This window comes from Pholis gunnellus, assembly GCF_910591455.1.
Source record: "Pholis gunnellus genome assembly, chromosome: 15".
NCBI lineage: Eukaryota > Metazoa > Chordata > Actinopteri > Perciformes > Pholidae > Pholis > Pholis gunnellus.
In genome coordinates, this window is record NC_136542.1 from 9,588,062 (window position 1) to 9,817,187 (window position 229,126).

A 229,126-nucleotide genomic window follows, 5' to 3' on the forward strand; every position below is an offset into this window, starting at 1 on the left:
TTCATAAATCTTGAAAGTATTGGACATTCATGACACCAGATCAACATGTGCATACATGTGTTTCCTTGCCCTTGGAAGCTAAAGAGCATCACCTGTAAAGTAGCATTTATTCAACTCTACCAAAAATAATACGTTTGCAAGACCTTTTCATATACCTATGATGTGACCGCTTCATTTGTGTAACATCAATTAGGCGGACAGAGATTACAACTGTCTAAATGTATATTACTGTACTTTGCTGGTCTCAAAAGCTTACCGAACTACTCCACCTTGTGGATTCATCTAGAGTGTCGGGCATTAAATGTTGACACATATTACCAGTCCCTCATCTGGACCATTAGCAGCAATAAATAATCTTGTTATTTACTGTCTTGCCAAAAGAGACTAGCAACAAAACAATCAGACTCCACAGTATGTTGTAGTTTCATAAATGTACCTAGTTGTAACCTTCATACTGCGAATACTAAGGCTGCAACTCCATCTAGTGGTAAAAGTGTGTTATTGGCTCAACATTTTCAAGCTAGTGTGGCACTTAAAAACACACTGTACATTCTGGAGACTTTTAGGGAGTTAACTACAAGGCAATTTGCAATAAATGCTACTTTTATTAAATTGTTTTTAAATGTAATCTTCCAACGTTACTTACACTTACCTGTACTATATATGCTCTTACAACCTCAACATGTTTATAATACTGTCCATAATATCACCTATAGTGTATTTGTATTTATACTACACTATGTATACTTTTGCACTATATATTTTGGCTACTTGCTTCACACTGTGTATATCATATTCATTTCACACTGCTCAAACTGTACATATTTAGTATATTCATATCTACTGCTTACTGTTTATTATTATTTCTATTAACAATACCCATTTTGTATTTCTTGTTAGATTCTAAACTACATTGCATTATCTCATTACTTGTACTTGTGTGACTACAAAGTGGAATCTAATTTAATTTCAGGTATGTAGTTAGATCAGGTGTCCTCGTTTGCATTATGCTGTAAGGCATCAACGTTATTCGTACCTCAAGTATGCAAATAAGGGGATCCGTTATACCATGAACACCTTTATTTACATAACTAATGCAAAGAGTGGGCGAAAAATTGGCACAGAGTACAATCAACACCTTTTACAAAGGAAGTATTGTGTGAGACTGCATTAGACACTTTTTAGCTGCTTCATACATTTGCTGTTAGAATATATGGATAAATTGACCATTTATGTGTTTTTAATTGAAAGCAGCAAAAAGAGAAACCAGAAACAATCCTCAGGGCTTCAGTACTGAAGACCAGATCCCAGATCCCACCACAAGATGGGGATGTTAAATTAGAATGCAACAACGAGTGTCCTCCTGACACCCCAGGAATTTAAGCACTCTGAACACAAGATAAGCTTTTTGCTTTGGATGTCAAAATGAACTTCTGCAGGTCAAAGGGTTGCTTTGACATATAAATGCAACCCTTTGACCTTTGTACAAACACAGATTGGTTCAATATAAGATATAAAAAACAAAGCAAGTCCGGCCTAATTGCAATCCATGTAACTCACCAGTCACTTGAAGTACAGACAACCAACTCTGAATCGGTGCAGCGGTGTCATGTTTTAGCATTGGTCAAACAAAAGCCCATCATTGTTGTTATTTGTGTTGATGTGATAGCACGTTGTTTGTCTGGCCCCAGTGAACCGCCAGTTTGGGGGTTTTCACACCATACTTACAATGACTTTAAACACACATTTAAACTCCATTTAAACTAAACATTGAACTTGATGGAGTTTAGAAAACAGTATTCCATGGCAAGTAATATTATAGAAATAATGATATCATGGCTTTGCTGATTTACGTATACAGTATTGTGTCTCCAAGTGTTATCAGTCAGTTAATTTTAGTCCAATGTATCGTTGGACTTTGCCGTCACATTGGCCCAAGCTCTCTGAAGAAGACAGTGAAAGGTTCCCTTATCATTTTGTTAATATTTTCACAATTCAGGCCACATTAGATTACAAAAAGAGATCACAAAATCTGAACAACTATGACTGTAATGCAGCATCTCTAATGCACTGTACTATATATCGTGTAGTTTGATATGAAAGAGGAAGGAAAGGAGGGTGGAGGTGATTTAAGTTGCACTATGTGGATCTACAATTACAATTATGTCAGTATTAATAGTCTCTCTTATCTGTGTAATGTTGCAATATTATGTGATATTCACAGCAAATGTCTTACCCGAAAGAGAATTAAGAATAATCTAATCCAGTGTAATATGTAAGCAACTGTGTCAGCTTTTTCCTTCACCCAGGATCCTTTATATATGTATAGTATATCAAGTAGTTTGGTGCTATATTGACTGAATAAAACATAACTAACTTAACTTGCTTTCAGAACATTATTAGATTTGAATTACTTGAAATTCTGATGAAATGTAGTTCAAAACGCAGCATAACAATAGGGCTTGCTTTGGATGGGAGTCTGCTTTGCCTTGGCCAATGGGGGTCATGTCATATGGCTTGGGTCTGGTAGCTGTGGGTGGGGGAGGGGTTGTTTTCTTTCAATATCTCCTCTGAGCCAATAAGCAAGAGTGGTACTGAATGAATCCAATTATCATCTACAAACCATCCCCAGCAACACCTTGCACCAGGCCACTATACTTTCATCAAGTGGATATATGAGTTTCCATGCGCAATGAACGGGCTCCTTCCTTATTATAGAAATTACCCATGAAAATCATTTTCATACATTGTAACATATTATTTATTACCTAACATTTCCCTTTAATTTCAATTGCAGTGTCTCCAAAGTTGGATTAAGACAGTTATTTGAAAAATATATGCGCTGTATCTGATTTACCCACTTCTTCAGTGAGGCTAGACCTCATACATATTTTTAATGTCAATCAAATTACATTTTCAAATATCACAGTCTAATTTTAAAATAGGAAATTCCTAATCTTTTGCCCATAATACTCCTATCATTTCTCATATTAGAAATTGAATTGAAGCTAAATATGATGCAAGATATGAGTAAATGATGGGTGAATGCGTATCATGGCCTGTGATAACCACAAATCTTCTGTAACAACAAAGTAACAACCCTCTTCTTATACATCATATTGTCTGATTATATAGACTGGACTCATTCAATTCAAAATAATAAGTGGTCATTGTCTCCAACTCCAGCCTGGTGGATAAAAGAACCTTATGTCCCGAAATGACGCTACTGTCCCTTTAAGAAGACCAGCCCAATCCGCGTACAACTGTTTTATGCAAATTTGACAAGCCGAACGTGCCGTGAGCCAATCAGAGGCGAGCTCTAACCGCGGGAGATCTAAATTTCGCGGGAGGAAGTTTGGCGCTAAAATAGCTGTTCTTCCTCAGCTCCTGTCCTGTTGTATGGAGAGCGGAACTGCGAGGCGGACGGACAAGAGTCACAGACCGGGTCGGATTCCGCATCAGAGGGAGTCACTATACATTGTAAATCTCACGGAGGAACCTGATCTCAATGAGACGTGGAAGCCTTCTGGTACCGGACTTTAAAATACTGGATGTTTTAATTTATTATTTAACCAGCAGTTGTTTGTAACCTGTAGGGCAATCTTCCTCTGCACTTTGTTACTGGACAAAGGATAACAACACCGACCAGTCTGCTGTAATTTACTGACGAATATTGTTAGAAAATACGGCTGAATTGTCTGTGTATCCCATGCTTTTTGCATTTAATAGATGGATTTCTGCTGTATGAGTTGCTCTTGACTTGTTTCTTTGTTTACGTGAGTTAAGTAATATTCGCAGGGTAGAGACATATGTTCATACAAAGCCCATAGCAGCAACTTGCTATAACAGGGGAACGATTTAGCAGTGCATTGATCGATCGGTGTGCTTCGCGACCAAGCTTGACCAATCCGGTTGAATTTAGTTTACTCGGGAAAATGATGCGGATGCCGAAAGGTGTCTCTCCGGCTTCGGGTCGGCCAGTAGCAGGGCTGTCTTGCCCTCAGCAGAAGATCAAGATTTTGTCCACCGGAGGAGTGAAGACCGAGTTCTTCAGCACCGGACTGTCCAGCCCGCCGATGAGCACGGTACCGGCAGGCTATTTCACCCAGATCTGCAACACCGCCGTGGCCGAACAAAGAGCCAACAGCCTGTATTCAACCCCCCACGGACCAGAGGCTAAACCCATCAGATCATCCTCCGGGCGACTGCCGGTAAATAATCGTAACACACACACACACAACAAGCTTGCATCACAAATACACACTTTTACAACAGATTGTGCAACAAACAACAAAGTGCTTCCAGTGTAGTGAGTTATGTGGGCGGACTGATTATGGATTTCCCATCGGTATGCGTGTGTAGCAGCGTTTGGGGCACGTTCAAATATGTTTTGACGTGATAAGCCACAGAGGAGCCACTGTGACTGCTGCTGGATGTGTATGAACGGCGTGGGTCCCTTTGCCTGCCATGCTAAGTGTGACATCTCTCCCCCCCCCCCCCCCCCCCCCCCCCCCCCCCGCAGGCCAGCTGTAGCTAGACGAGACCAGAGGCTGTGTGTGTTTAAATGGGTGTTTGGTGGTTTTGGGGAGGGGGGGGGGGGGTTATAGTTGATAGTGTTAGGGGCCCCTTGCTTGTGAAAAGAAAGGATGAGTGGCCTCCACAGGGGAACATAGCAGCTTTTACACTGGTGGCAGACAATAATGTCAACACAGCATTTTACTGTTTTATTAACCACTGTGAACTCAGAATCAGCTCCACTTTGACGAGGAGTGTTCCTAAATCATGAGTAACACTTGTCGTTGGACAGCTTTTTTTGTGTGTGTGTGTGTGTGTGTCTGTGTGATTACACCCATGTGACAGCTGCTCCAAGTGGACCTGTCATTTGAGGCAATGCAGGGCCTGTGTAACCTGTTCACGTCACTGTCGGGAGAAGGTGGAGGTCAGAGGTCATAACCGGACAACTGGTGGGTTTTCCTGCTCATGCGTGTGTCTGCTCAGGTGAAAAGAGCTCTTAGAAACACCAACAAAAAAAAAATCACTCTCGACTGCGTGATTTGTTCCTGTAAAACAAAAAAAAATTGGGTTGATTGGAAAGCTTTATGATCTGAGAGGATTGGATGACACTCGGCAGCGTGTTAGTGCTTCACAGCTGCTGGTGCTTGTTATAGTTGGTCTCTTCTCTCTCTCTCTCTCTCTCTCTCTCTCTCTCTCTCTCTCTCTCTCTCTCTCTCTCTCTCTCTCTCTCTCTCTCTCGAGCCAGCCGGCCTTGCGGTCTGTTAGAGTTAGTGAGTTGCGGTGGGGCTAAAGGGGTTAAGAGTGTGCACAGGCCAGGGTCTTCAAATCTCATGTAAACCGTTTGCCCTTGGAACCTGTGTTCACTAATAGGCCCTTCAAGAGGATTAGGTGGACGTAAGTAAAGTGAGAAATAGACTACCACCTGGCTTATCATACGCAAAGGTGAACTTGATTACAGCTTTGTCAAATTCCTTGTATTTGTAACATACTTTCTCGGGGGGGATTTGTACATGTCACATGTTAGAATTCTCCATTTTGTTTGCTGACTTGGAAATGTCCCCCCCCCCCCGTTTAATCCAGCTTTAAGACCCGTTCATGTGACAGATAGTTTGCCTCCAACGTGCCTGCGTTGGATGTGGGTCGATGGGGTTCACTGCACACACACGATGCGAGGCAATCGTCAGAAGATGGTGACATGCTGCTGATAGAGAGCCGGACTTCTGAGTGTGTGTGTGTTCTCACTGATAATGGTGTTGTCCATTCTGCCGCAAATACACTACACAGTACAGTGTTTATAGTGACGGAATTATTTTCTTCCTCTTTTTTTTTGAAGATAAGCAAGTGATCTTAGTTATGACAGATCACCACAGCGGACCACAGTTAAGGGGGAGAAGAGTGATGCACTTTTGAAACTGCAGAGCCGGTTTCAAGAGTCCCATGATTATGAAACTTCCTCCACACATTTCAGTAAGTTTGATAGACCTTCAGTTTGGGGGGGGGGAAGCACCACGAAGTCTTAAGAACAAATGATGCTGAGAGTAGTTGATGGCCTTGTGTCTTGTTATATTAAAGAAACATAACTAAAGTTGGTTCCCTTTGCTTTTTGTTCTGGGGTTTTCTGAGAGTGTAATAGTCTCAGACGCGGATCTGACTTTCTAAATTACTGACAGCTGCATCTGCAGTGTTTTTAGGGTCATGACTGAAATGCTAGGATATTTTGTCTCCTCTAATTCCTTAAATACAGAGATTTGAGATTCAGAACGGTATCCAAAGTGAGTTGAGCTCGTGTTTTCAGCCACAGAGCATCACTGCAGCAGCTGGCAAGCACTAAAAATAAATGATCTGGTTTCATATAACCTGTTCACAAATCTTTCTTTCCCTAGTTAGTCACTTTACATTAGCAGCACATGACAACGCAATAGATGCAAGGATGCCATCGGTATGAGGATGTTTAAAGGGACTTCAATTCATCACTCAACTTGAAGACAGTAACTATAGAGTGTCCTCTCTATGTGCTTGCTGACACAGCGGCTTCATTTCATGTTCAGTCGTGTTTACAGGAAGTGCTGCTTCTTCATGTGTAGCTCACTTCCTTCAACATGCACAGCATTACAGTACCAACGGTGTTTTTCGCTTGGCTCAGCATGAGAACCAGCAACTAATCTATGCCACAGTGGTGCTGCGTAATCCCACACTTGAGAGCTTTCTCGTGGGGTATATGCTGTGGAAACCCCTGAGAAAAAAGTTAATGTTTGACTGCGCGAAGGTAACTTCAGCTGAAGAGATCTCGTCTTTACTTATTAATCACGCCGACTGTAGTAAAAGGCAGTGAATGAGTGATTGTCATGTGACTTTTAACCAGGCCGCGTAGACTATTGATGATGTTGTGTCACTCTGGTTTCCTTTTCGGATTGACGGCGATGTAAATGTGTTACAGGAGTCAGGCCTCCCCACCAAAGTCCACGGAAAAGAAGCTTTCTGTCTATTACAGCTGCTTTCTATCCAATCTCGTCCTCAAAGCCAACCGATGAATGCGTTTGTCTGTTTCAGATGCAAAAAGCCACATTTACTACAAACCAAATGGCAGTCCGGGAACAAGATGCATCAGCATAATGTCCACCAGAAACAATGTCCCACTTATTCCCTGCTTATGTCAGATTTTTCATGGGAATGTGCGCAATCTGCCAAAAGTGCATCAGCACTGATATCGGCTTTATGAACTACTCTTTCTGTCTTTTTCTGGGGACACAAACATCTTTCATATAACTCCCAGTGTCGTCTTGGATCACCTTGTGGTTCCAGAGATTCTCCCCCCCCCCCCCCCATTCAGACCGTTGACGCTCAGGTGTGACATTGGCCACAACTCCATGCACTCACCCGAAATCTCTCTCTGCTTCTCTATTCCCTCTCATTCACCTTGTTTCAACCTGGCCTCAGGCCAGCGGTGGCCCTGGAGCAAGTTGTCCTCAACAGGGGGGGGGGTTTGCATTTCAAAGCAGCCTGCTCCCCCCTCGCCTCTCTCCACCACCGACCCAAATGGGCAGATCCAACCTTCTCTTTCACCTCTTGAGAGCCACGTTGACAGTCTCATCAGCCGTGTAGGCATTGCTTTTCTTTTGACTCCCCAAGGGTGTGGACGTGAGGGGTTTGTGTACAGAGATATTAGCAGGCATACTGTAACTTGTCCTTGGCTTGGATGGAATTTGAATCCCATGCAGCCTGACAGACCAGGTGTGTTGGTTTTTTCGAAGAGAGGCCCGAATGCAGAAGTCCTTCACGTGACGCGAACTGCCACTTTGGAGATTTCACCAGAGCAGCTGCAGGAATCGGCCTAAGAATGTAGAGCCAACAGAAGAAGCCACGTGCGGTGCTTTGGGCGTAACTGGGCAGGCGAGTCTTGAAGATAAAGAGCTAATAGGAGTGTTTTTGACACGGGCCTATCCCAATTTCTTCTCACAGCCATTGACTGAAAAACAGTGGCTTCTTGCTGCACAATAACTACGACTGATTTTGAATTGAGTAACATGTGCTATAACTATAATAACTTCGATGTCTCAGCTTCAGACTTTCGTGAGGTTTTGTCTCCAGCAACATGCTTGTGTGCTGGCCTCTAAAGCCACAAACAGCCGGTTTTTCTACTACACCAAATGGTGTTTGCGTAATATGGTTGACTCACCAGAGAAATCCCTCATGCAAAAAAAAAAATGGAGCGCCCATACAGCTGCAGGGTGAAACCGTTGGTTCCCCTCTTACAACATGTCACCATGCCTGTGGCTGCGACTCTCAAATTATAGACCTACACGCCTGAAAAATGTAGACATGGTGCAGCTTGATCCGTACATTTAGGTCATGGAAGTTAACCTTATTCTAATGTCAAGGCTGCTCTTCTTATTCGTTACTTACACTGGGGCTGACAATCAAGTCAAACCAGACAGATCTTCTCTCTGTTTAGCTACAGCTGACACTGACTCCTCCTGCCAATAACCAGTATCTGATTCCTCCCTGGGACCCCTGGTGTTTGGCAGCTACTGTCAGGACTCTGAGCCAACAAAAACACAGCTTTTAATCCCATAAATAAATGCTAGCAGCCGCCGTTTTTGTTCAGGGCAGCCCTGACCCGTGTATTTCTCTGTCCTACTGAAGTTACTGTGCGGATTAAAAGCCGCCTCCGCCAGCAGCACACACACTTGCTGTGCGGCTCCAGATGTCTCCAGCCAACAGGTGGACATGTCATGGGAGCACACTGGGACAATAGCACCCTTCATTATTCCCCACGCTCAAGACAGGCGCATCCACACATGGTTAAGTCAATTCAGCACTTTCTCCGTCTCTGGCAAAAAGTCCCTTGCCTAAACCTATTAGCCAAAGCACTGCAGTGACAAAAAGGGATTACTGTTGCCAAGTATTTGTGAGGAGACTTGGAGGTAAGGCGAGTTTGTGAGGCAACACAGAGCCGAAAGGATAAGAGAGCAACACAATTATAGATAACCGAGGTGAGGTCCTAACCAGATGCGGCCAATTACCCAGCAGCCTCGGTAACGCTGTGCTAAAATCCCACTCCACGTTAGATCAGTCACCGGAGGGCTTTGTGTGGGATTGACCGCAAACTTCTCTCGTCCATCGTGTTGGAGTTCAGGAGGAATTCTGCGTGTTAGGGTGTCGCCACCTTGTGCAACTTGTCATTTTTCAGACAGTTGGTCATTTCTCAATCCTGCGAAGGGATTGGGTTCATGTGACTTTCACTTTTCTTACATTGGGCCTATTTAGGGCACTGAAAAAGTCATGGTCACATGAAGATAGTATATTGTAGGTTATATTGTGGTCCAAAGGTTGCAGTGTAAGATGCATTGCAGTGACAGTCAAGTAATCGTCTGTGTGTGTGTGTGTGTGTGTCTGTGTGTGCGTGTTATTGTGTGGAGAGCCTGTGTGTTAAGCTGTGAAGGAGAGGGAACATAGGGAGGGTTGAGAGAGGGGGAGGAGAGGTCATTGAGTGATTCCAGGGATTTCATTGCATTTTGCTGGCAGTGGGTTGAGAGGCAATCACCCCGTTTCCCTATCCCACAACACACACACACACGCATACACACACACACACACACACACGCATACATACATAAGATCAGCCCCTCTTGAAGTGCTTGGGAAAGTGTTACAGGGGTGCTTTGTTGGGCTGTTGGCACATTTACGACACTTTTCAACAACCCCCTATTTAGCACTTGTGCCAGCATTGATGTCATTGTTTCATGGATTGGCTGGACGTGCCCCACACACTTCATTATCGTGGTTTAACCTTTAAGTGGAATGAAAGTTTGTTTCCAGCAGACCATAATGTAGGAATAGGAATATAGTCACTCTATATATTCCTCTGGTGACAGAATGATTAGAAACACCCTCTTTGCGCCGATATTTGTATTTGTACTAATGAACATAAACTCTGTCCTCCTCTAGGCCAAGAGGAAGCTGGATCTAGAGGACCCTCTTTACCTGCCAGAGTTCCGCACACCAAAAGGCAAATGCAGCATCGCAGCCAGGATAGCAAGTCCAAGGAGTGAGTACACCAACCACAGATCAGAGGATAGATGGATGTGAGAGAGGTGGTGGATTTGTGCGTAGATATTTGAGCCCTGTAGTACAATATGGTCAACAGTAGAGGCTAATTTAAATAGAAAGAAAAAGCTGTATAAAAAGACTGTAAGTACAAAGAGGGAAGTCTCAGGAAGTTGTCTAATTACAGTTTTTCTTACAATGGTTGGAGTCCAACGGAGGGAGGTCGGGTGGGGGTTCTCTGGGGGTCACAGAGGGCAGGGAGTAGGCCGGCTTAAAACGGAGCCCCACGTCGTCAGACTAGTCCAGGAGAAAAGCGGCACAGAAGCCTCGGGACTAAAGGGAAATCATTAAACCAATAGCAGATTTAAATGCATCTTGTTTGACACACAAATGGTCAACAGGTGGAGGACAAGGCCCGATTATAAGTGAGTTAATAAATCTGTTTCAAATACCACGTGCAATACTTTTGAAGACATGTGCTTCTGTGGTGTGAAGATTGTTTACAGTCGACGAATAGCATCATAAACACTGCATGAGTCACATTCACACAGGAATTAAGGTAATTGACACACTCGTATGATGAAGAGTTTGCACCTTTTAGTATGTTTATCTTCTTACACCTTTTACTTTTGTGATTGCTTAATTTTTCTGTTAAATATCTACATATCTTAGTCAATTGTTGCTGCTTTTACTCCGTACTGTTCCCCTCCTCATGTGCCTTTGTCTGGATCTTCTGCCCTCAGCTCCAAAGTCTCCGGGTGAGCGGACGCGCTACGACACGTCCTTGGGCCTGCTCACCAAGAAGTTTGTGGGTCTGATCGCGGAGTCTCCCGATGGAGTTCTTGACCTGAACTGGGCCACTGAGGTTCTGGAGGTCCAGAAGAGGCGCATCTATGACATCACCAACGTCCTGGAGGGAGTCCAGCTCATCCGAAAGAAGTCCAAGAACAACATCCAGTGGCTGTAAGTACCAATGCAAAACATTTGATACTTGGTGGGAGTTCCGGACTCCAAAAACTATGGGCAGCCACAAACGTGGGTTTGTGGTCGTAGGCCGCATGACGGCCACGTTTCAGTCCGATGAACACGTCTCTCAACACAATCAGATACAGTTGATTTGCTTCTGTCAAACGGCTCAGACAAGGCTTTGATATCTTCCAAGCCAACTGCCAAACATCTTGTGTATTGCAGTGTAAGCAGGCACGTCTCATGTTTAGTAGTGGTCAGAGGTTCCCACTGATGAAGTCAGAGGGACCAGTAGAACAGAGACATCTATCGTGTAATGCAAAACAACACAAAAACTGCATTCAATACAACCATATTGAAACGCTGTTGTGTGAGGTTACAACTCGGTGGATTTATTCCTGCTTACACTTAGTTCATCTGCCCTCTAGTGGCTGGTAGGGGGTTGTAGACAACATTGAACAACCTCCACTGAACCATGTATACTGATATTGTCTGTTACACTGTGTGTCTTTGTTTTTTTGTTTTACGACAGCTACAGTTTTTTTACTGCAATCAGATCCTCGCACATTGTGATTATGCGTATGTTTATGTGTGTCCTTGTAGGGTTGGAGACGTGTTTGAAGGTGGTGCAGGTGGAGGAGAGAAGGCGTGCGCTCTGAGGAAAGAACTTGGAGACCTGGAGAGAGTAGAAAGATCTCTGGATGAGCTGATCCACTCCAGCACCGCACAGCTCAAACAACTCACCGAATATGAAGATAATAAGAGATATCCTTTACATCAAGCTGTGTGTCTGTTTGTGTGTGTGTCCGTGTGTCCTGGGTCTGGTTACACGTGCAAATAGCCACTTCAATTCTGCAGCCGTTATCCCCCTTGACCACACGCTGTACGTTGGGCTATGTGACATATCAGGACATTCGCTCCATCGGCACTCTCCGAGACCAGACAGTCATCGCCGTCAAGGCCCCCGCCGACACCAAACTGGAAGTGCCAGACACGGCAGGGGTGAGAACACTAAAGATTTCAAAACCAACAGATTCAATTGTTGTTAAAAACTCTCCAAAAGACAAATGGAATACATGCAACGAAGTGTTGTGCCGTATATTTATGTAATATTCTTTTTGTCCTTACAGCAGGGATCATTACAGATCTATTTAAAAAGTAAGAATGGCCCCATTGAAGTCTACCTGTGTCCAGAGGAGGGTCTTGAAGATGCCAGCCCAGTTAAAAGCGCGGCCACCCCTAAAAAGGAGTTCCCTCAACCTCTCGGCCCTCCAACTGCCACCCCAATGCCGCCACCAAGCTACGGCATCAAAGAGGAGCCGGCTGAATGTAAGCTGGGTTTTCTGTTGGCTCGTGTACAGTACAGTAGGATTCTGACTTTATACTTTGATCCAACAGTGAGTTATGTGTGTGTGTGTGTGTGTGTGTGAGGCCCTGATTGCGTCTATGCAGTCCTCTGAATTGGGTCAGGTGTTGACAAGGAAGAAGAATACTTGGAATTAAAAAGACAATATTTCTGATTCTGTCCGTTGTGAGTGTGACAATGTTATAGGAGTGCTATGCTAAACTGGTGTAGGAGTCTTTTGATATTCGATAAAGTGTTATTAAGCTTTAGAGGAATTGATAGGTGTGTTTTTTTAATTTCCAGTCATTACGGTAAGCTAACTTATGCTCCGTCCCTTTCTTGATCGCAGTCAACATATCTACAGCAGCTCCAGCCACCTCCTCGGCGGAAGCGGCAGCCTCCACTTCCGCTCTGCTGGACGTCGAGGGTCTGCTGGGTTTACCCCCCGGCCTGCTCCAGATCACAGAGGACCAACTGCCTTGCGTCTCGTTCGCCCCGGACCCCAACACCCCCTTTGTCAGTTTCTCTCCCCCTTTGGACCACGACGACTACCTCTGGAGCCTGGAGGACAGTGAGGGCGTGTCAGACTTCTTCGACACCTATGATCTTGGGGAGCTGTTGAAGAGCTGAATGTGTAGACGACGGCGGCAGGAGGAAATTTGGGGAGATTAAGGGGGTAAATATTTAATTCAATGCCTCCTCGAGGTAGGAAATATTACACTATAAAGCCATAACTCTTTGTTTTTACCATGCCTGTTTTAATGTTAATGATTCCAAAGGAGGAGTTACCCCCCCCTTTGTTTATTTTAACAAAGTAAAAATGATTTGTACATAAACACGAGGGGACTGAGAGGTCGGGTGAGATCGACACACAGGTGTAATCTCCAACCGTTAGGAAATGCTGTTTAAAATGGCGGCACTGTTTTTGGATCATTCACATTTTCAGATTGCGCTACAAACACAGAACTTATTGTGCACGTCACATCCCCGGCAACATAATCTGGTGCGATCGTTTTTTTTTTTCGGGCGGTGTTTACAGTGTAACAACTCAGGAATTGTTTTTTCTTCCTTTTTTTCTTCCAAAGTCTAAATATTTTTGTGCCACTCTTTAACCCGTAGGGGGCAGCCTTGTATTATGTCAGCTTTAACTGCCGTGCAGCTCTACAGGATTCAATCACTGGAATTAGCGGTTAACGCTAAAGCCACCAAGAACACTGTACACAGGGTGTGTTTTCAAGAGTGTACCTGTCTTCAACCCTGACCAAAATCAAGCTGTGAATAATACTGGTCCACAAGCATCTACAGCCTCAGTAGGGTATCGCGTGAAATCAATTTAGCTCACGTGGCTTCTGTCCGATCAGGTTTGCTCTTTCCTGCCTTAAGCTTTATGTCGGGCCTCGTACCTGTTTGGTGCTGCATCGTGTGCCAAAATGTGAAAGGCAGCTTCTGACACCCAAAAGTGGAGCCAGATCCAGAGTTAATGACCCATAATAAGAGCGTCGCACTCACTCTTGTTGGTTTGGCAGCTTTATTTTAAATCCGGGTGCTCCTCTATTGATAAGAGTTTGCTGATTTTGATAGCATTTTTTTTGATTCAGTGGTGTGAAACTACTATTGTATTTCTTAAGGAAATAACCAAAATAAATGAAATGCAGCATCTGTGTTGGAGATGTGGTGGAAGGGGGGGGGGGGGGTTAATTGATGTAATTAAAGTTTACTTAGAGTAGAGATTTTCTTGTTCAATAAGGAATGAAGTCTGCTGATCTAGCAGAAACAAGAAGGTATTTGTATCTTTACTGTTCAAATTTCAAGCCCATGAATGCGTTCCCACATGTGGTGGTGCAACCCTTTTAAATGTCAAAGACATGGAACCGAGGTCAGAGTAGTCATAGAGTTATCTGTTTAAAGTTATTTTTTCTTTTCCTTTTTTGACGCGTTCTAGACATTTGGAAATTTGAATTTCATGCTGATGTATTTTTGGCTTTCCCTCTACACTGCAGAGATAAGCTAACTGTCCTGTCCTAACAAAACTTGAAAATGTGTGTTTGTGTGAGTATTTGACAGCTTGGGAAATGGGTGTCATGGTGTGTTTGTGTGTGAGTTTTTACGATGTAGATTAGAGGATGTGAATTCAGAATTTGTAGTTTTTTTTTCATTTTTTTGGTATTTGTATATAATTTGTTTTGTATTTATACCTATTTTCCCTGAATTTTTTGAAGGTTGAACTGTTCTTGTATGACATGCGGCACTTAATATTTTGTAATATTGTGTGGTCTGTTTGAAATTATTAAATAAATACTGAAGCCATGGTTTACACTTGGAATTGTGCTCCATTTTTATTTGACTCACTTGTCATGTCGGGAACCTGTTCTTCCTCACAAACTACAGTTGAAATATACAGAAGCCAACGCACATTCATCTTCATGCATCGTTGCTATCTATTTTTTTTCTCCAAGCCGCTACAATGTATTCCTTGATTTGACCCGACTTGCTGGAGAATTCACTATCACAAGACACTTCCTCTTCAAAATCGTATCGTAGGAACCCAAAATATGGAGCATTTACTCTCTCAAAGCAGTGAGGATATGGAACTAATACGAGGTGACATTCCCAGAGGAAAGAGAATCGGTTGACATGAAGAGTGACAATAAGACCTCATGACCTCATATAAACGCATTCAGACAAAAACCTCCCATCATTCTTTGTTAGTTAGTTGCTTTGGAAACAAGCTCACAAAAGGGGGCGGGCACACAAGAGGTCAAAGTTCAGTGGGTCATTGGGCTACTATGGATAGTGCCAATGCGTTCTGGGGGTAAAGACATCACACATTCTACTAATAAACCTGAAGAACAAATAGAATCTATAGATTTGTACGTTTTTGTCAAATATTACACACAATAATGACTTTATACAGAAACACTAACGTTTACGGCCCATAGAACTATAGCGAAATATTGCACGACAACAGGAAACACAAGCTTCCAACACAGCTCAAGTAAGAAGCAAATAAAAAGAGTTAAGCTTGTACAAGCTCTTTTTTTTTTTAACCCTCACAAAAGAAAGTCTGTCTCCTCCTGCAGCAGTTTTCTGCAAACTCACTTCTGAACCAACATCAGGTGTCTATTAGCGCTAAGGGTCTATTCACAGATGTTGCGCACAACAGCTCATGTTTAACAAGAGGTGATAAACTGAAATGTTCAACACCGCGTACACATACGCTGCCTTTGACCGTGTGGTTTGCATGCTTTCTAAACAGCAGACTACCGCAGTTCTGTCACATTGCACCTCGAGACCAACTGCTTTGAGAACAAGGCGCTGAAGTCAATATTATTAGCTGAACGCTTAAATTGGCAAAAACTAAACACCCTCTTTGTGTGCTGGCAAGTGGCAGCTCGTGAAAGAGCAGCAACAACCTGAGGCCAGAACGCTGCATGTCACAGCTGCTAAAGGGACACATAATGCTTGTATTATTTTCATTCAGGGTGGGAGCAGTGTAGTGACTATGGTTGGTGTGTTTAAGGCCACACGCCTGGAACTGACTCTGGCGCAAAATGTGGCTGGTTGTGTTGACTCCAACTTTTTTTTAGGGTATCAAATCAGTAGTTTATTAATGTAGTTATTGATTTAACAGATATCAAGAGATATAAGTTACTTGTTTTCAATAGTTTGGAGTAAAAGGGTAATTTAGTTCTCAGTCTTCCTAGTTAGTTAGTCTTGAATGAGACGGTGACGTGATTTTAACACAATATTGCGTTTAGAATCATGAATCACAAACCAGTTTGACGACCTGTTACCAGTCTGGAAAAGTTTTTGTTACCAACTGTTGATGACATGACAGGCATTGTGGAGAGGCTGTCGCCCTGAGGGTGTGGTCTCTGGGCAGGTACAGTATGTTGCCAGCCGCCATGCCACAGACGACAAGCATGACTGTGCTGAGACTGATAATGCTCAGTCAGTTGAGTCAGGGATGACGTATTTGTCGAAGCAGAAGCTGTCACAAAGTGTCACAGCTGTTTTGCCACAGTAGTTCTTCAGAGTGCAGTTGTGCAGGTTCTTGAAGCTGATTGTTAACAGAAGAGCCCTGTCCTGTTCAAGACACTTCATATGCTTATTCCAGTGGGAAACTGTGTTCAAAAAACGAATCAATCCCCCCTCTCTCTCTCTCTCTCTCTCTCTCTCGCCAATCCTCCCATTTTCAGCCATCCGCGTTGACCGTATTTTACGGTAAGCCTGGGCCTCCTGGCTTGACAGGGGTAGTAAATTGATAACAGGACTAGTGGAGCTGAGTCAACAGTGGAGAGGGAGATTTTTCTGTGTGTGTGTGTGTGTGTGTGTGGGGGGGGGGGGGGGGGGGGGGGGGAGTCTCGAGGATCATAGGCTGCAACTCCACAGGGCTGCTGGGAAGCAGCAAGGAAATCCTGGCAGCTGTAATCTTTACTGGAAGATGTCGCTACGACCTCTGTGCCGCAGCATGTGTACGTCAGGAAAAAAAAGCAGAGAAGCTGTATTTGGTGTACCTCACTTCCTCACAGCCAAAGAGTGAGAAATGGTGCGAAGGGAAGAAAAGCACTTGTTGGTGATGTAAGTAAAAGAGTGAAATTGCCATTAGCAGAGGCAGGAGAGAGTGTGTTGATATGGGAAATGACAATGAATAGGTATGTGGTGTGAAGGAAGGAAAAGGTGGAGACGAGGAGGAAAAGTCATATCAGTTTGCGTCCTCAGACAATGAAGTTTCTCTCTATCTCCTTTCCTCTGTCATTCCACCTCCCTGTGCTGTGAATCTCCCCCTTGCTCACTCCCTACACCTTCCAAAACTATTTTCTTCTATCGGCTCCCCATGTTTTTTTCTCTCTCCCCCCCCCCCCCCCCCCCCTCCTGTCCTTGGACCTTGTGTTCTTCTTATGTTAGAGCATTGCCTGAGAAGACCGGTTTGCTGAGTTTTACAATAGGACCCAGGCTGGAAGGCTGGCAGACGCACAAAGGCTCTGCTTCTTTACAAGGGGCCGCAAAGAAACTGAAGGAGGGTATTGTTGGGACACAGCGAGCCTCTGCATTACATCAGCCCAGGCATCCATGCTAAAAATGTGTGCATGCAAAATGAGCATTCAAAAAAACACATGTTGGAAATGTATTACAATACACAACGACATGTACAACATGCAAACTTCATCTGTAGCACTTTTCCCTCTTTCCCTCACTGGTGTTCTCTCACACAGGCCTACAATGAGTGAATGAGTGAATGAGGCCCTGGTAAACTGGGTCAGCAAACCTATTTATGTGGCTCTGCATTGTCTGGGAGTTTGTCGCGTGCCCTCACTTCCTTACAAGAACGGACATTTTTTCTTACTGCTCAATAGGTCAGAGAGCCACAGCGTTTCCTCTGGAGACTTTAGTTCACATTTTGAATTTCCTTAATTTGCATGAGAAAACATAACCGGTATTTGTTTTGTTATCAAGTGATTTTCACTTTGTGCCTCCGGAGAAACATGTCTGATAAGCACTCCTTTGAGCAGTTCTACACAAATGTGTGTGCAAGTAAAATACAGACATCAAACGCTGTGCATGGGCATTTTTTGTGAGTTTTTTGCTAACCAAACAGACTTGTGAATATGAACACGGTACCACTGTGAGTGCACACAGTTAAGACACACAACTATTCTCCTTTACTCACTGTGTGACAGTAAGAAGTTACAGAGAAATGAAAAAAACTTCACCACAAAGTGAATTATTTGCCTAAAGTGAGTCAAGTTGCCTATCGAGCTGGGACAAATTGTCCCTTTATAAAGCTAATGTACAGGCAAATATGTGGTTTTGTGGTCGAACCAAAGGCAGCCTCTGCATTTGATGCGGCTTCCTAAAATCATCCATCTGCACTTCAAAGTGTATTGTATCACTGCTCACCCAGAGGCAATGTTCGGTGATACACCCCTTTTCTTTGAGTTGACAGGCGTGACAATGCCAGGCATGCAGGAGTTATGTTCTATACACAACTCTTGTGCTTTTTTTTTTTCTCCACCTCTCTGATGCACTCTTTCCATTTCGTCAGATGATTTCAGAAGGTCAGAGGGGAGGGTCTTCAGAAACCCTCCCTCAATGAAAAATGCCTTTTCATGAGATGAAAAGAGAGAGGAAGAAGCTTTGGAGCCTAAAGCCAACGGAATGGCCAAGAGGGAGTTACACCTCCAAACTGTTGATTAAAGGGCAGTTGCACAGAGCTGCGAAAGCCCCACTTGAGTTATGATGAACGTGAGCTGAAGTTCTGCATGTGTTTCAGTGCAAAAAGCCCCCCCCCCCCCACATAAAATATATTTTCATCTGTCACATTTTTTGGGGTTAAAACATCAGAGCTTTGAGTTGTTGGTTTCAGCCTCACTGCAATGCTTTAGCCAAAAAACCATCACCTCATCCAATGAAATTCCTCCCCTTCAGTTTAGTCTGTGAATGAGGTATTATGCATATCCATGGCGACCACCACACTGCAGACTCTCTGGAGTTTGCAAAGAAATGAGAAGTAAGAATGAAAGAGACGAGGGAGAGGACACACGCACACACACGCGCACAAACACACACACACACACAAACTCTCTTTTCTCTCTCTGCAGAGTGCCAGAAAGCACAAACATTCCCACGTGATGATGGGGTTTGCTCCCTCCCTCGCGGGGCGGACAATAGCGCGCTGGCGCACCTCCACGCGCACACATTCGTAGAGTGGAGCCCAAACTCAGGACACAGGTCCGACTTTAGACAACTTTCTACCTTACAGACACTTTTAGGGATCCGCTCTCTGTGGGGAAACCAGTCTCTTTTAGTCGCCTTCTTGCACACAATAGAGGAGTAACGATTAATTTTTCTTCAAATGGGAATTACTTGCGCGCGTGAAACTTTGGCTCACTTTTCTCCCCAGTGATTGTCAGACGCCCGTTTCGCTTGAAACATGCCGGAGCGAATAAGCATTTCGGACTTTCTGGTCCTGACAAACGAGGATTTGTCTTCGCCGGGGACTTCAGGTTTTCTGTCCAAAATGAGCGACTGTCGGAACACAGTTTCAACCGTGGACGAGGTGAGAGAGGAGGAGGAGGGGGAGGCGGTGCAGAGACACACATGCACCTTTTGTCTGTTGTTTACCTGTCCATGTAGCATAGCATAGCCGATGTGGCTTCAGCTGAAGCTTGCTTTGCACTCACCTGTGGACTAAGGTAGCTTACTTTTGTGAAAGTGAAAGCTTTTGCCGTCAGGTGTTTTACAGCACTGTGTAAAATGGACCATTATGTCGTTAAACAGTTTCTCTGAAGTTGTTTCGAAATGAGCACAGAGATAAAGATGAAGACGTTTGCCAAATTCCATTCAAAAAGCTGTAATAGCTGCCTAATGCTAACGGGATACATCAACAGTATGTCAGGTGCAATGTGTTTTTATGAGCTTAAACTAATGTTATTGATGCATATGCAGTGGTGTGCTGATTTTGGGGTCACCAGGTGCTCTCTGAGACCCCTGTTAGGCCATGGGACTAAGATTCTGGTTCTGAACTGGACAATTGAACAGGTCACAGGTGGTTTTGTAACAGTTTAATACAACTGGTAAATGGCTTCTTTTGACCCTGCTTGTCAACTTCTCTGTGTGTAGTGGTTACTGTCTTCAGAAAAGTCTGGATGTTGGCACTCTTGGTTATTCAGTGCAGGCCGTCCTGGTTCAGCAGAAGCAGTAAGGGTTACATGAGGTAATGAAGCATACAGAGAGCGTTTACTTGGCCTCAGACTGTAAGATGGGAATCAAACAGAACACACACCCACAGCATACATGCCAAACATTAGTGTGGTCCTATTGACAGAGTAAGGTATTGTTTTTATGAGTGTAAGCGTGTCTGTGAAGGCCAGTCTCTGCATTTTGTCTGTTTGTACTGGTAATTTGGCTCCAGGCCTATTTGAGGTCTGTGTGTGTGTGTTTGTGTGTGTGTGTGTGTGTGTGTGTGTGTGTGTGTGTGTGTGTGTGTGTGTGTGTGTGTGTGTGTGTGTGTGTTTGTTTGAAATCTATTCTCACAAAACTCCCTGTCGAAGGAGGAAATGGTCGGGCTGCTGTGAATTCTGCCAAAAAACAAAAAAAATCGAAGTGTGCACACAAGTTGGTCCTTCCCCGTCTGTCTTCCTTGCAATATAACAGTGTGGTTCAATGTTCTGCTGTAACTGTGACTCTCTGTTTCAGCTAGAGCTCACACCAGTTTCAATCACCCTGGGTTTGCTGCTACAAATGGAAAACTGAGGATCCGTTTTCTAAAATGACATGTGGCTGAAGATGATATAGTTTGTTTGTTTGCAGTAATCCAGTCTAGAGAGTGCAGATGTTCTGATATTTCACTGATATTAGATGATGGAATCCAGTTGATAAAGGATTCAGTACGGCACACAGTCTGTAAGAGATGAAAGGTCTTCATTGAGGTCTTCTTCCTGGCTAGAAAATGACAGCTGAGCAAAGATGTCTAGGGTTTATAAAGAGTTTTACTCAGCTGCGTAATACCCTTATTAATGGCCATGGCATACTGGAAAGTACATAGCCGGAATAGCTGCTCTGGGGAGGGACATGTTGGAATCCTACACATGTGCACACAAACAGACAGACAGAGAGACAGACCGACGCACACAGATGTAAATGCAACTGTCCCTTTAAAGAAAGATCTATGGTTATTATGTTTAGTCTTCTCAGCAGAGACGGGCTTGATTAATGGCTAGGGTAGAGTGTGTGCGGTTACGGCGGCGGGCAGGCAGACAGAGACACCATTTAGCCCGACACACACTCGGCTGCTTGTTACTGATTATTCCTGATTAGAGGCAACGATAAAGGGAGAAAGACGGGGATAAGGAATGGTTTCATTTGCTGTAACTTAAGCTATAATTGGCTTAGCGTAATTTCCATCCATGCTTTTTCTTAAGTACAGATCTAAAGTTTTCTCTCATGTTTAACGCGTTTGTTGTAGGCTTTCCTGCGGCGAAGTATGTCACCGTGCTAGTTAATGTGGTAAATAAGGATCAGATGTCAGTTAGTCATGCACTGCTGACAGCAGTGGCCACACACCCTGAGAGCAGGTGAACACAATCGTGAAATAGGCACAACAAGATCTGTAAAAGGCATTGTAGTTTCTCAACATCAGTACACTTATGGGTGGAGCTCATTACCCTCTCCAGAGGGGATGTGTGTGTGTGTCTCTTTGTCTGTCTCGACTGAGGGGTGGGTTGTCTGCCCGTTGGTGCTTTTCTGTGCCAAATTCCACCAATTTCAACAAACACAACCTGTTCTATTGACCTGCACCAGCTTGTTTCCACTGTTTATCCCCCGGTCTGCCAAGCAACCTACCAAGTAGAGGAAACTGCAGCAGCATCAGCGAGCGACTCCCATCCCCAGTCTCCACTAAATCACTTTCCCATTCATTGTCTGCAGGGTTGCATTACACAACACAGACGCCACCTTTTAATTAGAGAACCAACACTTAGGGAGTGGACTTGAGCGGGAACGACTTGGGGCATGCAAACAGCATCTACCAAGGCAGTGTCTCTGTTAAGTCTAGATTACTGGCTCATTAAAGCTATTTCTAGTGGCATGTAGGTGGAGTGCATTCTAGCGCAGTAAAACAAGTGGCCTGTGTAAGGAGAATAAACAGGGTGTAGTTTCAAACCGGAGTTAAACCAACTGACTGCATTTCGTCTACATTGTGTGTATCAGGAGTCTCAATGAGAGAGAGTATTGCTTCAACCTGAAAAGTGAAATACGTGCGCTGGCATCATTCAGGGAGGCAAATGACGAGACAGACGATTGTCTTGCTTGACTCACCTGTTCGCCTTTAGTCAGGCCGTGAGAAGATTTGGCATAACTAATACAAACACACACACACGCATCAGTATGTATCGTCCTTAAACTTGCAGTTATTTAGTTAATCAGATAAGCCAAAAGCACACACAGTTATTCAATTGGATTAAACCTCCTCCATCTTTGTTTTGTTTAATGTTCACACCTATATTTGTCTCTTTGTCATTTCAGTCTCTGGAGATGGACCACACAACTCTACACAAGATGAAGAAAATGATCAAATCTATACACACTTCTGGACTCTGTAAGTATCAACGGCTATAATAATATCGTGTCATTCACAAAATACAATTACTAGTTCAGCTCAAGGCTCAATTACGAGCTTTTTCCCAGAACTTTCAACTGTTGGCGTTTGCTCAGTTGGCTCAGTAGCTGTTGTGATTTTATTCACAGCACTTTGAGGTCTTCTGATCCATGTTGGCTTAAAGTTATGCATGAAAGTTCATTCTTGACCTTGGAAATGGCTCTTTGACAAAACAGTTTCAACTGGAGGGCTACTAACTAGCTTTCACAAAGCTTCCATCAGCACACGGTCCAGGTGATACAGAAGGAAGCTCCACAAAAACCTTGAGTTTGTCAAACTCGTATTTACCAGGTCAAGAATGAACTTCCATCTTGTAAGTTGCAGTGTGTAAATACGTTACTACGATACAATATTAATGACGAGTTACAAAAATCCATGAAGTTGGATGTCTGTCCCTATAAATGAAGCTTGTCAAATCTAGTTTTTAGGTAAAGGTCAGACATTATTATGGCAGCATGAGCTGTTCATTGTACAAGACTTGAGAGGACATCACAAAGCTCATGTGGGCCGAGGGGTTTGTTATGGGACCAGAGTGCGTGGAACGTTGGGTGATTGTCGTTTATATCCATACAGAGTGTACGGTTTTGTGGCGTACGTGTGTGTGCGTCTGTGTTGTAGCAAATGGTATGTGTGGTTTCAGCAACAGCGTGGCGCTACACAGCGATCCAACAGATGCGCCGGGTCACTAAGTGAATGTTTTGTTAGTGTGCGTATGTGTCACTGCAGTACGTCACCACGGCTTGCCGTGGATCTACCGGAAGTGAACATGCACAAGATGTGAGTGTTCACCTCAAAAATGCGCGGGAGAAACAGAGGAGCTGCTCAACACATCCTTAAGTTGTTTTTCTGTGCTCGCTTACGAATCTGCTTCCCATTTTAGGGCTGCAACTCATAGTTTTTCGTAAAAAAAATGAGTCAGAGAGCCAGCGGCCCAGAATTAAGCAACCGTATATGATCCATTGTAGCTGCAGAGAAGTGTTCCACAGGTGTTTTCCATACGTATCCACTTCTTCCTCTGTGTCTAGTAATATGACCATGGGACCCCCCCCCCGTTCTGTCATTATGTTGTTGAACCCCTTAATCAGTCCTGATGTTTATCGACCGTCTGACTCACCACGCATACGGACACAGTTGTACGCCCTCTCCTCCCCCACGCTAGTCTGATGGTTCGTTACTCTTGTCACACATGCTAAACGCACACGCACACACACACACACACACACACACACACACACACACACATATGGTGAGACGTTCTCTTCTTTCGATCTCTATTCCCATAAACCCGCTAAGTACCACTTCTCTGCCAAGATGCTGTGGCCTGCAAGCAAGTCTGTGTGTGTGTGTTCTGGCAGAGGAGTCAAGGAGTTGAGTTGCTCCGCTGGTATCTTTTCTAAAGGTCAGCAGTAAGATCATCCCCCTCAGCTCCTCTGTGACTCAGTGGTTTGTTTGTTTGATAGGTGCATGCATGTTGTTTGTTATATATTTTCTTTTATGCAGCCATGAAGGCTCAGTTCTTCTGCTTGCCCTTCATTTTGTCTCTTCCATCCTGCAGTGTGTCTGCATACTTTCCTTAAATTCACAATTCTTTCGTGTCATACTAAATGTTTCTCTTTTGTTTTAAACTAGTTAACACAACTGAGTCAGTCTGTTGCCCAGACATTTGTCTTGAGGTGGAAACTGCAGCAGAAGAGATGACCTTACTTCCTTCCGCACTCTTCCTGCTTATTTCTGCTTTGGTCTGTTTTGTCTGCGTCGGACATTTCTGCAGATGTCTGGGTCATATGTGTCTTTACCACTTCCTTAAATTGTTATCCACAATAATTCAATAATACATTTTTTGCCTTAATGTTGGGTTTTTTTTCCAAAGTCGTCTGAGATGATTTCCACGGGGCTTGAATTGTAACTTGTGTTTATTTGATGTCCTCATCTCAGCCTCACTTTAGAATAGCTGTAGGGTCAAACTTAATGTAGTGAAATGTAAACCAATGTGGTGCCAGCCGGAGCTCAGAGTCTTTTCCATCAGCCCCTTTTCCACATAAATTAAACGGACTGAGAGCACTCTAAGGTCAGTGACCTATAAGCCCCAGAGAAGCATGGGTCCCGATATGTTTCCCTGTCTGATGGGTAGAAACCAGTACTAATGTATCCCACATGCTTGTCTTGTTAAAATACTATCACTGCAAGTCAATCTGCCTCCTTGAGATTTTCCCGACATGTAACTCAACTCTGAGTCATCTTTAACTGTCGACGTCTGAGTCACTTTATGCGCTTGTTTTTTCAGCCCACGTGGACAACAAGGAGCAGTATGTCGAGGTGCTGGAGAACCTGGGGAATAGCCACCTGACCCAGGACAACAACGAGGTCTCCACAGGGTTCCTCAACCTGGCTGTGTTTACCAGAGAGGTCACAGCCCTCTTCAAAAATCTGGTGAGGAAAGAGGAGACGAGTGTGGAAGGGGAAAAAGGGGAAGGGAAAGGAGAGGCTTCCTCAAATTAGCTTTACTAGAGAGTTCAAACCACACATGCAAAATCTAGGAGGACTGAGGGAGCAGGGATGGAAATAAAGAAAAGAATGTAGCAGCATGTGAGAGTACTTCAGATCTCTCCCTGTAAGAAACTGTGCATGCACCCGCCACAGTAAAGGGGTTTTCAACAGCTGCATGATCGCGCCTCTTGACTCCAGCAACCGGGGCCGTCCGGAACCCTCCCACTGATAGCTTCTATGGCGATGATAATCCATCCCAGACCTCCACGTGTGCGTCGACACACACCGTCACACACACACACACACACACACACTCCCTCCAATGTGTCAATCAAGGCCTCACAGGGGAGACTGGGTCTTACACACTGGTTGTGCAAAATCAACCTGAGCGTGTCCCTTAATGACGTGCATGTGTGATTTTATGTTTGTCCCTAAGCCTGTCAGGACGATTACGTTTTCGGCTTATCGTACAATATGTTGACATCAACTTTTTTTTATGTAAAAGACTTATTGTACAATACACGGACATGACCGCGATCCGTTTTGCTGACCCCGACATGGCCCGTTGTGTTTACATGCGTGTTTGTTCACATAACAATGTCGCCAACATTTTTGCCACATGGTGCCAGAATACACTGCAGGGTTTTCTCTGCCATTGTAAGACATTGGGCGTTATTGTTGCCTGAGAGTCCATATTCCAACTTCAATGTTCAAGTTTATTGCTCTTTTACTTGCATATTTATCATTATATCAGTGGCATAAAATGATCTTACAATAATATTGTTTATCGCAATTATATCTGAAACAATATGTGATCCAACAAAAGTAGTTATTGTGACAGGCCGACTGGTCCCAATGTCCCACTGTTCATACGGGCATGCTTGGATTCATTCGTGTCATCTGTCAAAATGTTGACCTGTGTCAGAACTCCATGTATTATCTATTAGTTAGCTCAACTTTTGGACGCCAACCAAAACAACGTTACCAGCCTCCAGGCCTCTGTGTCAATATATGAAGGTCAGCTCTGCAGTGCGTTCACGGAAGTGGTTGGACATTATTTATGTTAATAGCGGGGTGCAGCTAATCCTCCTGGATCCTAAAATGGTTAACAGGATACTGTTGGGCTGGAGATGATGGATGAATGTATGTAGCCGTGCTGCATGCAGTGAAGATGTGATGTATTTCTATGGGGGGGGGGCTTTGTGGTAATTATGAATTACTGTAGAGAGCAACCTGTCGGGGTTATGCTGGTTGTTTTGTGACTCATTCTCCCCAGAGCCACAACAGACTCGGTTCGGATCACAAACGGCAATAAATGTCATTGCGTCATGCTCCCACTTGGATCGAAAATCTTAATGATGTAGATTATTATTATTATTTTTTTTTTCATGAATCACTAGCTCAAAATGACTCACCATGTTTTTGAATTCACCACACTTATTCCCAGAAATGGGGGTCCATCGGGAGATAGGAGTGTGTAATACTGTGTGTGTGCATGTGAGTGTTTGCTCATACTGCAAGAGATAAGGGCCTCCTGTAGTATGATGTGGAATATTTTAACTTCTTTGCTTCTTTGCTTTTTTACCTGTTTCAGGTGCAAAACCTCAACAACATGATGGCTTTTCCTTTGGAAAATGTGCTGAAGTCAGAACTCCGGGACAGCCGACTAGTGAGTCTAGATCTTATTACAAATGTATTAAATAGTAATAAACTGCTGGCTAAACTGTTATACACATGTGTTAGAACAGAGAAAGAACACCTCTCTAAACAACACCAAGCAGTCTATTTTCCTTTCACTCAGCTACAGACCAATACTCTGGCAAAATACCCATATCTGGTCTTTAATTGAAATGATATTAAATCAAGGTATTATCAAGCTCTACAGCGAATAAAGGAACAACTTTCAAGACAGCACCCATGTTGATGTTATTGTAATGTGGGGCTTTTCTGCAGCTCAGGAATACAGTCTGCGTTTGTTGATGTTGACTTTACTGTCATCACAATGCAGAATCCGTTTTAGGGTGGATTTCCTCATAAAGCAGGTAATCCTGTCTGTCTCTGCCGTAGACGCAGCTGAGCCTGCTAAGATAGTCTATAAGATGCGGCTGTTTATGCAGATTAATGAGTACGACTAAGCTACGTTCCAATACTGAACCGATATGTCGTGCTCAGTATTTGTCCCTTTTTATTTCCCTCGCCGACAGACTAGTGAGTAATAACGAGCTAATGCTCTAGTAAGCTCCTGTCACTGCCCTGTCTTTGAAACAGCTGATTCAACAGCTGAACATTGCTTCACTGTAACTGCCGAGGGAGGCAACGTGCTGCTGGAATCTTGTTCAGCCAGATAGCAGACTAGTTAGCATAATGTGAGTAATCATGTGTCTGTGCATGACCTGTCTGGCTCTATCCAGTTCTACGCAGATAATAACCAGTTCACCTGACTGTATGTGGACTGCGAACAATTCCATCTTAACGCTCTTCTCTTCTCTTCTCTGCAGGAGCTTAAGAAACACATGGAGAAGAGTTGGAAGGAGTACGACATCAAAATGTAATTAACCATACACTTAATTTGTTACCGCACATTCATACGGCGACATGTTGTGTGATTATAGTCCACTTCTTCATCTTTATTAAGCCTGATTGCTTCACGAGAGATAAGGACTTGAAGCCTCAGACAGATGTTTTTTGCCTGAGGAGAATCACGCGGCACGTGTTTTACTAGGTCATAGACGATGTAACAGCAGAGGTTAATAGGATAATAGTTAATTCCCCATGGCCTAGCCTTATTTGATCTCATTCTGACGGCGGGCAGTGGCGTAAAGTGTTTTATAATGTTGTGAGGAGAGTTCCCCTCTCCCTTTTTCCCCTTCATTCAACTTCCTCTACCTTCTGTTTATAAGGAAGGTGAATGATTAAGAGGGAAAAAATGCTGAAAATGCTCAAAAAGTTAATCGTTACAGAAAGAGAGTTGATCGGACAGGTAAAATAATCGTTAGGTACGTGGTGCGCATCAATAACGCTCTTTTTTTTGTTCCCCCTCCCCCAACAGAGGGAAGCTAGAGAAGGAGAAGACCAGGCAGCTGGGTCTGATCAAGACGGAGGGATCAGACGGCGGGGAGGACATGGAGAGAGAGAGAAGGACCTTTCAGCTGCAAATGTGTGAGGTGAGGGATTAGTGCCAGTCCAAATACCAGACCCAGACACCTTTCCCTTACCTGAAGTGATGGTTTAGTTCACGTGGGTGGTCTGCTCTGTGGATTCCATATTCCATCCATGGTCCACTGCATGGCCAGGGTCGATCCCCTTTTTCTCTAGTAATTGCTATGATGGAAAAAACGTGTTTTTAGAAAGACGTACGTGAGTTGTTTGCGTCTTGCAGAGTTCCAGTAGAGCGTGGTTGTACACATTAGAAAGTGCAGTTCAAAGGCAGATGCTTCATGACCCACCCTCGTCTAATGCTCTGCCAGTGCTGTTACATACGGTCCCAGCTTAGTGTGTCAGTGCACATGTAGCTGGAAAAAAGTCTAATCCTGACCGAGACCAGCTGTCGAGACAAAGAGGAGAGGCAGGGAAAATGGAATTTCCACTTGTTGTTAACCGCTCGAACCCTCCGTCTCTCTGTCCGTTTGTCCTCCTTTCTTTCACACTGCAGACATTAAAATACACTCTCAAGCACACAGACGTACACAAAGTAGAGAAGCGCTTCACTGAGCCCGTCTCTGCTTCAGCTACAAAGAGACAGATTCAGACTTTGGTTTTATGGAGCAGAGAATGTAGTCATTCCTTCCACACAGAGGACGTGCGCAGGATGGAAATCATTCACAATAAAGCCTGCTCTGTGTGTCTGTGTAGAAGAAGTGTCCTAGAAAGGAGCTACATATTAAAAACATGCTTAAGATGTGTAGTCTAGGATGAGCTTTAAAGTGGCGATAAAGATGTTAAGTCCTGGTTGATTTGTGATGATAGATAGCAGCCAGTGTCAAGTTCACTGACAAACACATTGCATCTCTACGTCAAAGTCAACTTGTGTTCGGCCAGTGAAATGCTGTTAAATGTGAAGCTGCAGCAGGAGGAAATGTTCTGTTTGCATTAGCAGTAACTTAATACAGCAGCGCCCCGAGAATGTCGCCACAGAGACCCGGTTTGTAATACTGCAGGTATATAAATATTGCACTCATTAGTGGTCTATGGGCTCACGCTTCATGTTTCCACGGAACCATCTGGCCTTTCCAACGGAGAGCTGCCACTTCTGGATCGTTTATTAAAAGTCTTTGTTTATGCTTTCAGTATCTTTTGAAGATCCAGGAGCTCAAGGTGCGTCAGGGCCCTGATCTTCTCCAGAGCCTCATCAAATATTTCCAGGCCCAGCTCAGGTCAGTCTCAGCCGGTCTCACCTTTTTATTTTATTTTTTTTTACCTTGTTGCCATTTTGTTCTACAATGTGAAAGTGAAATAAGAACCAGCATGTTTTCCTGGCCTAAGAAACACATGGATTTGATTTCAGTGTTTCAGTGAGGTTCATTCATTTTTCTTTCACACGCTATTATTATTAAAAATGGGTTAACCATTAACCCATTTTTATCATACCAAGAGTTTTATGTGGGAACAGAGTTGCTTGCACAGCTTTGGCATGTGATGTTTTGGTCGGTGTGCGCTCGGATGTTTGGACTGAAGTACCATCATGACTCAGCATTTGTTCTTTCTCTGTCCTCAGTTTCTTTCAGGATGGGCTGAAAGCTGCAGAGAATCTCGCTCCCTTTATCGAGAAGCTCGCTGCTTCAGTTCACACGGTAAATACACCGAAGCTGCTGCTGGGTTTGTCTGTCTACCTGCATCATACCAACCAGTGTGCCAGTCATCTAGTGTTGTTATTATCCAGCTTTGTTATGATTTCAGAAGGATATTTGCCATGATTAAGAGGTCAAAGGTTAGGGTCTGTGGTAACCGCTGTTGCCCTGACTTTCTAAAACTGATGATTCACAAATGTACAGAACAGATGCACATGCTGTACATATTAATGTTATCATACCACCGATCCTCCCTCACACCTTTTTCTTCATTTTGTCAGCCGTTTCTCAGTCACAGTAGGTCAAACTGTTTAAGAAGCAGTAAAGCTTTCACTGTAAATCACAATGTGTTTTAGTACCTCCTATAGCACTTCTTCTCCGTTACTTTCTCACCACAGCCAAAACCCCCCTCTCTCCCCCCCTCCCCTCCCCCAGCTGAACCCACAGGCAGAGACTCTTATTGCAGCCTATTCCCAGAAATGCTTCCCCCTATTTCCAAAAGATGAAACAGAAAGCGTCCCTTATTTTCATTCCTTCCCTGATGCGCTCCTATTTATCCAACCACTCCGTTCGGGTTTCCAGTCCCCTTTCCTGGATAGAGCCCTGGAAACAGACGAAACTGTGACACTAAGAACGTTAGAGGTTTTTCTGGTTCTGCATAAGCAGAGCAGAGACCCGCTCAGACATGCCAGACCTCAGCCTTCAGACCGGATTTATGTTATGGCTCCCTGGAAAAATGCTGAGATATGTCAGTTAAACAGACTGATGTACCATGAAAGACCGGTCACTCTGCTGCTGCTTTAATACAAACTGCACAACCTCCGAGGATGACACACCCCGGTCCTGAGCTCTGTTCTGCATTATTTAGGCCATTACACAAAGCTCTGATGTCATTCCACACCCAATTCTTGGAACAAATGAAAAAAAACAAACACTGGATATGATAAAACACAAAAACATGTTCTTCCAATTATTTTCTTCATTTTTGCAATTGAATGAACTGACGTGTTTTTAGGTGCGCCTGGACCAGGACGAGGAGGTAAAACAACTCACTCAGTTGAGGGATTCTCTCAGATTACTTCTGCAAGTGGAGGGGAAAGAGGTATGCTTTTGTTATAATGTCTCTTTGCTATACGCATTATATATGAAGTACCATACATTTTTCAGATTCAATATCTTCAGTTATCCTGTTTCAACATAGAAACAAGATGTGGGCTCTAAAATGTCCAGCGGCAGGCGGCTTTAATTGCGAGTTGATGCTAGTCGGATTACTTTGTATTGCCACACTTGTTTTAAATTTTCGGAGCTGGCCTCACGCGTTTGAAGTAAAGTCCTAAATCTCCGTTTGTATCCTAGGAGTATCTGAACAGGAAGAACTCTGGCAATGGCTACAGCATCCACCAACCACAGGGCAACAAGAAGTATGGGACAGAGAAATCTGGCTTCCTGCTCAAGAAGAGTGATGGGTTAGTAAAAGCATTGGTTACAGCGTCCCAATGTCAGGTCACAGCCAGTTATAATACTAGTATTGTATTAGAATTGAAAACACATGGAACACAACAATACAAGATGTGAACCAGATCAAAAAGTAAAAACTATAAACAATCATGTAATTGAATGTGTTGTAGACTTCCAGGTTTACTTCCATGTTAATATTTATATAATAATATATATATATAATATAATATATATAATATATGAGAGAGAGAGAGAGAGAGAGAGAGAGAGAGAGAGAGAGAGAGAGAGAGAGAGAGAGAGAGAGAGAGAGAGAGAGAGAGAGAGAGAGAGAGAGAGAGAGAGAGAGAGAGGAGAGAGAGAGAGGAGAGGAGGAGAGGAGAGAGAGAGAGAGAGAGAGAGGAGAGAGAGAGAGAGAGAGAGAGAGAGAGAGAGAGAGAGAGAGAGAGAGAGAGATTTTCACCTGGTCCTCATTATTGTGAGATGAAGATCCGAGCAGGGGCCCCTCCTGTGAAACTTATTGGCAGACTCGCCAACTGAACGGATCCAGCTTTTGCATCATGCGCACACACACACACACACACACACACACACAGAGCTTGATTACAGTAAGATAACGAGAGGGGATGTGGTTCAGAAGGGTGAATGGGAGACGAGGGAGAGCAGTCCTTCCTCAGGCCACTGACAAAACAGAACACGTTCTCAGCCATTTTAAGTGAATTAATCAAGATAATGAAAACAACAGTGAAGTGCTGTAAAGAGGAGTTAGCTTGGCCAGCACAGTGTGTAGGTCACCAGTATGCAATTCAAGGGTACATGTTAAGTTAACACTTTTATCACTTAATGTGCTGCACAGAAATCCTTCAGGTTGATGTTGTTACTTCAGGAGTTTGTGTTTAAAATCAGTATATTTTTTTTCTCAGATTTGTTTTTTCTTTCCCTTTGGCGTGTCATCCAGCAGGATCAGGAAGGTTTGGCAGAAGAGGAAGTGTGGAGTGAAATTTGGCTGCCTGACAATTTCTCACAGTACGGTGAGGACAAATGGGCTAAACTGCCACCAAGCATTCCGCTTCAGATCAAAGTGTAATCTGAAATCTGTCCAATTCTCCAGTTCACGCTCACATTATGTGTCTATCTTCAGATCAATCGACCGCCAGCCAAGTTGAACCTGCTGACCTGTCAGGTGCGCCCGAACCCAGAGGACAGGAGGACCTTTGACCTGGTCACTCGTAGGTTCATTCCTAACTTTGGACCCGGAACGCTTTACATATCATTAAAGACTCTTAAGAGTCACGTGCAGTGCAGCTGTGTGGAAGCTTGCCGATCTGGTCCCCACATTAAAAGAAACTGGGACCAGACACATTTTATATGGGATGGATGCCAGAGATGTCTTATGATTAATGTACTGTGACGTGGCAAAGGGGTGATTGTGTGCTTGTTTTATGCCATTTCTATTTCTAAACCCTCTATTGGTTCTTTTTTTTTTTTTTCTAAAGATCCACTGTCAACATCTAACCACTGTTTCTCTTCCTCCCTAGATAATAGGACGTACCGTTTCCAGGCAGAAGACGAGCAGGAATGTATGATGTAAGTGTTGGAACTATTGTAACCTGCTAACGTTATTCACTTTCTTACCTCTTGTATTTTGTCTTTGTCTAAACAAGTTGTTACACGTCATGCACCTTTTTATTTGGGCTCATGAAATACGCACTTGAAGAGAAGGCCGAGAAGTGTACTAAAGATCATAATACAGAAAGATAAAGATTGTATTTAGTCTGATGATGTATGCAGGGCTGACAAGACCCAAAAAGGAAGAGAAGCTAAATGATGCAGAAAGAAAGCGCTGTCCTCTAGGAGCCCACTGGCCCAGCTGGTTTTGGGTGGGACTTCTCTTTGCAGCCACAGACAGCAAGCGAGGGGGACTTTGTTGTTGTGTGATGTGGGGATTGAGGGGAGTGCATGGGGGCCGGCCGGGGGGGGGGGGTTCTCTCCCTTACCCTTCCCTTGTGTGTGGGCCTCCGGGCAGATTCTTTGATGTGATGAGTTAAGGGACGGAGGGAGATGGAAATGGTTTGAAGGGAATTGAAGAACCGTAGCTTCATAAAGAACGTGCGATTCAGTATGAGTCCGGGTGGTAGTGAACTCATGAAAGTGAGAGTGATGATGACTAATCATTAGACAGTGCAAAAGCAAAAACACATGGTGGACTACTTTTGATCATCTAGGGAAAAGACTGGAACGGACAATGCTTTGCTTTTCCCTCCAAGTCAGCAGTTACAAAATGTGGAATTTGGGAAACAACAACATTTTGCATCTTTTATTAACTTCTTGTTTTCTGTATGTCTGTGCCCCTGTACTTAAGTTGGGTGTCAGTGCTGCAGAACAGTAAGGAGGAGGCCCTGAACACAGCGTTGGTAGGCGACCAGCTCCACCTCCAGGACAGCGGGCTCCAGGAACTCTCCCGAAGCATCATCGCTGAGCTTCGACACATGCCGGGCAACGAGGCCTGCACCGACTGTGGAGCACCAGGTCAGCCAGTCAATGTTAATGTACTTCATGAGCATGGCAGTGTTCATAAACAACATTTATCAATTCAAGCTGTGTGAATGGGTTTCACAGTCTCTTGACTTCTTTGCGTCTGTGTGTCTCAGATCCAACATGGCTGTCGACCAATCTGGGCATCCTGACCTGTATAGAGTGCTCTGGCATCCACAGGGAGCTGGGTGTCCACTACTCCAGGATCCAGTCACTCACCCTGGACCTGCTGAGCACCTCTGAGCTTCTGGTACTAAATACACCCATGGAAACAAACAATTCACACAAAGACAGACACAATCCATGTTGTATTGTCAGGATTTACTAATTAGACTTCATGATAACATCTGCTTTTTATTGAAATGCTTTAATATCACATCTTTGTGGCTGCATTGTGTGTCCCTTCAGTTGGCTGTCAGTATTGGCAACACCAGATTCAATGACATCATGGAGGCGGGCCTTCCGGATGACTCTGTCAAACCATTGCCACACAGTGACATGTGAGTCCCCGATTTCTGTTGGAACTAACAATCTTGATTGTTCAAACGTACGCATCTATTGTATTTTTTTTCCATTACAATGTGTTCATTTAACAACCAGGAATGCCAGAAAGGAGTACATTGTGGCGAAGTACGCCGAGCGTCGGTACGTCCTGCGCAGAGAAGAAGCAGACCCCGGCCGGCTGTACGACGCCGTGAGGAGTCACAACCTCACTTCTCTTCTACAGCTCTTCGCTGAGGGCGCGGACATTTCCAAACCGCTCACGCTGTCCGATGGACAGGTGAGGATCATTTACAGCCACAAGTGGATTTCCACTCCAGCATTTCTTCCCGACATGTGTCCCATTAGGGTGGGAATGTGTGTAGTAAATCCACACAAACCTCCTGACAATTTTAAACTCCCACAGATGTCATCCTGACAAAGGCCGCCCACCGGGCTTGTTTACAGCTCCGCATACATCGGGGCAATGTTTCTAACATGTTCATGTCACTTTAGGACTTTGAAGGAAATGGCTTGAAATAGAATCAAGTGTTACAAAATGCCTCAACATTCAGACTGTAGGAGGTGTGTGGATATTTACAGTATGTGAAATATGTGTTAATTGTCCTCTTGCGTGGGTGGGTAAACCACAGGCCCTCCCATCTCTTCTGGCCTCTAATTCAATCTATCCCCCCTTTTTTTCTCTCTCTCTCCTCATCCACTTGTCTTGTTTTCCCCGCCGCTGCTCGTCTTCTTGTCTTTAATCACGTTCCACCCTGCCTGTCATACACTTCCTGCTCCGCACAAGCAGTATGTAACACTGCTGCTGACTCCACTGTGTGCGTATAAGTGTGTTTGTTTGTTTTGGTTGGCCCTCGTTTATTATTTCAGCTTTAAGGTCAGAGCTCACGTCTCTTGAGAAAAAGTGAGACGAGCTCATTGAATTACGCAGGCACTTCTCTTCCTCTCCTGCTGCACTTCACATAAACGGATAACGCTTAAAGCTCTCGGCAGGGTGTCACTTTTTAACACGCGGACACAAATGAGTTGTTTGTGTCAGGGTCAGGCATTGGCTCCTCTGGTAATCTAGTTGCATATCTTTAGACTCGATTATCAGAAACAAAATGCAGCCACTTGTACTGACTTAGGAACCTTCTCTGAGGGTCAACAATTTGGCCTCATTCGTGCTTTTCTTCTTCCTGTTTAAGGGGATCAAAGAGACTGCTCTTCATCTCGCGGTGCGTCTGGAGGACAGAAGCTCTCTGGCACTTGTGGATTTCCTCTGCCAGAATAGGTCAGACACCGACAAGCAGTCATGAATGAGTTGTGTCTCCTTTGCATGAAGAGGATTAAGCGCTTTATCAGTAGTGTACATGAGTGACATTTAACACCATCTGCCTGTACTGTATGTTCAGCAACTGCCTGGAGAAGAGAACAGCAGAAGGAAACACAGCGCTTCACTACAGCGTCCTGCATCACAAGCCTGAGTCTCTCAAGTTACTGCTGAAAGCAAAGGCAGCCCTACACACAGGTTTCTTTTTTTACTCTATTTTTCTTTCACTTAGTGTAATCAATAAATACCTAAACCATTTTCTTCTTTCAAATGTCCTATAGTGAACTCTGCAGGAGAAACAGCCCTTGATATTGCACGGAGGCTGCAGCATGCACAGTGCGTCGAGCTGGTGAGACTACTTTTCTTTTTCTTTGGCTTTGATTCATAAATTCTAAGACACACAGTAAGGAGGTAAATTCAACTGAGGAATCAAGTTGCAACATTGAAATTTCTACCCGAAAGCCAATGCCAGAAACAAAACAAGACAACTTCCACAGCTGGAAATATTACCTTGAAATAACTCCCCGTGCAGCAGAGCTATGCTCAGGACTCACTCCCAGGACAAGGAATCTTATCCTCATCGGGTCCCAGTGTGTATCACTTATAAACACTTTTTTATTTTCTTACCGGGAATCTGCCCCACTGAATCAGACCTGCATTGTGTAATATCCTGTTTCATTACGCACAACCTTCTTTTACAAGCTTGTTGTGTAGAGATTAAAAAAGGTTACACAAATTCAACCTGTTTACTTGTTGAGTGAATTTGTTACATTTTTCATTAAGATGGTCTGTTTTTAATATGAAAGCTGCAATGAGGTGTGGGCTGTCTCTGGCCTCAGGACCTTTATTTCATTTAACCCGCTTTGCTCATTTAATTGCTGTTGAAACATCTGCTGAACCCAAATGTCACACTGATATGACTGATCATTGCCAGTCAGGAAGTTAATAGGTCTTCCCAAATTGCAGAAGGATGCGTGACGTATTGTGTTGACATATATTCACGCCCTGTTCGTCACTGCCCATTTTCTCTTTTTTCATAGTTTGAAGGTTTGTGCTTCTGTGTGTGTGTGTGTTTTAGTTGGAGCTGGCCCAGAGTGGGAAGTTTAACTCTCAGATCCATGTGGAGTTCATGTGGGAGACACAGTCTCAGGAGTTTTATGACAGCGAGGATGAGCTGGATGAGCGGGTAAACACACACACACACACACACACACACACACACACACACACACACACACACACACACACACACACACACACACACACACACACACACACACACACACACACACACACTCTCATTACTGGCTTTGACTCTCTGCCAAAAAAGCATTTTATAGCCTTTTTTTTCCCTCTGCAATCTACTCTACATACGAGAAAAAGGCAATTAAAAGAAATTAAACAAAGAAAGTTGAGGAGAAACTAGAAATGACCTTGTGCTCCTTTCCACTTTCTTCCAGGTGAGCCCATTACCCAAAAACCGCTCTCCTTTATCCTCAAATGGAGGCGGTGGAACTCCCTTTGCCCGCTGGAGCATGGGTAATGGTGCCAGCAGTAATGCTGGAAGCAGGCCTTGTCAGACATACGAGAACATAGAGTTTCTATATGGAAATCCTCCAGCCAACAGCGCCCCCTCTGGAACATCAATGCCTCCACCACTGCCAGCTAAATCCATCCAGAGAGGTGAGCTACTGCAGCGTACAGTCTACGGCCTATTTGCATTATACAAATGCCCCAATTTCATTTTTTGCCACATCAACACCTTAAGTTTTAGGTCATTTGTTTTTGAGTGAATGAACAACTTTAATTAAATGGATGTTTTTATAAACGCATACGATCTACGCTGTTGCGCTTGTTTTAAATTCTTCACATTGCTTTCCCCCTCCGCAGGTTGCTCGGACCCCCAGATATCAATTACAACAAAGGAAGCCCTACCACGACGTTGCTCTAACCCAGCCTCCCACTCCTCCATTCCCCAAACACAGGCGAGGCATACGCCCCCTTCATCCAACACAGAAGGCCAAGGGGCGAGACCACCTAGGTCTCCCAAAGGACAGGGAGCTCTGCTCAAGGCACAGAGGCCGAGTGGGGATGGCCAGCCTGGTGCTCAAAGCAGTGTCACGCCAACATCCTCTCAGAGTCACATAGGGCCCGTCAGGTGAGACCAGCGCTGCTAGAATGTCGTAACACATTTCTGTCCACACAATAGTATCAGGTGTAAAGAAGGCCACTGAGAGAATGCAGTTCAATTTGATGCCTGAACTGAAATATCACTATTTACTGTCCTTAGGTAAATCTTTACGACTACACAGATGTATACGAGTTTCTAGCCGTCCTCTGTTTCGACGTTGTAAAAAGCAACTCGATATGATAAAGGCCGTCGTTCGATCACAGATATTTCATGACTTCTCCACCCTTCCAGTTCAGAGAAGACCACGTCATATCGTCGGACCAGCAGTGGAGCAGGCAGCCAGGGGAAATGTGGCGCGTTGTCTCCAAGTTGTGTGGGCAGCCAGGAGGAGCTGTACTGCAGCTTAGTGGGGAATAGTCCCGGCCTCACCCCAGCTCCTGCTCCAGCACCAGCACCACCCTCACCTGTTGTGACTTGTGTCCCACGACCCCGCAAGAACGCTATGGTAAACATCACATAGAAGCCTCTTTCTGTTGCAGTCAGCCTTCACGTCACAATCTTCAATTTCACCAAACTTTTCTTTTCCCCCTGTGGAGTATCAGAAAATACAATATACATCACTAAATATCGTAAATATACGACATGTCTCCTTCAGGTTTCTGTCAGCAGGCCACATCAGAAGCGTGTCAGGGCTTTAGTGGACTGCAGAGCAGTCAGTTCTGAGCAGCTTGCCTTTTTCAAAGATGAGATCATTGTGGTCACAGCCACTAATGACCCCCACTGGTGGGTAAGTGCAACTACAACTTCTGGATTTTCCTACGGTGCCTTGTAGATTTAACAGGAAGGGAAATATATTTCATAGAATATTGCATGATCCAAAACGGCACTACAACTACAGTGTACTGATCAGTAAGTGGGAGCTTCAATGTACACATTTACATGTGTGAGTAGTTCAATATTGAATGCTTAGTATTGCATATTGTTAAGTATTGTGTAGGTTTGTATGGTTTGCTTTGCTCATGATCTAAAGTGCTCTGTTTATCTCTATCCTAACAGGTTGGTCACATAGAAGGGGACCCATCCAGGAGTGGGACATTTCCTGTCAACTATGTACACAAACTAACAGACTGAAGGGACAGGAAATATGAAACTACTGTACGGCCACATAACCGAGGAACTGAACCAGCACGGGATGCTTCTTCAGGGAAACGTATGGTCATCACACAGAGGACTTATCTACCGCAGAGGACAGTGTTTGCTCCTGGATCGATCTCAAACTAGAGGGTTTGAGCAACCTGAGAACATTTCCACATGAGGATATACTAGCCACAAGATACCTCAGGGTGAATGACACTGCCTTAGGAATTTATAACTGTTCTAACATATACTCATTCTGGAAACCAACAAGGGAACTGAAGGCTTTCAGAGCCCCATATAACCTCTCATTCCAAGGACAATACCCCCCCCTCCCCCACCCCCTTGTTGGCCTATTCTTGGTTTTTAACTGCAGTTGTCTAAAACCATGAATCACTATTAATCGGTGCGAAGGCATTTGTGGTTGGTGTAGAAACTGCTCTATTATGTCCATTTTAACTATTAATCATACATTATTTTGCAGATGGTTAAGTTGTCTATACTGATCCAGGATTTGTAACTTGGGTCAAAACTTACCTGCCGGGCAAAACCCTTTTAAGGCACTTTAAACTCATCGAGAAGACATCTTCTGAAGAGTTGGCAGCGTGGGTAAAGTAAATAGTTCGAGAGTCTGTCTGTTAAATCATAGTATAGTGAGACTTGGAGTTGAGGTTTCAGCCTGCCTTGGGACTCTAAAAGTGGCTTTGTGTCTGTCTGCCAGTCTGTCTCCAACCAAACGGCCGGCGCCTGGGCAGAGATCTGAAACTTTAGCTCAGCCATCTTGACTCTGGGAGGAGAGCGGGGGATCCAGTTTCTCCTGGCTCCAGGCATCGGTCTCAGGAGAACCTGGAATAACGACGGTGTGTTTCAGAAAAACAAAACAAAAGACTCTCTGCAGAAATGGCCCTTTAAAGAGAGCTCGTTAGCAACAGCACCCAGCTGCAGTAATTTGTTCACACACACACACACACTGTGGACACATGTGCGTCACATAAGGTATACATGACTTAAGCACACTTGCACTTGCATTACACACAGCGCAGCTTCCACGATTTAGGAACCTTTTAAGGGAGAATGGAGAGCTGGGGTGGAGGTTAAACTGCTCCACTTTTTTATATTAGTGCCAAATGTAACGCATTTCACAGCTATTACACATCATTTGGTGTACAAACTTGTATATAAATGTCCACTGATGTACAGTATATATCACCTGTTTTCTCAGCTGTTGTGCATCATAAACGATTGTATTATTCGGTACAGTCTTAATCCATGTTGGTAATTTGATGTCCTCTGATCTAATGTCATGTGTCTTCTGTTCTGTTTCATTAGTTGTCTAAATGGCTCTGAGAAATAAAGAAGGGAATAGACACGTCCTCAGTATTCATAGAGGATTCTGTTCAAACACTGACGGTGATCAGTAGAAGCAGACAGGAAGCAGGTGTTCACTTCCTTTGAATCATTCCTGAGTGTAAAGGTACAGTGCGTAGCATTTTAGGCAATCTATTGGCAGGAATGGTTTGACCACCTGAAAATTATAATTGTGTTTTTGTTACCTTAGAATGAGCCCAGCCATTAATATCTCTATATATTTACATCTACATACGGAGCAGGTCCTCTTTTACGGACCCAGCTGTTTCTACAGTAGCCCAGAATGGACAAACCAATAACTGGCTCTCGAACGGGCCTTTTGCGTTTTCACCTATGTGCTCGGCCCACTGGAGAAATTGCAGCTGGTTGCAATCTCCAACCTCAGCGCTAGATGCCACCAGATGCTACACACTCTACCTTTAAACAAACTGTTTCCCTGTCACTCGTTCTGCCTCCATTACCTTGTTATAGTGTTGATGTATTAAGCAAATCAGGAGACGGGCATGTTTTCAGATAAATGCAAAGCAGTGAAACTCAGTCGGAACTCTTGTTAATTGTAAACAACAGTGAATTCATTCATATTAGGCAGTCTATTTGTAAATACACATACAACATGTTTAATAAAGTGCCATACAGTCTTATAGTGTGAATTGGTGTGTTTCTGTATCTGTTATGAGTAAAATGGACTAATGTATTGTATCTGGCTTAAAGCCAGAGCACAACTACAGAGAAAAGGTACTAAGTCCTTAATCCTCAGCACAAGGACACATCGCTTAAATTAATAGCGAGTGAGAGCGCGTGTAAAACCTACTTCCTAGTAAAAGTGTATTAATGTGCATAAGACTCATTGAGACGGGTCTTTAGTGGCCGTGATAATGTTATGCACACTTAACTGGATTGTGCAATATGTTCTGGTGATTGTTATTCCACATATACTAGTCTTTGATACCCGGAGTCCAATAATTCAAAATCCATAGACTCTGTTACAGATTTGGATTTTAAATGGACTTTCATTTATATAGCACCTTTCTAGTCTTCTGACAATTCAAAACACCACATGCCAACATTTACCCCATATTCACATTCACATTCGCACTGTGTGGTACCTTGTACCTCTTCCATCAATCAGGAGTTAATCTTATGCTTATTCACACACTCGTACACCATAATGGTGCCATAAGACGACTTACAAACTTTTTGATTTTGAAACAAAACTTCATTCTTATTTTGATGCTATTGTCCATTGATATACTCTCCCAAAAACTATTGCGTCCAAGTTCTGGCCTATGGTAAAAGAGTATAGTCGTAGTACCTTTGTGTAATTCCACTACATAATTGTGTGAACAAGGCCTGTCCAAAAAAAAAAAGACGGCATTACTCTCAGTGAAACAAGCCTGGACCCTTCTGTAAATACACTTCCTACCATTGCTGGCATCCTCACAGCTGATTTCCCCCCCTTCTACCCACTATGCCTTCCTAAATCTAAATCTCTCCCCCTACATCTTTCTTGGCAGTTTTCTCTCTCTTGTCTGTCCTTCCGGCCTCATTTGTTCTCCATCCGGATGTTACTTGTGTTCTGATCCTCCGAACCAGAGCCAGGATGATCAAATTCCAACCTGTCACTTACATAACCGGTCACTTCACTAACAGCCAGGATAATAATGCCACGGCTTATTCTGCTCTGCCCATAGACACACACACTCAATACTCCATTAGGCCTGCCTGTGTGTACTAATACATACAAGGATTCAAATGTTACTTCTAAAACATACTGTAGTATAAATCTATTCATTCATTAATGCCCTCATCCATTTAATGTATATTCATGCTAACATACACTACACAAATATAATGTATTAACGTAATGTACATGCTGTGGAATAATAATCATTTTGCCATTTATTTGCATTTTTTCTACAAGCAGGTTATATTTAGGACCTCATCGCCACTATATGGTATTATTTATATGGCATTCTTTGACATTTTATGGCATATTGTACTATGACTTTAGTTTTTATGCCATACTATACTATCGATTTTTAATGACATTTTTATGGCATACCATGCTATGATTCTTTCATGACTTTTTAATGGAAAACAATACTATGGCTTTTATGTGTAATTTTTAAAAGAGTCAAAAGGATTAATAAAACCGTTGACTTTTTTTTAAATACTATACTATGACATTTTTCATCATCATATCAGACCATCATAAAAATCATAGAAAAATTCATGCATAGTATGTCCTAAAAGAGAACAGCATACAACACTATGACACATTTTTGTGCATACTATTCCATGCCTTGTTTATGACTTTTCATGGCATACTGAACTTTGACTTTTTAATGCATCAGGGTCTGTAATCTCTTTAAATAGAAGATCATATAATAGAGGATGTTCTGACTTTCTAATACCCTAGATATTCAGATCTGCCGATCTAAAGCTCATCTACATCTGTAATGCCTTTCATCGAGTGAGCAAACACATCAGCTTAGTATATCTTCACAAATCCTGCTTTGCATTAATGGGTACTTGGAAGTGGGATATATTTCCAGTAATTCTGCCCTTTTCCGTCTGAACACAGGCTTATCCAACCTCCACTTAACCAAATAATCAGCTGAGAAGAGGCTCTGATGGACAAGCAAATTACTTTAACGTTATTACTCCCCTTTTTCACAGTTTTGGTATTTTCACAGCTTGCTACATCAATGAGTAGTTTACTGCTGATCAGGCACTACACGGCTGTGGGCTGAGGCAAGGTGACCCTAATAATTCCTAGACCTTTCATGCAGCAAAAGGATGTAATCATATTTTTTATATCTGACCTGAAACACTTTGTTAGCAGTTTCCAGAAGAATCCCCAAAAGAGACTGTAGCCTATTTAGGATTTTCTCTCCAGTCTGAGGCATGAAAAAACAACAACATTTCATTCATTTTCTCCATTTATTCTAATGATTCAGCCTATATCTTACAAAACCTGATAATAATCTAAATGAAATATATCATTTAATATTTCTTGTACATTGTAGCTCTGTGGTCAAGTAAATTATAGTGTCAAGACATTTAATTGGCAGCAAATGTAAGCATTAAACATAGAAGAACATTCATTCTTTTACGGTGCAGCAGAAAACAAAAGCCTTTTAAGAACCAGTGCTAGTACATCAGGGTTTGGAGACAACTAACGTCCAATACAGCTGCTTTTCAATTACATTTGGAAAGTGGGTTTTCTTTCCTGTGAGTCTCATAACCATAAACCCGTCACAAACGTTTTAAATTAAGGCTTTGCAGTTTTGCAAATCGCTGTTGCAAACCAAATTGACTCCAAACCTGCTGTGACTGTTATGCATATAACAGTTGCACACAAGTAACATTTGACCTTACATTCACAAAGTAGAATATACAGCTCTCAATCAACGACAGAAATATCACCCGAGTGTGAATAAAGATATGAAACACCTAATTTAAGGAAAATGTTCTGTGCTTATTCCTCCACAACATAAATACATAATATATCCTACATTTAATAAACAAACACAAAATATTAAAAGAGTTAAAAGGATTAAAACTGTGCTTGGCCAGCATTTGTGTCAGTAAAGGGCTGCGGGCGCTGTATTTGTAGTTGGTCGTAGCTTCTAGTTCCCCAAACAGTTATTTGTTTGGGCTTAATTGTTAAAAACCCTTGTATCAAAAGTCAGAAATGTAACTTTAAATGTAAGTACAAGGCCCCTGAAACGAATACAAGAGGATGCATTGCCAACCACAGGTTCAAACAAGATAGACGTGATTACACTGTACATTCTGTGTTGTGGGAAAGAAAATACTACAGTTACATTCATTCTGCAAGTGGGCCTACAGATCTTTGGGAAACGTGGTCTTTTTCATTCATAGAAAAACGCAAAACGTGCAGTCGCACACCAGTGTACAAGTTGTTGTTTTTTCCTCCGCCCAGATGATGTTTAGGTCTATTATGGTCATGACTTCAGCTGTTTACCATTGCCTTCATTATCAGTACTATCACCAAAGTATCACTGCCATGCACCAACACTGAATAAGGCATATGAAAAGAAATATATAGGCCAGCTGTATATTCAGTTATAACTCCAGCTATATACATAGGACCATCAATACATGTTTGAGGCCTACTAGACCCTTTTGTTCTATACAAGCATTCTGCCAGCAACTGGCCTGGCTGAATATTGTTTGGTATGGATGTGCACAAAGACGGCAAAACGTACTTCCCATGTCCATGTGGAATAAAGTTAGTCAATGTTCAATGATAAGGTCATCATGGCTATCAGAAAACGTCAACAGAATCTGTAACATTTTCTTTGGTAGCTTACTCCGGCAATTTACAACTGCACTTCTTGACAGAGAGACATTTTAAATGTAGGATCCAGCACTTATTTCAAACTCCTCATGCTTGGTTTGTAATGTAGGGTTTCCTGTTAAAAAATCAAGCCTCAAACCCAAGCTGGTAACATCTCTATGACAGTAGGGTATTTTTTGTCCCCTCCTGAGGACTCGTCAGAGCAGGTCAGGTAGTACTCGGTAAAAATCGGTGGAGTGCCCCTTTGTGCTCCCAATAAACTTAGACAAACTAATATAGTGCCCTTATAGTCCAATTAAAAAAATAGCCAAAAGCTATTCATTCTGTTTTATTTGCATCAACCTACATTTTTAAACGTGTGCATTTAGTCTTCACGTCCAATTTCATGCATCATGTTTTTATTCTCACTTTGCTTGCAAGGTCCCTGATACAGGCAAGCCTGGTCTCTGAGCAGTATATCAGTGCCCATTGTCTAATGCATCTCAAATGATGCAGTGACATGACACAATCATGTGAATCTTTGCAACTAAGAAGCAATTACAATTGGAATATCTAAGCGCACATGGTGACTTTATACTACCCTAAGCTATATTATGCAGTCAAACTATGTGCCTCTCCTCTCCGGTGAGATCATTTATGATAGGAGCGCAAACAAAGCACCATCGAGGCTTTCTTTTAGAAAGTAGCACACATAGATGGATACTAACATGCACTTACGCTGCTATATGTGCTTTTCCCACCAACGAATGCTGCATCCAGATTGAATACCTGCCTCTCTGCCATAACCTTTGAATGCCAAAAATAGATATCCCTGGTGTATTGGCAGTGCTTTCTACACACACACACGTGTGCAGCTGAAGCAAGGGATTGGTGGACTAGCGGAATACAAAAGATAGTCATTGCTAGTCCAAAGAGAAGAGAAATGGGAGGGAGGAGAGGAATTAGGCCGAAAATATTAATGTGATCTATAAGTAGAAATCAGGTCACTCGCTGCTAATGGGACAAGGACACTGCTGTACATGTGAAGACAACATAACAGATTGATCTCCCGTATTAACCAAACAAATCGTTTGGCTTTGACATTCGTACCCTGAATTAACACATTTCATTCACAAACTGATTAGGATACCAGTGAAGATGCTATTGTGCACACTACGCACAAGTGTCATTCTTTTGGGCAAAACTGCAATTCTAAATATCTTGCGATTATAACACAATCAGCCAAAAGTGATGGCCCATCATAGCTTGCCTTTCTAATGCATGCATGGCTCAACTTTAAAGTTCCCCCTCATCGTCAATAAATGAACAGCTTTTATCAATAATATGTTTCACTATAAAGACAGTTCATATATATTTAAATAATTGCAGCAGAAATATTGGCTCCTAAATCCACGATAGGACCTCTACAGCTGTTGAGTTTTGTTGTGGTTACAGTGCTCTGCTGGATACATTCTGTAGGTTTGTGAAATCAGAATTAGGACAAAGAGATGAGTGGTTGCTAGGTGACTGGATAAAAAGAGGCCACAGGTGGAATCGTCCCAGCTTGAACTCGTCTCCTGCTCCCTCGCTTTTCCTCCAATATGCTGCCAAAAACAAGGGTTGTGGTCGTGGTCACAGAGAAGCCAAGGCACGTTTCCTGTGCAAGTCTCAGCCATTTGAATTCCACACTTTGTGCATTTTCTCTTTTCCAGACTCTTGTCCATTCCCCACCTATTTACTGCATGCTTGGGTTTTATGTAACAGTGCAGCAATCCCATCATAGCTTCACCTCCGGTTCTCTTTCACTGCCCTTCACTTCTCATGTTGGGGAGACAGATTGGTCAGTGTTTTCTTCCATCTCGTCATCTCTTTTCCTTTCCCCTCTTACCCACTCTACCATTATATAAGAATAATAATAAGAATAGTAATGCAATCCTTATTGGCATTTCATTCATTGCTGCATAAGTTAATAGACATACAACAAAGCTCTTTTTACCTCACGGGCCAGTTTGAACCTCTCCTGCCACATTCCCTGAAAAAAAGACTCAATATCTTCAGACAATCTCTCCTATGAAAGTCTACCACCACACCAAACTGCAAGCAGCAAAGTATCTGTGAAAGCAAAGAAGTAATAATGATATCCTGTACAACATCGCACCGGTACTGGCTTGATTGGTTTGCTAGCCAGAGAATTTCCTCAGAAGTACACTGAACAAAAAGCTCCTTACTAGCATTTGTGATTATTGTAGGCACTCTAAGACCTGGAGGACCAGCCTCAGGATACAAGAGCAGAGCGGTGGAAACCAGAGAGCAACCATGTCCAATGAGTGATAGCTGAAGTTTGGAGGTCTATCCTCCCGTTTATGTAAAGCACAATTCTAAAGCGATGGTGGAAAAGCTGTCTCAATGTCCTATTTGAGCTTCACAGGCCAGGGGAGGCACGTGCGGAGTCCCAGCATAGAGGAGAAGACAATGCTGGGTCGATGTTTCTTGAACCTCAAGCCTTTCTTCAGTCGTTGGCTGTTCTCTACCACGTACAGCTCCCCCTGTTGGGCTGAGCTAGATATCCGCGACACCACCTCCCCGTGAACCACCAACTCCTGCTCTGAGCGCACAAACACCTCCCTGAGCTCCTCCAGCCGCCGCTCCATCTCTCTGATGACACGTTGACGCTCCTCAACCTCCAGGAGTCGCCGTCGAGCTGCCTCGAACTCCATGCTGGAGCTGGGGGTTACGAGCTTGGAGGAGGGGGCCGTGGCAGAGGTGGACGGCGGTTCGGAACCGGTTAGCAGAGCCCCTGTCACCCTCCGGAAGTCTCCCATGGAAATGGAGCGCCGGGTGGCTGGAGAGGCCAGCGCCAGGAGAGCAGAGGCAGATGTAGACGGTGGCATGGCTGATGGAGGAAGAGGGGGAGAAGATGATGAGGGAGAAGGTGAATCCGGTGGGAGGATATCAGGATGCGGGTCCTTGTTTTTAATGGCTGCTGCTTTGTCCTCGGTTGAGTCCTCATCATGGGGGTCTGTGTGTCTCTGTCGTCCCTTCATGGCCACTATTTATCTCGTCTTGTGCTGCTGCTGCTGCTGCTGTCGCTGTCCTTGTTGTCGCTGTTGATGTTTTTCCCCTCGTCTCTTCCTGTGTCAGAGTGGAGTGCAGCTGAGCAGACAGTGCAGAGATGTGCAGCCTACGTACTGCTCCATTCATTAATAAGAGATCTGATCCGGGCTAGTGCTGCCTCTGCATCTGAGTGGTTGTGCTGGGGAGGAGCCTCCTGGCAGCTCATTGGTCGCTGAGCATGTCAGCTGATGATTGGGTAGCCGGCCCGTGTGCTGCTGATGCTGATGCAGGCGGTCGTGTCCTCTGTTCTGCTTCGCCTTCGTCATCTGGAGCTCTGCTTCGATCAGCTCCGCTCAGTCAAGCGAGGCAGAGTGAGTCAAGACACGCAGGTCTCTCCTCTTCACTCTGCTGCCATTCCTCCTACCAGCTGGTCTCTTCGTATCCCTCTCTTTCTCCCCTTCTTTTGCTCGGATGGTTGCCCCTAGCAACACCGTGGCGGAAGCATGGAGGGAGGGATGATGCTCTAATTTCTCCCTCGCATTTATCACCTTGGTGCTCGGTGTTGTCACCCTTTCCCGGTACTCATTCTCTCCCACATTCCCTCCCCCTTTCGACCCATTTGGCAGCTCACAGCCTTCACCGCACACTGTTTCTTCCTCTTTAAGTCTCATGTAAGTAACACTGGTTCACAAAAACATACAAATAAACAGAAGGGCACACACACGCACATTTGGATTTTCTCTAGTAACAAATACACTATGGGTAACTGTTGTTATTTATGCACATACGTATTGGTACTCAAATGTCAAGCAATGAAGATTCACTGTTGCTAAGAAACTGTCATTTGCAGATAAAAGATTGTCTTCAAACATTCTAAATTGAATTTGTTAAATTGAAATCATACAACTCTCTGGCACAACGCACACAATGCACAAAGGTGTGGTACCAAGAAATCATACCAGGCTCATAATAACATTCTCCCACTGCAGATTCTGTCACATTAGTGACAGACCTCTGTATGCTTGTCATTCTGAATTGTGCTCTTAAATACAGTTATGAAGTGAATATCGTATTATCTTAACACGTTTGCAAAAGGTACCCAAATTAGATGGGCACTAAAAAGGCAATCTCTACTCTCACAGAGTTTGTGAGTTTGTGAGTTTTTCAAAGCATCCAACTGAACTTAAAGCCATTGTGATATGTGTAATCCTGAATCTAAACACCTTGGCTGTTGCTTCTGGTACCCCTTCTGTGGCCTGACCTGTCTTTGGTGCACCTGTCTTTGGTTGTTCAAAACTGAAACCTGAACTCATGTTTCATACCTGAATTGTGGCAGCAATAATGACAGTTTCCACTTTAAATAATCTGATAGGAGTTACATCATCATGATAGAATACCTTGGTTTCTCCTTCTTCCTTTTCCTCTGCTCGCTATAATATTCTCCACTCCATTAGCAGCCTTTCCGTCTAGACAAATATTGACCGGTTCCGCGGCGGCATTGCAGAAGTAATATGATAAGAGTATGAAGTAAGACACAAGATAGGTTCACTCAAATACATCGCACACACACACACACACACAAGCTGAATCAACTGAAAAGGGTAGCACTGGAGAACTAACAAGTGATGTTCTAAATAACTGCTTTCAGCAAGTGTGAATCAAAACAATAAAGCTTTTAGAGGGGTCAGAGCTTGTTCTCTGCACTCACACACATGCATATTTGAGTGTTCACTTAGCCCTTTGCTTTTATCTAAGGATTGACATCGCATTAGCAGTAGCACTGACGGCTCTCCCTCTGCTTTTAGCTCGACTGATCTACTGACCTCTAGAGAGAAAAGGCAGAGAAATACAAAGACAGAGAAGCAAAAGCAAGAAAAACTATAGTTGTAGGCCATTGCATGTGGTATGACAGGAATGACAGGAAACCTTTTAAGACATTCTTCAGGCGTTTATCCTACTGTACTATTCAAAAAGCCAGAAAAAAGGCCTTTGTTTGCAAAGGATACAAAGACAACAATTTTTAAATACCAAAAGGTTTATGAAGAATTAGTATTTAATGATGTACATGAAAGACGTATGGGTATGTTGAACATTACTTTACTGGTAATTCTACTCTTAGTATCCACTGAAATTGTATGAAGGGTAACGTGGTGCAGCCTTGCTGGGTTTCCTTGAATGTGTTGAACAGTTTCCCTTAGATTTGTAAAGTTGTGTGATACACATGCCTCTTGAGTAAGTAAAGATTTTTGGGATCAAGACAAGATGCTCTAGTGGAGTATTGTTTTTAGCATGATGCCCATTTTCGGAAGATGCTAGTGGTTGCGCAACATCCCGCAGTTAAAATTACTCACTGTAAACTAATCCCACATGGTGCCTGCAGAGCTGCACACACAGATTGCCATCATCATTGGCAAACATCTTGAGCAGCAGGACTTGGCCTCCCGTTAAACACAAAGATGCTAAACCAAAAAAATATTTTGTTATGGCAAATCAACACATTTTTCTACATTTACAAGCACACTACACACACAGACACACACACACACACACACACACACACTAAGCAGAATTAATAAAGGGCCTAATCCTTCCAAAATACAATTATCTCCAACTCCATTTCCATCTATTCCCCTCTCTTCATAGCTAAAATTGTGATGAAAGCCTGCTCTCAATCTCTCCCACCCCACACTCTGTTCCAGATTACTTTAATCTGTGTGCTATGTGTGTATTGAGAGCATCTGTGTGCCTTTGCCTTGTCCCGTCTGCTTTTGGTTAAAATGACTGGGGTTCATTGTCAGCTATTTGTCTTAAGTATCAGAGTTGTGTGTGTGTGTGTGTCCAGAATTGCATGCTAGCAGGGTTGCAACTTGGCAGTAGTTATAATGATTAGATTACATCATCAGGTGTGAGTTCAGTGAATAAAGTCTGACCTGCAGAGGTGAGGATGGGGATACAGCTGCAGCTCAGATACTGTATGTCAGTCTGTGCTAATAAATACACGTGAATGGATTCTTACCTATTAAACAGTCAATAAGAACAATACATTTTATGATTTTATGGAGGGTCAGGATGACGGTGATCTAACTTAGTCACACAAGTAATAAATGTCTCTAATAGGATAAACTAATGACACATACTGTCATGTCAAATTAAAGAAATGTATGCATAACTGAATTTGAATAAATTAAATGGATTAGAGAAATACTAAAATCATATGTATATATTATCATATACATTGCATGTATCAGGTCACATATCACATGCATCTAATCAGATGGCAGGTGCACGAGCGTGATTTCTTTACACTTTGAAGTTGTGCAGCGTGTGTTGTATGTAGAAAAGCTAGCATTGTGTTTTTGTGCAGGGTTAGAATGAATCACGGGTGACCATTGTGTTGCCATAAAAACACATTACTCCTGGAGACATGATGTGAAGAGAGAGAAAGAGCGAGATTATGTTTCAATCTTAGGTTTTTGTGCGTGCATATGTAATTTAACAGTGGATGCTACGAACAGCACATCACAACTATAACTCACATCAACCAGAGAAAAACACCAACAACGGCTTTATATTTAAATATTCTGCCCTGGACAGTATCCTGTTACAGCTCAGATCGGATGGAGATCTGCATCCCTTGGTATCCCCTTTACCACCAAAAACACAACAAAAGTCAGCCTCCATTTCAGCAGCATCAGCTAAAATATGCAGTAAACTGGACAGGCCGTAGATTCTCTTTTGAGACAGGAGACAGTTAATGGTGATGATGCTAGGTTTCCGCTGTTCTGTAATCAATGTTAGTAGCCTTATGCTGCTGCTGCTGCTGCTGCAGGCTGAGTCAGTGGGTATGTGTGCGTGTGTGTGTGTGTGTGTGTGTGTGTGTGTGTGTGTGTGTGTGTGTGTGTGTAAAAGAGCAGGAAGTCAGTCATTGCAGTGTGCATTACCGGTAGTACGGTGACGTCAGCGTACAGAGAGCAGAACCTAATGGGAGTATAAGTGTGTGTCAGTATATAGACTGCATTTCTCTAGGTCATGACCGTGTGCAGTTTATCTTCATCACGTGAATCTCGTCAGTAAAATAGAGACGAATGAGAGAAAGCAGCAGCCCCAAAGCAGGACCAGCAGCCACTGTGTGACTGTTATGTAAGTGAGTGCTGCTGTGCATACAGAGGCAGAAGTACGTGGTGATACTACGAGTTGATCATGTAAAGCAGATTTTGCTGCAATGGTTCAGGGTGTTAGTGTTTGAATGCTGTGGGAAAGAGAGAACAGGAGGAGATGGAATAGCATGACATACAGCCAACATAACATGGCTACAGGCAAGAAGAGACAGGAGAGGCGTTGTCATTAACATACAGAGAATGTAAGCTGTTCGCAACATAAATCAATTTCCATTTAACATGACAAATTGTGCAACAGCCATGTTAAGCTACCATTTCAAGAGGTATTTTATAAGCATTTTAAATTAGTAAAACAGTGGTGAGAGAGGGCAAAGAAGACTCGGTGTTAACAGTCATGGTCAGTGATCGGAGTGCTTTGACCGAAAAGCATTTAACTAGGTAGCCAAGATTCATTTAACTTTTGCATTAAAAAAAAAAAGCTTGCACTTTATCTCCCTCCAGTGACCAGCTGAGGGAACACACCATGCTGTGGGCCCTCAATAAGGCAGGAGCTGAAAGGTATAGTAATAGGGATGCACTGATCCAAATTGTAGTGTCTCAGCAGATACCAAGTACCGATCTGATACCAGTGCTCTCCTCTCCCTCACGGCTTGACTTGGGTATTTTTCATGTAATGTGCATGAGGTCAAGGATCAAGGTTTGCAGTGGCACGAAGCTCGGTATCTGTGGCTCGCCATGAACTGAGAGTTCACAAGTGAAATGTATCGGCGATGGCAGGTACCCAAACCACTTAGTAAGGTCAGCATCGACGCAGATACAGATCCGGTGTATTGAATCGTGTATTCCAGGTACATAAACAATCATTATTTCCTTTCTCTATGCCAAAATAAACCCTGGTTTACACGAGAAACGGTCACAGAGCCGTAGAGTCAGATTACAACAGACAGTCAGGACTGCAGGGGAAAAAATTGGTGCCAATATGCTACCCATTTAAGACTGGTTCAGGTCCAGAGGCAGGAAACTGGCAGGAAACATCACTGCAGACCCTTCACACCCTGTTCCAACTCCCCCCCCTCTGGTAGGCTCAACGGAACTCTGTAAGCCACAACAACCAGACACATCACTGTGATGAACAGCTTTCATCAGTCACAAAGTGTCAGGAACAATCCACACTGGGGTTTCTTTTGCACGTCATCGCTGTCAAACGTAAATCCAAGCCATAAAGTAACCCCTCACATCAATCATTCCATATTTAATCCAGCACCATTCCCTTACGGTTTACAAACGTCATTGTTTGATTAATTGTATGTGTAGCCTACACATGTGGCCAATAAAGCCCGATTCATGAGACAATTGAAAATGAGAACAATTTTTCACCTGAAAAGTAGTTTATACGCTCCACCGACTGTAGCCTTTGCATACAAGTTAGTTTGTTAATGATTAGGAAAATCAGTGGCATTTCTAAGTGGAAGAAAAAAAAATGGGAGGGCACAACTAATTTACACAGATGCAAAACTAGTCAACTCCACATTTTGACACAATGCAGTGTGCATTTCACTAGGCTGATAATCTGACTGGGCACATACCTGTTCTCCTTGTTATACTGCTGCTCAGTTCCCATTTGCAGGTTTGTATGTCGGGTCAATTTGGGAGCTCTGCTGAGTGTGCCCTGCATCTTTCATGTTTGATAATCCTCTTAGACAGGATTGAGATCTTTTTCCCCCCCTGGAGAACCGCTCCACATTAAATGTGATAATATTATAATCATCATTATTTTACCAGCAGGTTGGTTTCTAACAACATCCAGCTGCTGGTGGGCACCCAGGTGTTCAATCTCATGTTCTTTAAGACTTTTAAATTTGTGATGGAGAAGATAATCCATCTGGCGACCGCATTATAACCTTTAAAATAAATACTGAGGACAACAGGAGTTGGCAAATAACCAGCAAACGACAACAGCAGGCCTACTTGGCAAACAACCAATCAAACTGCAGCTGGTCAGCAGGTAATCAGTCCCACGTGGTATCAAATCTGTGACGTCTCATTTCATTGCCAAGGCTTTGGCCATGCGTTTTGTTGTTTTCCCAGACTCTGGGCACGTGACATTGTGCGTGAAACTCATGTTGAGGGTAGATCTAAATAACCATTTTAAGACCATTACATCCAGCCACTGGCCTTAAATTGCAATGCAATACTAAAATAACTTTAAGGGAGAGCTAACACCAATCAAGCAAGACAGTTTGTTGTAGCAACTGAATTTTTAATAGTTGTAAGATATAAAAATCTTCATCTTTATCATACAATAACATGTTAACATAAATTTTGTCAAAGGAGGGATCATTTTGCCACCAAACAAGAATTATAACAGAACCTTTTGAGGTAAGACAGCTGGTTCATAGATTATTTAGCCACACAGGTCTTCCCCTGCACACGTGTACAGGCTGTTTGGTTTGTCCATCACGTGTTATCTATGTAAGACATTCTGCCTCACCTGTAGGCCCAGGCACCGAGCTGAAAGCAGGACCTATCATGTGACGCTACTTACACAGAGACACGTTTACTCTTATTTAGCATGTCTCAAATTGAGGATCAATAAAATGAAACGTGTTATATAATCAACAGAATTCAAATATAATGCATGAGAGTTGCAAGAGTTAAACACAAGACTGCTGAAGGTCTGTGTGATAATAGCAACCAGTGATTTGACCGTTTTTAAGGGTAAGAAGAGAGGCTGTGCTTTGTCCTGTTTACATCCCAAAACAGAAGGAGAGACCTGTTCGGCGTTAAGTCCACAGACTGAAGTGCTCAGCGTGTCTTTCACTGTTTTAATCACCACTTTCTTTGGACAAAAAGAAAAAGAACAAAACGATCAACAACAAAAGCAGCCAACACAGGAAACAGCATTCAATATGCATTACCCAAGAAACACAAAAGGAAAAAAAAAAAGGAAAAACCAAGAAAAAAAAAAAAGCTAATATAGAATTTTAACATGCCACATTGTTCCTTGGGCACATTTTCTTTCACAGAAAGCCACCTATTTTACTAGTTTTGTAGTAATAAAAATAATAGACATCTCAAATGGTTGCCAGCAGGTTGACCAAGCAGAGAAAAAGGGAGCAGAGAGAAACAAGGAAGCCACATGACATCATCACGTCACCGGACCATGCACATGACCCTGCAGGATCCTGAAAGACAGCACACACACAGGGACTGCAAGTCATGCAACTGACACACACACACACACGCAAACACACACAGACACACACTCTCTGTAAAACAAAATACAAGCATAGATTGACATTAACCAAAACATCAGCATTTGACATTTCCCAGAATCCACGTATCCTGGCTGTACCAAAGCCAAAGAGGCATTTATGGCAGAAATGTTTAATATTCATGTTATTAATGCTCTTTCCAAAACATTTAACAGCAGTTGGACAGTACTGTGGTGAGTGCTGTTGGCACAGGTTGATTTGGCAGCACACCCGCTAATATAAAGCTCATTGACTTTACAAAAAGAACAGGATGACGGACAACAAAACAGGCGGACAGACAGGCGTGCAGCAAGCTGGATGACGACCAATCACAGCAATGATGAGGAGAGAAAACTTTCATTGTCACAATTGAAAAATGATGGCTGCATCGACTCTTGTGGCAAGTCATGCACAAACACACACACTCACACTCTCACACACACACACACACACACACAGCGCTAATACATTAGCCAAAAACCTGCAGCCAATTTTTATTTTTTTTGCCCTCATTGCCCCCCATCTATCTTCACGATCTTTTGCTAGTCCACGGAGACTGTCTTACAGCAGCTGATGAGCCCAAAAGAGGATGATCGCCATAGCAGGACAACTGATTTCACAGGATGGGGGCAGGACCACAGTCAGCGTTCCTTGGCTGGTAGAGGCGGGTGGACACTTGAGCCCTCGTGCAAGCTGACTGGGTGGTTGGTTGGTTGGTTGGTTTTGCTCAGTCTCCAGTGAGCCGATTGGTTGTTTTGAGTCTCTACAGGGAGGTGGAGGGAAGCTTCTTGACGCGCCTCTGAGCTAGGAAGGAGCTCTCGATGGGCTTGAGCTCTGGAGTTGGTTGGGACTTCTTCAGGGCAGAGTAGGTGGCTGCCATCGCACCCTGTACATAAACAGCAGCATGGTAATTGCAGCCCAAATGATTAAACTATCCAAATTGTGGGCATACAAAAAAAAAAGAAAGCCATTCAGCGGTAATTAGAGAAATTTTAAGATATGTCACCTTGACCAGTTTGGGGTCCTGGTGTGGGAGCTGGCTGTTGGGTAGCTTGTCTCTCTGGACAATCCAGGGATGTTTGAGGACCTGCTTAGCAGTCAGTCTCTGATGGGGGTCCACATGAAGCATCTTGGAAACAAGGTCCTAGAGGGAGCACACATTAAATATGAAATTGTGACAGAAGGAGACTGGAGTCATCTCTGAGACACATGAGCGACGGAGCAGTCAGCGAGATTTGTAGCTCTACCTTGGCAGCCTCGGACACAGTGTCCCAGTTGACTCCAGTCAGACTGAAGTGACCGTTGCCTATCCTGTTCAGGATCTCAGTTGGGGTGTCCTCAGGTCCGTTGGCAAATGGAGTAAAACTGGTGGAAGAAAAGGAGACAGATGACGGAGTGACTTTGAAGTAGAGTGAGAAAAAAAAAAAATCAGTTTCAAGAAAAAGGTGTTGCTATTCACCCAGCCAGCATGGTGTACAGTAAGACTCCCAGACTCCAGATGTCACATCCTTCGTCATAGCCCTGACGCTTCAACACCTTCAATGACATTTAATTTCACCGTTTAACACTGTAAAGCTTCAATTCGACATCATTCAAGGCATGATGACAGAAAAGTGACTCTGCTCACCTCAGGAGCTACAAAGTTAGCAGTGTAGCACGGGGTCATCAGCAGGCCGTTGTTGGCACGCAATTGCTTCGCGAAGCCAAAGTCACAGATCCTGATCGACTCGGGGTTCCCCGACTCGTCGACGTAGAGGATGTTGCTGGGCTTCAGGTCTCTGTGCACCACCTGGAGCGAAACGGGAGGGAGTGATGAAGACAATACAGATAACTGAGGCACAACAAAGTAAAGCAACAGAAAAGTGAATACTGTAAGATAAGATATTAATAAGGCTCATTGGGTTGTGATTTTAACAGTAAAGTTCTCAGATTAAGCTGATTGTCATGCAGCGGTTTGGTCCCCAGAAGACACTATTCATATTTCTAGTTGTCCTCACCCCCTGTGAGTGCAGGTACTCTGCGGTCTTGGTGATGGTGTGAAGCACAGCGCTGGCCTCTCTCTCCGAAAAGAACTTCTGTTTGAGGATCCGATCCAGCAGCTCTCCTCCGCGCATCAGCTCTGTCACCATGAACACCTGCTTACCATTGTCGTACACCTGCGACGGAACGACACACATTATCTTAACACTCACTGTGACACTTGGCACGCTTTAACGCCCACAGCAATTAACAGTGTGATAGGCGTGCATGCTTTTATACTCACGTCCTTCAGTGTTATGATGTTTGGGTGCTGTCCATATCTCAGTAGAATCTCAATCTCCTCAGAGGGGTCTGTACTGGTCTTCTCTATCATCTGTCGGCACAATATATTAACGATATTACAGTTATACATATTAAGATACAGCCGTCATTGTTGTGGGATTCTTTTTCTTAATGTGCGCGTGTTTTGTTTGTTCGTGCCTTGACAGCGTATTCCGTGTTGGTGGCTTTGTGGACACATCGTTTACAGACGGAGAAGGAGCCCATGCCGATGTCTTCTTTCAATATGTAGCCGTCGCTGAACAGCAGGTTCTTCCCGTGCAATTGCTGCAGAGGAAGAAGAGCGAGGTAAGTAAAGGTCTGGGAACTGACAGAGCTGAGTAGGTAGAAACGTGTCCAATACTGGTTGAAATATTGTCTGTGAAGCCATTTTATTCCCTTCTTCTCCCTGCGTGCCTTACACACCTTGCACATTTGTATTTGTTCCCCCTCTTTCTTTAGATAGCTGTAGTTTATGTATTCAGTAGCGAAGCCAACTCATTTAAAAGAAGCAAATCTATTGATCTTTTAAAAACTTGTCTTGAACTGGATCTCACTCCAGTCAGTGTAAGTGAAGAAGAAAAACATAGTGAAGCAACTACTTGTTCTGACCTGGACCACTGGGTGTGGCGGGGGCTTGACTGACTCCACTGAACCTTCCTCCTCCAACAGAGTCGATGCAATAAAGCTGAAGCCTCTGAAGAGCTGGTGAGCTCCGGCACTGGGGGGCACGCCAGGGGAGTCTAGAAGATAATGAGGAAGTCTAGTATTGTCTTGGAAGTGATGTTATAGAGATGTTCATGTTCAAATATGCCACTGCAATAAACCACGCTTTCAAGCCTCCTCTTCTTTTTTTTTTTTAAGTGTTATTGCATCTTAATGGTGGTGTTAATCTGCTGATAATTGGGTCTCCTTTAACTATCCTGCATTGATTTTTTTAAGCTGAGGCCGGAAAAATACAATGATCCCACTGAAGTGCCTTCAGGAAGGAAGTAGACATGGAGCTAATGGCTATTAGCCAGCATTCAGCTTTGATCTCTGACCTTTCGGGGTGCGGGAGGTGAACTCGGAGTCAAAGTAGAAGGTGTCGTCCGGACGCGCCACCGCCGGTTTGAACGGAGGTTTTAATTCCCTTCTGAAGAGTTTCTAAAAGGAATAAAGGATGTTTAATCACACCATGAAGTGGAAGAATTTCCTCCCACAAAGATTGATTCATAGTCTAAATAAAAATTCCCACGAGTGTATTTTATACTGTGCAAGTATTAACATAACCTTGACCGTCACTCACGTTCCAGTCTATGGTGGAGAAGAATCCATGTCGTTTGATCTCCTCTGCACCATCAGCACTCGCTGCTGTAAAGAAACATCTCTATATCTCAACCAATGACGCATATGTGATGAGACAGAGCTAAAGTGCATAGGTTGCCGTTTGCGTGTGATGAATTGATACTAACCCAGTCTGTTGGTAGGGTTCCTCTTGAACAAAGCCCTGAGCAGAGACTGGGCCTCTGAACTCAGGAACTGAGGCATTCCCAGACGCGCCCTACGGGGAGAGACAGACGGCAGGCAGCACAAATTATTTCACCGGATATCAAGAGAGGCATTTCCAACAGCAACAGTGTGTGACCACTGGCTTCTGTGTTCTTCCAACCTTGAGTGAACTCACTTCAGAATCAGGTTCATAGTTTCTTTGCGGTCCTTCCCTTGAAATGGCAGCGATCCAGTCAACATCTCAAACTGGGACACAGAACATGCAACGGTTATCTACATGTCCATGAATACATGAGTGCATAGACCGTTTATTTTGAAGTGCTCAGTATAATATAGAAACTAAATGAGTTGCTTTATTCTTAGTAACATTTTCCTGCTTACCATTAGTACTCCAAATGACCACCAGTCGGCGCTGTGGTCGTGACCCTGCCTGTTCACAACCTCTGGTGCCATGTACTCAACAGTACCACAGAAGGAATAAGCTTTCTTCTCATGATCGATGGCTTCTTTACACAAGCCAAAATCTGGAAAAACACACCACAAGACAAAGTCAGCTCATCCCTACACAGCATCAAAGTGTAGTAGTCGGTTACTCTAAATTATTTACAAATGTCACTTATTTTACATTTTTTTTAAGTGTCAATATGCTGACATTAATAAAAAATAATAAACACTATTTTACAGCACGTTCTTTGTCAGCATTTGCCCCTCAGTGAGACTTGTTATAATTGCCTCTCTATAATCTGCTACGGTCACCTTTGGTTCAATGGTGGCACGACCCGGGAGTAAATAAAGGGCGGTGATTATAGATGACGATAGAGAAGATAAAAATGTAATAATTAACTTAGGTAACAAGTACAGGGCCATATGCAGATATCTGGAGTCTGCAAGATAAGGCTGTCAACCCCCTGTGACTAATGAAGGTCAAGGAGAGGAAAGTGTGTGTGTGTATGTGTGTACATGTGTGTGTGTGTCCGACAGAGAGACTGGGTGTGAAGGAAGGAGCTGGAGAATCACCTGTGAGTTTGATATGTCCCTCCTCATCCAGGAGAATGCTAAAGGAAAAACATAGTGAGATGTTGAATAGTCAACGTATTTGAAGGTGTGAACAATCGATCCTTAAGACATCACACACTGCAGCAGAGATTGAGGAATGCATTTAAAAAACTGGTGGCAGTAATGTACCATGAAAAGTAGCCATGTCTCAATTACAATTGGAGAAGAAGAGGATCGGAAGCTGATGAAAACAATGCAGGGTTCAACATTTTAATGGCTTTGCAACCGTTACATGGAGGCAGGTTTGCTTTCATAATGTTTGTTTGGGCTAAGGGACATGAACACAACATTTAGAGTCCTTGAAAACTTTATTGGCTGTCTTTAAAGTCCAATAGAGAAGAATGACTGCTGATACTATGTCAACTTTTGTTTTAATTCCAAACACTGAATTAAACTCCCTCTAAGGTTCCTTCAGTTTCTTGGCTATCGCACGAATTATGAAATCACTCCAAATAAAAGCCTCTTTAGAGAACACTGCAGCCGGGATAACAGCTTTGTCATGAAGACTACGTGTTTTAGTGTGCTTTGACAGTTGAGGATTCATGAGATGAGATTTGACTTTACGAATATAAAATTGTGCCACTTTTTTAGGATTTGTCTTACCGATGGCCAGTGCGGTGCAAGAATGTTTAAGTGAGAGGTCAGTGACGATGTTGTCAGGCACAGGACTCTGGCATACATCCAGATGGTTTGGGATCCAATAGGCATGGTTCATCAAATATGCATTTGTCTATATACGTTTCTGTGCATTCAGAATGTCCATTTGCTCTTACTTTTCAGGTTTGAGGTCCCTGTAAATGATGCCCAGGCTATGGAGGTGGTCCAGCCCTAACGCCAGCTCTGCTAGATAAAACTTGACATCCTCCTCTGTGAACATCACCTGGAAGGCATGGGACACAGAAACAGGGCGAATGCATAAATGAGAGAGAACGACGTCACAAGAGATGGAGAAAAATGTGATACATTATTAATAATAAATGACTGGACTTTTCGGATCGAAGGCCCGGCAAAACACCAAAAATCAGACATATCACTCTCACCTCTTTGGAGAGTCTGGTGAAGAGATCTCCTCCTCTGAGAAAGTCCAGGATCAAGTACAACTTCCCTTCAGTCTGGAATGCTACAAATACAAAGACAGTTTCAGGACAAACGACAACACCAAATCAGGAAGCATGACTGAGGGAAGTTTCTTGAATTTACAGCAATAAGACGGGAATGAGTGCATTTATGTTAAGTTTGGGAAGTAAAATGAAATAAATACTCAAGCTGACTCACCATAGTGCAGTTTGACAACAAATGGGTGGTTGACATCCGCGAGGATGTCTCTCTCCATCTTGGTTCTCACACGGTCTCTCACTGGAGGACGAATAAGAGCACATTGTTAAGTGCGTACGTAGAAAACTTTTGATATTGAAAAGTAGGCTGACAAAGCCCTCCAACAATTTTCACTTCACTCACTGTGGTCCGGTAATGGCATGGCCGAATTAGGTTAAAAAGATTTGGTTTCTAGTTGGCTTCACAATAAAAAGGATCAAAACTTTGCTGAATTATAATTGAAGAGGCCGCCGGGCCACGCCGAGTTTCAGTTTGGTGAGCAAAGTGAAACTGCACCACATCCGTTCGCGGGACCGTGTGAACAAATCTCATGCTCTGATGTGCATCGGGAGAATAAGACCACCTGTGTGCAAAAGTAAAAAAACAACAACTGCAAGCTGTGGTTGTCTTACTATGTATGCTTACATACTTCTACTGTATGCAGTTCTCTATGAGTTACAGGAAAAGATACACCCTTTTTTTACGAAAACTGAGGGTACTGTCACTTTAAAACAAACAATGCAATCATCACAAAAGCCAAAGAGAAAGCAGACAACAATGGCGTAAGTAGTTGCAGCATACAGTGAATGAAAAAAGGGACATTGTATCAACATTGTTCATTAAGAAGCCTAACAGCAATAGGAGCAGGTTGCTCATGCTACTCTTTATGGAGACACTGTGCAAAGGGTGGTCGTCCCGTGACAGAACCCTCCTCAGCCTCCCTCTGCTTTCCTGCTCTGTGATGATCTCCAGAGAGTCTAGAGTCAGGCCAATAATAGATCCCTCTTTCTTGATCAACATTGTTGATGCTGTTCCTATCCACAGCTGTAATGCTGCCAACCCAACAGACAACAATAGAAAAGAACACTAGTTGCTAATATACCGTACCTTGATAAAAAAAACGGAGGACTGCTGTTTTTGTAAGTTTGCTTGTCAAACTTTTGGATTAATCTTCCGACTATAGACTAAACATTTCAGCACTATATTAATACAAGAAGATGCCCTGCATCTGGAGGTGTGCTCTAGAACAGGTTTACAACGTTAACAGCTGGTCGGGACATTCAAACGTTGTTACGATTACACTTTCTGAGAACAAAGCCAGCCTTTTATACCGTCCCACTGTGATGAAACCATTGAAGCACACCACAGGCTCCTGTACCTTTGAGTGTGGCCTTCTTGAGGACCTTCATGGCATAGAGCTGATTGGCATCGGGGTCGGTGACCTTTCGCACCAGGAACACCTGCAATTGCATCAGATCAGGGATTGAGAGCGTGAGAGGGCAAAGACCAATGTCAAGACAAAGGGAGCAGCAGAGGCAGCAGTTACCTTGCCAAAGGATCCTTGTCCCAACACTTTGAGCAGTTCAAACTGAGAGGCATCGGCCTTCTCTGAGCCCTCCTTGACCACATGAGTAATGTTGATCTCCTTGATGTCTCCATCTTCCTGAAGAGTGCAAAATAGAGAGGAAAAGCACAATTAACCCAGTCAGTACTCACAGAACAAATGGCTACAACAAAGAGGATACTGCGTGTTTGTAAGGATTGTGCGAAGGATGGTAAATGTCAGAGAGATTGTTCGCTGTGCAAAAAGAGAAGTTCTTTCACAGGAGTTTCTTTTGCTGCTAAAAACAAAATATCAAAATAAAAAACACTCCAGAAAGAGGAAGCACAGTAAAAAGTGAGATGCGTGTGTAAGAATGGGCGATAACACCCAGTAAGTCTGGTCGATGTGGTGGTGTTTTTAAAAAAAAGTAGTTTCTGGAAATGATGGCGACTGCAACATCAAAAGCGACACATTTTAAAAAAATGCCTCCAGTGGTTTGGTTTTGGTTTTGGACACACGTTGTAGAACCTCAAAAGACTTTTAAGAAAACTTCTCAGGTTGTTTACAGTGTGGAGCACTGCCACGGCTCACAACCCCCTCCCACACTGATGACCTGGTGTCAACCTCACCCACAACACATCGACACCCTTCAGAAAGGCAAAAACCACATTAACATGTCTTTTTCTCAGTTTCCTGTACTCATACTGTGGTTGGTGGGGCAACATGTTTTCTTTTATTTTATTTTTTTACCTGTGCCCTGGAGGCTCACAGCCTTTAAAAATGTGTATTTTGAAACTTGGGACTAGAAAGTAGGACATCTTGCCTGCGCCAGTTTATTCCTTGAATTTGTCCTCTGCAGACACAACGCACACCTTTATCACGCATGCCAAATCATAGACAAACCACTTTAGTTAGTAGTCATGTACACTAGCATTTATCAAGTAAAAATACCACATATTTACTGGATCCACTTCCTAAAAATGTTCAATCAAAATAAAATGCATCACTTCACTGGACGGGCATTTGTCATTCATTATTTATAAGTCAACAGTAAAATAATGTACAGCTATTTCGATTTTCGATTAAATTAATTAAGTCATTTAACAAGCAAAACCCCAAAACATTCTCTGGTTAGATCTTTAATGTGTGCATTTGCTGCTTTTCTCTATTTACATATGATTGTTCATTTGTTGGTCGGACAAAATTAGAAATGTGGAAAACATCATTTTTTTTTGTCCTAAACTAAAGAAATGATCTTAATCCCCAAAAAGACTGAGGAATCAGTCATAACAAAAATGCTTAAGTTACAACAACACACCATAAACAGCCAACACCACAGGCCACTTCAGCCTGGGGCTTTATCTGAAAACAGGAAACCAGAGTTGGTTGAACATGCAGTTTCTCAGCTGCACCTCGTTTCTTAACAACCACAGATAACAGCGAGCATCGAGTCTCATTGGCGCTTTGCAGCGTTAATAAATCCCACTTCTGCTACTTCATTTAAAAATGACCGTGCTTAACGACAACGTAACGCCACTAACGGCCCTCTGGAGACTATACTTTATCAAGATGCCAACATGAGATGGGATCACTTTACCCTCCAGTGGTTCCTCAGCGCAGGTAAAGTGTCAGTGCTGTTGCCTGTTGCAGCTGTTGATCTGCAGCTGTTACCGTGCGGAGGGCAGTCAGCCAAGGCTTTGTCCTTTCTGAACAGGTAGAGGGTCAGCAAGCGGCTCAGGTTGAACTTCCTCTTGTCCTTTTCCATCTCAGCATTGCCAAAGCCTCTCCTTCATCATCCTGCTCATGTCCATGAGAAGGCAAACACCGCACTAGCTCACATAAATCATCTTAAACCCCCCCACATCTCACTTTAGACTCATCTGTGCACTCACGTCAGGATTAGTTCTGTGGACAGAGTAAATATGGAAAAATGTCTCAGCCTGTTCCTTTTTATCTATTCTCTCTTGAGGGTCCTTCAGCTATGCGTTTTGATCAACTCTTCATCTTCATTTTTTCTTCCGTCATCTCTCCATTGCGCTCTGTGTTGGTCTGATTAGCCCCCTGTGTCCTCAGTGACTGACTGCAGCTGAAGTGAACTAGAACCAAACGAGGCAGGAAGGAAGAACTTGCTCATATTCTCACAGTCCTGCACCCAACAAGTCCCACGCACACATCTGCAGCTAAGAGAGAGAGAGAGAGAGACACACAGAGAGAGAGAGAGACACACACACACAGAGAGAGAGACACACAGAGACACAGAGACAGACACAGAGACAGAGACAGACACAGAGAGAGAGACAGACAGACAGACAGACAGAGAGAGATTGAAATTGAAGGAAGAGAGTTGGAAATAGTGACAAATAATCATACAATATGTCACTACATGATCCTGTGTTGTAATTTGTCTCAAAAGTACTTTGTCTCCAAAACCCAGCTCTATTCCACTTCCCTTTACCCACAAATCAACAGTAGTTGAGGCTTGAGGACAGGGGGAGGTAGGCAGAGAGAGGATGAGGTGTTCAGACGACCTCTTGCCTTTCAGATGAGAGACATTTCCCTGTCTGTGGAAAGGCATGTCCCTCTCTTCCTTCTTATAATAGTCCATTCCCGCTTATCCTGTCTCTTATTAAAACAGCTCTCACCGGTCATAAGTGCCCTCTCGCTCTTTTTCCTCCATCCGTCTCTCACTTTATTGCTCTTTGTGCAGTAAATCCTCTTCAACAAAAGAGAATGGGCTGTTACACACCCGTGTAAATACAGCGCATGAGTCAACTTCTCCCCTGACCAAACAGTAGAGCATAACCGAGCTGTCAGCAGACCTCCGTTTCACAAACATCTGATTACACTGCATTGCGGCCCTTACTCGGAAAAAGGTTGCCTTGAACTATTTTGCGATAGGCGAATCGAAGTTCCAGAGGGCAGAGACGCAAAAATGCGAAAGTGTGTTAGCCTGACCAAGATAAAATGCAGAGATGTTACTGTAAGCACCAGCCTGAGTGTGTTGGCTGCAGATTGCTTTGATAAAGAGCAGCTGTACAGTAGAAGTGGTCAGAGCTTACCTTGACTCTAATATTGGCAAATTCCCTCTCTATCCAGGTGATATGAGACACGTTCTGAGAGGAGAGGATGGTCGTGTTGGAAGTAAATATAGGTTATAGAGAACATACTTTTATTAAGAAAATTTCAATATGAAGGAAATAAAAATACAGATGTATTGGACACAAATAAAAAAGGGTCCTCGCAGGCACAACACACACACACACACACACACACACACACACACACACACACAGGGTTAGAAAAGGGCCGAATGGTGATGGTTGCCACACTAGTGACAGGAAACTTCTCTTCCCTCCTTGTTCTCACTTCCTCTTTTCTTAAACCGATCTAGTTTCCTTCCTGCTCGATAATTTACACACATTTCTGCTAGCAGCGGGGAGCTGGATTTCCCTGTACAACTGCTGCTCAAATTTATAATTTCACCAAACTTATCTGACTCACACACGAAGGTGTTTAAGAATGTGTACGAATTTCATGGCGTCTGCACATGAAAATGGTTCGGATGAACTGCTTAAATGTTATTGTGTTCATTTTATTTAGTGCATCAACGCACAGGCTGAACACTAGCATGCCCGAAACAGAAAGTGAGTTCCTGGATCAGCTTGAAATCAATTGCACATGTGAAATAAAAAAAGGACAGAAGTTTGAGTTTCAATAAACTAACAGAAGCATTGAGGAGGTGTTTTAGGGTTAAAGGAGGTGAAAGCTAAATAAGTCCTCCTGCGTTTCTCTCCCTTCAATACAGCTGGCAGCTCAGCATCACGTCCACCCGCACAAAGGAAACCCCTTCCACACACACACACACACACACACACACACACACACACACTCACACACACTCGCACAGCTGGTTGAAGCTTCGGGCAAGTCCCCAGTCCAACAAACACATCCATTGCCCCGGCACCACCCACGCTCTCAACATCAATTTGAGGTTAATGACAAGCAAACATGAACAAAAGCCACCACTTGCCTCTTGTGTGCGACGGGTTTTGGTACGGAATATGAGCCGCCACATGTCCGTATATTTCCATGTCACTGGTGTCAGTGAATCTCTGTGACATGCACGGTCTTACAAATACAGCACACGGCATACGTCAGAGTTAGCCAACACTTTCTGTATGCAATACCAAAATGACAGACATACGAGTATACTCGAGTAGGAAGTAAAGTTTAAAAAAAAAAAAAAAATGGATATGTGCAGCAGATTGACTGGTTGGGGATAGAGGTAGGAGGAAGGAAATGGGTACAGAGCTGCAGGAAGTGTTTTCTCATTGGAAGCAGCAGGGAGTGGTACAGTGACAGAGGAAGAACGGGAAAAGACACTGTTGCCGGAGCAGTTCCAGGCAAGTCTACTCAACTGCTTTACACACTTTGATGTGAAGTTGAACAAAAAAAAAAAAAAAGAGATTCACTCTGCATAATTAAGCACCCTGTGTGACTACACAAGCCTCTGTTGGCAACCACAGGAGTTCCCAGAGAAGGGGAGGAAATTAATTGCATGCTGAGGCATGCTTGTCAAGAATCAGAGATTTCTGAGACAATGACATGAAGTTTGCATTTTCCTTTGAATTTCCTCTCTGGGTAAATGCATCCGTGGGAATTAGAAGTTGCATGTCAGTTAAAACTTGGGACCTTCAGCAGCTTGCATCTTTCTGACAGATAGAAAGCCGATGTACCTCCTGTCAGACCAACATGGTGTAATGGTCTTTGATAAACACAAGGGGCCAGTGCAGGTCTACAGCCAGGCCAGTGCTCCAAAAGAAGAGTGCCACGAGAGAGGAGCTTTAGACAAGTAAGGGCATGTTCACATCGTTAGCACATGCCTCCTCCACTGTTGGATCTGACATCAATACAACAAAGCAGACAAAAGTTGGGACCGACGGGGAGCCTGTGGGAGGTCACAGAGGCTGACCTGCTGAACAAACAACTGTCCAAACACAGCAGCAAGTTAAAGCCCTTTGACAGCAATTTCTTGTCCTAGCGTTCACCCTGTGACAATGAGGTTTAGAAGAGTGAGAAGAGAAAAGAGCTGAAAAAGACAAGACCATCACAGTATTTGTCTCACTGTAGCCTCTCGTCTTTCCCGGAAAATGAAGCAGGAGCAGCACCTGCACGTTGTCAAATGTGTGACAGTTCTGACTGCTGGAACGGAGAGGAGGAGACAAATTGAGAAAGTCCAGAGTGGGAGACAGCATAAACGACTAGCGTACATGAAGGGAGACAGCATAAACGACTAGTGTACATGAAGGGAGACAGCATAAACGACTAGCGTACATGAAGGGAGACAGAGCAGTCTAAACATCCAACCAACCAACCGTGCTTCAGTCTCATTACTACGAAAACAAATGTCCTACAATAGACTTTGTCTGCCTGAGCAGACACAAAGAGGGGAGAATACACTGCAGTACCTTGACTAGGATAAAGAATTTGTGATTACTTAATTAGAACTGAAGAGTAAAAGACACGGAAAGAGTTGGAAATGGTGAATTCTTGAAGCAATTGACGACTGATCAAAATGGCGGTAGATTCATTTTCTGTCGCGTAATCGATCAATCTAATATCATCTATAATATTTTAAGGATCATTAATAAAAACAAGCTGGCTGTTTATCCTCCTCCACTTGAGTCCGCTTTTGTCCACATACCTCCTGGATAATAAACCAATTAACAACTTACTAACATGTATAACTGCAGACTGGATGGACTGCATACAAACAAATGCAGATTAAAGCACCGGTTTAGTCCCTATTCAGCGAGGACTTGTTTGCACCGAGTCAGTGTGCCTTTGGTTCCGAGTTGTGTTTTGGGTGCTTGAACGTGTCCAGAAATGTGTGCAGGCAGGCACCCAAATCTGTTAGGTGAGAGGCAGGAATGTCTCCCTCTGTTTGTTTCAGTCGGAAACTCTTCCCCTCTCTACCCCTTCATCATCTCTGAAGGCAGGGCTGCTATATTTCGGTGGGCAGGGCTGACTCATCCTTTCCTGTTCATTATCTGTTTTTTTTCTCCCTCTGATGAACAGCCTGTTCCGACGTCACACCTTCTTTCCACTTCGCCAAAAAGTTTCTCCACCTGTCCAACTTCAATCTGTCCATTCCCGCGTCCCATTCGTTCTCCCACTTACTCGGTTGATCATCTAGCAACACCTGCAGTCAGCCACGACATGACAGGACGGTAGGGGAAGAGGTGGAAAGAGGGACGGAAGGAGTGGGAAGGAGGCAGTGCTGCAGCTGGACAATCATCCATTCCCAGTGCAATCCTTAGACATCCCAACATGGTGCTTTAACACTAGCTTAGGCCGGATGAGAATAGATTTAAAGAATGTCATAAAAGAAAAGACAAATGGAGAAAAAATAAAAAGTTTAGGTTCCCGGCTGAATGAGAACAAAGAACTAGCAGCCCAGCAAAGACTTATAGACTTAATCCCTCGCTACTTAACGTGATCGTCTCCGTCTTTGCCAGTGCTGTTATCTAACAGAAATATAGAGACAAGAGTTGTATCTATAGAACATAAGATAGTAGAATAAGAAAGATTGTTATAAGTATGCGCAATACCTACAATAACCAATACTTGTTTTGTGGAATCAGTGCTACATTATAGTACAAAAAACAGAGATATGTAGATACAGAGGAAGATAATGAAAATGTGGGTTATGACTAGTCACAGGTTTATCCGTCACTGTTGATAGGCAACATGTTTTGATCCTTGACTTCTTGGTAGAGGGTACCTCTGGAGTTAATAAACATCCTTTAGCAGACCATCTGTCCATCTGCTTATCCAATTACACAATCACGCCATCCACACACACACACACTAAAACACACAGAAAGCAGTGCAAACAACCATATTTGTAATCTAAAACCACTACTACACTGACCAAATACCGGCAAATGTTTTAAATGTTTTTGAGCAGGATCTCTCGACTAGCACAGATGCTAGTTTTATATCAAATGCTAAAAGTTAAAGGTGGATGTTACAGGATTAGCACAGACGCTACAGGAAATCCCGTGTTGGCATAGGTACTAATAATAGGTACTAATAATATCCCCAGCAAGGATAGCAGTAAGATGATAGGCAGTTCAGTGCTGGGCCAGTTGACATGAGGCCTTAATGGCCTTGTGTAATATCCACAGTGGCAGCGACGGTCAATAAATAAATAAAAGAGGGATGGAAATGGCAGGGGGGAGTAAGAGAGCTACAAAGAGAGGGCTGGATAATAGGTCTCTAGGCCATATGGGGGAAAATCAAATACACTATCAAGATTTTCTTTACCAAATACCTCAATATCGATATTGCTAAGATGTTGAAGGGTTGACTATTGGTGCTTTCACAATATATTTACACAATAAAATATTTAATAAATAATTATCCGTAATGTGGATATAATATACCACGAACCATAGAACAATCTGGGAAGTACAACAAATATTTTACAATATCACGGTATCTATGTCATATCGATATATTGCCCAGTCCTACTGGATAGTGGGAAATTAGACAGAATAAGTAAAGAGAGAGTGGGTGCTGGTAATTTAAACATTGAGGTCATCAGAGTTAAAGCTAAGCTGGCTGACTGCAGTGGACATGTGCAGCGCTCTACATCACCATTCACAGAATAACAGAGCAACACCTGCATAGAAACACACACACACACGAGTACAAGCCTTAAACGCACAAACAATAACATTACGTGAGCAACGTTCCTTTCGGCAACCACTTTCTAATTTCTATGTCATTACCTAACCGTTCCCACTCTCATAGTTTTAACTCTTCACACCAGCCAGAGCAGCCTAAAATAGCAGCTTCAAATCTCAGTCAATACTTCCTGCTTCCTCCCTCTCGTGGTTCTCCTCTTTCCTTAAATATCAACCTGACCACTTGCCAAAAACGCACACTCAAAACAAACATGGGTATAAATCAAAACACAGGCGTGGGCATCCTCCCTGAACTTAAACACTATTCATAACCCTTGTGCACTGTTCCAAAAACGCGTCCGACTGTCAGTCTCTCTCATGTATAAACTCCAACACTTGAGATGGGAAATTGTATGATAAATAATTCACCAGCCGAGCACTGCCACCCAGGTAGACACACCTTCATTCTTCTCCATCGAGGCCAAATCAGTGGCATCTAACCCTTCCTGTTTGTAACACTTCACTTTAATGTCAGGCTAAAATGTCACTGCCATGCTCACAATTCAATATAAATGGACGTGAAATGGATTTAAATTAAGAAAACATGAGCATGTATGTTCACTGAAGGATGGAGTCCAGGCAGTAAAGGTTTAAAGAAAGTACATGTTCTCCTCTTACTTCATCAAAAAAGCACATTGTGGTAGTGTTCTCTCTGTTAACGACTTGTAATGGCTAAAAAGGAAGAATCATATAATCTTTAATGGTAATGAAGAGCATTGAGACCTTCACAACATGATGTATTAAATTGAATTACATTTTTGCTGTATTGATGTTTTTTCAGCCACTTGGGGACAGCAGAACAAACTGTAAACACAACATTGGCATATTGTAAAGCTCATATTGCATATAATAATAATAATAATAATAATAATAATAATAATAATAATAATAATAATAATATATTCTACACATATGTGTGTTGGCAAACACTTGTCTATTTACAGATCCAGCAGTAACATTAACATTCATTTGGAATCGCGTTTATGGTCACCTGATGAATGTACGCAAGTTCACTGTTGCTGCTAAATTGAGTTTACAAGTGAAAAAAAAATGAATGAAGATGAATCGTCTAGTTGTCAAAGCTTCTGAAAATATGATGGGGCCAGCAAAGACAGAATTTAAAAGCATTTGGCTGGTGAAAACTTGGATCCCTGCCTTTGGCCATGTCAGGCTATGTTAAACCAGTTCACCCTGAAGCCCAGGAGAGCAAATCAATTGCAGAAGTTGACACTCAGGTGTGAGTATTACAATGAGATGCGGAAATAAATAACTATCTTCATCTAGGGGGGAATAATCAGATCGGTGTTTTTAATCAACTCATTTGTATATGCACATTAAATTGACTATGAAATATGTTGTTAATGGAATGTTGCATTTCCTGTAATGCTTATGACACTGCTGTTATGCCATGATAAAAGGTTATATGATCCTGCTAAAACTGCTGAGAAAGAGAAATATATATATATATATATATATATATATATATATATATATATACACACACACACGTGTGAGAGAGGAGAGAAAGAGAGAGAAAAGAAGAAAAAACATGGCAGACGGAACACACAAATTGAAGTAAAAAGAAAATGCAGCAGCGGTTTCATTAAATCAAGAGAGAAGGGCAGAGATAACAAACACCATCAGCATCCATATTAATGAGAGCTAAAGGATGAGAGGAACTGGTCGGAACATTTTCCTTAAACGACCCTGAGAGGGAGATGCGTGAAACTATGGCAACTGTGTCTGTCTCCATCTCCCAGCATCCTCTTTCTATGATAAGAGGTGTTACAAGAAGCAAGGACACACACACACACACACACACACACATACATACACACACACACACACACACACACATACACTTTTTTCCAGGTAACATTTGCCAGCTTCCATCTCCACTAAAAGAGTACTTTTGTGTCTTCCTACTCTACTTCAATATGCAATTTGAAAGCAGAATCCTCTCCAAACCAACCGTGCTGCATGAGGATGAACTCTAAGTTGTATATCATGGTGGCCTTTAAAGGTTGGCAATGCAGCATGTGACTCTACTACCATAGACCTTTCAGAATACACAGACATATATATAAGATGATGCACACGCGTACTGGATGATTAATGGGGCTGACTCTCTGTCAGAGTAGCCCTGTGTAATCACTACTGTACTGTGTGTGTGTGTGTGTGTGTGTGTGTGTGTGTGTGTGTGTGTGACGGAGAGAGTGTTTGTGTTTTAAGACAAACTGATATATGAATGAAAATCCTTCACAAGAAGCCCGGTAAAGAGTGTGTGTGTGTGTGTGTGTGTGTGTGTGTGTGTGTGTGTGTGTGTGTGTGTGTGTGTGTGTGTGTGTGTGTGTGTGTGTGTGTGTGTGTGTGTGTGTGTGTGTGTGTGTGTGTGTTGCTCATAAACCTTTCGTCTTCCTGGCGGCACAAGTCACAATCGGGGCTTAGCGACGGCAAGGACACTGTAACCATGACAACTAGGCCCATAGCAGCCATGAATGGATGGAGGAGGGGGATGAAGTGAATAGATGGATGGATCAAAAGTCTGAAGGGCATCTGGTTCAAGTCAAGTAGGTTTTTAAGTTTGTTCTGGGATGATGGAACACACTGAGTCCAGTTAAAAGCCTTCTGTGGTCGCGTCCTGGAAGTTTTTCATTCATAGATCTATATCAGTCTGGCTGAACACACTCTTACTAACATTAAAGGGCACTGTGTAATTATTTTTAAAAGATATGTCTTTTTTTTTGTTTTGTTATTTTGACCACAGAACATTGCTGAGATTTGGGAAGTTCCTAAAGCAATACTGGATTATTGAGCCAAATATTTGAGTAATAAACTTATCAGTCCTTTCTGGTAGACACTACGAAAAGCTGTCACGGTTTATAATCTTTTATTTATAAATATAACAAATATATCTGTGATGGGCTGATATATCGGCCAAACCAAATCATCGAGAGTAAGGCGAACTCTTTTGGAACAAGAACTGCGAGCAGACAATCGTACAGGTTTTAAATAATTCCTTAGGTCAGCCAAATGTTCTTTGGAAGAGAAAAGAAAAAAGGTGAAGAGTAAAATTAGTCACCAAACTTTAAATATTCCATCTATAATTACTATGACACCACCAACAACAAGTTACTGATTTTGAGCTCAAGTAGGTCATCAGTACACAATATCAATAGATCAGCCAATTAGCTACTCCATCTACATACTGTATGCGCCATTACTGTTGCAACTAGCTCGTAAACACAATAAAATAAAATCCGGAAACAGATTTTTCGGGGGTATCGACCTGTACTGTACAATATGTGTTATGATTTCCAGACATCAGCGGCCAGGCCACAAAAACAATGTTGATATTTGATTTAGATAAATCGATTTAACTGTTGGCTTATTTACAGGCTGTTATTGTCTCACTGCTCGTGTTTCTTGCCATGCTGGACTTAGTTGTAGTGATGTCGCTGTTTATCCAGATCCAAACCATGACTTTGGTGAATACAATAGTGTCATAAGTGACAGAAATTAGGGCCCAAACTACAAAAAAATAGGACTTCAATAAACCAGAATCTTCCTCTAATGATCGCTTGTAGCTAAATTAATCCTTTGGAATGATCTGAAAAACTCTTGATAAAGAGATGAAAGATAGTTTAACAGCATCCCATGAGAGCAGTGAGGTGAACTGCATAGCTGATGGCCAAGAGGAAGGAGAACTGTAACAGAGGTCATATTGTGGACAATAGAAGATTTAGAGGCCCCTTCTAGCACAGAGGCAGGCTGGGTAATTGGGCTGTAAACCATCCCCCCAGTGTGTGTGCGTGTGCGTGTGCGTGTGCGTGTCAACCAGTACACCAAGCCATCTAAACCGCTGCCACCATTAACATCAGTTTCTGTTGATGATAAACTCAGATAAGAGGATACCCACTTGACAGGCGCTTCAATCAAACACTACCGACCCCCCCAACACGTCACACACACTACAAACTGCACTGAAACATCACTAACAATCACTGATTTACTACCTTCAAGCACTACTGCACGCACACACACACACACACACACACACACACACACACACACACACACACACACACACACACACACACACACACACACACACACACACACACACACACACACACACACACACACACACATTAATATGCACACACACACCACACGTCCCTCCTGGGCCTGCAGAGGCAATCATAACCAGGTCTGTTAGCTACTGCAAAGAATAAAGAGACATTTTAATTTGCTTTAAAACCTTCTGGAGAGGCTCAATTAACTTTACGCAAAAACACAACTCTATGACTCACACTTGATAAGACGTGAATGATGGCGTGTATGTGTGCCTGTGGCTGCATGGAGATAAGCCTAGGTAATAGATTTTTTTTTTATTGTAAGATTGTGTGTTTGTGTGTGTGTGTGTGTGTATGTGTGTGTGTGTCAGAGCAAAGTTCGTCCGGCTTGCGTAATGAAGCGGATTTTCCATTCCGCACCTGTGTTAACCGACTAACCAGCCATGTAGGAGGAGGAACACTAAAGACTTCTTTATACATAACAGATGAACCAAACGCGGCTCAAGACTATTCACAGACGGCTATTGATTCTCCAAACGCCATTCAATCAGGAATCACAATGTCTTTGCAAGACTTTGTGTGACCTTGCTGGGAAAAAAACAAAACATTCAGGAAGTGATTAAAGGCATTCAGTCTGAGCTGATTTAAGGCTGTCCTCTGAGTTACTACACGTCACAGAAAGGTTTGGCTCAGAAACTTCGCAAGAACAAAAGCCAAACAGGATAGAAGGGGTCAGGACAGTCAAGGACACCCGCTTAACAAATCATTAAACAAGCAGGCTTTATCTGGACTACAAGACGTGATGATGTATTAGACTTTCGAGAGGTGTGCTGAGCAGTTTGATGGAAGATAAGAGGGGAGAGAAGAAGAGGATGCTGTACTGGAATGTACAGAGTAAAATGATGATAGAGGGCATCTTCAAGCCTCAGTGCCTTTTCTCATTTAGGAGGGTGTGTGCGTCATCAGGGTTCCCTCCCTGTTGTCATCTGAAGGGCTGCTGCTGGAACACCAGAGTCCACTCAATGCGGCACTTTGACAGAAACCAGAGCATGTTTCCACTTCTTGTAAATCGTCAAGATTTGCATCATCCGATCGAACAAGAATCAAAAAGGCAATAACCGGCAGGTCTGGTTGTTCCACGTCAGCCTGCTCGCAAAAATAATCAAGTGAGCCAGGCATCGCTGCGTCTGAAACTGACACAAGCAATCCCATTACCACGTGTGATGCATGTAGACAGAGAGGCAGCAACGGGGAGAAAGTAACCAAAACCGATTGAGAGTATGGAAGAGAAAAGAGATGCACTGTGGACGTTTTCAGGTCAAGTGTCGACGCGCACGTCGGTAGCCTCATAATGTCGAGCCTTCACGATCGGATCCAAGACATGTAATTGAAAAGGACAATGGCTGCCATGGCCATATTTATTTGAGATGATCTCTTAATGTCTTCTGGGAGGACTGCAATTAACTTGAGAGGCAATACACTTCAGGTAAACGGTACACATCCCTCTGCAGCGGCAATGTATAAAGAGAAAAGTCCATTTTGTTGGGTTGAAATTTTATGGCTGATAGATAGTGCATTGGTTTACATATTTACAGTGTACACGTTTATACCGGTTGCTGCAGTTCAAGGAAAGAGATCATCTTCTTGCACTTAACTAACAAACAAAGCACTTAGTACATGAATTAGGTATGAATGAGGACATAATATTCAAACAAATAAAGCACCAAGATGCTTTTCACTTACTAATCCTTGTATTTTCTTTCCATAATCTTGGTTTATTCAACCTCCCTTTTCTCGTGAAGGTCTCTTGTTCTGAACAGACATTTGCAGATCACCAGTGAGATCACAACTTGTCGCTTCATGCACTGAACTTGGCTGTGTTTTGTGGCATCAGCTTCAACAAACAACCGTATCCTCCCAAGATCGCAAACTTTTCACTCGCTAAAATCAATTCGAGCGAGTTATAGTGCTCGTGTTTATAGCTAAATGTATGTAATTAAACGTGACAAGACGCGGTTTAATTGCTCTCCTGTCAAGCAGCAAGTAACAAGTGTGACTATGACTTCACTCATTTCCCTCTTCGTTAGTGCCTCTTGTATCTCTTCACTTTTTATTAGTCTCATGAGATCATCAATTAGTTGCAATGCGGATTTCGTCAACTCTGACAGAAACTACCTTCTATATGTAGGATACGTATCCGTATATAAATATGGAGTTAAGAATAAACTGAATTAAAACGTAAAAGCTAACCATGTTTGCTAGGACTCTATAGCACTTCCCTCATTCATCCTACAGTGGAATATTAACAGCACTAATATTGTAAAATCTTTCACAGCCCTTTAAACAACAGCAGCACGAGCTCCATTAACATTCCAGACTTATTTGAAGAGCAAAAAAAACACCATTAATGTGCTTGTCGATGTATTCAAATGATGTCCTGCGAGAGCAGAGAACGGCCGGCTGAGCATGTTTAGTGCAGACATATACAGTCTGAGTGAAGCCATGTTACTGTACAAACACAAAGGGTAAGATATAAACAATTCGTGCACGTGCACCCTGTTCTTTGCCAAAAATCCAATTAAAGCTGTTTAAAAGCATTGCCATCATTTGTTTTGTGAGGCAAAGGTTGCCGTCTAGCAATCCTCACCTCTACTAATGATGAAAATACAACTACTGTGAATTATTTCTTCTCAGACAACCCGAAGGATGTTCTTTCTAGTGCGCGTTCACTTTCTTAATCCAGCCCGACTCAACCCCAGAACTCCTGTGACTTCAAGTGACATTGGTGTCTATCAACCGGTGGTCTGTCCGGCACCTTTGCTCAAATTGTGACAACAAGGCTGAGAGAGAGCGACAGCGAGAGAGAGAGAGAGGCTCCATCACTTCCTCTGATAAAACTAATCTTATTTTGAGGTACTTAAAGTGTAGGGTTATTCTGACCTGTCTAATTACAGAGTAATCATTTTCGATTGCTTCTACTTTAGACTCTCACTTTGATCTAAGGTTAGATCTTCAGACTGCACTACAAGCGGACACTTTAATCTCTAAATCAAATTTCATAAAAACATAATCCCCTGATATTTCATCAAAATAACAGACCATTTGCTTAATCTGAAAAAAAATCTTATTTTGATTATAAAAACTGACACTGCCGTATTCTTTAAAGATTTAGGAGCAACAATTACGATTTAAACTGCGCTGTGCGTGCTCGCCCTCGGGTGTATCTTGTATGAACAGCTCTCGGCTCATTACTGTGACAGTTAACTAGCAAGTTATCACACACCCAGGAAATGAAAGTAGGTATGAAGGCATTGTATGCTACCAAGGGGAGGAAAGGGAGAGAAAGATAAAATAGTGGGTAGAAGGGGGGGACTGCAAAGAGAACACAATCCTGCTCAGCAGTCATTTCATAGGAGTGTTAACCGCCTGAGTCATGTTAGAACGGTAAGACAGTGGACTATAATGCATCCAAGAGTGAGAAATAATGAAACAAACGTTTTTACATTGTGTGCGAGCGGCTGTAGGTTGCCTCCTAGGTGTCCTGTCTCAAAGTGTGATCCAAGCTCTCGAACTACTGATTGATATAATGGCTGTTTTTAGCAAAGCAATGCTATAAAAACACAAACCCTAGAGCTCACACCCTGCTTACTGGCTGTCAGGGTGTGTTTGTGTGTACGCATGCGTGTGTGTGTGCGTGTGTGCTGGAACCACATCTGCGACGGGCACGACCAAAGTCACCTCTGAGCTTGTGCCGACATCAGCACTCACCCCCATTCAAATGTAAAAGTTTACATTTTTTTATTTCCACAACTGCTGCACCCTGTTCAAGCAGTCACATTTTCGGGTGAATGTACATGTAGACCCACAGAATAGATTTACACGACTCACAGCAAGACGCAAACAAATCTGGGCAGCTGCAAGATTTTAGGGTTTATCTAAGCAACAGGAAGAATCTACTCTGGCACATTTGAATGCATACATGTTATCAACTGAGTTAAGGACACCTACACTGCCACAGACATAGAAAAAAAAAGACACCCCCGCATAGCATGTGCACTGACTAGACAATACTATATTAAGTGCATGTTAGGCTACATCCTGACACCCAGAGTGATATAATCAGTCACAGACAGCTCTATTCTCTTCAAGCCCAACCCTCTCTCCTGTCAAGCCCTCCCTCTAACCCTGCAGTGGAATGTGAAGAGTTTAGCTCCGGCGAGCTCCAAGGCGTGTCCAAACCTTGTTAATACAGGCCTCTTGCTCACTAGGGATCACAGCCAAGCAGATGCCGGCATTATGCATTACTCCCCTGGCAAGATTCAACACACTTTTGCAAGATGGTGGTTGGAGATTTCTAAGAAGCGTTTGACACTTTCCAGCTCTGAACATGGTTGATGATGCTGTGCGGAGTTGGAATAAACATGACAAAGTGCAGGATTGAGCAGGAAGTACAGCTCTACAGCCATCCACTGTCCTGCTCATCACGCCGTCCTTAAAGTTTTATCGTATTTATTTATCCTTTAATAAGCTTGGGAAGGTCCTCTGGGCATGCATGCCCTTTTTCAGCAATATCCGCTTATACGCTCATCCAGTTATGCACATGCGCCTTATGCAGACTAACCCAAATCTTTAATTTGTGATCACCTATTGGACAACTGAAATGACTAGAGGTTGAGTCCCTCACACATGGATGTTTCAAGAGGAAGGAGGCCAGAGGAAGCAAAAAGGGGACATAAAAGGAGATGTCAAAATAGCATATAGAAAGATATTAAGTCTAATTTGCCGACCAAACATTATAACTCTTGGCTTAAATTCAGATATTTTGAAGTAAACTGATCCAGGATCACAGATCTGGTGATACATCATCAGTATTTGGAAATATATTTTGGCATTCATTGGAAGCTGGCAAACAGGAGCAGCAGATGGTTGAGGAGTAGTAACCATATTGACATAGTGTCAGGTTATTTATTAAACACTACAAAATGATATACGTGTTCCATTTTGCAACCTTCAGCTTTCTGGCACTCCACGTAGGCTGACAAAAACACAGCCTTTTATGCAACACAAGACCCTGGTGTAAATATGAGCCTCGGCATGAGCTCGGGGCAAAACAAATCATACACCTCCACAGCGAAAGTGCCCAATGCAAGCGCGATAGTCAGCAAAACCCAAAGGGGCAAGAAAAGTGGAGCAGTTTAAAAATGTTAGGATGCATCTCATCAAGAGGTAAAAATGCAAACAGCCCCTGCAGGGCTGCAAGCCAAGAGAAAAGGAGATAGCTGAAGAAGAGATGAATAGAGGAAGAGACAAGCAACTGAGGAGGTAGAAAAGAAACGATTCACATTTTCTTTCTACTCTGACGTTCAGCCCTCGGGGCCATCTGAGGAGAGTTCAGTGAATTCAACAGATTGAAAGGAGCAATACTTGCAGTATACCAGCGAAGGAGAGCGCTCCCCAGAACAGACGGACGGGAGAGGACAAACAGGAAGTAAACCCCATATGAGGAGACTTCCCTTTTAGAAGACATTCTGGGAAATAAGCTTATTGGCTTCCTTGCAGAGACTTGGAGGAGAACATGATGCCACAAATATGAAGATACAGCATGCAGCTTGTTAGCTTAGCTTAGCATAAAAACAGTGGTTGTTTGTAAGAATATTACCAAACATTTTAGTCAACATGATGCCAGAATAAACAGACATTGTGCATTTTTGTTAACAGAGACACATTTTTTTGTTTTGATTGTGTGATTCTTTTTTTTTAAACTCACATTCCAATTCTAATCTCTAACTATAAGAATTGAAAGTGCATCGCTCTTTTACTTGCATTTTTATGTTGTTATATTAATAATAATGCATGACAGCGATTCATCACTAATTCACATAAATAAAAGATACCAGCATGCATGCTTTTCGTGCCATTACATTCAAAGTGTGGGGGTGCAACATCAAAAAACGTCACATTCTTTAACTCAAAGATCAGAAACAAAAAAAAAAGAAACTCTCCAAGTCACACTCAGGCTGCGCGCTGAATGGCTATTTATTTCTCTGTTTTTTAGTCTGTATCATACAGATATGTAACATTCTACAGTCTTAATTAGTGTCATTGACGGTACTACTCATGAAGAGGCAGGGAGATGTAGCCTGCTTGTCTTTCTCTCACATAAATCCAAGTATAGTTCACACAGGTACGGAGTGGCTGTCCTTGCAGCAGCTGCCACAGCAGTGGTGTGACTTCCTAAGCATCATCTCTGAGTTCATCTTAAAATAGGATGGTAAACCACGTGTGAATAATAGAAGGTGCAGGATACCCAACCGACAACCCAAACAATGTGTTTAAATCATCCAGACCCTCTTCTGTGTTTAATCTTAAATCCGTCTAGGATTTCAGATGATAAACAGACTGATAATATATAAGGAATATGGATTAGATATTGTGTGTTGTGTGGTAATGACACAAGAATCAAATGCAAGGTCACGCTTGCAAAAATAAAGCGAGAGCAGTTGCCATGCCTACAACATGCATGTGCACACAGAGAGGCTTTACGGCTGCACAAACGCATGCCGTGAGGCTGTGCAGCCTGACTCGACAGCATTGCAGCGCTCTACGGCAGCGCTGAGGTCAAAAAGCTCCAACATGTAAGCTGCTATCCATCCCTGCCTACACACTCTCGCCACTGGTAAATATTTAATCAGTCCTGGAAACACTCAACACCAAAGGCTGCGCTGAGCCCTCCTTGTGATTAACACAACACATGAAGAGAAAGCCAAAGATGCACCGCCAATGCGGAAGCCTGCGGTTCATGATCTGATATATACAGATTAGCCAGAGGTATATTGGATCATAATCCACAGAGAGCTACATGAATGTGTGCGCGTTTGCATCCGCTTCACACACACACACACACACACACACACACACACACACACACACACACACATCATTCCCAAGAGACAGAGTGTGTGTCTCTGAAGTGCTGAGTTATTCTGCCACTTCCTCCTTTTTGGTTTCCTGCATGCCGGGTCTTTCTTCAGTCACAAAGCTCTGAACTGTTTGACTGCGTTTGTGTGCTCGACTGACTGGAGGGAGAACTATGCAGGGGCAGCCTACTGTTTCCTCTCCTCTCTCTCTCTCCTGCAGTCCTCCTATGCAGTTTGCTCCCAACCCCCCCCCCCCCCCCTCCTCCTCCTCCTCCTCTCATGCTTATGACAAGTCCCTCGCTCTCCCGTCTCCCCCCTCCGCTGTGCCCGCTCATCACTCGGTCAGTAAAGCACGAATACCACTCACTCAGCACATAGCTGCAGTAAAAAGATATTACCTTCATTAGGGAGTACAACAAAATGTCACTGACACCACTGGAAAAAGCATTACCTCTTTCTGCCGTCTGCCCTCAGGCTTGGTAGGTGGGAGTTCATGCTGAAGTGGGAATCGTGCCAGCAGAAATAAGACAGACATGAAAGCGCACACACACACACACAAAAGAAGCAAAACTACATACTATGTATATAATTCACCACATACTGTGTTTAGTTATCAATGCATGTCGGAGTCCTTTAAGACTCAAGAGTGTTTCAGTACGAAACCATCATCTTGTGTATTTGACAAAACGATCTCACTACACAGCTGCAGTCCATTTCGCAACTTTTTGATAATCAAATCACTGTTTCTGTCATTTTTCAAGCAAATAGGCCAACCCATTGCTGGTTCGAGCTTGGCAAATGTGAAGATTTGCTGCTCGTCTTGCATGATGTATCAATGAAATATATTGGGGTTTTGGAATGTGTTTGTGAAGACATCACTTTGGGCTTCTGGAAAAGTTCATTCTATGGAGTAAACATTTAACAAGAAAATAAATGTCAGATAGATTGAAAATAATCATTACTTGCAGCCGTACTCACAATAAGGTCCATTTAGTAGCTGCTCTGACACTTTTAATCTGGGAAATTGCCCAGTTGTTATGGAATTGAGGGCTTTAAAAAGTATATATACACATTTGTATACTTTATCCAATCATGCACCATAAACAAGGCCACTTAAAAAGGACCTCTCGTCCTTAAAAGTAAAAGAGAATATCAAAACGTCCAAAGAAACGTTTTGCAACCATTCCTACAACATAAGATCACTTCCATCATCCATCCATATGCTCAGTTTGTTCCAAACAGCAATATCGTGGGATGTAATGTTTAAAATAACCTTAAAAAATACAGTTTCCTAGATCCCAAGCTTCGTATTTTTGCCAAAACACGATTACACCATTCCTGTCCTAACCCTCATGCAGAACCATGCTGAATCAAAATGTCAACCAGACTCTGTGACATCCCACCTTGTTGCATCCAGAGACATTACTTCTCATGAATGTCTTGGTTTGGTCCTTCAACATTATGCTTATAATGAACAACACCACGATGGCTCTAGCGGCTGCCTTGTGCTCCCCCATTATGTCAGCAAAGGCTGTGTTCTCAGATTGCTTCCTCCGTTTTCAGGAACAGAGGGAAAAACCTGGAATTATACAATTATATTCCTGCGTTTTCTGTTGCCGGGGTTGGCTGCTTTGATGTGAAACCATGACAACCAATTCTCCTCACACTGCCGGAGTATTACAAGTTCATGAGGTCAGACAATCATTTTATGTTGCATTAAAAGAGGTCGTAAAAAGTAAAACTGTAACAATTTGTGGTAATAAAGTGCAAGGTTTTCCCTGACTGCTTTAACGGCCACTGTTAAATCAAGCTCATTCAATATTTTCATGATGATTGGTCGGGTGAGGCATAAAAGGTAAAATATCACTTGAATCCTTACTACGGCCCTGTCAGGAACTTCTTCAAGTGGTTGCCAACTTTTGATTGCCATATTTCAGAAGGCCCAGAAAAACGTGATTTCTCAGTCAACACAAGTTTCAGCAGTTTGAGTTATTTCACAAGTGAGATTTCTGTTTATTTGCGTCTCACGGGTATGAAGTGGGCAGGGCTCAGTTGGAAACAGGTGAGGTCAAATATGTCCCAGTAACAATCAGGATGTGGACCCACACAGTCCTGATGAAGCAGGTTAGCAGAGTTTATGAGGGTTACATTCTTAATAAATAGATATATACGTGTGACACACATTTTATTTTACGTAGATTAAAAACACATTTTGTGTCTGACCGTCTTTGTTACACAGACACACTATCAAAAGGCATGTACACACACAAACACACACACACAATGATTTCATTTAGACCAAGTCACTCAGCCTTACGAACAAAGATAAACACAATTAACAATGAGAGACTATTGTTACTTCATTTAGACAGTCGATTACTAAGGCAGGCTAATGTACTTGGTTGCAACAAGGCTGAATAAATTAGCTCCTGCAAGCCTCATCAGGTCTGCAGTTCTTCAGTCAGATCACAGCAGCTGTTGATCTCGAGATGCAGCAGACGAGGAATAGCTTGCTGTGATTTATTTTGGCTTCCTCCATTTATCAGCTCGGTGGATTTAAACTAAATCTTACTTTAATGAGTGAACTTGTTTTCTAACTGGTGGAGGTGTAGAGTATGATGTATTAGTGTTTACAAAAACAGACAAAGCAGCAAATCTTCACATTGAAGAAGATGAAACCAGAAATATTGCTGTTTTTGCGTGAGAAACACGTTATTTGATTATCAAAATTGATGCCAATACAGCTGTTTTTTTTTTAAATAAGAACAGCAGCAACCACATTTTTTCAAAATAACTGCAAGAAGTCCAGATATGGCTGTTGGCCTGATTCATGTCCTCGTGTAAGGTCACCTTTGCCTGCTAGGCTGATACATTTTCACTTTCACTCTGACAGTCCCACGGTAGACAGCTGAACTCTCACTCTTTCTCAAAAGTACCTGCCTAAAGCACTTCTGTCTTGGAAACTGAGGCTGTCACATTCATTGTTTCAGCTTTTTGAACAAATCGTTCTCCCAGGTATCCTCAATGACAATGAGGTTGATGGGATTTGTTGCAAGAAATAGAGGCCCATTTCCACACTAGTGTGGGGGCCGATCACTGTGAGCCTGGCTTATTGCCAGGGAGTAAATTGCCGTGTAATATGATCCGTCTGCGATGACACCGATCAGATGAATATCCTCTCAGGTGAGTCAGTCTGATCATCCCATCAATACACCTCAGAAGAGGCCATTTGCCCTTAACAGCTACTGTTCTGTCACACCCGAATCTAAAGTCCCTTTTCAAGCTTTTATCTCTTTTAAAACTGCTCTGAGATGATGACAGCTGTGTAAAGAGACAAATAAAGAAATATGCAATAAAAAGCAGAGATGGTGGTTATAGTCTTTTTACTCCGTATATTGATACAGCCCGAGAAGGAACCAATTTTCTATGTTTTACTTCATTATAAACCAAATGTATCTGATTCCTGCTACAAGCAAACAACAAAAAAGGCTAAAGGAAAAAAAAAAAAGACAAGAGTCACTGGGTTGAAACCCTGTGAGCAGAAGCCTGCCAGGGAGCCTTACCTACTGCCTCTCGTTAATGGCTCAGAAAAAAGCACGGGAGAGACAAAAGCGACGCCACTAGCTGAGTAATATGCTCTTGTATATTCAGCGTGTGAAGAGCTAAAGAGAGAGGGAGAGAAGTATCAGGACACAGAAGAGGGCTCATTAGTGCTGTAGACGTCTTCTTCAGGAGCAGAGGACTGACTTCACCTCACCGACCTCAAACCCACACACACACATACACACGCATACCTGCTAAGGACAATCAGTTCACTGTTCTAAAGCCTATATCAGGTTCAAACGTTAGTTCAGCCAGCAAGGACAGAAACACTCTCTCCCTCCCCTTGGTCCCAATCGTTACCTTTATCCCCCCCCTCCCCCCCTTGGTCTGCTGGAGCCAGGTAACTCCCATGGCTAGAGTAGATAACAGCCGCCATTATCAAATTCCCAGCATTTATACAGCAGCTCGACATCGATCGCCGTAGCGCCTGGCTAAAACTTCTTTGCCCGTCTGGTGCCAGAACAATCTGAGAACTGGGGACGAGGTCTCTCCCCCCCGCCCCCCCCCGCCGTCCACGACAACTGTAGTCTGATGCCTCAGGGTTTTTATTTTTTATTTTTATACCGACTCATTCTCACATCATGCACGTCAAAACCCATCAACATATAACGCTACACTATGAGCAAATTCTCCTGTAGAAGCACAGGCAGAAAATCCCTAAGCCCATTTAGAGGTCATCTTAATTAACAAGATCACATAACTGATCACATTACTGAAATACTCCCCAATCAATTAGCAAAACATTTAACGTACATAATTACAGAAGTGCCCAGGCCTGAGCGATAATCAAATATGATCAACTTTTAGCAGAGTCATATTGTGATGATATGATTATGGATGTAGCAATCCAATAAGCTTGTATCTGCGCCTATACTAACCTTATTATGAGGATCGGGTATCTGCAATGATGGGACCAATCCAGTTTCTTTTTCAGCGTCATTTTTCAGACACATTTCTTCTGTCGTGACAAAACTCGGTTTTTATTGACACAGCCATCTCTGGCATCATGTTACCTTACATAAAAAAACGATTCCAAAGACCTCACAGGGCCCAGTGGTACTCTGCATCAGCAGATAACCAGAGTAAAAATATCAAAATCGGTACAAAAGGGGGAAAGAAAGTCGTCTAAGTAACTTAATAATCTGTATGCCTCACTGTGTGGAAGTGAGTGGGATCATTCTTTTATGCGTAAGGCCACATCAGGCTTGACTTAAACATTGCTTTCCTAACTGTGAAAAACAAAAAGGTAACAAATAAATATGAAGATATAAATGTACTGAATTGCTATTTATTAAAATAATGGTATCTGATACCAGATTGGCATATTGTCACCGGTACCCGATGCAGCTGTTTGAGTCAGTATTGGACCGATATCAGTTTCGGTCTCGATGCATCTCCATTTAGCTTATCATGCATGTATCGACATTGAAAAATATCCTCGTTAATATATTGATAATGATCCCAAACATGCTGACCGTTCTCCCATGAAGCTAAGAAGCCTGTAATCAGACATTAATGCCTTTGATCAATGCTGCCCCTGTGTGCCGACTCCTTTGACTGAAAACCCCTCAACTCTCATTGTTCTGAACTGAAAGACAACACTACATTGCTCCTCAGTCTCTATCCCCCTCGAGAACGAGAAAAAAAGAAAGAGCCTAAGCCAGGAAGAAAATTGTTCTCGTCCTCTGCTACATGGCTGGAGATTAATAGACTACAGAAGGAAACAGTATCACGTTTCAGAGCAGGACAATGAAGCATCGAGGCCAGCCAAGATTCAGGAAAGAGCTGACAGTGCGTTCGTTTCTCTACGTGGATGCTTGTGTGTATTAGTCTCTGTGTGATATAGTTAACAGGACACACGAGGACATGCAGAATGTGCAACACTATGGCTGTATTATATTGATCCAGACACATTACTAAACACGGTAGCTGGTCCGTCGCTCGATCAGCCTCACTCTGACAGTATTCAACACATTAAACTCCAGCCAGCTAATGCCCTCGGAAGGGCTGTCAATGCAATTGCTAAATGAATAAATCAACGCACAGTCACACATTAGCATGGACACGTGAGAGAGGCATTACGGCGTTCTTCTCCTCCTTTAGTAGAAATCAAAATGGCTCAAAATGAAGTTTCACGCAAAGATGTTGCCCTTTGATGGAAATTCGCCTGCTGCTGCTCGCCTTTTATAGAAAAGCACTAACAAAAGCCAAAGAATTTGGTGCAGTGTGTCCAAGTGCTCACTCTAATTTATTGGATGCTAAGATGCATGGATGTTGAGTCACATTTGTGTGTCTTTGCATGTGTGAGTATGTGTGCGTTTGTGTTCCAGAGATGCCATGTACCTTGACAGCAGGCGTGACTCCATCCTCAGCAGTGCTCTGCCCATTCTGTCAAGAGAGCAGATGTGAGAAACAGTCAGAGTGTGACAGTGCATATTTCATGTGTGTGTGTGTGTGTACAGAGACGGCAGACACAGGGAATGGGGGAGAGATACAAGAGAATATTTGCAAGACTGTGGGGGTGGTAACAGTCCACTGCATCCAGCACTTTGCTCCTCTGCTGGCAAACCTAATAATCTAGGGCTGACACATAAATGCACATCGTTCATCCGTTCCCCTGTAGGTACGTCTGGCTGAGAAGGGTAATCATTGTTATTTCTACAACAATGGCTCACCGAAGGCTATTTGGAATATCAACATATTGTTCATGCGACAGAGAAGTGGGCGGCTAACTTTGGACACAAGGTAGAATTTCAGTCACATTACATGATTATATGTGTGTGTGTGTGTATCATTCTATTGCACACAACGGTAGAACAATGAGTATTATATGCAGAGGAGATACCTGTGATGTGAAAAAAAAGAAAGAAAAAGGGCGGGGGCCATTATGATGTCAAGTCAAATTAGGATCACTTGCCATTTCCCTTGTAAAATCTACAGAGGAACAATCAGTAAGATGAGTTGTGAAGCTGACACGTATAAATGGAATTTATACATTTATAGAGGACTTCATCGTGTCAGGATCACAGAACTTCACATTTGGACACATATATATATATATATATATATATATATATATATATATATATATATATATATATATATATATATATATATATATATATATAACATGTGAAATATGTATCCTATTAATGATGTATAGTGTTATACCTCTGAAACATATGAAGATAAATCCATGATAATAACTGACCCCCTTCCAATGATCAAAGAAACACTCCTGGGTCCAGGGTCAAGTATTCTGGCTAAGTGTGAGAACACCCTAAATAACTACTCCCCAGCCTTTTCCGCTTTTTGCTTTGTTTTTCCATCACAGAGGGGCGACCCTGAGGTTGTACACTTCCTCCATGTCCTCTTTCCTCTTCCTATTCCTTTAGACTGCAACAAAATACGACAGGCAGTCAACACAATGACGAGCAGTGGCCTTAACAATCAAACATTAAACAGAAAGGGTAATGCAGTGCAAGACGTGAAGGAAGCACAGGCAGAGACAAGAGTGCGGCTTTGCAAAGCTCTTGTATACTGAAAGGGAAGAAAGACCTTCTGAACAGAAAGAAAACAGACTGTGGACCTAATTTACTGTCGCCGCTATACCTCACAATACATTCTGTGCTGAGAGATTGGATGCGTTTGGCAACTGGATGTACTTCCTTTTTTTTTTCCTGCTTCGAGCAATGACCAACAGCTATAAATTGGATGGGTGCTACAACCTCGGGCACTTTTTACAGGCCAACAGCTCATCTGGTTGGAGTTTAATCATCTACTCAATTAGATTTAGCCAAACTGTGCCACATAGAACAGCTGTAAATGTGTGGAGACAGGAGAAATGGAAACAATTAAGCGGACCAGCGCAGTTTGAAGTCAAGCACAGTGTTTTTTGTGAAAGCTTCCCACTTCACTCCGCATTCTGATTCGTCCCTTCTGTTCAACTCACATGCCATCAGTGAGGTGTGTGTGTGTGTGTGTGGTGGGCTTTGTTTAACCCAGTATGCTGGAGACCAGTGGTGGGAATCCTCCCAACTGTCTGAGTTTCTGTGTGTGTGGTCAACAATGCCTTCCCAACATTGCTGCTCAACACATTTCAACCTCATTAGCTGTGCATGGCTGATCCAAGTGGCCCAGTTAATGGTGCTTTCTCTCCCCTGGGCTTCCTCAATGAGAACATAGGAATGCACACACACACACACACACACACACACACACGAACATGCTCAAAGACATAAGATGTAAAAAATAACACTATTTAGAAAAGATTGCAGAAGTGCTCGATCTATATGTGCACAAGCACATACAGAAAAACGATAGGAGATGCACACAAGATCACTAGAAGGAATTTACAGGCCACAAGCATGCTGTAAACGGATTTACAGGCCAGCCTATCGAGCCTGCCAGAGCCAGAACTTTTAATTTCTCACAGGACTCCTGTATGATTAGGCAAAGTAAACAATCTCAGAGCACCGATGCTGTGTGTGTTTGATAGATTTGTGTTTTAACAGCGTGATTAGAGCAGCGCTCTCCTGTAACTAGGCAACTAAAACAAAATACAATAACCATTCTTTTGTCTGTGCCTTTGATCCTATCTGACTAAATATATTGTAATCTTTCCTGCCAGTATTGAGAACAGGTCACACTACTACTACTACTACTACTACTACTGCTGTCGTCGTTTGGTCGATGGCCTCACTTACAGGTTAACTTTTTAATTCAAAATAAATAAGGACTCTCTTTCTCAGGGCACCTATCAAGCAAAGGGTTTTGTTATCACATGCCAACCCAGCCCTGCTCCACTCCCGCAGCCCTGCTCAGGTGTTCAACAAGTTACACCCAGATTAGCTGGAGCTAAGCCAACAGTACAGTACATTAATGCACGCACACACACACACAGCAGAGCACGAATGTGAACTGAACTTGAGCATGCACACACTCACACAAGTACTCGAGCGTGCACCGCTGACCACGCCCAGCTTGCAAACATGGCACACATTCCGTACGTTAACCCTACTTTCTCCTCTACATGGCACATTACGCAAGAACTGAATAGCACCGTCTCTCCCCACCATCGAGGCTTGTGCAATCCTGCATTTTAAGTCTTAGCTTGTGCAGTCCGTCTTTAGAAATGCACCTTTTTAAAGTTTGCTTCTGTCTCATCTCCTCTAGCTATTGAAGAAACAGAATTCCACTCTCATTCTCAAACGCGAGGGGAGTTTAAAAAGTAGTGGGAGAAAAAAATTGTTTTCTACGACTTTCTGCCTCAATGGGCCAGCGGACCTTGAGTCCAGATGCTGGCCACAATGTCTTTAAGAGCAGGAACTGAATTTCAGACAGGGGTTCAGGTTGTTAAAGAAGATGGCAAATGGCAAGGACTTGGTTACAAAACAACAGTGTCCCTTCTCCAATTGACTATTTGTTGACATGAGTTGTATCAATGAAATCATATCATATGTTTCAGGGTTGGCACTGGAGGGATTCTTCATTAAGAGTTAAAACGCTTTTTCTGTAGAGGAAATCTGCAATAACCAGAAGCATGACTCAGCTTTTTTGGAGGACCTTCACTAACCTATAAGGACAGTGCCCAATGCAGGTGGTGGTGACTCAACTGGGACAGGATGGGGATGATTTGTTAAAAGTGTCTTTATCAGAGATGATTCACAGAGAAGTTAATTCATAACAGACATGGTTTGGTGATGAATCAAAGGGGCTCAATCAAATCAAAACTCACACTTTGAAACAGCTCTATTTGCACAGTGTTTGAGTGTTTGCTTTGCCACAGCTTCGAGCACAAAAGCTAGTAAATCGGATTTCCATTCATGACACCTTCCAAACACAAGCAACTCACATAATGAGTGGCGGCGATATCACAACAACTCCCTTTTTGTTGAAATGTGTGCAGATGAGAACAGGAATGCCTTTGTGATATGTTTCTTTTCCCTTTCATCATTTCTTTTCCTAAATCAGCCAAAAGTGTGTCTCTGTGTCTATCCCATCTGTCCGTGTGACAAGCAGACCCGCGGCTGCGCCAACCGATTGACTCTCCCAACATGTTCGCTGGCATGGCCTCCAGTCGCACTCGCTCTTTCTGCTCAATCAATCTGAGCCTTGAGCTGTCTCGCTCTGCCATCGGGAACCAAAGGGTGCAGCCGGCTGGTAGGTTTGTGACAGAGATAAATGGCAAAGATCCCACTCTGACTGACGGTGACTGGTGCGATCAAATCAATTACAGATACTGGATTTCGGGGGCGGTGGGGGGGGGGGGGGGGCAATGCTGACGTGAGATCTAAAATAATTTCTCCTCACAATATATATATACACACACACACACACACACACACACACACACACACAGGTACATGCTGATATTTACACACTTAATATATTTTTAGCAATGGTCCCACTAATTTGTTTATGAAAAGGCAGGATATTTTTCACAGTGTTAAACTTAGCACTCTTCACAGCCTCGGCACTACCATCTGTTTAGCTGTGACATGCTACTCGGCCAACTCATGTGCTGCAGAATTCTGTAAATAGTGGAGTCCGCGGGACAAACTAGAAGTCACGATGAAAGTGCTTCTTTCTGCATTATTCGCAGGTTTTTCATTCATCGAAAGCCCCAATAATAACACCTGTCCGCTCGAGAATGAACTGTAACTGCAAGTGTACATTAGATAAGGTCTACTTCCCCAACATTTCTGATACATTGCATAGCTTAATGAGTCAAGACCCATTACTCTGTCTTGCATGAATTAGGCCTCAAGTTTAATGAGCAAACCAAGGTTCTGAGAAGATTCGTTTTTTCCACTGAATTCTTGCAAATTATTTCCTCAGCTTCGTCAAATCAGAGAGGCTATCTAGGCCGAGAGACGGGAAAATGAGCCTCATTTATAATCAGACTCATCTCTCGTAAGGCTGATTGAGGACACTGTGCAATATTGTGCGCAGAGCTATTCATCAGTGAGATCAGTCACACAAAGCACGGGTATCACAGGCTTGCTTCACCTGCTTAATTGGCTGTCTAATTTAAAAGAGACCCTACAACTATTACATGACAAACATTTTAAAAAAGTGTAGCATAATGGGACACAGGTTGCTTCCACGCAGCCCATGTCTGCTCATCAGCAACACAATGTGACGGATGCATATTCATTAAGCAACCAGTCTGCTCAAGAGACAATTGGAAGAATTCATGAATAATGATGCTACATCGGGACAATATGGGTCTGGCCACCACTCTCTCTCTCTTTATTACGCTTAATTGTACAATTTCTGAGAAAAACTGTAAAACATTCCATCTTCAAGAGTCTGTGCTCAGCGATGATCGACCTGCTCTGTATTAATCAGACACTGTTCACAAGGCAGTTTAATTAAAACTCTGCTACAGCATGAGACTGGCAGCATCAGTGAATTTGTAAATCAAACTGTAAATTTGCAAGAATACAAAAAAAAGGGAAAAAAAAAAAACTTAAGGTTTCACATTATTCAATTCTAAATGTACCACTCTCTTTAATGGTCCACATGAGCCAAGTAGATTGTCCCTACCCTTAATTTGCGATGCCATGTGTGAAGAGGCATTAGACAGAAACACTTGAAACCACTGTGCAGGTGACAGCAGGGACAGACAGTGAGGATCAGCCAGTACATTACAGACCACTGACTGGTCTTCTCTCTGGTGGTGAGCTTTGAAATGGAGTTGCCCAAAAAGCTTCAGTGGCAGAAGAGAAAGTGAAGTATTTCTATATTCAGCACTGAAAAGGTGCTTATCTCACATGAATAGGTCAAAATGATCATTTTCATATTGGTTCAGACTGCCAATCACAGCCTATAAATGATACACGATTGTCTGCAAAGAGCTGAGTATCTGTGTGGAATATAAGGGGCATGTCCTCCACAAAATCTTGACTTGCTTTATTTAAAACACTGGACATACATTATTAATTATGACGTCTACTCACCCCCAGCTATGCCGGCTATGTATATAGTTTGAACTAACTTTTTCTAGAGAGTGGTGACTGAACACCTTGAATTGAGGGCTGATGTGTTCCCTGTGCGCCATTTTCCCTGACCCAAACCAAATTAAATAATTAAAAAAAAGCTGATCAAACAATGCATGCAAGCACTGCGTCGACATATGATTTCACCTCTCATTACCTCCGCTTCGAGCTGCAGTAGCTCCATCGTGGGCCATGGATCTGCGATCTGAGCGAGAGGCATTTTCGCAGGATTTTCAGTTTTCCCCCTGAGCTACGAATTCGGGTCTCCCCAGATTGTGTTGGTGCCGCCGCCGCTCCTGTCAGGTGCAGTTCACCGGGAAGCTCCTCACTCAGATCCAAAGTCCAGGTGGAGTAGATTTGTCAGCACTTTTGCTCTCCGCTCAGAGAAGAAGACGCGCACGCAGACGCTGCGAGCACAACCAAGAGCTTTACAAACATGTAATCCCTTGATTTGACTCCCGCAGCTACTGGCCACTTGTGCGTAATTGTTGAAAGTGATAATCCAGCTGAAAACACCATGAACACCAAACAAGCCCTCTTGTCCTTCCAGGTACGCGCGGTGGCTACTCTGGGCGAGCGGGAGAGGAGAGGGACAGCCCAACAGTGTGATCCTGCAGCAGGACTGTGCGGGAGTCTAATGCCAACTGAAGGAATTAGCCAGAGTTCGTGCTGCCTTTGCCATCGACGCCGTATGAAATCTGTACGGCTTCCTCCTTACGTGCTTGTGTTTTCTCCCCCGTTTCCCCCAGCAGTGTGCGATGCGCGCAGAGACCTCGGTGTGGCTCCGTAGTACGAGCAGGCTCCAACTCGAGCTGTTATTGGCGGACTCCTGCAGGATTCCCAGCCCCCTTCCCTGCTGGTTCCGCCCAGGTCTGACCGTGCCCTCATCTGGCGCAGAGATGAACTGCAAATACGTAATGCAGACTGGATCCCGCTATTAATGACCGGCCTGCTTTCTTTGAAGCTTGCGGTTCAGCAGGTGCATCAGAGGAGTATTACATCATCTGAGTTCAATACAAAAAAAAACTGTCAATCAATTCATGAAAGGGAATGAATGGCGGCCGGAGAGCACTATACGATGTGCGCTGTAAACTTGATCGCAACAGATGGAGTTGCAGTGTGCAGCTGACTTTTCATGTCTGCTTTTCCCAAACAACATTATAATTCAGTTTTCTGAAAATATATTTCGTGCACATTGCCTTTTGACACACATCACCGCCTCCTGTAGGTCTGAAACACAACACACATTGTTGCAAAGAATTGCACGACATGGATCACACAATAAACACAATGTAAAGATTAATAGAGGCTAGAATTTGGGTCGTGACCAGAGCTGTTTGATTCTGTCCGGACATTACATTGATGAGGCACGCTTTTCATTGACAACAGCTCTTGTGGTGGTCCTTGAAATCTTCAGTGATATAATACAACCCTCCAACACGTCTCCGCTTCATTCACTGACGAGTGGATTTTGCTCTTGGCCAGATTTCGGTTACTATTGGCAACTGGAGAGCATCAAACCGCCTCGCCATGGATGGATTGTATATATTTGTATTTATTTATTCAAATTAAGATAATGAAGGCATTTCATGGAAACAAAAAAAATGTAAAAATGAATTGGTATGATAGTTTGTTTCTTTTGATGGATGTGTTGTTTAACAACTGCACATGCAAAGTGCTGCATTGATGATGTCTCAGCTCACCACTCTGTGACAGGATGAAAACACAGATCTGTCCTGGAGAGGAAAACATTTCCTTTTTTTTTGTAATTGCATGTTCTTGACACACCTGTGGCTTTTGGACTTTGCATCCAAGCAGTTAGCATGCAGCATTGTGTCTCTTCACTCCAGAAAAAAACATGAATTCATTAGTTTCCGTGGATGATTTGCCAGTATTTATACACATGTTTACAAGATCCATAATTTAGTGATGTAACAGATGTATTTTAATGCCTGTTTGTTAGCATCTTCTCTCCACATTTCCACACACCAGGGAGAAGGAAGTCAATGGAAAGAGAGCGCTTTTAACGTCAATGTAAAGCTCATTTATTTTCTGACAAATACCACCAAAGGGGTTGGAATGTAAGACTACTACACAGAGGGGGAGGGTTATCCATCACAGTCACATTGTATGGTACATTCAAAGTCCCTGCCCTCGCAAAGCTCACATTAACCCATCGATTCATCTCCGTGATGGATAAGCAGCTGCAAAGGGAACACTTATGGCACCTCATAATCCATGCGACGGACCATTGATAGCTTTTTTCCTCTTCTCTTTATCTTTCATCCTCTTTCCTTTCATTCTTCCCCTTTTCCAGTATGTACAGGACGTCGGCTGCTCACATTTCTCACTGTTTATATCGCTCCTCCATCATGATAAGATACATGTCATATGTTCGGTTTGACCCGGTGAAAGTGAAGGGTGTAATAAAGTGAACAAATGAAAAGCGGGCCTGGGTAGACAGCTCTTTTTAAAAGTGATGCTGTCCAAAAGTCAATACATTGGTTGCTATAGGGGCCAAAAGGAAACAGCTCAGAAAGGCCATTGATATTGAATGACATGTTGACGTACAGCTGTTGGATATGAGGTCCATTGGTATTCTGACTGCAGGGAATCTCTTCTTTAAATCATGATGCTCCAGTGACATCACAGGTGACAGCGATGACTCAGAGGTGTCTCCCACCCAGCGACAGAGACTCCGGGGATACCCTTCCCCCACCTTCGGCTAGACAAGAAGCATCATGGGTAATGTGACTCAGTCCAGCTTGCAGTGCATGTGCAATGGAGCAAAACTGCCACGCTGAATTGTTGGGGAATTGACGCAGGAGCAAAGTGTGCTGAGCTGTGACTAAATAGTGGGGAGTTTTGATCCCCAAATGACGGACTGCAAATTAGATAAACTGATGCAAAGATGACACTGCTGCGCCACTTCATTTTCAGTTTGACTTGAAACCACAGAGGTGGAGGAAACGGAGAGCGATGTTGAGTATGCCCGAGGAGAAACAATGAATCACACAATATGTCGTCCCCCTCTTCTCTACACAGCAGCAAACAGTGCTATCAAAATGGAAATGCATGCATAATAAAGTTGTGAAGTGGCAGCCGGTTCTGAGAGAGCATCTCAAAATTCATCTGTTTTAGCCTTTGCCACGCTGCCATATGTATATTTTTCATCTACGTATATATTTGTGCAGCTTTGTTTCCTTATTTCTGTCCTTTGACTTTAGTGCTTGCTTTGTCTGTATTTCTTTTATCTCTGCTTCTGATTTTACTCCATTTGTTTCTGCTTTTCAAATATGATCTATAATAGTAGTAGTAGGATTTCCTTACTTACTGCACTAAATTGGGTGAAAGTAAGTTAATTTATAGACATTGCAAACTCCCTGAATGTCTGACAACAGTGGGCCCATCTTTATGGGGCTGCCTCTGAGGAGCTGTGTGTGTGTGTGTATGTTGGAACTATTACATATTGTTAAAAATCATTGAACAAGTGTTTGATAATGATTCTGTTTTACTGTTCTTTTCCTAGCCTGAACTGCAAATCCTAACTGTATCTAAAGTAGATTAAATATAGTCGATGCACCAAGCAAACTGTTTAGTTAATCCAGGGGATTACTTTGTTGATGCAACACGGGAGCCAGGAATTGACTCCACTTAAAGACAAAAACATCCCAGCATAAAAGCAAAACACTAAATATACCCTATCTACAGTGCAGATAAATGCAGCATGCACAGGGTCATGGACATGGTCTTTTCCGTTACAGTAAATGTAATCTTAATACATTTCATTTCAGTAATGTAATGTTCTGGGTTTCCACAACATTGCTTTCATACCTTTATTGAAAATTCCTTCTTAGCTGAGCTCAATGAGCTCATGTCTGCAGTGCAAGGATCATTGCCATCAGTGGGGCTGCCGCACAGAAATGAATTATCTGTACAATGGTGGAGCAAAGGCAGTTGTCAAATGTCTGCTGACATACTGTGGCAGGAGAAGATGGCATTGTATGATTCAAAATTGGCTCTGTGTCATATAGAGATGATGAACAAATAGCGTTATTGTACTTCAAACATCTGTGGAATGATCATTTGTCACAGAAGTGTCTGACAGCGCAGTGAGGTTGCAGATGGACTGTGAGGGGAATATTGATTGGTAATAAATAAAGAGAAAGGGAGAGAGGCTAATAGTTTTTTCACTATTCTCCGTTGTTGCTTTAGTACAATCTTGTTGATTTTTGTTGTCAAAACTGCGCTTTGCAGGAACAGCTCCCGATGCAGAACAGAGTCTGCTGATTATAATCTTATGCCTGCACTGGGTGCGCTGTCAAGCAAATGCCGCATGTTGAGGCTTGAGTTTGTATCTCTGGTATTTGGGCTGGGCAAGCACACGTTCTTAATAGAAAAACAACTCTGAGAACCAATTTCAGCGCAAATAAGCTACGGTAACGCATCGTCGTGTTATTGAATTTCACTGAGAGATGGATGGAGCCATTGTAAAGGTCAATGTAAACAATCAATGTCAAGTACATGAGCGGGGAAAAAAGAAAAAGCAGCAGAACACTTGTATCAATAATATGCCTCATAAAGGACTGCTATCAGTGGAAAAAACAATCACTGAACTAGACTGGACAAGAGCATTGGGGTAGTGCTGGAGTATGAATGGGCAAGAATTTTCCAATCCATTGGTTTTCCATTTTAAGATCAGACTTGATTTGTCAGACTGGTGAACCGACGTCTTACTCGGTTATTTCCCCTCCAGCAGAAAACATCTTGACTCAGCAGAAGATCAATGGTGAAGCAGTCAGAATTCATAATGACAAAAAAACCTTTTTCCACTATTCAGTATACAGTTTCCTTTTTTACTTTGAAATAAACTCTTCCATAACTGACGGTGGAATGATGTATACAGTAACAAGCAGCATATTCTGTCCTGCTTTAAGTCTAACCATGTGGATTAGAGGCAAACTTGGAAGCTACGTCACATGAACACGTCTTCTGCAGAGACACCTTTCAGGACTAGAGTTTTGTATGCAGATTATCTCTAAATATCTGAAAATATTGGCGTAAAGGAAATATACCGCACGCATGGGGACAATGTGCCATTTTGTTGTCTGACATATAAATCTGACTTTTCTTCTTCCCTTTTCCCTTTCTCTTGGTTCAAAGAGAATAACAGCAGGGGGTGCCAGATATCGGAGGGCAGCTCTTTCATTACAGCCTTTTCATCAGGCGTTGCCCTTTCCTTGTAGGGAAACATTCAACTGCAGATTGGGGAACTGTTGTGCAATGTATACTATGAGACTTTACTCTAAATTCAAAGTGTAGCTCTGCTAGTTCACAGCATAGGTGTATTCGCTGAATCCCTGAAGGTGCCAGACTCAATGTTATAAGCACGAATAAAGGCAAACGCTGCATTTTGATCGACTACACATACTCAACGTCTCCTTTAAGAGTAAAGGCATACAATTGAATTGTATGGAGGTAATCATTGAACTTAGTAGGAACTTTGAACCCCAAAGCCAGCTTGGCGTATAGTGCTTATGGAGAATAAATAACAATGACTTTAGTGGAAAGGTTGTTCCCCAAGAAACCATAAACTGAATAACCACAGAAACACAATATTATGAATAGTTCTCTCTTTTGTTATAAACTGCATCTGTGTGTTATTGGTAAATTATTTAATGAATAATTCCTCCAGTAGCAGGCTTTTGATATAATCATTAATACTTCATAATTCAGCAAGCCGGAATGTTCTCATGCTGTAAAAACATTGAACATTAATACAATATTAATAAAGTTAAGGCAGTGTATATACATCTTTTTTGGAGCCCAGAAGTCAACACAGTTCAAAGGATAAAATAGGAAACATTTCCGGGAAAGGTCCCAGGAGAGCAGCCTACCAGACTTGGAAAAGAGGATTAGGTCTGAGAACAACTTATTTATCCCCTTAAGTCTTGTGACATTTCATGCACTTTAAAGGAAACTAAAAAAGTTGCATCATAAGTTGTTTGTATTTTTCTTGAAGGGGATCATAATTTTGTACAGTACCTTTTTTCCCCCCTATGAATAAATATTAGTTACACTCATATGCAGGATATGACCTCAGGGTTAATGGACCTTTCTGTCTACATGGTCACTAAAGTATCATAATTACAGGGCTATCGCATTGGATTACATTATACTATGCAGGAACAAGTGTTCCTACTATTGTGTCCACCTCAAACTGCTGTGGAACTACCATAGGCCCTGCGCCTTCGCCGTGCGCATGACGGGATTGTGCATGAAAGTAAAACTATGAGGGAAGTTGTGAAGCCTTAAAGCTGCAGCACCTTTCTTTTTCCTCCAGGTAAGGAGGGGGTGGGGGGTTAGGAGGGAGGGGTCCTTGCTCCTGGTCGAGCCTGACGGTTCCACTATTGGCTGACAGCAGGGGGACTCTCACCTGTGCCTGTGTGAAGGTGTGCCATTCGTCATCGTCCGATTCCAAATCAGGATCCACTTTTCCTTCCTCGAGCAGCCCATTGAGGTAGAAGTCAGCCAGGAGGGCTTGAATCTGAACGAGCGACTGCAGCAGGACTCCGAGCATGGAGCCTATCACGTCGTGGAGCGAGGAGAGAGTCAGCGAGTGGCTCCAAGGTGAGGAACATATTGCGGGTGGTTCTGTTTTTTCTCTCGCCTTGATCGCTTCACGGCTATTTTGGGTCGGACGGTTAAGTCAGAAATAGAGGCGTCACGCAAATCCTCTTGGAAGTGAAAGGTGGAGGTGGAATGAGGAAATGGCCCGTGCTGAGTGAGAGAAGCCGCACAAGTGTTGTTCTGATCGGTGTCAACATCTTAGGTGGTAGGCTATTATCAGAAACAGTGTACATGGCTGTCTTGCGACTTGTAGATGTTGCGTTCACTGGTCTGGGGATTAATGCTCTTTTATGCTGTTTTAAAGGGGAAATGTAGTTACTATTATTACTACTAGAAATATCGGCCTACAGTACAGGTTAGCTATCAGTGCTGGAAAGTAACGAAGTACATTTACTCAATTGAAGTGTTGAGGAATTTGAGTAAATCAATTTCATGCTCCCTTATACTACTTACCTTTATTCAACAGCAATCACAACTTGTTAATGTGCAGATTAAGATCTCGCTTGCAAAACACATGATCAGTGTATGAAATATGATGCATGGTTACAGTTTAAAGTGTCCAACAATACTATTAAATAGTTAATGTTAGTTCCACTCGGACCAACTACAACATTAAAGCACTACTTACATAGTAATACATCAATAATAACGATCCAATAATATAACTGACAGGGGCCATTCTGCATAACCAGTACTTTTACTTTTGATACTTTAAGTTCATTCTGTTGCTAATACTTTTATTTAAGTAAAATGTTGAATGTAGGATTAGTACTGTACAAGGAGTATTACTTAAGAACATTATTTGAATACTCCTCCAACCACCGGCTATTACATGTAATAACAACTTATATTTTGAAGTGGTTATCACTTTAAACACTTGCACAGTTAAGAGAAATTACATTCATTTTATGATATCATCAATGATATCATCATCACATAGTATATTAACAATTTTACTACAAAGTCAATTCTATAAGTCACTTGTGTTTCACAGACACATCTGTACTGTTTTCAAACATAGTTGTACAACATGTGGAGCAGAAGTCCTTTTGCATGCTGGTATTCTGCCTCTGTTAGTCTGCATGTCTGTACCTGTACTCACATGTGACTTTATGACTATGTGTGCGCTGCCATTTATACTTGTGCACTGCATGTAGTTAAAGCCCTGAGTGTACGTGCTTTTGTGTCTTGCTGCCAGGTCTGGATGCCCCCCTGCATCAGTACCCGATCTCTGAGTGGCATATGTCGGGTATGGATCTGCTCCAGCTGACATGTCAAGACCTGGACAAGTTGGGAGTACAAAAGATTGGACACCAAGAGCTCATACTGGATGCTGTGGAGAAACTCTGCTCTCTGGTGAGGGACGAAGCGGAAACATGTGTGTTTGTGTACGTGTCCATAGCAGCACTCTGTGTATCCAAGGCTGTTTGCTGTGTGTGTCGTTGTGCACTGGATATTTGCTATGCAGTCATCCTCTTCTCTCGCTGTGGTGTCATCTATGTTTTGATATTAGAGCACAGAGGTGTAATTTGTTTCCACCATTACACAGTTGTTAGACCCAGCTCTTGTTTGTACAGTGGAACCAGCAGTTGTTGGACAATCTTTTGCAATTCCAGCCAAAATACACAACTGCTTTTATTGCCATAAAAGTCCAGCTTCACACTCAGAGCCTATAGCAACGTGCAGCAGGTTTGAGTTCATTGCTTCACTTTGCCCTCCACGTTTATTTAAAAATCCCCCGAGTAAAGTATTATCATAGTGAAATAGTTACTTTATTTTTATAGCTAACATCAAAGGACCTGTCATGCTCCAATGCAACCAAAGCAGAATCCAAAGCGTGCACCTAATAATTTACATGCAAATTTCAGGGAAAGTTTGTTTGTCGGCTAAAAGATAACACTTCCGCTCCCCTTGGATTCTCTATCCTGTTTTTTTTCTGCTGCTTAATTAATTTTACTCCCTGTCCAATTTTGAGAGGGAGTTTTAGAACACTTAAATATTCTTGTTGGTGTGTGTGTGTGTGTGTGGGGGGGGTGTTGGTGTGTTTCCAGAATGGCTTATGTGTCATCGGAGGGACTATTTGGGCAGCACAGTATCAGGCAAAGTTCCAGCTCTGGTGCTGTAACAGGCTGAAGCACAGGCTGCTTAAACTGCTTGTTGTCGAATTGTTTAAGTAACTGTTTTACAGATTGAAATAGTCCTTAACAGTTTAACACAAGTCATTATGAATGAGTGTGTGAATAATGTCTCACTGTAGGAAAAGCAAGTGAAATTGTTTAACATAAGTCAAGATTAGATCCTATACACTCAGCTGTACAGTTTAAATATTGAGTACATTGTGTATGTGTGTGTGCCACTCTTCCTTTCTTAATGCTCTGTGAAGCGCGAACACTGCACTCATTCATAATGGCAACCATCACATGCTCACATGGAGCAGACCAAACACATTCAAGTACACGATTACATAATTAACAATTACAATGTCAGCGAGGCCATGAATTATGTATGGAGACTTGATGATGGAGGATTGTTCCGGCCGGTGGATGTGTAACAACAAAGCCTGACCGGTCCAAACCTCTTGAACATCAATGATGGGTCACGACAATAACTTCTTCTTCTTCAATGGTTGTCAAGAGTCACGTCTCCCACTATTGGGCGGAAAACTGTGATGACGGGCCTCGTACGCCCGTCATCATATTTATTTTATCCCTTGCTGCAGATGTTATAGCTTTGGTTAATTTGTGTGGCATTATTATACTGAGAATTAGTCCATCCTCATTGAAACAGGGTGGACAAAATATTAGAAACTCACTCAAAGCAACAATACTGCAGCCTTTTTTTGGATTTTGAGCAAAAAATTCCATGATATGATGACATGATAGGGTATACATACTGTTTATATCGTGGTTCCCTTTAATATCTTTGGGTGTATGAGGCTATTTTGGAAAGTGTTGCAAGTCAGTGGCTTTACCTTGATTCATCAGATAGTGGCTGATTTTTTTTCTTGCTGTAATGCAGCTAGATACTTTTTCACATATCACCGACCAGCAATTACTTATTTCAACATGCACATTTTTATGCATTCCTCAAAAAGGAACAAATTCCTCTCAGAGGAGGTAACAGCACTAAAGTAGTCCAGAAGGCTTCACATCAACCGGTACTGTAAGGAGCACGGCTTTCACTCAGGTTTCACTCTGTATTAAGAAGAAAAAAGTGCTGTATTTCTCTTAGTTCAATATGTATTTCAACTAGTATCATGATTGCTTCTTCACCCGCTTGCAAAACCCATAGTTGAAATGGCATTATGTGGTGTTTTTGGGATAGTCGAGAGGTTACAGGAAACAAGGGGAGAGAGAGAGAGAGAGAGAGAGAGAGAGAGAGAGAGAGAGAGAGAGAGAGAGAGAGAGAGAGAGAAACGGGGATTGACGTACACTGTAGGCCTCCAGCCGGAATAAAAACAAGGATGTTGCAATCACAATAAATGAAATGTGTCTTAAACTATAGACCCCTGCATTCTGTTAAGTGTTGGAAGAGGGGACATAATGCATTAAATATCACATATGTATTACAGTGTGGGAGTATTTGGAAAACATCTTTAATTAATCTTGTGTGTGTGTGTGTTTGGTTTGTGTGTGTGTGTGCTCTCCAGACATATGGGATAGGTGGGGAGAGCCTACGCGGTCTGACAGAGAAGTTGCGTGCCGTTGCCCACACCCTCCAGATGGGCATCCAGGGCCGCTGGCGCCTCAAAGCCTACGATGGACACAGCACCACCAAGCTGCCTGCAGCCATTCTGCAGATTGTAGTGGAGCTCATCACCTCTGCCAAAGGACTCTTCTCTTTGTTCAACAGGTTTGTAAAGAGGGAGTTATCTAACCGTTATTTATACAGTACTCTAAATTCTATTTTATTCTGCAGCTATTCTTTGCTCCGAAAATGTTCTCTGCTGTGTCTTATAGAATGTTGTTTTTGTTGCTGTAGGTTTTATGTCAAAATATTGTCTGTGGGTTATAATCAGAGGTGAAGCCTTTAAATGGGAATGTTTTGGTGTATGCATTGTATTTTTACCTGTTGCACCTTGTTAAAAAAAACAATACCTATTCCTTAAAAGTCTCCCCCCCCCCCCCCCCCCCACCTGTTTGTTTTCTTTTATTTTCTACCTAGTAAATCCTCCCAGTCTATATCCAGACTTACTTGAAATAGTAATCCTTGTTTTGCCAGGTATCAGTTTTCCCAGCTCAGTGGATACACCAACAGCAAGAACATATTCAACTACTGCAGAGAGCTTGGAGAAATTGTCCACAAGGTTAGTCCCTTTATGGCTTTAAGTGATGCATACTACTCTTGTGTGCCTTGTAATTACATGTATACTGTTATAATCTGTCCATCAAATGGCTGCCTTTCGCAGTGAAATTCCATTTCTCTCTTTTATGCAAATTGAATGGCTGGTTTAGTGCACTTCACTGCTCGTATGTTCATGGAAACATGAGGTTGTTTTATCTTAACAGGAACCACACATTTATAGTCCAAGAGGAACTACAACCTGTTGTGTGAGATTTCTTCTTTAAAATCAACCCCAAGCAAGAAAAACAGAAGCACAAATAGACTCCCTGATCCTCAGCTTAGCCTGAGTAATGAATTCTTTATCTTTACATTCCTGGCATATTTGGAGGCGGCTGTACCTTGAAGAAGCTTAGGTTTGACGGATTGCCAAAGAGGAGGGCTGGATTTTGTTAGTGTTTACTCCTTCATGGTAGTGTGACATGTGTGAATGAAATGGGAGGAGAAGGACGATGCATGTAAAGAGGGTGAAAAGTGTTTACTATGTAGTAGAAGGGACAGGCCTGGATATGTTGTAGTGCCTAAGTATGGGAGGGAGGAGGGAGGGAGGGAGGGAGGGAGGGGGGGGGGGGGGTGTAGGGAAGGGCAGAACAGGAAGAAAAGGGGAAGGCAGAGAAAGAAGGAGGAGACTGAAACAGGGATTGCACCTTCTGACTCCTGGGGGAGTGCATGTCTCTGAATTAACAGTAGAGAGCAACAGGCAGAGAGACTCTATTAACTCCGAAAGGACGCTGTAGTGACATTCGTGATGAATATCCACACAGCAGAGAAGACGACACAAGATGATAGAGCTACAGAGGTAGCAACAGGAGGGAGATAATTAGAGAGAGGTAAGGTGCAGAGGAGCTGAGGGTGATAGAGGAGGCTCAGTATTTAGAGTTTATATATAGCCCGCTACAGCCAGCTTTGGACGCCTGCACAGCACGACAGGTACAGTTCTCACCTCTTTGATTGGATAATTCCCCACCAGGTGATGCTTCTTTTGCTGCTCTTGCACTGCTTGAAATGGCTCAAGCGTATCCATGCATATTTTTTGAAATGTGCTGTTTTCTTTAAGGGGTTGTTAATAATGCAAAAGTTCATTCAAATATCATTTGAAATCTACATCAACCATACATGGTTTGGTTTGAACCAGATTTAGCATGTGATAAATGAGCATTGTGGTCTCTGTGTTGCTGTACAGTAACAGTAACATTATTGTTGTAGACCAGAGGGGAAGGAAGGAAGTATTGGTTTCAAAGAGCTTGTTGACTCTGGTAGGATGTTTTTGTGACTATGAGGTGAATCAGATCTTGGCCTGCCGGCTGTGCTTTTCATTTATTGACAGTTTGGTCACTTAGTGAGTGATTGGTAAGTTAAAACCCTCACTGCTTTTGTCGGAGGTACCTCACAGAGGTTGATCATTGTTTGGTAATGTCTCGCTATTGTTGCTCAATTCCTGTTTTTTAACTTTGGTGGCGCACTTCTATGTTTGTGTGTGCAGGTGTTTTAAAGGTAAGACTTACTGTTCATAAAGAAGTGGTCTTGTACCAAGAGCATTTTTTGACAGAGAACCTTGTCAGGTGAGCTGAAACATCACCCTCACAACTGTTTAACTAGACGAGAAAATTACATTTCATATTATGTCAGTTCAACTGTCATCATAGTCCGTGGACGACGTCACCCTGACGTCACCCATCGATTTGTGGACTGCCATTTTGAAGCCCCGAGTTTGACATACTTGGCTGTTGCAATCTTGGTTTTTGGCCGTTTTTGTGAACTGAAAACATACTGTGAAAGGGTTAAAGTTCTAAGACAAAAACTCGGACGACTCTCCGAAACAGACAACGCGATGGTATCAACCTGTCAATGACAAGGTAGCCACGCCTTAAAGCACACACTGCTTTATCGTCTATTTTACTCCAAAAAGACCATAATTTACCAAAAACATAATGCGTTATTGAAGAAGACTTGAAACTAGCGATTAAGACCATAAACGTATTACATTTTTTACTGAGGTAATAAATCTAGGGAGATGTAGGGTCATTTTTTCATAGACATACAATCTGACTTCTTTTTGCAACCGGTGGAGTCGCCCCTTGATGGCTATTAGAAAGATTTCGGTACAGGCTTTGTAAAAGAACACTTGTAGCATATACTATACAACTGTATCAAATAACATAAGTGTCCCGACACCCGATACCATCAACAGTGTAAGCATTGACCATTGCACACAGACAGACTAGCATAGTCACGACCTCTTAAAATGTTGAGGCTGATGTCATGCCCTCACTCCCTGTGACGTTTTTGACGCGCTGTCAGGAGGCCGTGGCTTCATCGTGACGTCCTTTTCTGGGCAACTGCTTCCACAGAAGTTACACCACATCCTTCACACCAAAGAAAGGACTCTTATTTCCTGTGTGTCAGTATCTGTTCTCGCACCCTGAGGGCGGTCAAGGTCAGTAGTCAGCTGGTGTTTTTTAGGATCCCACAGTAGAGTTGTCAAGTCAGAGTTTCGCAGTACACACACGCTCAGTCCGCTTTGAACCGGCCAAGCAGCAAGCGAAGTCCAGGAGAGAGAGACGGGGAGAGAAAAAAAAAGAGGGCTCTCTAAACTGTGAACTTGGATATGAGAGCAAAAATTTATTTCGAAGCATTACACAAAGGTATGTGAGTTTACCAGTGAATCTAGAAAAGAAAAGAAAAGGAAAACTTTTATGTTGCAAAATGTAAAGCGTGTTTGACATAATAACCATCACCTGAAAATATAACTTCAAGCGATTTAATATTTAACTTACACTTGAATAACTAGGCTCTACTGAGACAAATCTTTGAAAAGGGGACATGCTGGTTATGTAATGCTTTTTTTAAGACTGGAAAGATATCAGCCGCTCTATTGTTGATCAATACGCAATGATCAAGCTCTCTCTGTTAATATTAAAGCTCAGGAGGAAATAATAAGAGGCTTGAATAGATGGGAGAGGATACCAAAGAGAGTGAACTAGAAATGAACTCTATAAATTTAGATAAAAGGCCTCACCTACTTGAGAGGTCAGAAGTGAATGACTATAACTTATTATTTATGGTGCTGATAAAAAGGAGCGCGCAAGAGAAATCCAGCGCCGAGAGATGTGGTAAAATGCAAGGAGGAGCACATGGATAGGGAATAAAGATTTGGATGGAAAGATAAGGAGCAGGTGTAAAAGAGATCTAACCTAGTTATGTCTCCAAGTCTTTTTATAGCAAGTCTGTGACCTGTTGGCAAATAGGAAATATCCCCCGGTGCAAGTCGAAGTGTGTAAACATACACGCAGAGACAGACAGGGCTTGACTTGGCAAGGCTTTTCATTTTATAACAAAAAAAGAATGGAAATCTGTTAAATTGTCTCTAATCAACAGTGTGTGTCATTGAATATGTGTGTGACAGCTTGAGCCTTTTTGTACATGTGTGTCCATGCATGCCTGTGTGCATTCGTTTTGCCTTTTTCAGAGTGTTACACCCACATAATAGCTTGTCTTTGTTTCCTAGACAACTATAGTGAGAGAACAGCTTTCAGGCACAGAACGCTGCTGCGAAGTTAGCTCAGCCGCCTGATCAAGCCACACACCAGCCTTCACAACACATCACAACACACAACCTTTCTTCTCATAAACGGAGGCAGATGCATGTTTACTCTGCATTTCTGTTATGATGAATAAATCTAAGTGCAGCACATCCTGCATGGTATTGTCTGCCAATTATTGATGGTCTGCAGTGCAGCTGTGGCTAATATGTAACTAGTGGAGCTACAATGAAATGGAATAAAAGGTCAATTTTTGAATGTTGATCTGTGGTATGATGTTTTGTGCTGTTGTTTGGGCACAGAGCGGCTCAAAAAAGGTTTTTTGTATTGATGGTACTGCAGGAATTGGTAGATATAACAGCATATGTTGCTGATCTTGTGCCCAAGCTGCATGGAGTTGAATATGAAGAGTGATCTTTGGCCCATTGTTCTGCTTTAATTGATGGAGAACTAAAAGTGGTTCATCTCTACAGTAACTCTACTGCCTGATGTGACAGTTTATACATCTTGTGTTGCAAAACCTGAGGTGTTCCTTTAGAAACAGTAGCAGTTGTTTTCAAGTGAAGTATTTTAGTAAAGCGAAATGAACAGAAGGGAGCGTGAACATGCTAGAGGCTGTCAGAGACTAAACATGTCCGACCCACAGCTCCTCTTCTCACGAGTTCATCTCCTTTCCTCTCCTCTTCTGTCTCTGCCTCAGCAATGAAACACTGTGACCTAGATGTACAGGCATCATATGCGTCATACTTGTCATATGCTTCATGTCCCTGTGTGTGTGTGTGTGTGCACACACACACAGGGACATTTCATACTTTTAGATGTTTTGGGGAACCTTTGTGAAATAGCTTCAATCAAATCAGGGAGTGATTATGTTTGCATGCATTTGTGGTTGCACCTGTCGCCCACCGCACACACATTAATGTCATTTCCTGTTAAAAAGAAATGCAGAACAGTTTATACTGTTGTCGGGAAGCCTCCAGCGACGTGGCTCCAAATCGAACAGAAAGCAGAGGTTTGGATGTTGCCGTATTTTTACCTTATGTCTAAAAGACAATGCTGAGATGCTGGAAAGAAAGAGGTGTTACCAATAAAGCGAAGGCAGAAATGATGGTGTGTGGTAGGAGGTGGCAACTACATTTAAAACTCAACTAATATTACCCCTGCTTCCACTGAAGTATCACACTTACAACAGGATCTGGCCAAGTTATAAGTTTCCGTCATGGGTTCAAACCATTGTAACAGTGAACCCTTTCTGCATCTAGCTTATCATCGCCGTCTTAGCTTTCTTTACAGCAGTTAAACAACATTCATTTTTATTTCCCTTAATTCGTAAAGACAGACATTCATTGTCCTCAATAGAATGAAGCCCACTGACTTTGATGATAATGTCTCAACAACTATGCAGACACACTAAAATATGATGGAGACTATTGCACATTATATCTGCTAAATATCAGCATGTTAGCATAGTCATAGTGAACATGTTAGCATGCTGATGTTAGCATTTAGCTCACAGCATTACTGTGACTGAATACAGCCTGAAGCAGCTTCTAGCATGGCTTGAGGCTCTTTCTTGTGATTGCCTTACGTTTCTAGCGGGAGGCTATTATGCGGCACAAACTCATCTGAGTGGCTAAAATTATCTCTGGCTCTGGGTTGTGCAACAACAAGGATTCCAAAGAACCCAATTAAATCATGGTTTCTTTAAAATGAAAGATTACATTTAAACCTCTCTTTAAATGTCAATTTAGTCTTTACTCTAAACTTAGATCAAATTGAATTATGTTGCACCAAAACTTTAAACTTTCAATTTAAAATGTGATCCAGTATTAACTTTAAACTTAGGCTTGAAGCGTTTTAATTTTTAAAATGAAAAAGTCTGAAAAGTCTCACAAAAAACTTGGATTCACTAATCAGAGATTAGTTTAATTGTGATTGAATTGATCATTTTTGGTGCAACCTACCCTAAATCTCTTTTCAGATCACCCAGGTTGGTTTGCACTAATAATATGTTAGCGGCTGACTCTGAAGAAGGTTACAGGTTTAGCTCCATTCTATTTTATAATTTTGCACTGTAAGGCTGATGTTCTGTTTTAAATATCTGTTCAAAATGCATTCATTTATTTTTAAGCTGTGACTAACTATCTAGCTAATGAACGGACTAAGTCACTGTTGCATACAGCCAGTGTGCCATGACCAGGCTACATTGCTCGAGTGGGGATCAAGACAAAGGATCTGAACAGCTTTAGGTGTTTCCTTTAGTGGTTTGTTGTGGTGTAAATCAATATATCACATGTCCTGCATCTCACAACTGTCAACGCTCAAACACAACAAACATACTGACCAGCAGTCATGACAGAAACTCACCCAGTCATACCCCTCCCTGCAGCCTTGTGTCACAGCCTTTAATTAGCACAGAAACCAAGCTGTGCTCACTGTTGATCCCTAGTCACATTTCACAGGGATTAGTCTCTCTTTACAATCCTTTATGTAACTCATCACATCATCAAGTGTTGCACATTAGCTTAGGCAGTGATGGTACGTGGCATTAGGCTATTCAGCTTATATGCCGTATAAACATCATCCTCCTTCATTCAAAGCCTCCCCTCATTTCTCCAGCTCCTACACCAAGTCATAGTAATGCCTGTAGGAGCATTATCAACACCTTCCTCCCAACCACAGATTAAACAGTTTAGTTCTACTGATTCTAGTCACTTTGATATTGAACACTGACTTCCTGTGGCGCACGTGTGCTTGTGGGGATTAGTGGGAGACCTTGGGTTAAGACGACATTACACTCCACATTGATTGCCCACTTGCTGCTGCAAATGTTATTGAATATGTTCTGTTTTCTGTTTGTTTGTTTTTCATTTCTACTCGAGCACTGCTGTGATAAATGAACCCGTTAAATGCCATTAAATGTCTGGAGTAGGGCTGCGCAATTGATCCAAATTTGATAATTTTACCATTTTAATATAAATATTGTCGTGCTGCAGAGATGTCCTGACATATACATCATATTCTACAGACAGCATCTGTGTTTGGTACAGATTTTTTGTAAAAATTAGGATGTGGTGTGAAATAATTACCATTCCCTGTAATATCGCAAATCACATCACAATTGCATTGCCTGTCGAAATGATCACAATTAGATATTTTTCTTCAAAATCATTCGGCCCGGCCTGGAGTGATGTCTATCTGGCATCTGGATGCCTTTGGCCTTTGGCTTCCTGACTCATGCGGTGAAGAGGAAATAGGACATGAGTTTTGAGTCAGATTGTCCCATTTCCACAAATCAATCACAGCATTGTAAAAGCTGCTGTGGTGTCATTTTGGTACACTGTTTGGATGGAACTCATGTCAAGTTGTTTCACTCATTCAACAGGACACCGTTGTCTATGAAAAGGAAAAGGACATCATATCTGTAGTAAGTGTTTGAATACTTTTTTCCTACTTCACTATAAGACATTTTAGTTTCCTTTTATTTTGTTAACAATTGCATGAGATGTTCTTGATCGTAAACGATGGTTTGTGTCACGCTCTAGTGCCGTCAGTTGGTGTCAGTGTGTGATGAGATCCTGAACTCCAGTCCTGAGGGGCTTCTTACCCACACTGCTCAGCTCGAGAGTGTCGACCTAGTGCCCGTGTCACCTGGTGATCAGCTGGTAAGACCTGCTTGCTCTTAATAACTCTTTGTCTTAATTAAATGTACAACCAATGAAAAGTATATTATTTTGCTGAGTAGATGAGAATTCTGTTTACTATATTAAATGCAAACACTTTTACTGTCCTATATATTCAACTATGTTCAAAATGTGGTCAGGGGATCTCCAGTTGTCCCACCAAAGGAACGTTTTGTTTAGTTTTACTTCAATGCACTAACATATCCATTTGATAATGTATAAAAGGTCACACAATTAGTTGAATAATCAATTACTCCATCAACTGTTGGGAACTATTTTTAAATCAACTGATTCATTTTACAAGCAACAATATATTCCCTAGTGTCAGCTTCTCAACCTTTCTTGTCTGACGGTAAAGTCATTTATTTGGGGGGTTTTGGACTGATAGTCAGACATCACATTTTCTTTGAGAAATTGCAATTGCGATTTATTTTTATTTTTATAACTAATATTTCCATATACCGTGTTCAATTGTAATAGTCATACTGTTCATGCAAGGAATTAATTTGAATGAAAAAAATTGTTTTGAATTTGCTGATGCAAAATCTTTTATACGAGTGATGTGAAGATGCTTTAGAACCTGTGATTGCTGCTCAGTTTATCTATTTTTAAACTCTTTCTGCTTTTTCTTTACTTGACTGGTCACCCCTGGATGCTTTTTGTTTGTTTGTTCAACTCATCCATGCAGCATCTTACCGTCTCATTATTACTATCACTTTAAAAATCCTCTCACCTTTTTTATTGTTTCACCCGTTCTTTTTTTAAATTAACCCCTACAACTGTCTTATTTTCTCTCACTCTATCATTTTCAGTATTTGTTTTCTGCTTTCATCACTACCTGCAGTTTCCCATCATCATTTGGTTGAACTCATCACCTCTTCCATTTCACTCAAGGTTCTCCATGTACCCAGTTCTATTCGTATTATTCTCTCAAAAACAACCTCTTCTTTTCTTTTACAGCCTTCAGTCGGTACATACGGTACAACTATTATAGATCTCTTCGTTGCCCGTTATCTTTTCATTTATTTCTAATTATACATTTGTCCCATTACTTTGTGTACTCAGCCCATTTGGGCTAAAAACAAATCTCACATGTTGAATGACAATAGCAGTCCAGTCTCCATGTGCTCACTCACTCGCTCGATTGGCCTTCCTAATCATCTCCAGTGTGTCTCAAAAGCGGATTTTCGAGCTCCACTTCATCGCCTCTGATGCTGTAGTCATCAGGCAAACATGTTGTTTGTGTCCATGGACACATATTTGCGTGTGCGTAGGTGGCTAAAGATAGAAATTGATTGGAGCACATCAGAGATAAGAAGGTCTGTCCTCTAAATGATTGAAAGTAACGGGAACTAAAGACAGGAAGAAAGAGAAGTGAGAGGATGGAAGAATTATAATTCAATGAATGTAAAAAACATGACGTACATTTGCTTAATTCATCAAATACATCTAAAAGTGAAATCCTAGATATTACCTGAAAATGAATTGATAGATTAATAGTTATATATAGTATGTTGTTTATTATTCTCAGTGGCTGCTCTTTTCAGTTCAATGTTTGAATCCCTTTATGTTTCTGTTGCCATGTGATACTTATTGATTATGTGATCTGGGCTTTCTGGGGTGTGATTAGTTGGCTCTAATCCCCACACCCATTTTGACTCAAAATAATCAATCAATCAAGGCCGGCTGAGGGGTAATTACAGGCTGAACCATCAATACATCTGGAGGCAGACATCAATACCTCCACAGACTCCATCAGCGATGACAGTAACAAGATAGAGCGATGTTTATGTGTCCACTATGGTGAACCCTTTTGGCTCGGTGATGTGTAAAATCGACATTTTGCATCGCAAAGTTGCTAAAATGCAGCTTTATCATCCTGTATCGTTCTTATCTTAACTATCTAATGTATCTTTCTGTTTCTCCTCCTCTTAGGGGATTGAAATAACGTCCACCGGCTCCAGTAACCACTACGTGACTGGAACTGCTGTGGAGGTCAGGCTCTCTCATTTACTTTCACTGTTGACTCAGCCCACACACCCACAAAGGGTCCGTGCTCTTGACAAATCCTGAAGAGCAGTGTGACTCAAAACCCCTGCTCCTTTTGAACTTCAGACCAAAAGGTTAACTTTAACTCTGGTTTGTCTCTTTGCAAAATAAGAGCTTGGGTTTACATCCAAAAGAGTCTCAAAATGTTTCATTTCTGAACCGGTTCTGTCTTGTAAAAAATATTGCTGACCTGCCGGAGTGTAACAGGTTGCAAACTATGACTCTGTGGCTCAGGTCTGTCACGTACCTTCTGTTGGATTATGTGTTATGGAAGCATAAGCTCTGGACGTAGCGGAAATCCCCCTGGAAGTACTTTTGGGTGACATATTATTTTTAGCCGTTTGCTTATCTTTCTTTGAGCCACTGCTTTGAAGTTGAAACCAATAAGAGGCCTTGTGTTGCAAACACTTTGCATGTATAACTGAACTTAAAATGAAATATATAAATATCTACTTGAGGCTGATTGGTCCAAATGCATGTAAACAAAGAAGCATCTTGCAGACACATCATGGCAGGATTTATTTGTTTTACAGTTTTATTTAAACTGAGCTATAGTACAAAATTGCCCTCATATTCTGTGTTTAAAAGAATTAAAAGAAGCTGATAAATAAGCCATCATGCCTACAAAAATAGTCAAAAACATATCAAAATGCACGGAATAAAACAACACTATCTGCTCTCTTATTGCAAGTCACAGTGAATAAGAGCATAATGTGTCCTCAAAAAGTAAAAAACTAAAGTTACAGTGAACAATATAAATCAGTTGTATTTATTACGAGTTCTTATCTGTGTGGTTTGTCTGTCTTGTTGCAGCCTTCATCGGATGCCTATTTGAAGATCTTGGCTGGTGATGAAGTGATTCAAGTCAACGACCAGATAGTGGTGAGTGTTACAATACAAACAGTATGTGTACACAAGCCTGCATATATATGTTGCACTGCTCCGTTGCGCCGTACGTGTGTGGTCCTCTCAGTCTAAAGACAAACCTCTGTACATTCACCGTTCCTGCAAAAGTGTTTCTGTGTCCGAATGCAATAACACTCAAAGGAATAATCATCCGTTTCGCTGCATCAGGTGGGCTGGAGCAGAGCTAACCTTGTGAAGAAGCTTCGAGAGAATCCCAACGGAGTGACTCTGGTCCTGAAGAAGATTCCTGGGTTAGCCCGACGCAGGAACCCAGTCCGGCTCTCCTCCACACAGGTCAGGGATCATTGAAGTCGTCCTCCACTCACCTCATCACTCCACCAACTCTGTTTACCTTTCTGATTTACAAAGGGAACTGTGTTGGCTCCATCCACTTTGTCATATCTTGATATTGAATGAAGTGTTTGAATCATTACATCATCCATGTGTCACACACACACACAATAACTCCACCATCCCATTTCGACAGAAGATTAGGAAAATATGCATATATCATCACTGTATATCAATGTGCACGATGACTCGTGATGAGCCACGCAGAGAACGGCATTCTTCCTGTTGCTCCTACTTTGCCTCAGAAGCTTGCGGGCTTCGAAAACTTGTGTGTGACGCCATTAGAATAAATCACACGCCAATAGCGTTATTGTTTACACACGCACAATTTAGATGTTCTGCCGTGTAGTTTCAGTTCAGGATAATTACACCCAGGGGTGAAACATCAAGTCATATTTCAGAAAATTGATTATTTACACAGTTTATATCAGGGGAACCAGACGCTTCCCTTCCACGAGAGTCCCCTCTTTCCGTTAAACAATCCCTTGGGATCCATTTCCATAAACACTCACTCTCAGTAGTCACTATGGCGACTGTTGTTTGTCTCTGAGTTACACACTGAGTCTGAGACAAGCACACACACTTTGTGCATTTCACACCCCCTTGTGACCACCATGTTAATCTCAGATCTCGCTGCACGCCGTAGGGTGAGAAAACACATAAGGAGGTTTGAATCAGCTCCTTATTGTCCTTTCTCGATGCCCTGCTCTTAGCGAGAGTTTCACAGACTGTGTGTGTGTGTGTGTTTGTGTGTGTGTGTCGTTGGCACAGAGTGAGGGGTTGGAGACCTGAGGAGAAAGCTGCTATTGCAATCCACATGACATCCGCCTCCTTACCCTCCGCTAACCCCTAACTACACAGCCAGTTTAGTGTGCACACTCATAACTTGAATTACTGCCGATTTCTTTTCAGAAGGAGGAAGAAGAGGAGAGGTCAGAGGGGGAAGAGGAGGAGGAGAATCCGAGGCACTCCATATTTGAGAGGGTAGCAGCATCTGTCAGGTCCCTGTCTTTTAGGTGAGAGCATAATTAAGCGTTCCTTCTATTAATTAGCTATTTCCTTCAACAATTCTGGGTGGATCAGGTCATTGTGGGCGACACTGGATGTTAATAGGATTTTTACGATCCTCAACCCTCATTTCACAAGAATCCCTGTCTTTTAGGTCAGAGCATAAACTAGCTTTAATTTAAAGTAGCTGTAATTATGTCAGCACTGGCCCTGGATGAAGGGAAGGCGGAGAGGGGACAGCCTCGCCAGTCTCTGTGTGTTCATGAGATTTTGTGGGCGAGGAAACATCACGGCGAGCAGGCTACAATCGTTTGGTTGAAGAGCTCAGTAGGCTGCCTCTGTTGTATTTGTTCCGCCCCTCCTCCACTGCGATTGGACAGCTGTGTTGTCAAAAGTGACAGTGACAAGTGCAGAGCTGGCCCAAAGTTGAACATTTGTAAGATGCTGCTGCCGTTTGTAGTATAGTAAGCTGGCCCCGCCTTGACCAAACAACTCTACCTGTGACTCATGCTGTTTTTAGAATGTGCCAGCGGGCTACTCGTTGGCTCCTTGTGGGCGACCGGGCGCTGGCGGGCACCTTTTTTGGCTACCCCTGATGTAAAATAATGTAGGTTTTAAATTTCAAATGTTTAACAAAGAAGGAAATGCATTTTGCATGTTTGATAGACTTTTTGTTGAGAAACATTGAACGCTAACGGATTTTTTACATGTTAAGAAGAAAACTCTGCATGGTACCTTTAATTGTAAAGCACTGTACATGACCAGAATATGCTGCTTGAGGTTTTTTTAGAAGCAAATTATCTTGCCGTACCTGGGTCTGTAATCTAAAACACATTCAGTCTTAAACGGAAAGTGTTTGCATTTTATGTTTATGTTTAGAGGTGTAATAACTCTGCATCTTAGAGCAGGATGGACATACGTTTTCGTCACTATACTACCTAGGATTTACTCAATAGAGCTGAACCTCCCAGAAACCCTTTTGACCTCGTTAATCTGCCAGGACCTGGTAGGTTTGCGATGAGGTCACAACTGCCAATACCATAAATTCCACCGAACAACAACCCACGGCTGACTGGAAATGAGAGAAGAGGAAGAGATGAGCAAAAAGATAAATAGATGAGGGAGGTTTATAGAGATGAAGAAAGACACAAACAGGGGTGAGTACAGAAAGAAAAATGGGAGAAGGGAGGAAAAAGAGTGATGGAGAGGCGAAGGGAGACAGTGTGAGCTGATGGGGAGCAGGCGTACTCAGACAAATGGAGGGAGTAGGCGGGGATGGTGCATTAAGGTTGTAAATATCTCTGTCACATCCTGATACGCTACAACTCCAGTCTAAGGAAAGAAACTTTAGACTGCTGCCAAACAGTCATATGTATCCTCTTTAAACGTCAATACAGGTCATTTATACTGTTTCACCTCATACCAGACATCAATGCTTCTCAGAAGTACCTGAATGCATCACCAGTGAGTTCTTTCGATTGGTGTTGTGATCTGTTTCTATGCGTTTTCCACTGAAGGAGAGCCATTCAGGGGCCAGAGGGACAACAGCGGCCTATGGGACAGGAGGAATCAGAGTTGTCCACTGACAGGGAGGGGGAGGAGAGACTGACTCTCACTTCATATCAAAGCCAACAGGGGGGGCTGTCACCACTGTCAGCCTCAGGTAAGGAGCACAGAGGGGGGCTCAGGCCCTCGGCAAGAGAGCATCTGGTTTCAGTCGTTGAAGCAGGATTTTGGATGGAGACATATGAAAGAATAACTACCGCTTAAGGCCTCCAAATATATCAAAAAATGCTAAATGTAAAGACGGAAATTCATTATACAGTACCTGAAGGTAATAATGAAAAAAGCCTCAATTACTTTTGCTGCAATAAAGCAATTTGAAATATACATATCACCCTGAGATCTTACTGTAAGCAGTGTAGACTGTGGCCTATGAGGATTTTTTGTATTTTTTTTGGTAACGTTAAAAGGACATCAAAATCACAAAATTCTCTTTTCATGGAAAACCAGTCAGTGTAATTGATTTACAAGCACCAATGAGATGTGTTGCCTAGATACAGAGATGTCGTTGTTTGAAAGAGTATTAAATGTGGATCATTGACTGCTGACACAGATTCAATGTGAGTGACGATGGTGTTTTAAATAGTTATACTGTGACTTCTTTGTCAACACAAATGCTAGCATTTACTCTGCTGGTCTATGCATGATGGTCACATGTATATGTTTCTTCTCAGGGGAGTTTGAGAGTTTGGCAAGTTCAAGGCTCTCCCCAAGCCTAAGACAAGACCTGTCTCCGTCACCCAGAAGTCCTTCTCCTTTTAGATTTGATGGTTTGGGAAATTCAAAGCTCTCCCCAAGACTAAGACGAGACCGGTCTCCGTCACCCTCAAGATTTGGGTCATTGAGAAGTCCTTCCCCTCAGGGACTCGACCAGGAAACAGCCAGCATCACTTCCTGCCCGGAAATGGTGGGACACACGGTGAGAGAACATTTTCTATCAGACATTTACAACATTTTACCCCCCACTGTTGATGGTGTTTAAACTACATTTGAATTAAACACAGTGTACACACAATAAATAAAATCCATTGGCTTATCTTTTCCAGGGCAATAAGGACACGAAGAAGATCTCTACAAAAGGTAAACGTTTATGCTGTAATACTAAATGAATCTAAGAGAAATAAGCTAAATTCAATAACAAAACTAGGTTGCACTGAATTGAAGACAGGGTCCATATAGTTTCGTGCCAAAAATTAAGAGCAGAACAGGGAATAAACATGTTAAAATGTTTCTAAAAATACGATTTATAGACCTATCTGTAGGACTTAAAATGGAAATAATTACAAATGCACATGATTCTGCTTACTAATTTCTAAAATGTTTTGTCATGTTCGGAAAGAAAATAGAGGAATATTCAGAATTTGGAGAGGAAAATATGTTTGGTGATCTCTGCTCTTCTTCTTCTTCCCGTCCTTTCGTCCTCACAGGAATGTCGACGGCTTTGAGTCGGCGCCGTGTCTCCTGCCGCGAGCTGGACCAACCCGACTGCGACGGCTGGCTGTGGAAGAAGAGAAAGGAGAGCGTCTTCATCGCCCAGAAGTGGCAGCGCTTCTGGTTCGTCCTCAAGGGGCCTAGCCTTTATTGGTACATCAGCCAACAGGTGGGAATAAATCTATGAGAGTAGATCAAATAATTAAGAACCAAATCAATGAGGTAGTGCCATTACAACAGGATTTTTTTTTTTTTTTACAGGATGAGAAGGCAGAGGGTTTTGTCAATATCTCCAGCTACAACATAGAGAGTGCTGGAGAGCACAAGAGAAAATAGTAAGTATGAACTTAATGATGGATCATATCACAGGCTTTTTACCTTGTCAGTTTGTTGATATTATGTAACAGTCTTTTAGTCGCCACGGGTTAGTTTGAAAGAGAAACTTTATTGTCCATGTGCACAGTGGAGGATCTATCCTGGCTTGCATAAACGACATACTGCATGTGAATTTCTTTTGCAGTGTATGTGTGTCAGCATAACTTGTGTGTTTAAATTTCACTGTAATGAGAAACTTTTATTTTTGTGTCTCCCTCTCTCTTTGTTCTCGCTCCCTACAAGCGTGTTTCAAATGTGCCACCAGCGATTTCACAACTTCTTCTTTGCAGCTGACAATGTCACCGACATGAGCAAGTAAGTTGGATTGATAACAAACTAAGACCTCGTTCAGCCTGTATTTCTTATCTTTCTTTCTCTTTCTCTAGAAACTAAACAAACGAGGGGTTTAATAATGCAAGATGAGCCTTTCGTGCTACATTTCTTAAATATATGACCGGCTTAAAAATGCAGCTGTGTAATGGCAGACTAGGTGCTTCAGCTACAAAATGTAATGTTCATTCATTCTTTTATTGCAAACAGTGAGTGTGTAAGAGGTGTTAAATCATACTCTTAACAGGAGCTGGTCTGCACTGCCCCCTACAGTTGGCTGTTCAGGATCCGTTTTTTGTGCTGTTTAAAGCAATGGGCTCAATCCTGAACATTACTGAGACATGTATTGTATTTGCTTTGTCTGTGTTGATATATTATCTGTCTTTCTCCAGGTGGATTAACTGTCTGATCACAGCCATACAGCATCACAAGAAGTTTAACACAGGCCCAGATAGTGAAGAAGGTAGGCAAACAGCCTCCTTACATTTGAACTTATATTTAAACCTCTGATGCCCTTAAAAATGTATTTTAGTAGTTTCACTCATCTTAAATATCTTGCAATACCTTTTGGTTCTTATATAATCTATTTAATTTGACTTGCATTTTGGGGTTTCAAAAATAAAACTAATGCTGGATGAGGTGTCCTGGCGCTGCAACCAAAATAATTTTCTCCTCTATTGTTCAACATCAGGACACCTCCATCATCCTGGGGCCATCATTAAGTCATGGTTATGACAATTAACTGGCAACATAGGAAGAAGCATAATAACTGTTGCTATTGTTACCTGCAGTTCATTTAGTGATTATAGTCCAGCCAGCAAGTTAAAAATGATCAGGAACGTTATCTGCACACCGGATGTTTTTATATACAGTGATATGATGTGTCATGGTAAAGTCATTAATTCAACACCTGTTTTTACGCCTAGAATGTTACAGTGAGACTGAATCAGAAAGCGAGATATCACCTTCAACCCGCAGAAGAAACAAGGTAGGTTCAGTTGGAGGTTTACACCTCAATAAACATAAAACACTGTTTGGAGCTCCATTCAGATCATTTCCTATTTCATTATGTGCATCAGAAAGTGCTGTCCCACACTCTGCCTCGCAAGGGGAAGACAACCCACATGCCATTATCGAGTCTTGTGACAGGGGGCAGCAAAGGAACAGGTATGTACTGAATAACTAACTCAGCTATTTGCTGTTTTTCTTATTTCCTCTCTCAATGATTCATTCATTTAATCTGTGAAGACTGCATCCCCCTAATAGAAGATTTAATAATATGTGAGTGCAACATTTATTTGAATCATGACATGCTGTTTTCCTGACTTGACCCTGTGGATATTTAACCTAATCAACTGTCGAGAAACAATGTTCAACCAAACCCCACTGCTCTTTTTTGGTATTTAATTCAATCTTTGTTTGATGTCCCCTCCCTCCATCTTTATTTGCTCTTCCCTTTCTGTGTCTTCCTCCCTGTGAGAAGGAGGACCGGTGGATGAGATGGGCATGATGTTAAACAACATAAAGGAAGGAGGAGTCTCTCTGATCGGCCAAGAGCAGCCGTTTACACACGACCACTTCAGGAAATCGTTCATTCGGCGCAACAAGAACCCCATCATCAATGAGAAGGCACACACGCTCCGAGCCCTGCAGAGCACTCTTAAGGTGAGCAGAAAAGTCCTCCAGCTCGTGGCTCAGGTTACACTTCCCCTGTATGTCACATGACATATACTGACACAGGTCAAACACTCTACCGAAGCAGTTAATAGACCAAGTTCATTTAGCATTGGCCAGTTAGGAATCACTGAGACTGTGTGAGTTGTGATGTCTTTTCTTTTGACTGGAGGACAAAGAAATATGAATGAACTAATATCAAATAACTGACTTGTACAGCAAGTTTGTTGTTCTCAGACACTCAAAATCAGGAAGTTTCATATTTGAACATATATGCATTCTCAATGAAACCCCTTTTTTTACGCTACAGGCCAAAGAGGTGGAGCTATTGCAGCTCAACAAGCTCTTAGAGGACTCTGATCTGTCAGCTTCAAAGTATCGCCAGTGGAAGGAGCAGAACGAGGAGCTAGTTCAGGAAATCGAGAGGCTGTCCGCAGTCAAGGCCTCCGAAGGGTCGGACAGCGCGGCCGTGGAGGACACGCCCACGGAGGAGGTTGCCTTGGAAACTGTCGTAAAGGAAACAGCCAGCGCAAAATCAGAAGGCGCACACAGAATGAGCCTCAGCGACGGGGAGCAGCTGGTGGATGCAGAGCCGTCTGACGTTCTCCTCGAGATCCCGCAGGGTTCTCCAAGCACCAGTCCAGTGTTAGAACTCTCTCTGGGATCGCTGCAGGATTCAATAAATGAACAGCTGAGTGGAATGCTGGCGAGCGGAGAACCTGCCGAGAACTACTTCTACATTTAACGCTGGAACAGTCGCATCACTGCCAAGTTGCTGTGTCTACTGGAATCAGTCAAATGGAAGACGTTGTTCGTGCAGCCAGCTGACAGAGGTGCACTGCTGACATTAGGATTAGTCAGTGAAACGCATATGTGCAGATTGAGACCTAGATTTGTTCACAACAACTAAATATGACAAGTTTAAGACAAAGAAAAGAACAACATGCCAAGTGTAAATCTCAGTTCAGTATGTATTTATGGTATTCTAAGGCCGTCTGGTTCTTCTAATGATAGAAAGTAGAACTTCTCTTAGAATTCAGTGAGAATTTGTAATATAAGTCACGCCTCGTGTAAATACAGTTCTACTATAAATACTGTATGTATTTGTTTATTGACGTTGCCTTAATAATAGGTATACATTTGAAATATTTTGCACAGAAAATTTGCTTCAGAAACACTGTCGTAGCCCCTTGTTGGTCAAGGTGGGTTTTTTGAAGCGTTGTGGAGGACGCGTTATACTTCCCCACATATATGGACATATGAACCGTATAGTAGAGCTGTATGACAGTTGTGTGTTCCTAATTGCCCAAGGCCGCCACGAACGCAGCAAGACAAGTGAAGACTCCTCAATGGCTGAGACGTCTATTCACTGTAATATTGATCAGCTTAATAAAAATGTAGCGTGATGATCACTGACATTTGTTGTGACGTCCCTGTTTAAGACTGAAAAACCCTATAAAGCAGATATCACATTAATTGTGTGCTTGTATTTTTCTTTTTTTGTGTGGTTTTCTATATGCGTATAGGATTTAGACGAGACAAAAGAGCATGAAATGCATGCCTTTGCATGTGTATGTCCATGCCTGTCTTTAGTGCATGACTTTGAGCATGTTAAGACTTTTCTGTGTATCTTGCTCTTTGTGTGTGAACCCTCGGCAAGCTGTCTGGTGAATTTCAGTGAATAGATATAATGTAGAGATTGTTTCTTTAAAGTCTACTTGCTCTTTTTAATCACCAGGTCATGCTCGCTGCTTTCAAAACATTCTGCCATGCAGTCTAAACGGACAGTTGGTTGAAAAATAAATATTAATACAAAGTATATGCTTGTTGCAATAAATAGACAGCTTCACTTTATTCCCATTTTGTTCTGTCGCAGCCTTATGCTAAAATCGTTTAAATTCATTTTCCCCTCATTTAATCTACACTAAATACCCCATAATGACAAAGCAAAAACAGGATTTTACAAACTTATTAAAAAGAAAAGGTAATAGGTATCACACTGACATAAGTGTCCAGATCCCTAACTAAGAACAGGAAGCGTCCTGGTTGTGTAAAACGTGGCTGCTGTGCTCTTGGGTAGTGATGGGACGAGCGACACTGGTGCATCAGCACTGTGCCGAGAGCTCAAGAGGGAAACCTCGTATCGGTGCGTGTATTGCTTTAAGAAAGAATCACGTGACCGATACAGGAACTGTGTCGTTTGGATGTGCCGCGCCAAAGTGTGTTTATCAGGAAACAAACTGTATCAACATGTCGTGGGTTTGTCGGATGGAGTTTTGCTTGATCATGGATCGTCCTAGGAAGTTTTCCCCGGTGTGGAATAATTTTGATCTCGTGACGCCAAACAAGGTAAATCTTTTTCTCCTTTATATACTATTTTTTACGGTGGCGCATTGCAATCACTTTATCAGTTTATCAAGTGAATGACCTGTGATTCATATGATAGTCAGTTAAAGAGCCTTACAGTTGCTTTATTCATGTCATCATGTAATTATGAGATCCTGATCTCGTAATCATGAGATAGGGTGTCTATTTTGTTTAACAAGTGAATGCAATGTTCTGGTAAGAGGTTTGAATTGTTTTCAGATAAATTAACTTTTTATGTTATTGTAGGTGAAGTGTCGGCTCTGCTCCACAGAGCTATCTTATATCAATAAGAGCACTTCATCAATGCTGAGGCATTATAGAGCTCGGCATGGCAATGAAGAATTGGCAGATACTCGTGAGAGTACCCCAGGTATGTTAAAATTCTCTCTAAAAATTGTGCTAAAAAAAAACATGCATGCAAAACGACAGGCTCCAGGCCTGGTATCGAACCTCCAACCCTCTTGCTGTGAGGCGACAGTGCTAACCACTACACCACCATGTCGTCTTATGTCTATTTGATATTGTTTGTAAGAATTACAGTCCTTTTATTAAGCTTTTGACAAAATAGTTCCTTTTGGCTTGCAGTTCCTAACAAGCAAGCAGTGGATGAGGCAGTGGTCAATATGATCATCAAAGACTGTCAGCCACTCAGCTTTGTTGAAAATGAGGGATTCAGGGAGCTCCTGAAGCTTATTGTACCCTCGTATGCTCTACCCAGCAGGAAGGTATGTTTAAGAATTTTAATTATATGTTTGTACTAACTATATAACTATATTTTATTGGTGTAACAGTATTTGTATGGTTATTTTCAGACCATCAAGGACTTGGTGAGCCAGAGATATGAGGAGGAGAAGGAGAAAACCAAAAAGGACCTCCAGAGTGCTGTTGCTGTTACTTTAACAGCTGATATGTGGACGTCCATGAATATGGAGGCATATCTAGCTGTTACTGGCCACTATGTGGACAAAGAAAGCCATGAACTCCATTCATCAGTCTTGGCAGTGCAGCATTTTCCTCAGAAACACACTGCAGAAAACATTGCCACGGTTAAAAGGAGCCTCATGGAGGAGTGGGGCATAGCAGGAAAGGTCAGGTGTCTTGTCACTGATGCAGCAGCAAACATGACTGCATGTGCTCGAATGCTGCAAATACGGCATACCATTTGTATAGCCCATTCCCTGAATTTAATTGTGAGAAAATCATGTGATCAAATCCCAACAATGACTGAAATACGCAACAAAACACGACACATTGTGACATACTTTCGATCGAGCGTGACTGCTAAAGAGAAGCTCACTCAAATACAGCAACAGCTGGGAACACCGGGCCATAAATTAATAAACGAGGTGCCAACACGATGGAACAGTACCTACCAAATGTTTGAAAGAATGACTGAGCAGAAGGAGGCAGTCTGGGTGTCACTGGCCTTATTAAAACCTGGCATCACTCCACTGACTCCAGAAGAATGTCAGATCATTGAAGAGATGCTCAGGGTTCTTGTTCCTTTTGACCAAGCTACAAGAGAACTGTCTGAGGAAAAAAGGGTCTCTGGGTCGAAGGTCATTCCCATGATGAGAATGCTCCACATTGAGCTTCAACGTCAGGCCACAACAGTGACACAAACAGCTGCTCAGCAACTGGCTGAAAACCTGAGGAAGCGGCTAACTGACGCTATTTGCGGCATAGAATCTCTCAGTGTGATGACTCTGGCAACTCTGTTAGATCCCAGATTTAAAAAGAATGGATTTGTTAGTCAGCAAAAGGCAAGTGAAGCGGTGAAGAGACTGCAGTCAGAATGTGCAGAAGAAATGAGGAGCCAAGAGCCTGACCCAAGAGAAGGAGAGCCTAGCTCTTCACATGGGTCAGAACCCAGTTCAGGTATGAAAATACATTTTTGTGGCACTTTGTGATATGATTTATCATGTGATAATGAAGTAATGATTGACTATTTTTTTAGGGCACAATCTCTGGAAGACTTTCGATATGGAGGTTGCAGAGACCCAGAAGACGAGGAACGCAACAGCTGACTCCATTATTGAAGTCCAACGCTACCTGGCAGACACAAACACACCCAGAAACCAAGATCCTTTGCAATATTGGAAATGGAACCAGAACATATACCCACATCTTCATCAACTTGCACTTAAAACTCTCTGCACACCATCATCGTCTGTACCATGCGAAAGAGTATTTTCCAAGGCTGGGGAGCTGGTGTGTAAGAGGAGAAATCGCCTTGGAGCAAAGACACTCGAAAAACTTTTGTTTCTCAATAAAAATTCATGAACTGATCACTTTTTTGTCTTTTATTTCATATGATTTAACAGTTAAGTTGACAAATGTGCACATAAGTTACAAAATTGTAACTCTGAATTTTTACTCTAATTTGCTATATTTTACATACCAACTCAGTTTTAGCATTTACACGAACAAGGACTTTCTTTACCTGCAATGATTTTATAACTACTGCAGGGGTCACTATTGGGTGACCAACACAGTATCAATACAGTGCCGACACAGTTTGTTTAGTGTGTCAATACACTCCTTGAGGTATCATCGTCCCATCACTACTCTTGGGAACCTTCCATGCAGCTTAATTTTTTTTGTTGCCTTCCACAGATCTGTGCCTCAACACAATCCTGTCTCTGAGCTCTGCAGGCAGTTCTTTCTGCCTCACGTCTTGTTTTTGGTTTTTCCTCTGATATGCGGCGTCAGCTGTAAGACCTTATATAGACATGTCTGTGCCCTTCCAAATCACATCCAATTAGTTCAATTGACCACAGGTGGACTCAAATCAGAAACCTCTCGAAGATGATCAAGAGAAACGAGCGGCACCTGAGCTAAACGTGAAGTGTCTTTTTTTTTTTATACATTTCCCAAATATATGTTGCAAGAATCCTGTTTTCACTGAGGCATTTTGCTGTGTTCAGTGTAGATTGATGAGGGGGGAAATCAATTTAGATGATTTTTGCAAAAGGCTACAACAAAGTGTGAAAAAAGTGAGGTCTGTATACTGTCTGAATGCAATGAACGTATAGTGTTACAGCACAGTGTATTTGTTGACACTCACATAGGCAAATTATGAAAAAATAAATAATAATTCAAAGACATTTGTTCTACTGAAGCACACAGTTTACTGGCAAATTCCATTCTATTGTATCAGTGACTCCATTTTTCAAACATCTTTTAATTTCATTCCACTAACTGCCTACATTTACTGTCATTTGTTTTCTCAACCATATAAATTAGTGACTCAGGTCGGTGCCAAATTTAATATATTGAACTTCTAACAACTATGTGTTTCTCTTGCTGTTTCTTGCTGAATGACGTTTGCTGCTGACTGAAAGAACTGCTCTTCAGGACGTGAACTCTTCACATAATGGGGCTCGTTCTGCTAATTCACTGAAGGGACTTTGTCCGCTGTGCGTGGGCTGAGATGGTCTCTGCCGCTCAGCTTTGTGTGGAGACAGGGTCTTTAATTATAGCTTTTTTCTATTGAAACATACCTTAATCTGACTTTACTCTCGATGGCACATAAACTAGGATAAAGCACACAGTGATACACTGCTGAAATGTTTTATTCAATGCAGAATGCACCACCAAGTATGAACACACTGTCATAAGTTAACACCAACGAATCATTTACAAAGAACAAACAACACCCTGCTGTACATCCTCCTCAAACACTTTTCATCTCCTCACTGTTCTGGACGTCGGGAATATCATTCATTAGATGCAGATTTCCCTGCAGGCGGAGAAATTGGCAGATCATTTGTAATGTTGTTACAGTAATGGGACTTACAGGACTGGTCTTTTTTTAATTGCCTCCAGTGATTGAATTGAGAAAATAATAAAAGCAAGATTGCAATTACTGAAAAAATGATTTAAGATTGTTCTCTCCAATCCACAGAACCACATTTACAAGGAAAACAAGATTTCCATCATCGTAAAACTAAGTACCGATGGAATCCAGTTATAACTATATATATATATATCTAAAACAAGCTTGTTCAATAGTCTTTATTCAAAGCCGTAACACTATCTAAGCAACTTATAATTTATCACAAATATTTAAAATTTCACAGTTTTGTTCGGACACAAAAACAGCTAACAGTACAAAGGCATGGCTACAATGTAAAAGGCAGCACAGAGAGATACTTCAGTCATGTTGCAGTTAAAGGCAGCAGGAACTTACTTCTGTAACAATCTTTGTATTCTTTCATTCATCACTTTGAATTTTACACCCAACCACAATTATCACTCTGTCTCCATCAAGATGCAATTACTGTACATCCATCATGCTCATACCTGACCAGTCCATTAATCAAGTAGTGGTAATGTCCTGTGGTTCACAGTAATTTATGAATTGACTAATTACCTTAGTTGGCAGATTTATCAGCTGATGAGTTGAAAGGGACTTTAGTGCCTATGTGTTCAGATTTTCTCTTCTTTACTAATGTTTTAAAGGGAAAATTCAGCTCGTTTTATGTGGATGTCCAATCGGTGTTGATTGTAAATGTGGTCGATCGGAGCAATAAATTCCTCGGCATGTGCTGATTGAATTTAGCTAAATTTGTGGCTGCAAGATCTATTGTTCTTACTGCATCCAGTGCCTTCATTTGACATGACAATGATGTGGTTTGTGGCAAGGAAGAACTACAGGCAGCTTGGATTTCTCTTGGTAGCCAGGGGGCTGAGCTTTAGCTGTAGCTCAAAAACAGAACTTCGTTATCTTTGTTTCTAATGCAAAAAGCAAAAAAGGCGTCCCAAAATATAAATGCAGAGGATGTAATGAACAAGGATGCAGTTTACAGTGTTTTGGCTGACTCAGACATTCAGCTGTATTTATTTGAGCCAGAGTTAACAACCAGGGACAATATGGCCGGCGAGGACCCTCCAGAACCGGAACTGAAAACACCAACTGGTTGTTGTAAGAGTAGCTGTACTTCTTTGAAGTAGAGCAACGACAGTCCTGTAGGGTGGGTGTGTGTATTACTAATGTTGTAGGGACATAAAACTGTGTGTGGGGGGGGGGGGGGACTCGCCTTCCTTTTGAGGACAAAATGCAAGTCCCCAAACCTAAATCATTACAATTTAGGGTTAAAACTTGGTTGAAGGTTAGGGTAAGGTTAGGTTAAGGTTAGAGTAAGGATAAGGATTAGGATTCGGATATGGTTAAGGTAAGTCTCTAGGAAATTAATGTAAGTCAATGTAAGCACCAACTGAATTTATAGCTTCAATTGGCTACATTTACCATCAACACTGATTGGACATTCGCATAAGAGCTGCAAACTTTTACCTTTAAAGTATTTTTAGTGTGAGGTTGACATTCTAACAGCTGACCTCATATACTTCGGTGTCTGGCTTGTTGGTGATCTCGGTACATGAACGACATGCAGGGCAGACAGGTAGCTTTGGGCAGGAAGGGCAAGTCGGGTATCTCGGTCGTTTGAAGCTGAACAGCAGAGCACTGCCTCCCAGCATCTGTAAACATGAACCCAGCCACCCAAAGTAGAGCGAGCAGCCAGGATGCAGGCTGAGGTGAGGGAACCTGGGGTTATTGATCCTCTTATTTGGATCTGCCATCCCCAGTCTTACAAGGTTGTGGGTGTACACCCCGAGTGCAGTCAGGCTCAGCAGCCCGGCCATCAACACCAGGAGTCCACCTGTAGCTGCTACACCTCTCAGAGGTATATCTGTCCAACACCGGACCCCGATACACGCCAGCACAATGCCAGTGCCGCACAGGAACAACGAGGTCAGGATCAAACCTTGTGCCAGGCGAACCCTCGGGTCTCTCCAATATGGACCTGCAACAGGCCAGCACTGCTTCAGCTCTGAGTTCTCCACCTGCAGGCAGCTCTCCCAAAGTCCATCAGAGCGCAGTAAGAGCAGCACCTCCATCGATCCGGACCTGACCCCCGTCACCTGACCTTTTCCTCCTGACCGAAGAAATGACCCCGTGCCTGCCATGCCCAGACGTGTCTGTCCCTCTCTCCACTGAGGTGTGATGGCGGCAGTGAAGACGAGGACCAATCCCAAAGGGGCGAAGACAATCCCCGTCACCATGGAGGCTGGAGTGTGCATCGCAAGTGGTGCAACTCTGGTTCTTTAGAAAGACTCTGCAGATTATAACTAATTAGCCAAAATAAAACAGAGCTGCACAGTACCTGTGCTCAACACTGAGAGTGTTTTCCAAAAGAAAGATGACAGTGGATGCTGCTTGTAATTATTATGTGTCAGTGTCATGGGACCCCTCATAACAGTGTGGATCTGTTCAGAATTCTTTTTTTTTTGTCTTCTGTTGTTTCTCAGTGTTCACATAGAATAAAATCCAGTCACAAATGTCTCCTCTGAGCATACGCTGCCGATCTGTGTCTGTAAAAAAAAACAAAGAACTTAAAACTTCAAATAATTTCTTCACAAAAAGGTGTAATTCAGCTAATAGCAAAATCAAAGGGAGTCAGTACAGTGACAAGAACAGAAGTTCAAAATAGAAATTCATCCATTACCTCTTCGTCAAAACTCTTTTAGCTGCAGATTCTTCATTGTGACAGTCTGAGTGAAGGAGAAAGATTTGGTCAGAGCGGTGCATGTCAGCTCAAAGTGATGGAGAAGAGAGATGGAGAGAGAGAGAGCGAGAGAGAGGGAGAGAGAGATATGAAAGACAACAGAGGTGTGAGGTGGAGCAGAGACGAGCGCTCCGGCCGCTTGAGAAAGCAGAAGGAGGTTCGGCTTCACTGCTCCACCGCTAGACAGGAAAAGATCAAATGGTCGATATCTGTCTCTGTTGCTAGGATACGCTAACCTGGCCAGTCTCAACGTGACAGTGTGTGTGTTGCTTTATTTATCATAAAACCTAATGGGACTCCTGTCTGTACAAGACCTGATCAGCTTGTGTATTGGCTTGTAACAAATGTTGGCATGTTTGACTTCTGTCGTGCATTTGTGTGTTTTGTGTGTGTGTGTGAGCAGGAGGGTGTGTTGTTGTTTTCTCAAAGCTTGACAATTGATGGCAAACAATGACCTTGTAAGAATTTAGTTTGGTTGGTGATGTCAGGCCAGTGTCTGAATGCAGATCGAGGTCCAGAGGAGGAAAGAAAGAAACATTGCCCTCTGGGACCAAGACAAAACAACTTGAAGACATGTGGGACTAATGCAGATCAACAAACACACACACACACACACACACACCATCACACACTCACACACACACACACACACACACACACACACACTCACACACACACACACACACACATACACAAGCATCTATAATCAGTAAACATCTTTGTCAAACAAACACACACAACAGTGATAACATGATGACGTCTTAGATAAGAAAAAAATATGACGACATATGACGCCAACTGTTTCTGAGTTTCTTCTGTTTGTTTTTTTTAATGTTGATTTAATCCTAAAATGTAGTATTTACAAGCAAGACATACAATAGAAAATCTAACTAATTTATGTCACTGGTGAACTGGCAACTGTGGAAAATTAATTTGTAAGCCAAAAATCAGCTTGTATTTGTTTTGGTGCACTCTGGAGAGGATGCTCAGCCTACATGAATTCTATTTGTAAATTTGATCTAATTAATGGTAAGATATTTCCCTGCTGGAAATGTCACTGAAGGGTTACTGATATTTAGACTGACCGATCACCCTTGAAGGCACTGGGGAATTTAATTTAGAAAAGATCAAAGACAACCGAGTGGATATCAGTCTAAGAATAGACAGGAGAGATTTACTGAACTACGCCAGGATGCACAAGAATGGAATACACCGGAACAAACTAGAATATTAAATAAAATAGAAATGTGCCATGAAAATGCATGTCCGGATGTTGTATAAATCTGTGAGTAGAGTGTAATTTCATAAACACATAGCTGTTGTCAAGTGTCATCTGTGTCTAGAATCACAGTGTATGTTAACATTGCAATTAGAAACATGGCATCATTTCCTGCGCTGCTACCAGAATGTTTTGGCTTTGATGGGAAAGAGAGATGACGACACAAGAGGATCGGAGAGACCTGACCCAGCTGTCAGGACATCAACTGCTTCTCTGCTGCAACTCTGTTATCACTAAGCCGCATTTGTATTTGTTTGTAATGCTTATTACAAACAAATACAAACAGCAGTGACTTCACCAGATGCTGCGTTTGTTTTGATGCAGAGACGGCAAGAGGGATATGGTGTGGGAACATCTGCAGAGAGGCACAACATCCAAGAGGCTTATCATGAATTGAAAATGATGGATATACTAGTCGGGTTATTAATAGCCCAAACACTTTCTCTCATGCAGGCACATTTTCTAGCGAATGCAAACACACAAAGAGACGCAGTCCACATAGTCTGAGTTACTTACCATTCAGGAGGGGTTGTTGGTTTCTCACTGCAGATCTCCGGCTGCCTCCCTGCTCTCATCTGAATGGCTAACATGTTTCTCTCTCAGGCGGGAGATGGAGCGGCCACCTCTCCGTTATTCTTGCTCTCTCTTCCTTCCCGTTTATCCCTGCTTCAGCAGCCTCCCCGCCCGTCTCTGCCTCTGTTTGTCCTTTTGTCTGCGCCTGTTTTTGTCTGCTTGCCCCGACCGTCTGCCTCTCTGTCTCACTTTCTGTGTGTGCGTGTAGTGCCTCTCTCTCTTTGACTTGCTGAAGGATGTGTGTGTTATATCTAGGACAGGATTGCCTCTCCCTGTTGCCAGTGTCACCAAATAGGGAAAGCTTTTCTTCTTCAACGCATGTGTGCTGCCTAGTTGGATTGTGAACCCCCCCCCCCAAGACCCAGACGTACCAAAGAAACAAAACAAAAGACCGAACCTCTCTCATGCAGATAGGATACGTGCTTTTGTTTGATCTGTAGAGAGAACTGAATCAGCTGTCTCTATAGTTCTAATATGCGATTATTATGGAGAGATGAGAGAAAACACACACAAACACCAGTAATAATTGATCCTTGGCTAGCTTTTAAATTAGATCTGTATGTATAATTAAGAGACAGCCACAAAACCTATTATGCATTTTCTTTATTTTCGTACAAAAGAGGCAAGATGTGACTAATACAACCAGAATTGCCATGATATAATAATGAAATATTACAGGGATACATGCTTGTTTTGAAATGATGCATAACGTAAAAGGGGGAAAAAAATCCTACAACTTTTTACACAGACACAAACACATACATACACACACACATACTATAAAAAAAAGTCCTCTGGCAGGCCTCGGGGTTTGGGGGTTTGAACTGTTTCCAGGAAAACTCTGGGGTTACACTGTAAAGAAAGGAAATGTCCACAACTCTGAACAAAATGATGGCCAATACTAACTATTATCCTAACTATTTGGTTTTATGGGTGGAAATGTCTGACTTTAGGTTCTGAATCAAACCATCGGGCCATTTTAGTCGTGAAACTAACAGGAACCTACAGGAAGATATTTATGGCAGTGAAAAAAACATCATAAGTAGGTTGTGGGTGAGGAAACGCACCATTGGCTCTTGTAGAAGAAATGATGGATACATTAAAAGCAGCAAGAATAGCAACCTCTGAAAATGCTGAAAAATACACAAATCATGTGCAGAGCTCTGTAAAAAAAATTGAAATACAATATGTGGAAAGTTTATAAAACACTGTCATATTAAGTTCTATTTACATGATATATACACAGGATGCTCATATCATAATTGCTCTTACGTTACAATTCAAATAACAAAATCATGGGGCGAGTGGTATTTACAACATCGAGAAAACGAATTGGCTTTTTCAACCGAAATCTTAAAAACTGCTCTCTCTCTCTCTCTTCAGCCCAGTTCTCTCATTGGTTTTGGCAGTCCACAGCTGACATTGTCTTTGACTGAGCAGTGCTATTAGAGATGGTTCAAACAGGCAGCGAGGATTCGTTACATTCTTCAATGGAGCGGGCTTCTTGCTCTCATACTTCAATGAGGGTGATCTGGAACTGACCGCTGACGACCTCGGACATCTCAATGAGGAAGGCCGACTGGTTGGTGTAATGTTGGATGATGTTGTCGTCCATGTTGACGAAAATCCTGAAGAAGAGACGAGCAAGGTTATCTCAGTGATTGCAAGGAAAATGTGCTGCACGGAAAAAGGGCCAAATTGCCTTAATAGTGTGTCTCTTTTCACTTAAGTGTGACATAGGCAACAGGTCGCCAGAGTTTGTTTGGTTTAAACGCATGTCATTCCTTTGTAGGACGATTCTTGTTGCAACAACAACAACAACAACAACAGAGGTAGTAAATCAGGTCACTCTCTTCCTTCTCGACCAACGCTAACCTTTAAATCTTTAAGGATTTAATGACTGAGGTAACCAGCGGCTCATGCATTCTGCCTGCAGCGACAGGGTTGATTGAAGACAAGAGCGAAAGAGGAGGGAGGGAACAGCAAGGAGAATGTAACCCAACCTGTTAGCTTAGCTGCTCCCCCTCAAATGACAGCTGCCAGCAGCAAGCAGGAAACCGCAGAAAAATCACCCAAAGGTGTTTCAGTCTCAAGAAAAAGCCCTCTGATCTCCTCTGTTATTTTACAGGAGGTGACCCCAGACTATTATCAGTTTGACAGCAACTGGCTGTGCGAGTTACAGTCGATGCATCATTTGGAAATTCTGCTAACCTGTGCTGGCAAGGATGTTAATAACTTTACAAGAAGATCTGTGTGAGTAATCAGTCACGAAGAGAAAAGGTGACCTTTCCATTACCACTGGAGTGCCACCTTTTTTTTAATGAATCTAAAGCACCGACAATCAGCGCAGGAGACGGGCAGTGCGTATAAACTCGTCTGACCTAACTCAAAGTTCAGCTGATAGAAATGTGACTCGTGACAGATTAAAAAAAGATCACAACTTGATGGACAACCTTTAGGTAGTAACTGGAAGCCACTAGATATCTCTTTCAACACCAAAATACTTCCTGATGCTCCGATTAGGCTATGAAAACATAAAGGCAACAATTGACCATGACTCATCTGTAAGACTTTTGAAATCTTTTCATCCTCCCTCAGTCATCTGTCTTTCTTTCGGAGGAGCTGCAATTAACACATTCCAGGAAACCGAGCCAACTAACCTACCTACCCAGTCTGACGACATGACTTTCCTTAAAGGAGAATGAGATTAAAAGCACAAACTAAGCCCTGCATTTATGCACATCGTCTGTGTCAAATGCACTATTTTAAACCAACTTAGACATAACAAAGAAATAATGAGTTACTCACCCTCTCTTGCACTTCTTGTAGATTTTTCCGATGGTGTCTTTTTGAACACCGTACTTTTCTGAAACCTGAGTAAAGAAAAGGAGCGTGAGAGTTAGCATGATCTCCTGCTGAAAGAAAGACAATGTACTTGAGAGATAACGTAGGGTAACACATGTGAGCATGATGTGAGTTTTTTGGAAGGCAACAACCGAGACAAGGGGGAGGTGTGTGTGTGTGTGTTTATATCCACCTCTGAAATCAGGTCAGATAATACAGTTTGAAGTCTGAGTTTGTTACTTACAGCTTCCCGTAGGCCTGAAACGGTTGGCGCGCTGAGCATGAGCGCATCAAACACCTCGTCAGCGTGCGTCCTCACGTACAGCAGAACTATTGGAAAGCGAGAGAAGGAATTAAAACATTTAGCTAAAAAGACGAGGAAAGCTAATTGGCTCATTGTTGATTGCATCTTCTTTTTCTCACTTTAGACTTTTAGTTTTCCACGTACCTCTTTGTGGGTCTTCTCTGCGGGCTTGTTTGCTTGGTGGAGAGCTGATCTGGTCTCTCTCTGGATACAATCTCTTCATAGAACTCCTGGGGAAAACACAACAGACGTTCACGTTAGACTAAAACAGCCACTATGTGTTTATTCAGAAATAACTGGCTGTGACGTACGGCTGTTAATGTCGCCATGTGCTTTCGACGCTCACCTTTCAACCTCGTCCACGGGAGGGGCCTAGAGAGACAAAGAGAAAAACAGAGAGGAGACCAGAGATCTGATTAGACACCACTCCACTGATAAAAGCATTGCTTGAAGTCACCTTTCCCACCGTCATCTGTGCGCAATACCGTCAAAGAAGAATGTTATCATTACTTTAAGACTGCTTTTCCCATAACCTCTAAACTGCGTAAGCGTGGGCACTGATGGAGAGACACAGATAGGACGCTTTATTGTGCCAGCCAATCAAAGACCTTTACTGCCATTCACAGCAGACTCTCAGGTATTGTATCATGAAGTTATTTTGTAATTGCTGGTTTAATTTTTCAACAGTTTCACTCACTGTAAATCAGGAGAGTTGTATCTAAATGAAATCCACCGTTTTCCCCCTACACACTCGCTCTAACACATGTCCCTATTGACTCCACGGTGTGAGTAAACTGGCCTGTCTGAACAGCACTCTCAACTCACTGTTTTTGCAATTGTGTGTGAAAAAAAACCCCCTGAGAATATGAGGGCTGGCCCATACTGTGTGTCAGGTGTCTGTGAGTTGTTGCACCAGGTGTGCGTGTGTTTTTGTGTGTAAGCCCCCATAGCTTAATCTCAGTGTCAGTAGCTGTAGCGGCTTGTACTTCTGCCTGGTTTCGACTCCAATTAGCTCATCTGATCCCAAGTCTGTGTTTCGCCTCACTTTCGCTGACACCACCCCCTCCCCTTCCCACCGCATACTTTCCCACAGTTTTTTCCCTGCCTCTCTCGTGCCTGTGCTACTGCCTACAGGGATACAGGGGTCGTTAACATGATTCACTCAACACAGGAGGAGACGAGAGGAGACGAGATAGTTAAAGGGGGACCTACCATGCGCTGTAAGCTGGAGAGGTGTGTTTCTGGAATGAAGAGAACTGGCTGGGTGATGTGATCATCCAGGGTTTGGAAGAAGGTACAGTCGCTGGAGCTGCTCACTAAAGACTTGTTGGCTGGAGACAAAAGCAGAAGTTAGAATACACTCTCTCAAACGGATGAAATGTCTTTAAGACGTGCTTTCTGTTGGCAACACTTACTGTTGGCATCTGGCTTCACCCTCCTTTTGCTTCTCTTCCTCTCCTCATCACGCATCTTCCTCTCAGCACCCTGAGAGGACACACGATCACATGGTTACAATAATTACTTTGACTCCAAAAATTGCCAAATGTTGTATGTGTGTGTGCGTGCGTGCGTGCGTGCGTGCGTGTGTGTGTGTGAGAAAAGACGAATGAATGGATAAGACACAAGCTACATACCTTATCGCAGAAAATCTTGACCTGGCAAGCGGCTCTGTGCAGGAGCTGGTTGGTTCCCGAGCTGAAGTCGTACGTGTCGATCTGCAGGTTTAGAGGCAGGCCTTTAACTCCCTTCTGAGCCGAGAAGTCTGTGCTGAGGGAGTTGATGCCGATGTAAATCTGTGAGGAAAGGAGTAGGTAATTTAAGTACGTCATGTCGTCATCATGTTTTTAACCACTGATATTGTTTCTGCATGTCATTCCATTATGTACACAATTAAAAAAAAGAGACCTCAAACGTGTTTCTCTCTGACGTCCAATTTTTCTTATTTGTTTATTCATTAAAGCACAGTCTTAGACCTCTCTATTCTCACATTTTCTGCTGATAATTTCACTTCTTCCTGCTTTTTTTTTTCCACCTGCAGCAGGTTTGGTGGCCCCGCCCCAGCGCCTTTGGGCCGCAGAGAAGCTCGTACAAGCCGTCGCGGCTCTCGCCCGCTGTGGTGACAGGAGCCTCGGGGCCAAACACATTTCTGGGATTCCTCCCCAGCCACTCCTTCTCCTCTCCACCTCCCTTTTCTACCTTTCGTCTATTTTCTTCTAAATCCTCCACCTGTTCTGTTCCTTCCCTGGCCTTACATAGCCAGGTTATATAAAACATATTTGCATGCTTCTGTGTACATGTGTTTACCTTGGCCTCTTCATTGGGGTTCCACACAAAGGAGAGAGCGTTGAAGGACAACTCCTCTACGTTGCTAATGCCGCTGAAAACTTCTTTGTAGTCCGCTATGAAAGGGGAAAGAAAACACATTTTCAATCTTCTTTACATGTTAATAGATAAGAGTGATGTGTCGATTCTCTTACGTAACATATCACAGCACAGTGAGGGAATCTTTCACTTTCGTGTCTGTTAACAGGTGTACAGCGATGTTGCATGCGTATTTTTTGTACGTGTGACGAACATACCGATGTCAATGACCCTCTGCTTGGCGGTTGGCTGACGTGCGTGCCAGTGATTCCAAAAGCGGAGCTGCATTTCGGGGTTCTTGTCATTCTCAAACACAGCCATCACCACTGTCTGAAGCGGAGAAAGAAAGTTGACAGAAAAGCAGACGATTAGGTACGTTTGCCCAAACTGAGTGGAATTCTTTCACCGGCCTAGATGTCGAAGAATCTCCGTTTCATTTATCACTCCAAATCCCCCCTTTTCTCACCACATTGTCATCTAGCTATTTGCAGTAAGCTGGTGTGTGTTTGTGTGTATTCTTATCCTCTGATTCGCTTGACAAAGAAAAGGCTTGTCGCCTATGTTTTAAAACCACACCACACCTCCTCCCCTGTCCTCGTCCACTCCTCCTTTTCTCCACTCTGTTGTGGAGTTGAGCTGAGCTCCGCTGCACTCTGGCCTCATTACACCAGCGTAAGGATAAATTATACAGGGCAGGACACTGTCATTTTAATGGTACCACCCCAGTGTGCAGGGTGTCAGCAGGGAATTAGTCACAGAGGAGCTGGCTCCAAGGGAGGGACATGTTTTTGGGATGGGTTGGCTTGGTGGCACGCAAAGAATTTTGGTGTCAATCATGCGCCAGTTTAAAAAAGCCTGAAGGGAAGGATGCCACTAAGAACAATAGTCACCAGTAATAACAGGACAACTCTGGAGAATGATTTCAACATTTTTCCTGACAATGTGTCCCAATGACTCACCTTGACTTTAGTGGCAGTGAGGCAGGCACTGCTGTCCACTCCCTGGAGAGTGATGGGGTAGAACTGGCCCTTGTTCAGGTAGACCATGGGCAGCTCACTGGACTTGTAAGAAGAAGCCAAAGGAGCTCCCAGGGAAAACTGGAACTCATTCCTGAACCTCTCTGGTGGAGAGGCGGTGTAGGAGCCTGAGTAGACCGGGCTGGACTGGCCTTCGGTGAAGGGATCGTTATAGGGAAGAGTCTGAAATTCACAAAAAGACATTTGTTAATGAAAGGAAAGAGGGAGAGGCCCGGAGAAATACCAAATAGAACACATGGGGAACAGGGCTTAGCTTTTAAATAATGAAGCTAAATTTACCTCGGTGCTATGATCGGGGAAAGAACCGGTCAGCAGGGAATCAAAGATGATGCTGAGCTCCTGCTTGTCATAAGGGTCTGCCACGACGCTGGTCAGCGTGGCGTAGGTGTCTGAGGCGGTGGGAGCAGAGATAGGCAGTGAGGCGTTCTGCTTGGATTCCAAAAGCTCTTGGGAATGGCACTCAGAGAGGATCTTCATGACGTTGGTGGACGCCTCCAATGAACCAAGCTCATTGGTGTTGGTTAGATGCCTGGCCGAGTGAGAAAAAAAAGAGATCTCTATGACTACTCCGCCAAGGTACCAAGAGAGCAAGGAAGCAAACAACCGTTAAGTGACTAACTGTGTTAAACATGACATAAGCCTGCAGACAGCCTGTGCAAATATATAACAGTCCGCAAAAGCACACACAGCTACTGCAAGGTGAACTTGCAGAAAGACGCGGTTTGAGTCTGGGTGGGTACTATTTGTCTCTTAATCCATCTTTTTTTCTTCTCTGTGTTTGAGTTTCCCTGTTCAAAATGTCTGAGGGGACAACGCTGCGCCCCAACAATGGCCGTTTCTCACCCACCTAACAAGATGTAGGAATGGAGAGCTCAGTGAAGACAGAGGGAGGCCTGTTGTGAAACTCTTTAAGCAAAACAGAGACGATGATAGAGAGAGGAGAGATGGATGGAAGGACTGGAGAGGTAGACAATGATCCCCCCTGACTATGTTTGACTTGGGGATTACCCGCTCACATGTTTATGGCCTCCCAAAGCCCTGCCTTTCTTTTTAACGCCCTCTCTAATACATTTTATTCAGTGACATCAGGGGATGGAGACAAGCTGAATCATGCAGCTTTTCTTAAAATTACTGTGAATAGATTTTGAAGATTTTCTTTTTTATCTAGATTTTTGGGGTGATTTTGCTAAAAAAAAAACGATTTATATAAAAACATGTAAAGGATTTTACAACAGCAACAGTTTGGTAAACTTGTGTCTTACCTATCTGTTTTGCAGATGTTGCCAATACGGTGGCTGGGAACAATCTTCTGATCTTTCTGGTTCTGGAAAATTAAAAAGATTTCATTTTTTAAGTGATCGGAGGTAGAAAGTTAGAATTAATCTTGGGGTTAACATTGAGTTAAGTTTTCATTACTACTAATTCCACTTGTATACCTTGCACTGTTCATAAAGCATGGTTAAGGCGGCCATGTCGTCTCCTGGGTGGAGTCTGGATTTGGAGGGGTTCTGCTCGAGGATAGGGCTCTCCAGGTAGGACCAGGAGTCCATGTCGTAGTTATTGTAACGGTTATAGTTGAAGTTCTCGCTCTGAAAGACCAGTCCCAGAGTCCTGCAGAGTGGAGAAAAGAGTTGACAGTGATTGATTAGATTGACGACTCAAAATATACTGTAAACAGAAGAAAAAGGGTAAACATGTAGAATTATCTAGCGGTCTATAATAACTATATTCAAGTAATTTAAATGCTTATTTGACACGGACAGAGTGAGGGTACGTTTAACAGCAGTACCTGAGCCGCAGGATGCTGCACATACTTGCCTCTGAGCATGGACGGTTTCGATTGCAAAACCACAAAGCTGAGTAACATCGCTCAAAAGCAATGGTGTCAAAAAGACTTAAAAAAGCCAAGGGCCACCCACTAACACACTACACACACACACACATCTTGTGGTTTCTGGTTGCTGGAGTTGTGAAAGGACCAAAAACTACATTGTTGAATCCTATATAAACTCTATTATTTGCATAGAATTTAAAAGAGATGACAAGATGTTCTTACAAAGTGAATGGATAACCACACGTGGGGAGTTCTGGCTTTCCATACCACTCGTGAAAAAAAATAAAAAGGGTGGGGGAGGGGGGAGGGGGGGGGGGGGGGGGTCAGAGGATTGAATTTGTTTGGAAAGACTCACGGTGACATTGGATTTTAAATATCCTGCCTACCAGAAAAATCCCCCTTTGGAGTTTACCTGAAGTAGCTAATGAACAAATAGCTGCAGTTTACTCTGGATAAACAGATAATTAAATGTGCTGACAGGAGGAAAAGACCACAGGTGTTCCCAACCACAACAGAACCACAGCTTAGGGAGAAATCCAGTGGTTTCTCACAAGGATTAATGAAAGAGTGCTGCATTCAAATGCCCACCCCTGGAATACAAGACATTCTGTATTTGCATATCGAATACTGTGCATTATAACATTAGATTATAGCTTTTGTTTATGTCTGTTTCCTTGATATTTCAGCTACAACACAAATACTAAAACTAACCTCATACACCTGCTCTAAGGTGCACCTGTCTCTCCTTCTCGCACCGAGCAGCCTCAATAAACACCACACAACTACATTGCTTATTCTCCATTTTACCCTAAAACCAGCTGAGTGCAGATGTTTTTACACAGACACAGAGGACGGGGCGGGGGTGGGGGGCTCGTGTCTAGGGTTTCCCCATTATGTAATTCAATGCATTACATGCTGTCATTGCCTTCTGTCTGTGTCCAACACCTCAAGAGGAGATTCTTATTTCCCGGTCTCCTTTTGTGCTCTGTGGCCCCTAGGTTAGTAACAACGCAAGCCGAAACAGACCCACTACCACCACAGACCAAATTGTGTGTGTGTATGTGTTAAAACTATCCATATCAATTTCCCCTGCAAAACACCCCTTTCTTAAAACAGCCATCTTTCACATGGGGGTCTCATTGCAAATAGGAAGAAGGGGGGTTTCTGTCCCCACAGACAAAAAAAAACAAAAACATCAACTATTTAACTAAGTTTATATCAAAATGTTTTCCATTTTGTGAAAGAAAATCGTGATAAAGCAAACATTTTATGATATGAAACAAATATGCTCACAGAACTTACTCAGTCTCTTTGGTCATGTCTCCAATCCAAGTCAGCCGGAATAGGTTCCTTTAATTTCAACGCTTGGCAGTTTGTTTGAGCTTCTCTCTCTCCTGAGTCAGTGAGTATATCAGTCTAGCGGAGGAGATCAGTGACACACAGATGAGTCAAGTGTTGTGATTCCCTCTGAGCCGGGCCCAGATTTATTTCATGCCAGCAGTGAGTTTCCCTCTCCTCTCTGATTGGCTGAGAGGAGTGAAACAGGTGTCTGATAGGACAGGTGTAGGATCATTAACTCTTCACAGGCTGGAGAGAAACTGGCTTGCATGTGTATGAGTGTGTTCGGCCAAGAGAGCACTTTGCAAGACAATCCTAGGCAGGAGCGTTTTGAATCTCATTATGGTAGTGAATAAAAGAGTGAGATTGGGGATCCCAGAGGTGTGATATGTTTAGTAATGACTATGAGAAAAGCCTGGAACTCAGCTTTAACATGTTAATAGTTTTTCAGTATCATTTTTCACTCTCCCCCTTTATTTCCATGTCATGCACAGGTTTTGGTTTCTTCATTTTCTTGGGATCAAAAGATGGGAGAATGTATTTAATAGAGAGGTGGGCTGAAAGGAAGCTTATATCGTAAATGATGATTTTGAACCAAATGAAAGTGAAGCATTACTGGAATTAAAAATGTGCATTTAGACAGAAAAAAAATACATTCAAACATTTAAAAAATGAACATTGAGATTTTTGTTAAATTTAGAATTGCAGCCAATGTCTGTATTGGGTAAACATGTACATACATGTTGTTTTTCTTTCCCTTTTACACAATAACCCTAACCTGTACTTTTAAAGTATTTAACTTTTTTACATACTGACTTGTGCCTAAATAAATACTCACTTACTTGCTTAAGTAAAAGTAGCAATACCACAATTTAAAAAAAAGTTATAGTCCTGCATTCATAATGATACTTAATTAAAGGTACTTAATTTTTATTTTAGAGGTTTATACTATTACATATACTATATTACTGGGTTTATTATTGTCATTAATGTGTACAGTACATTACAGTACAGTTTTTTAAAAGCAAATTTTAGCTACTTTACATGTTGTTCTATTTTGATCTATAAAAATAATTTGATAAAATGATCAGTGAAGTAATGTGGTGGAGTTAAAAGTACAATATGTATTTAATAATTCAGAGACAAGCCTTGGGAAATGAATGGAGACGGATTTGACGAGGTTGACTACAAACTGTGATCATGATCATGACTTCAAGATGTGTTCACTTTCACAATGACTTCACAGCAAAACACACAGACACACACAAACACACACTTTCCTAGCAAGAAAAGTCAAAGCTCGCATGTCGTTTTATCAGGAAGCCAAAAGCAGAGGTCTTCATGTTAGTCAGGTGTATTATCTTCCACCCACACACTGCACACGTACACAAACACGCAAAAAGAAAGTAATGTGCATGTGTATAATTGCATGCGGCTGTTTATCTGTTCATTTGTGTGTGTGCGTGCGTGTGTGTGTGTGCGTGTGTGTGTGTGAGCACTTGTTGGGACTGGCACCTGAGGGAATCTGGCGTGATAACACACAAGGGTGCGTGCTGTGCAGCTTGCCCACACACTCACACACACCCTCAGAAATATAACACACACACATAGACACAAAGCCCTAGAGGGCAAGTTGGCATCGAATCAAGAGCGTTCGGAGAAAGAAGCAAGACTTTCTGTGTACGGTTGGCACACCTTCATTACGCCACGCTATATGTCCTGAAGTGCATATTTAAAATGAATTGAAATGATTTAAAGCCCCATCTCTGTCTACTGCACTATCTAAATGTAATTGAATACAATATCATATTCCAAATATTGTAAGACATTATAGTGTATAGACTGTAGAACCATAAGTTCTTAAAGAGAAAGAAGAGAAGAGGATGTAACATGGACGTGGGTCAACGCCACTTTCACTTTTCAGCAGCTCGTTGACGGTGTGAACGGCTTCTCTCACCTGTGGTTTCTTTCTCTCTCACCCCATCTTATTTGTATCTCTCCGTCCCTCATTAGTGCTCTGTGTTTAACATATCAAACTGTTAAACCCATTCATTCTCATTTCAGTCTCTCTATTTCTCTCTCTGCACTTCAACCGCAGGAAAAAATCAAAGAAGGCCCCGATGAACACAAATAACCATGCATTCTGAAACAAATGTTACTTCATTCTGACAACAATATATTGCTCTAAAATTTGCTATGAAGTTGAAACAGCAACTGCTAAATTCTTGACTGTTAACATGGGCGGCAAGTTCTTAATTTATGTTTACTCACATGAAACCTGAAAAAGATAGCAATTATCAATCATCATGAATGTGACCTTTAGTTGGGATTGTAAAGATGTAAAATGAAAGTGTAATTACCAGATCATTTCTTGAGAATTCAAAGGTTTCCTGAATGTAATTAATTCATTATGTAATTATGAAATTATGAAAGCGGCGACACTGTTTGATCAGCCAACTTCCAATGAATTGATGTACATTATTCTGTCAGTTTAACATCACTAGAGCACAGCAGGTCAACTGAACATGCAAAAAAGAACACATTCTACATATATGGAAAATAAAGATAATGACAATAAATTAACAATATATAAATATTTGCTTTGATTTAAAGTTCTTTCAATGAAGGGACAATTTTTTTTATATAATATCTTCTAAATCAAATTGTTTCTTCCAGAAAACTTCTAAGGAAATTATCAGGAAGTTATGAACCAGTAAAACCAAATGTGGTTTGAGTGTGAGCTTGCAGAACACAAACCCATGCTGACAATAAGAGGACATGCTTTCCTTTTATATTACCATATGATATGTTTTAATGTTTTATCTCTGCAGGAAAATTAGAAAGGTAAGCTTGCAACAAGGAAGTCAAGTTTTGTCTTTGCTACTACACACATAGAGTAAGGAGAGAAAATGCACCTCTACACAAACACTAACACTGGCCTGTGTAAAGATCTATTAAACTTATCTTGGAAATCTTCTCTTCAGTGTTGAAACTTTCATGTCTGATTGTGTAAAAGTGTTAATGGCCCCGTAGAGATCTCTGGCCAAATCCGACGGTGGGAACGATGGGGAAGCGTAAGATTGATGGATGTCACAAGATGTTCAAACGACTTCCTTTCAATGCCTTGAAACTCACCCATCGGAGTAGGAAACCAAGACCCAAGTGTCCTTGTGCTTTGGTCTGTTGTGTGACTGTTTGTGTGAGGGTGCATGTGAGTGCATAGCCATGCATGGTCACACACAAACAGAGATCAGCGCTGGCTCTACGCACCACTGCTGCCGAAAAGGAGCTCTCTCATCACCCACCCCTCTCCTCCCACTCTATCTCTCTTTCTCTTTTTCCTGTCTACCATCGACTCTTCCTTTCACCTAGCCTACTTTTCCTGCTCCTCCTTTCCCCTATGACTGTTTGACCACTCAATCCTATCCTGCTCTTACTGCTTGAGAACATTCTCATCATGACTCCAAACATAAAGATGATGCAAATTATTCTCTAAAACCACAATAAATAAGTTGCTTTTGGTGAAGAAGGTAAAGTAAATAGATGTGGATTATTTTCTCGATTTGTTTTCCAACTTCCTTCACAGCACACATATCTCTCCATCTCACTCTATGCCTCTCCAACTGCTTTAATGCCTGGTTTGTCATGGAGGAATGTGTGCTGAGGGTTGACAGAGATATGAGGAGCCCGGGGCATGTTTCTCTCTATCGGCTCCTCACATTGACGAGTGGTGCACCTGTTACCGTAAAGCCCTGGCGTGTTTACCATATTTAAAATAACGCCACTTCCTTCTCAACTATTTTCATTTTCCACCCATGTTCTGTGAAACATAAAGAAATCGATGTGGTTTTAAAATAAATGTAGGATCCAAGATGTCCAAGCATCTCTCACGACAGTCAACATTTTGCAAGCTTACAACACTGAACATTGCTTCTGTGTCTTAATAGAAATGCAAAAAAATGTTAAATCATTTAAAAGCATTTTGCTTGTCATTTTACATGACATAAAGCAGTTAAGCTGCCTTAACAATTGTACTTTCTAAAAGGGAGTTTCTTTTTTGTTACAGCTCTGACACAAGCGCACATGGGGCGGATTAGAAAAGTATTTGCGTTGTTCATCATGTATGTATTTGTGGAACTGTAGATCTGGTATAAATTAAATAAAGTTTAAAAAAAAAAAAAGGGTAAAGTATTATGCTTCTATTCAACAAGAACCACAATTTACACTAGTAACTCCTCAGTATTGAACTAGATATCAACTAAAGTTATTATTTTTGCAGATGTTTTAAGAGTCAAACACTTATTCTGGAGCATTACACATTAATGTAATTGTCTATGATGAGAATTATTATTTTCAGTACTTTAAGTACATGCTGCTGGTAAAACTTGTGTATTTTTAATTTAGTAAGATTTTGAATGCAGCAGCATTTTTACATCGTTATATGGCCACTTTTACTAAAGTAACGATCTAAATATTTCTTTCATTGCTGTCAACAGCTTTAATCATGTGGCTGTCATTGCTGCGATGCTATTTGGTATCATATAGATTCAGCCACGTACTGATAACAGGGCCTAGTGTCCATGCTGATGGGGCTAAACCAAAGTTAATTGCTGGAGGAACAATCTTGTGTGAGAGTGTGAGTGTGTGTGCATCTGTGTTTGACACTAAAATCAACCCACAGCTTTGAGGACACTGTTCCTCTGCGCTCTGTGTAAAGCTAGTTTTCCAGCATGGTTGGTTGACCTGTGCCAGGAGCTCTGACCTCCTCAGAGTTGTGATACTGTGGTGAATGGAGAGACCTCTTCAGCAGAATCCTGCTGTCACTTTGTTTGGCCTGGACTAGAGAGGCTCCAAGAGTCTGGACAGACTCTCTAAACCCCCCACCTCATCACCCACACGGCTTTTCAATATTCCACCGGCCAAACAGCAGCAGCCACTCCCAGAAACTCCACATTGCCCCGAGTGAAGGATCAGGGCTGGGGGTAGGTGAGGAGAGGGGTTTGGGTATAAGAATGGATGAAGAGGTGTCAGCAAGAATATGAAAAAAACAGCAGATCGATGGTAATGTCGGAAAGGATAGGACAGGAGAGAAAACTGGGAGGTGACAGAAGGGAACGGCAGAGTTTTGTAGCTCTACAGCCACTTCAAAGTTTTAGCACTTTGACGTTTGCATTTTGGCTATTGGATCTTAGGACAAGACACACCTGGGGCAAGGGAAGGCCGCAGAGGAGAATATGGTGGTTGAATTGCTCAATATGAAAGCATTTCTTTGAGCACTGCTCGAGGGCAAATTAGTTGACAAAGTAGCTACAAGGGGATTTTACAGGGAAACACAATAAGGAGTGCAGTTCCTGCAATCTCAAATGCATGCCTCGGGCATGAAGAGTGAGAAAAATGTTTTCTAAACGTAAGTTTTGCATAATAAAAAATAAATACCAACAATTACTGTATGTGTCTGATATGAAAATGAAGTAGCACTCAGGGTGTAAGAGATGACTGTGATGATTATGATATATTTGCCAATAGCTGATCATTCAGGTATGAATATAAGAACACTTTTACATTGTAAAATTAAGCTTAGTCAAAATCAGAGTTACCAAAACTTAAACAAAACCTTGACAGAAGTTGTTTACTTGCTTACATTTAGCTTAGCTTCTCATGTCACATGTGCAAATGCAAAGTCAGTTTGCACAACATTTTGAGAAAAAAAGACCCATTATAGGGCTTTGTCCACAGAGTATTTATGAAGCTTGACCTTTTGATCTTCTGTCTGAATATTTTAGCCTCTGAGAAATTATTTGAATTCTCACCAAGGACGCTGTAAAGTTCAACAAAGTGACTCGGGTGGAATACAAGTTAAGTTCACATGTATACGGTCTTTTGAAGAGTTCCTCTTTGAAAATAATTCTCTATTACTTCTGAATCAATACCAGTTGCCCTTTCAAACTACGGTGTTTTTTCTACAGTCAACTTGGTATGTAGGCCCAATCCAAACACTCCGAGGAGGAGCGTTTGTTTAAGATACTGGAAAGTCTGTTGGTGTTTGTAGTCTGTCATTCCTCTTTCATTTCTGTCTCAGACTGTGCTTTAGTTTTTTCGAGGATTGAAACAACCGAAAGAGCCGGTAAAATAACAGCCACTGGAGAATGACACATGTAAGCTGTACAGCCTACATGTGTCATTCTCCAGTGGCTGTTATTTCACTACTCTCTCACTACCAGCAAGTTTGCAAACTTTCTTTCTCACTATACAAACACGAAGTCTCCAATCATACACACATGCACAGCAACGGACACATGCACAAACTAAAGCGGTCACACTAGACACACACTCAGAGGGAAACATCCGCCAAGACACTCATCAAAAGGAGTGTTGAGATTTAAAGAAACATAATCTCTGGTAGAATATTGAGACTATTGAAACTGGCAACATTTGATATTTGAATAGGAGTAATGGAAATCTTAGAGCTGTGTGAGTTTGATTACAGTTTTAATGAAGACTGCAGCAGGTTGACATGTGAGATCCATCATCAGAATTTGGAGGGAAGATGTTGCAAACACACACAGACACAATATTTGGTGTTGAGGCCACTGACTGTGGTCCCACCCAAACAGAGAGCAGGTATTGGGCTCATCTCCATATCAGGTTTCATTCTGGACTCCTCAGGCCAGAGGTAGATAAAACTTCACTTCATAGCCTCCGGAGGACACTCTTATCTGCAGCAACTAACAACTGCAAAGAAATGTGTATAATTGCACTCTGATGGGGTTGGAGGGCCATTCCCAAGTCATAGCGTGCATTACTGAAGACATATTATAACCTTACTGTCTAGTAGTTCTAAATATAGGGCAGCTATAGTATGTTTTATGAAAGTTTTAGCCGATTAAAAGATTAGTCTGAAATATTTTAAAATATGTTCAACCGCTTTCTTGCTGAGAAGATTGATACCATGCGTTTATTATGAAGCTACATCCAGCCCGAGGTTAGCTTAGCTTAGCTTAGCTCAGCTTAGCAAAATGACTGGAAACAGGGGTAAACAGCTAGCCTGGCTCTGTCCAAAGGTAACTAAAGATGTCTCAAAGCTCCTCTAAAGCTCACTAATTTCATGTTATATTTCATTTATTCAATTCATACAAAAACAAAAATGTAGAAACACTAAGTTGTGGTTTCACAGCAAGTTAGGTGTCGGACCATTTCTTGTGTGGACTAGTAGAGCCGGCAGAGACTACACCCTGCCATTAAGCAGTGAAGGACATAAACCACCACTTGACGTTGTTATGTTTAGTACATATTAAACAAACAATCTAACTATTAATTAAATCTATATTAATTGGTAAGCTCTAGAGGTGCTGGTTTGGTACGTGGTCAGGCTAACTGTTTCCAGTCTGTATGCTAATCTAAGCTAGCTGGCTATAGCTTCATATTTACTATATAGATATGAGCGTGGTATCGATCTTCTCATCTAACGCTTGGCAAGAAATAAGCTTTCTCAAAACATAAAAAAATGTTCCTAAATGGGCTAAAACATTTGAAATAACTGGTTTATATCGAAAGAGTTGAACCATCTCATGCAAATCTATCAAAAAAGGTCTATTCTTCGATCAGCGAAGCATTAAGCATCACATTATTAGTAATTCTAATGAGAAATGAATATCTGTCAGGTAAGCTCACTCCGTCGCTGCAGCCTCAGGCCATCGACACCCTGGAGAAAATCGGAGCCAGATATTTTGGGGGAAATTTCCTGCAGGTAGTAATTCTAGATGCAGGCGGTGTGAGTTCACAGCAGATACAGTACAGCTCATATTCTCCACAAAGAGACGTGGTGCTGGCGTCAACAATGTGCCCTTTATCTTCCACAGAATGGGACGATGTTGCATTTAAAGGACAAAATGTTCCTCAGTGTTTCAATTGTTTGTATGAGTCAAATGTTGGTGCATTATCTTTTTGGGTGTGTGCCTGTAGCTTTTTCTGTTTATACATCTGTTACATGTCAGCATGCAGTGTCAGTGTGTGGATGTTCACTCGCAGGTCAAAGTCAAGTGCAAACTCGAGAAGATGAGGGCAGCGGTGAGAATATTTCTCTGGGAAATGACACTCAATCAGGCATGTGTGCAGGTTCCATCAATTATCACTCATAAATTTAGCAGGAAACACCTCCCTACAAATCTTTTCCTTTCCCCGACGATAAACATCTCTCTTCCACCCTCCCATTACATCTTCTCTGCCCCCCTCCTCGTGCTTTTCCTCATCCACCCTTCATCCCTCTCTGTCCCTCTTCCTCTATGGATGAGTGGTGATATTCCCGTGGGATAGTGGAGGAGGAGAGCTTTCCAGGGACTTGCTTCATCATCTCAAATAAAGTAGGGAACATGTTCAGACCACCTCACCCTGGGTTCAGTGATGAAACCCTCAGACAGAAACTCATTTTTTGCAGACATGCCCTCCTTGTACACACATTGTCTCTTTTTTTATATGGGGCTGTTTTGCACTTGTTCACCGTCACTCTCCTGGTACAATTCCCTTCTTTCATCCCGTTTTTTGTTTTTATGTCTGTTTTATTGATTCTGTCATGTTGTAAATATCAACTTTTCATCTACATTGCTTCTATAATTGTTATTCTATATATTTCTTCTACATATATCCGTGTAAGAAAAAAAGTGGTAAAATATACAACTTTCTAAATAAAGTTTACATTGACTTTTACCCTGCAAATTCCTCCTCTTATTAAAGTGAAGAAAAAAACTTTCCATGTTCACCTGTGATACTTCCCCATAATCTATTTCTCTATCTCTCCCTCCCTTTTCCTTTCTTCGTCTCGCGCCCAGTTTCAGTCTACGTGTCTCAGCTCGTCTGAGTTTTAGAGGAACCACGCAATCCTTTTCTCCTCAATCCTCTGGAACAATCACAGCGTGCCCTGCTCATGGGCCACAGCAGGGTGCGCCCCATCGCAGAACAGGGAACAAGGAAGATTGACGTATTGGTGTACAATCCCTGTGACCTCTGCTTGGTCCACAAGTTGCCATAGAGATAAATCAATCTGTTTTTCCTTGTCTCTTGTGTTTTTTCTATATAGGAATGAGTCCTAAAACCCGGAAATTATTTAACATTTTTGCAAATCAGGTTTCCTCTTCTCAAAGTCAATGTTTTTTTTTTTTATTGATTTGGGTTCGATGCCAGAAATAAGGTCTGTGGTTAACACAAGCTTAAGGGATCGGCAACAAATGTTCTCCAATATTTATCACGTCAGTAAATTCTCCAGTAGTGAATCATGAAGCTTTTACGTCTTGACTGTTGACTAACTACCATATTTATTTTTTCCAAAATAACGTTCCATGAAGGTCCACCAGAAGGGGCAGGACTTCGGCTCTTTATCCGTTAGGTAGTTTGTTTATAGCCTGTTAACTTTGTAAGTCTGCCGATTCCATTACGTTTCAAAAATAATAAAAGTGGTGTTCATTTGTGAAAATGACCTTGCTGAACATAGCGTATAAGTATCACAAAATGGTGTTTTCCACAAACCTTATTCTCTGCAATAGTCCAAAATCCAATGAGGGGTTGAACTTTTGGGGTTGGCCTACAAAAATACTTCATCCCTGCAGCCCTACTGTGACTCAAATAGATATTGCTGCTTAAGGTTTAAGAGCGCGATTAAGATTTAGTTTGTGGGTTCAAATCTGACCCGTGGCTCTTAGCTTACATGTTGCCCCCTCTCTCTATGGTTTAACATTTCAATAAAGGCCAAAAAAGCTCCAAAAATAATCTTGAAAATATGAGATTTAGGAATTTTGTTAGAATCCTTGCACGCTAATAATTTAACCAGCTTGGGTCAACAGAGCAAAATAGGCAGGTTTACTTTATGCAGTACGTATGGTTTGTTTGGACCCAGTGTCAGTGATGTTTTCTATATTACTGTAAACTAAAATATGGTTATACTCAGTGTTAGATGGGTACTATAGGTAAAGTTAAGCCAGTATTGTGTTGGTGCTGTATTGACCTGAATTTGGTCCATTTTGACCCAGTGGTTTTCAGTTTGTGACTTTTGTGAGTAAATAACGGTGAATTCAAAAATCAAAAAATCTGAGATCTGTCAATTTTAGTGCACAAATAAACTGAAGTTGCAGCTGTAACCCACAGCAGGCAACATCATCTTCTGACTACGTCAACATGGATTGAAATGTTTTGATTTGAACATTTGAGCAGATATTTTAATATTTCTGAATATTTCTAAATACTTTCCAGTCAAAATGCAGAATAGAGTTTAAGGTAGAATATTTAATGGAAAGTAAAACAAGTTAAAGTTTAGATGGTACATTTAGTAGAGTTAGGTTAGTTGGCCTTTTACAAATCTGAAAACTTGCCATATCATGGTCCAAAATCGTTTCCAAAGCTACAGTCTTACTTTCTTAAACTTACTGAAAGTAATATATTTCACAATGCCAATGCATAATGTTGTATACAGTATGACTAGTAAAAGAATTTTATAAAGGGTAAAGAACGTAAAGCTAAATGTACGAGCTTTAGTTTGGTTTGCAGTGAGGTCCACACGTATGGAATGAAACTGATAACACTATTGAAATGTTTTTTCTACGATTGTACTTATTAACTGTATTTTAACTGTGGTGAATGAACTGAAACGGAACTAGACTGAGCAGTAAGGTTGTTGTGTGCACATCAAACACGGAATTAATTATTGGACTGAACAAAGTTTTTGTCTTTTTGAGACGTATCCGGCAGACATGCACCTGCTATTGTATGACTAAAGCCTGAGAGAGAATTCACCTGCTAGTGCAAAGGGGGGAGGAGAGAGGGGGAGGAAGGAGAAAGGAATGGACAGAATGATTATAAGAGGCCGGGAGAGTCAGTCATGCCTTTAAGACAAATGCGGCACCCGTTTAAAAAGAAAATGCAAATCCCCAAGTGTGAATGGGAGAGTGGAGAACATGTGAGGAGGTGACGAGGAGATGAGGAGGGAGGGAGGGAGGGAGGGAGGGAGTTGTCGTCCCCTGCAACAAGTTTAACCTGAATACAAAGCTAACAAGATGCCATGATTGCAAAGCGCTGAAATAATATGAAGGAACAACCAAAGACAACAGACGAAAAAAAGAGAAAATTAAACACTGGATTTTGTTGGCTCTGCTCTCCTCTCCCTCCTCAGGTTTCAGACAAACGAGAGATTTCTTCCTCTCTCTCTCTCTTGCTCTCTCTCTCTCTCTCTCTCTCATACAAACAAACCCTCACTCCCAAAAAAGGCAGTTTCTTTCGGGCTGGAAAGAGATGTGGCAGAAAGGATAAAGTTGTGCATGGTCGCCCGTTTCTGATGTGATGCTGCGATGCCAGGCAGTCAGGAAGCAGGCAGGCAGCGTCTGTACAGTCAATCTTCATGAGCAGTCCTACAAACACACACACACACACACACACACACACACAAACACGCACATCTCCACTCCAAGTCAAAGCACTTCTCATGCGTTTGTACAGTACTCACTCATTATTATTTCCTCCATCTTAGCATTTGTTATTGCTGTCTATTGTGGTCTTTAGTTGTCTTATCGCTCTTTAAAGTCCTCTCGAGCAACTTTGTAATTTGTGATTTGGGTCTGGATAAATAAAAATGAATTCCAGAGGACTGACAACATTATCTGTGTCATGACAGATTATTATGACTCAGGGCTTCAGTAGTAGATGCATCGCATATCGTCTCAGTTCTTCATGATGCATTATGACAATGCATTTCTGCTTCATGGCTTCTGATGGCCTTTCAGTGACATATGATAAAGTAACACTTAGACTGACATTTTAGCCTTCTGTGTTTTGCATTTGTGACACATAATGATCGCGAATATAAACATTCTAATATATTTAATAGTAACTAGAGACCATCCACAGACTCCAGCCGTCACACCAATTTGGGCCAGGTCCAAGCCCCCTTGCTTGGACCCCACCAATCTGCAAACTATGCCTTTGTGTTTCGTGACTGCATCTTGCACAGATGTGACGCTATTGTGTTGACAAAAATCTGTCCACAGACAGACAAAAAACACCTGGCAAAGGACTCAAAACTGTCTCTTTGGTAGTTTATGCTATCGGTGTCTCCAGGACCAAATTTAGCGATGATGACACAAACACACACACACACACACACACACACACACACACAGACTCACAGGTGTAAACAATTCAATTACAGTGTGACTTTTCATGCAATTGACCCAAACCCTTGATATCAAGCTTTGAAACAGTGGCATAGACAATGTTGTGAGAACCCACATTCAACACTGCTCATGGTTTGCAGCTTTTTCCTTTTTTCACCCCCAGTTATGAGAAGAGTAAGACAACACTTTGTCTCAACTGTTGACCCTGATGCACTGTATACGTTACACATCTCAAGAGTGTCGCAGCAAATTACTGTGTGTGTGCGCGTGGGTGTGTAAACGATGTGGTGAAGAGTTAATTAATTCCCTCTTTGGTTTTAACGCTACAATTTATTGTATTATTTTGAGAAAACAGTTTAATTCTGTTGTGCTCACTGAGTGCACATGCTTTAGTTCACTGATTTAGTTCAGTGTGCAATTATTACTTGTTTTTGGCATGTGTGCATTATTAGTAGAGATTACAATTGAAATGCTGCTTGTGCATGAATTAATCAGTAATAGTAAGCATACATGCACTTCTTCCTTTAGTAAGATTTTAAATTTCCACTGGGATTTTCTTCAACTGTCTTTGTCTATTTACTTGCAATATAACAGGAGAAAAGTTTTTAAAATGAAGTATGTCATCAAAGGCGAGGTCAAGGAAGTTCCAGGTGCTTTCAAAACTGGAAACTTTTGTGTCAATGGAAATAATACATTTCCAAAATATTGATAAATTCATTGTGGGGGATTAATTGAATAATCACCTTTTTCTAATATGTCTGAAATAAAACATTATCATCTTAAATTTAAAAAAATGTGTGTGTGCGTGTGTGTGTTAATCAATTATGCCATTTACTAATTATAAAACAATCCCATTTTCTTGTTTCATTTTGGATTAGGACTTTGTATTATATGACATCTGACAGCCACATGATATAAATGGCTGTATAAAGCAACCACAGACTAAAGCAACATATATGATCTGAACATGTATCCTAATTATTCATGAATTCCACTCCATCAGACATGCTCTTTAATGGATTCAAGGCAGAATTGTCATTCAGACCGTTTGTGGCCTTTCATGGAACAGAAGTCCCTAATTACAGACATTAGCACACTGTAATTCTCGTCTCACACACAACAGACGTCTGAGCTTTCTCAAAAGTCAGATGTTTTGGGGCATGCCTCCGTCATGATTCTCTCTGCACATTTGAAAGAGTTTGGGGATGATTCAGTTCGCTAAAATGGATTTTCTAACAAAACTGGGAAAAGATTTTTCTCATGAAATGGGCTGAGGGCTGGTACAAATAATAGGATAATAGTATAATAATATAGATATCTTTTTAATGGGTAAATTAAGGTGTGCGATGTGTTTAAAGCTGACATTAGAAACTGTGTTTGACATGCTCCTCATCAAGGAATTAATGCTAATCATAAAAAGTGTTTTTTCAATAGCTCAATCTGCTTCCAAGCATTCGGCCCAATAGAGACTCCGGATACTCATCAAAGTAAAGAACAATAAGAACGCATGAACCTTTTCTCATTGTTGGATATTTATTTTCAGCTGTCTGGGATATCCATGTTATTTACTGTGACTAAAAACTAATTCTGAGTATGACTTTTGTCACACATGTGTCTTCATCCTGTTTGACTGATGGGCAAATGCACACACAATGTCATCGAAACCAGAGTTCTGGAGGGATGCCCGAAAATCACAATAGTAGGTTGACTTGTTAGTACAATAAGGAGTACACCCATAGTTACAAGCTGTGCTCAATTATTGTTAAAGATTTCATCAAGCCTATATTTATAATCTTGTCATCATTGTCACTTCGGAGTCATTGCTAGAAATGTTCCCGACAGGCCTGGACTTGCAGAGCATTTAGGAAAAGCCTGCTCTTCCACCACCACTTTATAACGTGTTAACATTCCTTCACAACTTGGAGTTTCAACTCAACTCAAATGACTTCCTGTTGCATGGTGCCATATAGTGATGAATACATCCCCCTTTCATTCCCTGTTCCCAACGTACAAGCATTCCTCAGGCATTACAAATGGATGCTGGTCTGTTTGGTTTTTAAAACAGGCCTGGCAGTTAATACATACACACCGCCATGCTTGTCGCCAACGTTTGCGCATTCCTCCGGAGATGGAGGACGGCGCCCACGCATCACGAGAAACTGCATGGTAGAAGAGACAGAAAACAAAGATATTTTGTTGATAGTAAACAGAAAAGAGTTATAAAATGTATCATCTTTTACAGTAGGATGTCGTAGAATAACGTTCCTTTTTGTGGGTCGACAAAAAGTGTTGAAGGTGAGAAATGTAAATTATAGGACGCATTAGCTGGAAAAGCTCCTTGACTCTTGTAGATTATAGTATACAAAAGCACTTCAACTTGGCGCCAGAGGTGTAAAACGTCAAGAAATTCAAAAGATGTCAATGGAAACATCTTTGTAACCTGAAGCAAAAAGCCTGTGACTCCACGACCTTTGCCTTGCAGCAGACAGAGAGGGAAGGTGGGTTGTATTGGAACGAAAACAATTAGTCAATTAAATGAATGGTTCAACAGAAATGTTGGCCGCTAAAATTGTAATTATTGATGAATTGTGTACATCGTTCTTTTAACCAAAAAATGGCAGAAATTCAGTAGTTGCAGCTTGTGAAATATATTAATACTGTCTGGTTTTCTCTTATCGTCTATGTTCGTAAACAGAAATCATCATGGGCTCTGGGAAACTGTGTTGGACGTTTGCTGACACTTTGTAGACAAAATGATTAATTAACTATAAGATAATAATAGGTGGATAATTGATAGTGAAATAAATCAAGAGCAGGGTTGAAATTATTAGTTGATTAATCACTAAGCTGATTTAAAAAGAAATAATCAGCTACTATTCTGGAAACAATCATTTGCACATCATTGTAACATTGCACATGATTGGGTTTTGGACTGTTGGTCGGACAAACCAGACATTTGAAGACGATAAAAGGACAACAGCTGCATGAGGTGGGTAACCAGCACGCAGAATGTTTTATGTTTTCTGTCATGTGCCCACTGCATCACGTTTTCTCCACTGGAAGGTGCACCCTGGAGGGCCCTTCTATTCCATCCACGCATCCATCCACACATCGGCCTGTTTAATCTATTCCTTCATCCCCAGGGCCTTTCAAAGCTGTCTCACAGGGACACACGCAGGTGGCAGTGAACAGGTCTGTCCACTATGCAGGATGACCTGATGCCCTGAGGAAGGGACACACCTTTACTTGCAAACACTTCTGACCCAGTAGGAACTAAAGACCATAACAAAAGTCCTGCAACTTAAAATTAAATATTTACCAAGATTCAACTGGTGGTATCACGAGGGATGATCAGTCAATTGCATTAGAAAAAACATGAGAGACTTTGAAAAGGGATTTTTTTGTTTCTCATTGTAATGCAAGGCATTGAATCACTGCCTTGCATTATGTTGAATCCATCATAAACACGTCTTTATTGATAATAAACAGTAAAATGATACTGAAGTGACAATAAAATAAAATGATATCAGTATGTGGATGATGCTTTAGGAGTGTGTGTGTGTGTGTGTGTGTGTGTGTGTGTGTGTGTGTGTGTGTGTGTGTGTGTGTGTACACTTTTGGCCTGACTGCAGTTCTATTGGCTGAGCAGGTTGCATCAGTTCACCGGGTTATTTTATAGTTTTCAACACTGTTTTCAGCATGTTGCATTTAGATTATTATTTAGATTTCATAAATTGAATTTGCTATTTTCCTAAACTTCCAGTTTCTTTTTCTTTCATATATTTTGAGACCCTTACAGATTTATCAATCCCATTATTGCATGTGTCAATTTTAAATTAAATGTGAGTAATACCTCTGTGATTAAACTGAAGTGCTGAATTACAACTAATCTGATAAAACTCAAACAATAAAATGTAATTAAACTATAACTGAAAACAAAAATCCAAGAAAAAAAAGATTTTATTAAACAATCATTCTGATATATGAATGTTAAAATCAATTTCTCAAGTTCTGTGTTAACTGCAAAGCAAACTATAAATGTAAATGTAAAGCCTTACGCAAGGTGTTAATGCTATCATCTATTTATTAACTGAAAGGTGTATTCACCTTGAATAGCATTCGTACTTAGGTAATGCAGTGGAAAACAACATTAACCTGTTCAACTGCTGTTAACACGTTATGGAAGAAGCACACTGCCCCCCTGCCAAACCAAACGACGTGAGCTATAATCAATGTCTGTGTGATGAATATCTATGGCCCATAAAGCCACGTGTCATTACAACAAGTCGTGTAAAGGACATTTAACAAGCTCAGCAGTAAAGAGGGGAGTTGATGTCTGACTGACACACTGGCTTCCTCTGCATCAAATAATTGACTGTTGCTGTTGGCCAAAATATATTTCTGAGCTGCTGTTCTGACCAGACTTCCAACCCTCTCATGCCGCCTGGGAGAGGTCTGCTTACTGTCCCCAGAGACAAAACTAAACACGGAGAAGCAGCGTTCAGTTTGTGTGCACCACATACCTGGTACAGACTTGAGATCTGCTGCAACTCTCAGGTCTTTTAAATCAGAGCTTAATATTTTTTGGTTTGCCGCTGCTATTATGAAATTAATTGGGATTATTTTCTATATTTTTCACTGTACAGTTGCTGCACTGTCATTTGTAATAATCTATTTTATTCCATTTTAGCTTATCTCACTTTTTTAAAATCCTATTTATGTGTTTTTCATATTGCCTTGTGTTTCTTGTGTATTGTAGTTTTAATGGCTCTTATGTCTGTGTGTTGCCTTATTGTTGAAAAAAAAAGTAAAGTAAATAAACTCAATTTACAGAAGTATGCTTCTAAAAAATGCATTTATGAACTATGGATCTGTATACCGTGTATTATACAAGCAAGAAATAACTGCGATCCATTTAAAGGACATGCATAGGAGAGCCAACACATCACTTTTATATGAAGCATTCAGGTATTCACAATGCCAATCAAACTTCAAATGACAGCGGAACATTTGGACGCCTCGGCTTTGATTTGAGAACAATGGGACAAACTGACGGTACCCTCCCAGCTGTGGTCTTTTTACTCCCTCTAGTGGTTAGCAAATGAAATGTGAAGAACAAATGTTTCAGAGTTTGTGTCGAAAATCAAAAAGTTTTTGAAAAATTTCCCCTGATATCAAGTTAACGCCTGAGATTGGACAAATACAAATGTCATTATTCATTTGTAAGTTCAATTTTACCAAATAAAAAAGCAGTGACACATGAAAAACTTGCTCACGGTTGTTACCTCAGCCACTGCACTTTGTCATATGTCTTGCCAATATTGCATGTGGAATTAATGACTCATCAGTCATCCACATGATTGATGATATATTCTTTAACAATATGAATATGAACAAAAAGAGTTCCCTTATTAGCTAACACCCGTCATTGACCTACCTATGTTTTTCCACCGCTCCTGTTATAAAAACCCTGTTGCTGACGTACTGTATTGTTGCTGTACTGTGTCCCTTCAGGCTGCAATGACACAAAGAGAAGAGACTTATGATATGACGTGTGATGAGAGTCATTATTAAGTCATGCGTCATTATTAAGCGAAGTTTGGATATGTCCTAGATTTCTAGCTAATAGCACCATGGCAGTGTTTTAGATGAGACCCAATAATTTACATTAATATTGTCATTTTAATACTAATTAAATTGATCACTGTCGTCCTCCTCAGCAGTAAATGTTCTTGGATCAACACCAGCTCAATGTCAACCCTACTGTCCTCAAGTGGTACTGCAGACTGCCTGCAATAAACAATAGGAAACACATTCAACACTGAGGAATGGGTTAGGAAGTCAATTCATCATTTTAGTAATTGTATAGTATTATAAGCTATATGCTATGTATATATATATTTATATATAGGATCACATTTGTAAATAAAAACGCGTCACTCTCCACCGGCACGTGATTCGTGCGTAACTGCCGTGCGTCAAAGCGTAGCCTGAGACAGGTGGAATTAAAATCCGGAAGTGAGATGCTCCTCGTCCACAAAGATGGTGTCTTCCTCAGCGTAACGCCAGATAAAGAGTAAAATATGAGTGATAAAAACATACTGTCCCAGCGACCAGATGACATGTCTAGTAATTGAATTTCTGGCTCCTGCTGGTGATTAATAATAACTCGCCTCTGACGGAAAAGAGGATGAATATCAGCAGCTCCTACACGGTAAGACACAACAACACGGACGGTACTTTACTTTCTACGCGTCTGGTAATACTGGAGTTCAACTGTTTTATTTCCCGTAGCTGGAGTTGAAACACTTGATGTATTATGTATCTGAATTATGTGTCTTTTCACGTATAAAACATCCACATTGTCGCAAAACTTTGAAAATACCACGTAACGCTAGTACTTATAGATGCCGATGGAACGGAAATACATAATTTGAAATAATCTTTTTAGTATATAAAAGGTACAAATAAAAGATTTAACGTATGATTATATTATACAATAATAATCTGTATTTCTTCTTCAGGATAATCTCATTGGGACGCTGCTTGCTATTTTTGGAAATGTGCTTGTCAGCATCTCCTTATGTATTCAGGTACTGACCTCTGACCTCCTCAAGAACTTCCTTAAATGTGCTTATTTCCGTGCCTTCTATGCCATCCAAGCGCCCTGATATTAACAATGTCAAAGTTATTATAGTTCAGTGCCCTTTTATGTAAGTGCTCTGTGTCAACATCAGGGTCACCATGTAAACTTAACCCTTTGGCTGTTATACAGTGTTATAGAAACGTAAATGGCTAAAATAATATACAGTTATCCCTGTCATTCATTTTGTCCCTATTGCCCATCCTGTCTTTACATATAATGTACAATATCTATAATGCAAAAGTGTTTTTCCTCCTTTTGTTTGGTGCAAGCATACTTTGCATGTTTGCTTTGTTCATGCTAAGCACACATGCCTCTCACATGCAGAAATACAGCCATATGAAGTTAGCAGGAACCAAGGACCTGCGTGCCTTCTACCACACCAAGACCTGGTGGAGTGGTTTTGCACTGATATGTCTTGGGGAGGGAGCCAACTTTGTCTCCTATGCCTTCGCCCCCCTCGCTCTCATCTCGACTCTAAACGCCGTGTCTGTCCTTAGTGAGTATTTGTTTCCGAATATTTTGGAAGTAGATGTTAATGGATAAACGTCGATATGGTGATTATGAAAACAATCTCGCTGTAAATAGCCAGAGAAATGGAGTCTACAATGTGTATACATAACACTAGTTTTAAGTGAAATTTGCATTAACGCCTTGCTTTACTTTCTGTTTACAGCAAGCTCAATTTTGGGTTTTACTTTTCTGCGCGACAAATTGAAGCCAAAGGACTTTGCAAGTAAGTTGAGCGTACGTGTGAAACCGGAGACACTCCCATGGATTTATCGTGGAATTTGTGCCATTGTATGCAAATGTTAATCAAACTCCTGCCAAACTTGTCAAACATCATACTGCCCGCTCAGCTGCTACAGCACGACGTCTGAAATAACACAAGTGTGTTCATGTTCGGGCCATATTTATATATTTGTAACACCATTAAAAAGAAAAATAGTAAAAAAAAGTACTCTTTGTTTATTTCACTTTCTACTATATCATGTTCTACCAAATGTCCCAACGCATTTCCTAATTCACTGGAACTGACTGTAATTTGTATACTATCTGTTATTTCAGAGCGCTATGGGCTGTCCTTCCTGGGCTCTATTCTCACCATAGGTGGAATGTTCCTCTTTGTCGTATTTGGACCAAACTCTCATGAAAAACTCCAAGCAGAGAACATTGTGACTCACCTTGTCGGGTGGCCTGTTCTCTTGTATCTGGTGAGATATTTTTCTTTTACTGACAAAGTTCACAAGCACAAAGCTCAATAAATACACAGTTGGCTCAATTAGCCTCTGCCTTTTTTAAATTGACAAATAAAAACAATTGATTCAGGTGTAGCACCCAGATGTGAATGTTTAGACATATTGGAAAAAGTCTGTTTCTCCTATCACGTGAATCTCTCCTGCGTTTGGAATATGTGTTTCTTCACCTCGCATAATTGCAGCTTGTAATTGACACACAAGGGATTCTGTCAATGAACAAAGGCACTTGCACAAGTAGGCATGGGATGATCCTGCATGTCCAAAATAATTGTGATTCACAGTACTATCCTGATAATCATAAAAATATTCTTAAAACTCTTCTTTTCTCTTCTCTGCCATAATATCGAGCTAGTTCCATCCCTATGCACAAGCGAGTCATATTGGGTGGAATACCATTTATCAGTATGTGTCTTCTTTAATTGAGGTGCGACACTAAATAGTAGTTCTGTAACATTTAAAGCCATCTTACAGAGGTACGGGGAGGATAGATCGTCACTCCCTGAATTGCTGGTGGATCAGTTACAAACATTGCATCATTATTTACTTTTCAGAGGTCTCTATAAAAAGAGTAATAAACACAGTTGGCCAAACACTTGACAACTGCGTAAGTGAAGAGGAACAGTGGTTACAAATAGACCAACGTCAACACTGACTGAGAGACGCTTGGTGGGATATTTCCTTTTCACAACACCACAAGCTGCAGCAGTAGAAATTAACTTAAAATCTACCTCAACCTAAACTGAACATTAAGGAACATATGGTTTTCCAAAAACTTGTTTTGACCACAGCCAATTTCTCAGCCTTTATCGACCCGTGTCCTTATTCATCACACATATTGGTCTCAGGCTGTCATCTGGCAACGACTGCAGTGCTTCCTGTTTTTGTTTCTTTGATATTAATTTGGTGTTTATTATTGCTGTCGTCCTTATTGACAGCTCCTGGAGATCATCACGTTCTGCCTGCTTTTATACTTCTACAAACGGCGCAATGCTAACTACCTCGTTATTATTCTGTTGCTGGTCGCGCTACTGGGTGAGTGTCCGGCATTAAATACCGTCAATTTCATTCAATCTACATAGTACACGCTATTACCATACTTTATTATACATCACCACGGATTTGTAATGTTCAATAAGCACCTAAGCTCCTCTCGTTAGTTGTGTATTTAACTGTTTTTTTTTTTTTTTGTTCTTTGGTGTACAGGCTCGGTCACAGTCATCACGGTGAAGGCGGTGTCGGGCATGTTGGTTCTCTCCATCGAGGGCACCATGCAGCTGGACTACCCGATCTTCAGTGTCATGTTTGTGTGCATGGTGGCTTCAGTGGTCTTCCAGGCCGGGTAAGTGACGGGAACATGAAAGGAGAAGTATTTACTGATAAGTACGCTGCAGTACGCTGTAGTGGTCAATAGGTTGCGATGTTAAAGAAATACTTCACCCACAAAATGACCATAATGTATATCAAATACTCGCCCTGTGTTACCTTGAATTCTTGAAGGAAACTTTGTTTCCTCACATGCCTCCACGTTGAGCGGAGAATCAAAAAACGGAGAAAAGTAAATTGAAGTACCGGGGTCTGAATTTAACAGCAAAACTATAACAAAACCTCTGTTTACAAACTTCCACAACTTGTGCAGTATAATCCAAGGCTCGTTCATCCTGTCGTATTCTCAGTACTTTCCAAGAACATGCATCTTCGCTAAAACCTTACTATTTAAAACACTTCTGCCTAAACAGTCTCACGCTTGCACAGGCACGCTACTGTTTTAAATAGTTTAAAACAATTAAATCAAATATCACAGAGTACACAACCGGATAAATGAGACTTGGATTATACTGCACTAGTTGTGCGAGTCTGTAAGACTTTTCTCTGTTTTTTGAGTCGCTGTTCACAAAAAAACAAAGTGTTCTTCAAGAAATCAAGGTAACGCGTGATGAGTAATTTATATACAAATGGTCATTTAGTGGGAGAAGTATTCCCTTAAAGAATAACATTGGCTTGGAATTCTTTCAAGTTTATTTTATTTATTTTTTTAACTGTTGCTGTTTGCCATTTTTTGTGCGTGATGTCCTTTTTTAGATTTCTCTCCCAAGCTTGTAAGCTGTATGACTCCTCTATGGTTGCCGGTGTCAACTACATCCTGTCCACCGTCTTTGCCGTGATTGCTGGTGAGTTATGCGATTCTTAGCTGCTGATTTTCAGTTTTAACAAGTAGTTTTCAAATCGGGCCTGTTTGGACCTCTGCTACGCTCCTGTTGAGTCATTAAAGGTTTCTTCTGTTCTGGTTTTCAGGCGCTGTGTTTTACGTAGAGTTTAAGAATGAAGACGTTCTTCACATCTGCATGTTTTTGTTGGGGTGAGTGATTGTCCACTATAGGCCTCTCTGACAAAGACATTTTGGAGAAGCACGTGTGTAAATAATATCAGTTTTAAATTGTACTTAGCTACTCCTGTTTCAGGGTCCTGATGTCGTGCATGACTCACTATCACACAGGCTTTGCTTAATGACGGAGTCATCGTAAATGTTATTAGTAACACCTGTGCTGTGAGGAAGGCCTGTGACATTATTTTTAAATGCCATAGCCGAACAATAATACACTTAGAAGACAGAGATTTGATGGGAATATCCTATGTGTCGACTTACTGTGCATTGAAATATTGACACACATGTTGTGCTTTGTACAGATCTGCATTCTGTTTCCTTGGGGTCTTTCTCATCACCAAAAACAGGAAAAGGACCAAGACCTTTGAGCCTTATGTCACTATGGATATGGTTAATGGTTTGTATAAACTTTACATAAATACTGAAATTTGAATCTCTTGAGATGAAATGTTTTTTTTTACACATCTTATATAAAACAAAACAAAAAACTGTGGCATCAGCAGACAAGAAGTCAGCATCTCTCTAACAATGGCAGTTTACCCAAATGCATCTTTTAAGTTTTTGGCAACAGTTAGCTTTTGTTATAATTAGATTTGTTTCACCCTGCCTGGTCTACTTAAATATGAGGTCCATTTCAACTACACCCTTTTGCATCGTCATTTTTAACACACAGTTCCTTCCTTGAACCTTATCCTACCTGTTCTTTCCATCATCAGGTGTCCCGACTATTCACGACAAGGGCTTTTTTGTTCAGCCAGACACCAACGGGGCTTTCTCCTATGGGGCTCTGGTCAACAACGATGGAGCGGCTCCTGCGACTCTACCAGTCAAGCTGGAACAACCTCCAGTCCCCGACCTAAAAGAAGATTAAAGTATTTTTTCCTCTTTTTATCTATAAACAATATTCAAGGACCTTGAAAGACCAAGATGGTTTCTGTACTTTTTACAATTACACAACCTCCAGCTCAAAAGGGGTCCACTGGGTGTTTTACTTTCCGTACACTCCTCTCCACCCGCTTTCCTTTCTGAAATCTTCAAACCAAAACGTGACCTTGAGACGCGTTTTTATTATTTGAGAAGCTGTATTCATTCCAAAAATGAACGGAAGAAACCTGAAGCTGCTGGATGTTGTAGTGGATTCACAATGATAGGACAGCAGAGATGGTGTTGTGCCTTGGAGCTTCCACTACTTCTCGCTTCCATGACTGTTAAGCAATTTAATGCTCATTAATATTTGCATTAAGGAATCTGTTCTTCCATTTGAGGATTCTCCTCAAAGATCCTTCATGTCGCTCCAGACTTGCCAATGAACATTGTGACTTTAAATGTCTGCCTCCAACTCTCTTATATGAGCGGTTTTCACTCCACAATGTAGCCTCTTGTTCTTGGAATTGCATTGTCTTTCTACTTTTCCTGATGTGACCAAAAGTGGATGCAAATCTTCTAATTTATTGTAATGTATTTATTCATTTTCAAGTTAGCTTTTAGTGTGCCTTTTAAAAAGTAGCTTTACACTGGATGAATTACTGTACGGTTGTACATAGCCCAGGTAGGTGAGTGAAGCATCACTGTAGCAGTTATAAAATATGTCGGTACCTCTTGGAATAAAAATCTAAAGCCTTTGAAAGGAAAGGTGATAATAACACTTTGACTTAAATAGAGGGAAGTGAATGATGCATACATCTTGAAATAACTGATAAACTTGAAATGTGCACTATTGAGCATAAAATGGCGAATCTACTGCAAAAAAACATATTACTAAATTAATTTTTTGGCCAAAATAGTTAGTTTGTCCCTTTTTAACCTGATGCCTTGGAAGTTTCTGATGAAATGGATCTATGGTACAATGTTTTAGGTATGTGTTTTATGATCAAATTTGATCAAATACTCCATAATGAATGGATAGATGCATACATTGGATTCACTTCACAGCTACATATGTGGTAGTTCATTTCTACAGTGTTAATAAAGCAGAGAGTCTTACCTCAGTATTCAGTACAGTTATGTTATATCACCTGTGGTTTGTTGTTGTGTGTGTGTGTGTGTGCATATATCATCATTACATCACTGTGTAAACCAACTGAAGCCTATCTTATTAAAACTGCCAACTAATGAAACCTGAACTGATGCTGTAAGAGTCAAACTTCTTCCATTGTAAATGATGTGCAATCCTGTGTCATATACACTTAATGTCACCTATTTCTGGTGTATTTGTTTGGTCACAATTTGCAGAAAGGTGCACAGGGTTTGTGCCCGCGAGACATTTGGTGGTGAGATTTGGTGGTCAAACTGAAAAATTAAACTGACCACCAGAGTAAGGGCATGGCTTTTCTGTCCTATCTGCTTTGGTTGAAAAGAGCAAAAATTAAATGACCTTGCAAAGTGCTCTGAGGCCTAATCCCAATGTCCTCCCTAAAGCCTTAAACCCTGAACCCTCAAGGATTTACTGACGTCACCTGGTAAGTGGTTGAGTGTGATCCATTTACTTGTTTTTGTCAAAACAGCTTCAATGACAAAATCAATTATTTGATGAATACATATATAATCATCCTCTGATTTCACGTTTTTTTTTTGTTCCATCTTTAACCCTTAATGTTTCTGAGTAAATGTAATACGACAGGGTGAACACACGTGTGCCGCCCTCTTTGTTTACCTTTTTTGTTTACGTCTCCATGCGTCCACTGGTTACCCGCGTGTTTAACGTCACATTGCAATGATTTGTGGGTAATTCCCTTATGCAAAAAAAGTCTGCATCTCATGCTGATTTACGGAAAGGCTTCATAAAGGGCAAGAGGGCCCTTCAAAACACTCGACTATTTTGACAGTGGAAGTCAAATCTCCACATTTGGATTGGGCCGTAGTGTCACAGCAAAACGTCCCCTTCCTGCAGCCTCATTGGTCGCCGCGAGCCTCCGCCGGCGTTTCATTGGTCGCACTTGCGGGTGCTGACGCTGGAGCTAGGCTGCGTCAGATAGTGTCCAATAATCCAGTAATAACAAACAGCGACGCGTTTGACATCAGTCTCAAACAAACACCAGTGTAGCTTCTGTCTGTTTGACAAAGTCACCTGTAGACCCTGTGTTTGGTCCACTTGCAATGGGTCGTTTCGGCCGCTTTCACTGACACTAGTGGGGTGAGTAATACAGACACGAATGTTCGCATTTGAACCAGTCAGAAATTAAACGGTAACTTCATCCGCTAGCGTGCAACCACGAATCTGTGCTAACTTCCCCTCTTTATTTGAGTTTAAAACAGCATTTGGCATCGGAAACACCGTGTTTTCACGAGGGGGACGCGTGCAGCAATTTTGCACGAGCGGTTTCCGTGATCTTAAGGGGTTTCCTCGGAGCGCACGCGATGCAAATGTTGATGTCACGACCCTGTACGGCGGCCGTTTAATTAAACACTGTGGACGTCATTACCTTCGCGTGCGCTTTAGCACGTCACTCTACAGGGATAGAATGACACGCGATGCAGTTTTGGTTTATAATCAATATGCATGTCGTATTTCCACTAATTTATTTGACATAGTCAGGTTTGTGATTAAACTATTAAAGAAACCTTCATTCATGTTAAATGTCCCACTAGATGGCACTCTATCGACAGTACAATGTTTGAAGTTGCACGCTAGGGTCAGACATTTTCTTCATCATAACCCTTTTCTTTTCTTTTTTTACAATCATTGTTATTCCACTTGGCGCTTCCTTTTTTGATCTGTAAACCAATGCCGAACAACCAATTAGTTGACAGAAATCAACCACATAAAGTTCTTTTTTTAACTGCTTCCAGCCTTTTAAATGTGAATATGAACGGCCTTTTTTAGCCTTCTATGATAGTGAACGGATTCTCTTTGAATTTTTGGCTGTTGGTTTGACAAAACAAGCAATTACAATTCACCACCATGGGTTTCACATGTTTCACTATCTTTTATAATCATTTCTTGCAGCCCTAATACGAATACAGTACCTCAAGGCATCATTGAAAGATGGTTCTCTAAACCATTTGGATGAGGAGAAAGTGGTAGATGTTCTCATAGTCACCAGTGATTGCTCAAATATACTGCAATCAAACCATAATCTGACAGAATATTTGAATCAGGAATACTGACCTACAAGTAGATGTCAACATGAAACCAATTTCCTCTCTGTGTTCTATGAATTTATTTTTTGTTTGGCACATCTTTTGTCCTGTCCATCTTTCTCTCTTCTCTCCATCTTCAAGTGTCACTCCGTCCTTCATCTTCCTTCTTTTCCCTCTTTTATCTATCCCACAACCACAGTGTGGTATCATCACTGACACTTAAGTGCAGCCCTGTAATCTTCCCTCACCAGTGTCTCACTACCTCATTCTCTGTGCTCAACATCCAGCCAGTGTATTCACCAATTACCTCCCAACTTCCAATCTCTTAACCTCCCTTTCTCCTTAGTTCCCAGCCTCTGTGGTCCCCACCTGCCTGTCAGCTGACTTCCCGAAAGCCCCCCAACATGCTGCGAGGGAGCTCCAAGGCGTGGAGCAACGGCTCAGAGGCCTACAGCAGTGATCCTGAGGAGGACGAGGAGGAGGAAGAGGACATGGTGTTTGGGGAGACCGATCAGGACGGCGTGGCGGAGGAGATGATGGATCTCAGCGACCTCCCCTCGTCGCTCTTTGCATGCAGCGTCCACGAAGCGGTGTTCGAAGAGGACGCACACAGGGTGAGATGGAGCAAACTCACTTTCTGGGTCAAAATTTGGTGGTGTGTGTGTGTGTGTGTGTGCGGGTTGGTGCGTCAGTCTGTGCATGTTTGAGTCATCATGCTGAATGTGTCAGCGCGTTCGAGATTCAAAGACCAGCAACACAAGCATGATGTCATCCACAGCTTTCGCTCCTGTCACAAACTCAAGCTGCGCTGCTGATTGCTCAACCGCAATGGCACACACACACACACACACACACACACAGATATACACACCTGATGCTGTTTTTCTTTTTGCCAATAAACATTAATGCAGGCCAGCGGATTACAATATGAATCATGAGCCATACTCAGCCTTAATCTATCTGCCTGTGCATATCATTCGATCGTGCAGCGTGTTATTCACGCCCACTCATACTCGTAGACGTGGCGACAGGCCTCACGCGAAAGCCCACATACAGTACAGACATGTTAGGTTCGTACCCATGCACACACTTGCTGTATATATTCTGTTCAGGCCTCTCTGGGATGTGTCGGGTCCCGCCGTCAGAGCTTTATCAGACTCCTCGGAGCGGGAACACTTGGGATCACTGGATCCAGTTTTCTGGAGGAGGATACGGAGCAAATACTTTCAATGTTCTGCCCCTCTTAATCCAATTATGCTGTCCTACCATCCCTCCATCCACCCAGCTGGCATGCCTCCCTCTCTTTAAGTCTCCCAGCCTTTCATTCTCTGTCAAGTCCATCCATCTCACCTCTAGAAGCTCTCTTTTCCACGACATGCCTCTCTCCTCTTTCTGATCACTTGTTACCTTTCTTCCTTTGATATCGCCCTCCTGTCTCTCTCCTGAGCGTTCTTTATTTATCCTCTATGTATATGAATGCAAAGCGAGAGAGGCTAAATCTGGCGCATACGCAAAATCCCTTTAAATGAATCACTCCTTGCTTTGTGAGTCCTCCGTTTGTGCACCCACTGCTCCTAGCGATGGGAGTCTGCCGCCTCCCCTCCCCTTTCCGCTTTGCCTCCTCGCTTCATTACGATTCACACTCCACGCTTTTAAGTGGAAATGCCACCCACGCACCCTTCAGTCGGAGCATGTCAATAGATTGTTCTCCATATGGTTCAATTAAATGAGCCACACTAAAAATAGAACTTTTGACATTTATTTAAACTTTCAAGATGAGGACAGGAAGGGATGAGGTATGAAACTGAAAAAACAGGCCGCTGGTGATATTTTGAAAGCACAAACGGCTACTTTATGAGGCTGTTTTTGGCTTGTAGCAGTGCTGTTTGTCTCTGCACACACACACACACACACACACACACACACACACACACACACACACACACACACACACACACACACACACACACACACACACACACACACACACACACACACACAACTTATTCTAAAATTGCATAATGTCTACATTTTTCTAACTGCTAAAAACGTGACATCTTTAATATCCTCAGTATAGAACGGGAACATGGCAACCTACATATTTGTGTCTCCCTCCCAACAACGACATTACCTTCTGTTTCTGTTGCATGCAGGAGGATGGGCTGCTTCTGTAATCACACTGTGCTCTTTGAGTGAGAGAGAGAGAGACAGAGAGAGAGCGAGAGAGAGAGAGAGAGAGAGCCCCCATATTTGATAAGAAGCTCTTAGCAGGCTGTAAAAGCCTTTCCCTTCTTCTGCATTAGGGAAAAGACAGTAAAACCTAGTGGCACACTTTCTCTTTTATCTGCAGTATTTTGCTCCCCTGACCGGCTTTTATGTAGAATGTAGAGACGCCTTAAAAAGTTTTGACTGTTTTTTTTTAGGAAGTTCAGCTCAGGTCTGGTCTGGTCAGATCAGCCCACCTCTCCACCGAAATGATTGGGTTTATTATTCTTTTACTCGTTAAAATTCTTATGATTAAATGAGAGCTGTGCAACCACATTTAATGATCTGAATAATCTCTCACATAGCTTTAATCATCGGTCTCTCTCTCAATTTGAAACATCAAATAGGAAGGCTGTTATTTTTAATTGACCTTGTGTCATTATTATAGAGAAATGCAACTTGTAAGTTAAGTCTGGTGGCACACGTTTTTTATTTTAATGCTGAAACTAACTGTCTAATAACACCTCAGACAACGATGGAAATAAGTCCAGGACGTCATGTGTCGTATTTAAGTCATTACTAGAAAGTTGTCATTAACTAAACCAACCAAAAAGGAAAACTTCACCTCCCTAAATCAAATCACGCCGAAGCTGTTCCGGGTCATTCCAGATTTGACTCGGATTACGCTGAGTCACTTATACCTCTCATTAGCTTCCCTTTCTTCGGTTCTAGTTGTGGCCCGAGGGACGATGGACTACATTAAGCGTGTGAATTCAATTAACAGCATTGCATAGAGTGAGCACAGCTGCAGCCAGCGTGGCTTCTAATTCTGACATGATGCATTATCTATAAAAGTGCATAAAAGTGTGTAGTCGAAGGAGTGACGGAGATGGAGACAGAGGTGTGCGCGGGTAAAGTAACGAGGCAAAGTGGTTTCTGCGCTTGTCGAGGGAAAGGTCAGAGAAGCCATTATAAGTCGTCCTTCACAGCACCCAGCGTACACCAGACCTAATCAGCACAGAGCAAAGCTTTCATCGCCGCTACCGCTGCTGTCAGACTGGGCTCTCCTCAATCTGTAACAGTGCAATTAGCACATGAATAATGTGGATATTGGATTTGCATATGCAGGGTGGCCCAGAAACATGACTCCAACTGAGTTTTACCCTATGGAAGTAAAGTGACAATATTTGCCTTCTTACTTAATAAAGTGAAATAAAGTTGACATACTAACGGCATTGACACTGACGGTTAAACAATAGGGCTTTGTCTGATACCTCATTTGGCAAATATTGATCGGCATTCTTTAATATACTCCCCTTGTTAGAGCATTAGCTGCATGTACTCTTTTTATTATCGCTGTTTTGGGATTTTTGATTTGTAATTTGTTACCTGTTTTTTGTCTGTGTGATTTGTCTAACAGCTGTCTGAGGCTAAAGTCGTTGTAGCTGTTAACTTACTGTTGGACTAGCCGTTATGTATTTCACTCTTTTTACTTTTACTCTTGAGGGCTTTGTGTCTTTACCGGATGAGTTACCGCGTCGTACCTCACGTGTGGATTTCATGTCGATCTTTTGCTGATGATACATTTTGTTCCTTCTTGATACTGTGAATACAGTTTTCTTACCACCACAGTGATTAAAACTGTGGTCTATCTATTGTTTAATTGTATCTTCTATTTTACTGATTTGTAATCGCTATGATTGAGTTTCAAATCCTTGTCCTATTTAACAGCAACACCCCCCCCCCCCCCCCCCACACACACACACACACACACACACACACACACACACACACACACACACACTCATTACTGTAGATAATACGCAGCACACTCTTTTCAAATTTCCACTGGGGACTAGTTCTTGGTGGGAAATCATTTTCTATGGTTTATCCACAGTCGCGAAAAAATATAATATGATATAATTTTTCAAAGCTTGAAGCACCACAAATATAATTCCATTTACTTCCATTGTATCGGGCTGTAGGTAGAAAACTCATGGACGTATGTCGTATATAAGCACATTAAAACAAAACGTATGCAGGATCCACTAGATAGAGTACGTGAAAGGTTGAACCGCTTCGTTGGACACTTCAGTCCAACATGTTTGATGGCGTGACTCATATATATCGGACCATAGCGTAAGACCCCAGAGCAAAGTGGAGCTATGAAACACACCAGGGACTAAAGATAGCGTGATGGAGGATGTGAAAAGCGAGATGTAAAGTGAACGCAAGCGTGTGTGAACGCAAGAGTGTGTGTGTGTTATCAGGTGCACGCACAACAGACCGTACAGTCAGCGTGCGTGCGTGCGCGCGCTACTGATAATGTTTGCATGTGTCAGACTATACGGTCTATTTTTGGGCGTATCGGCCCCGGGGGGGTGAACTTGAGGCAGCGGGTGCTCGGCAGGCTGAAGGTCAGACATGATGCAGTGCAGAGTGAGTGAGTGAGTGAGTGAGTGAGTGAGTGAGGCCTAAATATCATTCTGGTACACTGACCGGGGAGGTCTCACCGACCCGGTGTGCTTGTTTCGCCTTTATTCATCAAACAGAAGAAGGCAATTTAAGTCAAGCAGACAACAATGGAAAGCAGTTTGGTTGAATTGAGCTGTTGCGGCACTCAGGGTGGGAACGTATTTTGCACGTTTGACAAGATGACAGTGTTTTCTTTTGCTATGACGGTTTTCCCTTTTGTCTGTGTTAAACTACAATGCTCCGTGCATTTTGATGAGTATCTCAAGTGGAAGTCAGCTACGAGGTTTTCCAGTCAAACGTGAGCCAAGCTAACACTGTGTCGCGTTTGTGCGACAAAATACCTGCAATATCTGTTACGCTAATTAATATGTTTGCATAAAATTGTTGACGCATCAAAGATCTTTGTGCCTGTGCAGAAGTGCTGTAAGATCAACAGGGAAGTGATAAGTCTGTGAGGTAAATGATGAAGGCCCTGCACACCCGTGGTGAACCCACACAGGGGATTTTGGATGATGAGGTCTTTTCTCAGGACTGTATGGGGTTTGTACAGACTGTGCTTAATCGACCTCTTGCTCATTTTCCTGTTTTTATCGGTTAGGATGGAACAAATTGCACCTTTTTAATAATCCGGCGTGCTCTAGACACAACCGGCCAAGTGCCGGCTAGAGCGAGTCAGCCCGGCAGTCTTGCATTGACATCACAGAGCCGTCATTAATGTTATTAGTAACACCCGGCTCCCCGTGCTGTGACGAGTCAAAGGGCTGTGTCTGAAACCACTCCCTTGTCCACCCATTCATTATTCTCATACACATAGTTATTACTCTTATGTGGTGAGCTGCGTATTGAGATTTTGGACGCACAACGGTAATTTCTGCATCTGCAGTACGTGGAGCTTTGTGGTAATGTTTGCGTGGACGCTATACTTTTCTTTAGCGGGTATCTTTTTAAAGTCAATGGGTAGTGATTTCAGGCTTATAGGCCCTTTTCACAGCAGCCGTTTGGATTAGATTGGTAAATGCAGGTGTAATGAATAACATTAATTACGGCCCTGTTGCATTTAGCTGGGCTGGGGCTGTGCTATTGTGCATTCTGGCTCGCTGGTTGTGACACACTCAATAGAACAGGACCATAATTACATTGATCAGTCACATCTGTGTTTACCCTGCTATATGACGGGACAAAATGGCTGCTGGGAAAAGGGCCTATTTTCATAAGTTCATGGAGTCATGTTCCCTCACGTCATTCATAATTCACCTTCAGCCTGGGCGGAGGTCTAATCAGCCAGAGCACCTGTGTGCCTATGTCTTTAAAAGTGGTGTAATACGCGGTTCACGCACTATAGTTTGAACTGCTCGGAGCAGCAGAGTGGGAAAGACTTCACGTCAGCCTCCAACTGATAATTCCAAGTGGATATCTCCCACCTGGTAGAAAAAGAACTAGAGACACGTCAACAGACTAATTCATTGATGAACACCGTTAGATAACATAATGGAGTAAGCTAATTGGAATGGAATTATACACTATTTGTTTATACCTGGTTCTGTTCTATCACATACAGTAGCTGATGTCAAATTCAAAAGAAAGGGAAAGGTGATGAGTCGATAAGCCAATTGAAAATATTCCCAATGATTTTTTTCAACCCATCCATTTTTTCAGCTATTTTCTGACATTTTACCAACAGCTGTTGGCCGTCACTTTCCCGGCTTCTTTCTCTAATAGCTGTTCAGCTCCTATTTTCTTTTTTTTCAAGAGGAATTTACAGCTTCCCCACAAGAACCTACTTTTTATTTTTAAGCTTTCTTAGTTGCTCTTCCGCATTTTCTTCAAAGAGGCTGTTTCCGTGTTTTTTTGTTGTCGTTTTTTGTGTTTGTACTTGGGGAGACATAGAGTAACATTTAAAATATCTCTTAGACACAATGGGATTTAATTACCTCGTCATTTAGAAAAATCCAAAGTCTATTATGTCATATTGTACTTTCTCAACCTCAAACATATCCACATCTATTTAAAGATCCTTCTACCCTCATCATGATAAAATAGTTTGATTCCATAGTTCCTTCTTGTATACTATGATACTCATACAGTACCACTCCCACACCTTCAGCGTTAGAGCTTCAGGGAAATAGATTTCTCCTCTTTGATGTGTGATTACGATTGGTTTTGTGTTGCTTTGATAAAAAGACTCATCTTACCCGCCCTCTCCTACTACACAGGGGCTGACTATAAGACGTAGCATGCGCCGTAAGCTGCTGTGTTTTTTTGTTCATAGTCGTGCTCCTGTGAGTCTATTTAAATCCAGATTATTTTCTGGTTCAATCAGTCTAAAAAAAGAAATGTTCTGTGGGCGTTTTCAAGAATAGCAGTTCACAATACAACAACAGAACATGATCTCTTATTTGACTGAAGTATAAATGGACCCACATTGAATTGGGGCGTTAACTGCAATCGGTCCATGAAATAGAAAATGTTCTGCAGATAATTGCTTTTAGGCACGAGTGTGTAAAATGAGGAGCTGAAATAAACCCACGGGCAACAGGAAGTGTGGTTGATCTGATCGTGAGGATTTAAGAGAACCATCCATTTTTGTCTGTCTGTACTTTAAAGATATGTTTTTAAAACAATATGGACGTTGTTTTTTTTTATCTTTAGAGAGTCTGTTGGACTGTGTTGCACGTCTGAAAGTGGTTACTTGTGAAAAGAGACGTTTTACTTCACTGTAGCTCCAGTTTGGCTTGAATCCTCCCTTTTTTCCCTTTTCTTTTACCTTCCTGTTTACTTACAGAGCTTTGTTGACGTTTCAATGTTGTGCGGCTCCTGAGTCTGTAGAGCCTCTTCCCTCCTTATTTATGAGGAGAGAGACCGCTTTCCAAATCAATTTCTGCCGGTTGTCATTTACAGAAAAGGACTATTGACAAGCCTGTTGTTGATTATTTATTTATTTTTCTCTGCACTTGTCTTTCGCTGTTGTTACTTTGCTGGAAAAATGAAATACAATCGTGTATGTGGCTCGCCCCAATTCAATTTAGTTTTCTTCGGTTCTTGTTTGTTCCTGTTTTTCTTTAGATCTTTCATCTGTTCATTTCTCCCCCGAGTGCATTTTCTCCATGTCACTTCAGTTCACCTTTGTGTGCGTCTCACTTTCTTTGCCTATCACTGTCTCTGTCATGTTGCCTATTAGATGACCTGTACCGAAGTTATTGGCGTCTGGGGGCCTGTGTGGCGACCTGTCCCCCTGTGATTTGTACAGTTTGAACATCTGTTGCCCTGGTGGCTGGTGGGTTGTCTGAAAAAGATATGGATTGCTTATGAATCATCCTTTTAAAGGTTGCATCCTTACACTAATTGTTCTCATACATGTTTTTTTAAATGTAACTTAAAATTAGTGAAAGAAGAAGCTCTCCCTATCCTGTCTATCGTGTCTCTATTTTTTTTTTGTTGCCTGCATCAGGAAATAGCACCCACTTCTTCTCAGAGCACGGTGTTGTGTCCGAAGTTCTTTTTCCCCCCCTTTCTGTTGTGTCTGCTATTCAGTGTGGCGATGCCTGCATGCGGGTCAGAGAGTCTACGCAATCCAATCCAAAGATTTGACCTGATTTCAAAGCAAAGCAATCAGTGGAACCATCGGCACGTGTCGCTCTGTGCTTCATCGTTCATCCCCCTCCTCTGTGTCTGTCCCGCTCACACAGCTCATCTCTCCAGCTCCTAAGCTGCTGGACTGGGTTAAAGCATTGAACAGCTGCTGGTGTCCCACCAGATGTGGGCTGTGAACCACAAACATACTATGCTGTCATCTCCCGTGTATGGACAGTGTTTGTGATGCTGTTTGTAAAAGCACGCTGTACATAAAGCGGCTTTTGTTATTGTTGTTTATTTACTTATTTAAATATGTGCGACTACATATTAGACTTGTTCCAGTACCAACACCACAATTGGAAGTGCCTCTGGTGCAGCCTAAAATGCTGGATTGCATATCGGTGAGTACGCGAGTCTATGCACTCATCCGATATCACGTTATCATATCATTTATAAGCTCATTTTCTCTACACAGCAACAACGACACGTCACTCATTACCCAATCTGAACATCCTGGCCGATCGGTGCTGCACATGTGCAAACTAGTACTAACACACACTCTGGTGCACCCTATTTTTTCTCTTCCACATTGTGAACAACAACTCCGTGTTTTGAAATTAGAAGGAGGACTAGTTAATGTAGCTGTTAGGTGGGCTTCACACTCCTGCTTGGCAAAATACGAAGGTTACATTATGATGCGTTCAGGCTCCATTCGGTAAAAATGGTTATTGGTTATTACTCTGCCTCTGATTGGCTCTGACTCTGATGTTCTCCTTCGCGGAATGCGGATGGAGAAAAAATTAAATGTTTGAAATCTTACCCAGTTTTCCAACTCGAGCAACATCAGAACCTTAAAACATACCAGTAATTCAAAATAAAGAGAACTTTTCAATGTTTTTGTTAAATTGCTGCTGTGCCCATATACACCTGTGCATTCACCTCCTACGATACATTGAGTTTTCTTATTGACCAGCGCATCGCTATTCCAAAACAAACACCTTCCTCTTTGTATGAGGTTATTGTCGTAAACATTCATAAAACGCCTTTGAATACTTTGAACAGAATTTCAATGAAACTCATAAAAAGCACCTCCATGTTCCTGATGGAGTACAAAAGTTCAACATGCTTTTATTCTCATGGCAACTAGTATTTCCCTATTATCCTAAATATTCATTTATTCACATTTAAGACCGGGAGGAGAACGTTAGATATTATTTATTAAGAGATGGATACTCTGCGTATCTCCTTCATTAGGACTCTGAGGGTGGAGTCTGATCAGAATGACATCGGAGCGGCAACATAAGCAAACCAAAAACTGTCATCAGATTTGAAATAAAATGTTGCTAAATCCTGATTGGTGCTCAGAAGTACATGACGTCACCTTTTTGCACCTGAGCCCTGCCCACTTTACACTAGTGAAAAGAGCACAAGGGACAGACGAAACGACTGAAATAACTAAAACTGTTCTAACTTTGGAAAAGAGCAACCTTGTGATAATGTAGGCTGAAGGTTTTTTTTTTCATGTATTGGACGTTCTACCTGTACAGCTGCATCTGCACATTTCCCGTGACAAACATGCTCATTTCTTGTTAATTAGGAGAAGAGAAGTTACAGTCAGAGTTGTCTGTCACTGTTGATTGAGGCTTGATTGCCAGACGTCGTGTCAAACTTATGTCAACATTTTGTTTTTCATCCAAATCACTAAACGCTGCAGCAGCCACATTCTCTCTCTCACGTGTCATCATCCTGTCAGCTCGTCTGCAAAATCCAAACCACCAGATGAAAAACATTTCCAGCTTTGAAGGAGTGTCGATCGCGGCTACTTGTGCAAATTTACACTTGATGGCTGCTGTCTGCTCCTCAGGTATTCATGCACCTGACAGATCCTCTCTCTCTCTCTGTCTCTCTCTCTGTCTCTTTCTATTTTCACTCACCCTCTCACTACTTTTATTCCCTCTGTGCCACCTTGGCTCCTTGTGCTTCTCTATTCTCCTTTCTCACCTACACTCTGTCTCCCTGCCCTGTAGACACTCTTTTATCCTCCCATCCCTCTGTCTCCCCCTGTCTCCCTGCGCCTGTACTTGGCTGCTTGCTTTATAAATAGCTTGGCCTAGATTACGGCAGCTGCATTGGCGCTGGCACCGGGGGGTTGGTTTGGCTGGGCCAAGAGAGGTAGCCTGGTGTAACAAGAGGTTGGCAGTGAAGGGATGTACTGTGTGTGTGTGTGTGTGTGTGTGTGTGTGTGTGTGTGTGTGTGTGTGTGTGTGTGTGTGTGTGTGTGTGTGTGTGTGTGTGAAGATCATATTGATAGTGCACTTAGAGCATTATGTGCATGCCTGCAGTCTTCATTCCTTCCATTCTTCTGCTGTTACATCACACACACACAGCTGATATCGCTTGTTTGTCTGTGGGAACAGTTGTCATATTTGTATGCATTTCTACTTTGGGTGAATTCTTGTAGTGAATAAATATGTGTGTGTGTGTGTTTGTTTTACAGTTATAAGCACAAATCCACTAACCTATTTAAATGCATGCTTTTAAATGTGTCCTTGTGTTTATGTGTTGGATGGTCTGGTTGGTGCGTTAACATGCATTTGTGTGTTATGAACGTGCGTGTATCAGCCCACCGCGATGATCCACTGCCCTGATTTTCTCCCTCCTGCTCCTCTGCAGACTCTACTTCAGAATACAAATGCTGCTCGTCAGTGAGTCTGAGACACAGTGGCTCACCCTTCGAGCATGTGTGCTGCCTCTGTGCCTCCTCTTCTCCTTTCTATTAAAGTGCATCATGCAATTTAGAGACTCTGCAATATCTCGATTTCTGCGTGCCTTGTCTGTGAGGCTGCATGTACAGTACATTCATTTTTTTAAATTTTAAATAATTAAATCTGATTTCTATTTCCTTAATGTAACAATCTCCTTTGTTTTTTATGTGCATGTGCAACACACTTTAAGGCCATAAGAGCATCGGCAACCTTGTGGTGTCTTTCACTACAAATGTAGCTGCAGTTTTCAGCTGAAACATCTGGATTATAGTTTGACATTTTGGGGAAAACACTTATTCGTCCTCTTGCCAAGAGTTAAAATAATTGCTGCTATTAAAGTAAAACACCTGATACTGTTGTTAACCCATCTTACAAGGTGGTCGCATTTAAAAGGTTCAAATCCTCCGCATTTTGTAAGAATTTATCAGTCGCTCTGTTCACTTATACATCCTTATTCAAAGCAGATAAAGAACTTGTTGTATTTTCCGACATTGGAGTCTGGTTCGGGGCGTGCCGACTGTGAGATCTAACAGAGGGAATTGTGAATGAGGAGAAGAGAATTGACAATGAGGAGGAGTAGGAGAGCTGCAGAATGAGGCCAGAGAGGAAGAAAAGTGCTTCATCATCCACACTGCTCCATCCTACTTATCAGTAGTTGCAAAAGGGATCAGAGGAGTGCTTTGACAATCAAAAACAAGAGTATACATCCAATGAACTGTTCTATATGTCTGTGGCAAGTGCTATACAGCAGCGGTTCCCAACCTTTTTATTTTCAGACGTCAGCTTAACAGTCATGCTCATGAATTCATTTTCCTGTGGATGTCATTTAAAGTTGCTTTATGTGAGATCGGGAGCACTTCTATTGCCTCTCACCCGCTCTCAAAATAGCGATGGCTGAGTTTGCAGCTAACAGTGCTAACGGTGCTAACAGTGCAAACTACGGCAAAATGATAAAAGGACTTGCGTTTATTTCTTCTGGCCACTCAAAGCACTTTACACTACATGTCAATATTCACAAATTCACACACACATTCAAACACACACACACACACACGCACACACACACACACACACTCTCAGTGTGTAGAGTCACATATCTTACCAAGGACACTTCGACATGTGACATGAGCTTCTGATCTTCAGATTAATGGACGACCTGCTCTACCTCTGAGCTCACAGCCGCCCCCAAAACATAGCTGAAGGTGATTGGAGGTGCGTGCCAGCTTCCTGCGTTATCAGCTGGAACCGCCATATGAGCGCTGTGCAGAGCTCACATGCCCAAACATGCACTAAAAGCGTGTATAAAAGTAGATTATGTTAAAATAATTCTCTTCATACCGTTGACTTGTCAATGTTTACGTCGGTTTGTTCAGGTTTCCATTCGGAGTGGCAGAGGCTGGATGTTTTTTAACCATTTCTCCATTGTTTTTTGCTTTGTTAGTCATCCATATCTATCAACATTAAGCATCCATTTCTCCATTACCTTTGGCTGACTCTTGTGACTTCTCTGCTCGCTTGTCAACTAGTTTTCATGCACTTTCAATCTGTCCCAGTGTTACAACGGACTCAGGCAGAGGTGCGGTGGCAGCGAGGCAGCCACTTGTAGATATCGTGTTATTGTGAAAATTAATTTATTAAAAGACCACCATCACACTAGTTTGTAAACAAAATAAATGGACACATCTTTTTATTAAACCCTGTTCTTGTTTTTTTAATTAGCTGAGCATCTCCACAGTTTTTCCACATATCCCATGGCAACCGCAGTTCCCCTGGTTACAAGCACTCACTGCTAAACAGTGCAGCAGTAACACTTGAGTGCAATAAGCTAAACTACATCGGGCTGGACTTGATTAAACTAGCCCAGACTAAATGCGAGCTGAAGTACGGGCAGGATGGCTTTGAGCGAAGCACCTGCTATAAGCTGACGTTATCGTCGGCAAGACAGTGAATCTCTGCCACCTCCTGTTAACCCAAGTCTTTGTAAATAGAGGCAACTGAAAAGAGAATTTTCCAACAGGCCCTAAATAAATGATCACAGCGTTTGGCGAGCTAAGGCTACATCAGAGTCCAGAAAACAGTGTGGATTTAAAAGAAAAGGCGGCACAGACGCTCTGCTTTGTCACTTCTGAGCTTGTGATTAATGAGCTGTGTGGGGTGATTTTGAAATGATATCTGAACCTGCCAAGTAACGTCTTCTCCACCGCCTGCTCTTACGATGGTGACTTTGAAAGAATAGCAGCTGACGATGCAGTTCGGGCTCAGGCCTACACATGTGACAGTGTCTGATATTGGGCATTTGTGGCGTTTAACAGACAGATTTTTCCAGACTGGGTGTCTGGGTGGAGGAATGTCACAGTCATCCTCACGTATCTCACTCATGTTCTCCGTATGCACAGCGTGGACAATGCCTGACACACACAGACGTAAATAGCCCTCACCGCCAAGAGCCTTAATATTAATGGCTTATGGGGGACTTAGCTGTCTCGGGCCGGCCGGGCAATTATTATTATGAAGCGAAGGGACGGAGAGAGACGGTCTGAGTGATGGAAAAAAGACATGGTTTTATTATGCAATGGCAAAACGTCTGTGGGAATGTTTTTAAATGATTGGTCTTCAGCTGAAGTGGAAACTCAACACTGTGTCATCATAATTACGAGGAAAAAAAGGAGCCGTGGCAGCGCTGGTACAGTCGGCTTCATCAGCTGCTTTATTGCGAGTGATAAAGAGCCGCGGTACAGTTAATCTCCAATCAACTAGTCAGCACTAAAAGTACTGCACAGCTCACTAAGACGTTCTTTTCAAGTTTTCATATTTGAGTCTTTCCAGGCTCCACAAGGCATTTGCCCTTAAGACTCTGATGTCCAAAATAGATCTCTGTAAACTTTGTGTTAACAGCATGTAGGGAGACGACAGCTTCGGCACTGGACTCATCAGCGTGACCGCCACATGACAATGTTGTTTGTCTGTTATTCTTAGGCCCATGAAGCCACATACCATGTCCACTGAATGCAGCAGGTACTCCAGAGCATGCAGCTGGCAGGCGTGGTTATGTAATCGTGCCTTGAAAGGAAAAGAAGTGGTGCAAAAAAAATACAAAACAGTGTTTTTTTTTTAACGCTATATGTATTAAAACAGCTTTTCAAATATAGCGCTGATACGATTGTACTTTGATCATAAGGATATTACCAGTAAACTATGGCTGTGAATCTTGCATGCTGCTTGTGATGTTGATGATCCTAATAATGTGGTAACGCCTGTACAGTGTTTCCCTAATAGAGTTTCATTTGACTGCTTTTGTTGAGACTGAAAGAGACTAAACCTCAGTGTTTCACAAGAAAATTGGAGGAAATATTGAAAAAAAAAACTGATGAGATTAGTTGATTCATCAATCTAATTAATCACCAACTATTTTGTTAATCAATAAATCGCTAAAGCTATTTATTAACATGTTCAGCTTCTCAAACTTGAACTGTTAGTATGACATTAAAGGTTTTTATGTCACCGTGGACTCTTTGTGATGTGGGTTTTTTTTCACTGTTTTCTGTTATTTCATTTTCTGAAAAATGATTGAAAAAATAATTAATATGACCTTTTTGATGTGATTGCGTTGGATTTAACGTGATGGGGATTTTTTTAAACTGTACTACATGTTGTATAAGGTTGCATTATTCTAATATAACTATTGCCTCCACATACCTCTGCCTGAGCCAAGATACCACAGCTGTAGGGCTTTTACATGAGACTTGAATGACTGTATATTATATACAGTATATATATATATATATATATGTTCCTGGCATTATGTCCACCCCCTGTGGGGATATGTTCATTGTACTGTAGCCTATGCAGAGCATCATTCAAAGGCATGAACGGTAACTAACAGGCTCTCTCTCTGTCAGGCTGATGGTGGTATAACTTGATGTACAGTTTTGCTGTTTAATTTCTCAAACCGGTTGTGACACATTTCTTTCTCCAGCAGCTCGGTGAACCTAACGACACACGAAAAAATACAAGAAAAAGCGGAATAAACCGGACCGTGAATTCTGCAGTGCCCCCTGCACGGATCGTCGAGCGCCGTAGTGGCGTAAAACACGACGAACGTGAGGATGGTAATGACGTCAATGTGGAGCCAGGGGGGAGGGCAGGAGAGGTAGAGAGAGAGAGAGAGAGAGAGTTTGCGCGGCTGCTGCAGCATCACTCTCAGCAGCGCGTCGGTGCAGTGAGGAGTCCAGCAGCAACTCTCTCAGCTGATACAAACCCGAACAGAACAGTCTGGACTTAACCTCAAGTTTCTGGAGGAAGAACCCGATAGCCTCTTCGATTTCGACCTGCTGCTGGAGAGGAAGAGGAGGCGGGGAAAGACTTTTACTCCGTTCCGTTTTTTTTACCCCCTCCCCACTAACCACGAAAGGGAATGCCATCGATAAATATGAAACTGGAGATTGTGACCATCATCGCCTGCGAAGTAGACATCGAGGTGTTTACGTCAGACAAAATGCAGGTACGGTTTTCACCACAACGTTTGCAACTAATCATTACGGTTGTACCCTTGTGGTGTGGTTGTGCAGCAGTTTGCCCAGGACCGACTGCATGGCATGCTGCCCTCTTTTAAGCGCATGCATGTCTTGGTGACGTTGAATGCAGCCCCGGTCTCTCAGGCGAGGATTTTTTTTTATCAATGGGAGCCGCAGCTCGCCAAGACTCGCGTCGAGCGTTGCGCGCGCGCGGCACAGTTGATTGACGCTTGATGAATTGCAGAAATGGGTAGACATGGCAAGAATGCCACACACGCACACACACACACACACACACACACACAAAAGAAGGTCCTTAATGCACCATTTGTTGTATCGTTGTGTAAGTTTCGGAGCATGAGGGGTTGGTAGGCAATGCGTAAGTTGAATGGGAGGGTGTGATGGAGTGAATTGTCCATTCAAGGCACATGCAGGGAAATAAACGAGGCAGTTTATAGACGCAGTGGTGGACAGACCCTCTTTCTCCCCCTTTTTATCTCTCCTTATCCCAGCAGCATTGCAGGTGCACAAGGTTAGATGTGATAAAAAAAAAACACAAACATCCTCACATTAATGCATGTAATAATGTAGTTTGAATAATCCAACCATGCTATATGAATGGCTGTGATTGGTGCCATAAGGAACACAAATGCAATGTAGGTTTTTCCATCTGTAGTGTTGAGTAGAAATTGATTTCACTGGAAGTAGCCTACACTAAAGGTCGCTATAAACTCATTGCTGACTCCCCATATGTTATTGACTTGTCCGAAGGACAGGTACAGGTATATTCGATACGCGGCCTGTCAGTCACAGAGCAGGAAAGCTAAGTTGCACTTAAAGGTGTTGAAAGTGAGCCTGGGGGACCCCACCTTTGGCACTGACACCTGCCAGTTTTGGGTCTTAAAAGGCCACACAGATGGTGTGCCAAAGCTCGGCTCACCCACTAAACCCTTTGGAAATTCCATGTCAGAATATATATTCCCTCACCTGCTGGTCGGTTGTCTGACTTTGACTCATCACCAAAGAGACAGAGAGAGACAAAAGGATGGGAGAAAGAATAAGACCACGCTACAGTGCAGCTCAGGAACACAAACAACTATGATTGTGGCTGAATTCAGCTTTTTTTCCTCCTGCATCCCAAAGCTGCAGTTGCAGGTTTTGAACACCCAGTCACCCCACCCTCATCCCCTCATCCCCACAGCACCTTTCTCAGCCACATTTCATCACTTTTCTTTGCAACTCCATGTGCATGATTACTACCCTCACACTTAGCCGCCTCGAGGGATTTGTGTGGTTATGTGAAATGTCCAACTTTTTGTGTCTGCCACGGCATGAATGGCACGTGAACACGGCATGTGATTGTGATTTGTTGTTACTGACAAATATCCCGCATATATGGGCATAACAAACGGGGCCTCTGATCCACCCCTGTGGTCTGCGTTCCCCCAGCGAGGCCTGGCAGCTGCTGCTCCCAAATCTCATTACACTTTCTAACCACTGCAGACCAGTCAAGGTGAAAGACACCAGTGTGTCACCCTGCAGTTGTCCTGTAATTATAGGATGGCGGTCATAATCTTTTAAGATTTCCAAGGGACTCCGGTTGAAATAGCTGTCTGTGAAACCTCAGAGGTGTCGATTGTGCGGGATTTCTTCTGTATCCAACCAATGATACTCCTGATCACGACAGCGAATGCCCCTTCGTTTACAACACTTGTTGCAGACTCGGATCACGCATGCTATTTATTTATCTGTGATTGACTTATGTTCGTGAAACCTGGTCTTGCGCTCTGAGATCAGACATCCTCGCCCAGACAGGCTTGACACAGCCGCGGGCAGGACAGTCTGATCGCGGCGCAGTCGTCACCAAAGCTTCCTGTCAAGCAGCTCTTATCAGCCCACCTCTCCCAGACTCGGCCCCAAAGAAAACGGGGTCTTTGCACAATTAAAAGAGCAGACAGAGGGCTGACTTTTGAATGGCACAAAGAACACCACTAATCCTGGTTTCTGGCACACAGGGAGTGATGGAGAGCACCGGGGGAGAGGGAAGATTAAAGCAGGACACGTGGGGGGGGGGGGGGGGGAGGCCTCTGATTGAGCTCACCTCCCTGTCAGCCTCCTCTTGTTTTTATTATCATTCAACGAGATCTGAGCCAGTGTGACGCCTTTTGTTTTTATTCATACCTCCAAATGTGAAAATGAGGAAAAACTGTAATCTCAAGGCTCCTGTTTTTGTTGCAAAGCACTTAAGACGAACTAATATGCGGATTGCTGCTATATATAGACCCTTCGCGGAACGATTAGGCAATGGCAGAGGTGCTTGAACGGGCGACATGAAGAAAATAAGTGAATGATGGGTTTTTAATCAGAGGAGATGCTGTGCGACTGGCTGTGGTGGTTCGGAGCCATTGTTTTGACACGGTTGAAATGGCTTTGCCTTGGCTCCGTCCCAGCTGGTTACATCATTAATGAGCCAAACACAGAGGCTGTGGACAGAGCAGGTTGTTGTTGCAATAATGGCCGAGCTGGTGGTACAGTGGGCTTTCATACCAAAGTGCTTTGTATTTATTTTGGAGCAAAAACAAAAGGACCATTGTTTGCCCGCGAGGTTTAGCGAGGCCGGAGCTGTGGGCAGACGCTGTAGTATGTGCATGTGTCGTCACGGCACTGTTGTTACCTGGAAAATGTAGCAGCATCAGCAGACGATAGCACAGGACACATGGTGAAGGTCATTGCACGTTGGCAGGCAGTGAGTGCATTACAGAGCACCGAGTGTGATGCAAGCCTTTACAGTTACCTTGTGTGCTCAATTTGATGCTGGCGTTCTAATTTATTTATTTATTTACTCGCTTGTCACAGTGTGACGGTTGCCCATTTATTTGCTCTTTTATACACGCATGAATAATGAATCAGCCTGTCAACCTGCTCTTTCTCTTGATAAGTGCCTCTCTGGCTGCAGTCTGTCGCTGAATTAAATGTGTTTTAATTAGGAAGCATTGGGAGAAAACACGTTCACACACCGTTGTGGAGAAACGTGTTATAACACTAGAGAATGGCTGCTTTGCGAGCCACAGAGGACAGCTGTTTTCGACTTAAGCCTGCTCTCCCACACACAGACGACTGTATAACACTGACACAGTCACACACTCAACAGTCACACACTCCAACCACAACAGTGAGTCAGCGGACTCGCAGACCTACAGACAAACACCTCTGTCAGCAAACACACACACACAACGAGGACGCCTGTAGAAGTTTCCATCCACTGGGTCACTTTCCATTTGTCCTCCTGTCCTCTGTCTGTCTGTCTGTCCGTCCCTTTGTGTCATATGTCCGTTCTCAGGCTTTGCCGTCTCAGAAGTTATGATTGTAATGACGAAGGAGGAGCGATTCGATGACTAATCTCTGCTATTTGCAGTTGTAGAGAGATTTTTGCTGACGTCCGTGTGATGTTTTTATTCTTTCCCACTGTCTTCTTTTTCGATACACACCCTTACACAACGGGCTGTCACTCCTTTGAATTTGCGACGGTTATTTTGAGCATCTAAGCAACAAAGGAAGCGAGAAAATACTGTGTCGTTTAATGTGATCTTATCAGATGCGGAATATTTCACACCGTTTCTGATTAGGCTGAATTTATGGCTTCGGAGAAGGTAACGGTTTAATGAATGTATATCATTGTTTATTGATCTGCAGATTACTTTCTCGGTTTATCGTTCAAAATATATTCAGTTTACTATAAAATAAGACAAAGAAAAGCAACAAGTAACTAAATATGTGTTTGTTTGTTTGCTGCAGATCTCTAGAGCAGGCGTTTGTAATATTTTCTACATTAAATTTAAATTAAGTATCGTCCTAGGCAAGTCCTTGACAGATGTATTACCTGCCTCAATGGACTGACTTAATCTGCTTATTATCAATTGGTGGCCATTTATTTAGTAACCCATTCTCTCTGCAGTGTTTTATTATTTAGAGAAAGGACAACAACAGACCTCTCACTCCCTGCTCATCAAACATGAATCAGGCTTGAATCTTAATATGATCCAGGGCCAGCATTTCAAAAACACTTGTTGTGATGCACTCTGACCAGTTGTAGAGGTGAAGGCAAGAGGCAGAGGAGCAGAGGCAGGACAGACGGGATGGATGTAGACGCTGACGGTATCGTGTTTCCGTGCCGGTAGGAAACCAGATCGGCATCTTGGCAAGGTTGAGCGATCCCGGGCCCATGAGCAGTGGGCTCAGGTGTGCCTGCTCCCCCAGTCTGGGCACTGGGCAGGTGGAGATGAGCAGCTCACATTGGCCTGAAACCTTAGAGAAGTGCCGGGGCTCAAGTGTCAGCTAAAGGTTAGCGCTGTGTCCGTTAGGGTGACGTAGAACAAAGGACAATGTCCTGGGTGAAGGGGGGGGCGGGGGGGGGGGGGGGGGTCCGGTTACCATGTGTCCAAGACGACACGACTATGAAGTGATAAGATTAGAACCAAAGAAAAAGGACTCTCGATGGAATGTACAGGCCGGCAATTTACTCGCCGAGGAAAAATAAGTGGAAACACTATCGCACAATGATCGGCCTCGTTATTGAAATTACGGGTCGAACATCATTTTCCTGTCAGTATTTCCCGTATAATTTCCATCCCAACACAAAACAGCTGTGGAAAGACGGGGTCGTTTTAGTGCTTAAAGTAGCAATGCCAAACCAATTGCCTTAGAAGAATACAACAGGGCTTCAGACCGTTTACAGCACACTGCAAGCTAAAGGCAAACTTTATTCATGTTCTCTATAGCAGCGTTTGCTTTTTTTAACGACGGATAGAAGTGCTGAAACAATAGGTCAATTGGTCAATCAACAGAATTGTAATCAACTACAATTTTGTTGATTAACTAATCATTTATTCAAGTTGTTCAGTGAGCAGGAATGACTGTTTGCAACCTCTCATAACATGATCATTTCTCAGTTTAAATAATAGTTGAGACACAACAACATGAGCTCTATATCTAGATTCAACCTATAGGCAGTGGTGGAAGAAGTATTGAGGTATTGTACTTCCTAAAAGAAGCAATGCCACTGTGTCGAAAATAAAAGTCCTGCAATCAAAATAGAACTCGAGTAAAAGCACAATCATCAAAAAATATTTTAAGTACCAAAAGTAAAAGTACTCTTCAGTGCAAAATGTCAGAATAATATATATTGAGTTTAATTATTGATGCATTAATATATATATATATCATCACAATGTTGCAGCTGGTAAAGGTCGGGCTAGATTGGACTACTTCATGTATTGCTGGGTAATTTAATATATAATAATATATCAGAAAATATTTTTTTTATTATATTTTTTTAATATCCGTAATCTAAAAAGTAACTAACAAAAGCTTTGAAATATATGCACTGCCTTTTAAAAAGTACAATATTTGTACAACATTACAGAAAATGGAAATACTCAAAGTAAAAGTACCTCAAACGTGTGTTCACTTCCCTTCACTGCCCATATATTATGTACAATCCATCCATCCATATACTGAAATACAACATGCGTTGCACTTTGCCAGCTGTGCAGCCATGCTCCTAGCGTTGCTCCAAGTAATGCTTGATTATTACCAGGGCTGGGTGCTGTGATTCACCGCCGACAGACAGATAAAGAAGTAGGGTAAGACAGCGGTGAGTAGAGAGAAAGAGCTCATCTGTCTACGCTGTTGTAGCCTAAGGTAAGAGCTCTAGCATCTCTTCGCCACCTTATGTAATGTTGTGTAACTCTTTGGATTACTGTCGCCTCTTAAAGCGTGTGAATCTGCGCGGGGGACTGTGTGGACATGCTAGCACGTTAAGAGTGTGTGAAAATGTGTCTGCATGTGTTTGTTTCACCGAGGCCTAAGTGCTGCTGACTAGGAAAAGCTCCTCAATTGAAACCATAACTACCAGATTGGTGGTAATAGGATTAATGTGTCCCCCTCATGCTGTAAACTGATTTCAATCTCCCTGCCGTGGACACACTGTCCCCGAGGGGGCCGCAAGTGTAGCACCGCAGCGGTGGCCCTCGTCGATGCGGCTCCCCGCTCGAGCTATTGATCCCGCTTTAGTAACACTTGCCCCCTTCACGTGCCGCCCCGGCCCTCACGATTCACACAAAAGCTACTAATCATAAGTTGTTTTTGTTGTTCTGTAATACTGAGGATTTGCTGCTATGCTAATACTAATAGCTGCTTTGACAGAAGCCGTGAGTGTCGGGTCACCACACACACACACACACACACACACAACCTCCGAGTTTATCCACTGAAACACATTACCTCATCCAAAGCCGTCAGCAAGCTAACTGTAGGTTACAGACCTTTCATCACTGGCCACAAACTTCCAAGTATAAAGACAACAGTGGTGCAAAATCACTGAAACTATGTAGGCTATACGTGCCAAAAGCATATTAATATTACAGATTAAGAACAGTAAATACTCTGGTTGTTCCAAACTATTTTAATAACTCTGGAGGTCATCTGAAGAAATGAAATGTCAGGCACTTTAAATACATAAACAGATTTAAAGTCAAATTAAAATTCAATTGGTGGTCACTTTGCTATTTTTAAGACAATTCTTCTTCTTCTGTTTCACTATGTGTGCAGGTCCACAGCTGTGCAGCAATCCAAACACACTTCCAACTGGAAAGGTGCACTCAGTGGCGTGACGAAGTCTTCTCATGAGACACGTCGTACAATCTTTGCCAAAAACATAATGAAACTCACCAAGCTGTCTGCCCGCGTTGCAGCGGCTGAGTTGCAGCGAGGTGCAGCATTGTGTCTACTGGTAGTTCCGTTAGCCGTTAGCCAAACACACTGTACAAAACAAAAGTGAGTCGCCGAGCAGCGGCCCGAGAAGTACGCAGCAATGTGGGTATAGGTCTGTTAGCTGTAAAGGAAAACACACCGTCCACTCCGTTATGTGTTAGCCAAACACAGCGCACATGTTATCCCTCCGCTTAGGCTGGTATTGAGTGAGGCCATAACTAGGGATCCAAATTATTAACAAGTTTGCTGCAGCAGGATCCAAGTTTAGCCGTGGACAGAACCAGAGGCGCACACTAACTCACTCACGGATGCACACACACACACACACACACACACAAAGAAAATAGAGGTTAAAGGAACGGCCCTTTAAAGCTTTTACAGGAAGAAATTGTGAAACTGTGATAACATTATTGGACTACAAATTCAATGATAGTGAATACAAATAAAAAAATAAAATGTCAAATTAGTTACGTTGTCCCTCGTGCTAGGAGGAAACAAAGTATCATCTCTGAGAGGAGTTAAATACAGTAAACCTTAAAATTTTTCTGTACAGATTAGCTTTTATTGCAGTTAGCTTTCCAGCAACTGTGTGTGTGTGTGTGTGTGTGTGTGTGTGTGTGTGTGTGTGTGTTTGTGTTTAGCTCGACACTCTCTGGTTCTCTCTGTTATTTCCCTCCAGTCTGTCCCCTTTTCTTTATGTCTGTAAGCAACAGGACATTTAACTGAACCACTCAGTAACAGGTTCATTGAGATGTGTGTGGTTCTGTGTTGTAGAATATGAAAAAAAGTAATAGAAACATCTTCGTATTTTGAGTATTTGTTTTCTTTTCGACGGTTTTCGTGGCAAAAGGCGTGCTGTGTTTTAAACATAATACATTTTCATGTCACGAGTGATAGTCAGACATAATCTCAATGGAAAGTTGGCTCTGTTTTGGAGCACAGTAATGGAAAGAATACGGAATGTGAGAGGCAGAAATGTGCTGGAACAAACATGCATGCAGGTATGAGGTTTATCATCCAGCTGCGTCTGTTATCTCCACAATCTGCCTCTCTTGTTCGACCTCATTAGACTGGATCCAGTTGGGCCCTTTAGGGAGGACTGTAATTAAAAACAAAGGTCCACACACTTAAGAAATGAATTTTCTTAATTCTTCCAACATGATCTATTTTTAGTGTAACACTGTCCCTGACTCACCCCGAGGCTCCGTGGCCTAGTTTGTTAGTTTTTTTAGATCAAAAATGCCAAATGGTGTAATTCAACATAGAATTGGACTAGTTTGTGGATTACAGTCATGGATTTTGGTATCGGAGTGCCCGTCAATGTGATTTAAATACGGTACTAACTTAAACGAGAAACCAGATCAGAATAGAGCATTGTGACTCGGCCGGTGTGGCTGCAGATTCACACAAAGCATGCTTGTAGATACTGAACTAGGGCTGCAACCGATGGTTATTTACACGACTTATTAATCTGTTTATTATTCTCTCGATTAATTGGTTAATCATTTGTTCTATGAAATGCCGTAAAACCCAAAACAATTCAGTTTGCTATCATGAAAGACTAAGAAAAATAAATTATTATAAATGATTCATCGTCAATCTGTATTAGATTTCTACATGTTGCTGCAAACGCCTGTATTTCGAACTCAAAATCGGGGTGATTTTTTTGTGGCCTTTCTGTGTGTGTTTAGTATATTTTTAGTCAAATGGCTGATCAAACGATATGTCGGTGTGTTTCAGCTGATGTCTCACCAGTGACACAGAACAAACTGAATATGTGAGCCCTATTTAACTCCCTAAAGTGCACAATGAGTTGACAAAAGACAACAATGAAAAATTGTGTTTCCCGTGCGAACAGAACAGGACGGACCTGAAGCTCTGCTAATTGTAAGTGATCCCTACACATTGAAGAAACGCAATCCTTCCTTTACATAAGATGGGGGAAAACACTTAAGTCACAGTCATCGGTCACAGGGTTTACACCCAATGCCGCCACTTGACCGATTAATTACCTGGAAGTAAAGTAGATATACTGTAAATACATTTAAATTCCTCCGCTTTATCTCAACACCTACTGTTCTCGTCAATCACTGCTGTTTATTGTTCTGCTGCCCGGCGTTGCCCCCAATGAAACCCTGTTGACAATGCTCAATAGACCTGCGACCTCATCCCTAAGCTGACTGATCTTTTCTTTGGATGATTGTGTGTCAGGACCACTTGCAGTCATGTCCTGTTGCCACCATCACGACAGCCTTTCCATTACCGTCAGGAACATGACTGCCTCATTACCCAAAAGGCAATCAAGCTGAAGGATGGCCCTGCAGCCACCGCCAAAGTGGCTGCAGTTCACTAGCGTGCTTTACATCTCTCCACATTGGATTATTATTGTGCTTGATTGCTTTCTGTCCCTTTTTTGGGGGACTTTTTTGAGCGGGCTGTTCTTCTTTCTATCTTCAGGACATGAGGCCACACAACAGTCACCTGAGGGAATGTTCAACTAATATTTAACAGTATAGTCATGGCTCATGCTACATAATACACATTTCAAATTTAAAAAATACAATTTGCAGTTCAAGCATTGTAGTTCAACTCTATTTTTTTTTGCAATTAGAAGAAGTCTGGCACATTGGCAGCAGCTAATTTGCATTTTTTCCCCAAGAGGAGTTTGTTTACTGTAAACTGTGTTGATACTCTTGCAGCAGGAAACAGCTTTGTGGGTGTACTCTATGGAGAAATGAAGTAAAAATATGACCTTTCCAAAAAATGATGATCTGTAGACAAAAGTATATTTCTCTTCTGATGCAATGTGAAATATTAAATTTCAAAACTTTAGCGCTTTGCTGATATTATCTTCAAGGGGCCTCTTTAACGAAAGAGATTTTTGAGCTCTGCTAATTGTTGCAGCACCACGTTTCACAAACGGTTGTCGCTCGCAAATTTTGTAGACATCTGTGAGTTCTACATGGTTCTCGCATTTCTCAAAAATGGGCCGCAAGAATCGAAATTGATCCTATTAAGAGAAATGTGTCAAAATGAACGTGAGAGAAAAAGATGTCAAGTTGCAGACTCATGTTGCCGATTTGGTGAATCGGCTCCCCAGGCTTTCCCAGTTGTGCAGCGAGATAAAGAGACAATCCGGGACAGGAGAGGAGGAGAATGTATCCTGTTGAGGTACACCACGGGGTGTTACCTAAAGGTGACATGGACGAACATGCGGTCAGCGATAACGACAGCAACTTGCCGTTTCAGTCAAGCCGAATTGTCGGCTATTTGAGAGCTGTGACTTCCCACCACCTCCTCTCGACTGTCTCCACCCTAAACACGTCAGATTTACCTTGTCTTGTGAGTAGAACATAGACTTTAATGTGAGATGGAACCATGGTAGGTTTATAAATTGTTTTGTTTTTCCCTCATTTGTTGTGTTTGTGAGATAAATCATGTTTTTGTCCAGCTTCTTCAATGGATGTTGTTATCGGCCATGCTGAGAATGAAAAACAAGAACATGCTGTTCTCTTCTCCTCCCAGTCACTGCAAATACAGTAGTAGCAGGTGCTGGATCAAGCTGTGTGTTTGCGTGTGTGTGTGTGTGCGCGCGTGTGTGTGTGTGTGTGTGTGCGCGCGCGCGTGTGTGCAGTTAAAACCAGTCTATCTCTGGACTAGCCAGTCGTCCTTCAGTTGTGCTTCGGCCTAATGGTGCTACCTGTGACATTACTCTACCATGCAAACATGCCCTGTGTGTGTGTGTGTGTGTGTGTTTGGATACCTACTGCAATACCGGCAAACTAATTGTGGAAACACGGTGTGCACGTGTGTGTGCACATCACACACACATGCACACTCACAAGTCTCTCTCTCACACACACACATGCACAAAGAGAACAAAGGGAGCGGGTTACAATGAGGTTGCAATGGCAGATGAGCAGGCCACTTTTCAGCCCGCTGTAACTCAACACCCCTCTCCTCTTCCTCGTTTCACCCTCCTCCCTCTCCTCTTCCTCCTCGCAGTCCCTCAGGATGTCCGCTCATAGAGACCACATAAATTAGTGATGAGCACGCTCACTTGTTACACTCCAAACGGCCGTGGGTGTGTCGGCGTCCGTGGTCGAATACAAACAGTACATGCTATTTTGGAACATGATCTCCGAGCTTTCCCACATCTCTCCTCATGCCAAAACATCAATTTAGGTTAAGGAAGTACTCCGTGTGTGTGTGTGTGTGTGTGTGTTATCGGTTATCACACATGGAGTTTGATGACAAGTGAGTCATAGTAGCTGGCTAAGGGCTCATGGAAAATTCACAGTATGAACAAGGGCTTAAGTGGGCTCTGCTGATAGGCCAAACAAGTGCTTTGTTGTCATTCTCAAGCTAATTGCAATTAAGCCTAAATCAGAGGAATTAGCATGCAAACAATAGCTGGTTGAATGTAGGAGGTAGATTCTAGATAGGTACATTTGCTGATTATTTATCCCAAATCCTTAAAGCTGCACGAATCGATATTTTTATACTAGCAGTGAAAAACAATACTTTGGTTATGAAGCTTTATAGCATTTTTAGTCGTAAAAAGCAGCTGTTTTCAGTGAAAAAGTCCTGATAATCCATCTGTATGCAACCTTAACAGCTGTAACGACCCAGTGGACATTTGAATGTTAACGTTGCTCTGTATGAAAGGTGTGCCGCTGTGATGTATTTCAAATCCATCGAGTTGGGGTCGTCACTAGAGAGTGATTCAAACAGAAATCTGGTTTGTGGCCCTTTAACCTCTTTAATACAACATTTTGACACATTTCTTCTGCTGTTTAAACACAATTCAAGGGAAGAAGCTATTTGGTTAACTACTATGTAGCAGTTGACTGTGGGGGTGAGAGAATCAATGTTTAATGAGCAAGCGTAACACGTGGCTGTCTCTTGTTTTGTTGTGAGTCACACTCTCCCCTCTCCTCTGGCTTTTTGCGATCGCAGCGTTCTAATTGCTCCTCAAAACGCATAAAAGGAGTCGAGATATTCACACATTCCTGATTTGACCCCTTTCCTGTGCTTCTTTAGAATGCACCTTGTATGGCCAACTAGAAACCTGACTAAAAATGGTATCACGGAGCCTGGAGGTGAAGTCAGCGCTGAGGTTTAGCCAGCAACCCCGAGGCCTTCAGCAAAGGGAAAAGATGCACTTACATGGGGAGAAGAACTGGGGGGGGGGCAAAAAGGGAAGCAGGGAAGATTATGAGTAAATTAATCTGCTTATTCTTGAAATGCAAATTGTTTTACCACAGTGTACACCACACCGCAGCATAACTGTGTTTCACAGCTTGCACAGTCATTAACAACTCTGCATGTGTCAGACAGGGTGATGATGTGATTTCTCTGCAGAGATGCAGAAGACTCCCGGTACTTTGAAGAGTATTCTCATTATAATAATAATTGATAAAAGGTACTTAGCTGTAGTTTAATAGGCATCCATGAAGGACTGGAACGCAGTGTTACTTTAATTATTAATTGTTAAATGTCTTATAAATAATGTTATAAGCTTTAAAAAGGTAGTCAATAGTTTCCTGATAACAAAGGACACATAGTGTTACATCTGTTTCCTTGGCAGTAGCAAAATAAATGTATTTGTATGTGTTACAAGGTGATGTGTGTCATTGGGTGATGCACAGTATGATAATATACAGCTACGTGTTTTTTCTTTTACATTTAGTGCTTACTTTACTTTCCATCCCTGAAGTTACATATTGCAATATAGTGTTAAACGATTAGTCGATTAATGAATTCATAGATAGATGGATGGATGGATGGATGGATAGATACTATTCTAATTCATCGTTAAAGTCCAAGCTAATATTTGGTGATCACAGCTTCTCAGATAACAGTTCTTGTCTCACAATGTATTAAAACTGAAAATGTTTATTTTAAAAAAAAACAGCACCTCAAATGACTTGGACTGATTTTGAGGTGCATTCGTCACAGCTTCCGTCCACGATTCTTTTGTGATGAATATAGAAATTAGACGATGGCATGACCGTGCGTTCAATCCTACTAATTGTTACGGCCTGATGTACAGTTTATGTGCGAGAGTTGGGTTCATCCAAAGGACCCGCAGACAGAACCGAGCTCTCACTTCAGTGTGCTGAGTTTACAGGTACCTGGTGTCGTACCGTCGCTAAGCTGTCACTAATGTGCTGAGGCAGATCTCACAGCCGACATGCCGCCTTGTGTGTTCCTCCACCTAACACGCACACCTTTCCATCCTGGTGAGAGGTGCTGCGTCAGCGACTAAAAGGGGGCGTGATGTGGGAGGAATTCAGTCGTGTGTTTCCCCCGGAAAATATATTGAGACAAGCAAAAATCCTGGACTGATTTGATGAAGCTTACCAACTGACGATGGTGCCACCGAGTGCACACGTGTGGCTCTCAGGACATTGGCCGCACGAACAGATCAGAGGGAATCGGAAAAGGACGAGGCGTTTTGTCTTTGCACACACTTTCAGTGGAAAGTAGTGATGAAACTGGTCAGTCCACCTAGTATCTTGAAGAAGACTTTCATGGTCCCGTTCTCCGCCCGTGCTGAGAGATGGTCGGTTAGGAGACAAAGAACAGTACTACTGCTGATTACTCAGAATCCAGCTCTCCCGGGCGGCCCTTTTCCTTTCGCCCTCCTTCTGAGCTGCTTGATTGAGTTCACAGCTGAGGAGGCCACTTTGGTGCCCATGGAGAGGACAGAGTAACACAGGAGATGTGGGAATATATCATATGGGTGTAATGGTGAAAGACAAATGTTATGCATGAGGAAGAAGGGGGGGAGTGGTCGGAGGTAGAGTTACATAAAGAGGGTGGGGGAGAGTGAGGAAAGAGGACTGGGAGGCAGACGGCATCGGAGGAGATCGCAGGCAAAATGAGGGGAAGTTGGAAATCTAATTTCCCCATTAACACAATAGCAAATGAAATGCCTGCAGAGCAGTTAGAGTCACGTCTAATGCTCAGACAGAAGTGTCAGTGAATAACTTAAACCCTCCCCAATTTTAGCTCAACCTAAAATGTCTCACCAAAATTATGGAGATAGTGCAGTGATAACATCGATTGTGTTTGATATTTACACAAAATACGCTCATTAGGAGTATTTGATAACGTTTTCTTATGGAATTTTACATTTTATATTTCTGAAGATGGGGCTCTGGGAAATGTTTTCTTTTAGGAAAGAGAGCATTCACTGAAAACTGAACACACAGATTCGTCAATATTGAATTTAACTGTTGTTGGTTTTTTTTACCTATGTCTACTTGCTATTGATACACTTGTGTGTTTTATCCAGATTCATTAACGGATGATGTATTTTTTTCTGCTTTTGCAGGAGAGGTTCGAGGCGTTGTTTAGGAGCTACGATGAACAGACGAATTTCCAGATGTTTAAAAGCTTCCGGAGAGTCCGGATCAACTTCAGCACCCCGGAGGCCGCTGCCCGCGCTCGCATCGAGCTGCACGAGACCGAGTTCAACGGCAACAAGCTCAAACTCTACTTCGCCCAAGTGAGTGTCAGTCAAGGGGTCTGGGAAAGGGCAGGAAGGGGCACCTGGGACATGTACCGTCTAAGAGAGATCAGTGCTTATTTACATGGGAAGTTTTGCGATAAGTGCATCATTGACGAACACAAGAAACTCAGAAAAAGGGGGCGTAGGACTGGCTCTCCTGTCAAGTCCTCTCACTTCCTCTTCTCTGGCCACACCGGACTGCTTCTTCAACCCTCCTGTCAAAGCTCATCAGTCACGTGATTGAAGACATAAACGCATACATTCTTGATTTCTCATTCCTGTGTGAGAGGGAAAGAATAACAAGGTGAAGTGTGTTTCTCGTACAAAATCAGAAGAGCACATATCTTCAGTACTTATATTAGCTTATAGTTACAAAAATAAGATTATTCATATAAACTAGAGTAAATCGATGTCTGGTCGTTTGGGTGAAAAGCAAAAGATTTGACATCTAACTGGTGACGCAACCATTTGAATGTCTTTATCACGATGTGTAGAAAGACCAGACAACCCATGGAAATGCTGCACCCAAGCCCTGTTAAAATAACTGTTACTATCTATTTAAAACGCATTCAAGCCCAGATGTCTGGACGTCATCTGGCCTGCAAATCTTCAAATACCTGCTTCCTGGGAAACCATGAGTCAACTTTTTGATGCCCGTTTTATCACAAATAACATCACCAGTCATGACCCCTGCTGCGCCTCTCCGGTTTTTTGATGTCAGAGGATTAAGGATTTTAGTGCTCAGACGGATTCCACATGTGGGTATTGTAATTATGGCAATTGGCTGCTATCATAACGCCAGAATCCTGTCATGGGAAGGAGCCTGCGATATAAGACTTAAAGACTGTGGCCTAAAACTAATGTATACAATAAACATACAAGAACTTTAACAACTGTCGCAAATTGACCCTTCTTTGTGGAGCATTGCTATTCAAAATTGAAAACATTGTTTACATCAATTTGTCTACTTTCCCCAGGCAGTACGGGATGAAGTTAGGCTGCATCTATGTCTACTATCTAGTGTATTAAAGCAGTGAACCATGAGCCAGGTGTATACATAGAGAGAGCTACATGAGATATTCTTCAGATCCCTTTGATCTCCTCTATAGAGCTCTACAGCCATCTTCATCAGTTGTCATCTCCTCTCCCGATAGGTCCAGAATGGCGACGAGGACATTGACAAGTCGTACCTGGCCCCTCCCCAGCCCGTCAAACAGTTCCTGATCTCGCCGCCGGCCTCGCCACCTGTGGGCTGGAGCCAGAGTGAAGACGCTACGCCCGGCGTCAACTACGACCTGCTGTGTGCAGTAGCCAAGCTAGGACCAGGTCAGTAGTACCCTGTAGATGTGTTGAACAAGCTTGTGCAGTATGCTCTTGCACAAAATTGAAATACACAGACATGATTTACAAACACGCAGACAAACAACGCGGAGGAGGTTTGTAATAAATCTGATCTGAGTCACCCAGATACAAATGTTTTCATGCTCCTCAGCTGGGTGATATAGAAAGGTTATTTGTCTCGGAAGCAGTTTGAGAAAAGAAGAATTGGAGTGAACATTGTTGAATCATTACAGTTTGATTCTTGACAGGCATTTCATTAATGTCTGCAAAACAGTGTTAGGGTCTAATTTACCAGCTCACAGAAGCATTTGTGTGTAAGGCTGCCATCACGTGCCTATATAATAATGTCATTATGAATTGAGGGTCATTTTAAAATGTATCTTTCTGTGTGAAATGGCTGTCAACGTAGATTCTCCTGCTGCAGTGTTACTGTGCACACGGTCTCGGTGAGGCAGCGACATAAAGAATGAATAAATCAGCTTGAAGCCTGTAATTTACAGCCACAGTGCTGGCCGCCATCCGTCATTGTCAAGGGTGCTTAACCTTCACTTGCTGCTTTCTGACATCTCTCAGGAAATATGCATCAGGGCCAATATTTGTGTGTGCCTGTGTGTGTTTGCTAATGGATTGGCATGGTCTAAGGAAAGCAAAAATCGTTAGCGTGTCTAGTTCGCTAGCTTACTACCGACAGTGTTTCAGCCAAACATAACTTCCATGGCCGGGACGCTGTCAGACTTTAGGGTAACATTAGCGGCTCTGTCCTGCTTTTCATTCAATTTGGGGGAGGTTTACGCTCCAAAAAAAACTCCAGCCAAAGTTATTTGAGATAACGTTGCAATTGCTAAAAAACATCGTCATTCTAAAACAACATCTCCGGTAATGTTAAAACTGAAAACATACAGTTTGAAAATACAAAGTATGTACACTTAGCTAAGCTCCCAAATGGTTAGAACCAAATCAATGTTACATAATTCATACATTAAACTAGAACTAACCAGCTCTACCTTGCAAAACAAGAACAATGCTGCTTCTTTTACTTTTGTATTGTCTTCTACAGGGATCATGTTTTTGCCTGAGTCCTGTTGGCTTTAGCTTCCCTCTTTTAGCATGATATAATGTACACTTTTTGTGAGGCTCTGATCTTTTGGTTTTGAAATAAATCCGCTAGAGACAGCATTTTTGTTAGCAAATCCATGGAGCTAGCGTTAGCACAGCTCAGCACCGTTAACATTTGGACGGTTTTGAGCAGCCTCGCTCCCCAGTCGGCTTCTCCGCTCCGGAATAATGACGCCTCTCTCGGCCTTGTCGACAAGATTTTAGATTGCAGCAACCTTTATTAAATGTCACCGCACACACACACACACACACACACACACACAGGAAAAGTTGTGTAACATCCACAATGTCTGCCCGTGTTTGTTGTTCACGTGGGCTCATGATGATCAAGTGGAAAACATCACTTCAAAAATGAAGTGATAAAACCTATTGTGCTGTATATGCAAAACAGTATGTTTTACACACACTGACTAAATGAAAGAATGAAAAGGTGGCATTAACAATAGATATATGAGACTAATAGAACTATTTTAATGAAAAGAAAAATGTAGGTATGTTAGAAAGGGCCTGCAAAGCATGTACAATTTCTCATGAGATTCACGACATCATGAACTCGAGCCATTGAGAATGAGTGGGTGGGGCAGCTTCCTCCCTTCTCAGCAAAACTGCATGTCTAAGTGGAAAACCTCTAAATCTGGACTCAGTAAAAGATTGTTAAACTTCCCTCATACTAACACACACACACACACACTGTCCAGACAAGAGTCTCACTTTTTGACACGTTCTGCCGTTACCATAGCAACAGGAGGAATCAGGAAATGTCTTTGTTCTTTGCCTCGCATCCTGGCGTCTGAAATCAGATTATCGCTGAGCTGCAAGCACGGCGCGCTGACTCCCTCTGTCAACTCCCGGCGGTAACAGCAGGACTCCATTCACTGTCCGTCGCTCTGTTTGGCACCGCGGTGAAGAAAAAAAAATGCTACGAGACCAATTTCCTCCCGTCTGCCAAGCTGTCTGATCTCAACTCCATGGAAACTGTGATACAATCTAGCAAGTGTATGTTTTCAATCTGAGGGTCTGCTGAGTTTGGCATCTGGACAAATGGAAGGCTATTCCAGGAAAAGGTCTCTTTGTTTTCTTTAGAAGCCATGTGCTGACATGAGCTTCAATGCAATGCCCACAGACAAACATCCCCAATGTGTAATAAATGGTAACAATAAATACATAATAAACTATCAATAGTGATGGATGAGATATTCACATATTTTCCTTCAGTAAAGCTATTAATACTCATTTACAAGTAAAAGTCCTGCATACCCGTTAAATAAATAAATTATCATTCTGGACAGTATTATCAACTAAATGTGCTTGGGTATCAAAAGTAAAAGGCACATCATTAAGAATCTCAGATTAATATATATATATATATATTATGGGATTATTATAATTGATGCCTGGATTTAAATGTTCTATCTCTAAATACTGTTTTATACTGATAATCAAAAAGTACAATATTCCCTATGAAGTAGCATACAAATATTAAATATTAAATAGCATCAAATTTGTACTTAAAGGATAAGTTGTTGTTGTTATTCAATATTCAAAGAGGAGTAAATTACGCATTTGTTAGGTACTATTTTAAGCAGTGCATTTATACATATTTGGTTCTCTTGTGAGTACTTCACCAAAATATAATGACTCAAAATAAATGACTTTGTTTTTGGACAGCAGTGGAGATCGCTGGCACAGGCTTTGGCTCTTTGGCTTTAGTAGGATAACTTCATTGTTGGTTTTGGTCTTTTCATGGGATTTGTTGACAACGAGAAGTCTTAAGCACCGTACTTGAATAAATGTACTGACTGAGAGAGTATTTCACGTAGAGTTTTCTTGAGTAACTCCTGCTCTCCCTCCCTCTCATCCAGGTGAAAAGTATGAGCTCCACGCGGGGACAGAGTCCACCCCCAGCGTGGTCGTCCACGTGTGCGAGAGCGAGACGGAGGAGGACGAGGCGGGGCGGCCAAAGCAGCAGATCGTCCAGACCAGACGTCCAGAGGAACCCCCCAAAGTCCTCAACTAGAGAGGCCTCAACCCCCCCCCGATGCCGGTGCGGGCCTCCGACCGCCCCTTAAACCCGCAACACACCTGCCCTCTCTCTCTCTCTCTCGTCTCTGCACTCACAGAGAGCGTCGATGCCCCTCATTTCAGTTCAACTACAAGCGAAAAAACAAAACCAACAAACATTGCTCGAAGACGGTGTTTGTGGGGAGCGTGGCGATGGAATGAGGTGGCTTGAAGGGGATGGATGAGAATCACACACACACTCATCACATTCTGCGGACAGCGTGGGGAGCGGCGGGCACGCTTGCCTCCAACCCCACCGACCCCCCCCCTCGTTTTCAGCAAAAAGGGGTGGAAATACCTGTCCCAACGCAGGCACCTGTCACCTTATCACACACACTCAGCTCTCATTGCTAGTCCTGCTCAGTAGCTTGCTAGTTAGTTAGCTTGTTAGCTTGTACCTCTCCCTTCGTCTCACAGTCGTGTGTACAATGATCTTTGGTTAAACAAAGATATTTATATTTCTTCTTCTTTTTTTTTACAATAAATTGTGTTTTCAGATTACACATATATATATATATATATATATTCATATATATATATATATATATATATATATATATATATGCATATTTATGTATATATCTTTTTCATCCATTTTCATACCTGCTGGTTTGTCGCTTCAGCTTGTATCAAGATTGAGTGTGTGATGTTCCTGCTCTTGTCTGCATGTATATACTGTATTACAAAAAAATACGTACAGAAACACAAATACTAACAAAATATATCAAGAAAAAGGAACCTATTTAACATCACACACAGCACGAAGCGTCATATGTGACTAACAAAGTTGTGGTGACTGTTTGACTTTATTTTTCTGCTTGTTTTTTGGCTTTTTGTCTTTTTTATTTGGAGAGGTGTTGTTTTTTGCTAAACTACTAGATGTGTATTCTTACTATGTATTTGATACCCCCACACTTTTTGCATGCTTAAATACTTCTGTAGATGATGAGCTGAGGTGTTTTTTGATCGTTGTTTGTGATGACAGGGACACAGTGTGACGCTTTTGACGCAAGTGCATATCCCCGCGCAGTTTAAAGTGACGTCTTAGAGGGGGGGAAAAAAGCTGAATGTTTTTTTTCGGAAGAGTGACGGTTCAGTCTTCAACGTGATGGCAAATTCGCTTTTGTCGCTGTTGTTGAGATCGGATGAACCAGAGACAGTTCATCCCCTTCATTTTCTTCAAGGGGTTTTGGGATGTGGATTTTTCTTTTTCTTTTCTGATTCCGTTTGTTGTTATTCACATCTCTAATGTTTGATCAAACTCACTTTCTATGTGTCAGGCTTTCTTCTGAAACCTACTACTGCTTGTTTTGCACTGAGTATCTTTTGATATCTCCGAGCAGTTGCGGATGCTCTCGACCGCCTCCTGCTGCGCTCCAGAAAACGCCGCTGTTTCTCGCTGTAAATAGCTGAGCAGTCTGTGGAAGTAGTCCTTTTTAGATTTTCTAGTTTATCTGACAGCATTTTGCTGAGAAAAGGGAAAATTAGGTAGCCTCGTGAGATATCAACCAAAGCCGTTCACCCCATCTTGTCATGACATTAAACGATTTGTCTTACTCAGAGCCGATGTATATTGGTAAAGTGAGCGGCAAGAAATCATATGATCCCAACACAACTTATTGCATTGTTTTGTTTTTATATTAGCAGATGTACTTGTTTGCAGTATCTAGTTCAGTGGAAAGATGAACAAATCTTCACTAAAAATCATAAACCTTAAATATCTTTCCTTTTTTTTCTGCATAATTCTCCCTACAGTCCCGTATCATATCAGTGTTTCACCTCATTTATTTTGGTGAAATATTTCAGCGCTTTAGAAGCAACATGAACAAACGTTCCTAACAGGGCTTTTTGGGTGTCAGTGGTGAGTCCGAACCTTATTTGTCATTGGCAGCATGAAATCTAAAACTAACTTTTTTGCTATATAAAAATATTGGTAAGCAAAAGACTTTCTGCATGTGAGCACTTTATTGTGTTTTGTTTGTTTCCTTCACATAAAATAATCCTTCTCGAGACAAAGTAGGAAGCACATTGCATTTCTTCTGTTTCTTTATTGTGTTTTTTTTTTTTTTCTTTTATCTCAAGCTGAACACCCGGTTAGCCTTTTCACCAGCATATTGCAGTGAGTGAAACACTCCACTTCCTTTTTGCTAGTGTGAACCTAAAATGATTTCAGGCCTTTTTGGGTCTATGGAAGTGTGCCGCTGTAAAGGTGTAGACCTGCAGTACAGTTATAGGTTTTAAATGACGCAGGATGAGTAAAATCAACGTCTTTATTTTTCGTGTTCGTCTGCAAGAAACATTCATCTTATCTGCTGAGAAAGTTAAACATTTTTTTTTTTTTTTTTATGTTGGCTGAGTGCAGTTTTATTGGCACTACAGTAAAGCTGTCGCAGTTATCTAAGCAGACAGACGATTGATGGAACTACTGAGGTGCGTTATGATAAAGAAGAAGCAGCGGAGCAGAAGAAAGACACTCGTGAAGATTTTTTTTACTCTCTGTGGTCATGGTGTTTAAAACTGTGTGCATTTTGGTCGCAGTTAAAATGAAAATGTATATTTATGTACATATGCCAAGTGGGTTTTTTTGTGTTTTTTTTTGCTGAGGCCAGTCCCAGTGTGCAGTTTGTTACAGCTTCTCTTGGCAATGTTGTAATGGGAAAAAAATACAAAAATATGTAACAATAAGTCCTGAAGATGCTCGATCAAAAACCAACTGTCATTGTGTTGTGCGCAACATGGACTCTGTTTGAATGTTTCTTTTATTTCTGGGGAACGTCTACTAAAAAGGTCAATGATACCGTTTGTCACTGTTGTACCGTTTCTGTTGAAATATGAATATTGTGTCTTGTATTGTAGGAATCCAGAAAACAAAGTAGCAAAACAAGCAATAATTTACAGTTCTATAATACCGGTATGTGTATTTTCATGTTCTGTACTTATTTCTCAGAGATGGTCTCTGTCTCTTACAGTATCCGCTTCTATTTGTGTAGTATAATAGCCATTTGTTTCACATAGAGAAATACATAAATACTTATTCTTAAAAGCCATGTTCAGTGTTGTTTGTTTTAGGGGTTTCTTTACTCGAGGGGCTCCACATATGCAAATGTAGAAAGAGAAACAGAATCTCAGGAAAAATTTAAAATGCTATAAAATGTAACACTTAGATTTATTACACATCATGTTCAGATTGCATGAGGTATTTAGATCTGCAAATAACTCACTTATGAGAGCCTAGTTTGTGCCTTTCCTGTATGATCATTACATTCCAGTCAGAGCAAAATGTAGTTCTTCACAGAGGCAAATTCATGAAAATCTTCCATTCTACAAAATGACCTCAACAATGTCTCAACTTGGAAAAAGAGATTTAAAAATAACTTTTATTTTCAAGCAACTGACATATTTCTATTTTATATTATATATATATATATATATTCTGCTTATCTGGCTATATATATATATATATATATATATATATATATATATATATATAGCCAGATAAGCAGAACAGTCTTTAAATATGGAAATATAACCGAAACCGTGAGTGTTATTAATCTCAACCTTCTTGGTTTTTAGTTAGGTTTTTAGTCCAACATTACCAAATGTTAATGCATGCTAACACGTTAAACTAAGATGGCAAACATGGTAAACATTATACCTGCCTAAGATCAACATGATAGCATTGTCATTGTGCGCATATTAGCATACTGGCGTTAGCATTTAGCTCAATAGTACAGCCTTACAGAGCTGCTAGCATGGCTTTAGCATTGTTGAAAGATCTTTCAGAAAAACAGATGCTCGGCTCTGATTCAGATGTGCTGATAAATAATATGTTAAAGACACAAAGTGGGGCTTTGCATCAGGTCTGTCATGTAAATATCAAATGATATAATTAACCGTATAACCATCCATTCACACACAGACACATGCAATATTGTTTTCATGGTTATCATCCCCTCATCCCTCTTTAATTCGGCACTTCCTTACAACTTTCTGTTTTACTAGGCTTTATCACCGGTGTGACATGTATTCAAATCCTACTTTATAATGCTGAGATGGCACAACAGTGGTTCCTTGCACTTTGCACCTCATATTTCCCTCAGGGGCCTAACAACAGTTAATATTCTGTTTGGTCAGAGCCTTGTATCAATGCTAAAGACACAGCAAGGTCGTGTTAATGATTCTTTCAGTGAGCAACACTGGACATGGAATTTATAAGATGAAAGGTGAGGTGTTGCAATACAGCCGTGACCTCCAGTTGAGCAGTCTATTAAATTTCACAGCTGCGGTTTCCTCGTGTCAGACATGAAGACAGATGACTGCTCATGAATCCAGGAACAATAGATTTCGCTCATCTGACGGACTGCACGACATTATTATGAGGCGAGAAAAACAACAAAGCTAAAAAGGTTGCATAATGTCACCCATGTTTGGACAAAAGAAGGGAGTTTTGCAACAGCAGGTTGGACAAAAAGATATCCATCTACGTGAAGAATGTCTTTGATCCTACTATGTTAGCGAGAAGATGTGTGCCTCCAGAGCTGTACCCTACAAAACACTACATATTTAATATTGAGAAGCAGGTGCAGAGGAACCAAGGTTGTAAAGGTTAGCTGTCTCACTGCTGACTTAATTAAGGGTCTTTGAGTAAAAGCAGTGGACGGCTGTCAGTATTTTACGGGGAGAGAGGACGGAGCAACAGCTGTGAGATCACCGTGACACAAAAAGGCGTCTCTTCGCGATGCTGAGAGTTAGGAATTCCTCTTCACAATGACCTTTACTATCGAATGTGAAGATGCGTGTGCAACTGAGGGAAACAGAGCCGGTTAACGTGGCCCTGTGGTTGTACGCCAGTGCTTTCAGATTCTTTTAAAGGTACTCTCCAGGATTACACAGCACTAAGGTTTCAGTTGTTCAAGCAGGAATCTTAAACAATGCATTAGTCATGAGTTGACAAGATTATATACAATGGATTTGTAGTAAAGTGCACATAGTGAAGTCAACAGATACTGTGTAATGGGTTTATTTGGACTAAATTCAAACATTTACTTCTGCTTTTAAATCAACGTCTCCTAATGCAATGAACTGATAAGCACAGTGAGTGTAAACATGTTTATCTGTGAGAGTGAGAAAAGATTGGCTGCCCCAGTAAAAGCAGCTATTTTGTATTGTCAACAAAAGTTAAGATAAATTGAATTATCTTATCTTTTTTTTAAATTTAAAATCAGAAATGATCGAAGGATTCATCATCATTGCCCTTTATGCCTCCTGGCATGTAGGGCAGCAACAAAAGTCTTGTCTGTCCTGGGCGAGTCGCTGGATGGATCTTCTTGTGTCATTCTCCAGCATTCAGAACCGTACAATAGGGTGGATGAAACACAGCTCTGATACAATGGTGTACTGCTGTGACCTCCATATGTTATTCAGTAATTTGAAAGCGTTCCTTGCCTTATTATGGCTGGAGGGATAGCAATGCCAGTCTAGCAGGTGCTCCACGACTTTGGTCCAGAATATCTCAACGATTATTAAACGTTTTGCTATTAAAATTGGATAAGGTCTAGACATTCTTGCTCCTCAGAAGATGAATTGTTACAACTCTTTTAACTTCATTAGCACATATTATAATGCTAAAACCCCAAACAAGATTGATTGATCACAGTAACGTTTACACCTGCGTAGCATCAGCTATGGATCAGCATGTTAGCATGAAAGGGACGTGGTTAGCATGCTAACATTAGCATTTAGCTGCTGTACCGTACGCTACAATACATTACAAGTCAGAATTCGATAGGTCTGAGTAGCTATTTCCGACTTCCAATCTAAATATGTCCCCGTGCATCCAATCAGGAAAACATGGACGCCCGCAGCTAGCTAACTGATGTTTGTATGGCAAGTCTCTGAGCTTCACAAGCATCTACAGAGGACCTACATCAATTACAACTGCAACATTAACGAGGGGGAACAGTGTCTAAAGTAACCATTGCCTGGAAAATCTTGTGGGGAAAAGTTTCTGAAAATCGAATTGAAGACATTTTAAGGATACGCGGGAACCCTGTTATAAGAAATGGGAGAAGTAAACTAATACCGCATGCTCGCAAAGAAGCACAACTCAACTGAATGGAAATTTAAATGGTGGTTACAGCGTTTTTACAGTATGTGTCACAACTTGAAAACCGAATAAAACACTAAAGAATTATGAAAAGGCAATTCAATGCATGCGCCGCCAAGTTGCTGTGACTTCACGTGTGTTTATACAAGTTAGGGTTGGATACAGTTTGCACGAGTTTGCGACTTGGAATTCCGACCTTTCCATTGCACTTTTTCGTGTTTGATGTCATTTTTTTCAGAGTTCGGAGTACAATGGATTGCAGTTTAAGTACAGAAGCATAGACTCGCTAGCCATTGGCCAACATACAGGGCCCTATTCTCTTCTTCTAATCAATACTTAATATCCCAAAGAAAGAACAGATTGATGGCACAGCCGATTTTTGAAAAAGAAATGAGAAAATATGATGAAGAAAACAGACAAAAAAAGTCTAGCATTGAACAACAAACTATATAAATAAATCACGTTCTGGTACATTTGAGATAGCACAGATTGATTCTTAACTATTACGATTAATAAATAAGAATCAACAAATGATGATGCACCTGTATTTTCAACATCAGTAAAATCAAACAAATTTTGCACCCAGGATGTTTACGCTATTTGTACTTAACAGCGGAACACAAGGATATGGGGACACCAGCACTGTATGCAGGCCATCAGGTGAAGCAGAACAATGCCTGTCTGCCAATATGACGTTTAGCAACACTTTCCAACAAAGGCACAGCACTAACGGCTTTATAGTCGTTGACACCACCTAGCCCCTGGAGGTAACATGAGGCGAGATCCCAAAGAATTGTTGGCACTGTTGTGGGAGAGACTACCACGATGGGTGTGTTACAGGAGTTTGTGTGCTACAATAATAGATACAGATAATAGGACAGGTCAGGAAGATCACTGCCAGTAAAAACATTATTCTCATTCAGTGGACACCTTTCACACAACTGTTGCCAACGTGTTTGAATGGAGTTCATTGTCCGACGAGAGAAGAATAGAAAATACTGCTGCACACTGTATCTTTTATACTGTACAAAGCACACCCAGCACCCTTCGGAGAAGTATTGTGATTCAGTTAATTTTCAACGACACTATATGTTCAGTATTATGCATGCACAGTTGCACACAAAAGTAAAGGATATACATGGATGTGCACGGGTCTTTAATATTTGAGATTGTATGAGTTACTTTTCATCTTCCTGCCCAGTGGCTCACCCTCTGCAGTTCATGTGAGATGCAGCCGCTGTGATTTAGAGAGGCCGAGCAGAGCAGAACAACTCTGGAGAGCACCCTCTCTTTTTGATCAGTGGCCGCGGCACGCCTAAGGGCCAGGCGGAAGGACCTGAAAAACCTGCTGCCTGAGATTATTACTCCCAGAGAGGAGCAACAAGTGAGCCAGCTTGGAGCCTCCACCTCCTCACTCTTTCCTCCTCTTCACAGAAACACACACACAGACACACACACACACACACACATACAGAGGCAGCTTTGCTTGCTTTGAAACTCTTTTGTTCTTTCTTTTGTGTCCGTCCCACCTCTTTGTACCTGTGGGATTGTCACTTTAGCAGCACCTAGGACCTATTTTCCTCTCTCGGAGCAGCCCGCTCGCTCGCCTACTCCCTCTTACCTCCCTCCCCTCAGAACCGCTGTGACCGTCAGCCCTCCACCATTGGACTATGCCCCCATCAGTCAGCTGAGGGAGGGGCCTCTGCGCTGCTCGGGGCTCCCACCTGGACAAGGCTCGGGCCGAAATCACAGAGGAGACGGTTAGGTAAGTCTTTTGACTCCTTCTTCCTGGCAGATTTTGTTGTTTTTTTCTCTAAACTCTTGTGGTTGAGAGTACATTTTTCAGTGAGTTGGTCAGTCTACTCGGTGTGAGTGAGTGTGTGTGTGTGTGTGTGTGTTCGTGTGCAATGTGTGCCAGTGTGTGTTTGTGTGAGAACAGGTGTTCTCCCCCAGACACCCTGGCGAGACTGCAGGTGAGTCTCAGGTGAAAGGGAATAGCTCACATTCCAGAGCTGCTCTCATATTTAGAGACCTTATTTTGCCGGTGAACTGGTGAGACGACGCAGATTTACTTCTTGAGCTGGGAATATTACATATTCTGCCTGTGTATCTCTTATTGATAAGTGGCTGTTTGATGGAACTCTACTTCTACTAACATATTAATTGCTGCTGCGTTACACGAAAATAAGACCGCTGTTTGTGCAGGACTGCTAATTCAGAACTCAGTGTTTTCATGTAACGTCAGTGGCGTGATGATGGTATATTTATCCTTTGTGGACTTTTAGCTTTGTGCAAGCTTTTTTTATCAACAACAATTTGTAGTTATTTGACCACGAGGAGTTGTCTGTGTAGTTCTATGAATAGACAGCATACATCGTCTTCTAGTGTGTTTTATTCTAAGCTTATGAAATCGTTCCTTCCTGTAATGATTCATGACTGTGTGTCATAGCTGCACCTTTTGAGTTTCAATAAGGCGAACATTTATATCCCTTTCAAATGTCACTGGGATGGTGGACAGTTTATACAGTATAGTAGTGTGTTTCTGTTTGACAATTTGACATTGAATCAGAATCAGAACCGTTTATTGCCATGGTATGTTGAACATACAAGGAATTTGACATGACGGGAAGGTGCTTAAAATTTAACAATCAACAACAACAACAACACTCATCAATTGAGAGATAAGAGTTAGGCATCTTATCCCAGCCATCAGTCTAGTCTAGTTTAGACAATGACTGGATCGATCAAAGCCTTTTTGATGCCTTGTTTTTGCCATCACACGCCTTATCTTCTCGTTGCGGTTCTATAAAAATCCATTGCCATGCTTTTTGTAACCGCGCGAACAATACATTGTATAAGCGAGAAGCTGCTATGCAAACCTAGTGCACTCTCGATGACAAAGTAACTTCCTTCTTCCATTTCAACCCTGTTGTGCGTTTCTCGATTTTAATATTTCTGTCTAGTTCATTCTTAAAATCCTACTTTTTCTAACCCAGTTTGGTACTAAGATGATAGCTGCTTTCTTTAGAAACGTGTCCATCATGACGTGTAGATCTTTCAGGGATATCGCTGCCTGTACTTTCACTGCCACACGAGCTCGTCACAACTCACTCTCGCACCCATGGGGTATTACCTCTTTACCGCACACTCTTTTGGGAATCAGTTGATTTTTAAATCTCTGACGTCACCTCATCGTTTATTCCCATATCAGAGCGCTGTGAGCTGTGCCAGAGACCTGTGAGGGAGGTTGCAAATCCCTCAGTGATGGATTGAGGTTGATAAAAGTCATAGTTAAATCCCTACAGTGCAATAAATTGTATGGGACATTTACATCTGACGTGACGCAGATAACGTCAGACCGTGTTCTGCTTGCTGAACTAATAGCTCCACCTGTGTCGTATTAACCTGCTTCTAATTGACTCCTCAAATATTGATTCCAGCTGTCATTTGATGAAGGTCATGCTTTGAACGTGTTTTATGAATATGTGTGCAGGAGCCTGCGTTAAACACAGTATGTGGACGAACATGTGCAGAGGGGGGGGATGGAGCCGGTCAGAAGCTTTGTCTGGCTTTTCCTCGTATATAAAAGAGGAAACTAAATAGGTCCTGTTCTGCGTTGAGAGTCTGCTCTCTGAAAAAGCAATAAATGATGTGTTTACTGAAGATGGAAGAAAGGATATTGAATCTGCCACGTTAACGAATAGCTGCAATTTGTGGAACAACAAACAAAACAGTTATTACAGCAATGAGACGACTGGCGGAAGTATATACTGACGTCAACGTGATCTGATTCATTGCAGTTGTAAATTCCTTTGCTTAAAAAACATAAAACTTATATTAACAAATCTGCTTATTGATGATATCTTTGACTTTACGGTTAGCAATGTTACATCACAGGAAGAAGATCCGTAGGTCATATCTGTATTTGTTTTGTCCAAAGTTGAAATGTTTGTGTGTTTTAACAATTTTGTTCTCACAGTGGGACCTATTTCCTGCCATTGTCCTTCACTGGTACTCTCATTTGAATTTCCCTTCTGTTATTGTGACAATAAAGGATGTATGACTGTTGTTTATGGCACTACCAGTCCGTGGATAACGAAGTTGACCAGTTAATTATGCTGTTTGCACACTAGCTCTGTACCAGCTGATGTGATTCTGGGCTGTGCGGTTAAAGGAATAGTTCTACATTTTAGGAATTGTGCTTGTTGGCTTTCTGGTGGAAAGATGGATGAGAAGATTGAGAAGATAAATATGAAGCTACAGCCAGTGGTCGGCTTTCTTACAAATAGCTTAGCTTAGCTTAGCATGAAGGCTTGAAGCGAGGGGACAAAGCTGTGGGTCAGTGCGTCAAAGGCCTTTTCCTTCAGCTGGTTGTTCAAAGTATCAGATCAGATTTAAGTGAATTAGAAATGTGACAAGATGGAAGGAGCAACATCAATCGGCAGTCACTCTTTCTTTAGTCGTCTCTCACATAGTTTTCAACTAATCTTTAATGTGCAGTGAAAACATTGCCACGTTATGTAGATGAAGATTGATGGACACTTCGCTTCCCCTACAATCTAGAAGGGGTTGAACACAGCGGAAACAATTAGTGTGTTAAGTGGACTTAGCCAATGACGTGAGCGGGTCTCTTTTTACTGCATGCTTAAAAGGAACATTCTTCACGCACGTTTCAATTAGCTGATGTTCATGCGTAACACCGCTCAGGGCAATTATGATATTTGATAAAGTCGTTTGTTCTCCAGGAGGTCCGGTTGAAGTTAAGCAGTCAGGAGCCACCTTCTGTCGACCCACCCCAAGCTGAGGGAGTTGACACACCCACCCACTACTGACGAACACTGGCTATAATGACATAAAAACATGCAGCTCAAACTCAAGATCTAATTAGCTTTAATGATCATTTTAAAAAAAACGCCCTTTATTATTTAGGTGATGTGTTCCTTTAGATTGTTTGCTCTGGCATCCTTTTTATACAGCACCAAAGGTTCGGCAGAAGTAATGATAAAAAGTTCCTTGTAGTAACAAGGTAACAATATGCTCATGCTGTGTAAACATTGTTCTTATACAAAGACAAACTGTTAATCAGTTAGCAAATGAACTGCTCCTCTCTTTGCTGTAGTTAAAGAAACAAACTTTAGTTTAACATTTTGTTATTATACCTTATCAAAAAGCTGCTTGAGCTAAATATATCTCTGTGCTGTACGACGCAAAGTGCCATCATTTAAACTTAATAAAAATATAACATAAATAAATACAGTTACATTATTGTCCACCACAATCACATTATTGTTCAAGGGTCAAGGTTGTTGTTTTTGTCATTGTACAGGGTTGCACAACAAAATGCAGTTGTACTTTATGCTACACAAGAAAAACAAAAGCAGAGGTACTTTCCTGTAGTGCATTTTTTAATCAGAAGGATGGTAAACGGCAGCAACAAAAACTCTGGTGAATTCTCTGAGCAGATAATATGGCCAGCATCCTAAAGGGTAACTTTGTTATTTTTCAACCTGGATCCCAATCCCCCATGTGTTTGTGTCTAAGTGACTAATGGGGACAATAATTAATGAAATTGGTCCAGTATTGAGGGAGAACGCTGCAGATGGCGAACAGGCTGTAATGTAATTGCTCAGAGCGACTCCTGACCCTCTATGTACGTCCATTTAAAGTGCTGACAGGCTCAGGATCTTATTATAAGTGTCTGATGACATTATGAAAATAACACACTTTTCTTTACCTTTCGCTTGACCCGGTCCGTTTGTTATTGTTTAAAGTGTCCTTCTGATATCTTGCATTGCATCCACATTTTTTCGAAATCCGCTAAACATGTCTGTCATGACATTGAACATCTTTTAGACAGCAGTAAGATAACACGACACCGATGTCGCTGTGGCGCTCCTCTGTCCAACTGTCACTCACTGTTTTCGCCATTGTCTTCTGGCAACAAGTCAAATGACGTCAATAACAAACGTAAGAAAGGGTCCTGATGTGGTCGTGAGACTTATAATAACATTCTGAGCCTGCCGGTGGCAAAAACAAGCACTGTTAGACCGTTTAGCGGCCGCCGGCTGCAGCATTCTCGTTCAATACTGGACCAATTTCAAAAATGGTTGTTCTCATTAGTCACTTAGACACAAAAGCGTGGGAAAAGAGGTTGAAAAATACTGAAGTTAACCCTTTAACATAAAAAAATTCAACATCTGGGAAACATTATCCATTGGCTTTGAATATGTTTGAGTCTGCCTCCCCATCGTCCTGCGCTCTGTGGGCACAACAGTCTGCGATCTCACGTTGCTGGGCCGGGTCGAGTCCTATCTCCGGCCTAGTTGTTATCCCTGCTCTCTTCCCTCTCTTTGCGGGGGCAGAACTATGTATCTTGTGCACCTAAATTTATGAGCACAGGGGGACAAAGTCCCTCGTGTCTGCACACGAATGAATCAGGCCCTTAATGCAGTAATGCTGTAGTTTGTTTCAGTCCTGCCTCTCTGTGTTTACGTTTAAATGCTACATTACATTACGTTGAACGTCCGTCTTCATATATATTCATGTATTCTGTTGTGTAAGCATCTGACTATGACTATAACTTTCAGTTAAAAAGGCTGATAACTGCACTGTAAACAGAGGCACAAATACATACGCTTCACTAAATGCCAAATTTGTGATTTTAGATGGTTCCACCATATTACCAACTTTACTCTGCATATGATCAGTCTGCCACTTATCACTAACTGTCACCTCTGCAAACAGAAAACAAGATATATGTCTTTACTAATCTCTACGCCTAATAGTGTGTGTCAACACTGGGAGAGTTGCTTGAGCAATGTTTGCCGTTGAGCAGGAAGCTGGTTCAAATGTACAGCACACACACAAGTATCGAGTAATAGCTTCAAGTGAAATTTTGACTCGTGACTCATCAAATCTCGAGAACAAAGAGTCGAAATCCCAGTCTGTGGAATATTTCTACAAATCTTTACCTATGGCAGGAATGTGTTCTTTGTCTCTGTCACAGGTACAGGGTTGTAAATGGTCCTTTTACAATGCTTTCAGGATATGAGGTGCAATGTAAACTTTTCTTCTCCATTAATGGTTAAGGCTATGTACATAAGCCGCCACTCTGTTTGTCCAGACATTATCACGAAGAAACACAGGAGCCAGATATTATACAAGAAACTAATGGTTAAGTTTAAAAGTGTAAAAAACATGTGCAAAAAAGTCATATTAACTTTCTTGCAGAGAGTTAAATGAGAAGATTGATACCACTCTTATATCTGCCCGATAAAGCAGCTGGTTAGCTTAGCTTAGCATAAAGCCTGGAAACAAGGGGAAACAGCTAGCCTAGCTGTCTGAAGGTTAAAGAAATATATATATTTTAAAAAATCTGCCTTCCAGCACTTCAGAAGCTCACTAATTAACAAATTATATCTTGTTTGTTTAATCTGCATAAAAACCAAAGCTTTAACAATTTGTCAGGAGCAGTTGCCAGGCAACCAGCAGAGACTCAAGGAAGTTATTGCTTCCAGCCAAAAAATACAGAAAAATATAGTTTTTTATGTTTTTTATTTGGATTCAACATACGAGATACAACGTGTTAATTATCAAGCTTTAAATGTGCCGGTAGCAGCTTTTTTTTCCTCTCCTCTAGACCGAGCCATGCTAGCTGTTTCCCCCTGCTTCCAGCTTTTATGCTAAGCTAAGCCCAACGGCTGCTAGCTTTAGCTTCCTGTTTACCTCACTGAAGTGAGAGTGGTATCGACCTTCTCATCTAATTCCCTGCGAGAGAGCGAATAAGCGTATTTTCCGAGATGTTTAATTATTCCCTGAACAGAGGCAGTATGTGTGGCAGAAAATAATCAGGCTATTGTAAGTGTGTGTGCGAGAGGGAGGAGAACGTGTGTCAGCTTATCTGTCAGCAGCCAGGTGTTCATTAGAAAACCACTGAACTCCCACGTTTTCATTTAGAATAACAGATTCTTTGTAACAGCAGCAGCTATATATAATATTAATATGTATTACTTGAGTTTTGTATGTGAACTCATTCAGTAAAGCAAAAGCAGGGCTGCTATATCTCTGTCATTTGTTCTTTTTTGAATGACAGCAGTCTAAATTTGAACTTAATCAATGTAGCAGTCAATCTAACTTTGCTGCGTTTCCTTGTGCCAGGGTTTCCAGCTTTTTATAGCCTCTGCAGTGTCGCTGTTGATTGTAAAGCCTGACATTTCTCTGACAGTTTGACAAAATAATAATATGTAAACACACTGGATGATTTTTCGGATTAGTCATTGAAGCTGTTACACGAGAAACGAAAATGAATCGGACAAAAAGACCCGAGCGTTTCGCGACGTTTACAAAACTGCCTGTAAATACATGAAGAAATATGCTCTGACAAATCAGGTGATACAAATTCCAGAGGATCATTTAAGTATTAATGATCCACATCTCTGGAGTCATGCTTCAATGACTCAGTGGCCTCGTCATCGGTGTGAAAAGAGGATGAGAAACTCCCTTGATGACGCTTGTTCTGTTCCAGTGTGGTAGATGTGGAACCTGAAGTAGGAGTGACATTTCTAGAACAAAGGCTCAGTGGAATTTTTAATGAACCTACATGTGATCATGATGTATTTCTTCTGGAACTTGAAAGTGTCTGCAGGCGTGTTATCCGGACTCAGGAGGAAGTATCAGTTACAGGGACAGGCCCGACCTACATCTGTTTCCTCAACGGTATCAGGGATCCTCCTAAATATGACAGAGATAGACTAGATCAAAATGACAGTGTGTTAACATCAATGAAAACACAATGAAGCTGCCTTGAAGAAACATAACATCTCTGAGGATATGCATTGTTGATGGTGCATGACTAAATGAGTCATGATTGACAGAACTGACGTCACATTAGTGCAGCTTTATATTTGGTTCATCGTGGTGCGTTAATCTGTCTTTTAATACTCTGCATCTTCTTCTTATTGCAGCATTCAGCACCAAATCCATCTGCAAATCTTTAAAAAAATACTTAACTTATTAACTTGGGGACTATTTTCAGCAATAGTTTGATGGCCAAGTCAATATTTATGGCTGCAGGATGGTGCATGTGGGATTGACTCGATATAAGATATGCAATGAATTCAAGTCCAACAAAAGAACTGCAGCACTATTCTGTACTTGTCCGACTTGTTTTAACATGGCTTCCTGGTGTGTTGTGGCTGATGATGCACATCTACAACCACAATTGTTTTCATAAGGCTTTAGCAGAAATGACACAGGAAGATTTGAACCTACTGTGACCTTAATGCCAGCTGATAAAGAGCAAACACAAAGATGTTCAATCACGTCTTTCCAATCTGTCTTATATTGTTTCATAAAACAATTACTCCCTCTTCTATGCCACCTGTTTACTGTTTATGAAGAATAATATATCACACTCATATTTTAATCATCAAATCCCATCTTCTCTCCTCATTCTATTCTTGTCTCTTCGCTTAATCTGTCGTATTGACGGCAGCAAAAACAGTTTCAACCTTGAAAAATATTGTCATGTTTGTCTTTCTGTGCAGGTTATTGCTGAAGATGCAAGCTTCAACTGTCTCACCTGTGACCAACACTACTTCAAACACAACCACCATCACAAAGAGCCAAGAACAAATACTCATCCAGAGTAAGGATGTGTGTGTGTGTGTGTGTGTGTGTGTGTGTGGGTGTGTGTGTGTGTGTGTGTGTGTCCCCGCATGTCTGCTTTGCCTCCTTGTCCTCTTGAATTGGATATTGATAAAACACGCCCTTGTGAATGAATTGTTTGTTGTGGACACCATCAGATTTGAGAGTGCCCCCTATGGCAGTGATTACAACATAAGAAAAAGATAAGACCAGCCTCATTAATACTAACCTATTGCGTCATGCAGTCTAATCTAGACGGTTTGTACAGGAGTGGCCCCCGTGCATTTTCATAGGACATATTTGTTCTGCTTGTCCGTGAGTGATGCTGTCGCTAAGCTACGACAAACTACTTCAGGAGAATACACAGAATGAGTTGCACGGCATGAAGCAATCTTGGAAGAGACACACTTGACTTGAAAACAGCCTTTCAACATGTTAATTACTCATTCTCACTGTGTCTCAGGTTCAGGGGCAATGATCGCTGTCATCGTTTTAGGAATCATCATCATTCTCGCCATTCTCCTGATAATCCTGAAGACGTACAACAGGTAGGGCCTCATTTCTGTTTGACAGGACAATTACTGCATAGCGAATGTCAAGAGCATTGAAGTAAACAATGCTATTTTTATCCACTTCAAGGAGCACTGGGCACTTGCTGCTGTTTCTAATCAGGTTAATAAAACGATCATACATATCAACATATTCAATGGACACATTCAACCGGTGGCTCTTCCTTCTCCATGATGTTCCCCACTTAGATTGCACTTTCAATTATTTACCCTGAGGAGGTAAAACTATTCAGTATTACGCTGCCAACATGAGTGCTGGGGACTCCAAGGGGGTTGTACCATTAACCCGAGGGGGTCACCAAAAAATTATTTTGAGAGATAAAAGAAAGAATTTTAAATGAAAGTTACTGATGTAACTACGGTTCTATGAATCCTGGCCAGAGCCAGTGCTTAACACTCAATACCTTCCATCTGGTGAACCTCGGATGAGCCCTGAGATCAGTCCTACGGAATCTCGACTTCACGAAACACAGCCGGGCCACGTGGGAGAGAAGGCGAGCAGTTTCCTGTGCCGCATCAACCCGGGATGGCGCACAAATCGGCCAGTCGGCTACTGGAAGTGGCCTCGTGGGGCCAACGTGAGACCCCTAGGCCTGCGGGGGGCATGTCCCTGCGAAGACCATAGATCTGCTGCCTGTTCTGACTCGCTTGAACAGTCCGCTGAAGCGCCTGTACAGCAGCTGAACCGAACAGTACGGTGGGTCCTCCTACATGTCTCCGACAAGGGTGACTGCGCCAGCAAAACCTGGCTAAACCAGAGTGGACATCAGACGCCCATGTACCCTCGACATGAGCGCAAACGTCCGCAATGACGCATCACTGAGGCTGGCGAAGGAAGCGTCAAAAGTAGCCCGATGAAGAGCAGCTGAGAGGCCAAATTTTGCTGCATCCTGCATGGCTGTCATCTTAAAGTTATTCAGATGAAACAATTTCAGAAGAAAACACTTTGGAAAAACTGCTCATAGATATATCAAACTTGATATGGGGTAATAAATTATGAATCTACTCTCATGTAGACATTCATTTTAAGGGGACAAACGCCATAAAGGTTGGGACTCAGTAGTGAAGAGTGGGTTCTTTTATTCAGTTTTGACGAAACAATATCCACGCCTTTCTTTCTTATTTGTCTTCTTATTGCCCTTTTATATGACCACTGTGTCTGGTTGAAGTAATAGCCCGACTAGCAAAATAAGATCAGAAGGTCTGAGGGAATATCTGCCATATTTCTATGCAACTGCCGAGTACAACTTATGGATAAACAATTACTGAACATCATATGTCACTTCGCTAAATGACAGCTTACTACGTAGTATGTGAGTGAAGTAACATCATGGTTTTTATTTGTTGCCAGGCGGACACATGAATCCAGGGTCCTGGGAGCCAGAGGGGGCTCCAAACCCCGTCCGAAGACGTCACAGTCCACAGTTAACAGCAGCATTCCGCTGACCCCCATAGGAATCGGCTCTGTGTCGGGCAACGTCTTCAGATCAAACCCAGTCTCAGAGAGCGACTTGCAGCTGCCCATAGGGGAGCTGAACAGCGTGGAGGGAAACCACACAGAGCAGTTAAGCACCATCAGTGAATCCACTACGATCACCATAAATGAGTCTCCGTCAATAGGAAACACATAGCTACAAGACTGTGCTTTAGTCTCACAACAAGCACCGAGCGATGTGTCATCTTCACCCCTGACCATATACACTGTGTGCTGACTGAATCCAGTGGAAACTCGACCTGGGACGTTAGTGTCGTCACTGTCGATCTCCACCAACTGAGGCACTGCTGGTCACTACAATGATACCGAGATGTACTTGTGGTGGGCATGAACAAAATGGTACCTTTAAACAGACACGGTGGATTGCATGAAGGATGTTGCATGATGGGAAACTGAGACCTTCTTGAGAAGAATTGCTTTTTGGCTACACTCAGTGTTCAGAGTATTGATGCCAGAAGTTTCTCACTGCTTGTAGTCTTTGCAGATCACTACTAATACAATGAAGTAAACGTGTAGTAAAGACTGTAATGCTCTTTAGTGTGTACAGTTCTGTATTAACGATGACCACATAGGTTCATGAGTAAATGTAGGATTAGTATAGACTTTAGAGAAGACAAAGACAGTATGAAAGATCTCAGTGTATAATGGATACCAATATGTTTGAGAAAAATGTGTTGATATTGCATACTTTGTTCCTGACTAGATCTTCTTAACCTTGCATTATACTGTCTTTGTCTTCTGGTCACAGATTCTCTCAGATTAGTTTTCGTTAAAGAAATCTAAAAATTGTCAGAGTACTTTGTCTAACAAAGAGACCATAGAGATATTTTGAGACGTCTGGGTGACAGCCTAACACGGTGATGTAAAGCCTTTTTTTAGTTTGACGCCAAATGATTTTGCACTTTATTTTCATTGCTCTCTGTATTTGTATTGTTTGTGGTTCTTTAAATGAATTGAGATGAAAATAAAATATAATATTTGTAATTGTGGCAGACCTGTTTGTTAAAATGAAGTGTCATTTGTACAGAGGACAAAATGATATGATGAAATCATATGAAACCTCAGGTGTGAGGTGTATGCTGCATGTTATGGTGTTGTTGAGTTATTGTTAGTTATTGCGCCCTCAGCTGGTACCTTTTAGTACCATAACATAAAAAACCTTAAGCGGCATTCAAGATGACAAGAAACGTTGCAAAATGTTGCAGTTAACAAATGAGTCATCACACCAAATCATCCGGTGCTTTATTAAATACATTTTCAACTCTGATGAAACCCTATAAATAAATCTTTCCAGGTCAGGTAAGTGAATAAATGAATAGGTTTGAAGCTGTTTATTAATCCGGCCATTTACGTAATGTTCACTAAAAACTGAGTTGAACAGTCTTGAATGCGTCTTGACGGTGAATGTCTACATTACGATGGTGACCGTAGGTGAGTGTCCCAACAAGCCGATTTACTCTCTAAAATCACAACATTTACCAAGTATTTTTTGTATTTTGAGACAGAATATATAAGTACTCCTAAGCATCAATCCCTCTTCAGCTTGAATAATAACAGGACTGAGCCAAACATAGCTAACGCTAAGGAAGCAAGCTAGCGTTAGCATCATCGGCTGTATACGTTTGTAGCAAGGGTGCTAACTGCACTACCGGTATTCTGCGACGTGGTGATTGTGTGGGATTGTTGTGTGATTGTTGTGTATTGCAGTGGAGCTGCTGAGCCTCCTGCTGGTGTCGGTGCTGTGGGGCTGCACCAACCCCTTCCTGAAGAGAGGCACGGAGGGGATTGAACACGTGCAACACAACAACAGAGTCTCTCAGCTCCTGGCTGAGGTCAAGTTTCTGTTCCTAAACCTCAAGGTAAACCCTGAGATCAGTTATTTTGTTTGCCAGTGTGCATGTTTTGAAATTCTGACTTTTCCCCCTAACAATTAGTTTAATTGAGCTTCTTTCTCCACACAGTACCTGGTCCCATTCATCCTGAACCAGAGTGGCTCTTTGGTCTACTATTATACACTTTCCACCACAGGTGAGACACACACACACACACACACACCTCACGACAATCTGATGGTGCCAGTAAATCATCCCAGCGAGCTAGCATGCACAATAACAGCCAACAAAAACAGACTCTTACTGAGATAAACTAATAAGCATGTTTTCTAAACTAGCACTAAAATATTACCTCTTTGTTCTGCATAACTTCCTGAAATATATCATCATTAATCATCACTGCGGGAGAAAGACAGAGATGCATACATTCTGTGTAAACATTAGTTTACGTGCCATGAAAGGTCAAACATATCCGTGTAACTGACCCAAGTGCTGCAACCAACTAACTTTGCATATTCATTTGGTAGCAGAATATTATATCCAGTTCTCGCCACTTCTCTTCTGCAGAGTTATCGCTGGCTGTTCCCGTGGCCAACTCTCTCACCTTCCTTTGCACTCTGTTCACTGGCAAGTTACTGGGTGAAGCGTTTGGAGGCAAACGTAAGTGACTCATTTCCATACACTAGCTTGTCACACACAGCAAGTGATGCTGATAACCCCACAAGGGGACAACTCTGGGAATGCTACAAGCTTTAGAGTCAAACGTTTGGCTTCCGGAACATGTTGCATAAGCCAGACTCAAGTAACAACGTTACTTGACTGTCATGCCAAGGCATCACTGAACAGTTAATTCATCTGCTTGAAAAATACTGTACTGGTTGTGTTCTCATTTTTCCTTCACTCCTCACTCTCTGCAGAGGCTGTGGCAGGAATGTTCCTCACCATGGCGGGCATCACTCTGTGTGTCATAAGCTCCATTGATGGCGAACACGCCGCGACGCAGAATATCACGCAGGCTGCACACTAACGGGGATGAGGATTGAAACAAACTCTCCTGTACCTTGAAGTGATTCCCCAGCCAGGGAGGGAAGATGGCCGAAGCAGAGTTGGATCAGGACTAGAGGGGGGGGGGGGGGGGGGGGGGGGGGGGGGGGGGGGGGGCATTTAGATTCAGATGGTGACTCCTAAGAGTAACGGCTCTGGTGAGAGAATTGTGCCTACATTAAGTCAGCGTGAGCTTCTAAAGATCTGTCCAGAAACCCTCACACCAACGGGAAGTGGGTTCGTGGAGGGTTCACCTCAAGGCCAGACTAGATTTACGGTGCTTGCATAGAAGTTGGTGGTTGTTAACCTTTTTACTTTTAAGCCCTCAGTCATGTGGCCCTTCAGCCATGTGACTGGCATCTGCATAAATGCTATGGAGGCCACATACAAATAGGGCTGGGTTTTAAAATGGACCAATGTGATGTAACGTCGTGGTGTAACGGGGACATTTTACTGCGGCTGCCTGTGTTCACTGTAAATGTGTCCGAACAAGTTGTACAGATTTCAGGAATAACGGAAATGTACATAGTAATATATATATATTTTTATTGTCACAGTATTTAATAGACACAAAACACTGTGCAAGACGACTTTGTTATTGTTGCATCTATTCAGCTTGTGATGTGGATATTTTATTAATAAATTGTTGGCAAAACACGATGATCTCCGTCACTGATTTCTGCAGATCCGAAATGCATTCAGGCTTAAAATGTCCCAAAAATATTGTTTCTTGTGTACATATTGTATATGAAATTAACTGCATCATTGAACATCTACACAATAGCTGCATCAGAATGACCTCTGTCTTACAATGTCAGAAAAGTACAGTTTTGACTGACTGCATTGAACTAGAACTCATGATAGTGTGTCCATCTTTTGTAGTCTTTGTTCTAATGTTGTCTGAGCCTCTTTACATTTTTGACTCTTCATAAATGAATGATGCTGCCTGTTTCATCGCCAAAGTCAAAGTATTACCAATTTAATCAAAACATTCATTTAGCCGCATAAGTCATCTGCTGTTATGATGCTGTGACCTCTTTGATGAATCCTCTGTGCTCGTTATTCACCAGTCCTCCTGATGATGGTTCTGTAGGCTCTCCTGTTCAAGCAGATTATTTAAAACAGAGAAAAAGCAATCAAGCACACATTCTCATTGGGCCCGGTCAATAGGCTGTGAGGTAAGTACACTTGCCTTTTCTTCCCCGCTCTGTGGCTGAGAGGCTGATGACGAAGGCCTTGACTTTGAAGACGTCCGCTTGGGCTCAGGCTCCTTTTGAAATGGGACACGCATTGAATTCTGACTAGTCTGTGTGTCCATGTACGTCTGAATGGAAGCTGACAGCAGTGTGTGTGTGTGTGCATTGGTACCAGTGTTTCAGCAGCAGACCCGTCAGTCGTAGCAGAATGTTCTGTCTGTTTAACACCAACGTGTTCAGATGACGGAGTCTGTTACAGGAAAAAATATATATTGTGAACCCATTTATACAGAAAAAAACTAAACATTTATACATTAAGGCACGTAAACACCCACTCGAATGTATACTGTACCTGTTTTCCATTGTGTTTGTGTGGGTGTTCGCTCCCATTGTGCTGCTCACTCTCTATAATTTGTGAATGTCCCTTGAGAGAAACAAATAAGGATTTATGTGATTTGTTTTCCCCCACATGCAGAATACAGTGTCACATGTGTCACATATTCATATTTTAACTGCGTTGACTGTAATTTACAAAGGGCACCATAATGCATGGATACAGCCATTCATTATCATGGATCCATGTCTTTTCCAATTTATACCCTCAATTTATTTCCACTTTGTAGAGACATTGTCCTTACATTGTACTTTAAGAGTGAATGTAAATATCTCCACTTAGATAAGAAGCTAACAAATTCACCTGGAACATGAAAGAATTGTTTGATTTACCTGCTGTGTGTTTCGGCTGTTTGACTCCTCATCCTCCACTATCTCTGCAGCTCTCTTTAGACAAACATGAGAGAGACGGGTTGAGAAAAACCTCAGCTTTGAACATATTTACAGCAATTAATTCCACCTCCTTCACTGACGTGGTTATAAGGCCGAAAGGACACATGAGTTAAAGCAAACCTGGTCAACAGGCAGCTCTGTAGCTGTGTTTTCATCCTCGTGCACCTCCTCGGCCCCTCGTACCTCCTCTCTTCTCTTCCGTGCTGCTCTTTTAAACACGCTGGGCAGGACTGGAATGAACAGAAATCAGAACGCTGGCCGACATAACGACTAACACAAAATGCCTCACACTCGTTGTGAATGTGAAGGCGTTAGATATGAAATCAGAAGTATAAAGATGGGGATTCCAACCAGATCCATGGCTGGGTGGCGGTCTTGGCTGTCCCCTGTAGTTGCGGATCTTGACCGGCCTGGCGAAGAACGCGGAGGTCTCGTCTGCGGCCTCTCTCCTCTGCTGTGCGGCTGCTGGAGCTGCAGCTTCATCTCCCGTCGACTTCACCCTCCGGCCATCTGACTGAAATTCATGGAATGCGACTGAATAAATATAATATCATGTATAGGGACAAAATACCCTCTGCACAGTTTGTCACACTGGTGCATTGAATGTGTTGGACAGAATATGCCAAACACATGAACCCTCTCTATATATGGCTCTTGTAGTGATAGACGGAGGGGAGTTGTTTCTCACCTCTGGGGAGTGGAGGAGGGCTGAGTCACTGTACTGGTCTTCTGGACCGCTCCTTGCTTTCCTGTCCTAAGAGAGAAACACACGAGACGTATACAAGACAGCATGTTGCTCACACCTGACACATGTTGCAAATGAACTGCAGACTATTTTAAGACCCGAGGGTGGGAAAATGACATTATTAACCAACGGTACCTCATTTCTCCTTAACAGCCTTCTCTTTCCTTGGTTATATCTACAAAATAAAGAAAGACACTTTCATGTGAAAAGATGTTTTTGTTCATGCTCCGTCTTGTCTGACAATCATTTCATTTTAGAGTGCAGAGCAGCCAGCAACGAAGCACACAAACGCACGTCTTTACAGACGCTCACAAAGGGCCTTGGACAACAATACCTCTCTGTGGCTTTTGAAACCAACAGCTCCACATATGGAAGTTTCTTGAACCTCTCGGTTCCCACAGCAACATAGCAGTGGCCTGTCTCCAGCTCCACAGCTGAGGACACAGTCGCTCCTTCCAAAGAGCACAACCTGATAGAGCACAGGAGTTAGGGGTGAGATTTGGCCTCCTCTATTTGTATTCCACAGAGTGCATGTGCATGTGACTATCTGTCAAGTGTCACTGACCTGCGCACAGCTCCGGTTCGCAGGCTGACCTTCTCTGTGATCAGACTCAGGATCTTCTCCAGGTCCTGCTGCATGCTCCGAGGAATGATGAACCGGAATGGTGGACACAGGAGATCTCCATTGCGGAAAACGCTGTACAGAAAGGGTGGTTTTTTTTACATTTCAAGCCCATATGTGCAATGAAACAGTTCCTTCTGTCTATGGTGGCAATGACAAGATACTATACTAATGTAAAAGATGGGGAACAACATCTACAATCCTTGTTCTGAGAAGAAATGCACTCTAAAGTTCAGGCTAAGCTTTGGGACTTCAGTAGGGCATCTTCCAGAGATACAGTCTTTTTTTTTGCAAACTTTCCCTGGACAAATACAAACTTTGATCTCATGTTGTGGCACTAAAGGAAAAGTCAGAGTTATTTCCGAAGTTATTACAATTCATCAAAAAAAAGGATTCATTCTCTGAGAGCTCCTCTCTCGGGACCAAAAAGGTGGACTGACATTGCATTCCAACAGTCATGCAGCTAGCATGGTTAAAAACACCGTAATTCATTGTGTGTGTGTTTTCGTAGTTTGTCCAACTCACTGTAAAATGCAAGGCAGAGGTATAAACTTCCTCCATTTGGCTGAAACATTTGGCCTCTGGGTTACTTTGGCCTGCAGAAGATATTCAAAAGAAATCACATGCGTGGTACTGCAAAACATTATAATGTTGGCATTTTCTCAGAGGAATTTGAAAATCACTTTTACATCATTCACGTCCTGCACATCAATTACACTGCACGTCCATCACAGAAAAATCAGTCATCCTAGATCTGTGTAATGACTGACTAACTATTCCGCTCATGTCGGCTCAAGTGCTGCAGCCAAGGAGACAAACGTCGCTCCGAGACTTCTCCAATCGCACATTCACAGTCTGATCTGAAGGCTCCTGTCGAAGCCCACGTCGTCCCATATCAATGACATCTGAAGCCAATATCCGTGTCTGCCAGCTGGACTAAATCAATCAGCTCAGAACAAGCCAGACATTGATAATCTTCTCTTATTGTTTTTACTTTCAAGTGGCAGCCGTTTTAATGCATTTACAGTGTCTCCGAGCAGAGAAGGAGGCGTGGGGGCGGTGAATATGGGCATTAGGCCTGTCCGGACAAGCACATAGCCCCAATAACACTGCGGGGAAGCATTACTCTTTGTTCCACCAGCGGGATCAAACACAACTCACTCACGGACACACTTCCTGCATTGCTCCACAGCAACCACAACACAGGCATGTACGACTTTAAAACCAAAGAACCAAAATGGCAGACACCCAAGCCACACACAATTACTTTCATGTTTTTCAGAAAGGTAAGACTGATTTCTTAAGACTGAGGGCACACACTGCGTCTGAAAAACCAAAGCGGTCGCCTCCTGCCAGCTGGTCAGAACACAAAGCCAGCACTTGTCAGCGTGAGTGTGTATGTGTGCGTACTTGTTTGAAATCTATTTTTGTGTGAATGTTAAGAGAGCTCCTGCCTGCATGATACTACCATCATCAGCATTATTAAACAAGCAAAAGAGAAAAGACTTCAGATTCATTCAGAGAATGTTCTCGGTGGAAATGCTCATAACCTCTGATACTCTGGGAATTCCTGATCTACGACAATATCCAGCTGTAACTACTGAATCTAATGTCACACGAGACCTTTAAAAGGGCGCCCCGCAAGTCGATGAACAGCATAATCATTATACGATTGTTTCCTGTAATTTACACGACAACCAGTGACATCAATGAGACGGTCAGCACAAAGGCTGGTCCTAATCTAACAGCGCTAACACAGCAATGTGTGCTCACATTTAGAGGCAAATGAGAGCGTGTCTCGATAATGGGAAGTCCTGTACACATTTTCACATTTGATTTGGCAGAAGTTCAAATAGATGAAACTGATTTGAGTACAGTGCAGCCCGGTGGTGCATTCCTCCTGGTTGGACTGGGATTAATCAGTGATGGACTGTGCCGTTGGCCTCGAAAGCAAGACACATGACAAAATAAAAGCCTACCTGGGTTTCTTCACGGGCAGCAGGCTGCTTTTTCGTTCTGGCGTTCGAGTAACTAAACATCAAAACAACAGATACGACAAAAGAAAATATATATAAATATATATTCACGCCTCTTTTCCAAACACCAAAAAGTATTCATTCTAAATTCATTTCATCTTAAAGACAAAAAGTCTGCTATCAGAGGAACTGTACATTAAATTGATTTCACAGTAAGTAGTTCTTTGTACTCACTCCAGTTTCTTGAACCTTTCAAAGCCAGCAGCAACATACTGGGCTCCTGTCTGAAGGCCCTGGAGGTCTGTAACCCTGTGGCCCTGTCTGGGGGTGTACAGAGTCCTGACGGCGAGTGGAGCCCCGACGCCCTGGGTCACTTCAGTCAGAAAGGCCTCCATGGTGGCCACCTGCCTCTGGCTGACCACGAACCTCCGTCCGCTGTAGAAGGGGTCTCCATTCTTATACACCACCACGCTCTTCACTGGAGGCAGGGGAGTCGTGGCTGCGGTGGTGGCAGCCATCTATGAGCCGGCTGTTACAGTCACAGACACAGTTATAAAAAGGTTGTTTTTTTGAGTCCACATACCTCATCATTCTCTCCCACATGCATGTGCGTTCACTCACTGAGCCTGGAGTGGCAGTTACCGACCCTCTTCATGCACCAGACACATTCACATGCCAATCTTCAAGTCACACATTAATACAATACTCAGTGACTCACAAGCCTTAGTGGACGACGAAGCGAGGAAATCGTAGAATTTGAAGGCAAAGGTGAAAATCAGTCCCCTGCGTTGTTGTGGTGCGCCTGGACTCCGGCTCACCACGTTCTGCTCTATCTATTCCCCTAACACACACACACACACACACATACACACACACACACACTCACACACTACTCCACCGACGGCGGTGAGTATTTCCTGGTTGCTATGGCAGCGTGGCCAGCAATGACTGGCTTTGTGGGCCAAACCATCGGCAGCAACCACAACAAAAGAGACGGACGGGAGGAGGAGAGAACGGGTGGGTCACCGTGTTGTGAGCTGAATCAATAAGATAACCT

The 229,126-nt window shown here is 42.2% G+C and overlaps 13 protein-coding genes across 20 annotated transcripts; 8 read left to right on the plus strand and 5 right to left on the minus strand.

Moving 5' to 3' along the window:
- The first annotated feature begins 3,928 nt into the window (after window positions 1-3,928).
- On the plus strand, window positions 3,929-14,023 carry e2f2 (E2F transcription factor 2). Its single transcript, XM_079174308.1, has 7 exons — window positions 3,929-4,211; window positions 9,964-10,063; window positions 10,806-11,025; window positions 11,632-11,794; window positions 11,917-12,030; window positions 12,159-12,357; window positions 12,723-14,023. Exons 1-7 carry the CDS (start codon window positions 3,936-3,938, stop codon window positions 13,001-13,003), a joined length of 1,353 nt encoding a protein of 450 aa, XP_079030434.1. The 5' UTR covers window positions 3,929-3,935; the 3' UTR covers window positions 13,004-14,023.
- Window positions 14,024-19,084: 5,061 nt separating this feature from the next.
- asap3 (ArfGAP with SH3 domain, ankyrin repeat and PH domain 3) lies at window positions 19,085-40,880 on the plus strand. Of its 2 annotated transcripts, none has more exons than XM_079175430.1 (26): window positions 19,085-19,433; window positions 22,400-22,472; window positions 24,817-24,962; window positions 26,614-26,688; window positions 27,518-27,567; window positions 28,069-28,183; window positions 29,307-29,392; window positions 29,734-29,809; window positions 30,822-30,908; window positions 31,163-31,272; window positions 32,220-32,292; window positions 32,403-32,490; window positions 32,800-32,848; window positions 33,624-33,790; window positions 33,913-34,046; window positions 34,205-34,296; window positions 34,397-34,577; window positions 35,485-35,570; window positions 35,692-35,807; window positions 35,891-35,958; window positions 36,688-36,795; window positions 37,070-37,292; window positions 37,500-37,767; window positions 38,032-38,245; window positions 38,396-38,527; window positions 38,797-40,880. In XM_079175430.1, exons 1-26 carry the CDS (start codon window positions 19,308-19,310, stop codon window positions 38,869-38,871), a joined length of 3,018 nt encoding a protein of 1,005 aa, XP_079031556.1. In that variant the 5' UTR covers window positions 19,085-19,307; the 3' UTR covers window positions 38,872-40,880. The 2 variants fall into 2 exon arrangements, with proteins under 2 accessions (XP_079031556.1, XP_079031557.1); XM_079175431.1 differs by having other exon boundaries at window positions 32,223-32,292.
- A 6,079-nt stretch (window positions 40,881-46,959) lies between these two features.
- On the minus strand, window positions 46,960-47,592 carry LOC306706958 (uncharacterized protein; the record flags this gene model as incomplete). The annotated part of the gene is made up of 1 exon (XM_079174214.1): window positions 46,960-47,592. The coding sequence occupies one exon, from the start codon at window positions 47,590-47,592 to the stop codon at window positions 46,960-46,962; it is 633 nt and encodes a 210-aa protein (XP_079030340.1).
- A 6,383-nt stretch (window positions 47,593-53,975) lies between these two features.
- rps6ka1 (ribosomal protein S6 kinase a, polypeptide 1) lies at window positions 53,976-99,387 on the minus strand (the record flags this gene model as incomplete). Of its 4 annotated transcripts, none has more annotated exons than XM_079174621.1 (22): window positions 53,976-55,860; window positions 55,981-56,118; window positions 56,222-56,339; window positions 56,434-56,510; window positions 56,602-56,763; window positions 56,972-57,130; window positions 57,238-57,327; window positions 57,435-57,560; window positions 57,885-58,015; window positions 58,316-58,418; window positions 58,561-58,625; window positions 58,727-58,815; window positions 58,939-59,009; window positions 59,145-59,287; window positions 59,781-59,818; window positions 60,593-60,699; window positions 60,860-60,939; window positions 61,095-61,175; window positions 62,293-62,374; window positions 62,461-62,577; window positions 87,148-87,192; window positions 99,244-99,387. In XM_079174621.1, 22 exons carry the CDS (start codon window positions 99,385-99,387, stop codon window positions 55,738-55,740), a joined length of 2,289 nt encoding a protein of 762 aa, XP_079030747.1. In that variant the 3' UTR covers window positions 53,976-55,737. The 4 variants fall into 4 exon arrangements, with proteins under 4 accessions (XP_079030747.1, XP_079030746.1, XP_079030745.1 ...); XM_079174620.1 differs by lacking the exon at window positions 99,244-99,387 and adding an exon at window positions 92,965-93,544; XM_079174619.1 differs by lacking the exons at window positions 87,148-87,192; window positions 99,244-99,387 and adding an exon at window positions 64,055-64,633 and having other exon boundaries at window positions 58,561-58,622.
- On the plus strand, window positions 99,298-122,160 carry cnksr1 (connector enhancer of kinase suppressor of Ras 1). 3 transcript variants are annotated; one of them, XM_079174615.1, is made up of 21 exons: window positions 99,298-99,437; window positions 100,636-100,793; window positions 103,087-103,289; window positions 103,659-103,743; window positions 110,706-110,747; window positions 110,866-110,985; window positions 112,939-112,998; window positions 113,866-113,934; window positions 114,127-114,252; window positions 115,222-115,325; window positions 116,835-116,980; window positions 117,555-117,799; window positions 117,927-117,960; window positions 118,308-118,480; window positions 118,573-118,646; window positions 118,930-119,001; window positions 119,409-119,479; window positions 119,943-120,004; window positions 120,096-120,183; window positions 120,497-120,681; window positions 121,001-122,160. In XM_079174615.1, exons 1-21 carry the CDS (start codon window positions 99,386-99,388, stop codon window positions 121,433-121,435), a joined length of 2,604 nt encoding a protein of 867 aa, XP_079030741.1. In that variant the 5' UTR covers window positions 99,298-99,385; the 3' UTR covers window positions 121,436-122,160. The 3 variants fall into 3 exon arrangements, with proteins under 3 accessions (XP_079030741.1, XP_079030742.1, XP_079030743.1); XM_079174616.1 differs by having other exon boundaries at window positions 120,500-120,681; XM_079174617.1 differs by having other exon boundaries at window positions 115,225-115,325.
- Window positions 122,161-122,932: 772 nt separating this feature from the next.
- Window positions 122,933-125,340, plus strand: LOC306707291 (zinc finger BED domain-containing protein 4-like; the record flags this gene model as incomplete). The annotated part of the gene is made up of 5 exons (XM_079174684.1): window positions 122,933-123,039; window positions 123,304-123,427; window positions 123,643-123,782; window positions 123,870-124,935; window positions 125,015-125,340. Exons 1-5 carry the CDS (start codon window positions 122,941-122,943, stop codon window positions 125,338-125,340), a joined length of 1,755 nt encoding a protein of 584 aa, XP_079030810.1. The 5' UTR covers window positions 122,933-122,940.
- Window positions 125,341-128,385: 3,045 nt separating this feature from the next.
- Window positions 128,386-129,141, minus strand: cldn23l (claudin 23-like; the record flags this gene model as incomplete). Its single annotated transcript, XM_079175019.1, has 1 exon — window positions 128,386-129,141. The coding sequence occupies one exon, from the start codon at window positions 129,139-129,141 to the stop codon at window positions 128,386-128,388; it is 756 nt and encodes a 251-aa protein (XP_079031145.1).
- Window positions 129,142-132,066: 2,925 nt separating this feature from the next.
- grhl3 (grainyhead-like transcription factor 3) lies at window positions 132,067-141,305 on the minus strand. The gene is made up of 15 exons (XM_079174060.1): window positions 141,161-141,305; window positions 139,461-139,635; window positions 139,287-139,348; window positions 138,304-138,553; window positions 137,947-138,186; window positions 137,206-137,317; window positions 136,931-137,025; window positions 136,261-136,419; window positions 136,042-136,111; window positions 135,839-135,957; window positions 134,973-134,998; window positions 134,771-134,856; window positions 134,567-134,652; window positions 134,287-134,351; window positions 132,067-133,106 (listed from the first exon to the last, which is right to left on the minus strand). Exons 1-15 carry the CDS (start codon window positions 141,175-141,177, stop codon window positions 132,989-132,991), a joined length of 1,680 nt encoding a protein of 559 aa, XP_079030186.1. The 5' UTR covers window positions 141,178-141,305; the 3' UTR covers window positions 132,067-132,988.
- Window positions 141,306-159,378: 18,073 nt separating this feature from the next.
- Window positions 159,379-165,745, plus strand: nipal3 (NIPA like domain containing 3). Its single transcript, XM_079175105.1, has 11 exons — window positions 159,379-159,562; window positions 159,873-159,941; window positions 160,319-160,490; window positions 160,668-160,727; window positions 161,060-161,205; window positions 162,186-162,282; window positions 162,454-162,589; window positions 163,330-163,418; window positions 163,543-163,606; window positions 163,936-164,030; window positions 164,350-165,745. Exons 1-11 carry the CDS (start codon window positions 159,539-159,541, stop codon window positions 164,502-164,504), a joined length of 1,107 nt encoding a protein of 368 aa, XP_079031231.1. The 5' UTR covers window positions 159,379-159,538; the 3' UTR covers window positions 164,505-165,745.
- Window positions 165,746-166,646: 901 nt separating this feature from the next.
- On the plus strand, window positions 166,647-202,365 carry rcan3 (regulator of calcineurin 3). Of its 2 annotated transcripts, XM_079175298.1 has the most exons (5): window positions 166,647-166,766; window positions 168,060-168,327; window positions 197,359-197,532; window positions 198,690-198,861; window positions 201,855-202,365. In XM_079175298.1, the coding sequence occupies exons 2-5, from the start codon at window positions 168,118-168,120 to the stop codon at window positions 202,007-202,009; spliced, it is 711 nt and encodes a 236-aa protein (XP_079031424.1). In that variant the 5' UTR covers window positions 166,647-166,766; window positions 168,060-168,117; the 3' UTR covers window positions 202,010-202,365. The 2 variants fall into 2 exon arrangements, with proteins under 2 accessions (XP_079031424.1, XP_079031425.1); XM_079175299.1 differs by lacking the exons at window positions 166,647-166,766; window positions 168,060-168,327 and adding an exon at window positions 183,028-183,232.
- A 7,231-nt stretch (window positions 202,366-209,596) lies between these two features.
- On the plus strand, window positions 209,597-220,862 carry ncmap (non-compact myelin associated protein). Its single transcript, XM_079174209.1, has 4 exons — window positions 209,597-209,924; window positions 217,705-217,805; window positions 218,268-218,352; window positions 219,725-220,862. The coding sequence occupies exons 2-4, from the start codon at window positions 217,718-217,720 to the stop codon at window positions 220,002-220,004; spliced, it is 453 nt and encodes a 150-aa protein (XP_079030335.1). The 5' UTR covers window positions 209,597-209,924; window positions 217,705-217,717; the 3' UTR covers window positions 220,005-220,862.
- Window positions 220,863-221,264: 402 nt separating this feature from the next.
- On the plus strand, window positions 221,265-222,811 carry tmem234 (transmembrane protein 234). Its single transcript, XM_079174995.1, has 5 exons — window positions 221,265-221,299; window positions 221,576-221,727; window positions 221,830-221,896; window positions 222,268-222,360; window positions 222,618-222,811. Exons 1-5 carry the CDS (start codon window positions 221,287-221,289, stop codon window positions 222,725-222,727), a joined length of 435 nt encoding a protein of 144 aa, XP_079031121.1. The 5' UTR covers window positions 221,265-221,286; the 3' UTR covers window positions 222,728-222,811.
- Window positions 222,812-223,894: 1,083 nt separating this feature from the next.
- dcdc2b (doublecortin domain containing 2B) lies at window positions 223,895-228,587 on the minus strand (the record flags this gene model as incomplete). Its single annotated transcript, XM_079174686.1, is given in 13 exon segments — window positions 223,895-224,014; window positions 224,113-224,190; window positions 224,667-224,720; window positions 224,847-224,956; window positions 225,078-225,248; window positions 225,251-225,260; window positions 225,415-225,480; window positions 225,607-225,646; window positions 225,806-225,940; window positions 226,037-226,168; window positions 226,619-226,689; window positions 228,073-228,124; window positions 228,304-228,587. Coding segments are annotated over 13 exon segments (1,323 nt in total).
- Between the last annotated feature and the right edge of the window lie 539 nt (window positions 228,588-229,126).

Bases quoted from the DNA above. Each gene is read 5' to 3' on its own strand.
- e2f2 (XM_079174308.1), top strand. From the start codon at position 3,936: ATGATGCGGATGCCGAAAGGTGTCTCTCCGGCTTCGGGTCGGCCAGTA. The intron at 10,064-10,805 runs GTGAGTACACCA...TTCTGCCCTCAG, and splicing joins CAGGATAGCAAGTCCAAGGA to CTCCAAAGTCTCCGGGTGAG. The intron at 12,358-12,722 runs GTAAGCTGGGTT...TCTTGATCGCAG, and splicing joins CAAAGAGGAGCCGGCTGAAT to TCAACATATCTACAGCAGCT.
- tmem234 (XM_079174995.1), top strand. The intron at 221,728-221,829 runs GTAAACCCTGAG...TTCTCCACACAG, and splicing joins TTCTGTTCCTAAACCTCAAG to TACCTGGTCCCATTCATCCT. The intron at 221,897-222,267 runs GTGAGACACACA...TCTCTTCTGCAG, and splicing joins TTATACACTTTCCACCACAG to AGTTATCGCTGGCTGTTCCC.
- rcan3 (XM_079175298.1), top strand. From the start codon at position 168,118: ATGCTGCGAGGGAGCTCCAAGGCGTGGAGCAACGGCTCAGAGGCCTAC. The intron at 168,328-197,358 runs GTGAGATGGAGC...CTGCTTTTGCAG, and splicing joins TCGAAGAGGACGCACACAGG to GAGAGGTTCGAGGCGTTGTT. The intron at 198,862-201,854 runs GTCAGTAGTACC...CCTCTCATCCAG, and splicing joins AGTAGCCAAGCTAGGACCAG to GTGAAAAGTATGAGCTCCAC.
- asap3 (XM_079175430.1), top strand. From the start codon at position 19,308: ATGCCGGAGCGAATAAGCATTTCGGACTTTCTGGTCCTGACAAACGAG. The intron at 27,568-28,068 runs GTAATTAACCAT...CTCCCCCAACAG, and splicing joins AAGGAGTACGACATCAAAAT to AGGGAAGCTAGAGAAGGAGA. The intron at 32,849-33,623 runs GTAAGTGTTGGA...CCTGTACTTAAG, and splicing joins GACGAGCAGGAATGTATGAT to TTGGGTGTCAGTGCTGCAGA.
- cnksr1 (XM_079174615.1), top strand. From the start codon at position 99,386: ATGGAGCCTATCACGTCGTGGAGCGAGGAGAGAGTCAGCGAGTGGCTC. The intron at 103,290-103,658 runs GTTTGTAAAGAG...TTGTTTTGCCAG, and splicing joins CTCTTCTCTTTGTTCAACAG to GTATCAGTTTTCCCAGCTCA. The intron at 120,005-120,095 runs GTAGGTTCAGTT...TATGTGCATCAG, and splicing joins CAACCCGCAGAAGAAACAAG to AAAGTGCTGTCCCACACTCT.
- grhl3 (XM_079174060.1), bottom strand. The intron at 139,349-139,460 runs GTATACAAGTGG...TTAATTTTCCAG, and splicing joins TGCTTTATGAACAGTGCAAG to AACCAGAAAGATCAGAAGAT. The intron at 136,112-136,260 runs GTATGTAGCTTG...GTGTCCTCTCAG, and splicing joins TCAAGATTTTCTGCGATAAG to GGTGCTGAGAGGAAGATGCG.
- ncmap (XM_079174209.1), top strand. From the start codon at position 217,718: ATGCAAGCTTCAACTGTCTCACCTGTGACCAACACTACTTCAAACACA. The intron at 217,806-218,267 runs GTAAGGATGTGT...ACTGTGTCTCAG, and splicing joins AGAACAAATACTCATCCAGA to GTTCAGGGGCAATGATCGCT. The intron at 218,353-219,724 runs GTAGGGCCTCAT...ATTTGTTGCCAG, and splicing joins ATCCTGAAGACGTACAACAG to GCGGACACATGAATCCAGGG.
- nipal3 (XM_079175105.1), top strand. From the start codon at position 159,539: ATGAATATCAGCAGCTCCTACACG. The intron at 160,728-161,059 runs GTAAGTTGAGCG...CTGTTATTTCAG, and splicing joins GAAGCCAAAGGACTTTGCAA to AGCGCTATGGGCTGTCCTTC. The intron at 162,283-162,453 runs GTGAGTGTCCGG...TTTGGTGTACAG, and splicing joins GTTGCTGGTCGCGCTACTGG to GCTCGGTCACAGTCATCACG.